A 288,358-nucleotide genomic window follows, 5' to 3' on the forward strand; every position below is an offset into this window, starting at 1 on the left:
CACGATCAGGAGACACTGAGGGTTTGAAGCTGTGAGTTTATGCAGCATCAAACCAGCAGCATGCAGATGTTACAGCATAGTGGATGGGATTCCTAGAAATCCCATGTCCACTATGCGTCTCTGTGCACCTGCGAATCACCCGCAGAAACTGGCATGCGACGCGACTTACAGACCCGCAGCATGTCAATTTCTCTTGCGGATCCACATGTGGACTTTCCCCAAAGACTAACATCAATGAGGAAAGTTCGCATTTGAAAAAAAAATTGCGGCCACTCATTTGCATAATGAGGGCAGAAGCCGCGTGGCTTTTCTGCAGCGTCAGGGCCACAGCGGCTCCAGATCGTGGGCACATACCCTAACTTGAATGAGCACAAGAGACAAGGAGACACATACACTTTAAACAAGCTCACTTTGCACCTCTCTGTACATCCCTACCTAACATTATTGGGGGGAGTGCCTAACCTCCCATCTCACTATTGACTTTCCTGACAAATTTTAGTAAATTCTCATAGTTCCTATAAAAGGAGCATCTTTCCAGAGAACTTTGCATTATGCTCTGTTACTGTTACTGTGAATATATTTCACAACTGGGTGTACCACTTTCCTTGTCAACAGGGTGTGCACCAACTGTGCAGTGTCAGAGTAAGTAGGGAGCAGGGCAATAGTCAGTTATGAATTTACATTTTCAATAGGAATTACAGAGGAAAAGATTCTCCAGTATTATAATTTTATGGGAAGCCCAAGTTTTACTAAAGCAAATATCAGGTCAGGAAAGTTGAATCTTTTGCAACCTATGTTTTGCACAGAGCATAGCAAGAAGCCAAACTAAGATGACACAATGCAAATACTTGAAATGGGGTAATAAAATAGGAACACTTTTGGTGCCACTGATTGAAAGAACCAGGCAGTCAATTCTCGTCCCGTCCTTCCCCCCTCCAAAAAAAAAAAATTACTTCAGGAAACAGATACTGCTTTGTGTCTAGCAAAGCATGTGCACATTTGAACAACATTTTGTCTGCTTTACCCATCGTGTACTCACCCTGTATTCCAATAAAGCTTGGACTGGACTGGCCCATTGGAAAACAGGTGAATTCCCCAGTGGGCCCCTGTGCACCCCCAGCTTCTACATGAGCAGTGTTTGGCACAGGACACTTAGTACAACATATACAGACATGGACGGCATCTCATCATTCATTTACCAAACTACTCAATTTATTATTTTATAGAATCATACACAAATTTGTGAATGAAGGTAATGTAATATTTGTATATAGCTGAAAAATTGGCTCCTAGAATCAATGACACTGGTGGGTCTTTGGCTGCTCAGTCCAACACTGATTATAATCCATTGTCACCCAGAGCTGAATGCATAATTCTTCAGGTTTACGGGCTCACCTTTTTTTGCTTATCCAGTTCTGCAGACAGCTACATGCTGAGAAGTGTACACTCTACTATGCAGTTAAATAAACAGCATTGTATATAGGATTTTCTAATACTTGTTACTGATGTGTCTGTCTGCAAACTGTCCACTGGTTCCAATAACAACCATTAGAATGGAATGCATGCAGCTCTTACAAAAATGGGGATGTCCCATAAACCACATTTATCATTAATTCACATGATAAATGACAAACCCCTAAAACCCCACTGATCCCGAGTAGAAATGGTCCCAAAGTAAGCTGCATGAATCAAGTGTTACTAAGCATGTACGACTGCCACGCTATTAACTGCCTACAACATTTATGGACAGTTAATGGAGCAGTGGTCCCACTTGCTCTGCAATGCTTCATGTACACAGCGGACTTTTGTACCCCTTCATGATTGGTGACTTCTACTTGGACAACCCCTTCACAATACCTAAGTTTCCCCGCAATAAAATAATAACACTTATACTCACCTCTGGTGCTGGCGCCATTCCAACAGTGTCAGCACTGGCTCTTTTGAAGCTCTCGTGACACTAGCTCTCCCAGCGGCCAATGGGCTCTGGCTTCTCTCTCCAGTCCTTCAGACGTACCTGACATCCGGAGGAAGTGAGAGCTGCGGCTGCTCTCTCAATTCCTCCTGATGTCTGATTTGTCTGTAGGAGAGGAGAGTAAAGCCACCACAGATTGGCCACAGGGATTGCGTCACATAAGAATGTCACACGAGTCCCAGGAGAGCCAGTGCTGATACTGCTGCTATGGCGCTTGCACCAGAGGTGAGTCTAGGGGTTATTATTTTACTGGGGGGAAACATAGGGATTAAGAAGGGGTTGGTCGAGGAGTGGACAACCCTTGTAATATGTGTTTTTATGTGACAACTTTTTAAATGGATTGTATCTAAATGAACAACAGTGTAAAATGGTGTTTCCAAGAGAACATATGATTGGAGCTATCAAGGACTGGATTTATTTTGTTCTCCTGAAACAGCGCCACTTTTGTCAATAGGATGTGTTTGGAATCACAGCTGAGCTGAGATACGAGACAGCCCACTGACAAAAGTAGCACTTTTACTGGAAAATGCGCAAATCCTTTACTCTAATACTGGGCAATCCCTTCAATAATATCATGAGCAAATATATGACAAGAACATATTGATCTGGTTTCTGACTACATGCTCAGGTGGATGGACATTTTTTGTATTAAAGGCAATGGTCATATCCCATGCATCAATTATAGCAACATGAAGATCACTGAAGACTTCCTTTATAATCAGGTACTGAATGTATCCATGAAAGTCACTGAATCTCTCTGCATTTAAGATTTCTCGGGTGTTCTCAGCTTTGATGATGACCTTGGTATCTGGACTGCGTAAGAAGAGCCTTTTCAAAGCATTTCTTATATTGATGGCTCTCCTGATGAAGAGCTGAAGTGGGAAAGGTCTAAAGTGTTGACCTATTGAGATGACGATCACATGGTGTGGACCTCCAGCTATGTGGTCAATCTCATCGCTCAGGTACGCATCGTCTTTAACAGTGTAGAAATGCATTGCAACAAAAGGATGACTGTGCTTTTTAAAGTACATGAGGATGTTCTTGCTATCATCTGCTGCAAAAAGTTTTGAAGAAAGACCGGGCCGGTGGAGGTTAAAATTTTTCAATCCTGTAGGAAAATAAGAAGTTATCATTATTAATGGGATCCTCTGAGTCAAAATGACAAGAGTCATGTTTTCATTTTCCAATGAACATGCCAGGCTAATAGTAGGCTGGCCCATCAATACCTGATCAGTGTGAGTCCAACTCCCGGCACCCATGCCAATTAATAGAGTGGGAGGTTGAATGGACCTGAGCTGTTGTTAGATGCAATAACGGACACAGCCACAATCAAATGTATACCGCTAGGTAAAACAAACGGAAGGCTGGAAAGTCGACCCCACAAATAAAATATTGATATCTTATTATAAGCTTAAACTAGAGGTGCACAACTTTTTTGATCTGAGTGTCAATTTTTGTGATTTTTCCACTCCTAAGAGCCACATAAAATTTGAAATGGTATTCAAATCTGAAGGAAATATCGACAGTACTATATATACCATAATCTTATAAGTGGGGGTCTAATATTTGGAACTATTATAGTAGACAAAAAGGGTCTTCTGCTCCTCTATTAACCACCCCTGAAAAATAAATGTAGCCATCCCCGTAGTTTATGAGAGTTATTCAATACAGAGGCGTCGGATGGCTAGGGGCTGAATGTGGACTCTGAACCTTAGGTTGTTTTCTCCTAGCTTAGACCATCAATATAATTACAAATTCAATCATGGTTAAAAACATGCATAGCCATGTGCTGCCGTCATAAGCAAAGCTTATGTGTTTCAGGTGTGTCCACCCTAAGTCTATATTGATATCATATAAGATTATAGACCATAAGTATACCAGTCTTGGACAATTCAGGTTCATGTATGTTGTGAGCATTCATATATGTATTTGGTGAGGGTGCATATCAGTTTAATTGTTTGGGGAGGGCACGCACGTGTCTGTTCATGTATGTGTGCAGCCGGGTATGGTGATTGTGTCTATATGTCCATCCATGTGTGTAATGATAGTGTGAATCTATGGATGTAGAGACTGGACTGAAACAGGACAGAATTCATGAAACATGACAGACCTCTGTACACATTATAGGAAAGTCAACTGAACCTGTCAATTTCAGAAGGGTTTGCAGGCTATCTGATGTATATGGGGGTGTCCTGGCTCTACTGAAAAGGATCGGGCCAGTGGTATTTCAATGTTCGGTCCTTTTTGTTTTCAGGTAAGCTAGGCCACTGCCAGGGGAGTCTTACAGTGACCTCCTCCTCTCTCATTATAGAATACACATGAATGCTCATGTGTAGTGAGTAGTGATGAGTAGTGTTGAGCCACCCCCGTAGTGTTCGAGTTCGGTTCGGTTCGTCGAACACCCGTGTGTTCGCCGAACTGTTCGTCGAACTGTTCGTCGAACACCTTCGAACACCGTTAAAACCAATGGCAGGCAAACAAAAACACATAGAAACACATAGAAAGCACCTTCAAAGGTGTCCAAAAGCTGACAAACTGCTCAGAAGACATAACTAACACATGGAAAAGTGACAAGTACATATAGTCATGCGAAAATAAAAGAGGTGGAGGAGTAAAAGGAGGGGGAGACACAGATATAGGCATGTCATGCCCTTCTAAAATCCAAAAAGTGAGAAGCCGACACGGCCAGTCCGCTCCTGCCCGTGCCACCTCCGTGTCGCCGGGTTTGTGCCAGAGCCGCGGTGAACCCTGACGGCCAGCCCCCCTCTCCCAATACTGGTGCCTGTCCGCTGGTGGGTCGAGCGAGCCCCCCTGTGGTGGACGCAGCTCTAAGCTTTTTAATTTAAATTGTCTCTCTAATTTGAATGAATACACTTTAAATCCATTTACAAGGATCTATTGGAGGGCAAGTCTCATGCCAGCAGCCGCGGTAATTCCAGCTCCAGTAGCGTCCACTAAAGCTGCTGCAGTTAAAAAGCTTTTATAAGGATCGAGCTCGGCTGTCCACCGCAAGGCATCCTACTGCCAGTCCCAGCCCCTATGCCTTGGGGTGCCTCCTGATGCTCTTCACTAAGTATCCCATGGTCCCGAAGCATTTCCTTTGAAAAAATTAAGTGTCTAAACTACAGGTGGTGCAGCTTGCTTAACAGCCGGGATAATCCGCTTACTAGCAGACACTGCTACTAGGCACAAAGTATTTCCTGGGCTAGATGCAGTTAAAAATTTGTAATTAGATACTCTCGTTGGATGCTGAGAAAGCATTCCATAGAGTCTCCTGGCACGCCATATATGATTCTCTTAAAAAGCTTGGGGTAGGGGTCTAGGGGACCCTTTTATAGCCAAAATCACGGCCCTGTATCGCAATACGTCACGTAGGCTGAAGATAAATGGAACTGTAGCACCCTGAGGGCTCGGTTGCTAAAGACGTATTGCACCTCACCCAGAGGTGTGATATCTCACTCTCAGGTAAGGATGGAGTGTGGATCAGGACCCGACACCTGCATGCATTACACCACATTGCCGTGGGGCAGGGCGACCAATATGCCCCTGAGATGGGCACGACAGTCCCTGTCCCTGGCTGGAGTGGGGGGAGGGAACACTGAGGAAGGGGAACCCTGTAGTGCAGGAGCAGGGAGGAAGCAGTTCCTGGGTGCATTGAGAAGGGAGTATAAAAGGTGGGCACCATCTTAGTTCAGTGCAGAGAAGTCTGAGCAGAAGTGGCAGGGAGCAGGGGCTCTGCATGAGCTCTGCATGAGCTCTGCTCCGGAGGCGGGCCTAGTAACAGAGGCCCAGGCCTGGAAGAGGGAGAAGGAAGGAAGAGGAGTGGAGAAGGCTCCAAGAACGAGGAATGAAGGGATCCCAGGGGTGCGAACGGGCGAGTCGCCACCGCACGCCCGAATCCACCTGCGTGGAGGGGTCAGGCCAAAGGGGGAGACCGGTCCCCGAACTAGTGGAGGCAGGAAACGACCCTCAGCTAGAAACCGGAGGCTCTGACATTTTATGTGGCGCAGCCCCTCGCTACACCCGCTAGGAAGGCACCACATAGGGTCAGGGAAACTGGCGCCAAGTTTACCAAGAGGAGGCCCGAGGCAGCCGGACAGAAGTGTTGGTAAGAAAGGCCAGACAAAGGACACACAAAGGGGGTCCTGTGAAGTGCTCCAAAGTTATCTGGGAGTTGTCTGAGCCCCTCACCTGGTGAGCACAGTACGACGTGGGCAGCCGTTACCTGCAGACGTGGTCTGGATAATAAGAACTGTGAGTAAAGGCCCTGAACTGCATCACTGACTCCGTGTCGTTACTGCTGCTGCCCTGCACCATCACCCCATCCTCCGCATACACTGCCCTGAGGCTATACTCCTCCCGTGGGGAGTTATGCTACGCTCTGCTGCACCCACAACACCAGCCTCAGTGGTCTGCCCTGTAGCGGCGGTTCACTCTGACCGCAATCCACGGGTGGCGTAGTCGGACATTTAAACATGAAAACCACATAAATAGTTCCGCCACTGGTTTGACCGCCCTGAGCCACGGAACTGGGTCGCCGCCACGAAGACTACAACCACCAGCATCCACCAAAAAGGGTCCGGCTCCGGGTGTCCCAAGGCCCAGGGGGTGCGTCAGAACATTTTCATCACCTTTCACAATCACCAATGGGACAAGGCAGTGATGTCCTCTGTCCCCTCTCTTATACATCCTAGTGACGGAGCACCTGCTCTCATCAATTCGCCATAACCCCAATATTAGGTGGATTGAGGTGGGAGGCACCGAGTACAAGTGCTCTCTATTTGCTGATGATGTCCTAGTATATATCACTCAATCACATATATCCATCCATGCTGTTATGGCTGAAATAGATCACTTTGTTACATGGTAAAATTTTAAAATCAATGCAGCGAAGTCTGAGGCCCTCGATGTCTCCCTCCCCAAATCCATATAGGATTCCATCCAGTCCAACTTTCCCTTTGCCTGGCCCTCACAGGGTATCAAATACTTAGGAATTCCTATTCATAGAGACCTCTCCCATCTATGTTATCTTAATTTTGGGCCCTTTATTGAACAACTCCATACAGACCACGGTTGGCAAGTTAGAACTGTAAGATTCACTACGTGAACCACTGGTGTTTTGTGGAAAAGCACATGTACACTGCGTTCCAAATTATTATACAAAAAGTGTTTAGGAGTGATAAGGGAAGAATTTGTTTGTTTGTCAGTTAAACTCATTGATGGTGATGTGTGTCAGGGCTCTTTATATCACTGTAAGCAATTGCAGACACCTGTGCTAATTAGTTTGGCAGGTGTGTCCAATGAAAGGCAAGACTACTTAAGAAGGCTCTCTCACATTATTAAGCAGCCTACATTTTCTGCCAAAATGGGAAAGAAAAAGGATGTGTCGGCTGCTGAGAAGCAACAAATTGTGGAGTGTTTAGGTCAAGGCATGACTACAATCAACATTGTGCGATGATCAGGATGAAGTGTCCTGGCAATCAAGAAGTATGTAGCTGATTCACAGTACACACGTGTGCGTGCTGATAAGGGCAAATTGAGGACTCTTTCCTACAGGCAATTACGTCAGGTTGAAAGAGCAGCGGCAAAAAAGCCTTGTCATAGCAGCAGACAAGTTTTTGAAGCTGCTTGTGCCTCCAACGTCCCCCGAACAACAAGATGCAGGGTCCTTCAGAGGTTTGCAGCTGTGCATGCGCCATCCTGTCGACCTCCTCTATCCACTTCACACAAGCAGAAACGGCTCCAGTGGGCCAAACATTACATGAAGACTGATTTCAAAACTGTTTTGTTCACGGATGAGTGCCGTGCAGCGCTCGATGGTCCAGATGGATGGAGTGGAGGATGGCTGGTTGATGGACACCCCACGCAAACACGGCTACAGCGCCAACAAGGAGGAGGTGGAGTAATGTTTTGGGCTGGAATCATGGGGAGAGAGATTGTCGGCCCCTTTAGGATCCCTGAAGGCGCTAAAGATGAACTCCATAATGTATGTGGATTTTCTCAAACAGCACTTCCTGCCATGGTTCAAGAAGAAGAACCGTGTATTTCACAGCAAGATCATTTTTCTGCATGATAATGCACCATCTCATGCTGCACATAAAACATCTGCATCTCTGGCTGATATGGGCATAAAAGGGGACAAACTTATGGTGTGACCCCCATGCTCCCCTGACCTCTACCCCATTCAGAACCTTTGGAGCATCATTAAAAGGAGTGTCTATGATGGCGGGAGGCAGTTCACATCTAAGCAACAGCTCTGGGAGGGTATTCTGTCCTCATGCAAAACAATTGAAGCAGAAACCATCCAAAACCTGACAAATTCAATGGACGAGAGAGTTCAGAAGCTCCTTTCGAACAAGGGGTCCTATGTGAAAATGTAACATCACCTAGAATAAAGTTTTGAGTTGAAAACTGTTTGATTTCAGTTTCTAACAACCTGCTAATGCTTATAATTTCAAAAATGACCATTTTTTTGGTCTTTATTAAAATGAAAAGGTTGATCGAAAAGTTTGGGGGATCTAAGAGTGTGGCAACCCAGTAGTCATGATTACTTCGAATTCTGACAATATGAGGGTCATGCTGCAGGTAGTGCAGCAAGAAGGCACTTATGTGTCTTGCGCATCTCGGAGCCCCAAAATTATTTTCCGGGCTAGATGCAGCTAAAAATTATTTTTAATTTTAAATCTGGTGAAGCTTATTATAGATGGCCTAATAGGATCAGTGCTGCACACTGCTACAAAGCCCAAATTATTTTCCAGTCAAGATACAGATAAACATGATTAGTAATTTGAAAGCTTAAAACGGTTGGTAGGGTGATTTTAACCAATCATCAAGCTTTTACTCTCCCCAGGATGACACAGGGGTAGAAAAGTCGTTTCGGATCCATGATTTGTTCATCTTTATGAACGTGAGTCTGTCTACATTATCAGTGGAGAGCCGCGTGCGCTTATCTGTCAGCACACCACCAGCAGCGCTGAACACACGTTCAGACAGAACGCTGGCTGCGGGGCATGACAAGATCTCCAAGGCGTAAGTGGCTAGCTCCGGCCATTTATCCAGATTGGAAGCCCAAAAAGAGCAAGGGTCCAGTGACACAGTCGTGGCTTCAATGTTTACTTGGAGATACTCCTGTACCATCGTCTCTAGGCGTTGACTATGTGTCAGACTTCTTGTCTCCTGTGGCCTTGCAAAGGATGGGCTAAAAAAGTGGTGAAATGATTCCGCAAAATTGATGTTACCAGCAGATACTGTGGTTCTGTTACGGTTTGAGTGCTGAACACTTGACGGTCCCACGGTTGGCAAGTTGGAACTGTGAGATTCACTACGTGCACCACTGGTATTTTGTGGAAAAGCACATGTAAGATTCTGCAACAGTCTCTGCTGATACTCCTGCATGCGTGCATCCCTTTCTATGGCAGGAATAATTTCTGCAAATTTACTTTTGTACCGGGGATCTAACAGTGTGGCAACCCAGTAGTCAGGATTATTTCTAATTCTCACAATTCGAGGGTCATGTTGCAGGTAGTGCAGCAAGAAGGCACTCATGTGTGTTGCGCATCCAGGAGCACCAAGTCCCTGTTGTGTTGGTGGCGAGGTAACAATCATGCTTCCTTCCTCTGTCCTCTCCCCCCAACCTCGCACAACAGAAATGTGATCAAGGTCTCCCTCATCTGATGAGTCTTCCATCAGTTCGTCCTCCACTTCTTCCTGGGCTCCTGCACCTTCCTCACTAGTTTGGCTGCTACCATGCGCCCTGGTAAAACCATCTCCCCCACCCTCACATGCCTGCCGCCTTGGTGCTGCCGACCGTCTGGACCTTGCAGATGTTAGCCCTTCCGCATACAACTCCTCCTCCTCTACTTCCTCCACCTCCTCTTGTGCCACCACCTGACTCCGAATTCTGTTTAACATGTGCTCCAGCATGTAAATCACCGGAATAGTCATGCTGATAATGGCATCGTCAGCACTAAACATCTTCGTCGCCATTTCAAAACTGTGCAGAAGGGTGCATAGGTCCCTGATCTGAGACCACTACTCCAGCGTGATTTGCCCCACCTCTGAATCTCGTTGGCCCAGGCTATACGTCAGAACGTATTGCACCAGGGCTTGTCGGTGCTGCCACAGTCGCTGCAACATGTGCAGAGTTGAATTCCACCGGGTAGGCACATCGCATTTTAGCCGGTGAAGTGGCAGGCCCAACGACTTCTGTAGAGATGTAAGTCGCTGAGCTGCGGGATGCGAACGGCGGAAGTGAGCACACAGCGACCGTGCCCTCTGCAGAAGGCCATCTAGTCTGGGATAGTGGGCTAAAAATTGCTGGACAACCAGGTTCAACACGTGAGCCATACAAGGCACGTGTGTGACATTGCCCCGGCGAAGGGCCGAACCCAGGTTTGCAGCATTGTCGCACACGGCCTTCCCTGGTTTCAGGTCCAGTGGAGACAACCATTCATGAAATTGGTTCTCCAGAGCTGACCACAACTCCTCAGCTGTGTGACTCACATTTCCCAGACATTTCAATGTAAAAACCGCCTGATGACGTTGAGCCCTACTGCCAGCATAGTAAGGAGGTGTGCAGGATCCCTTCTGCGCAGTTAGAAAGCTTGTGGCATGACCAGACAGGCTTTGGGTGCAGGTGGAAGACCGAGAGGAGGTTGAGGAGGCAGAAGCAGTGGAGGAACTTTGACATAAAGAGGATTGACGCACAACTCGTGGGGACGGCAAGACTTGGACAGCAGCCCCTTGTCCTGCTGTCACCATAGTTACCCAGTGCCCAGTCAGCGACATGTAACGCCCCTGTCCATGCCTACTCGTCCAAGTGTCTGTGGTGAAATGCACCCTGTCACACACAGAGTTTCTCAAAGAAGCGGTGATGTTGTGTGCGACATGCTGGTGGAGCGCAGGCACACCTTTCTTTGAGAAGTAGTGCCGACTGTGCATCTGGTACTGGGGCACTGCGACGGACATAAGGTCTCGAAAATCCTCTGTGTCCACCAGGCGGAAAGGCAGCATTTCTGTAGCCAAGAGCTTGCAGATGGTGAAATTCAACCTCTTAGCTTTCTCATGGCTAGGAGGAAATGGTCTTTTACTTGTCCACATCTGAGGGACCGAGGGCTGGCTATTGTGCTTAGACGGGGTTGATAAGGGTGTCCCCGGCAAACTGCCGGTCTGTGAGGAAGATGCAGGCGGACATGTTAGGTTGCCTTGATCCAAAGGTGGTGCTATCGATGTCGGACAGCGCTCAACACCAGCTGGTGTTACCACCTCCAAAGAAAATGATGACCTGCCAATCACGCTGGCTGTTGCGGGTAAAGAGGTGGCAGGTCTGCGCCCCAAAACAGGTGTGACTGCTGTCCCCCCAGTCACAGAGGATGAAGAGGCCGCGGATGCACAAGATATGGCAGACGGTGATTGGCCCGGCCGGCTAGGCCGCATTGTAGCACACTGAGCTTCCCACTGCAACTTATGCTTCATGTCCATGTGCCAGTTCATGCATGAAGTACTCAAACTATGTATTTTTTGGCCTCTACTTAGCTTTTGCTGACAAATGTTACAGATAACACGAGTTGGGTCATCTTTATCGATCTGAAAAAATGCCCAGGCTATGCAAGGCTTAGCACCCATGCGACCTGAAGAGCCACCACGACTTGTGGTGAGAGGCAGAGTTGTGTTTGAGGATGCAGTTGTTGACGTGCTTCCAGTACTACGTCTCTGTCCAGGAAGGCGCAACCTGACCTCGTTGTCACTAGCATCTTCCTCCACCTCCTCTGCTGACCTCATCTCTTGGCTGACTGTGGGTTGACAGTAAGTGGGATCTCCGACCTCATCATCATCACCCTGTGCGTTATCACACCCGTCGTCCTCAGAGCCAACCTGTTCCTGCCCTGACAAAAAACTAAAGTTGTCGCTCCAATCAGGTATTTGAGTCTTATCATCGTCTTCCTCATTGTCTCCACCAACAGGAGTTACAGTTTGGGAATGAGGGTCTACATTATGGTCAGAACCTTCTGCGTCTGGTCCTGGATCCGACTCATAAAGATTCTGGGCATCAGTGCAGATCATTTCCTCGTCTGGATTCACAGAAGCGCTGGAGTCGACCTCTGATTCCCAGGCTATAGTATGAGTAAACAGCTCTGCAGACTCAACCATCTGTTCTACCTCACACTCAGACGGGCAGCTGGAGATTTGGGAGCTGTGAGGAAGCAAGTGCGATTTGGGTGACACCTTTGAGGACTGGAGTATTTGTGATGTTGAAGTTGATGTGGAGGAGAGCCCACTTAAAGGAGCACTTGATATCCGTTGAAGCACCTGCTGTTTTTGTGCCTCATCTGGAATTTGTAGCGATTGGCGTGGCCGTAAGAAAGGGATCTTATCACATTGTCCGCTAAAAGAAGTAGACATTTTAGTTTGGCTGGAAGATGGTCTTTCTTCTGCACCTACCCCACGGACACAACCTTTTTTCCCCTTCCCAACACGCCTATTCCCCTTTCCACCAGCAGCAGGCCTTTTTCCACTCATTTTGGTGGTTAACTAATTCACAACTCTGGAGTTGTTTGCACAAAAAAACAATGGATGGTAACCGAGCAGAGCTGAGTGGCCAAACTGTGGTATTAGGCCAAAACTATTGGCTGGGTTAGATGCAGAAAAAAATTATTTTTAATTTGCAACCTGATGGAGGTCAGTATAGATGGACTAATAGACCAAGTCCCACACAACGCTAGAAGCCCAAATATTTTTTCAGAGCTAGATGCAGAAATTTTTTTTATTCAATTTGCAACCTGATGGAGGTCAGTATAGATGGACTAATAGACCAAGTCCCACACACTGCTAGAAGCCAAAATATTTTTTCAGAGCTAGATGCAGAAAAAAATTATTTTTAATTTGCAACCTGATGGAGGTCAGTATAGATGGACTAATAGACCAAGTCCCACACACTGCTAGAAGCCCAAATATTTTTTCAGAGCTAGATGCAGAAAAAAATTATTTTTAATTTGCAACCTGATGGAGGTCAGTATAGATGGACTAATAGAACAAGTCCCACACGCTGCTAGAAGCCCAAATATTTTTTCAGAGATAAATGAAGAAAAAAATTATTTTTAATTTGCAACCTGATGGAGGTCAGTATAGATGGACTAATAGACCAAGTCCCACACACTGCTAGAAGCCCAAATATTTTTTCAGAGCTAGATGCAGAAAAAAATTATTTTTAATTTGCAACCTGATGGAGGTCAGTATAGATGGACTAATAGACCAAGTCCCACACACTGCTAGAAGCCCAAATATTTTTTCAGAGCTAGATGCAGAAAAAAATTATTTTTAATTTGCAACCTGATGGAGGTCAGTATAGATGGACTAATAGACCAAGTCCCACACACCGCTAGAAGCCCAAATATTTTTTCAGAGCTAGATGCAGAAAATTTTTTTATTCAATTTGCAACCTGATGGAGGTCAGTATAGATGGACTAATAGACCAAGTCCCACACACTGCTAGAAGCCCAAATATTTTTTCAGAGCTAGATGCAGAAAAAAATTATTTTTAATTTGCAACCTGATGGAGGTCAGTATAGATGGACTAATAGACCAAGTCCCACACACTGCTAGAAGCCCAAATATTTTTTCAGAGCTAGATGCAGAAAAAAAATATTTTTAATTTGCAACCTGATGGAGGTCAGTATAGATGGACTAATAGAACAAGTCCCACACGCTGCTAGAAGCCCAAATATTTTTTCAGAGATAAATGAAGAAAAAAATTATTTTTAATTTGCAACCTGATGGAGGTCAGTATAGATGGACTAATAGACCAAGTCCCACACACTGCCAGAAGCCCAAATATTTTTTCAGAGCTAGATGCAGAAAAAAATTATTTTTAATTTGCAACCTGATGGAGGTCAGTATAGATGGACTAATAGACCAAGTCCCACACACTGCTAGAAGCCCAAATATTTTTTCAGAGCTAGATGCAGAAAAAAATTAGTTTTAATTTGCAACCTGATGGAGGTCAGTATAGATGGACTAATAGACCAAGTCCCACACACCGCTAGAAGCCCAAATATTTTTTCAGAGCTAGATGCAGAAAAAAAATATTTTTAATTTGCAACCTGATGGAGGTCGGTATAGATGGACTAATAGACCAAGTCCCACACACTGCTAGAAGCCCAAATATTTTTTCAGAGCTAGATGCAGAAAAAAATTATTTTTAATTTGCAACCTGATGGAGGTCAGTATAGATGGACTAATAGACCAAGTCCCACACACTGCTAGAAGCCCAAATATTTTTTCAGAGCTAGATGCAGAAAAAAATTATTTTTAATTTGCAACCTGATGGAGGTCAGTATAGATGGACTAATAGACCAAGACCCACACACCGCTAGAAGACCAAATATTTTTTCAGAGCTAGATGCAGAAAAAAATTATTTTTAATTTGCAACCTGATGTAGGTCAGTATAGATGGACTAATAGACCAAGTCCCACACACTGCTAGAAGCCCAAATATTTTTTCAGAGCTAGATGCAGAAAAAAATTATTTTTAATTTGCAACCTGATGGAGGTCAGTATAGATGGACTAATAGACCAAGTCCCACACACCGCTAGAAGCCCAAATATTTTTTCAGAGCTAGATGCAGAAAAAAATTATTTTTAATTTGCAACCTGATGTAGGTCAGTATAGATGGACTAATAGACCAAGTCCCACACACTGCTAGAAGCCCAAATATTTTTTCAGAGCTAGATGCAGAAAAAAATTATTTTTAATTTGCAACCTGATGGAGGTCAGTATAGATGGACTAATAGACCAAGTCCCACACACCGCTAGAAGCCCAAATATTTTTTCAGAGCTAGATGCAGAAAAAAATTATTTTTAATTTGCAACCTGATGGAGGTCAGTATAGATGGACTAATAGACCAAGTCCCACACACTGCTAGAAGCCCAAATATTTTTTCAGAGCTAGATGCAGAAAAAAATTATTTTTAATTTGCAACCTGATGGAGGTCAGTATAGATGGACTAATAGACCAAGTCCCACACACTGCTAGAAGCCCAAATATTTTTTCAGAGCTAGATGCAGAAAAAAATTATTTTTAATTTGCAACCTGATGGAGGTCAGTATAGATGGACTAATAGACCAAGTCCCACACACCGCTAGAAGCCCAAATATTTTTTCAGAGCTAGATGCAGAAAAAAATTATTTTTAATTTGCAACCTGATGGAGGTCAGTATAGATGGACTAATAGACCAAGTCCCACACACCGCTAGAAGCCCAAATATTTTTTCAGAGCTAGATGCAGAAAAAAATTATTTTTAATTTGCAACCTGATGTAGGTCAGTATAGATGGACTAATAGACCAAGTCCCACACACTGCTAGAAGCCCAAATATTTTTTCAGAGGTAGATGCAGAAAAAAATTATTTTTAATTTGCAACCTGATGGAGGTCAGTATAGATGGACTAATAGACCAAGTCCCACACACCGCTAGAAGCCCAAATATTTTTTCAGAGCTAGATGCAGAAAAAAATTATATTCAGTTTGCAACCTGATGGAGGTCAGTATAGATGGACTAATAGAATGATGCTATGCCCAAAAGATTTTACTTCACTAGGTGCAGTAAAAAAATTGGTATTCTATACACAGGTGTTCTATCTTGCAACACAGATAGGCTACTCCACTGACTAACACACTCTGCAATAGGCCAAAAAGGATTAGCTTTGCTAGATTCAGCCAAATGCTGTGAAAAAAACTTGCACAGCACTGGCACAGACCTGCCTGGCAAAAACTGATAGGAACTCATGTAACCTAGTCCTGAAAAGGACTCCAATTACAATTAGTCTTTACTCCCACAACCTATGTATTTAAGAGCACAGACCTCCCTGATAAAAGTCGTAGGAAATGCTGTAACCTAGTCCTTAAAAGGACTGCAATCACAACTATTCCCTACTCCCAAGCTATCTGTATATTTGTGCGAAAATTGGCTTGAAATTAACAAGGTATAGCACACACAGCAACAGCGGTGCCGTCTAACACGCAGCTGCAGCAGTGAGAAAATGGTGGCGACGGGGAAAATGGCTTGGTCTTATAGGGCAAGGACATGTGACATACACTGCCAATCACACATGCCCTTGCTTGTGTGAAAAAAAGCACTTCGCTCCATGTGTGCGCTGCTGATAGGCTGACAGATTGCACCTCCCCACTGCAAATGCGGGAAAGAGAAAAAAAAATGGAGATCTTCATTGTTCCTGCAGAGATCCATCCCCTGCCCCTCCCCCCGCCCCGCTGTACACTCAAACTGCGTATTAACATTAATTTTCATCATTACTGAGAAAAAATCCAGTTATGATTTTGGTGCACGAACAGTTATCGAACATAACCTCGAACAGCCGAATTTTTCTCAAATTGTTCGTGTTCGCCGACCGGCTCGAACACCGCCCAAAACAGCTCGAATTTGAGATTGGCGAACAGTTCGAGTAGAACAACGCTCATCTCTAGTGATGAGTAGAGATGAGCGTTGTTCTACTCGAACTGTTCGCCAATCTCAAATTCGAGCTGTTTTGGGCGGTGTTCGAGCCGGTCGGCGAACATGAACAATTTGAGAAAAATTCGGCTGTTCGAGGTTATGTTCGATAACTGTTCGTGCACCAAAATCATAACTGGATTTTTTCTCAGTAATGATGAAAATTAATGTTAATACGCAGTTTGAGTGTACAGCGGGGCGGGGGGAGGGGCAGGGGATGGATCTCCGCAGGAACAATGAAGATCTCCATTTTTTTTTCTCTTTCCCGCATTTGCAGTGGGGAGGTGCAATCTGTCAGCCTATCAGCAGCGCACACACGGAGCGAAGTGCTTTTTTTCACACAAGCAAGGGCATGTGTGATTGGCAGTGTATGTCACATGTCCTTGCCCTATAAGACCAAGCCATTTTCCCCGTCGCCACCATTTTCTCACTGCTGCAGCTGCGTGTTAGACGGCACCGCTGTTGCTGTGTGTGCTATACCTTGTTAATTTCAAGCCAATTTTCGCACAAATATACAGATAGCTTGGGAGTAGGGAATAGTTGTGATTGCAGTCCTTTTAAGGACTAGGTTACAGCATTTCCTACGACTTTTATCAGGGAGGTCTGTGCTCTTAAATACATAGGTTGTGGGAGTAAAGACTAATTGTAATTGGAGTCCTTTTCAGGACTAGGTTACATGAGTTCCTATCAGTTTTTGCCAGGCAGGTCTGTGCCAGTGCTGTGCAAGTTTTTTTCACAGCATTTGGCTGAATCTAGCAAAGCTAATCCTTTTTGGCCTATTGCAGAGTGTGTTAGTCAGTGGAGTAGCCTATCTGTGTTGCAAGATATAACACCTGTGTATAGAATACCAATTTTTTTACTGCACCTAGTGAAGTAAAATCTTTTGGGCATAGCATCATTCTATTAGTCCATCTATACTGACCTCCATCAGGTTGCAAACTGAATATAATTTTTTTCTGCATCTAGCTCTGAAAAAATATTTGGGCTTCTAGCGGTGTGTGGGACTTGGTCTATTAGTCCATCTATACTGACCTCCATCAGGTTGCAAATTAAAAATAATTTTTTTCTGCATCTACCTCTGAAAAAATATTTGGGCTTCTAGCAGTGTGTGGGACATGGTCTATTAGTCCATCTATACTGACCTACATCAGGTTGCAAATTAAAAATAATTTTTTTCTGCATCTAGCTCTGAAAAAATATTTGGGCTTCTAGCGGTGTATGGGACTTGGTCTATTAGTCCATCTATACTGACCTCCATCAGGTTGCAAATTAAAAATAATTTTTTTCTGCATCTAGCTCTGAAAAAATATTTGGGCTTCTAGCGGTGTGTGGGACTTGGTCTATTAGTCCATCTATACTGACCTCCATCAGGTTGCAAATTAAAAATAATTTTTTTCTGCATCTAGCTCTGAAAAAATATTTGGGCTTCTAGCAGTGTGTGGGACTTGGTCTATTAGTCCATCTATACTGACCTCCATCAGGTTGCAAATTAAAAATAATTTTTTTCTGCATCTAGCTCTGAAAAAATATTTGGGCTTCTAGCGGTGTGTGGGACTTGGTCTATTAGTCCATCTATACTGACCTCCATCAGGCTGCAAATTAAAAATAATTTTTTTCTGCATCTAGCTCTGAAAAAATATTTGGGCTTCTAGCAGTGTGTGGGACTTGGTCTATTAGTCCATCTATACTGACCTACATCAGGTTGCAAATTAAAAATAATTTTTTTCTGCATCTAGCTCTGAAAAAATATTTGGGCTTCTAGCGGTGTGTGGGACTTGGTCTATTAGTCCATCTATACTGACCTCCATCAGGTTGCAAATTAAAAATAATTTTTTTCTGCATCTAGCTCTGAAAAAATATTTGGGCTTCTAGCAGTGTGTGGGACTTGGTCTATTAGTCCATCTATACTGACCTACATCAGGTTGCAAATTAAAAATAATTTTTTTCTGCATCTAGCTCTGAAAAAATATTTGGGCTTCTAGCGGTGTGTGGGACTTGGTCTATTAGTCCATCTATACTGACCTCCATCAGGTTGCAAATTAAAAATAATTTTTTTCTGCATCTAGCTCTGAAAAAATATTTGGGCTTCTAGCAGTGTGTGGGACTTGGTCTATTAGTCCATCTATACTGACCTACATCAGGTTGCAAATTAAAAATAATTTTTTTCTGCATCTAGCTCTGAAAAAATATTTGGGCTTCTAGCGGTGTGTGGGACTTGGTCTATTAGTCCATCTATACTGACCTCCATCAGGTTGCAAATTAAAAATAATTTTTTTCTGCATCTAGCTCTGAAAAAATATTTGGGCTTCTAGCGGTGTGTGGGACTTGGTCTATTAGTCCATCTATACTGACCTCCATCAGGTTGCAAATTAAAAATAATTTTTTTCTGCATCTAGCTCTGAAAAAATATTTGGGCTACTAGCAGTGTGTGGGACTTGGTATATTAGTCCATCTATACTGACCTACATCAGGTTGCAAATTAAAAATAATTTTTTTCTGCATCTAGCTCTGAAAAAATATTTGGGCTTCTAGCGGTGTGTGGGACTTGGTCTATTAGTCCATCTATACTGACCTCCATCAGGTTGCAAATTAAAAATAATTTTTTTCTGCATCTAGCTCTGAAAAAATATTTGGGCTTCTAGCAGTGTGTGGGACTTGGTCTATTAGTCCATCTATACTGACCTACATCAGGTTGCAAATTAAAAATAATTTTTTTCTGCATCTAGCTCTGAAAAAATATTTGGGCTTCTAGCGGTGTGTGGGACTTGGTCTATTAGTCCATCTATACTGACCTCCATCAGGTTGCAAATTAAAAATAATTTTTTTCTGCATCTAGCTCTGAAAAAATATTTGGGCTTCTAGCAGTGTGTGGGACTTGGTCTATTAGTCCATCTATACTGACCTACATCAGGTTGCAAATTAAAAATAATTTTTTTCTGCATCTAGCTCTGAAAAAATATTTGGGCTTCTAGCGGTGTGTGGGACTTGGTCTATTAGTCCATCTATACTGACCTCCATCAGGTTGCAAATTAAAAATAATTTTTTTCTGCATCTAGCTCTGAAAAAATATTTGGGCTTCTAGCAGTGTGTGGGACTTGGTCTATTAGTCCATCTATACTGACCTCCATCAGGTTGCAAATTAAAAATAATTTTTTTCTGCATCTAGCTCTGAAAAAATATTTGGGCTTCTAGCGGTGTGTGGGACTTGGTCTATTAGTCCATCTATACTGACCTCCATCAGGCTGCAAATTAAAAATAATTTTTTTCTGCATCTAGCTCTGAAAAAATATTTGGGCTTCTAGCAGTGTGTGGGACTTGGTCTATTAGTCCATCTATACTGACCTACATCAGGTTGCAAATTAAAAATAATTTTTTTCTGCATCTAGCTCTGAAAAAATATTTGGGCTTCTAGCGGTGTGTGGGACTTGGTCTATTAGTCCATCTATACTGACCTCCATCAGGTTGCAAATTAAAAATAATTTTTTTCTGCATCTAGCTCTGAAAAAATATTTGGGCTTCTAGCAGTGTGTGGGACTTGGTCTATTAGTCCATCTATACTGACCTACATCAGGTTGCAAATTAAAAATAATTTTTTTCTGCATCTAGCTCTGAAAAAATATTTGGGCTTCTAGCGGTGTGTGGGACTTGGTCTATTAGTCCATCTATACTGACCTCCATCAGGTTGCAAATTAAAAATAATTTTTTTCTGCATCTAGCTCTGAAAAAATATTTGGGCTTCTAGCAGTGTGTGGGACTTGGTCTATTAGTCCATCTATACTGACCTACATCAGGTTGCAAATTAAAAATAATTTTTTTCTGCATCTAGCTCTGAAAAAATATTTGGGCTTCTAGCGGTGTGTGGGACTTGGTCTATTAGTCCATCTATACTGACCTCCATCAGGTTGCAAATTAAAAATAATTTTTTTCTGCATCTAGCTCTGAAAAAATATTTGGGCTTCTAGCGGTGTGTGGGACTTGGTCTATTAGTCCATCTATACTGACCTCCATCAGGTTGCAAATTAAAAATAATTTTTTTCTGCATCTAGCTCTGAAAAAATATTTGGGCTTCTAGCAGTGTGTGGGACTTGGTCTATTAGTCCATCTATACTGACCTACATCAGGTTGCAAATTAAAAATAATTTTTTTCTGCATCTAGCTCTGAAAAAATATTTGGGCTTCTAGCGGTGTGTGGGACTTGGTCTATTAGTCCATCTATACTGACCTCCATCAGGTTGCAAATTAAAAATAATTTTTTTCTGCATCTAGCTCTGAAAAAATATTTGGGCTTCTAGCAGTGTGTGGGACTTGGTCTATTAGTCCATCTATACTGACCTACATCAGGTTGCAAAGTAAAAATAGTTTTTTTCTGCATCTAGCTCTGAAAAAATATTTGGGCTTCTAGCGGTGTGTGGGACTTGGTCTATTAGTCCATCTATACTGACCTCCATCAGGTTGCAAATTAAAAATAATTTTTTTCTGCATCTAGCTCTGAAAAAATATTTGGGCTTCTAGCAGTGTGTGGGACTTGGTCTATTAGTCCATCTATACTGACCTACATCAGGTTGCAAATTAAAAATAATTTTTTTCTGCATCTAGCTCTGAAAAAATATTTGGGCTTCTAGCGGTGTGTGGGACTTGGTCTATTAGTCCATCTATACTGACCTCCATCAGGTTGCAAATTAAAAATAATTTTTTTCTGCATCTAGCTCTGAAAAAATATTTGGGCTTCTAGCAGTGTGTGGGACTTGGTCTATTAGTCCATCTATACTGACCTACATCAGGTTGCAAATTAAAAATAATTTTTTTCTGCATCTAGCTCTGAAAAAATATTTGGGCTTCTAGCGGTGTGTGGGACTTGGTCTATTAGTCCATCTATACTGACCTCCATCAGGTTGCAAATTAAAAATAATTTTTTTCTGCATCTAGCTCTGAAAAAATATTTGGGCTTCTAGCAGTGTGTGGGACTTGGTCTATTAGTCCATCTATACTGACCTCCATCAGGTTGCAAATTAAAAATAATTTTTTTCTGCATCTAGCTCTGAAAAAATATTTGGGCTTCTAGCAGTGTGTGGGACTTGGTCTATTAGTCCATCTATACTGACCTCCATCAGGTTGCAAATTAAAAATAATTTTTTTCTGCATCTAGCTCTGAAAAAATATTTGGGCTTCTAGCAGTGTGTGGGACTTGGTCTATTAGTCCATCTATACTGACCTCCATCAGGTTGCAAATTGAATAAAAAAAATTTCTGCATCTAGCTCTGAAAAAATATTTGGGCTTCTAGCGGTGTGTGGGACTTGGTCTATTAGTCCATCTATACTGACCTCCATCAGGTTGCAAATTAAAAATAATTTTTTTCTGCATCTAACCCAGCCAATAGTTTTGGCCTAATACCACAGTTTGGCCACTCAGCTCTGCTCGGTTACCATCCATTGTTTTTTGTGCAAACAACTCCAGAGTTGTGAATTAGTTAACCACCAAAATGAGTGGAAAAAGGCCTGCTGCTGGTGGAAAGGGGAATAGGCGTGTTGGGAAGGGGAAAAAAGGTTGTGTCCGTGGGGTAGGTGCAGAAGAAAGACCATCTTCCAGCCAAACTAAAATGTCTACTTCTTTTAGCGGACAATGTGATAAGATCCCTTTCTTACGGCCACGCCAATCGCTACAAATTCCAGATGAGGCACAAAAACAGCAGGTGCTTCAACGGATATCAAGTGCTCCTTTAAGTGGGCTCTCCTCCACATCAACTTCAACATCACAAATACTCCAGTCCTCAAAGGTGTCACCCAAATCGCACTTGCTTCCTCACAGCTCCCAAATCTCCAGCTGCCCGTCTGAGTGTGAGGTAGAACAGATGGTTGAGTCTGCAGAGCTGTTTACTCATACTATAGCCTGGGAATCAGAGGTCGACTCCAGCGCTTCTGTGAATCCAGACGAGGAAATGATCTGCACTGATGCCCAGAATCTTTATGAGTCGGATCCAGGACCAGACGCAGAAGGTTCTGACCATAATGTAGACCCTCATTCCCAAACTGTAACTCCTGTTGGTGGAGACAATGAGGAAGACGATGATAAGACTCAAATACCTGATTGGAGCGACAACTTTAGTTTTTTGTCAGGGCAGGAACAGGTTGGCTCTGAGGACGACGGGTGTGATAACGCACAGGGTGATGATGATGAGGTCGGAGATCCCACTTACTGTCAACCCACAGTCAGCCAAGAGATGAGGTCAGCAGAGGAGGTGGAGGAAGATGCTAGTGACGACGAGGTCAGGTTGCGCCTTCCTGGACAGAGACGTAGTACTGGAAGCACGTCAACAACTGCATCCTCAAACACAACTCTGCCTCTCACCACAAGTCGTGGTGGCTCTTCAGGTCGCATGGGTGCTAAGCCTTGCATAGCCTGGGCATTTTTTCAGATCGATAAAGATGACCCAACTCGTGTTATCTGTAACATTTGTCAGCAAAAGCTAAGTAGAGGCCAAAAAATACATAGTTTGAGTACTTCATGCATGAACCGGCACATGGACATGAAGCATAAGTTGCAGTGGGAAGCTCAGTGTGCTACAATGCGGCCTAGCCGGCCGGGCCAATCACCGTCTGCCATATCTTGTGCATCCGCGGCCTCTTCATCCTCTGTGACTGGGGGGACAGCAGTCACACCTGTTTTGGGGCGCAGACCTGCCACCTCTTTACCCGCAACAGCCAGCGTGATTGGCAGGTCATCATTTTCTTTGGAGGTGGTAACACCAGCTGGTGTTGAGCGCTGTCCGACATCGATAGCACCACCTTTGGATCAAGGCAACCTAACATGTCCGCCTGCATCTTCCTCACAGACCGGCAGTTTGCCGGGGACACCCTTATCAACCCCGTCTAAGCACAATAGCCAGCCCTCGGTCCCTCAGATGTGGACAAGTAAAAGACCATTTCCTCCTAGCCATGAGAAAGCTAAGAGGTTGAATTTCACCATCTGCAAGCTCTTGGCTACAGAAATGCTGCCTTTCCGCCTGGTGGACACAGAGGATTTTCGAGACCTTATGTCCGTCGCAGTGCCCCAGTACCAGATGCCCAGTCGGCACTACTTCTCAAAGAAAGGTGTGCCTGCGCTCCACCAGCATGTCGCACACAACATCACCGCTTCTTTGAGAAACTCTGTGTGTGACAGGGTGCATTTCACCACAGACACTTGGACGAGTAGGCATGGACAGGGGCGTTACATGTCGCTGACTGGGCACTGGGTAACTATGGTGACAGCAGGACAAGGGGCTGCTGTCCAAGTCTTGCCGTCCCCACGAGTTGTGTGTCAATCCTCTTTATGTCAAAGTTCCTCCACTGCTTCTGCCTCCTCAACCTCCTCTCGGTCTTCCACCTGCACCCAAAGCCTGTCTGGTCATGCCACAAGCTTTCTAACTGCGCAGAAGGGATCCTGCACACCTCCTTACTATGCTGGCAGTAGGGCTCAACGTCATCAGGCGGTTTTTACATTGAAATGTCTGGGAAATGTGAGTCACACAGCTGAGGAGTTGTGGTCAGCTCTGGAGAACCAATTTCATGAATGGTTGTCTCCACTGGACCTGAAACCAGGGAAGGCCGTGTGCGACAATGCTGCAAACCTGGGTGCGGCCCTTCGCCGGGGCAATGTCACACACGTGCCTTGTATGGCTCACGTGTTGAACCTGGTTGTCCAGCAATTTTTAGCCCACTATCCCAGACTAGATGGCCTTCTGCAGAGGGCACGGTCGCTGTGTGCTCACTTCCGCCGTTCGCATCCCGCAGCTCAGCGACTTACATCTCTACAGAAGTCGTTGGGCCTGCCACTTCACCGGCTAAAATGCGATGTGCCTACCCGGTGGAATTCAACTCTGCACATGTTGCAGCGACTGTGGCAGCACCGACAAGCCCTGGTGCAATACGTTCTGACGTATAGCCTGGGCCAACGAGATTCAGAGGTGGGGCAAATCACGCTGGAGGAGTGGTCTCAGATCAGGGACCTATGCACCCTTCTGCACAGTTTTGAAATGGCGACGAAGATGTTTAGTGCTGACGATGCCATTATCAGCATGACTATTCCGGTGATTTACATGCTGGAGCACATGTTAAACAGAATTCGGAGTCAGGTGGTGGCACAAGAGGAGGTGGAGGAAGTAGAGGAGGAGGAGTTGTATGCGGAAGGGCTAACATCTGCAAGGTCCAGACGGTCGGCAGCACCAAGGCGGCAGGCATGTGAGGGTGGGGGAGATGGTTTTACCAGGGCGCATGGTAGCAGCCAAACTAGTGAGGAAGGTGCAGGAGCCCAGGAAGAAGTGGAGGACGAACTGATGGAAGACTCATCAGATGAGGGAGACCTTGATCACATTTCTGTTGTGCGAGGTTGGGGGGAGAGGACAGAGGAAGGAAGCATGATTGTTACCTCGCCACCAACACAACAGGGACTTGGTGCTCCTGGATGCGCAACACACATGAGTGCCTTCTTGCTGCACTACCTGCAACATGACCCTCGAATTGTGAGAATTAGAAATAATCCTGACTACTGGGTTGCCACACTGTTAGATCCCCGGTACAAAAGTAAATTTGCAGAAATTATTCCTGCCATAGAAAGGGATGCACGCATGCAGGAGTATCAGCAGAGACTGTTGCAGAATCTTACATGTGCTTTTCCACAAAATACCAGTGGTGCACGTAGTGAATCTCACAGTTCCAACTTGCCAACCATGGGACCGTCAAGTGTTCAGCACTCAAACCGTAACAGAACCACAGTATCTGCTGGTAACATCAATTTTGCGGAATCATTTCACCACTTTTTTAGCCCATCCTTTGCAAGGCCACAGGAGACAAGAAGTCTGACACATAGTCAACGCCTAGAGACGATGGTACAGGAGTATCTCCAAGTAAACATTGAAGCCACGACTGTGTCACTGGACCCTTGCTCTTTTTGGGCTTCCAATCTGGATAAATGGCCGGAGCTAGCCACTTACGCCTTGGAGATCTTGTCATGCCCCGCAGCCAGCGTTCTGTCTGAACGTGTGTTCAGCGCTGCTGGTGGTGTGCTGACAGATAAGCGCACGCGGCTCTCCACTGATAATGTAGACAGACTCACGTTCATAAAGATGAACAAATCATGGATCCGAAACGACTTTTCTACCCCTGTGTCATCCTGGGGAGAGTAAAAGCTTGATGATTGGTTAAAATCACCCTACCAACCGTTTTAAGCTTTCAAATTACTAATCATGTTTATCTGTATCTTGACTGGAAAATAATTTGGGCTTTGTAGCAGTGTGCAGCACTGATCCTATTAGGCCATCTATACTAAAGCTTCACCAGATTTAAAATTAAAAATAATTTTTAGCTGCATCTAGCCCGGAAAATAATTTTGGGGCTCCGAGATGCGCAAGGCACATAAGTGCCTTCTTGCTGCACTACCTGCAGCATGACCCTCATATTGTCAGAATTCGAAGTAATCATGACTACTGGGTTGCCACACTCTTAGATCCCCCAAACTTTTCGATCAACCTTTTCATTTTAATAAAGACCAAAAAATGGTCATTTTTGAAATTATAAGCATTAGCAGGTTGTTAGAAACTGAAATCAAACAGTTTTCAACTCAAAACTTTATTCTAGGTGATGTTACATTTTCACATAGGACCCCTTGTTCGAAAGGAGCTTCTGAACTCTCTCGTCCATTGAATTTGTCAGGTTTTGGATGGTTTCTGCTTCAATTGTTTTGCATGAGGACAGAATACCCTCCCAGAGCTGTTGCTTAGATGTGAACTGCCTCCCGCCATCATAGACACTCCTTTTAATGATGCTCTAAAGGTTCTGAATGGGGTAGAGGTCAGGGGAGCATGGGGGTCACACCATAAGTTTGTCCCCTTTTATGCCCATATCAGCCAGAGATGCAGATGTTTTATGTGCAGCATGAGATGGGGCATTATCATGCAGAAAAATGATCTTGCTGTGAAATACACGGTTCTTCTTCTTGAACCATGGCAGGAAGTGCTGTTTGAGAAAATCCACATACATTATGGAGTTCATCTTTAGCGCCTTCAGGGATCCTAAAGGGGCCGACAATCTCTCTCCCCATGATTCCAGCCCAAAACATTACTCCACCTCCTCCTTGTTGGCGCTGTAGCCGTGTTTGCGTGGGGTGTCCATCAACCAGCCATCCTCCACTCCATCCATCTGGACCATCGAGCGCTGCACGGCACTCATCCGTGAACAAAACAGTTTTGAAATCAGTCTTCATGTAATGTTTGGCCCACTGGAGCCGTTTCTGCTTGTGTGAAGTGGATAGAGGAGGTCGACAGGATGGCGCATGCACAGCTGCAAACCTCTGAAGGACCCTGCATCTTGTTGTTCGGGGGACGTTGGAGGCACAAGCAGCTTCAAAAACTTGTCTGCTGCTATGACAAGGCTTTTTTGCCGCTGCTCTTTCAACCTGACGTAATTGCCTGTAGGAAAGAGTCCTCAATTTGCCCTTATCAGCACGCACACGTGTGTACTGTGAATCAGCTACATACTTCTTGATTGCCAGGACACTTCATCCTGATCATCGCACAATGTTGATTGTAGTCATGCCTTGACCTAAACACTCCACAATTTGTTGCTTCTCAGCAGCCGACACATCCTTTTTCTTTCCCATTTTGGCAGAAAATGTAGGCTGCTTAATAATGTGAGAGAGCCTTCTTAAGTAGTCTTGCCTTTCATTGGACACACCTGCCAAACTAATTAGCACAGGTGTCTGCAATTGCTTACAGTGATATAAAGAGCCCTGACACACATCACCATCAATGAGTTTAACTGACAAACAAACAAATTCTTCCCTTATCACTCCTAAACACTTTTTGTATAATAATTTGGAACGCAGTGTACATGTGCTTTTCCACAAAACACCAGTGGTTCACGTAGTGAATCTTACAGTTCTAACTTGCCAACCGTGGTCTGTATGGAGTTGTTCAATAAAGGGCCCAAAATTAAGATAACATAGATGGGAGAGGTCTCTATGAATAGGAATTCCTAAGTATTTGATACCCTGTGAGGGCCAGGCAAAGGGAAAGTTGGACTGGATGGGATCCTATATGGATTTGGGGAGGGAGACATCGAGGGCCTCAGATTTCACTGCATTGATTTTAAAATTTTACCATGTAACAAAGTGATCTATTTCAGCCATAACAGCATGGATGGATATATGTGATTGAGTGATATATACTAGGACATCATCAGCAAATAGAGAGCACTTGTACTCGGTGCCTCCCACCTCAATCCACCTAATATTGGGGTTATGGCGAATTGATGAGAGCAGGTGCTCCGTCACTAGGATGTATAAGAGAGGGGACAGAGGACATCACTGCCTTGTCCCATTGGTGATTGTGAAAGGTGATGAAAATGTTCTGACGCACCCCCTGGGCCTTGGGACACCCGGAGCCGGACCCTTTTTGGTGGATGCTGGTGGTTGTAGTCTTCGTGGCGGCGACCCAGTTCCGTGGCTCAGGGCGGTCAAACCAGTGGCGGAACTATTTATGTGGTTTTCATGTTTAAATGTCCGACTACGCCACCCGTGGATTGCGGTCAGAGTGAACCGCCGCTACAGGGCAGACCACTGAGGCTGGTGTTGTGGGTGCAGCAGAGCGTAGCATAACTCCCCACGGGAGGAGTATAGCCTCAGGGCAGTGTATGCGGAGGATGGGGGTGATGGTGCAGGGCAGCAGCAGTAACGACACGGAGTCAGTGATGCAGTTCAGGGCCTTTACTCACAGTTCTTATTATCCAGACCACGTCTGCAGGTAACGGCTGCCCACGTCGTACTGTGCTCACCAGGTGAGGGGCTCAGACAACTCCCAGATAACTTTGGAGCACTTCACAGGACCCCCTTTGTGTGTCCTTTGTCTGGCCTTTCTTACCAACACTTCTGTCCGGCTGCCTCGGGCTTCCTCTTGGTAAACTTGGCGCCAGTTTCCCTGACCCTATGTGGTGCCTTCCTAGCGGGTGTAGCGAGGGGCTTCGCCACATAAAATGTCAGAGCCTCCGGTTTCTAGCTGAGGGTCGTTTCCTGCCTCCACTAGTTCGGGGACCGGTCTCCCCCTTTGGCCTGACCCCTCCACGCAGGTGGATTCGGGCGTGCGGTGGCGACTCGCCCGTCCGCACCCCTGGGATCCCTTCATTCCTCGTTCCTGGAGCCTTCTCCGCTCCTCTTCCTTCCTTCTCCCTCTTCCAGGCCTGGGCCTCTGTTACTAGGCCCGCCTCCGGAGCAGAGCTCATGCAGAGCCCCTGCTCCCTGCCACTTCTGCTCAGACTTCTCTGCACTGAACTAAGATGGTGCCCACCTTTTATACTCCCTTCTCAATGCACCCAGGAACTGCTTCCTCCCTGCTCCTGCACTACAGGGTTCCCCTTCCTCAGTGTTCCCTCCCCCCACTCCAGCCAGGGACAGGGACTGTCGTGCCCATCTCAGGGGCATATTGGTCGCCCTGCCCCACGGCAATGTGGTGTAATGCATGCAGGTGTCGGGTCCTGATCCACACTCCATCCTTACCTGAGAGTGAGATATCACACCTCTGGGTGAGGTGCAATACGTCTTTAGCAACCGAGCCCTCAGGGTGCTACAGTTCCATTTATCTTCAGCCTAGGTGACGTATTGCGATACAGGGCCGTGATTTTGGCTATAAAAGGGTCCCCTAGACCCCTACCCCAAGCTTTTTAAGAGAATCATATATGGCGTGCCAGGAGACTCTATGGAATGCTTTCTCAGCATCCAACGAGAGTATCTAATTACAAATTTTTAACTGCATCTAGCCCAGGAAATACTTTGTGCCTAGTAGCAGTGTCTGCTAGTAAGCGGATTGTCCCGGCTGTTAAGCAAGCTGCACCACCTGTAGTTTAGACACTTAATTTTTTCAATGGAAATGCTTCGGGACCATGGGATACTTAGTGAAGAGCATCAGGAGGCACCCCAAGGCATAGGGGCTGGGACTGGCAGTAGGATGCCTTGCGGTGGACAGCCGAGCTCGATCCTTATAAAAGCTTTTTAACTGCAGCAGCTTTAGTGGACGCTACTGGAGCTGGAATTACCGCGGCTGCTGGCATGAGACTTGCCCTCCAATAGATCCTTGTAAATGGATTTAAAGTGTATTCATTCAAATTAGAGAGACAATTTAAATTAAAAAGCTTAGAGCTGCCTCCACCACAGGGGGGCTCGCTCGACCCACCAGCGGACAGGCACCAGTATTGGGACAGGGGGGCTGGCCGTCAGGGTTCACCGCGGCTCTGGCACAAACCCGGCGACACGGAGGTGGCACGGGCAGGAGCGGACTGGCCGTGTCGGCTTCTCACTTTTTGGATTTTAGAAGGGCATGACATGCCTATATCTGTGTCTCCCCCTCCTTTTACTCCTCCACCTCTTTTATTTTCGCATGACTATATGTACTTGTCACTTTTCCATGTGTTAGTTATGTCTTCTGAGCAGTTTGTCAGCTTTTGGACACCTTTGAAGGTGTTTTCTATGTGTTTCTATGTGTTTTTGTTTGCCTGCCATTGGTTTTAACGGTGTTCGAAGGTGTTCGACGAACAGTTCGACGAACAGTTCGGCGAACACACGGGTGTTCGACGAACCGAACCGAACTCGAACACTACGGGGGTGGCTCAACACTAGTGATGAGCGAACGTGCTTGTCACTGCTCGGTACTCGCTCAAGCATCACTGTGCTCGACGAGCTCGGCGAGTATTTTTGGGTTGCTCAGGCGGGAACTCGGGTCCCCTCCCTGCATGTTTGGAGCTCTTTAGAGAGCCAATGAACATGCAGGGATTGCCTTCCATGCACTGTAATGCCGTAGCCATGTTGGTTGTGATTACATAGTTACATAGTTAGTAAAGCCGAATAAAGACTTGCGTCCATCAAGTTCGACCTGTTAGTTCTGTAATTGCTAAAGTTGATCCAGAGGAGGGCAAAAACCCCAAATGATTTGGCCAATCTTCACCTGAGGAAAAATTCCCTCCCGACTCTGAAACCAGCAGTCAGAATAAATCCCTGTATCAACCTACTATTTTATTCTATTTTTAAGTATATGCAGAAATCTGCCTGGTATCTAGAAAAGCATCCAGTCCCCGCTTGAACTGGTTTAGTGAATCCGACATTACCGTCTCCTCACTTAGTGAATTCCATATTCTCACTGCTCTTACCGTAAAGAACCCCTTCCTATGCTGGTGCTGAAACCTTTTCTCTTCCAGTCTTAGTGAATGCCCTCTTGTTACCGTAATATCCCTCCTTTAGAACAAATCCCGGGCAAGGTCTCTATACTGTCCCCTAACATATTTGTACACATTTATTATGTCCCCCCTCAACCTTCTCTTTTCCAGGCTGAATAGTCCTAGTTTTGCCAACCTCTCTGGGTATTGCAGTCCCTCCATTCCCCTTATTAATTTTGTTGCCCTCCTTTGTACCTTTTCAAGCTCATTTATATCCTTTCTATATATTGGGGCCCATAACTGAGCACAGTATTCCAAGTGTGGTCTGACCAGTGCTTTGTACAGTGGAAGAACAATGTTCTCATCCTTTGCAGCTATACCTCTTCTGATACATCCCATTACCCTGTTTGCCCTTACAGCAGCCGCCTGACTTTGGGCACTCCAATTTAGTTTGCTATCAATCAAGATGCCCAAGTCCTTCTCCATCTCTGAATTCCCCAATGGTTTCCCATTCAGTGAGTACTGGTGACTTCCATTTTTCCTTCCCATATGTATGACCTTACATTTCTCCTCGTTAAACCTCATTTGCCATTTAATGCTCCACCTACCCAGCTTATCCAAATCCCTCTGTAGGTCTGCACTGTCCTCTTTTGTATTAATTGTTTTACATAACTTTGTGTCATCTGCAAATATTGATATTTTACTATTTATCCCGTTGACTATGTCGTTAATAAAGATATTAAATAACATTGGGCCTAGTACAGACCCCTGTGGTACCCCACTAGTGACGCTTACCCAATCTGAGTATATTCCATTTATAACCACCCTCTGCCTTCTATCCTTTAGCCAGTTAGCTACCCACTTGCAGACATTTTCCCCCAGCCCCATCATTCTCATTTTGTATACCAACCTATTATGTGGCACGCTATCGAACGCTTTTGAGAAGTCGAGATACACGACATCCACTGGTTCCCCCTGATCTACTCGAGAGCTAACCTCCTCGTAGAAGTCAATCAGGTTTGTTTGGCAGGAGCGATTCCTCATGAATCCATGTTGGTTCGGGGTTAATAGATTATTAGGATCAAGATGCTCCATGATTGCCTCATTAATAAAGCCTTCAAAAATTTTGCCCACAACGGACGTCACACTCACTGGCCGATAGTTTCCGGTGTTACTTTTTGCTCCCTTTTTGAATATTGGCACTACATTCGCCTGTCGCCAATCAAGTGGTACAGACCCAGTCTCAACAGAGTCCTTAAATATAAGATATAACGGTCTGTCTATGACATTACTTAGTTCCCTTAGTACCCGTGGGTGTATGCCATCAGGTCCTGGTGATTTGTTTATTTTAATGTTACTGAGGCGTTTCTGTACCCCAGCTTGAGTTAGATTAGTCATACTTAGTGGAGGATTAAGTTTGTCACTTCTCATTTCGCCTGTTAGTTCTTTTTTCTTTGTGAAAGTTGACGAAAAAAATTTATTTAATAGATTAGCTTTATCCTCATCTTTCTCTATGATTTTGCCTTCATCACTTTTTATCGGTCCAATATTATTTGATTTAATCCTTTTACTATTTATATACGTAAAGAACAGTTTGGGATTTGATCTACTTTCCCTAGCAATACGTCTCTCTGTTTCCTCCTTTGCTATTTTTATTTGTTTTTTGCAGGTTCTCGTTTTTTCCTTGTAACACATTAGTGCCTCCTTACTGTTTTCCTGTTTTAATCTCTTGAATGCCTCTTTTTTGCTATTTAACGCCCCTTTTACGTTCTTGTTCAACCATATTAGTTTCCTCTTATTTCTGGCCCTTTTATTCCCATACGGTATATACCTCTCGCACTGAGTATTCAGAATTCTTTTGAAGGTTTCCCATTTACTATTCGTATTTCCTTGATTAAGAACTTTGTCCCAGTCTATAAGTTGAAGGTTTTCTTTCAGCTGATCAAACTTCGCCCTCCTAAAGTTTAATGTTTTTGTTGTTCCCTTATTGATAACCCTACTGAAGGGCATTTTGAAATTGATAATATTATGATCGCTATTACCTAGGTACCCCCCTATCTGTACCTCAGTTATTCTATCAGGCCTATTAGTCAATATTAAGTCCAACACGGCCTTCCCTCTCGTTGGTTCCTGCACTAGTTGGGAGAGATAATTATCCTTGATATTTGTCAAGAACCTTTTTCCTTTCTGCGATCTACAGGTTTCTGTTTCCCAGTCAATATCCGGGTAGTTGAAGTCCCCCATTACAATCACCTCATTATGTTTTGCTACTTTGTCTATTTGTCCTAATAGCAGTTTCTCATTCTCCTCTGTTATATTAGGTGGCTTATAGCAGACCCCCAGTAATATTTTATTATTATTTTTTGCCCCCTCTATCTCTACCCACATGGACTCGACCCCCTCTTCTCCCTCTCCTATATCTTCCCTTAGTCTGGGCTTTAGACGTGACCTTACATATAAGCAGACTCCTCCGCCCTTCCCCTGTTTCCGGTCCCTTCTAAATAAACTATAATCTGTTAAATTTACCGCCCAGTCGTAGCTATCGTCTAGCCAAGTCTCTGTTATACCTACGATGTCATACCTCTCCTCCGATATAAGCGCCCGCAGCTCATCCGCCTTATTGGTCAGGCTTCTTGCGTTGGTCAGCATGCAAGATAAAACTTTGGGGTTATTTAGCATCCTATTCTTCTCTAACGATCTAACTGTACTATCCCCACCCCCCTCTCCACCCTCATTATATTCACTTCTCCCCTTCCCCCTTGCTTGCCTCACATCCCACCTATTTCCTTGGTTCCCCCCCCCGTCTCTAGTTTAAAAACTCCTCCAACCTATTAGCCATCTTCTTCCCCAGCACCGCTGCACCCTCCCCATTGAGGTGCAGCCCGTCCCTACGGTAGAGCCTGTAGCCGACAGCGAAGTCGGCCCAGTTCTCCATGAACCCAAACCCTTCTGCCTTGCACCAACTCTTTAGCCACTTATTCACCTCCCTAACCTCCCGTTGGCGCTCCTGTGTGGCTCGCGGGATTGGTAGTATTTCTGAGAAAACTACCTTGGAGGTCCTTGCCCTAAGCTTCCAACCTAGATCCCTGAAATCATTTTTAAGGACTCTCCATCTACCACTCACTTTGTCATTGGTGCCAATGTGGACCATGACCGCTGGGTCTTCGCCAGCCCCACCCAGTAACCTGTCAACCCGATCCGCGATGTGCCGGACTCGAGCGCCAGGGAGGCAGCACACCGTTCGGCGATCCCGGTCTTTGTGACAGATTGCCCTGTCTGTCCCCCTAATAATAGAGTCACCCACTACCAGGACCTGTCTAGCCTGCCCTACACTTCCCCCCTCCCCCTCATTACTGGAGCATACACTCCCCCGGCGGTCAGAGGATCTGTCGTGCTCCAATAATGCCGGTTCTGAACCAGCCTTCCTATACTTCTTCCCTCTATCCCTTCTAACTGTTACCCAGCTCCCTGCCTGTTCAGCCTGCGCTTCCCCACTAAGCTCCACCCCCAGTGTTGACCCATTGAGTGTCTGCTCAGTGAGCAGCAAACTCCGTTCCATGTTGTCGATGCTCCTCAGTACCGCTATCTGAGCACTTAGATCCAGGATTTGGGCTTCCAAGTGCACGATATGCTCACATCTCTCGCAGCAGTATGGATCCCTGAGCGGTAGCTCAGGGAATGCATACATTGCGCAAGATGTACACTGCACGGCTCCGGCCAACATGGACGTCATTCTAAATATGGGGATACAGTCAGTATATATGTACAAGTACAAAACACAATTATTTATATATAGGTGTATGGACGGGGATCAATTAGGGATGTGCAAGTGTATCGATTAGATATCGGCGCGGGATCAGTTAAGTATGGACGGGGGATCAATTAAGTATCAATTAAGTATGGATGGGGGATCAGCTGAGTGGGTCAGGTGGATTAATTAAGTATGGACGGTGTGTCAATTAACTAAGGACTGGGATCAATAAGTATGGACTGGGGAAATAATTAATTGTGGACTAGGGAATCAATCAATTAATTATGGACAGGGGGTTTAATTAAATAGGATGGGGGGTAAAGCAAATAAATAGGTATGGACGGTGGGTCAATTAACTAAGGACTGGGGATCAATAAGTATCAATAATATCAATAAATATGGACTGGGGAAATAATTAATTGTGGTCTGGGGAATCAATCAATTAATTATGGACAGGGGTTAATTAAATATGGTGGGGGATAAGGCAAATAGATAGGGACTGGGGATGAGTAAAAGTGGACAAGGGGAATCTATTAAATAGGACAAGGGGGATCAATCAATTATGGGCTGGGGGGGTCAATCATTTAAATGTGGTCAGGGGGATCACTTTAATATGGACGGGGGGTGGTCGGGGATCAATTAAATGAGGACGGGGGGGTCAATTTAATGTGGTCAGAGGGATCAGTTAAATATGGACGGGGGTGTTCAGGGGAATCAATTTAAATATGGACGGGGGTGATCAATTAAATATGGACGGGGGGGTAATCAATTAAATATGGACTAGGGAATACAATACAATTACAATACAGATACAAATGCAATACAGTACAGTACACACTTGGGTTCAGTAGGGCCGCTTATCGCGGCCTCCTGCCCCTCACTCACCTCCTCTAGGGACGCTGCACGCTATCACAGCGCGCTTGTCCCTCCGGTCGCCTCTTACCGGTCCTCCTGATCACCTCCTGGTCACCACCACCTGTCACCCTCCGCTGGCCGGCACTGCACGCTGCCACAGCGCTCTCTTGCGCTCGTCCCTCCGGTCGCCTCCTACTGGTCCTCCCGGTCCGCTCGGTCACCTCCGCCTGGCTCTCCTCCCTTCCCAGGAGCTCTCTCCACACACAGCACAACTCTTGCAGCACACGGCAGGCTCCGCCTCCACCACTCCACCACTGGCTGGCCGCACAGCATCATCAGGTGTATATAAGACCTGGCGCAGCCGTGCTCGTCAGAGTCTACTCCGGAACCAGGCAGAGTAGGGAGAGCTGCTGCTGCGTCAGCGAGAGATTTGCTTCTTCATAGTTAGTATAGGTATTCCATAACATATAAATATATCCAACTGAACTAACTGCCCTTCTGAGGACTAATTCAGCTGCATATATTCAGTGTTGATAGCAGGAGTTAGGCTGGCAGTGTAAGTGGCAGACTGCAGTGCATGATAGAGCACAAGAGGGTCCATTGAACGTCCTGTTAATATAGGTATTCCACAACATATATACAGTACACACCAAAAGTTTGGACACACATTCTCATTTAACGATTTTTCGGTATTTTCATGACTATGAATATTGTACATTCACACTGAAGGCATCAAAACTATGAATTAACACATGTGGAATTATATACTTAACAAAAAAGTGTGAAACAACTGAAAATATGTCTTATATTCTAGGTTCCTCAAAGTAGCCACCTTTTTCTTTGATGACTGCTTTGCACACTCTTGCCATTCTCTTGATGAGCTTCAAGAGGTAGTCACTGGAAATGGTCTTCCAACAATCTTCAAGGAGTTCCCAGAGATGCTTAGCACTTGTTGGCCCTTTTGCCTTCACTCTGCGGTCCAGCTCACCCCAAACCATCTCGATTGGGTTCAGGTCTGGTGACTGTGGAGGCCAGGTCATCTGGCGTAGCACCCCAACACTCTCCTTCTTGGTCAAATAGCCCTTACACAGCCTGGAGGTGTGTTTGGGGTCATTGTCCTGTTGAAAAATAAATGATGGTCCAACTAAACGCAAACCGGATGGAATTGCATGCCGCTGCAAGATGCTGTGGTAGCCATGCTGGTTCAGTATGCCTTGAATTTTGAATAAATCCCCAACAGTGTCACCAGCAAAGCACCCCCACACCATCACACCTCCTCCTCCATGCTTCACGGTGGGAACCAGCCATGTAGAGTCCATCCGTTCACCTTTTCAGCGTCGCACAAAGACACGGTGATTGGAACCAAAGATCTCAAATTTGGACTCATCAGACCAAAGCACAGATTTCCACTGGTCTAACGTGCATTCCTTGTGTTCTTTAGCCCAAACAAGTTTCTTCTGCTTGTTGCCTGTCCTTAGCAGTGGTTTCCTAGCAGCTATTTTACCATGAAGGCCTGCTGCACAAAGTCTCCTCTTAACAGTTGTTGTAGAGATGTGTCTGCTGCTAGAACTCTGTGTGGCATTGACCTGGTCTCTAATCTGAGCTGCTGTTAACCAGCGATTTCTGAGGCAGGTGACTAGGATAAACTTATCCTCAGAAGCAGAGGTGACTCTTGGTCTTCCTTTCCTGGGGCAGTCCTCATGTGAGCCAGTTTCTTTGTAGCACTTGATGGGTTTTGCAACTGCACTTGGGGACACACTCAAAGGTTGCCCAATTTTTGAGACTGACTGACCTTCATTTTTTAAAGTAATGATGGCCACTCGTTTTTCTTTACTTAGCTGCTTTTTTCTTGCCATAATACAAATTCTAACAGTCTATTCAGTAGGACTATCAGCTGTGTATCCACCTGACTTCTGCACAACACAACTGATGGTCCCAACCCCATTTATAAGGCAAGAAATCCCACTTATTAAACCTGACAGGGCACACCTGTGAAGAGAAAACCATTTCCGGTGACTACCTCTTGAAGCTCATCAAGAGAATGCCAAGAGTGTGCAAAGCAGTCATCAAAGCAAAAGGTGGCTACTTTGAAGAACCTAGAATATAAGACATATTTTCAGTTGTTTCACACTTTTTTGTTAAGTTTATAATTCCACATGTGTCAATTCATAGTTTTGATGCCTTCAGTGTGAATGTACAATTTTCAAAGTCATGAAAATACAGAAAAATCTTTAAATGAGAAGGTGTGTCCAAACTTTTGGTCTGTACTGTATATACTAGCTATTGAGTCTGTTCTACGCCCGGGTGGTGAGCATTTTTATTGGTATATGGTCTCCCATGCTGGTATGTGCTGCCCCCATTCTGGTATTTGTGCTGCCCCAATCCTGGTATTTGTGCTCCCCAATCCTGTTCCTCCATCCTGTTATGTGCTGCCCTCATCCTTATCCTGGTATGCATGGCACCCCTCACCACTAATCCTGATATGCATGGCACCCCTCACCACCAATCCTGGTATGCATGGCACCCCTCACCACCAATCCTGGTATGCATGGCACCCCTCACCACCAATCCTGGTATGCATGGCACCCCTCATCCCCAATCCTAGTATGCATGGCACCCCTCACCACCAATCCTGATATGCATGGCACCCCTCACCACCAATCCTGGTATGCATGGCACCCCTCATCCCCAATCCTAGTATGCATGGCACCCCTTCATCCCCAATCCTGGCATGCATGGCGCCCCTCATCATGGTATGCATGGCTCCCCTCATCCTGGTATGCATGGTACCCCTCATCCTTATCCTGATATGCATGGCATGCCATCCCTCATCCTGTTATACATGGTACCCCTCATCCCTATCCTGGTATACATGGCCCCTCATCCGAATCCTGGTATGCATGGCCCCCTCAGATCCCAAATCCTGGTATGCATGGCACCCCTCATCCCCAATCCTGGTATGCATGTCACCCCTCATCCCCAATCCTGGTATACATGGCACCCCTCATCCCCAATCTTGGTATGCATGGCACCCCTCATCCCCAATCCTGGTATGCATGGCACCCCTCATCCCCAATCCTGGTTTGCATGGCACCCCTCATCCCCAATCCTGGTATGCATGGCACCCCTCATCCCCAATCTTGGTATGCATGGCACCCCTCAATCCCAATCCTGGTATGCATGACACTCCTCATCCCCAATCCTGGTTTGCATGGCACCCCTCATCCCCAATCCTGGTATGCATGACACCCCATCTCTCATCCTGGTATGCATGGCCCCGTCATCCCAAATTTGATATACATGGCACCCCTCATCCCAATCCTGGTATGTATGGTACCCAATCCCTCATCCTGGTATGCATGGCTTCCTCATCCCCAATCCTGGTATGCATGGTACCCCTCATCCCCAATCCTGGTATGCATGACACCCCATCTCTCATCCTGGTATGCATGGCCCCGTCATCCCAAATTTGATATACATGGCACCCCTCATCCCAATCCTGATATGCATGGCATGCCATCCCTCATCCTGTTATACATGGTACCCCTCATCCCTATCCTGGTATACATGGCCCCTCATCCGAATCCTGGTATGCATGGCCCCCTCAGATCCCAAATCCTGGTATGCATGGCACCCCTCATCCCCAATCCTGGTATGCATGTCACCCCTCATCCCCAATCCTGGTATACATGGCACCCCTCATCCCCAATCTTGGTATGCATGGCACCCCTCATCCCCAATCCTGGTATGCATGGCACCCCTCATCCCCAATCCTGGTTTGCATGGCACCCCTCATCCCCAATCCTGGTATGCATGGCACCCCTCATCCCCAATCTTGGTATGCATGGCACCCCTCAATCCCAATCCTGGTTTGCATGACACACCTCACCCCTAATCCTGGTTTGCATGGCACCCCTCATCCCCAATCCTGGTATGCATGACACCCCATCTCTCATCCTGGTATGCATGGCCCCGTCATCCCAAATTTGATATACATGGCACCCCTCATCCCAATCCTGGTATGTATGGTACCCAATCCCTCATCCTGGTATGCATGGCTTCCTCATCCCCAATCCTGGTATGCATGGTACCCCTCATCCCCAATCCTGGTATGCATGACACCCCATCTCTTATCCTGGTATGCATGGCCCCGTCATCCCAAATTTGATATACATGGCACCCCTCATCCCAATCCTGATATGCATGGCATGCCATCCCTCATCCTGTTATACATGGTACCCCTCATCCCTATCCTGGTATACATGGCCCCTCATCCGAATCCTGGTATGCATGGTACCCCTCATCCCCAATCCTGGTATGCATGTCACCCCTCATCCCCAATCCTGGTATACATGGCACCCCTCATCCCCAATCTTGGTATGCATGGCACCCCTCATCCCCAATTCTGGTATGCATGGCACCCCTCATCCCCAATCCTGGTTTGCATGGCACCCCTCATCCCCAATCCTGGTATGCATGGCACCCCTCATCCCCAATCTTGGTATGCATGGCACCCCTCAATCCCAATCCTGGTATGCATGACACTCCTCACCCCTAATCCTGGTTTGCATGGCACCCCTCATCCCCAATCCTGGTATGCATGACACCCCATCTCTCATCCTGGTATGCATGGCCCCGTCATCCCAAATTTGATATACATGGCACCCCTCATCCCAATCCTGGTATGTATGGTACCCAATCCCTCATCCTGGTATGCATGGCTTCCTCATCCCCAATCTTGGTATGTATGGCCGCCTCATCCCTATCCTGGTATGCATGGCACTCCTCATCCTCCAATCCTGGTATGCATGGCACCACATATTCCTATTCTGGTATGCATGGTACCTTTCATCCCTATTCTGGTATGCATGGTACCACTCATCCTGGTATGCATGGCACCCAATCCATCATCCTGGTGTGCATGGTACCCCGCATTCCTATCCTGGTATGCATGGTACCCCTTATCCATATTCTGGTATGCATGGTACCCTTCATCCTGGTATGCATGGCACCCCATCCTTCATCCTGGTATGCATGGCACCCCATCCCTCATCCTGGTATGCATGGTACCCCACATCCCAATTTTGGTATGTATGGTACCCCTCATCCTGGTATACATGGCACCCCTCATCCCAATTCTGGTATGTATGGCACCCCTCATCCCCCAATCCTGGTATGTATGGCTTCCTTATCCCCCAATCCTGATATGCATGTCTCTACTCATCCTGATATGCATGGCACCCCACCCACCATCCTGGTATGCATGGTACCCGACATTCCTATCCTGGTATGCATGGTACTCCTCTTCCCCAATGCAGGTATGCATGGCACCCATCATCCCCAATGCTGGTATGCATGGCACCCCTCACCCCCCCAATCCTGGTATGCATGGCACCCCTCACCCCCAATCCTGGTATGTGTGGCCCCCCTCATCCCCAATCCTGGTATGCATGGCCCCCCTCACCTCCCAATCCTGGTATGCATGGTCCCCTCACCCCCCAATCCTGGTATGCATGGCGCCCCTCACCCCCCAATCCTGGTATGCATGGTACCCGCCATCCCCCAATCCTGGTATGCATGGTCCCCTCACCCCCAATCCTGGTATGTGTGGCCCCCTCATCCCCCCAATCCTGGTATGTGTGGGCCCCTCATCCCTTTCATGCTGCACACATACAAAAAAACCCCACTTATACTCACCTTTCTTCCCTGTGCTACAGCGCTGCGGTGTCCTGTTCTGCCAGAGGACTGGGGAGGAGTGCGGCACCGGAGTTGGCGCGTGCCCATACCGCGCTGTCCGGTGGCATTTTGCTGAAGACACACTGCAAATGTGTCTTCAGTAAAATGGTGACGGATAGCGCTATGCGCATGCGCCAATCCCGACGCCTTCACTCCTGCCCCGGTCTCCGGCGAGAAGAGAGGCGCCGCGGCAACGCTCCTCCCAGTCAGGTAAGTGTGTAAGTATGGCGCAGGAGATCGCGGTATGTGTTCAGTATCTACGCATACCGCAATCTCCGTCACCATACATTCCTCTTACCTGTAAAGGCTCCATGCGTTCTTCTGTCTGGAGCCAGACTGCACAGGCGTGTCGCGCTTGCGCAGTCTATAGAGGCTTCAGACAGAGCGTTATATTATAGATATATCCATCTGAACTAACAGTCCTTCTGAGGACTAATCCAGCTGCTTATATTCAGTGGTGATAGCAGGAATTAGGCAGGCAGGCAGTGTATGGGGCAGACTGCAGTGCATATAGTGCAAGAGGGTCCATTGAATGTTCCTGCTGCTCAAGTTCTTCCAGATATTTGTAGACATAGCCCCAAATATCAGGGGCCAGGGAAAATTTTTTTTTGATCTTAATCATGGTTATTTGCTTAAAAAGCAATCCAGAGTACACCATTTTTCTACTCTATTTGCTTGTTCTCACTGCAGAATAAAGCCAGATCTGTTCCATATTTCAGCAATAAAAATCCAGAAATTTAAACTGAACGTGGAAAATATTGGCCCCCTTTTCCATTCTGTTGCAGTGTGTCGGTCAAGCTATTCAAACTAGGTGTCTGTGAAGAATAGTATTAGTAAATTACGGAGCTGCTATTTAAAATCGTGGTTCTCTGTCAGACATAACACCTATAAGAGTGTTCCAAAATCAGACATTTCTTCCATTTTCATTCCGTTGCAGTGTGTCGGTCAAGCTATTCAAACTAGGTGTCTGTGAAGAATAGTATTAGCAAATTACTGGCCTGCTATTTAAAATTGTGGTTCTCTGTCAGACGTATCACATATAACTGCGTTCCAAAATCAGCCATTTCTCGTAAACGTAAAAAATATTGTCCCCTATTAAAAATGGGCAAGGTGTGTGGCAAGGGAGGGGGAAGTAGATGTGATGGTGCATGCAGAGGCCGAGGAAGTGGCCGTGGGCAAGCTGAAATTGTGCACAACAGACATCCACATCCAGGGGAGGAGTCCTGAGGAGAAAATTTGCATATTCCCACTGCATTTTGGGATAAATGAAGAGTCTCCGCGAGCTCAAAGAACACTGGATTTTGGCCGCTGGAGCTGAAAGGAGGACATCGGTAAACGATTTCTTCCATTTTCATTCCGTTGCAGTGTGTCGGTCAAGCTATTCACACTAGGTGTCTGTGAAGGATAGTATTAGCAAATTACAGGCCTGCTATTTAAAACCGTGGTTCTCTGTCAGACATAACACCTATAAGAGTGTTCCAAAATCAGACATTTCTTCCATTTTAATTCCATTGCAGTGTGTTGGTCAAGCTATTCAAATTAGGTGTCTGTGAAGAATAGTATTAGCAAATTACAGGCCTGCTATTTAAAATTGTGGTTCTCTGTCAGACGTATCACATATAACTGCATTCCAAAATCAGTCATTTCTCGTGAAAGTGGAAAATATTGTCCTCTATTAAAAATGGGCAAGGTGTGTGGCAAGGGAGTGGTAAGTAGATGCGATGGTGCATGCAGAGGCCGAGAAAATGGCCGTGGGCAAGCTGAAATTGTGCACAACAAACATCCACATCCAGGGGAGGAGTCCTGGGGAGAAAATTTGCATATTCCCACTGCATTTTGGGATAAATGAAGAGTCTCCGCGAGCTCAAAGAACACTGAATTTTGGCCGTTGGAGCTGAAAGGAGGACATCGGTAAACCGCGTGCCTGCCAGAGCGTGAATTTTGGAGCGTTTTTCACTGTTTTCATAACACATTAACAATAAGAACATAGAAGAGTCCAGGAGCCATTTGGTGAGCTGCATATCCTGCTACATGTTCACAGACTTGCCAGTGGAAAAGCCAAACTTCACATGCCAGAAATGCTAGCTTGTGTCCCTATTGGAGGAAAAGTTGCAAAATCTAGAAATGAGGTTAACTACCTTGAAAATCATTAAGGAAGGTGAAGAGTTCTTAGATAGAGCAGAATTATCTCTTCATGATACAGAAAGAGAAGAAATTCGAACTGCACCTGACGAAACAGAGGAATGGAAGCATGTGACCCAGAGACGCAGGAGGATCGAGAGGCAGTCAGCACCCATACTGCTCAGGAACCAGTACCATGCTCTCACCCGGAGAACCACGAAGAAATACAGCAAGATAAGACTTTGCCCACAATGAATAACCTTGTAAGCCCTCAGAATCCTCCTGGATGGAGAAAGAAAAATGTTGTGAAGAAAAAATGGAGAGTGGTGGTCATGGGGGATTCCCTGTTGAGAGGAACAGAGGCCGCTATCTGCAGACCAGACATAACCTCAAGAGAAATGTGCTGTCTTCCAGGTGCAAAAATTAAAGATGCGTCTGACAGGAAATCAAGACTCTTCAGACCTACTGATCACTACCCATTCCTGCTAATACATGTGGGGACAAATGACACCACAAGAAAGGACCTGGAAACCATCTGCAGTGACTTTGAAAACTTAGGCAAGAAAGTGAAAGAATTGGGAGTGCAGGTGGTCTTCTCATCCATCCTCCCAGTGGATGGCCATGGAACAATGAGGTGGAATAAGATTCTACAGGTGAACAACTGGCTACATCGATGGTGCCGTCAACAAGGAGTTGGATTTCTGGATCACGGAATGAATTACCTATATGATGTACTACTTGCTAGAGATGGGGTGCACCTTACGAAGACTGGAAAACGTGTATTTGGAAGTCGCCATGCTACACTCATCAGGAGAGCTTTAAACTAGAACAATGTGGGAAGGGAAGGAAAAGGCCAGAAAAAGCTATACAGCTGACAAATACTATTGAGAGCTCTCCTATTGGAAGTGGAAAGAAAGAACAAAGACAAAAAAATCTAAATAATAAAAATATGGGAGGAAGAGAAACCAATCACAAACTAAAATGTTTTTATACAAATGCACAAAGCATGGGCAACAAACAAGGAGAATTGGAACTACTAACGCAGGAAAAAAAATATGATGTCATTGGAATCACTGAAACTTGGTGGGACGATACACATGATTGGAATAAAAGACTTAAAGGATACAACTTATTTGCAAGAAACAGACTTGATAAATGAGGAGGAGGTGTCGCTTTGTATGTTAGAAAAGCGTACTGTATATCTGCACAGAGATTGAAGCTTCAGAGACTGGGAGTTCTGTGTAAACTGTTTGGGTAAGAATACAAGGAGAGAACAATGGAAAGGACACCATTGTACTACAGGCCACCTGGGCAAACTGAAGATATGGATGAACTCTTTATGTATCAAATGACCAAGTTCTCCAAAAAATATGACGTAGTGGTCATGGGAGATTTCAACTATCCAGACATTTGTTGGGAATCTCTCTCAAGTAAAACTAACAGGTCAAGCAAATTCTTATCCTCTCTTGCTGACAACTTTATCTTCCAAAAGGTAGGGGAGAAAACAAGGGGATCTGCTACTTTGGATCTAATCCTTATAAACAGGGAGGAAATGGTTGAGGAGGTAATAGTGGCTGGGACCCTAGGAGGCAGCGATCATGCTATTATAGAATTTTGGATAACTAGAGGAGAAAGACATGTGAAGACTCAAACTTCAAGGTTAGATTTCAGAAAGGCAGATTTTAAGCGACTCAGAAAGAGAATAGGAGGGATCCAATGGCTGGATGTCCTTAAGGACAAAAATGTCCAGGAAGGATGGGAAATTTTTAAAAATGAGATTCTCAAAGCACATTCATTAAAAATCCCGAAAAGTAGGAAGATTGGGAAGCATTTAAGGAAACCAGGATGGATGAACACAGAACTTAAACACATGCTAAAAAGAAAGAAAGAAATGTTTATCAAATGGAAAGAGGGAGGCATATCTAAAGAAGATTATAATGCAGTCTGCAGAACCTGTAGGGCACGTATCAGGTTAGCTAAAGCTGACAATGAATTAAGGCTTGCAAGAGATGTCAAAAGCAATAAAAAAGGATTTTGGGGGTATGTCAAAAGTAAAAGAAAAGTCAAAGATGCTATAGGATTTTTACAGGATGAAAATGGTGAAATGGTAAGAAAGGATGTTGAGAAGGCTGAACTTTTTAATTCTTATTTTGCATCAGTTTTCTCTCAGAAAGAAAATGTAACATCAACTGATCTTCACTGTCTTATTAAAGGAATAGAAGAATCCAGGTTATCTGTAAACAGAAAGGTTGTGAGGGAATATTTAGCTAACATAACTGAGTTCAAGTCTCCAGGTCCAGATGAATTACACCCCAGAGTACTCAAGGAGATCGTAGAAGAAATTTTAGAACCACTCTCCATAATCTTTGAAAATTCTTGGAGAACAGGAGAAGTCCCAGAAGACTGGAGAAGAGCAAATGTTGTTCCTATCTTCAAAAAGGGGAAGAAGGTGGACCCAGGGAACTATAGGCCGGTGAGTCTGACTTCTATACCAGGAAATATCTTTGAACAAACTATTAAACAACATGTATGTAAGTACCTGGATAAGAATGAAGTGATTAACCAGAGTCAGCATGGGTTTGTATCTAACAAGTAATGTCAGACTAACTTAATTTCCTTCTATGACAGAATCACTGACTGGGTGGATGAGGGAAATGCTGTAGATATAGTATATCTTGACTTCAAGCAAAGCATTTGACAAAGTATCTCACACCATCCTTATTGAAAAAATGACCAAGTATGGAATAGACAAGGCAACTGTTAGGTGAATTCATAACTGGCTTAGTGATCGAACTCAAAGAGTGGTCGTAAATGGCTTCACATCCAGTTGGATTAATGTCTCAAGTGGGGTACCACAGGGCTCTGTCCTGGGACCTGTATTGTTCAACATCTTTATCAATGATTTAGATGAAGGAATTGAGGGTAAACTGATTAAATTTGCTGATGACACAAAGCTAGGAGGGATAGCTAACACTAGAGAAGAGAGAGAGAAGCTTCAAAAAGACCTAAATAAACTGGAGCAGTGGGCAGCAACTAACAGAATGGTTTTTAACAGGGAAAAATGCAAAGTACTACATCTGGGCAATAAAAATGAAAAAAGCATATACAGAATGGGAGGAATAGAGCTAAGCAACAGTACATGTGAAAAAGACTTAGGTATACTAATAGATCATAGACTGAACATGAGTCAACAATGTGATGCAGCAGCAAAAAAGGCAAATACAATTCTGGGATGTATTAACAGAAGCATACAGTCTAGATCACGTGAAGTCATTATCGCACTTTACTCCTCTTTGGTCAGACCTAATCGGGAATACTGTGTCCAGTTTTGGGCACCGCATTTTAAAAAAGACATTGACAAACTGGAGCAAGTTCAGAGAAGAGCGACCAAAATGGTGACTGGTCTGCAAACCATGTCCTATGAGGAACGGTTACAGGATTTGGGAATGTTTATCTTGCAAAAAAGAAGACTGAGAGGAGACTTAATAGCTGCCTACAAATATCTCAAGGGCTGTCACTTTGTAGAAGGATCATCTTTATTCTCATTTGCACAAAGAAAGACTAGAAGCAATGGGCTGAAACTGAATGGGAGGAGACACAGATTAGATATTAGAAAAAACTTTTTGACAGTTACGGTGATCAATGAGTGGAACAGGCTGCCACGAGAGGTGGTGAGTTCTCCTTCAATGTACGTCTTCAATCAGAGACTGGATAGACATCTGTCTGAGATGATTTATTGAATCCTGCTTTGAGCAAGGGGTTGGACCAGATGACCCAGGAGGTCCCTTCCAACTCTACCATTCTATGATCTTGTCGCTCGACCTTCCTGTCCCAATTACAAGGGGACCGCATAAGACCACTATTGAACACAGAGCAGTGTCAAAAGGTAATTGGTTGGATAGCAGATAATGCTTCCAATCACTTAGCCACCACCATCACCCTGTCTTCCACACGGTCAAGTCTCAGTAACCGTGAGTCTGGACCACATATTCCTCACACTGATCCTCCTTCCTCTCACCATGCAGAGTGCCCGGAGACAACTGATCCCACACTTGGACACTCAGAAGAGCTGTTCACTTTTCCATTTGTAGATTCAGGCCTCTCACCTGGCCAGCTTCAAGCGAGTCAAGAGGAGAACGCGTGTAGCGATGCTCAAATATTGGAGCAGCCACGGTCACACGAAGGTGATGGTAGTAAAGTGCAATTACTGTAGCAAGAGGTGGATGATGATGATGATAAGACACAATTGCTAGAACGTCAGGAGGAAGACCAGGGTGCGGAAGTGGAAGACGAGGTGGTGGATGATATAGTAACTGACCCAACCTGGCAGGGGGACAAACAGAGTGAGAACAGCAGCACACAGGGGGAGGGAGTCATAGCACCACAACAGGCAGGAAGAAGCAGTGCGGTGGCCACAGACACAAGGTGGGAAAGTGTTCCTTGTAATGCCAACACGACAAAAGTTGCCAGTACAAGTGTGAGGTCTTCCCGAGTCTGGTTATTTTTTAGAGACTCTGCAGATAACCCCAAAAAAGTCATTTGCACCACCTGCCAGGCCAGCATCAGCAGGGGTAGCAAAACTAGCAGCCTGACCACCACCAGCATGATCAGGCACATGGCAGCAAAGCACCAGACACAGTGGGCCGAACCTCAGGGTCCAGCAAAAGTGTCTGCGGGTGACACCACTGCTTATTCCGCGATTATGCGTGCACGTCAATCCCCTGTCCATGGCGCATGCCAAGATGACTCCCACCCTGCACCTGTCGTTGCACACTCTCAACTAGTACCATCAGCAAGCACCTCCATGTCCTTGTCCCAGCGCAAAGTTCAGTTATCCCTACCCCAGTCCTTGGAATGCAAGCGCAAATACGCAGCCAATGCCCCACAGGCCACACTACTAAATTCACACATTTCGCGAATGTTTGCACTCGAAATGTTGCCTTTTAGGCTCATGGAGACGGAAGCTTTCAGCAACCTGACAGAGGCGGCCGTCCCTCGGTACTCGGTCCCCAGCCGCCACTATTTATCCCGCTGTGCCGTCCGTGCATTACACGAGCACGTGTCCCGCAACATTAGATGCGCCCTCAATAATGCAGTTACCAGGAAAGTCCACCTAAGTGCTTGTGAGCAGTGACGGTACATCTCGCTGACGGCACACTGGGGTAATATAGTGGAAGCCGGGACCCAGTCGGACCTTGGGACGGAACACGTCCTCCCGACGCCGAGGATTGCGTGCCCTGGGTCAAACAGAGTTGCCCCCACATTCTACAGCTCCTGCACCTCCTCCTTCTCTCCTATTCAGCATTAATCTCCGAAATGACCACATCAGTCGCAAGCTGGAAGCACTGCCTTGGCCAAGCGGCAACAGGCTGTGTTGAAGCTAATATGCTTAGATGACAAACCGCACAATGCTGAAGAGTTGTGGAAAGGTCTGAAAGAGCAGACAGATCTGCAGCTGACACCGCTAACCCTACAGCCAGGCATGGTCGTGTGTGACAATGGCCGGAACATGGTGACGACTCTGAGGCAAGGCGAGCTCACACACGTACCATGCCTGGCCCATGTGCTTAACCTCGTGATTCACAGGTTTGTCAAAACCTACCCGGATCTGTCGGATCTGCTTGTCAAAGTACGCTGCCTGTGTGCCCATTTTAGAAAATCAGTTAGAGCTTCCGCCGCCTTGCCGTGCTTCAGCAACGTTTGCAGCTTCCAGCTCACCGACTGATCTGCGATGTCCCCACGCGTTGGAACTCTACATTGCGATGACGCCACAATTATCGTCACCATCCCGCTTCTCTGTCTTCTGAAACACTCTTTGCTCACAATTAAAGAGGATGCATTGCAGGCGGAGCACGATGAGATGGAGCAAGGAACCATACAGGGTGATTCCACACAGCCCAGCCTCATTTCATCCAAACATGGATTGGGTGACAATGAGGAAGAGGAGGGGGAGGAAGAACAGGAGCTAGTTTCCTGCGCTATAGACGGTACTACCTGCACAACTGTTATACCGTCTGTTCAGCATGGATGGCCTGAGGACAGGGAGGAGGAGGAAGAGAAGGAGGATGAGGAGGAGAGCATGGTCAGTCATACTCTTGGTGAGGACATGGAAGTCTTGCCTCAGTTTTCTCAGACCCTCCCATCGCACAGGCCCTGAGGCGCAGGGTACTCTCACAAAGAGTGCAAAGTTTGGGAAGATGGTGAGGGAGTACTTTGCCGACCGTACCAGTGTCCTCCGTGATTCCTCTGTGCCTTATAATTATTTGGTATCCAAGCGGGACAAGTGGCATGAACTGGCTCTCTACGCCTTGGAGGTCCTGGCCTGCCCTGCCGCTAGCGTTTTGTCAGAGTGGGTTTTTAGTGCCGCTGGTGGAATTATAACCGATAGGCGCATCCGCCTGTCAACTGAAAATGCTGACAAGCTGACTCTTATAAAAATGAACATGGGCTGGATTGGGCCAGACTTCTCAACACCACCGAATGATAGCAGCATAACATAAGCTCAAATACAGTGTTTTTTTGGGAGGTCTAACTCTATTCCCATGCACCTCTGTCTTCACACCCAGACATGGGTATACGCTTCCTGATTTTATCAATTTGCTCTTGTCCTCTTCCTTCTCCACATCCTCATCGTCCACCACCATATCACCATCATATGTACCCTATCAACATATTTATGTCTCTTGCAAGGGGCACTGGAGTTCCTCCAACTTTTTGGCGGCCGTTGCTTCAGTGCATAGGCAAACAGGATGGGAGACCCACTTCCTAATAATGGGAACATTGTTTTCAGGAGGTCTTCTGACCTCTACATCTCTCGCAAGGGGCATTGGAGTTCGTCCAAATTTTTGGCAGCCGTTGCTTCACTGCATAGGCAAACAGTATGGGAGATACACTTCCTAATAATGGGAGCATTTTTTGCAGGAGGCCCTCCGACTTCTACGTCTCTTGCAAGGGGCATTGGAGTTCCTCCAAATTTTTGGCAGCCGTTGCTTCACTGCATAGGCAAACAGTATGTGAGACACACTTCCTAATAATGGGAGCATTTTTTGCAGGAGGCCCTCCGACCTCTGCGTCTTTTGCAAGGGGCATTGGAGTTCCTCCAAATTTTTGGCAGCCTTTGCTTCACTGCATACCCTATAACTGAACAGCAGACCCACTCCTTTCAAATGGGAACATGTCGTACTCGTTACTGTGGCCCAGCTGTATGTGTCTTTAAATTGTTAGTGGGGTTTTTCCTAAATTTTGGCAGCTATTGGACTCACTGCATACCCTATAACTGAACAGCAGACCCTCTCCTTTCTAATGCGAACATGTTGTTACTTTGGCTCAGCTGTATGTGTCTTTAAATTGTTAGTGGGTTTTTTCCCAAATTTTGGCAGCCCTTGCAGTCACAGCATGGGCATTACCACTGTAGGAGACCCGCTCCTTTATAATGGGAACATTTTTTTTACTGAGACCCCTCTCTATGTCTCTTCAAAGGGGTATTGGGTTGCGTCCAAATTTTTGGCAGCCCTTGCAGTCACTGCATACGCAATAACAGTGTAGGAGACCTACTCGTTAATAATGGGAACAACAAAGCAGAGCAGACTGCTGGGCCTTTAAGATTAGTAATGGCTGCCTGATCGCCCTATAAAAATAGTCTTTGTGACTTTCAGAGTCCTTCCATCATAAAATGAAACAGGATGTGTCTGATAATGTGTCACACACCACATGGCCAGATGAGGTTGTAAAATGTTAAAATAACATTTTCCGGTGAATGCATTTGTCTTGGTTGAAAGCAATGCAAAAGTGCAAAAACACATCAAAAACTCTACGTGTGAACATAACCCAAGATGTGGAGGAGTATTTTTGGTTTTGGTTATTTATTTTGCCTTATATACAAGTCATTACCCTGGAAAGGATGTTCCTTAACATACAGTACAGACCAAAAGTTTGGACACACATTCTCATTTAAAGATTTTTCTGTATTTTCATGACTTGACTATGAAAATTGTACATTCACATTGAAGCCATCAAAACTATGAATTAACACATGTGGAATTATATACTTAACAAAAAAGTGTGAAACAACTGAAAATGTCTTATATTCTAGGTTTTTCAAAGTAGCCACCTTTTGCTTTGATGACTGCTTTGCACACTCTTGGCATTCACTTGATAAGCTTCAAGAGGTAGTACTAGTCACCGGAAATGGTCTTCCAACAATCTTGAAGGAGTTCCCAGAGATGCTTAGCACTTGTTGGCCCTTTTGCTTTCACTCTGCGGTCCAGCTCACCCCAAACCATCTCGATTGGGTTCAGGTCTGGTGACTGTGGAGGCCAGGTCATCTGGCGTAGCACCCTATCACTCTCGTTCTGGGTCAAATAGCCCTTACACAGCCTGGAGGTGTGTTTGGGGTCATTGTCCTGTTGAAAAATAAATGATGGTCCAACTAAACGCAAACCGGATGGAATAGCATGCTGCTGCAAGATGCTGTGGTAGCCATGCTGGTTCAGTATGCCTTCAATTTTGAATAAATCCCCAACAGTGTCCCCAGCAAAGCACCCCCACACCATCACACCTCCTCCTCCATGCTTCACGGTTGGAACCAGGCATGTAGAGTCCATCCGTTCACCTTTTCTGCGTCACACAAAGACACGGTGGTTGGAACCAAAGATCTCAAATTTGGACTCATCAGACCAATGCACAGATTTCCACTGGTCTAATGTCCATTCCTTGTGTTCTTTAGCCCAAACAAGTCTCTTCTGCTTGTTGCCTGTCCTTAGCAGTGGTTTCCTAGCAGCTATTTTACCATGAAGGCCTGCTGCACAAAGTCTCCTCTTAACAGTTGTTGAAGAGATGTGTCTGCTGCTAGAACTCTGTGTGGCATTGACCTGGTCTCTAATCTGAGGCTGGTGACTCGGATAAACTTATCCTCAGAAGCAGAGGTGACTCTTGGTCTTCCTTTCCTGGGGCGGTCCTCATGTGAGCCAGTTTCTTTGTAGCGCTTGATGGTTTATGCAACTGCACTTGGGGACACTTTCAAAGTTTGCCCAATTTTTCGGACTGACTGACCTTCATTTCTTAAAGTAATGATGGCCACTCGTTTTTCTTTACTTAGCTGCTTTTTTCTTGCCATAATACAAATTCTAACAGTCTATTCAGTAGGACTATTAGCTGTGTATCCACCTGACTTCTGCACAACACAACTGATGGTCCCAACCCCATTTATAAGGCAAGAAATCACACTTATTAAACCTGACAGGGCACACCTGTGAAGTGAAGACTATTTCCGGTGACTACCTCTTGAAGCTCATCAAGAGAATGCCAAGAGTGTGCAAAGCAGTCATCAAAGCAAAAGGTGGTTACTTTGAAGAACCTAAAATATAAGACATATTTTCAGTTGTTTCACACTTTTTTGTTAAGTATATAATTCCACATGTGTTAATTCATAGTTTTGATGCCTTCAGTGTGAATGTACAATTTTCATAGTCATGAAAATACAGAAAAATCTTTAAATGAGAAGGTGTGTCCAAACTTTTGGTCTGTACTGTATTTCCCAGGAAAATCCATTTTGGTTTCTTTTTTGTATGTTTTATTGTGAGTCCGTAAAAGTGGCGTAATACGTTGTTGACAGCAGTGACCTGTAAGTCAGAAATGCTTCCAGGGGCCTTCCCCATGCTGTTCCCATGTCATTTGAGCACTGTTCCCATCGATTTGGTCAATTTTTAGGCCCTCTGCAGACCGTCGGGGGGAGCCGCCGCAAAGATGGTCGAGCTTCCCATAGACTTACATTGGGCTCGTTACTCGGTCCGAGCACCCGAGCATTCCAATTTGCTCGACTCGAACAACGAGTACCTGAGCATTTTAGTGTTTGCTCATCACTAATAGTGAGCGCTTATGTGCATGGAAGAATCGGGAGTGATAGCTGTCTGCTGAAAAAATGTTTTTCCAACATTTAAAGTTGCAATCAAAATTATTCCGCCCTCATTGCAAATTAAATTTATTAGGAACATTTACAACCATTTTGCTATTTCCAATAAATCAATTAAACAACAATGTGAAAAGCTTAAGACAGCTAATATATCAAGTGGTTTCTCCAAATTCAACACAAAATTCCACTTTTAATGACTATTGCATGCTAGTATTATTCCCCCCTTCATGACATGCATCTTTAGTACTTAGTAGTGTATTCTTTGGCTATTATGATCTGAAACAAACATGATCCATAGCTGGCCATCAGGTTCTGGCAGCGTTCCTGAGGAGTCTTAAGTAGTGTTGAGCCACCCCCGTAGTGTTCGAGTTCGGTTCGGTTCGTCGAACACCCGTGTGTTCGCCGAACTGTTCGTCGAACTGTTCGTCGAACACCTTCGAACACCGTTAAAACCAATGGCAGGCAAACAAAAACACATAGAAACACATAGAAAACACCTTCAAAGGTGTCCAAAAGCTGACAAACTGCTCAGAAGACATAACTAACACATGGAAAAGTGACAAGTACATATAGTCATGCGAAAATAAAAGAGGTGGAGGAGTAAAAGGAGGGGGAGACACAGATATAGGCATGTCATGCCCTTCTAAAATCCAAAAAGTGAGAAGCCGACACGGCCAGTCCGCTCCTGCCCGTGCCACCTCCGTGTCGCCGGGTTTGTGCCAGAGCCGCGGTGAACCCTGACGGCCAGCCCCCCTCTCCCAATACTGGTGCCTGTCCGCTGGTGGATCGAGCGAGCCCCCTTGTGGTGGAGGCAGCTCTAAGCTTTTTAATTTAAATTGTCTCTCTAATTTGAATGAATACACTTTAAATCCATTTACAAGGATCTATTGGAGGGCAAGTCTCATGCCAGCAGCCGCGGTAATTCCAGCTCCAGTAGCGTCCACTAAAGCTGCTGCAGTTAAAAAGCTTTTATAAGGATCGAGCTCGGCTGTCCACCGCAAGGCATCCTACTGTCAGTCCCAGCCCCTATGCCTTGGGGTGCCTCCTGATGCTCTTCACTAAGTATCCCATGGTCCCGAAGCATTTCCTTTGAAAAAATTAAGTGTCTAAACTACAGGTGGTGCAGCTTGCTTAACAGCCGGGATAATCCGCTTACTAGCAGACACTGCTACTAGGCACAAAGTATTTCCTGGGCTAGATGCAGTTAAAAATTTGTAATTAGATACTCTCGTTGGATGCTGAGAAAGCATTCCATAGAGTCTCCTGGCACGCCATATATGATTCTCTTAAAAAGCTTGGGGTAGGGGTCTAGGGGACCCTTTTATAGCCAAAATCACGGCCCTGTATCGCAATACGTCACCTAGGCTGAAGATAAATGGAACTGTAGCACCCTGAGGGCTCGGTTGCTAAAGACGTATTGCACCTCACCCAGAGGTGTGATATCTCACTCTCAGGTAAGGATGGAGTGTGGATCAGGACCCGACACCTGCATGCATTACACCACATTGCCGTGGGGCAGGGCGACCAATATGCCCCTGAGATGGGCACGACAGTCCCTGTCCCTGGCTGGAGTGGGGGGAGGGAACACTGAGGAAGGGGAACCCTGTAGTGCAGGAGCAGGGAGGAAGCAGTTCCTGGGTGCATTGAGAAGGGAGTATAAAAGGTGGGCACCATCTTAGTTCAGTGCAGAGAAGTCTGAGCAGAAGTGGCAGGGAGCAGGGGCTCTGCATGAGCTCTGCTCCGGAGGCGGGCCTAGTAACAGAGGCCCAGGCCTGGAAGAGGGAGAAGGAAGGAAGAGGAGCGGAGAAGGCTCCAGGAACGAGGAATGAAGGGATCCCAGGGGTGCGGACGGGCGAGTCGCCACCGCACGCCCGAATCCACCTGCGTGGAGGGGTCAGGCCAAAGGGGGAGACCGGTCCCCGAACTAGTGGAGGCAGGAAACGACCCTCAGCTAGAAACCGGAGGCTCTGACATTTTATGTGGCGCAGCCCCTCGCTACACCCGCTAGGAAGGCACCACATAGGGTCAGGGAAACTGGCGCCAAGTTTACCAAGAGGAAGCCCGAGGCAGCCGGACAGAAGTGTTGGTAAGAAAGGCCAGACAAAGGACACACAAAGGGGGTCCTGTGAAGTGCTCCAAAGTTATCTGGGAGTTGTCTGAGCCCCTCACCTGGTGAGCACAGTACGACGTGGGCAGCCGTTACCTGCAGACGTGGTCTGGATAATAAGAACTGTGAGTAAAGGCCCTGAACTGCATCACTGACTCCGTGTCGTTACTGCTGCTGCCCTGCACCATCACCCCCATCCTCCGCATACACTGCCCTGAGGCTATACTCCTCCCGTGGGGAGTTATGCTACGCTCTGCTGCACCCACAACACCAGCCTCAGTGGTCTGCCCTGTAGCGGCGGTTCACTCTGACTGCAATCCACGGGTGGCGTAGTCGGACATTTAAACATGAAAACCACATAAATAGTTCCGCCACTGGTTTGACCGCCCTGAGCCACGGAACTGGGTCGCCGCCACGAAGACTACAACCACCAGCATCCACCAAAAAGGGTCCGGCTCCGGGTGTCCCAAGGCCCAGGGGGTGCGTCAGAACATTTTCATCACCTTTCACAATCACCAATGGGACAAGGCAGTGATGTCCTCTGTCCCCTCTCTTATACATCCTAGTGACGGAGCACCTGCTCTCATCAATTCGCCATAACCCCAATATTAGGTGGATTGAGGTGGGAGGCACCGAGTACAAGTGCTCTCTATTTGCTGATGATGTCCTAGTATATATCACTCAATCACATATATCCATCCATGCTGTTATGGCTGAAATAGATCACTTTGTTACATGGTAAAATTTTAAAATCAATGCAGCGAAGTCTGAGGCCCTTGATGTCTCCCTCCCCAAATCCATATAGGATTCCATCCAGTCCAACTTTCCCTTTGCCTGGCCCTCACAGGGTATCAAATACTTAGGAATTCCTATTCATAGAGACCTCTCCCATCTATGTTATCTTAATTTTGGGCCCTTTATTGAACAACTCCATACAGACCACGGTTGGCAAGTTAGAACTGTAAGATTCACTACGTGAACCACTGGTGTTTTGTGGAAAAGCACATGTACACTGCGTTCCAAATTATTATACAAAAAGTGTTTAGGAGTGATAAGGGAAGAATTTGTTTGTTTGTCAGTTAAACTCATTGATGGTGATGTGTGTCGGGGCTCTTTATATCACTGTAAGCAATTGCAGACACCTGTGCTAATTAGTTTGGCAGGTGTGTCCAATGAAAGGCAAGACTACTTAAGAAGGCTCTCTCACATTATTAAGCAGCCTACATTTTCTGCCAAAATGGGAAAGAAAAAGGATGTGTCGGCTGCTGAGAAGCAACAAATTGTGGAGTGTTTAGGTCAAGGCATGACTACAATCAACATTGTGCGATGATCAGGATGAAGTGTCTTGGCAATCAAGAAGTATGTAGCTGATTCACAGTACACACGTGTGCGTGCTGATAAGGGCAAATTGAGGACTCTTTCCTACAGGCAATTACGTCAGGTTGAAAGAGCAGCGGCAAAAAAGCCTTGTCATAGCAGCAGACAAGTTTTTGAAGCTGCTTGTGCCTCCAACGTCCCCCGAACAACAAGATGCAGGGTCCTTCAGAGGTTTGCAGCTGTGCATGCGCCATCCTGTCGACCTCCTCTATCCACTTCACACAAGCAGAAACGGCTCCAGTGGGCCAAACATTACATGAAGACTGATTTCAAAACTGTTTTGTTCACGGATGAGTGCCGTGCAGCGCTCGATGGTCCAGATGGATGGAGTGGAGGATGACTGGTTGATGGACACCCCACGCAAACACGGCTACAGCGCCAACAAGGAGGAGGTGGAGTAATGTTTTGGGCTGGAATCATGGGGAGAGAGATTGTCGGCCCCTTTAGGATCCCTGAAGGCGCTAAAGATGAACTCCATAATGTATGTGGATTTTCTCAAACAGCACTTCCTGCCATGGTTCAAGAAGAAGAACCGTGTATTTCACAGCAAGATCATTTTTCTGCATGATAATGCACCATCTCATGCTGCACATAAAACATCTGCATCTCTGGCTGATATGGGCATAAAAGGGGACAAACTTATGGTGTGACCCCCATGCTCCCCTGACCTCTACCCCATTCAGAACCTTTGGAGCATCATTAAAAGGAGTGTCTATGATGGCGGGAGGCAGTTCACATCTAAGCAACAGCTCTGGGAGGGTATTCTGTCCTCATGCAAAACAATTGAAGCAGAAACCATCCAAAACCTGACAAATTCAATGGACGAGAGAGTTCAGAAGCTCCTTTCGAACAAGGGGTCCTATGTGAAAATGTAACATCACCTAGAATAAAGTTTTGAGTTGAAAACTGTTTGATTTCAGTTTCTAACAACCTGCTAATGCTTATAATTTCAAAAATGACCATTTTTTTGGTCTTTATTAAAATGAAAAGGTTGATCGAAAAGTTTGGGGGATCTAAGAGTGTGGCAACCCAGTAGTCATGATTACTTCGAATTCTGACAATATGAGGGTCATGCTGCAGGTAGTGCAGCAAGAAGGCACTTATGTGCCTTGCGCATCTCGGAGCCCCAAAATTATTTTCCGGGCTAGATGCAGCTAAAAATTATTTTTAATTTTAAATCTGGTGAAGCTTTAGTATAGATGGCCTAATAGGATCAGTGCTGCACACTGCTACAAAGCCCAAATTATTTTCCAGTCAAGATACAGATAAACATGATTAGTAATTTGAAAGCTTAAAACGGTTGGTAGGGTGATTTTAACCAATCATCAAGCTTTTACTCTCCCCAGGTTGACACAGGGGTAGAAAAGTCGTTTCGGATCCATGATTTGTTCATCTTTATGAACGTGAGTCTGTCTACATTATCAGTGGAGAGCCGCGTGCGCTTATCTGTCAGCACACCACCAGCAGCGCTGAACACACGTTCAGACAGAACGCTGGCTGCGGGGCATGACAAGATCTCCAAGGCGTAAGTGGCTAGCTCCGGCCATTTATCCAGATTGGAAGCCCAAAAAGAGCAAGGGTCCAGTGACACAGTCGTGGCTTCAATGTTTACTTGGAGATACTCCTGTACCATCGTCTCTAGGCGTTGACTATGTGTCAGACTTCTTGTCTCCTGTGGCCTTGCAAAGGATGGGCTAAAAAAGTGGTGAAATGATTCCGCAAAATTGATGTTACCAGCAGATACTGTGGTTCTGTCACGGTTTGAGTGCTGAACACTTGACGGTCCCACGGTTGGCAAGTTGGAACTGTGAGATTCACTACGTGCACCACTGGTATTTTGTGGAAAAGCACATGTAAGATTCTGCAACAGTCTCTGCTGATACTCCTGCATGCGTGCATCCCTTTCTATGGCAGGAATAATTTCTGCAAATTTACTTTTGTACCGGGGATCTAACAGTGTGGCAACCCAGTAGTCAGGATTATTTCTAATTCTCACAATTCGAGGGTCATGTTGCAGGTAGTGCAGCAAGAAGGCACTCATGTGTGTTGCGCATCCAGGAGCACCAAGTCCCTGTTGTGTTGGTGGCGAGGTAACAATCATGCTTCCTTCCTCTGTCCTCTCCCCCCAACCTCGCACAACAGAAATGTGATCAAGGTCTCCCTCATCTGATGAGTCTTCCATCAGTTCATCCTCCACTTCTTCCTGGGCTCCTGCACCTTCCTCACTAGTTTGGCTGCTACCATGCGCCCTGGTAAAACCATCTCCCCCACCCTCACATGCCTGCCGCCTTGGTGCTGCCGACCGTCTGGACCTTGCAGATGTTAGCCCTTCCGCATACAACTCCTCCTCCTCTACTTCCTCCACCTCCTCTTGTGCCACCACCTGACTCCGAATTCTGTTTAACATGTGCTCCAGCATGTAAATCACCGGAATAGTCATGCTGATAATGGCATCGTCAGCACTAAACATCTTCGTCGCCATTTCAAAACTGTGCAGAAGGGTGCATAGGTCCCTGATCTGAGACCACTCCTCCAGCGTGATTTGCCCCACCTCTGAATCTCGTTGGCCCAGGCTATACGTCAGAACGTATTGCACCAGGGCTTGTCAGTGCTGCCACAGTCGCTGCAACATGTGCAGAGTTGAATTCCACCGGGTAGGCCCATCGCATTTTAGCCGGTGAAGTGGCAGGCCCAACGACTTCTGTAGAGATGTAAGTCGCTGAGCTGCGGGATGCGAACGGCGGAAGTGAGCACACAGCGACCGTGCCCTCTGCAGAAGGCCATCTAGTCTGGGATAGTGGGCTAAAAATTGCTGGACAACCAGGTTCAACACGTGAGCCATACAAGGCACGTGTGTGACATTGCCCCGGCGAAGGGCCGCACCCAGGTTTGCAGCATTGTCGCACACGGCCTTCCCTGGTTTCAGGTCCAGTGGAGACAACCATTCATGAAATTGGTTCTCCAGAGCTGACCACAACTCCTCAGCTGTGTGACTCACATTTCCCAGACATTTCAATGTAAAAACCGCCTGATGACGTTGAGCCCTACTGCCAGCATAGTAAGGAGGTGTGCAGGATCCCTTCTGCGCAGTTAGAAAGCTTGTGGCATGACCAGACAGGCTTTGGGTGCAGGTGGAAGACCGAGAGGAGGTTGAGGAGGCAGAAGCAGTGGTGGAAAAATGACATAAAGAGGATTGACGCACAACTCGTGGGGACGGCAAGACTTGGACAGCAGCCCCTTGTCCTGCTGTCACCATAGTTACCCAGTGCCCAGTCAGCGACATGTAACGCCCCTGTCCATGCCTACTCGTCCAAGTGTCTGTGGTGAAATGCACCCTGTCACACACAGAGTTTCTCAAAGAAGCGGTGATGTTGTGTGCGACATGCTGGTGGAGCGCAGGCACACCTTTCTTTGAGAAGTAGTGCCGACTGGGGATCTGGTACTGGGGCACTGCGACGGACATAAGGTCTCGAAAATCCTCTGTGTCCACCAGGCGGAAAGGCAGCATTTCTGTAGCCAAGAGCTTGCAGATGGTGAAATTCAACCTCTTAGCTTTCTCATGGCTAGGAGGAAATGGTCTTTTACTTGTCCACATCTGAGGGACCGAGGGCTGCTATTGTGCTTAGACGGGGTTGATAAGGGTGTCCCCGGCAAACTGCCGGTCTGTGAGGAAGATGCAGGCGGACATGTTAGGTTGCCTTGATCCAAAGGTGGTGCTATCGATGTCGGACAGCGCTCAAGACCAGCTGGTGTTACCACCTCCAAAGAAAATGATGACCTGCCAATCACGCTGGCTGTTGCGGGTAAAGAGGTGGCAGGTCTGCGCCCCAAAACAGGTGTGACTGCTGTCCCCCCAGTCACAGAGGATGAAGAGGCCGCGGATGCACAAGATATGGCAGACGGTGGTTGGCCCGGCCGGCTAGACCGCATTGTAGCACACTGAGCTTCCCACTGCAACTTATGCTTCATGTCCATGTGCCGGTTCATGCATGAAGTACTCAAACTATGTATTTTTTGGCTTCTACTTAGCTTTTGCTGACAAATGTTACAGATAACACGAGTTGGGTCATCTTTATCGATCTGAAAAAATGCCCAGGCTATGCAAGGCTTAGCACCCATGCGACCTGAAGAGCCACCACGACTTGTGGTGAGAGGCAGAGTTGTGTTTGAGGATGCAGTTGTTGACGTGCTTCCAGTACTACGTCTCTGTCCAGGAAGGCGCAACCTGACCTCGTCGTCACTAGCATCTTCCTCCACCTCCTCTGCTGACCTCATCTCTTGGCTGACTGTGGGTTGACAGTAAGTGGGATCTCCGACCTCATCATCATCACCCTGTGCGTTATCACACCCGTCGTCCTCAGAGCCAACCTGTTCCTGCCCTGACAAAAAACTAAAGTTGTCGCTCCAATCAGGTATTTGAGTCTTATCATCGTCTTCCTCATTGTCTCCACCAACAGGAGTTACAGTTTGGGAATGAGGGTCTACATTATGGTCAGAACCTTCTGCGTCTGGTCCTGGATCCGACTCATAAAGATTCTGGGCATCAGTGCAGATCATTTCCTCGTCTGGATTCACAGAAGCGCTGGAGTCGACCTCTGATTCCCAGGCTATAGTATGAGTAAACAGCTCTGCAGACTCAACCATCTGTTCTACCTCATACTCAGACGGGCAGCTGGAGATTTGGGAGCTGTGAGGAAGCAAGTGCGATTTGGGTGACACCTTTGAGGACTGGAGTATTTGTGATGTTGAAGTTGATGTGGAGGAGAGCCCACTTAAAGGAGCACTTGATATCCGTTGAAGCACCTGCTGTTTTTGTGCCTCATCTGGAATTTGTAGCGATTGGCGTGGCCGTAAGAAAGGGATCTTATCACATTGTCCGCTAAAAGAAGTAGACATTTTAGTTTGGCTGGAAGATGGTCTTTCTTCTGCACCTACCCCACGGACACAACCTTTTTTCCCCTTCCCAACACGCCTATTCCCCTTTCCACCAGCAGCAGGCCTTTTTCCACTCATTTTGGTGGTTAACTAATTCACAACTCTGGAGTTGTTTGCACAAAAAAACAATGGATGGTAACCGAGCAGAGCTGAGTGGCCAAACTGTGGTATTAGGCCAAAACTATTGGCTGGGTTAGATGCAGAAAAAAATTATTTTTAATTTGCAACCTGATGGAGGTCAGTATAGATGGACTAATAGACCAAGTCCCACACACCGCTAGAAGCCCAAATATTTTTTCAGAGCTAGATGCAGAAAAAAATTATTTTTAATTTGCAACCTGATGGAGGTCAGTATAGATGGACTAATAGACCAAGTCCCACACACCGCTAGAAGCCCAAATATTTTTTCAGAGCTAGATGCAGAAAAAAATTATATTCAATTTGCAACCTGCTGGAGGTCAGTATAGAAGGACTAATAGAACAAGTCCCACACACTGCTAGAAGCCCAAATATTTTTTCAGAGCTAAATGAAGAAAAAAATTATTTTTAATTTGCAACCTGATGGAGGTCAGTATAGATGGATTAATAGACCAAGTCCCACACACCGCTAGAAGCCCAAATATTTTTTCAGAGCTAGATGCAGAAAATTTTTTTATTCAATTTGCAACCTGATGGAGGTCAGTATAGATGGACTAATAGACCAAGTCCCACACACTGCTAGAAGCCCAAATATTTTTTCAGAGCTAGATGCAGAGAAAAAATATTTTTAATTTGCAACCTGATGGAGGTCAGTATAGATGGACTAATAGACCAAGTCCCACACACTGCTAGAAGCCCAAATATTTTTTCAGAGCTAGATGCAGAAAAAAATTATTTTTAATTTGCAACCTGATGGAGGTCAGTATAGATGGACTAATAGAACAAGTCCCACACGCTGCTAGAAGCCCAAATATTTTTTCAGAGATAAATGAAGAAAAAAATTATTTTTAATTTGCAACCTGATGGAGGTCAGTATAGATGGACTAATAGACCAAGTCCCACACACCGCTAGAAGCCCAAATATTTTTTCAGAGCTAGATGCAGAAAAAAATTATTTTTAATTTGCAACCTGATGGAGGTCAGTATAGATGGACTAATAGACCAAGTCCCACACACTGCTAGAAGCCCAAATATTTTTTCAGAGCTAGATGCAGAAAAAAAATATTTTTAATTTGCAACCTGATGGAGGTCAGTATAGATGGACTAATAGACCAAGTCCCACACACCGCTAGAAGCCCAAATATTTTTTCAGAGCTAGATGCAGAAAAAAATTATTTTTAATTTGCAACCTGATGTAGGTCAGTATAGATGGACTAATAGACCAAGTCCCACACACTGCTAGAAGCCCAAATATTTTTTCAGAGCTAGATGCAGAAAAAAATTATTTTTAATTTGCAACCTGATGGAGGTCAGTATAGATGGACTAATAGACCAAGTCCCACACACCGCTAGAAGCCCAAATATTTTTTCAGAGCTAGATGCAGAAAAAAATTATTTTTAATTTGCAACCTGATGGAGGTCAGTATAGATGGACTAATAGACCAAGTCCCACACACCGCTAGAAGCCCAAATATTTTTTCAGAGCTAGATGCAGAAAAAAATTATATTCAGTTTGCAACCTGATGGAGGTCAGTATAGATGGACTAATAGAATGATGCTATGCCCAAAAGATTTTACTTCACTAGGTGCAGTAAAAAAATTGGTATTCTATACACAGGTGTTATATCTTGCAACACAGATAGGCTACTCCACTGACTAACACACTCTGCAATAGGCCAAAAAGGATTAGCTTTGCTAGATTCAGCCAAATGCTGTGAAAAAAACTTGCACAGCACTGGCACAGACCTGCCTGGCAAAAACTGATAGGAACTCATGTAACCTAGTCCTGAAAAGGACTCCAATTACAATTAGTCTTTACTCCCACAACCTATCTATTTAAGAGCACAGACCTCCCTGATAAAAGTCGTAGGAAATGCTGTAACCTAGTCCTTAAAAGGACTGCAATCACAATTATTCCCTACTCCCAAGCTATCTGTATATTTGTGCGAAAATTGGCTTGAAATTAACAAGGTATAGCACACACAGCAACAGCGGTGCCGTCTAACACGCAGCTGCAGCAGTGAGAAAATGGTGGCGACGGGGAAAATGGCTTGGTCTTATAGGGCAAGGACATGTGACATACACTGCCAATCACACATGCCCTTGCTTGTGTGAAAAAAAGCACTTCGCTCCGTGTGTGCGCTGCTGATAGGCTGACAGATTGCACCTCCCCACTGCAAATGCGGGAAAGAGAAAAAAAAATGGAGATCTTCATTGTTCCTGCACAGATCCATCCCCTGCCCCTCCCCCCGCCCCGCTGTACACTCAAACTGCGTATTAACATTAATTTTCATCATTACTGAGAAAAAATCCAGTTATGATTTTGGTGCACGAACAGTTATCGAACATAACCTCGAACAGCCGAATTTTTCTCAAATTGTTCGTGTTCGCCGACCGGCTCGAACACCGCCCAAAACAGCTCGAATTTGAGATTGGCGAACAGTTCGAGTAGAACAACGCTCATCTCTAGTCTTAAGCCATTAACCATAGGCAATGGCATACAGTTCACTATTATTTTCAGGTTGTCAAAAGAGTTGTTCAAAAAGATCATTGCCTCACACAAAAAAAGAGGAAAAGATGCATAAACATGTAAAGCGGCATTGACTGAATGGTGCTAGAATAATAAATAATAATAATAATAATAAAAATAAAGAAAGTAAAAGTAGCAAATTTTCCTGGAGATAGTTGGAATTATAGCTCGCAAATGAAAAGTTAATTGAAGACTGGATACTCTGGACAACCTGGACGTGGCTTGAAGTTGAAGTGGTCACAGGCTGCTACCAGATTGCTGAGAATGCAAGTGGTCAATTACTGGTGGCAGCAAGCACTGAGATTTCAGTTTGGCCAATAAATGGTGAAGGTCTCCATGCCAAGATTGCAAGACATACCCTTCTAGTGAATCAAAAGTTCAAGAAAAGTTTGCTTCAGTATGTTCAAAACCATACAAATAAACCACAGAAATTTGGGGATTCTATTTTGAGAAGCGAGTAAAGAAAACTGGTACTTTTCAGGCCTATAAATCAGGATTATCTCTGGAGAAGGAAGAATGAAGCATATGCTTACAGTAAAGTATGATGGTGACTCGGTGATACTATGGGGCTGCTGCTTTGCTTCCTCTGACACTGGAAACCTGCAGCATGTGGAGGAAAAGATGGATTCAATAAAGTATCAGGAGATCAAGAGAAAATGTCATGCTTTCTATGAGGAATATGAAGCTGGGGTTTAATTGGACCTTCCAACAGAACAATGATCCCAAGCATACCTCAAAGTCTGCAAAGGCTTGCGAAGAAGTCATGGAAGATGATGAAGTGGCCGTCACAGTAGATTGACTTGAACCCCATAGAAATTTTTTTGTGGGATTTGTAAAAGGCAGGTGCAGCACCAAACCCAAGAATACTAGTGAACTGCTAGCCATTGTCTATGAAAAATGGCTAAAATTCCTCAAAAATGCTAACAGAAGCTAATGTCTGGTTATGCATCACATTTACAGCAGGTTATAACAGCCAAAGATGATCTACTCAGGGCTAAAGACGCCTGTCATGAAGGAGTTGAAAACTTTGGAGGGTAGAGTAGTCAGTAAAAGCGGCATTTTGTGTTGAATTTGGAGAAACCTCTTGTCATATTAGTTGTGTTGAAATATTTGAATTTTTCTTGTTTGACTGGTTTATTGCAAACAGCAGAAAATTTGAAAAATGTATGTAATAAACTGAATTTGCAATGGGGGTGTTGAATCATTTTGAATGTAGCTGCATCTCATGGTTAGCTTTACATGGTCTTACAGTAGGGTGGAGTTACTGCACCTCTTTTTTACTTTCCTGCTTTCAAATGTTTTAGGAAGGCGGAGCCCAAAATCATTACACTGGGCCCACCAATGTGTTAAAGGGGTTATTTGGAACTAAGAGTTTTCTTTTTCCAATTGGGTTAAGAACTTACTGGCAGGTAGGTGCTAACTACCTGCCTGTTCTGCCCTGTGATGATCTGTCCAGGTTCAAAGCAGTAATGGACCACTCCTGCCGGCGATTCCCCTGATTATTTTGACTTCAAGTCAACAGATAAGCACTTTCTCTTCCGCTTTGTTTTGTTGATGGGCCGTCACTGCCAATGTCATGCTGTTTGACAGCCACTTTGCCACTGCACAACTGCAGGTGGCCTGCCATCAATAAGCATGATGTTGGCAGTGACGCCACATTGACAGAGCAAACCAAAAGAGAGTGCACTGCTCTGTTGACTTGAGGTCAAAAGAAGCAGGGGAATATCTGCCTGTGCTGGGAGAGATCTTCAAAGGGCAGAATAAGCAGGCAGTTAGCAAATACCTGCCTTTAAATTCTTAGGCCCCAAGGAGGATTATAATAAATAATAAAAATACCTTTTAGTTGTTTTGTCAAATATTCAAACCATTGTCGCACTGTTGAGTCTCCCAGAAAATAGACAATCTTATCCTTTAAACAGGTGGACATCTCTTCAGTGGTGAAGTCAGGGATCTTGCAGAAGACAGGTCTCCACTTATTTTGTAATACGAAACCGCTGGGAAATGGAGATTCCATTCCAAACTTACAACTGCTTAGGTTTAATGGAGCTGTGGAGATGAGGAAGACAGCAGATTACAAATACACTTCACATTCTCCTCTATGCACACACATATATGGTGCAATTTAATGTAAATAAACAAACATACATGGAGTTTATAGGGCTTTGTATGTCGTAATAAGATATAGTCGCCATGGTTAAAGGGATTCTCAACAATATAATCCCTACTTGTTGGAAAGGTCCCCTAACAATAAGCCAATAAGAATGTGTACCCTTGCTGGTACCCTCAATGATAGGGTGCAGACAGACGGCCGTATAACTCATGCGAAGATTGCATTGCAATCCCAGTACTGGCAGTTTGCTCTCCTGACCTGAGATTGACAGCTGCATAAAAATATATCACGCTGTCATGCTCAGGTCAGGAGAGGTGCCTGTGCAGTGTGATGTGATCATCACACGAGTTTTAAGGTCATCTGTCTGTGCCCATAGACTGTACTCAGGGAAACCATATTGAGGCCCCAATAGATCAAAGCAATTTCACCAGAATTCTGTGATAGTATTATACATCCATACAGTGGCATGTAAAAGTTTGGGCACCTCTGGTCAAAATTGCTGTTATTGTGAACATTTAATCAAGGCCTAAAGTTAAAGATGACTCATTTCCTTTGTATTTTAGGCAAAAAAATATATGATAATTTTTTACATTTTAAAAATTACAAAAAGGAAAATGGGCGAATGCAAAAGTTTGGCACCCTTGGAGATTTGTGTGCTCAGATAACTTTGAGCAAGGTTTCAGACCTTAATTAGCCTGTTAGGATTATGGTTTGTTCACTATCATTGTTAGGAAAGGCCAGGTGATGCAAATTTCCCAGCTTTATAAAAACCCAGCCTCCCCTAACCTTGTACCAAAAAACAGCAGCCATGGGTTCTTCTAAGCAGATGCCTAGCAGTCTGGAAAAGAAAATAGTGGAGTCCCACAAAGCAGGACAAGGCTATAAGAAGATAGAAAAGTGTTTTCAAGTTGCCCTTTCCTTGGTTCGAAATGTAATTAAGAAATGCAATTAACAAGAACAGTGGAGGTCAAGATAAAATCTGGAAGACCAAGCAACATTTTAGTGAGATCTGCTCATATGATTTTCTAGAGAGGCAAATCAGAACCCCCGCTTGACTGCAAAAGACCTCCAGAAAGATTTAGCAGACTCTGGAGTTGTGGTACATTGTCTTGTTGTTCAGAGACACCTGCATAAATATGGCGTTAATGGAAGAGTCATCAGAGGAAAGCCTCTCCTGCGTCCTCACCATAAAATTCAGCGTCAGAAGTATGCAAAAGAACATCTAAACAAGCCTGATACATTTTGGATACAAGTCCTGTGGACCGATGAGGTTAAAACAGAACTCTTTGGCCACAATAATCAAAGGTATGTGTGGAGAAAAAAAGGGCACAGAATTTCTGGAAAAGAATATCTCGCCAACCATTACATGGAGGTGAATCAATAATGCCTTAGGGTTATGCTGTAGCCAATGGCACGGGGAACATTTCACCGCTAGAGGGACGAATGGATTCAATTAAATTTCAACAAACTATTTATTCAAAACCTAACACCATCTGTAAAAAAGCTGAAGTTGAAAAGAGGATGGCTTCTATAAATGGATAATGATCCACAATAGACTACCTCAAAAAGCACAAGCTGAAGGTTTTACAATGGCCCTCACAGTCCCCTTATCTGAACATCATTAAAAATCTGTGGCTTGACCTCAAAATAGCAGTGCGTGCAAGAGGACCCAGAACTGAAATAATTTTCAAAGGAAGAATGGATGAAAATCCTTCAAACAAGAATTGAAAGACTCTTGCCTGGGTACAAAAAGCGTTTACAAGCTGTGATACTTTCAAAAAGGGGTGCTACTAGGTACTAACCATGCAGGGTGCCAGAACTTTTGCATCAGCCCATTTTCCTTTTTTAATTTTTAAAATGTAAGAAATTACAACACATAAATATATATATATCTATAATACAAAGGCAATGTGTCATCTTTAACTTTAGGCCTTTTAGAGATCATTTCATCTTCAACTTGCTTAACTGTTCACAATACCTTTTTGACCAGGGGTGCCCAAACTTTTACATGTCACTGTAGCTTTACAGCAAGCACACTGTGTATACTATCTGTATTGCACCCACTTCACTACATGCACAGTAAGCACTAGATACACAGTTTTGCTACATACACACACAGCTCTGCTGTAAGGAGGTGACATGCTGCCCATGTTCCCCTTGAAGACACATGGCTTGTTGTAATGTGTATTATGACATGCGTTATTAGTGACGGTGTTGTATAGAGAGTTAGGGTTAATGATTGGAACTAGCCTCCCATGATTGGGAGGGGCTCAAGTAAAGGGACAGAGACAGTTTCCTGTCAGGAAGTTCTGCCTGCAGCAGAAGCAGACCTATGGCCTGATAAGTAAGCAGATTTGCATGATGTGGGTGTCCCTGGAGTGAGTGGCACTGAGACAACAGATAGCGAGATCCAGGAAAGAGGCGACAGAAAGTGACAAAAGGTGTGAGTGGCTCTCCGGAGACCTGGGACCTGGGGCATGAAACCAAGCAATGCAATACCGAACTTGCAAGTCCAGGAGGTAACGGGACTGATCAGAGCAGGGAACATGAGATGAAGAGAGTGCCCTTGGCAGTAGTTCCAAGGAGAGAAGGAGAGTTCAGCAGAGAAGCTGAGTAATGGCCATAGTGGCCAAGTAGCTCCCTTAAGGGAAAAGGATGCGGAACCGTGGTTGAAGTTCATGTCTCTCACTGACTGTAGTACCATTGTTGGGGATGAGGCAAGTTCCTAAGGTGCCATACTGGGTGGTGGTGAAGACAGAGGACTAAATAAGGAAGGATAGAGAATATGTGTGTGAAGATGTTCCATGTATTAAGAAAAAAACGTTCATTAAGTTATGCCCCCGCTATCTGTTGTATATTATTCTCACCAAGTTATTGTTTAGTAAAAGAAAGTTCCTTGTTAAGTGGTGGTCTCCCTCCCTATGGTTCTATAGGAGAAGTCCAAGAAGACTGGAGTAGAGCAAATGTTGTCCCTGTCAAAAAGGGGAGGAAGGTGGGCCCAGGGAACTATAGGTCTGTGAGCCTTACTTCTATACCAGGAAAGATCTTTGAACAAATCATTAAACAACATGTATGCAAGTACCTTTATAAGAATGAAGTGCTTAACCAGAGCCAGCATGGGTTTGTAACTAGTAAGTCATGTCAGACTAACTCAATTTCCATCTATGACAGAATCACTGACTGGGTGGATCAGGGAAACACAGTAGATATAGTATTTCTTGACTTCAGCAAAGCACTTGACAAAGTATCTCATACCATTCTTATTAAAAAAATAATATACTAAATTATAATAATTTTTATTTATATAGTGCCAACATATTCCGCAGCACTTTACAATTAAGTAGGGACATATACAGATAATATAAACAATACAATGTATCACATTTCAACAGTTACAGGAGGAGTGAGGGCCCTGCTCGCAAGCTGACAATCTATATGGAAATTGGGGGACACAATAGGTAGAATATGGTCAACAGCCAGTATCTGTCTAAGAGCAGTTACCGTGTGCTATTTGGTGCATGAAGGATGTGGAGACAGATGAATAGGCAGGGCAGATTAAGATTAACATTTAGGGGGGGACAGGGGAGAGTTAGGTTAGTGAGTTAAGGTGATAGGCTTGTCTAAACAGATGTGTTTTTAAAGCGCGTTTGAAGACATGGGGGCTAGATATTAGTCGGATCGTTTGGGGCAATGCATTCCAGAAAACTTGCACGGCACGGGAGAAGTCTTGGAGACGGAGTTGTGAGGTTCGGATTAAGGAGGATGTTAATCTTAGATCAGTTGCAGAACGGAGGGCACGGGAGAGGTGATAGACAGAAATGAGTCATGAGATATAGGGGGTGCAGAACTGTGGAGAGATTTGTAGGTGAGAGAGATGAGTTTGTATAGTATTCTGTGGTGAATGGGGAACCAGTGCAATGACTGGCACTGCGTAGAGGCGTCGGTGAAGCGGTCTGATAGAAATACGAGCCTGGCTGCTGCATTCAGAATGGATTGGAGAGGAGAGTTTGTTTAGAGGGAGACCGATTAGTAGAGAGTTGCAGTAATCCAGACGAGAGTGAATAAGAGTGACAGTAAGAGTTTTTGCAGTATCAAAGGTGAGAAAAGGTCGGATTCTGGAGATGTTTTTAAGGCGCAGGTGACATGAGCGAGTGAGTGATTGTATATGGGGAATAAAGGAAAGTTGTGTGTCAAATATGACTCCAAGACAGCGAGATTGCTGTTTGGGGGTTATGGCGGCGCCACCCAAGGAAATTGAAAAGTTAGGTATAGGTAGGTTAGTAGAGGGAGGAAAAACAAGGAGTTCAGTTTTGGAGAGATTCAGTTTCAGATAGAGGGAGGACATGATGTTAGAGACAGCGGACAGACAATCCCTGATATTTTGTATTAGAGTGGGGGTGATGTCAGGTGAAGAGGTGTATAGTTGGGTGTCATTAGCATAGAGATGAAACTGGAAACCAAATCTGCTGATGATTTGTCCAATAGAGGCAGTATACAAGGAGAAGAGGAGGGGACCTAGGACTGATCCTTGTGGAACCCCGATAGTAAGGGGAAGATTAGAGGAAGAAGAGCAGGCAAAAGATACCATGAAGGAGGGTCAGAAAGATAGGAGGAGAACCAGTAGAGAGCGGTGTCCTTGAGGCCTATAGAGCGGAACATAGTGAGGAGGAGCTGGTGATCCACAGTGTGAAAAGTGACAGAGAGATCCAGGAGAAACAGCAGGGAGTAGTGACCATTAGATGTTAGTAGGTCATTAGAGACTTTAGTGAGGGCAGTTTCAGTAGAGTGTGAGGAGCGGAAACCAACAATTGAATGGACAAGACAACTGTTAGGTGGATTCATAACTGGCATAGTGATCGGACCCAAAGAGTGGTCATAAATGGTTGCTCATCCAGTTGGAAGAATGTCTCAAGTGGGGTACCACAATGCTCTGTCATGGGCCCTGTGTTGTTCAACATCTTTATCAATGATTTAGATGAAGGAATTGAGGATAAACTGATTAAATTTGCTGATGACACAAAGCTAGGAGGGATAGCTAATACTAGAGAAGAGAGAGAGAAGATTCAAAAAGATCTAAACAAACTGGAACTGTGGACAGCAACTACCAGAAAGGTTTTTAACAAGGAGAAATGCAAAGTCCTACATCTGGGCAAGAAAAAATGAAAAAAGCATATACAGAATGGGAGAAATATGGCTAAGCAACAGCACATGTGAAAAAGACTTGAGTATACTAATAGATCACAGACTGAACATGAGTCAACAGTTTCATGCAGCATCAAAAAAGGCAAACACAATTCTTTTAACAGAAGCATACAGGCTAGATCACGTGAAGCAATTATCCCCCTCTACTCCTCTTTGGTCAGACCTCATCTGGAATACTGTGTCCAATTCTGGGCTCCACATCTTAAAAAAGACATGAAGAAACTGAAGCAAGTTCAGAGAAGAGCGACCAAAATGGTGACCGGTCTCCAAACAATGTCCTATGAGGAATGGTTAGAGAGTATTTGGGAAAGTTTAGATTGGAAAAGAGAAGACTGAGAGGAGACTTAATAGCTGTCTACAAATATCTCAAGGGCTGTCACGCTGTAGAGCAGGGATGTCAAACTCAAATACACAGAGGGCCAAAATGAAAAACTTGGACAAAGTCGCAGGCCAACCAGTATACAAAATTATGGGCCCCACGTAGTCTTCCATAAATAATGGTGGGCCCCACATAGTCCTCCATACAGAATAATGGGCCCACATAGGGGTGGTGGTTTTGGTGTTGAGGGCCAAATAAAACCACCCTGTAATCCAGATTTGTCCCGCGGGCCAGTGTTTGACATGTATGCTGTGAAGGGATCAGCTTTATTCTCATTTGCACAAAGAAAGACTAGAAGCAATGGGATGAAACTGAATGGGAGAAGATACAGATTAGATATTAGAAAAAACATTTTGACAGTGAGGGTAATTAACAAGTGGAACATGCTGCCATAAGAGGTGGTGAGTTCTTCAATGGAAGTCTTCAAACAAAGGCTGGATAGACATCTGTCTGAGATGGTTTAGTGAATCTTGCATTTAGCAGGGAGTTGGACCAGATGACCCTGGAGATCCCCTCCAACTCTAACATTCTATGATTCCCTCATTGAACTTTTCAACATCTGATCCTGGGCAGCCGTAGTCACCGGCATCATGCGACCTGCAAGGGCGTAGCAAGTCCATACACCCAGCCAGGACCCCCCACAGCAACCGCCCTGCGCCACGTTACATTGATACACACACAAATCTGCTTCATGTGTGCACACATCATTGTGCTACATGTGCAAACACAACTCAGTTATATCAACACACATAGCATAGCTACATAAATTCACAGCACAGGTACATCAATAGACACACACACACACTCATGCAGCACAACTATAACACACACAGCACAGTAACAACAACACACACAGCACAGCTATATCAAAACACAAACAGCACAGCTACAGCAATACGCAGCACAGCTATAACAAATACACACGCAGCACATTACATCATAACACACACAGAACAGCTACATCAACACCCACCCAGTCCTTATACACTACCACATTCTAAAGTTCCTTCCAGGCATTTGACTGATCACATGACTTCAAAGGTAATTTGGATAGTCAGGACCTGCAGCTTCCATACAGGCTTAACGATGTACAGGTCCTGGTAGTTTTCTCTCCTGCCTTGCACTGATCTGATTTATCAGTGTTAGGCTAGAAGAGAGAGAACTCTGACACTTCATAGTTTTCTCAGTGTGATGGGAAGGACTATATCAGCATTCTTCCCAATCAAAGGAAGCTGCCTCCGGACTATGACTTTCTTTTTAAAAAATGTGTTTTAGTCCAAAAAATACAGTAAATACATTACATTGCTTGACTTGACCCTCTATTACCTACATAGACTGCCGCAGCAAACAGGAGCTAAGCATTTTGGAAGACTGAGCCCAATCATGCATTACATGATCACTAATTCATTTGAATGGGTTCCACGTAATCCATATACCGTGGAGGGGTCACCATAGAGCAAATTATGTTCAGTTGCTTCCCCTGGTAATATTAACCCATTAACCAAAGGTTTTTAATGCATTATATTACAAAAAAACAAGAGTAATTGAGACACTTCCAGTAGTTTTGATCACAGCTAGACAGAATATTAGAGAGATTGTACCTGCACATGTGGATACATTGATGTAATCAAAATTTCCTTGAACATTAATAGCGACATTTTCCCTAAGAAAAAAGTAAAAATCAAATTATTAAATTATTTATGTATCACACATACTGAGTATATATACAGTGGTGGCCAAAAGTATTGGCACCCATTCAATTCTGTCAGATAATACTCAGTTTCTTCCTGAAAATGATTGCAATCACAAATTCTTTGGTATTATTATCTTCATTTAATTTGTCTTCAATGAAAAAACACAAAAAGAATTGTTCTAAAGCCAAATTGGATATAATTCCACACCAAACCTAAAAAAGGGGGTGGACAAAAGTATTGGCACTGTTTGAAAAATCATGTGATGCTTCTCTAATTCGTGTAATTAACAGCACCTGTAACTTACCTGTGGCACCTAACAGGTGTTGGCAATAACTAAATCACACTTGCAGCCAGTTAACATGGATTAAAGTTGACTCAACCTCTGTCCTGTGTCCTTGTGTGTACCACATTGAGCATGGAGAAAACAAAGAAGACCAAAGAACTGTCTGAGGACTTGAGAAACCAAATTGTGAGGAAGCATGAGCAATCTCAAGGCTACAAGTCCATCTCCAAAGACCTGAATGTTCCTGTGTCTTCCGTGGGCAGTGTCATCAAGAAGTTTAAAGCCCATGGCACTGTGGCTAACCTCCCTAGATGTGGACGGAAAAGAAAAATTGCCGAGAGATTTCAATGCAAGATTGTGCGGATGGTGGATAAAGAACCTCGACTAACATCCAAACAAGTTCAAGCTGCCCTGCAGTCCGAGGGTACACAGTGTCAACCCGTACTATCCGTCGGTGTCTGAATGAAAAGGGACTGTATGGTAGGATACCCAGGAAGACCCCACTTCTTACCCCGAGACATAAAAAAGCCAGGCTGGAGTTTGCCAAAACTTACCTGAGAAAGCCTAAAACGTTTTGGAAGAATGTTCTCTGGTCAGATGAGACAAAAGTAGAGCTTTTTGGGAAAAAGCATCAACATAGAGTGTACAGGAAAAAAAAAGAGGCATTCAAAGAAAAGAACACGGTCCCTACAGTCAAACATGGCGGAGGTTTCCTGATGTTTTGGGGTTGTTTTGCTGCCTCTGGCACTGGACTGCTTGACCGTGTGCATGACATTATGAAGTCTGAAGACTACCAACAAATTTTGCAGCACAATGTGGGGCCCAGTGTGAGAAAGCTGGGTCTCCCTCAGAGGTCATGGGTCTTCCAGCAGGACAATGACCCAAAACACACTTCCAAAAGCACTATAAAATGGTTTGAGAGAAAGCACTGGAGACTTCTAAGGTGGCCAGCAATGAGTCGAGACCTGAATCCCATAGAACACCTGTGGAGAGATCTCAAAATGGCAATTTGGAGAAGGCACCCTTCAAATATCAGGGACCTGGAGCAGTTTGCCAAAGAAGAATGGTCTGCAATTCCAGCAGAGCATTGTAAGAACTCATTGATGGTTACCGGAAGCGGTTGTTCGCAGTTATTTTGGCTAAAGGTTGTGCAACCAAGTATTAGGCTGAGGGTGCCAATACTTTTGTCTGACCCATTTTTGGAGTTTTGTGTGAAATTATCAATTATTTGATTTTTGCTTCATTCTCTTTTGTGTTTTTTCCTTGCAAGCAAATTAAATGAAGATAATAAAAGAATTTGTGATTGCAATCATTTTCAGGAAGAAACTGAGTATTATCTGACAGAATTGCAGGGGTGCCAATACTTTTGGCCACCACTGTACATATATATATGTATATATATATATGTATATATATATATACAGTACAGACCAAAAGTTTGGACACACCTTCTCATTTAAAGATTTTTCTGTATTTTTCTGACTATGAAAATTGTACATTCACACTGAAGGCATCAAAACTATGAATTAACCCATGTGGAATTATATAGTTAACAAAAAAGTGTGAAACAACTGAAAATATGTCTTATATTCTAGGTTCTTCAAAGTAGCCACCTTTTGCTTTGATGACTGCTTTGCACACTCTTGGCATTCTCTTGATGAGCTTCAAGAGGTAGTCACCAGTAATGGTTTTCACTTCACAGGTGTGCCCTGTCAGGTTTAATAAGTGGGATTTCTTGCCTTATAAATGGGGTTGGGACCATCAGTTGTGTTGTGCAGAAGGTTGGTGGATACACAGCTGATAGTCCTACTGAATAGACTGTTCGAATTTGTATTATGGAAAGAAAAAAGCAGTTAAGTAAAGAAAAACGAGTGGCCATCATTACTTTAAGAAATGAAGGTCAGTCAGTCCGAAAAATTGGGCAAACTTTGAAAGTGTCCCCAAGTGCAGTTGCAAAAACCATCAAGCGCTAAAAAGAAACTGGCTCACATGAGGACCGCCCCAGGAAAGGAAGACCAAGAGTCACCTCTGCTTCTGAGGGTAAGTTTATCTGAGTCACCAGCCTCAGAAATCGCAGGTTAACAGCAGCTCAGATTAGAGACCAGGTCAATGCCACACAGAGTTCTAGCAGCAGACACATCTCTACAACAACTGTTAAGAGGAGACTTTGTGCAGCAGCCCTTCATGGTAAAATAGCTGCTAGGAAACCACTGCTAAGGACAGGCAACAAGCAGAAGAGACTTGTTTGGGCTAAAGAACACAAGGAATGGACATTAGACCAGTGGAAATCTGTGCTTTGGTCTGATGAGTCCAAATTTGAGATCTTTGGTTCCAACCACCATGTCTTTGTGCAACGCAGAAAAGGTGAACGGATGGGCTCTACATGACTGGTTCCCACTGTGAAGCATGGAGGAGGAGGTGTGATGGTGTGGGGGTGCTTTGCTGGGGATTTACTCAAAATTGAAGGCATATTGAACCAGCATGGCTACCACAGCATCTTGCATCGGCATGCTATTCCATCCAGTTTGCGTTTAGTTGGACTCTCATTGATTTTTCAAGAGGACAATGACCCCAAACACACCTCCAGGCTGTGTAAGGGCTATTTGACCAAGAAGGAGAGTGATGGGGTGCTACGCCAGATGACCTGGCCTCCACAGTCACCAGACCTGAACCCAATCGAGATGGTTTGGGGTGAGCTGGACTGCAGAGTGAAGGCAAAAGGGCCAACAAGTGCTAAGCATCTCTGGGAACTCCTTCAAGATTGTTGGAAGACCATTTCCAGTGACTACCTCTTGAAGCTCATCAAGAGAATGCCAAGAGTGTGCAAAGCAGTCATCAAAGCAAAAGGTGGCTACTTTGAACAACCTAGAATATAAAACATATTTTCAGTTGTTTCACACTTTTTTGTTAAGTATATAATTCCACATGTGTTAATTCATAGTTTTGATGCCTTCAGTGTAAATGTACAATTTTCATAGTCATGAAAATACAGAAAAATCTTTAAATGAGAAGGTGTGTCCAAACTTTTGGTCTGTACTGTACATACATGCATATTTACACTGCTCAAAAAAAATAAAGGGAACACTTAAACAGCAGAATATAACTCCAAGTAAATCAAACTTCTGTGAAATCAAACTGTCCACTTAGGGAAGCAACACTAATTGACTATCAATTTGACATGCTGTTGTGCCAATGGAATAGACAATAGATGTAAATTATTGGCAATTATCAAGACACACTCAATAAAGGAGTGGTTCTGCAGGTGCGGTCACAGACCACATCTCAGTACCAATGCTTTCTGGCTGATGTTTTGGTCACTTTTGAATGTTGGTTGTTCTTTCACACTCGTGGTAGCATGAGACGGACTCTACAACCCACAGAAGTTGATCAGGTACTGCAGCTCATCCAGGATGGCACATCAATGCGAGCTGTGGCAAGAAGGTTTGGTGTGTCTGTCAGCATCCAGAGGCTGGAGGCACTACTAGGAGACAGGCCAGTACACCAGGAGACATGGAGAGGGCCGTAGGAGGGCAACAACCCAAAAGCAGGACTGCTAACTCCGCCTTTGTGCAAGGAGGAACAGGAGGAGCACTGCCAGAGCCCTGCAAAATGACCTCCAGCAGGCCACAAATATGCATGTGTCTGCACAAACGGTTAGAAACCGACTCCATGAAGGTGGAATGAGGGCCCTACGTCCACAGATGGGGGTTGTGCTCACAGCCCAACACCGTGCAGGACACTTGGCATTTGCCACAGAACACCAGGATTGGCAAAGTCGCCACTGGCGCCCTGTGCTCTTCATAGATAAAAGCAGGTTTACACTGAGCACATGTGACAGACGTGACAGAGTCTGGAGACGCTGTGGAGAGCGATTTGCTGTCTGCAACATCCTTCAGCATGACCGGTTGGGCAGTGAGTGAGTAATGGTGTGGGGTGGCATTTCTTTGGAGGGCCGCACAGCCCTCCATGTGCTCGCCAGAGGTAGCCTGACTGCCATTAGGTACTGAGATGAGATCCTCAGACCCCTTGTGAGACCATATGCTGGTGCGGTTGGCCCTGGGTTCCTCCTAATGCAGGACAATGCCAGACCTCATGTGGCTGGAGTGTGTCAGCAGTTCCTGCAAGAAGAAGGCATTGAAGCTATGGACTGCCCTGTCCTTTCCCCAGACCTGAATCCGATTGAGCACATCTAGGACATCATGTCTCGCTCCATCCACCAACATTACGTTGCACCATAGACTGTCCAGGAGTTGGCGGATGCTGTAGTCCAGGTCTGGGAGGAGATCCCACAGGAGACCATCTGCAAACTCATCAGGAGCATGCCCAGGCGTTGTAGGCAGGTCATACTGGCACATGGAGGCCACACACAATACTGAGCTCATTTTGACCTGTTTTAAGGACATTACATCAAAGTTGGATCAGTCTGTAGTGTGTTTTTCCACTTTAATTTTGGGGGTGACTCCAAATCCAGGCCTCCATTGGTTTATAAATTTGATTTCCATTGACGATTTTTATGTGATTTTGTTGTCAGCACATTCAACTTTGTACAGAACAAAGTATTCAATGAGAATATTTCATTCATTCAGATCTAGGATGTGTTATTTGAGCGTTCCCTTTATTTTTTTGAGCAGTGTATATTTATATACATATATACAGTTGTGCTCACAAGTTTACATACCATGGTAAAAGTTGAAGGAAAGATGAACGCAGCATGTTATCAGCAAATACTGGAGGCAAATTTGCACTCATCAGCCTGAAAGCTGCGCATGGGACATACTTGGACGTTCCAACATGACAATGATCCAAAACACAAGGCCAAGCCGACCTATCATTGGCTACAGCAGAACAAAGTGAAGGTTCTAAAGTGGCCAGCTCAGTTTCCTGATCTCAATATCATTGAGCCACTCTGGGGAGATCTCAAGCACGCAGTTCATGCTAGACAGCCCAGGAATTTACAGGAACTGGAGGCTTTTTGCCAAAAAAGTATGGGCAGCTTTACCATCTGAGAAAAGAAAGAACCTCATCCACAACTACCACAAAAGACTTCAAGCGGTCATTGATGTTAGAGGGAGCAATACACGCTATTAAGAATTGGGGCATGTGAACTTTTGATCAGGGTCATTTGGATGTTTTTGGTTATCATTAAGATTTAAAAAGAGAAAACACAGTAGTTTGACAATAAATGGCTTCACCCAACCAATAACCATGAGTGGAGAAAAAGTTTTTTTGTTATCATTCATATTCTCTGAAACAAGCCGAAGAAAGGAAAAATTCTGCCGGGGTATGTAAACTTTTAAGCACAACGGTATATATATATATATATATATATATATATACATATATTCGGACATATCATAGGAGCTCAAGAGACCCCTCCACCTCCAAAGCAGCAAAGGGCCCTTTCTTGCTCAGGGGCACTTTTCTCTCTGTGTCCACAACTGTATATACTTGTGTATATAGAGTTTATATAAAAGAATATATATATATATCTATATGTGACATGCAGAAGTAGTGCTGTTGCTTCAAAAGCATCCAGCAACTACAAGAGTAAAAACACAGTCACCGGAGACAGGGAGTGTGTAGCAGAGCCCAAGGGAGATTGTGGGGAACTTGTTATTGTAGTCTGGCTGAAGCCGAAGAGAAAGGTGGTGTGTTATCTGGAACTGACAGAAGACAACTGAACAGGATTCTGATCAGGAGAGAAAGTAAACATAGGTCAGATAAACTCCGTGAACTAACAGTGCAGAGTATTATTGGGCAGGAAGATAAGGACTGGAAGGAATTATGTCACAGGGATCATCTCCCTCATCAAACCCTCCCTTCCTCCATCTCCATGCAGAATAAAGAATGCTGTGTACTATTGTGTCCTTGTGAAAGAAAAGCCTGTGGTTGTGTATGCATAGAAGTGTGCTGAAAAGAGATCTAATCTGTGCTGAATTATGCTACTAAAGAGACTGATGTTATTGTGCCTGCTTTAATAGACTGTACTGTGGTGAAGCCTGTTGCTTCAAAGAGTTAAATGGTACTGGCCGTACTTGATTAAACTCAACTGTTCAACTGTTTATGAAAACTCTTGTCAGATGTGTCTAGTCAGCAATTGAATCTATTGTGTGCCTGAGAGAAGCTGCAGCCTATGGTCACCCTGGGTAACTGTTCCCCCAGGATTCCAACGAATTCATGAAACCCGTCTCGCCCTATCTGAACCTAGCGGCGTGCGTGTAACATTGGTGGCCCGTACGGGGAGTCCTGAGCGGGAATTATTGTGTAGAGGTAGAAGAGGAAAAGTGTCTGGAAAAACACAGCAGCACAGCACCTCAACTCAACTCTGCTACAACAGTTAAATAAGACCAACCCTAAAGAAAAGTCACTAGCAGCAATGGATGTGGAAATACAAATAGACAGAATTAGTGAGCTGCTTCTTTAATTAACTTGTGAGGAATTGAGAACAGTAGCAAAACATATAAAGATGTCAGAAGAACAGATTTCTAAAGCACACAACCGTAGGCAACTGTTAGCTGCCATTAATGCAAAAATGGATGAGCTGGGGGAGAAAGAAGCTGAAGACGTCACGGGGATGTTCCTCCAGGAGCTAACACAGTTTCTAACCAGGTTGAAGTTGGAGAATGGAGGGGCAGCACCAATTGCCAAAAGCGGGAACCGTCCGCAGACAGAGCTACAGAAATTGAAAGAACAACTCAAAGCCCTAACAACAGCCCTGCTGGAATCCGCACCTCCCAACTTTTGAAGACTAGAAAGAGGGACAAAGTACAGTGGGTACGGAAAGTATTCAAACCCCATTTTTTCACTCTTTGTTTCATTGCAGCCATTTGGTAAATTCTAAAACGTTCATTTTTTTTCTCATTAAAGTACACTCTGCACCCCATCTTGACTGAAAAAAAACAGAAATGTAGAAATTTTTGCAAATTTATTAAAAAAGAAAAACTGAAATATCACACGGTCATAACTAAGTATTCAGACTCTTCGCTCAGACACTCATATTTAAGTCCTTTTGAGCTAGTACAGCCATGAGTCTTCTTGGGAATGATTCAACAAGTTTTTTCACACCTGGATTTGCGGATCCTCTGCCATTCTTCCTTTTCAGATCCTAGAATCATAGAATGGTAGAGTTGGAAGGGACCTCCTGGGTCATCTGGTCCAACCCCCTGCTCAAAGCAGGATTCACTAGATCATCTCAGACAGATGTCTGTCCAGCCTCTGTTTGAAGACGTCCATTGAAGGGGAACTCACCACCTCTCGTGGCAGCCTGTTCCACTCATTAATCACCCTAACTGTCAAAAAGTTTTTTCTAATATCTAATCTGTGTCTCCTCCCATTTAGTTTCATCCCATTGCTTCTAGTCTTTCCTTGTGCAAATGAGAATAAAGATGATCCTTCTACAATGTGACAGCCCTTGACATATTTGTAGACAGCTATTAAGTCTCCTCTCAGTCTTCTTTTTTGCAAGCTAAACATTCCCAAATCCTGCAACCATTCCTCATAGGACATGGTTTGCAGACCAGTCACCATTCTGGTCGCTCTTCTCTGAACTTGCTCCAGTTTTTCTATGTCTTTTTTAAAATGTGGTGCCCAAAACTGTACACAGTATTCCAGATGAGGTCTGACCAAAGAGGAGTAAAGACCGATAATGACTTCACGTGATCTAGACTGTATGCTCCTGTTAATACATCCCAGAATTGTATTTGCCTTTTTTGCTGCTGCATCACACTGTTGACTCATGTTCAGTCTATGATCTATTAGTATACCTAAGTCTTTTTCACATGTACTGTTGCTTAGCTCTATTCCTCCCATTCTGTATATGCTTTTTTCATTTTTATTGCCCAGATGTAGTACTTTGCATTTTTCCCTGTTAAAAACCATTCTGTTGGTTGCTGCCCATTGCTCCAGTTTATTTAGGTCTTTTTGAATCCTCTCTCTCTCTTCTCTAGTATTAGCTATCCCTCCTAGCTTTGTGTCATCAGCAAATTTAATCAGTTTACCTTCAATTCCTTCATCTAAATCATTGATAAAGATGTTGAACAATACAGGTCCCAGGACGGAGCCCTGTGGTACCCCACTTGAGACATTCATCCAGCTGGATGTGAAGCCATTTACAACCACCCTTTGAGTCCGATCACTAAGCCAGTTATGAATCCACCTAACAGTTGCCTGGTCCATTGCATACTTGGTCATTTTTTCAATAAGGATGGTGTGAGATACTTTGTCAAATGCTTTGCTGAAGTCAAGATATACTATATCTACAGCATTTCCCTGATCCACCCAGTCAGTGATTCTGTCATAGAAGGAAATTAAGTTAGTCTGACATGACTTGTTAGTTACAAACCCATACTGACTCTGGTTAATCACTTCATTCTTATCCATGTACTTACATACATGTTGTTTAATAATTTGTTCAAAGATCTTTCCTGGTATAGAAGTCAGACTCACCGGCCTATAGTTCCCTTGCTCTTCTCCAGTCTTCTGGGACTTCTCCTGTTCTCCAAGAATTTTCAAAGATTATGGAGAGTGGTTCTAAAATTTCTTCTACGATCTCCTTCAGTACTCTGGGGTGTAATTCATCTGGACCTGGAGACTTGAACTCATTTATGTTAGCTAAATATTCCCTCACAATCTTTCTGTTTACAGATAACTTGGATTCCTCTATTCCTTTAAAAGGACAGTGAAGATCAGTTGATGTTACATTTTCTTTCTGAGAGAAAACAGATGCAAAATAGGAATTAAAAAGTTCGGCCTTCTCAACATCCTCTCTTACCATTTCTCCATTTTCATCCTGTAAAAATCCTATAGCATCTTTGACTTTTCTTTTACTTTTGACATACCCCCAAAATCCTTTTTTATTGCTTTTGACATCTCTTGCAAGCCTTAATTCATTGTCAGCTTTAGCTAACCTGATACTTGCCCTGCAGGATCTGCATACTGCATTATAATCTTCTTTAGATATGCCTCCCTCTTTCCATTTAATAAACATTTCTTTCTTTCTTTTTAGCATGTGTTTAAGTTCTGTGTTCATCCATCCTGGTTTCCTTAAATGCTTCCCATTCTTCCTACTTTTCGGGATTATTAACGATTGTGCTTTGAGAATCTCATTTTTAAAAATTTCCCATCCTTCCTGGACATTTTTGTCCTTAAGGACATCCAGCCATTGGATCCCTCCTATTCTCTTTCTGAGTCTCTTAAAATCTGCCTTTCTAAAATCTAACCTTGAAGTTTGAGTCTTCGCATGTCTTCCTCCTCTAGTTATCCAAAATTCTATAATAGCATGATCGCTGCCTCCTAGGGTCCCAGCCACCTTTACCTCCTCAACCATTTCCTCCCTGTTTATAAGGATTAGATCCAAAGTAGCAGATCTCCTTGTTTTCTCCCCTACCTTTTGGAAGATAAAGTTGTCAGCAAGAGAGGATAAGAATTTGCTTGACCTGTTAGTTTTACTTGAGAGAGATTCCCAACAAATGTCTGGATAGTTGAAATCTCCCATGACCACTACGTCATATTTTTTGGAGAACTTGGTCATTTGATACATAAAGAGTTCATCCATATCTTCAGCTTGCCCAGGTGGCCTGTAGTAAATGCCTACAATGGTGTCCTTTCCGTTGTTCTCTCCTTGTATTCTTACCCAAACAGTTTCCACAGAACTCCCAGTCTCTGAAGCTTCAATCTCTGTGCAGATATACGCTTTTCTAACATACAATGCAACACCTCCTCCTCATTTATCAAGTCTGTTTCTTGCAAATAAGTTGTATCCTTTTACCCTTTTATTCCAATCATGTGTATCGTCCCACCAAGTTTCAGTGATTCCAATGACATCATATTTCTTTTCCTGCGTTAGTAGTTCCAATTCTCCTTGTTTGTTGCCCATGCTTTGTGCATTTGTATAAAAACATTTTAGTTTGTGATTGGTTTCTCTTCCTCCCATATTTTTATTATTTAAATTGTTTTGTCTTTGTTCTTCCTTTCCACTTCCAGTAGCAGAGATCTCAATAGTATTTGTCAGCTGTAAGGCTTTTTCTGGCCTTTTGCTTCCCTTCCCACATTGTTCTAGTTTAAAGCTCTTCTGATGAGTGTAGCAAGGCGACTTCCAAATACATGTTTTCCAGTCTTCGTAAGGTGCACCCCATCTCTAGCAAGTAGTCCATCGTATAGGTAATTCATTCCGTGATCCAGAAATCCAAATCCTTGTTGACGGCACCATCGACGTAGCCAGTTGTTCACCTGTAGAATCTTATTCCACCTCATTGTTCCATGTCCATCCACTGGGAGGATGGATGAGAAGACCACCTGCGCTCCCAATTCTTTCACTTTCTTGCCTAAGTCTTCAAAGTCACTGCAGATGGTTTCCAGGTCCTTTCTTGCGGTGTCATTTGTCCCCACATGTATTAGCAGGAATGGGTAGTGATCTGTAGGTCTGAAGAGTCTTGATATCCTGTCAGACACATCTTTAATTTTAATTTTTGCTCCTGGAAGACAGCACATTTCTCTTGAGGTTATGTCTGGTCTGCAGATAGCGGCCTCTGTTCCTCTTAACAGGGAATCCCCCATGACCACCACTCTCCAGTTCTGTCAGGTTGGATGTTGAACGTTGGTGGACAGACATTTTCAGGTCTCTCCAGAGATGCTCAATTGGGTTTAGGTCAGGGCTCTGGCTGGGCCAGTCAAGAATGATCACAGAGTTGTTCTGAAGCCACTCCTCCTTTGTTATTTTAGCTGTGTGCTTATCTTGTTGGAAGGTGAAACTTCGGCCAAGTCTGAGGTCCAGAGCACTCTGGAAGAGGTTTTCATCCAGGATATTTCTGTACTTGTCCGCATTTCTGTTTGCTTCAATTGCAACTAGTCGTCCTGTCCCTGCAGCTGGAAAACACCCCCATAGCATGATGCTGCCACCACCATCTTTCACTGTTGGGATTGTATTGGGCAGGTGATGAGCAGTGCCTGGTTTTCTCCACACATACCACTTAGAATTATCACCAAAAAGTTCTATCTTCATCTCATCAGCCCAGAGAATCTTATTTCTCATAGTCTGGGAGTCCTTCATGTATTTTTGAGCAAACTCTATGCAGCCTTTCATATGTCTTGCACTGAGGAGAGGCTTCCATCGGGCCACTCTGCCATAAAGGCCCAACTGGTGGAGGGCTGCAGTGATAGTTGACTTTGTTGAACTTTCTCCCATCTCCCTACTGCATCTCTGGAGCTCAGCCACAGTGATCTTGGGGTTCTTCTTTACCTCTCTCACCAAGGCTCTTCTCCCATGATTGCTCAGTTTGGCTGGACTACCAGGTTTAGGAAGACTTCTGGTGGTCCCAAACTTCTTCCATTTAAGGAATATGGAGGCCACTGTGCTCTTAGGAACCTTGAGTAATGCAGAAATTCTTTTGTAACCTTGGCCAGATCTGTGCCTTGCCACAATTCTGTCTCTGAGCTCTTTGGGCAGTTCCTTTGAGCTCATGATTCTCATTTGGTCTGACATGCACTGTACGCTGTGAGGTCTTATATAGACAGATGTATGGCTTTCCAAATCAAGTCCTATCAGATTAATTAAACACAGCTGGACTCCAATGAAGGAGTAGAACCATCTCAAGGAGGATCACAAGGAAATGGACAGCATGTGACTTTAATATGAGTGTCTGAGCAAAGGGTCTGAATACTTATGACCATGTGATATTTCAGTTTTTCTTTTTTAATAAATATTCAAAAATTTCTACATTTCTGTTTTTTTTCAGTCAAGATGGGGTGCAGTGTGTACATTAATGAGAAAAAATGAACTTTTTAGAATTTACCAAATGGCTGTAATGAGACAAAGAGTGAAAAATGTAAAGGGGTCTGAATACTTTCCGTACCCACTGTATACTGTGATTAATTTCTTAATTACATGGACTTTTTCTAGAGGGGATTGTTTATCTTTAGAGGACCAATGTAACGGGTCTGGGAGGCGGAACCTCTGAGCAACTATACAAGGGGGCGGCCCTTGTAAGGAAGCAGGTGGCACCCAGGGAAGACGGGCAGGTAGTCACAGCAAGTGACAGGGACAGTCTCTGGGAAAACGGGCAGGTGGTCACGGCAAGTGACCGGGACAGTCTCTGGGTAAACGGGCAGGTGGTCACGGCAAGTGACCGGGACAGTCTCTGGGTAAACGGGCAGGTGGTCACGGCAAGTGACCGGGACAGTCTCTGGGTAAACGGGCAGGTGGTCACGGCAAGTGACCGGGACAGTCTCTGGGTAAACGGGCAGGTGGACACGGCAAGTGACGGCAGAGCCTCCAGGTAGGCAAGCAGGCTGGTAGCAGGTGGACGCTCCCAGGTGAGCATGCAAGAGTCTCTGGACAGGCAGGTGGTCACAGCACGTGACGGCGGAGCCTCCAGGTAGGCTAGCAGACAGGTAGAAGGTGAGCGCTCCCAGGTGAGCGGGCAAGAGTCTCTGGACAGGCTGGTGGTCACAGCACGTGACGGCGGAGCCTCCAGGTAGGCTAGCAGACAGGTAGAAGGTGAGCGCTCCCAGGTGAGCGGGCAAGAGTCTCTGGACAGGCTGGTGGTCACAGCACGTGACGGCGGAGCCTCCAGGTAGGCTAGCAGGCAGGTAGCAGATGTGCGCTCCCAGGTGAGCGGGCAGACGGATCCATAGACAGACTGGCAGGGCTGGTAGGCAGACTGTTGGACCGCAGGAATAGTAGCAGGTTGACACGAGACAGGCTGGTATCAGACAGGAAACTGGCAGGAAACTGGCAGGTAACTGGCAGGTAACTGGAAATGGGACCTGAGGGCTGAAGCAGAGTGATGAACTGTGCTACAACATTGCTCGGGCACCTCCATTTTGGAGGAGGTGCCTTATATATGGTGAAGTCCTCCGGCCATTGGCCGGGGACTCCTTAGGACGGCGCGCGCGGCCCCTTTAAGAGAGGGGGAGCGTGCGCGCGCGCGCCCTAAGCACCGTGGTGAGGGGAACAGCGTCCCTGCCTAGCAGGAGGCAGGGACGCCGACGCTACAGTACCCCCCCCTTTAGGCCCCCCCTTTTTTAGGCCAGACAGAAATTTAGTAAGGATGAGAGGGGCATGGATGTTCTCCCGGGGCTCCCACGTTCTCTCCTCAGGACCAAACCCCTTCCAATCTACCAGAAAAAAGGTCTTTCCTCTTACCCTTTTGGTGCCCAGAATGTTCTCTACCTCAAACTCGTCTTCAGCAGAAACCGGAGCAGGAGGCGTACCTGTAGACTTGGAAAAAGAGTTAAGTACCACGGCTTTGAGGAGAGATACATGGAAGGTGTTAGGGATCCGCAAGTTGGCTGGGAGTTTCAATTTAAAGGCCACCGGGTTGATCTGTTTGATAACCTCCAGTGGGCCGATGAACCGAGGCCCTAACTTGTAGGAGGGAATCTTGAGCCGGACATACTTGGACGAGAGCCAGACTTTATCTCCAGGACGGAATTGTGGAGGATCCAGGCGTTTTTTGTCAGCGTGTTTTTTCATCCGCTCGGACGACTGAAGGAGTGCGGATCGGGTACTCTCCCAAATGGAGGAAAATTCGCTAACGAGAGATTCCACAGCCGGATTATCCACCGAGGTGGAGACGGGAAATGGGATCCGAGGATGCTGACCGAAGACTACAAAAAACGGGGATTTGGTGGAAGATTCGCTCTCGTGATTGTTGTAAGAGAATTCGGCCCATGGCAGGAGATCCACCCAGTCTGAATGGTGGGCATTAACGAAGTGCCGGAGGTAACTGGTCAGGATCTGATTGATCCGCTCCACTTGACCATTGGACTGTGGATGGTAAGCGGAGGAGAAGTCCAAGGTGACGTCTAGCAGTTTACATGTGGCTCTCCAGAAGCGTGAGGTGAACTGAACCCCACGATCCGACACGATGTGGAGAGGCAGGCCATGAAGACGGAAGATGTGGCGGATAAAGTCTTTAGCCAGCTCGGGTGCAGACGGGAGGCCTGGCAGGGGAATGAAATGGGCCATTTTGGAAAAACGGTCAGCGACCACCCAAATGACTGTACAACCGGCAGAGACAGGGAGATCTGTTATGAAGTCCATAGCTATATGCTGCCAGGGGGCAGCAGGTACAGGAAGCGGAAGGAGGCGACCGGCTGGCAGGTGTCTCGGAACCTTGTTGCGGGCACAGGACACACAGGCAGAAACAAAGTCTATTACGTCCTTGTGCAGGGTAGGCCACCAGTAGTGCCGGGTAATAAGCTGGAGGGTCTTTTTCTGACTGGCGTGGCCAGCAAGTTTAGACGAGTGACCCCAGTGTAGGATCTTCTCCCGATCAGGTACAGTGACGAACGTCTTACCGGGAGGGAGACGATTTAGACTCACGGGAGCCACCTGCATTACTCTGGCGGGATCGATGATATGTTTAGGTTCCTCCTCGAGATCAGACACCAGAAAGGATCGGGACAAGGCGTCCGCTTTGATGTTTTTGTCAGCCGGGCGAAAATGAAGAACAAAATCAAAGCGAGCAAAAAACAAGGACCACCGGGCTTGGCGCGGGTTAAGTCTCTGGGCACTCTGGAGGTAAGCCAAGTTCTTGTGGTCAGTGTAAATTATTACCGGGTGAAGAGCCCCCTCGAGCAGGTAACGCCACTCCTCCAAAGCCAGCTTAATGGCCAATAACTCTCGGTCTCCAATAGAATAGTTGCGCTCAGAAGAGAAGAGTTTGGAGAAGAAGCCGCAAGTTACCATTCTCCCGGAAGATGATTTTTGGGTAAGTACCGCTCCGGCTCCAGAGGAGGAGGCGTCAACTTCCAGGAAGAACTGCTTGTTGCCGTCCGGGCGATGCAGCACCGGGGCGGAAGAAAAAGCCTGTTTTAAGGAAAGAAAGGCTTCCTCTGCTGCGGGCGGCCATTCTCTGGGATTAGTGCCCTTACGGGTGAGCGCGGAAATTGGGGCAGTCCGGGAAGAGAAGTGCGGTATAAAGAGGCGGTAATAGTTGGCGAAGCCCAGGAACCGCTGAATAGCCTTCAACCCTTCTGGTCGAGGCCACTTCTCGATGGCAGACAGTTTCTCAGGATCCATTCGTAGGCCGGTCTGAGAAATTATGTAGCCCAAAAACGGAAGCGAGGTCTGCTCAAAGAGGCACTTCTCATATTTAGCGTAGAGGTGGTTCTGCCTGAGCAGGACCTGACGAACATCCCTCCGGTGAGTCTGGAGATCCGGAGAGAAGACCAAGATGTCGTCCAGGTACACCACTACGCAGGAGTAGAGAAGGTCCCGGAAGATGTCATTGACCAACTCTTGAAAGACGGCGGGAGCGTTACAGAGACCAAAGGGCACTACCAGATATTCATAGTGGCCGTCCCGGGTGTTGAATGCCGTCTTCCATTCATCCCCCTGACGGATACGGACCAGGTTATACGCCCCACGGAGGTCCAGTTTGGTGAAGATTCTAGCCCCCCTCAGGCGGTCAAATAATTCAGGAATGAGCGGGAGGGGGTATTTATTCTTCACTGTAATCTGGTTAAGGCCTCTATAATCTATACATGGACGGAGTGAGCCGTCCTTCTTTTTGACGAAGAAGAAGCCTGCTCCCGCCGGGGAGGTAGATTTCCGGATAAATCCCCGGGCCAGATTCTCCTCAATATATTCAGACATGGACCGGGTCTCTGCTGCGGACAAAGGGTAGATACGCCCACGGGGAGGAGTAGAGCCGGGTATCAGGTCGATTGGACAGTCATATGGTCTATGAGGGGGTAATGTCTCTGCTTCTTTTTTATTGAAGACATCTGCATAAGACCAATAGGGAGCCGGTAGACCGGGTAGATTGACTGGGGTAGGAGAAGGACGAGCAGGATGAACGGGAACTAGACAAGTCTTATGGCAGTCCTGTCCCCAGCGAAGGACCTCTCCGGTCTGCCAGTCAAGCACGGGTGCATGTTTCTGGAGCCAAGGTAGACCCAGCAAGAGTGCGTGAGAGAGTCCAGGTAGAACATGAAAGGAGATGCTCTCAGAATGCAGCATTCCCACCTGCAGAGTTATGGATTCTGTGATGAGTTGGATAGGATGTGGTAAGAGGCCCCCATCCACGGCGGCGACAGATAAAGGTACGGCCAGAGGTTTGGTAGGAATGCGGTACCTCTCTACCAGGGATTGAGAGATGAGATTACCAGCAGCTCCAGAGTCAAGTTGAGCCAGTTCGAAATAGCGGTTCTCTCCGCAGGTGATAGAGACTGACAGCATCAGGGATGGAGAGGGTTTACTTTTGTCTAGGGCGACCTCTCTGAGCGACCCTAGACACAGGCGTTTCCTGATCTCTCAGGGCAGGAACGGATCCGGTGCTCCTTACTGCCACAGTAGAAGCAGCTCCCCTCGGCACGGCGTGAGTCTTGACGGGTTTTGACCATCTTGGTCTGGTCGACCAGCATAGGCTCAGGTGAGTGTGCCTGGGGAGTAACGGAGGGAGTGACGGGTTTCTGGAAAGTAGGGGCTAGACGTGGAAACCTCCTCTCACGGGTGACCTCTTTGGCGCGCTCCTGGAACCGGATGTCAATCCGGGTGGCAAGTGTTATTAAGTCGTCGAGAGTGGTAGGAATGTCCCGACCGCCGAGTTCATCTTTAATACGGCTGGACAGACCCTCCCAGAAGACAGACACCAGAGCGTCGTTATCCCAGGCCAGCTCCGAAGCAAGGGTACGGAACCGTATGGCATATTGGCCCACGGTGAGATCTCCTTGACGGAGGCGTAGCAGAGACGATGCGGATGAGGTCTTCCGTCCGGGTTCGTCGAAGACTTTCCGGAAAGCCGTGAGAAAGGCTGGCAGGTCGGACACCAGGAGGTCTCCTCTCTCCCATAGAGGATTTAGCCAAGCCAGTGCCTCCCCCGTGAGATGAGACATGATGAAGGCAACTTTGGCCCGGTCGGAGATAAACTGGTGGGACAGGAGTTCAAAGTGCAGGGTGCACTGGTTTATGAAGCCCCAAGCTTGAGCGGGGTCGCCTCCGAAGCGAGGATGTGCAGAAAGCTGGGGTCCGGGGCAGGATACCAAGGTATTGGTGGGCAGCGGCGCTGCCGGGTTGCGGGTCATGACGCTAGCGGTGGTTGTTGGTGGAGCAGTCAGAGTGTCCAGGCGAGAGTTGACATTCCGCAGGTGACCCAGGATGGACTCCTGTTGGGACCTCTGACGGGACAGTTCATGACATAGGTCCGAGAGTGAGGGAGCTTGGGTGCCACCGGGTTCCATGGCCCGAGCAAACTGTAACGGGTCTGGGAGGCGGAACCTCTGAGCAACTATACAAGGGGTCGGCCCTTGTAAGGAAGCGGGTGGCGCCCAGGGAAGACGGGCAGGTAGTCACAGCAAGTGACAGGGACAGTCTCTGGGAAAACGGGCAGGTGGTCACGGCAAGTGACCGGGACAGTCTCTGCGTAAACGGGCAGGTGGTCACGGCAAGTGACCGGGACAGTCTCTGGGTAAACGGGCAGGTGGTCACGGCAAGTGACCGGGACAGTCTCTGGGTAAACGGGCAGGTGGTCACGGCAAGTGACCGGGACAGTCTCTGGGTAAACGGGCAGGTGGACACGGCAAGTGACGGCAGAGCCTCCAGGTAGGCAAGCAGGCTGGTAGCAGGTGGACGCTCCCAGGTGAGCGGGCAAGAGTCTCTGGACAGGCAGGTGGTCACAGCACGTGACGGCGGAGCCTCCAGGTAGGCTAGCAGACAGGTAGAAGGTGAGCGCTCCCAGTTGAGCGGGCAAGAGTCTCTGGACAGGCTGGTGGTCACAGCACGTGATGGCGGAGCCTCCAGGTAGGCTAGCAGACAGGTAGAAGGTGAGCGCTCCCAGGTGAGCGGGCAAGAGTCTCTGGACAGGCTGGTGGTCACAGCACGTGACGGCGGAGCCTCCAGGTAGGCTAGCAGGCAGGTAGCAGATGTGCGCTCCCAGGTGAGCGGGCAGACGGATCCATAGACAGACTGGCAGGGCTGGTAGGCAGACTGTCGGCCCGCAGGAATAGTAGCAGGTTGACACGAGACAGGCTGGTATCAGACAGGAAACTGGCAGGAAACTGGCAGGTAACTGGCAGGTAACTGGAAACGGGACCTGAGGGCTGAAGCAGAGTGATGAACTGTGCTACAACATTGCTCGGGCACCTCCATTTTGGAGGAGGTGCCTTATATATGGTGAAGTCCTCCGGCCATTGGCCGGGGACTCCTTAGGACGGCGCGCGCGGCCCCTTTAAGAGAGGGGGAGCGCGCGCGCGCCCTAAGCACCGTGGCCAGGAAGGAGCGCGCGCTGCTAGCAGAGCGGGAGGAAGACGCCGGGCACGGAGCGGAGAGGTGAGGGGAACAGCGTCCCTGCCTAGCAGGAGGCAGGGACGCCGACGCTACAACCAACATATGCTGTATCTTTCTGGACTTGACTGTACTATCCATGAGCTACATGGCAATCTGTTACAAAAACAACTTTGTACCTAGCTAATACCTAAAGCATTGTATCCCGAACAGAAGAATACCTGTATATTGAAGTAGACCTTTTACCTTTTAAACAGAGGCCTTTCTGTGCTCCTGAGGAAGGAGACATCTTGGTTGAAGGACTGGAGAAGACTTAAGGATTCACAATGGAAATTGTCCTGTTTGATGCAGTAAAATGGCTCTAGATCTTTCTCAGGTCTACTGTATTCACAAACTTCTTTTACTGAGTCCAGCTTGAATGCACATTTACTTTTAATGGATTGGCTAATATTTGTGAATGTCCCTACAAAGGTTATAAAATCATAGTTGTTGTCCCTGGCTCTCCATATAGCTGAAACAGCCTCGCTTGAATGGTAAAGCAATAACGAAATATAAACTTTACCCTCCCAAAATAAAGTAAAGTGGACATGATAGGTTCCATTGTTGAAGTCTTCCACCACTCCCGAGGCTCCAGCATTAAGAGCAGGGTTGTATATTCTAGGTTTTAGGAAGTCTCCTCCATATGTCTTTCTATTACAAAAATAATCAAACATATCAATTTGGATAATTAACTTGTCTCCAGTGCAGTACTTCATTCTTGGGTTAAAAATAATGGCCTTGCTCTTCTTAGCGCATGATGCAAATTTTGTGTCATTAAGGGACACAGTGTTAATCCTTTGAGCCATCTTTTTGAAGACAATCTCCTCTTCTAATGAGATAAGGCCACAGCTAGGCTTTACTTCAGAGTTCAGAGTCTTTTTAAGTAAATAAACCATTGCAGAGGAAAGCTAAAAAAAAATACACAATTTTGATATTTTAGAGCAGACATTTAGCGTTTTGTACTCATTTACAGCAGGGGGTAAGTTTCTCTACAATGTGACATATTTTACAGAACATTAGCAATATGCATAAAAATATATTATTGTTTTGTGTATACAGCTGGTATAGAGACCTATGTGTTTGGCCACGGCCCCACTATCAGTATAAAACATACAAAAACGAAACCAAAATGGATTTTCCTGGGAAATATGTTAAGGAACATGTTTTCCAGGGTAATGACTTGTATATAAGGCAAAATAAATATACAAAAACAAAAATGCTCCTCCACACCTTGGGCTATGTACACACGTAGCGTTTTTGATGCGTTTTTGCACTTTTGCATTGCTTTCAACCAAGACAAATGCATTCACTGGGAAATGTCATTTTAACATTTTACAACCTTATCTGGCCATGTGGTGTGTGAGACATGATCAGACACATCCTGTTTCATTTATGATGGAGGGACTCTGAAAGTCACAAAGACTATTTTTATAGGGCCATCAGGCGGCCCTTACTATTCTTAAAGGGCCAGCAGTCGGCCCTCGCTATTGTTAGAGAGCCATCAGCCAGCTATGCTTTGTTGTTCCCATTATTAACGAGTGGGTCTCCTATACTGTTATTACGTATGTGATGCGCCCCTGGGCTGTGGGGTACTCGGTAGCCGGGCCGGTCAATGCTGGGGGATGTCACAGTGGCAGTGACTTGGTCCGTGACCCAGGGCGTTCAATTAAAGGGGAATAAAGTAAAAGGGAATAAAGTTTTTAGAGATAAATAATGTTCGTGATGCCACCTGTGGTATGTGGCTATATGGGGCCACCGGTGAGGTGCAGATCCACTGGAGCTGATGGTGACGCAGCAGAGTTGGTTCAGCTCTCCACAGGCAGCGCTTAGCTCCAGCGTAGGAAATAGTGATGTTATGAGGTAGATCTTGCTGATGCTGTGTAGTGCAGGGCTGGTGATGGCGCAGCAATTATTCACGGACACAGTGGGGTGCAGTCTTCAGGTTTTACTCACAGTTGTTAAGTTGTTAAGTAACCTCAGGTTACACTTTCCGGATTATAACCGCCCACATCGTCCTGTGTTCACCAAGGAAGGGGTTCAGTAGCTCTCAAGTATTTCAGGAGTACTTAAATGGGACCCCGTTCTATGTTCCTTTCTCGGTCGTCTTCCCTGCGCTGGCTATCACCCTCCTGCCCTGCACCTCACAATCAGTGTCCCAAGCCAGTAGCCTTGGATCTTGGCAGGTGACGTGCAGTCCCCTGGACCCTATGCGACCACCTTTTCGGCGATGTAATTGTGGTAGTTGGCAGCTGCACCTTGAAAGTACAGTAGCCTCCAGTTATCTAACCGAGCCTGATTCTTCTCCACTAGTTTAGGGGCCGGTCCCCTCTGCGGCCTGATCCCTCCATGTCCGTGTAGATTCGGGAGCACGGGTGGCTTCCTGCACTTCCCGTGCCCCTGGGATCCCCTCTGTCTCTGAAGCCTTCCCTCTGCTCCCGTCGTCTTCTCTCAGTCTTTCCTTCTGGGCCTCTCAGACTAGGCCCTGCTCCTTTCTCCACTCCTCCTGAGCAGAGCTCCTCCAGAGCTCCTGCTCCCCAACTCGCTCTCCTCTTTTCTGTCTCCTCTGTCTGACTGATCTGCACTCCTGCTCCCAGCACTGGAGCAGGAGACTGGCTCCTTCTAGATGGTTCCCTTCCTTCTTATACTCTTCCTGATGGTGCTCCCCTGATCTACTTCCTCCACCCACAACCACTACATGGTTCCCCCTCTCTTGGTTCCCCCCTTCCAACCAGGGACAGTACTCAGCAGTGGATTCATGCATCTTGCCCCTCCTGCTGGTCTGGAGTGGTGTAGTGTTGGATGTAGGTGGGTGGTTCCCTCCTTACCTGAGAGTGGGGTACCACACCTATGAGTGAGATGTAGTACCTCTGTGGCGAATGAACCCGCAGGGGCGCCACATATGCAGTGACTGTAAGGGCTGCCAAAAATTTGGAGGCACTACAATGCCCCTTGGAGGAGATGTAGAGGTCGGAGAGCCTCCTAAAAACAATGTTCCCATTATTAAGAAGTGGGTCTCCCATATTGTTTGCCTATGCAGTGAATGCAAAAGCTGCCAAAAATTTGGAAGCACTCCAATGCCCTTTGGAAGAGACGTAGAGGTAGGAGAGCCTCCTAAAAACAATGCTTCCATTATTAAGAAGTGGGTCTCCCATATTGTTTGCCTATGCAGTGAATGCAAAAGCTGCCAAAAATTTGGAGGAACACCAATGTCCCTTGCAAGACACGTAGAGGAGGTGATATGGTAGATATGTTGGTGAGTGATATGGTGATGGAGGAGGACAAGAGCAAATAGACAAAATCAGGAAGCCATGTCTGGGTGTGAAGACAGAAGTGCTTTGGAATAGAATTAGACCTCCCTAAAAAGACACTGTTTTTGAGTTTAGGTTATGCTGCTATCATTAGGTGGTGTTGAGAAGTCTGGCCCAATCCATTCCTTGTTCATTTTTATAAAAGTAAGCCTGTCAGCATTTTCAGTTGACAGGTAGATGCCCCTATCGATTATAATTCCACCGACGGCACTAAAAACCCGCTCTGACAAAACTCTAGTGGCAGGACAGGTCAGAACCTCCAAGGTGTAGACAGCCAGTTCATTCCACGTGTCCAGCTTGGAGACCCAGTAATTATAAGGCATAGAGGAATCACAGAGGACGTTGGAACGGTCGGCAATGTACTCCTCCTCCTCTTCTTCCTCATTGTCACTCAATCCATGTTAAGATGAGATGAGGTTGTATGGTTCCTTGCTCCATCTCATCGTGCTCCGCCTGCAATGCATCCTCTTTGATTGTGAGCAGAGAGCGTTTCAGAAGACAGAGAAGTGGGATGTTGACGCTAATTATGGCGTCATCGCTGCTCACCATCTTGGTGGAGTCCTCAAAGTTTTGGAGGATGGTACATATGTCTGACATCCATGTCCACTCCTTAGGTCTTATGTGTGGAGTCTGAACTGAATACTGACTGCCTTGTTGATGCTGGTAGTCAACAACTGCCCTCTTCTGCTCACAAATCCTTCCCAACATCTGCAATGTAGAGTCCCAACACATGGGGACATCACGCACCAGTCGGTGAGCTGGAAGCTGCAAACGCTGCTGAAACACGGCAAGGGCGGTGGAAGCTGTAGGTGACTTTCTAAAATGGGCACACAGGCGGCGTACTTTGACAAACAGATCCGACAGCTCCGGGTACATTTTGAGAAACCGCTGAACCATGAGGTTAAGCACATGGGCCAGGCAGGATACGTGTGTGAACTCGCCTTGCCTCAGAGCTGCCACCAGGTTCTGGCCATTGTCACACATGACCATGCCTGGCTGTAGGTTCAGCGGTGTCAGCCACAGACAATTTTCGTGTGGTTTGTCATCTAAGCATATTAGCTTCAGCACAGCCTGTTGCCACTTGGCCGAGGCAGTGCTGCAGTGCTTCCAGCTTGCGACTGATGTGGTCATTTCGGAGATGGATGCTGAAGAGGAGGAGGAGGAGGTGCAGGAGCTGTAAAATGTGGGGGCAACCCTGATTGACCCAGAGCCCGCAATCTTCGGCGTTGGGAGGACGTGTTCCGTCCCAAGGTTCAACTGGGTCCCAGCTTACACTATGTTAACCTAGTGTGCCATCAGCGAGATGTACCATCCCTGCCCACAAGCACTTGTCCACGTGTCTGTGGTTAGGTGGACTTTCCCAGTAACTGCTCGTGTAATGCGGGGATGGCACATCAGGAGAAATATTGGCGGCTGAGGACCGAATACCGAAAGACAGCCACTGCGATGAGGTTGCGGAAAGCTTCCGTCTCCATGAGGCTAAGAGACAACATTTCGAGCGCAAGCAGTCACGAAATGTGTGAATTTAGTTATGTGGCCTGTGGGGCGTTGGCTACGTATTTGCGCTTGCATTCCAAGGACTGGGGTAGGGACAACTGAGCACTGCACTGGGACAAGGACGTGGACGTGCTTGCTGATGGTGCTAGTTGAGAGAGTGCAATGACAGGTGTAGGGCAGGAGGCATCTTCGCATGCACCATGGACAGAGGATTGGCGTGCACACACAACAGGGGAAGAAACAGTGGTGCCACCCGCAGACACTGTTCCTGGACCTTGGTGTTCGGCCCACTTAGTCTGGTGCTTTGCTGCCATGTGCCTGATCATGCTGGTGGTGGCCAGGCTGGTAGTTTTGCTACCACTGCTGATGCTGGCCTGGCAGATGGTGCAAATGGCTTTTTTGGGGTTATCGGCAGAGTCTTTAAAAAACAACCAGACTCGGAAAGATCTAACAGTTCTAGTGACAACTTTTGTCGTGTTGATGTTACGGGGAATGGTTGCCTGACCTCTATCTGTGGCCACCACACTGCTTCTTCCTGCCTGTTGTGGTGCTATGCCTCCCTCCCCCTGTGTGCTACTGTCCTCGCTCTGTAAGTCCCCCTGTCAGGTTGGGTTAGTTAGTATATCATCCACCACCTTGTCTTCCACTTCCGCACCCTGGTCCTCCTCCTGACTTTCTGGCAATTGTGTCTCATCATCGTCCACTTATTGTGACAGTCTCCCACCGTCAACTTCGTGTGACTATGACTGCTCAAATATTTGGGCATCGCTACATGCAATCTCCTCTTGCCCCGTTTCAAGTGGACAAACAAATGACTGGATTTGAACCGCAGTGATATGTGATACGTGTTATGGAAAGCCACAGTTTTAAATAGCTGGCCTGTAGGTAACTATTTTTAATAGTGAACTGGTGTCAATAACTTCGCTAACACACTGCAACAAAATTTCAATGGAGGCCAGAAGTGGCAGAATTTTCAGCGCACTTATATGTGATCTGTGTGACGGACAAACCACAGTTTTAAATAGATGGATTTTTAGTGCTGTAATATGGAAAGGATCTGGCTGTATTCTGCAGTGCCAACAAGCAAATGGAGCAGAAAAACTGTGTTCTCTGGATTGCTTTTTAAGCAGATAATTAGGATTAAGGTCCAAAAAAAATTATTCCTGATACCTGAGGCTATTTCTAGAAATATCTATAAAAGCATCAGTACTGGAATGGACCCTCTTGCTATATGCACTGCAGTCTGCCACATACACTGCCTGCCTAGTACTGATATCTATGCAGCTGGATTAGTCCTCAGGAGGACTGTTAGTTGAGATGGATATGTGAATAATATATGCTGGTATACCTACGCTAACTAAGAAACAAGCAAATCTCTCCCTAGCTCAGCAGCACCTCTCCCTACACTGCCTGTTACCGAGTAGACTGTGACGAGCATGGTGGTGCCAGGTCCGATATAGACTCGATGACGCTGCGGCATTACAGTGTGTGGCAGACAATACCTGCATGTTCATTGGTGCTCTAAAGAGCGCCAAACATGTAGGGAGGGGACCCGAGCTCCCGCTGAGCAACCCCGGAAATACTCAGCGAGCGCCGAGCATCTTGAGCAGTGAGATGCTCAGGCAAGCACCGAGCAGTAGCGAGCATGCTCGCTCATCACTAATGAGCAAATGTTTTGATGTTCGGGTTCGTTGACTAAACCCGAATATCAAAAAAGGTTCGTGTTTGAGCACCCGAGCCCGAACGTGAACCCAAATGAAGCTCCGAAAAGTAGTTTCCCATGCTGTCATCTGTGTGACAGAGCAGGAATCAGGAGCTTTGATCTACTGCAGGTCACAGCACTGCGGGATCATGATGTCAGATAATTATCCATTTGATGCCTCACGGTGCCGTCAATTACTTGAGTGGAGGTTCATAACCAATGAACTTCAGTCACCTCAATCACATCGCCGCGAGCAACCTGAGAACTTTCCCACAGCGCTCGCATAGAAGTGAACGAAGTTCCTTGATTTTGAACCCCACACACGTAATTGATGCCACCGCGAGGCACTGAGCTGTGCTAGCACGCACTGTTTAGTGTCTCTGCTGCCTGACAGGCTGAACGCTAGCATCATGCCAGCATTCAGCCTGTCAAGCGGATGTAGCAGAGCTGGACATGCCGCGGGACACAAATGGATTATTATCTGCACGTCGGAAAGGGAAAGAATATGGTTGTTTATTTTTTTTAACTCTTTTACAGGGGACATAGGCATCTGGAGGATTATCTTCACGTCTAGGACAGGTGAGTATTATGCTTCTTTATTGTTTTAATTTTGTTACAGGAGACATGGGCTTCAGTGTGTGACATGCAGAAGTAGAGCTTTTGCAGAGTGTGACATGCAGAAGTAGTGCTGGTGCTTTAAAAGCATCCAGCAACTAGAGGGGTTAACACTGTCACAGGAGAAGAGGAGTGTTTTAGCAGAGCCCCAGGGGGATTGTGGGGAAGTTGTTAATGTCTGGCTGGAGCCGAAGAGAAAGGAGGTGTATGTGTTCTGTATCTCACAGAAGCGCCCCTGCAAGTGAAAAGGTGTCAAGTCAGGAGTGAAGCTAAGCACAGGTCAGGTAGAGTTCCTCAACTAGCAGTGCAGAGTATTGTCAGGCAGAAAGATAAGGACTGGAAGAAAGGGAGTCACAGGGATCATCTCCCTCAGCAAACCCTCCCCTCCTCCATCTCACTGTGCTGTAAAGAATGCTGTGTTCATTAATGTGCCTTTGCATTAGAACTGTGCTGTCCTGTACTACTGGGAAGACTGTGAACTGCTGTGCTGCTAAGGAAACTGTATTGGTTGTCACTGGAGCCTGTTGCTCATAAGACTTAACTTGCACTGGCTGTGCGGCTTCTTATTAAATGCTACTGTTCTATCGTTTATGAGGATTATTTTCAAGTGCGTCTGGTCAACAAGTGAAACAACCTACAGGTCTGTGCCTGAGGATCAATACCCCTGTGTGCCTGAGAGAAGCTGCAGCACATGTTCTATGATCGCCCTGAGTAACGGTTCCCCCAGGATTCCAAAGAATTCATGTAACCGGTCTCGTCCCTATCTGAACCTAGCGGCGTGTGTGTAACAAGTGAAATGGGCGTACAGATGAGTATATGGTTTTTTTTATTATTAAATAGAGGAGTTTGTGTCATTATTTAAAAGAAAACACTTTATTCTGGGTGTTTTTTTTTTAACAATTTGACTATGGTTTTAGTAATGGGGGCATCTTATAGACGCCTTTCCATTACTAACCTGGGCTTCATGTCAGCTGCCAATACAAGGCTGACATGAACCCAAACTCTATTACCCCACCGCATCAGGGCAAGTGGGAAGAGTGGAGGCTAAGTGCCAAAATTGGAGCATCTTATGGGTCCGCCATTTCTGGGGCGGCTGAGAGCTGATGTTATTAGCCTAGGAGGAGGCCAATATCCATGGCTCCTTCCAAGGCTATTAATATAAGCCTGCAGCTGTCTGCCTAGCGTTTTCTGGTTATTAATCATAGGGGAAGCCCCACGTCATTTTTTTGGGGGGTCCCTCATTTTAATAACCAGTAAAGGCTAAGTATACGGCTGTGGGCTGATATTAATAGCCTGGGAAGCTCAATGGGTGTCACTCTCTTCCCAGGTTATAAACATCAGCCCCAGCTGTCCACTTTCCCTCTGCTGGTTAATAAAATTTAGGGGGATCCCACGCTATTTTTTTCTGAAATGTAACCATTTATTAATAAATTACATGTACAGTAAGCTACAAACACAAAGCACTGATTATATATTTCACTCACATATGTATATCCAGCTATCCATCCGTATATCATCCATCCATCTATCCATCCGTATATCCATCTGTACATCCATCTATCCATTGATATATCCATCTATCTATCCGTATATCCATCTATTCATCTATCCATCTGTATATCTATCCATCTGTATATCTACAGTATCTATCCATCCGTATATCCATCTATCATCCCTATATCCATCTATATATCCATCTGTATATCCATTCTGCCCCAATGTCTTATCCTGCCCCCATGTCTCCATTCTACCCTCAATATCTCCATCCAGCCACCATGTCTCTCCATTCTGCCCCCATGTCTCTTCATTCTGCCCCAATGTCTTAACCTGCCCCCATATGTCTCCATCCTGCCCCCAATGTCTCCATCCTGCCCCTAATGTCTTCATCCTGCCCCCCATGTCTCCCATCCTGCCCCCATGTCTCTCCATTTTGACTCCATAGTGCAGCTTTACAAAAAAAAGTAAAAAAAATAAAAATAAAGTTTCTCCTTACCTTGCTGCGGTCCAGCAGCGTTCGGCTCTCCCATCATCTAAGGCACATGACAGTGACATCATATGCCAGTGATATGCGTGCTGACGTCAGCTGCTGGCCTGTGATTGGCTGCTGCGTGTTAATAGATTCCAAATGAACGTGCGTCTGAGGATGCACATTCAGCAACTGAACCATCAGAATCTGGCCGCTTGGGCCCTGTGAGCAGGAGAGGGAGGAGGCCCCGTCTGGACCCCTCTGCTCACTGGGTCCCATAGCCAGTAATGGCAATAATGCCTTGATGGTGGCCCTGAACAGGAAACTGTTTAACAAACTCCTGATCCAGCAGCATCTCTAGTATCAGCAGTTAAAGCAGCTGCAGCAGTTTCAGCAACAGCAGCAGCATTAGCAGTAGATGGCTCTCTTGGCAGAAAGTGACTGGGCCAGGAAGATGGCACCTCCCCCCAGCCAAAGTGATGGTAAACGTGTGAGGTCTTGCAGAAAATGACTCTGGACAATGACATCAGGGCTTTTCTGAATGTCTTTGAAAGAGTGTCAGACAGAGAGAAACTGCCCCCAAAGCAATCATCAGAGGTCCTAGCTCCGTTCATTACTGGGGAACCACAGAAAGCGTACTATGACCTTACTCTGCAGGATGTCAAAGAGAACGGCAAGCTGAAGCCAGAGATTATGGCACATTTGGTCATAACTCTGGCTATCAGGGAGCAACAGGTGCACCTCTGGTGTTACCAAAGGACAATCCTCCCTTGTCCCAGATGTTCGACCTGTTACACCTGGTGTAAAACTGGCTGCAGTTTGAGACCTGTTGTCTGGCACACATGGTCGAAAACCGTGCAAAGCTGAGATGTACAAGGAGTTCCTCAGAAGGCAGATGACCTTGTGAGCCTCATGGAAAGATATTTGGCTGTGGACAACTCCCTGAGCAATCAAGGGAGCCTGAAGTCACCTTTCTGGGGTGTCCAAAAGAAGGGGTCCAATTCCATGTATGAATGAGCACATGAAGAACCAGGAGGGGTGAGAGCCTGGTTCAAGGGATTCATCTCGTATTATTGTCTGTTGGCTGTGTCATTCCCCGGGTCATATTTCAGCCCATTTTCCATTGGTCTCAGAACCAATGGACTGCAGCACAGGCTGGCACTACTCCTACTTTTCCTACCCTGCCTGCAGTGCAGTTCCTCTTCCTGGCAAGGGGCCTCAGGCATGCCAGGTGACTGTGAACGGTATCAAGTGACTGGACTTCTGGACTCACACTTCCGCATCTGCTAGTCCCTGGGAAAGGGGTGGGGATAAGGTGTATCCATGGAGATGCCAAGAAATATCCCATGGCCCAGGTCAACATATGCACTGACTGTGGGAGTTGTCAGGGACTTGCATGCTATTGTTATTGGTCAAGATTTTCCTCTGTTGTGGACCTTATGCGCTAAAGCTGTAGCAACCAGTAAGCCACCAGGAATTATCTATGAAAATTCACATAATGTCAACTGTGAATTTCCTTTCATTGTACTGGCTAGAAAGCAGGATGAGGAAGCAACCCCTGAAGCCAATATCCCCAACCTGGAGAAGTCCCAGGACTAGAGATAAGCAACCCTTTCAAGGTTCGGTTCGGCGAACATCCCGACGTTCGCCGAACATATCCAACCCAATTAAATTCAATGGGAGGCAAAACCAAAGTTGCCAAAACAGCTCAAATTAGGGGTAGACACCAAGAAAAGTGGAATCAATTGACCCAAAGTACAAATAGTATAATTGTGCAGCATGGATGCATGGGGCAGGGCCTGGAAAAGGGCTTGGACCAGCATTTCTAGCTTAAACATTGATCAGTAACAGGTGGATGAGTGACAGGTTTGGGCCTGGTGCTCTGAGAGTTCTGCCAAATTTGGGCAACACACATGAAGTGGACCCTACTTGGAGTCCAAACATTTCCAAAATTAGGGGCAGACACCAGAAAAAGTTGCATCAATTGACCCACAGTAGAAATTTTATAATGGCACAGCAGCAGTCAGGCATGGGTCATACATGAGGTATCAGGGTCTGGGCCAGCATTTACAGCTTTGATTTTAAGTTCAAATTAAGACTTATTTCATAGACTATTATTGTTCGAAAAATTTAAGGATAGTAAGACAGGTAGTTGACTGAAAGTAAGTGCAGGCCTGCTGGCCTGGGAGCCCTACTGCTACAGGCAACACACATGAAGGAGACCCAACTAGGAGTCCACACATTTCCAAAAATTAGGTGCAGACACCAGGAAAAGTTGCAACAATGGACCCACAGTAGAAATTTTATAATGACACAACAGCAGTCAGCTACGGGCCATCCATGAGACAGGGTCAGGTTCTATAAATATCAGATTCTCTTCTTGTTTTTGTTATGTAAGTTACGGTGAGGTAGATAGCAAAAGAGAGCGCACAATGTAATAAAGGGCGCTAATATACATAATAAGACATGAAACTATGTAATACATATAGGGCTGGCTCCAGGTTTTTGTGGGCCCTGAGCGAAAGAGTCCCAGTGGGTCCCTTTAACACATACCATGATTCATGATGCACAAGTACGGCAGAGAAATATAGGTATAGTACAATGCCAAAGATTTCACTTCTTATATTACATTAGTGATATCTATTGTAAATTCCACAATAGCTGAGAAACCGGTGAATCCTCGCAGCGCACAGTGCAGACCGGACAGTATAATACTCAAGACAGTATTATGGGAACTACATAGTCCTCCATACAGTATTATGGGCACTACATAGTCCTCCATACAGTATTATGGGCACTACATAGTCCTCCATATAGAATTATGGGCACCACATAGTCCTCCATACAGTATAATGAGTTTCATATATTGCTCCATACAGAATAATGACCCCCATATATTGCTCCATACAGTATAATGAGCCCCATTTATTGATCCATATAGTATAATGAGCTCCATATATTGCTCCATACAAAATAATGGACCCCATATAATGCTCAATACAGAATAATGGACCCCATATAATGCTCCATACAGAATAATGAACCCCATATATTGCTCCATACAGAATAATGGGCCCCATATAGCGCTCAATACGGAATAATGGACCCCATATAATGCTCCATACAAAATAATGGACCCCATATATTGCTTTATACAGAATAATGGGCCCCATGTAATGCTCCATACAGAATAATAGACCCCATATAATGCTCTATACAGAATCATAGATATGAGAATACATATAATGGTCCAAACAGTATGGACCCCATATAATGCTCCATACAGTATGTGACACGCCCAGGGGGATGGGGACGACTCGGTACCCGGGCCTTTGCCTGGCGTTTGGGGATGTCGCGGTGGTCGGCTCCCGGGCCCGTACCCTGGGGTCAGCTTTTAAAAGGGGATTGTTTGTTAATTTTATGAAAGTTCGTGACGCCACCTGTGGTTTCTGGTGAGAATCACCAGCGCTGCGGCAGTCCACTGAGGCCAGTAATAAGGCAGCTCGATGGTATAGCTCCCCACAGGTGGAGCTAGGCCTCAGGGCAGCGTACGGAGAGGGGGATGCAGGACAGGCGAGACCCAGCCGGGTCAGAACAAGAACGGGGACGGACACGGTAGTCACTTCAGTACCTATTACTGGTGGTAATTCAGGCACATCCCGGAGCACTGTAGGGTGAAGGGTGCATATCAGGATCCTCCCCAATGAGCGGTTGTAGGGCCTCTTGTTTCTTGCCTCTGCGTAGTAAGTTTCTGACCTGCCTGAAGCTAGGCCTAACTTTATCTCTGTCCTGCACCGGCTGACGTTGTGGTAGGGCCTTCTCTTGGAGTACACGCTCCCAGTTTACGGGGCCTATGTGTCTCCTGGCTCTGTTACGTATCAGCTCTCTGGTGAACCTGGGACCTGTAGTTCTCCAGGGATTCCGGTTATGCCTTACTGGGTCGTAGAGATCCCAGTAAGCTCGGACCCGGTGTCCAGTATATGTTTCAGGGTGAGCTGGGTAAGCTCCTCTTCCCCCACTGCTACTCACTTTCCACTCGCCTTTGGCCACGCTCGGGCCCTCACTAGGCTACTCACACTAACGGCAGCTTGCCGCTCTTCACCGATCTTATGGCGCTGACTCACCTTAAGCTCTAACTGAGCTACAACTGAGTTCTCTAAACTAGACTGAGCTCCACTGCAGACAGACCTCTTTCAGGCTTCTCTACTGCAGGAACTCTTCAGAGGAACTCCTAGACTAGAATGAACTGCCTAGCTCCACCTTCCCTATTTATATCCCTAATGGGCTCCCTCTGGTGGTCTGAGGTGGAAGGTGGAGGTGTGTGTATGCTGTGGGGGCCTCTTGTGGAGAAATCCAGTAATGCACCCCTCTAGGATCTGTGGTACCAAGCGCAGCTGGGCGCCACATATGGACCCCATATAATGCTCCATACAGTATGGGCCCCATATAATGCTCCATACAGTATGGGCTCCATATAATGCTCCATACAGAATGGGTCCCATATATTGCTCCATACAGAATAATGGACTCCATATAAAGCTCCATAAGGAATAATGGACCCCATATATTGCTCCATACAGAATAATGGATCCCATATATTGCTCCATACAGAATAATGGACTCCATATAATGCACCATACAGAATAATGGACCCCATATAAAGCTCTATACAGAATAATGGACCCTATATATTGCTCCATACAGAATAATGGGTCCCATATAGCGCTCCATACAGAATAATGGACCCCATATAATGTTCCATACAAAATAATGGATCCCATATATTGCTTTGTACAGAATAATCTTGTAGATTGTGAGCCCTCACGGGCAGGGTCCTCTCTTCTCCTGTACCAGTCGCTGTCACATTGTGTTCAATGTTGTAATTGTTCTTGTATTATACCCCTTTTTCACATGTAAAGCGCCATGGAATAAATGGCGCTATAATAATAAATAATAATAATAATAATAATGAGCCGAATGTAATACTCCATACCGAATAATAGACCCCATATAATGCTCCATACAGAATAATAGATATGAGAATACAGAATAATGCTCCATACAGAATGGGTCCCATATAATGCTCTATACAGAATGGACCCCACATAATGCTCCATACAGTATGGACCCCACATAATGCTCCATACAGTATGGACCCCATATAATGCTTCATACAGTAAGGGCCCCATATAATTCTCCATACAGTATGGGCCCCATATAATGTTCCATACAGAATGGACCCCATATATAGCTTAATACAGAATGGGCTTCATTCTGACACTGTGACTGCTCAGCACAGAGGGCGCGCTGTAGTGACGTTATTGCTCCCTCTGCCCTGAGACATCAGAGTCAAAAGACGCGGAAGACACCGGAGCTGCAGAAGAACAGGGAGAGGCAAGTATTGCAAATAGCTTAAAGCACGGGGGTGGTGGCGCAGGCGCTGGCACCCGCCCCCCCCCGACTCGTGGGACCCATAGCGTGCCGGTGTCCCCGACGGCGAGTGGGCTCCCCCGCTTGCTCAGGGCCCAAGCACTTGCCCTGGTGCGACGGATGGTGATGCCGGCCCTGAATGAATGAATATATATATATATATACAAACACACAGTATATATTGTCTGTATCTCTGTTACCATAAAAGGAGCGGGGCCCAAACACATTTCCCCAAGCTGACAGTGTGTGAGGGGTGTGGAGAGATTGTCTACTCCCCTCCCCTATAGAATGGTACTGTTGAGTAATAGTTTTTATTAGGAAAGGCAATTATAAAATACGGCCATTAGATGGCAGCAGAGTCATCAGAGTTTCACACTTGTACTACATTACCCTTATGGTAGTTGGGGGCACAAAGAGGGTTAACCTAGGATGGGCTGCCCTCGGTGACAAGGGGGAACTGAGGTATCTCTGGGAGTTTAGTTTCGGCCAGATTAGTTGAGTTAGTTGTTCAGGGACAGTGAAGAGTGGAGACGTGTCAGGAGGACACAGGAACAAGTACAACAGAAGGGTGTGTGTGGTTCAGTGAAAAAGGAAGCAAGTGTTCTCAGCAAAACTACAGTGCGACAGTGTTCTCCCTGACACTGGCAAGTTGGGGGACCTACAGTGAGGAAGAGACGTTTTGAGGAACCTTTCTAAGAGAGGTGGTGGGAACGGCCCTAGTGCTGGATAGGCCCGAGAGCTGCAGTCAGATGGACGGCGACAGCGAGGTCTAGGCACGTATTGGAAGAATATAGTGGGAGAAGCTCCCTTACTTCTGTTCCCTAGGAAAGATTGGTCTGAGTGCAGTTCCACGGCGAAACACATCGACCTGGGTGGCGCTGCATTAGTAATATGGAGGTCCTATGCCTAAACTGTGAATTGCCAGTAAAGTTTGCCGCAAGTATTGTACCGTCGCCAGTAACCGCCAAGAACGTGCCTCTGTTTGGTGCAGAAGTGAATAAGTGTAAGTCCTGCTATCCTTTGTATGCTGATTGTTTGACAAGTAAAATAGACTTGTTTTTTATCAAACTGTCCGGTCTCCTCCTTCTGAAGGCTAAAAGAGTCGACACCTGGGACGGCGGGTCAGAAGTGAGTATGGAGGCTCCCTCCACAGTGTCACAACACCGCACACACACAGGGATTCTCCCCATTGTCTGTAGCGGGCCAGGGTGAAGATCCAAACACTGAAACTGATATGCCACTTGCCACTGACTACCACCCTGCCCCCCCCCCCCCCCCCCCTGTTACAAGTGTCCGCCCCTGGGTAAATTTATTGTTGGCAAAACTCTAATTTTTACTTGAGGAAGAGGTAAAATGGGAGGCTAAGGCAGGATGCCTGAACTTGTTTCAGAGGGGTGAAACCTGGTGTAGGCTTGGGGTGATTAAATAATAACAATAATTTATTTTTAAAAATGTAACTAATTAAATATTCAAGTAACAAAATAATGAATGATCATAGTGTAAGCCCATTTTACAGTCAGTTTACATGCTTTCGTTGTTGGAAATTGTAGGGGCTGTGCCTTTAGCCTTATCTGCCTAGAGCACCAAAATACCTCATCTTGGACCTGGTTACACAGATTAGGATACTGAAAACTGTATTTTAAATGCGAGACAAAAAAGGCTGCAGTTTTCACATTCTCCACACAATGGCAGCAGAGTCCAATGCACAGATTCTTTTCCGAAATAATCAGTTATTAAGACCAAGCTGCTGCCTTTCCTTCAAATGATGAGCTTGTGAGTAGCAATTAGAGATACAGGAAATGATAAAGGTGTTCTCAGTTTGTGGATGTACTGTACCTGAGGTTGTCTGTGGGAGCACGTCTGTATCCCTCCCTACAGGCTCCTTCCCCGAGAGTCTGGTAGCAGGCGATGTAGTGAGTTGGAGCAAAGGCTGCTCGACGTACAGTATGTGATACCCAGCACCACAGCCATGTACATCTCAGCCATCCGATAAATGGCGCTATAATAATAAATAATAACAATCCAACAGCTAGGACTATATAGTGAGGAGAAGCAGATAGGAACCAAGGACACAGGACACTCCCCCAGTTGAAATCTATTGCAGAGCAGACAGTCGATGGCTCCCTGCACCACAATTACTCTACAGCCATAGGCTTTGACCAATCAGAAGCCTGCAGCTGTGGAGCACGCCTGCATCACGGTAACGTCATAGTTTGGGTTTAGGATGGGTTGCTGATGCTGACATGACATTATTATGCTACCTGAGATGTGACACCAGCTTACTCTGCAGTTGGGGGCCTCTGATAGGTCAAAGACCCATGGCTGTAGAGTAAGTGTGAGACAAAGAGCCAGCTGGGTGAGGGAAGAAGAAAAAAAAACACTCGGCATGGGAATGAGGGCAGGTGAGAGATTTGGTTTTTCATTTTTATAGTAATGGAGCACTGTGGGGGCATACCATGGAAGCACAATGGGGACCATATAGGGAGGTAGTTGTACTATATGTTGGCAACAAAGCAGTACATTTTAACTATATTGTGGTCAAATAGCTGGACATTATTACTATATGGAGACATGCATGTACTGTTACTGTAGAATTGAGGGATAATGTGGGGAGAGTGCTCTAGATGTGATGAGCCATAGATGTCTCTGTGTTTTACATTTCGTAAATATCAATCAAGGCTGGAAGAAGACATAATAAATAGTGATGAGCGAGCATTAAAATGCTCGGGAGCTCGTTGCTCGGGTTGAGCAAATTGGAATGCTCAAGTGCTCGTAATGAGTAACGAGCCCAATATAAGTCTGTGGGAAACTCAAGCATTTTTCTGGCGGCTTCCCCCCCCCATCACCCTGTGGTCTGCAAAGGGCCTAAAAATTGCCCAAATTGATGGGAACAGTGCTCAAATGACATGAGAACTGCATGGGGGAAGACCCCTGGAAGCATTTATGACTCCCCAGGTCACTGCTATCAACAATGTTGTCAGAGGTAGTACACCACTTTTACGGACTCACAATAAAACATACAAAAACTAAACCAAAATGGATTTTCCTGGGAAATATATTAATGGAACATCCTTTCCAGGGTAATGACTTGTATATAAAGCAAAATAAATATCCAAAAACAAAAATGCTCCTCCGCACCTTGGGCTATGTTCACACGTAGGTCTTTTGATGCATTTTTACACTTTTGCATTGCTTTCAAAGGTGAAAAATGCATTCACCGGGAAATGTCATTTTAACATTTTACTACCTTATCTAGCCATGTGGTGTGTGACATATCATCAGACACATCCGGTTTCATTTATGATGGAGCGACTCTGAGGGTATGTGCCCACGATGCAGAATTGAAGCAGAAAATTTCTGCATCGTTTCTGCATGTTCTTGGCAGTAAAAACGCTTGCGGATTTTACACGCGTTTTTGACTCGTTTTTACAGCGTTTTTACATGCGGATTTGACTTGCGTTTTTCAAATGCATTGGGACCTCAAATCCGCATCCGGAAACGCACAAATAATGGACATGCTGCTGATTTTTCCGCAAGGAAAATCCGCTGCGGAAAATTCAGCAGCATGGGCATAGAACATGCAGATTTTCATTGGGGTTCATGGGGCACGGATTACCAAGCATTTTGCAAGCGTTTACGCTGCGGAATTTCCGCATCAAAAACGCTTGAAAAACGCATAGTGGGCACACAGCCGGAAAGTCACAAACACTATTTTTATAGGGCTATTAGGCCCTTACCATTCTTAAAGGGACAGCAGTCGGCTATGCTTTGTTGTTCCCATTATTAATATAGGGTCTCCTATACTGTTACTGTGTATGCAGTGACTGCAAGGGCTGCCAAAAATTTGGACGTACCCCAATACACCTTTGAAGAGAGAGAGGAGGGTCTCAATAAAAAAAATGTTCTCATTATAAAGGAGTGGGTCTCCTCCAGTGGTAATGCCCATGCAGTGACTGCAAGGGCTGCCAAAATTTGGGAAAAACCCCAATAACAATTTGAAGACACATAGAACTGGGCCTCAATAATGACATGTTCCCATTAGAAAGGAGTGGGTCTGCTATACAGTTATAGGTTATGCAGTGAGTCCAACGTCCCTGGCCGCATTCACCTGTCCACGTGTTTGTGGTTAGGCGGTCCTTCCCAGTAAGTGCACTGGGGAGGGCACGGGTAATGTTGTGGGACCCGTGCTTGTGTAAGGCAGAGACGATACCGGGAGAAACAGTGGCCGCTGGGGACAGAGTATGGACACCCGGCCGCCGGCAGCATGAGGTTATGAAAATCTTCCGACTTCACGAGCCTAAAAGGCCACATTTCAAGTGAAAGCAGCTTTAGAGGACTTCCTAGGAGAAATGACAGCTGGGTAGATATGGTTTCCAAAGTCCTTTCACCAAGCTAAAGAATATGGCTGTGGTGAAATACAACTCAGCAAAAAAAGCTGTGGACTGGCTCCGTACCGTCCCTGGCCACATTCACCTGTCCACGTGTTTCTGGTTAGGCGGTCCTTCCCAATAAGTGCACTGGGGAGGGCACGGGTAATGTTGTGGGACCCGTGCTTGTGGAAGGCGGAGACGACACCCGGAAGAAACAGTGGCGGCTGGTGACCAAGTATGGACACTCGGCTGCCGCCGGCATGAGGTTATGAAAAGCTTTCGCCTCCACGAGCCTAAAAGGCCACATTTCAAGTGCAAGCAGCTGTCAAAAATTTGGCAGCATAGTATTGCAGCCTGTGGGTTGGTGGGTGGCTGCATACTTGCACTTGCATTCCAAGGAATGGGGTAGGGACAACTGAACGCTGCACTGGGACAAAGATGTGGACGGTGATTATTGCAAGTCTGCAACGACAGGTGCATGGCAGGAGGCATCTTCGCATGCGTCAAGGATCACTTATGATGGGCACACTTTTAGGCAGTGACCTGGGAGTCAGAGATGCTTCCAGAGGTCTTCCCCATGCTGTTCCCATGTCTTTTCAGCACTGTATGCATGTGTCTGATGATGTGTCACACACCACATGGCCAGATAAGGTTGTAAAATGTTAAAATGATATTTCTTGGTGAATGCATTTGTCTTGGTTGAAAGCAATGCAAAAGTGCAAAAGCGCATCAAAAACGCTATGTGTGAACATAGCCCAAGGTGTGGAGGAGTATTTTTGTTTTTGGTTATTTATTTTGCCTTATATACAAGTCATTACCCTGGAAAGGATGTTCCTTAACATATTTCCCAGGAAAATCCATTTTGGTTTCGTTTTTGTATGTTTTATTGTGAGTCCGTAAAAGTGGCGTAATACTCTTACAACGTTGTTGAAAGCAGTGATCTGGGAGTCAGAGATGATTCCAGGGGTCTTTCCCATGCTGTTCCCATGTCATTTGAGCACTGTTCCCATCGATTTGGGCAATTTTTAGGCCCTCTGCAGACCGCTGGGGGGAGCCGCCTGAATAATGCTCGACTTTCCCATAGACTTACATTGGACTCGTTGCTCGGGTCGAGCACACGAGTATTCCAATGTGCTCGACCCGAGCAATGAGTACCCGAGCATTTTAGTGCTCCCTTATCACTACCTATATTATATAAACACTCGCTCAGTCCTGTGTATAAGGCAATCATTAAGGCAAAGATGTTAATATGTTAATTAAACCTTCTCTGCCATCTCTATTGGGAGACCGGTGGTGACTGACAGCTAGCATCCTTTTCCCACAGCTGCACAATCATGTGCAGATGCTATACTGTGCAGTGACGCAGTCCGGCGTCAGCACCCGGCGCACCCGGGCAAGTGCCGGGGCCCTGAAAGGTGGGGGGGCCCACTCGCCGTCGGGCCCCCCGCCGCGCTATGGGACCCGTGAGCGGTGGAGAGCGGTGCCAGCGCCTGCTCCCTCCCGCTTGCTCAGGGCCCCGGCACCAGGCGCAATACTTACCTCTCCCCGTGCCTCCGCAGAAGCTCCCGTCTCTTCCCCGTCCTCTGACTGTGACGTCTCAGGTCAGAGGGCGCGGTGACGTCTTTCCACCGTGCTTTCTCCTGAGCCGTCATAGTGCAGAGCGGGAATAAGCCGGCGACACTAGAACCCAGAGCAGCGGCAGCAGGTAGAAAGTGAGGTGAGTATTTGATTTTTTTTTTTTATTGTATGGAGGCATGGGGCATTATATGGTGGGGTGTGACATCCTGCATGGGACATTATAAGCGAGGGGGGTGTGTGACATTCTGCATGGGGCATTATAAGGGAGGGGGGTGACATCCTGCATGGGGCTATATAAGTGAGGGGGGTGACATCCTGCATGGGGCATTATAAGTGAGGGGGGGTGACATCCTGCATGGGGCATTATAAGGGGGGTATGTGACATCCTGCATGGGGCATTATAAGGGAGGGTGTGTGTGACATCCTGCATGGGGCATTATAAGGGGGGTGACATCCTGCATGGGGCATTATAAGGGAGGGGGGGTGTGACATCCTGCATGGGGCATTATAAGGGGGTGTGTGACATCCTGCATGGGGCATTAGGTGCATTATAAGGGAGGGGGGGCGTGACATCCTGCATGGGGCATTATAATGGAGGGTGTGTGTGTGACATCCTGCATGGGGCATTATAAGAGAGGGGGGGTGTGACATCCTGCATGGGGAATTATAAGGGAGGGGGGGTGTGACATCCTGCATGGGGCATTATAAGGGGGGACATCCTACATGAGGCATTATATGGGAGAACAGCCTGCATGGGGCATTATGTGGGGGGAACAGCCTGCATGAGGTTTTATGTGGGGGGAACAACCTGCATGGAGCATTATGTGGGGGCACAGCCTGCATGGAGCATTATATGGGGGCCAGTATCCTGTATGGAGTGTTATATTGGGGCCAGTATTCTGTATGGGGCATTTTATGGGGGGCAGTATTCTGTATGGAGCAATTCGCCGGTTTCTGAGCTATTGTAGAATTTACAATAGATATTGCTCATGTAATGTAAGAAGTGAATTCGTCGGCCTTGTACTATATATATATTTCTCTGTGGTATCTGTGCATCATGAATCGCGTGTTAAAGGAGCCCACTGAGACTCTTTGGCCCGGGGCCCACAAAAACCTGGAGCCGGCCCTGCAGTGACATTTTAAAACGTCACTGCTAAGTATAATGTGGATTGTCCAGACATTTAAAGTCTATGGGAGATCGAGATGTAATTTCTTACATACATAGTAAGGTTCACATCTCCTCTGTAGAAGTATTAGTCTGTTCACCTAGCTGTTATTGGGCCTGTTTGAAGCCATTGGTACAAGAGGCAACCTCGTATAGAGTTGGCACAATCCACTCTATCTAGAATCTATCTAGAATGTCCCACCAAAACTCTGGCCTTCATTTTTTAATTCCTATACAGGAATCTGGACTTACAATGAGGCCCCTTGGATTACCTTCAGGAAGTAGATGTTGGCCAAATGAGCAAGCTTGAGGTTGGAGTGGTCATACTACAGTTGCTAGATCAATAGCTGATGACAAGGCAGGGACAAATACAGGAGGCATTTAGCAAAGTCAGAAGATTAGCCGGGGTAAGGTACTTTATTAGTCAAAGTGAAGCCTATCAAGCTGAGGTCAAAGTTGTAGCATCGGCGTCTCTGCCTTCTTCCAGGCAGAGACGCCGTCCCTCTCACCTCCTCGCTCCCCGCTCTCCTTCCCAGCCTGCTGTCGGAGCGCACAGCCCTGTAGCTTCGGCGTCTCTGCTTCCTGCCGGGCTGAGACGCCGTCCCTCTCACCACGCTCCCCGCTCTCCTTCTCAGCCTGCTGTCTGCACGTGCAGTCCCCGGGGCACTGTGCTTAGGGCGCACGCTCCCCCCCTCTTAAAGGGGCCGCTCGCGCAGTCCTAAGGAGTCCCCGGGCAATAGCCGAGGGTCCTCCCATATATAAGGCACCTCCTCCAAAATGGAGGTGCCCGAGCAAAGTTGTTGCACAGTTTCTGATCTCTGCTTCAGCCCTCAGGTCCCGCTGCTAGCCTGACTCCTCATCCTGCCTGCCAGCCTGTTATCTGCCCGTTACCTGCCGAGCCTGCTCACCTGGAGCGCTCACCTGTTACCTGCCCTGTCTGCCAGTCCGCTCACCTGGGAGCATCTGCCTGTTACCTGCCCTGTCTGCCAGTCCGCTCACCTGGGAGCATCCGCCTGTTACCTGCCCTGTCTGTCTGTCCGCTCACCGGGGAGCATCCGTCTGTTACCTGCAGAGTCCGTCAGCCCGCTCACCTGGGAGCGCCCACCTGTTACCTGCCTGTTACCTGCCTTGTCGGTCTGCCCGCTCACCTGGGAGCGCCCGCCTGTTTCCTGCCAGCCTGCCTGGAGGCTCTGCCGTCACTTGCTGTGACCACCTGCCTGGTAAACCTAGAGACTACTCCCTGCTCTGCTGTCACGTACCGTGACCACCTGTCAGCTACCAGAGACTTCTGCCTGCTTGCCGTGTCCATCTGTCATACCGGTCAGTCCCAGCCATCTGACCCGTGGGAGCCACCTGCTCTCTTACAAGGTCGTCCCCAGAGTAGCACCTGGTCCCTCAGCCCGGATCCTCCCTGGTCACGGTGTCGTTTGCTGTCGTCCAACCAGGGTCGGTTCGGGTTGATACTTAGTCACGCCCCTCTGGGTCACTCCTTGCACCTCGGCAAAGAGGTTCCACCACCCGGACCCATAACAGTTTGCTCGGGCCATGAAACCCGGTGGCACCCAAGCTCCCTCGCTCTCTGACCTATACCACGAAGTCTCCCATCAGAGATCCCAACAGGAATCCATCCTGAACCACCTGCGGAGTGTCAACTCCTGCCTGGACACACTGACTGCTACACCAGTAACCACCGCTAGTCGCACGACTCGCACTCCGGCAGCGCCGCTGCCCACCAATACCATGGCATCCTGCCCCGGACCCCGGCTTTCTGCACCTCCTCGTTTCGGAGGTGACCCCGCTCTAGCTCGGGGCTTCATAAACCAGTGCACCCTGCACTTTGAACTCTTGCCTCATCAGTTTATCTCCGACCGGGCCAAAGTGGCATTCATCATGTCCCATCTCACTGGAGAGGCACTGTCATGGCTTAACCCCCTGTGGGAGAAAGAGGACCCTCTGGTGTCCGACCTGTCATCTTTCCTCACTGCTTTTCGGAGAGTCTTCGATGAACCGGGACGTAAGACCTCATCAGCCACCTCTCTGCTACGTCTCCGCCAAGGGAGTCTCACCGTAGGCCAATATGCCATACGGTTCCGCACCCTCGCTTCTGAGCTTGCCTGGGATAACGAGGCCTGGTGTCCGTCTTCTGGGAGGGCCTTTCCGGTCGGATTAAAGACGAGCTCGCCGGTCGGGACATTCCTACCACCCTGGATGACCTGGTGTCGCTGGCAACCCGGATTGACATCCGGTTTCAAGAGCGCACCAAATAGACCACCCGTGAGAGAAGGTTTCCCCACCTTGCTCCTACTTTCCAGAGACCTGTCTCCTCTTCTGTCACTCCCCGGGCGCACTCACCCGAGCCCATGCAGATCGACCAGACAAAGGTGGTCAAATCTCGCCAAGAGTCACGCCGAGCCGAGGGGAGCTGCTTCTATTGTGGCAGTAAGGAGCACCTGATCCGTTCCTGCCCGGAGAGGCCGGGAAACTCCAGTGTCTAGGACCGCTCGGAGAGGTCGCCCTAGACAAAAGTAAGCCCTCTCCATCCCTGACTTTGTCTGTCTCTATCTCCTGGGGAGAGAACCGTCACTTTGAACTCGCCCACCTGGATTCTGGAGCCGCTGGAAACCTCATTTCCCAGTCCCTGGTTGAGAAATACCAGATTCCCACCAAGTCTCTGTCTGAACCAATGTCAGTCGCCTCCGTGGATGGAAGACTCCTTCCGGTGACCATCCTGCTCGTCACGGAACCCATAACCCTGCAGGTGGGAATGCTGCCCTCTGAGGTAATCTCCTTCCATGTGCTACCCGGACTCTCCCACTCCCTATTGCTAGGCCTACCTTGGCTCCAGACACATGAACCCGTGTTGAACTGGCAATCCGGCGAAGTACTCCGGTGGGGGGCCGGCCTGCCATAAGACCTGCCTGGTTCCGGTTCGTCCGGTTCGTCCACCACCTACCCCAGCTAATTTACCTTGTCTTCCGGCTCCTTAATGGCCCTATGCTGACGTCTTCGGTAAGAAGGAAGCAGAGACATTGCCACCTCATAGGCCATAGGATTGCCCGATCGACCTGGTACCTGGCGCCACTCCACCCCGTGGGCGTATTTATCCGTTGTCTGCAGCTGAAACCCGGGCCATGTCTGAGTACATAGAGGAGAATCTGGCTAGGAGATTCATCCGGAAGTCTACTTCCCCGGCTGGAGCCGGATTCTTCTTTGTCAAAAAAAAGGATGGCTCGCTACGCCCCTGTATGGACTATAGAGGACTCAATCAGATCACGGTTAAAAATAAATACCCCCTGCCGCTCATCTCCGAGTTATTTGATCGCCTTAAAGGCGCCAGGATCTTTTCCAAGCTGGATCTACGTGGAGCGTATAGCCTGGTCCGTATCCGTCAAGGAGACGAGTGGAAAACGACATTTAATACCCGGGACGGACACTATGAGTACCGTGTGATGCCCCTCGGCCTCTGCAATGCTCCCGCTGTCTTCCAAGAACTGGTCAACAACATCTTCCGTGACCTTCTTTACTCCTGCGTGGTGGTATACCTGGACGACATCTTGGTCTTCTTTCCGGATCTTCCCACACACCGGAGGGATGTTCGTCAGGTCCTGCTTAGGCTCAGGCAGAACCACCTCTATGCTAAATACGAGAAGTGCCGTTTTGAGCAGACCTCTCTTCCATTCCTGGGCTATGTTATCTCCCAGACAGGCTTGCGTATGGATCCCGAGAAGCTCTCTGCTGTCCTAAAGTGGCCCCATCCGGAGGGGTTGAAGGCGATACAGCGATTCCTGGGCTTCGCTAATTACTATCGTCTCTTCATTCCACACTTCTCGTCTCGGACTGTTCCCATATCTGCGCTCACCCGTAAGGGAGCAAATCCCAAGGTATAGCCACCCGAAGCTGAGGAGGCCTTCCTTTCCCTGAAGCAAGCCTTCTCCTCTGCCCCTGTGCTGCACCATCCGGACTGCAACAAACAGTTCTACCTGGAGGTTGATGCTTCCTCCTCTGGAGCCGGAGCGGTGCTCACCCAAAAGTCTTCATCCGGGAGAATGGTAACGTGCGGCTTTTTCTCCAAAATCTTCTCCTCCTCTGAGCGCAATTACTCCATAGGAGACCGAGAATTGCTAGCCGTCAAATTGGCGCTGGAGGAGTGGCGCTATCTGCTTGAAGGGGCTCTATACCCGGTGATCATCAACACAGATCACAAAAATCTGGCATATCTCCAAAATGCCCAGAGACTTAATCCACGTCAGGCCCGGTGGTCTTTGTTTTTTGCCCGCTTCGATTTCATGCTTCATTTCCACCCGGCGGACAAGAATGTCAAAGCTGATGCCTTGTCCCGATCCTTCCTGTCCTCCGATCAAGAGGAGGAGCCTATGCACATTATCGACCCCTCAAAGGAGATGAATGTGGCCCCCCTTGGATTTGACTCGTCTTCCACCCGGCAAGACGTTCGTAGCGGTTCCTGACCGTGAGAAGGTTCTTCGCTGGGGTCATTCTTCTAAACTAGCTGGCCATGCCGGCCAAAAGAAGACTTTCCTGCTCATTTCCTGGCATTACTGGTGGTCTACCCTGCGTAAGGATGTGGTAGACTTCGTCTCAGCCTGTTCATCTTGTGGCCGCAACAAAGTTACCAAACACTTACCAGCCGGTCATCTCCTGTTGCTTCCCATACCTGTTGCCCCGTGGCAACACATCGCGATGGACTTCATTACCGATCTCCCTGTTTCTGCCGGGTGTACTGTAGTGTTCGAGTTCGGTTCGGTTCATCGAACAACCGTATGTTCGCCGAACTGTTCGTCGAACACCTTCGAACACCGTTAAAACCATAGGCAGGCAAACAAAAACACATTGAAATACATAGAAAACACCTTCAAAGGTGTCCAAAAGCTGACAAACTGCTCAGAAGACACAACTAACACATGGAAAAGTGACAAGTACATATAGTCATGCGAAAAGAAAAGAGGTGGAGGAGTAAAAGGAGGGGGAGACACAGATATAGGCATGTCATGCCCTTATAAAACCAAAAAAGTGCGAAACCGACACGTCCAGTCCGTTCCTGCCCGTGCGACCTCCGTGTCGCCGGGTTTCTGCCAGAGCTGCGGTGGACCCTGATGGCCAGCCCCCCTCTCCCAATACTGGTGCCTGTCCGCTGGTGGGTCGAGCGAGCCCCCCTGTGGTGGAGGCAGGTCTAAGCTTTTTAATTTAAATTGTCTCTCTAATTTGAATGCGTACACTTTAAATCCTTTTACAAGGATCTATTGGAGGGCAAGCCTCATGCCAGCAGCCACGTAATTCCAGCTCCAGTAGCATCCACTAAAGCTGCTGCAGTTAAAAAGCTTTTATAAGGATCGAGCTTGGCGGTCCACCGCAAGGCGTCCTACCGCCAGTCCCAGCCCCTATGCCTTGGGGTGTCTCCCCGATGCTCTTCACTGAGTGTCCCGGGGGCCCGAACCATTTCCTTTGAAAAAATTAAGTGTCCAAACTACAGGTGGTGTAGCTTGCTTAACAGCTGGGATAATCCACTGACTAGCAGACACTGCTACTAGGCACAAAGTATTTCCTGGGATAGATGCAGTTAAAAATTTGTAATTAGATAGTCTCGTTGGATGCTGAGAAAGCACTCCATGGAGTCTCCTGGCACGCCATATATTATTCCCTTAAAAAGCTCGGGGTAGGGGTCTAAGGGACCCTTTTATAGGCAAAATCACGGCCCTGTATCGCAATACGTCACCTAGGCTGAAGATAAATGGGACATTTTCAGCACCTTTCATAATCATCAATGGGACAAGGCAGGGATGTCCTCTGTCCCCTCTCTTATACATCCTAGTGACGGAGCACCTGCTCTCATCAATTCGCCATAACCCCAATATTAGGTGGATTGAGGTGGGAGGCACCGAGTACAAGTGCTCTGCATTTGCTGATGATGTCCTAGTATATATCACTCAATCACATATATCCATCCCTGCTGTTATGGCTGGAATAGATCACTTTGTTACATGGTCAAATTTTAAAATTAATGCAGCGAAGTCTGAGGCCCTCGATGTCTCCCTCCCCAAATCCATACAGGATTCCATCCAGTCCAACTTTCCCTTTGCCTGGCTTTCACAGGGTATCAAATACTTAGGAATTCGTATTCATAGAGACCTCTCCCGTCTATGTTATCTTAATTTTGGGCCCTTTATTGAACAACTCCATACTGACCACGGTTGGCAAGTTAGAACTGTAAGATTCACTACGTGAACCACTGGTGTTTTGTGGAAAAGCACATGTACACTGTGTTCCAAATTATTATGCAAAAAGTGTTTAGGAGTGATAAGGGAAGGATTTGTTTGTTTGTCAGTTAAACTCATTGATAGTGATGTGTCTCAGGGCTCTTTATATCACTGTAAACAATTGCAGACACCTGTGCTAATTAGTTTGGCAGCTGTGTCCAATGAAAGGCAAGACTACTTAAGAAGGCTGTCCCACATTATTAAGCAGCCTACATTTTCTGCCAAATTGGGAAAGAAAAAGGATGTGTCGGCTGCTGAGAAGCAACAAATTGTGGAGTGTTTAGGTCAAGGCATGACTACAATCAACATTGCCAAGACACTTCATCCTGATCATCGCACAATAAAGAAGTATTTAGCTGATTCACAGTACACACGTGTGCGTGCTGATAAGGGAAAATTGAGGACTCTTTCCTCCAGGCAATTACGTCAGGTTAAAAGAGCAGCGGCAAAAAAGCCTTGTCATAGCAGCAGACAAGTTTTTGAAGCTGCTGGTGCCTCCAACGTCCCCCGAACAACAAGATGCAGAGTCCTTCAGAGGTTTGCAGCTGTGCGTAAGCCATCCTGTCGACCTCCTCTATCCACTGCACACAAGCAGAAACGGCTCCAGTGGGCCAAACAATACATGAAGACTGACTTTAAAACTGTTTTGTTCACCGATGAGTGCTGTGCAACGCTCGATGGTCCCGATGGATGGAGTGGAGGATGGCTGGTTGATGGACACCCCACGCAAACACGGCTACAGCGCCAACAAGGAGGAGGTAGAGTAATGTTTTGGGCTGGAATCATGGGGAGAGAGATTGTCGGCCCCTTTAGGATCCCTGAAGGGGTAAAGATGAACTCCATAATGTATGTGGAGTTTCTCAAACAGCACTTCCTGCCATGGTTCAAATAGAAGAACCGTGTATTCCGCAGCAAGATCATTTTCATGCATGATAATGCACCGTCTCATGCGGCACATAACACAGCTGCATCTCTGGCTGATATGGGCATAAAAGGGGACAAACTTATGGTGTGACCCCCATGCTCCCCTGACCTCAACCCCATTCAGAACCTCTGGAACATCATCAAAAGGAGTGTCTATGATGGCGGGAGGCAGTTCACATCTAAGCAACAGCTCTGGGAGGGTATTCTGTCCTCATGCAAAACAATTGAAGCAGAAACCATCCAAAACCTGACAAATTCAATGAACGAGAGAGTTCAGAAGCTCCTTTTGAACAAGGGGTCCTATGTGCAAATGTAACATCACCTAGAATAAAGTTTTGAGTTGAAAACTGTTTGATTTCAGTGTCTAATAACCTGCTAATGCTTATAATTTCAAAAATTACCATTTTTTTGTTCTTTATTAAAATGAAAAGGTTGATCGAAGAGTGTGGGGGATCTAAGAGTGTGGCAACCCAGTAGTCAGGATTACTTCGAATTCTGACAATCTGAGGGTGATGTTGCAGGTAGTGCAGCAAGAAGGCACTCATGTGTCTTGCGCATCTAGGAGACCCAAAATTATTTTCCGGGCTAGAAGCAGCTAAAAATTATTATTAATTTGAAAGCTGGTGGAGCTTAGTATAGATGGCCTAATAGAATCAGTACTGCAAACTGCTACAAAGCCCAAATTATTTTCCAGCCAAGATACAGATAAGCATGATAAGTAATTTTAAATCTGGTGGAGCTTAATATAGATGGCCTAATAGAATCAGTACTGCAAACTGCTACAAAGCCCAAATTATTTTCCAGCCAAGATACAGATAAACATGATTAGTAATTTTAAATCTGGTGGAGCTTAGTATAGATGGCCTAATAGAATCAGTACTGCAAACTGCTACAAAGCCCAAATTATTTTCCAGCCAAGATACAGATAAACATGGTTAGTAATTTTAAATCTGGTGGAGCTTAGTATAGATGGCCTAATAGAATCAGTACTGCAAACTGCTACAAAGCCCAAATTATTTTCCAGCCAAGATACAGATAAACATGATTAGTAATTTTAAATCTGGTGGAGTTTAGTATAGATGGCCTAATAGAATCAGTACTGCACACTGCTACAAGGCCCAAATTATTTTCCAGCCAAGATACAGATAAACATAATTAGTAATTTTAAAGCTTAAAACAGTTGGTGAGGTGATTTTAACAAATCATCAAGCTTTTACTCTCCCCAGGATGACACAGGGGTAGAAAAGTCGTTTCGGATCCATGATTTGTTCATCTTTATGAACGTGAGTCTGTCTGCATTATCAGTGGAGAGCCGCGTGCGCTTATCTGTCAGCACACCACCAGCAGCGCTGAACACACGTTCAGACAGATGCTGGCTGCAGGGCATGACAAGATCTCCAAGGCGTAAGTGGCGAGCTCCGGCCATTTATCCCGATTGGAAGCCCAAAAAGAGCAAGGGTCCAGTGACACAGTCATGGCTTCAATGTTTACTTGGAGATACTCCTGTACCATCGTCTCTAGGCGTTGACTATGTGTCAGACTTCTTATCTCCTGTGGCCTTGCAAAGGATGGGCTAAAAAAGTGGTGAAATGATTCCGCAAAATTGATGTTACCAGCAGATACTGTGTTTCTGTTACAGTTTGAGTGCTGAACACTCGACGGTCCCACGGTTGGCAAGTTGGAACTGTGAGATTCACTACATGCACCACTGGTGTTTTGTGGAAAAGCACATGTAAGATTCTGCAACAGTCTCTGCTGATACTCCTGCATGCGTGCATCCCTTTCTATGACAGGAATAATTTCTGCAAATTTACTTTTGTACCGGGGATCTAACAGTGTGGCAACCCAGTAGTCAGGATTATTTCTAATTCTCACAATTCGAGGGTCATGTTGCAGGTAGTGCAGCAAGAAGGCACTCATGTGTCTTGCGCATCCAGGAGCACCAAGTCCCTGTTGTGTTGGTGGCGAAGTAACAATCATGCTTTCTTCCTCTGTCCTCTCCCCCCAACCTCGCACAACAGAAATGTGATCAAGGTCTCCCTCATCTGATGAGTCTTCCATCAGTTCGTCCTCCACTTCTTCCTCGGCTCCTGCACCATCCTCACTAGTTTGGCTGCTACCATGCACCCTGGTAAAACCATCTCCCCCACCCTCACATGCCTGCCGCCTTGGTGCTGCCGACCGTCTGGACCTTGCAGATGTTAGCCCTTCCGCATACAACTCCTCCTCCTCTACTTCCTCCACCTCCTCTTGTGTCACCACCTGACTCCAAATTCTGTTTAACATGTGCTCCAGCATGTAAATCACCGGAATAGTCATGCTGATAATGGCATCGTCAGCACTAAACATCTTCGTCGCCATTTCAAAACTGTAAAGAAAGGTGCATAGGTCCCTGATCTGAGACCACTCCTCAAGCATGGTTTGCCCCACCTCTGGATCTCGTTGGCCCAGGCTATACGTCAGAACGTATTGCACCAGGGTTGTCGGTGCTGACACAGTCGCTGCAACATGTGCAGAGTTGAATTCCACCGGGTAGGCACATCGCATTTTAGCAGGTGAAGTGGCAGGCCCAACGACTTCTGTAGAGATGTAAGTCGCTGAGCTGCGGGATGCAAACGGCGGAAGTGAGCACACAGCGACCGTGCCCTCTGCAGAAGGCCATCTCGTCCGGGATAGTGGGCTAAAAATTGCTGAACAACCAGGTTCAACACGTGAGCCATACAAGGCACGTGTGTGACATTGCCCCGGCGAAGGGCCGCACCCAGGTTTGCAGCATTATCGCACACGGCCTTCCCTGGTTTCAGGTCCAGTGGAGACAACCATTCATGAAACTGGTTCTCTAGAGCTGACCACAACTCCTCAGCTGTGTGACTCACATTTCCCAGACATTTCAAAGTAAAAACCGCCTGATGACGTTGAGCCCTGCTGCCAGCATAGTAAGGAGGTGTGCAGGATCCCTTCTGCACAGTTAGAAAGCTTGTGGCATGACCAGACAGGCTTTGGGTGCAGGTGGAGGACCGAGAGGAGGTTGAGGAGGCAGAAGCAGTGGAGGAACTTTGAGATAAAGAGGATTGACGCACAACTCGTGGGGACGGCAAGACTTGGACAGCAGCCCCTTGACCTGCTGTCACCATAGTTACCCTGTGCCCAGTCAGCGACATGTAACGCCCCTGTCCATGCCTACTCGTCCAAGTGTCTGTGGTGAAAAGCACCCTGTCACACACAGAGTTTCTCAAAGAAGCGGTGATGTTGTGTGTGACATGCTGGTGGAGCGCAGGCACACCTTTCTTTGAGAAGTAGTGCCGACTGGGCATCTGGTACTGGGGCACTGCGACGGACATAAGGTCTCGAAATCCTCTGTGTCCACCAGGTGGAAAGGAAGCATTTCTGTAGCCAAGAGCTTGCAGATGGTGAAATTTAACCTCTTAGCTTTCTCATGGCTAGGAGGAAATGGTCTTTTACTTGTCCACATCTGAGGGACCGAGGGCTGGCTGTTGTGCTTAGACGGGGTTGAAAAAGGTGTCCCCGGCAAACTGCCGATCTGTGAGGAAGATACAGGCGGACATGTTAGGTTGCCTTGATCCAAAGGTGGTGCTATCGATGTCGGACAGCGCTGAACACCAGCTGGTGTTTCCACCTCCAAACAAAATGATGACCTGCCAATCACGCTGGCTGTTGCGGCTAAAGAGGTGGCAGGTCTGCGTCCCAAAACAGGTGTGACTGCTGTCCCCAGTCACAGAGGATGAAGAGGCCGCGGATGCACAAGATGTGGCAGACGGTGGTTGGCCCGGCCGGCTAGGCCGCATTGTAGCACAGTGAGCTTCCCACTGCAGCTTATGCTTCATGTCCATGTGCCGGTTCATGCATGAAGTACTCAAACTATGTATTTTTTGGCCTCTACTTAGCTTTTGCTGACAAATGTTACAGATAACACGAGTTGGGTCATCTTTATCGATCTGAAAAAATGCCCAGGCTAAGCAAGGCTTAGCACCCATGCGACCTGAAGAGCCACCACGACTTGTGGTGAGAGGCAGAGTTGTGTTTGAGGATGCAGTTGTTGACGTGCTTCCAGTACTACATCTCTGTCCAGGAAGGCGCAACCTGACCTCGTCATCACTAGCATCCTCCTCCACCTCCTCTGCTGACCTCATCGACTGGCTGACTGTGGGTTGACAGTAAGTGGGATCTTCAACCTCATCATCATCACCCTGTGTGTTATCACACCCGTCGTCCTCAGAGCCAACCTGTTCCAGCCCTGACAAAAAACTAAAGTTGTCGCTCCAATCAGGTATTTGAGTCTCATCATCGTCTTCCTCATTGTCTCCACCAACAGGAGTTACAGTTTGGGAACGAGGGTCTACATTATGGTCAGAACCTTCTGCGTCTGGTCCTGGATCCGACTCAAAGATTCTGGGCATCAGTGCAGATCATTTCCTCGTCTGGATTCACAGAAGCTCTGGAGCCGACCTCTGATTCCCAGGCTATAGTATGAGTAAACAACTCTGCAGACGCAACCATCTGTTCTACCCCATACTCAGACGGGCAGCTGGAGACTTGGGAGCTGTGAGGAAGCAAGTGCGATTGGGGTGACACCTCTGAGGACTGGAGTATTTGTGATGTTGAAGTTGAGGTGGAGGAGAGCCCACTTAAAGGAGCACTTGATAGCCGTTAAAGCACCTGCTGTTTTTGTGCCTCATCTGGAATTTGTAGCGATTGGCGTGGCCGTAAGAAAGGGATCTTATCACATTGTCCGCTAAAAGAAGTAGACATCTTAGTTTGGCTGGAAGATGGTCTTTCTTCTGCAGATGTTACTGTTGCTTTAACACCTACCCCACGGACACAACCTTTTTTTCCCTTCCCAACACGCCTATTCCCCTTTCCACCAGCAGCAGGCCTTTTTCCACTCATTTTGGTGGTTAACTAATTCACAACTCTGGAGTTGTTTGCACAAAAAACAATGGATGGGAACCGAGCAGAGCTGAGTGGCCAAATTGTGGTTTTAGCCCAAAAGTATTGGCTGGGTTAGATGCAGAAAAAAATTATATTGAATTTGCAACCTGATGGAGGTCAGTATAGATGGACTAATAGAACAAGTCCCACACACTGCTACAAGCTGATATATTTTTTCAGAGCTAGATGCAGAAAAAAGTTATATTGAATTTGCAACCTGATGGAGGTCAGTATAGATGGACTAATAGAACAAGTCCCACACACTGCTACAAGCTGAAATATTTTTTCAGAGCTAGATGCAGAAAAAAATTATATTGAATTTGCAACCTGATGGAGGTCAGTATAGATGGACTAATAGAACAAGTCCCACACACTGCTAGAAGCCAAAATATTTTTTCAGAGATAGATGCAGAAAAAAATTATATTGAATTTACAACCTGATGGAGGTCAGTATAGATGGACTAATAGAACAAGTCCCACACACTGCTAGAAGCCTAAATATTTTTTCAGAGGTCGATGCAGAAAAAAATTATATTGAATTTGCAACCTGGTGGAGGTTAGTATAGATGGACTAATAGAACAAGTCCCACACACTGCTACAAGCCGAAATATTTTTTCAGAGCTAGATGCAGAAAAAAATTATATTGAATTTGCAACCTAATGGAAGTCATTATAGATGGACTAATAGAACAAGTCCCACACACTGCTAGAAGCCTAAATATTTTTTCAGAGCTCGATGCAGAAAAAAATTATATTGAATTTGCAACCTGGTGGAGGTTAGTATAGATGGACTAATAGAACAAGTCCCACACACTGCTACAAGCTGAAATATTTTTTCAGAGCTAGATGCAGAAAAAAATTATATTGAATTTGCAACCTGATGGAGGTCAGTATAAATGGACAAATAGAACAAGTCCCACACACTGCTAGAAGCCGAAATACTTTTTCAGAGCTAGATGCAGAAAAAAATTATATTGAATTTGCAACCTGATGGAGGACAGTATAGATGGACTAATAGAACAAGTCCCACACACTGCTAGAAGCCTAAATATTTTTTCAGAGCTAGATGCAGAAAAAAATTATATTGAATTTGCAACCTGATGGAGGTCAGTATAGATGGACTAATAGAACAAGTCCCACACACTGCTAGAAGCCTAAATATTTTTTCAGAGCTAGATGCAGAAAAAAATTATATTGAATTTGCAACCTGATGGAGGTCAGTATAGATGGACTAATAGAACAAGTCCCACACACTGCTAGAAGCCTAAATATTTTTTCAGAGCTAGATGCAGAAAAAAATTATATTGAATTTGCAACCTGATGGAGGTCAGTATAGATGGACTAATAGAACAAGTCCCACACACTGCTACAAGCTGAAATATTTTTTCAGAGCTAGATGCAGAAAAAAATTATATTGAATTTGCAACCTGATGGAGGTCAGTATAGATGGACTAATAGAACAAGTCCCACACACTGCTAGAAGCCAAAATATTTTTTCAGAGCTAGATGCAGAAAAAAATTATATTGAATTTGCAAACTGATGGAGGTCAGTATAGATGGACTAATAGAACAAGTCCCACACACTGCTACAAGCTGAAATATTTTTTCAGAGCTAGATGCAGAAAAAAATTATATTGAATTTGCAACCTGATGGAGGTCAGTATAGATGGACTAATAGAACAAGTCCCACACACTGCTAGAAGCCTAAATATTTTTTCAGAGCTAGATGCAGAAAAAAATTATATTGAATTTGCAACCTGATGGAGGTCAGTATAGATGGACTAATAGAACAAGTCGCACACACTGCTAGAAGCCTAAATATTTTTTCAGAGCTAGATGCAGAAAAAAATTATATTGAATTTGCAACCTGATGGAGGTCAGTATAGATGGACTAATAGAACAAGTCCCACACACTGCTAGAAGCCTAAATATTTTTTCAGAGCTAGATGCAGAAAAAAATTATATTGAATTTGCAACCTGATGGAGGTCAGTATAGATGGACTAATAGAACAAGTCCCACACACTGCTACAAGCTGAAATATTTTTCAGAGCTAGATGCAGAAAAAAATGATATTGAATTTGCAACCTGATGGAGGTCAGTATAGATGGACTAATAGAACAAGTCCCACACACTGCTAGAAGCCAAAATATTTTTTCAGAGCTAGATGCAGAAAAATATTATATTGAATTTGCAACCTGATGGAGGTCAGTATAGATGGACTAATAGAACAAGTCCCACACACTGCTACAAGCTGAAATATTTTTTCAGAGCTAGATGCAGAAAAAAATTATATTGAATTTGCAACCTGATGGAGGTCAGTATAGATGGACTAATAGAACAAGTCCCACACACTGCTAGAAGCCAAAATATTTTTTCAGAGCTAGATGCAGAAAAAAATTATATTGAATTTGCAAACTGATGGAGGTCAGTATAGATGGACTAATAGAACAAGTCCCACACACTGCTACAAGCTGAAATATTTTTTCAGAGCTAGATGCAGAAAAAAATTATATTGAATTTGCAACCTGATGGAGGTCAGTATAGATGGACTAATAGAACAAGTCCCACACACTGCTAGAAGCCAAAATATTTTTTCAGAGCTAGATGCAGAAAAATATTATATTGAATTTGCAACCTGATGGAGGTCAGTATAGATGGACTAATAGAACAAGTCCCACACACTGCTAGAAGCCAAAATATTTTTTCAGAGCTAGATGCAGAAAAAAATTATATTGAATTTGCAAACTGATGGAGGTCAGTATAGATGGACTAATAGAACAAGTCCCACACACTGCTACAAGCTGAAATATTTTTTCAGAGCTAGATGCAGAAAAAAATTATATTGAATTTGCAACCTGATGGAGGTCAGTATAGATGGACTAATAGAACAAGTCCCACACACTGCTAGAAGCCAAAATATTTTTTCAGAGCTAGATGCAGAAAAATATTATATTGAATTTGCAACCTGATGGAGGTCAGTATAGATGGACTAATAGAACAAGTCCCACACACTGCTAGAAGCCTAAATATTTTTTCAGAGCTCGATGCAGAAAAAAATTATATTGAATTTGCAACCTGGTGGAGGTTAGTATAGATGGACTAATAGAACAAGTCCCACACACTGCTACAAGCTGAAATATTTTTTCAGAGCTAGATGCAGATAAAAATTATATTGAATTTGCAACCTGATGGAGGTCAGTATAGATGGACTAATAGAACAAGTCCCACAAACTGCTAGAAGCCTAAATACTTTTTCAGAGCTCGATGCAGAAAAAAATTATATTGAATTTGCAACCTGGTGGAGGTTAGTATAGATGGACTAATAGAACAAGTCCCACACACTGCTACAAGCTGAAATATTTTTTCAGAGCCAGATGCAGAAATTTTTTTTATTGAATTTGCAACCTGATGGAGGTCAGTATAGATAGACTAATAGAACAAGTCCCACACACTGCTAGAAGCCTAAATATTTTTTCAGAGCTAGATGCAGAAAAAAATTATATTGAATTTGCAACCTGATGGAGGTCAGTATAGATGGACTAATAGAACAAGTCCCACACACTGCTAGAAGCCAAAATATTTTTTCAGAGCTAGATGCAGAAAAAAATTATATTGAATTTGCAACCTGATGGAGGTCAGTATAGATGGACTAATAGAACAAGTCCCACACACTGCTACAAGCTGAAATATTTTTTCAGAGCTAGATGCAGAAAAAAATTATATTGAATTTGCAACCTGCTGGAGGTCAGTATAGATGGACTAATAGAACAAGTCCCACACACTGCTAGAAGCCAAAATATTTTTTCAGAGCTAGATGCAGAAAAAAATTATATTGAATTTGCAACCTGATGGAGGTCAGTATAGATGGACTAATAGAACAAGTCCCACACACTGCTAGAAGCCTAAATATTTTTTCAGAGCTCGATGCAGAAAAAAATTATATTGAATTTGCAACCTGGTGGAGGTTAGTATAGATGGACTAATAGAATGATGCTATGCCCAAATGGTTTTACTTCACTAGGTGCAGTAAAAAAATTTGTATTCTATACACAGGTGGTGTAGCTTGCAACACAGATAGGCTACTCCACTGACTAACACACTCTGCAATAGGCCAAAAAGGATTTGCTTTGCTAGATTTAGCCAAATGCTGTGAAAAAACTTGCACAGCACTGGCACAGACCTGCCTGGCAAAAAGTGATAGGAACTGATGTAACCTAGCCCTGAAAAGGACTGCAATTACAATTAGTCTTTACTCCCAACCTATCTATTTAAGAGCACAGACCTGCCTGATAAAAGTTGTAGGAAATTATGTAACCTAGTCCTTAAAAGGACTGCAATCACAACTCTTCCCTACTCCCAAGTTATCTGTAGATTTGTGCGAAAATTGGCTTGAAATTAACAAAGTATAGCGCACACAGCAACAGCGGTGCCGTCTAACACACAGCTGCAGCAGTGAGAAAATGGTGGTGACGTGGAAAATGGCTGGGTCTTATAGGGCAAGGACATGTGACATACACTGCCAATGACACATGCCCTTGCTTGTGTGAAAAAAAGCAGTTTGCTCCGTGTGTGCGCTGCTGATAGGCTGACAGACTGCACCGCCCCACTGCAAATGCGGGGAAGAGAAAACAAAGTGGAAATCTTCATTATTTCTGCAGAGATCCATCCCCTGCCTGTCCCCCCGCCCCGCTGTACACTCAAACTGTGTATTAACATTAATTTTCAGCATTACTGAGAAAAAATCCAGTTATGATTTTGGTGCACGAACAGTTATCGAACATAACCTCGAACAGCCAAATTTTTTTCAAATCGTTCGTGTTTGCCGAACGGCTCGAACACCGCCCAAAACAGCTCGAATTTGAGATTGGCGAACAGTTTGAGTCGAACACCGCTCATCTCTAGTGTACTGTCATTTGGGTGGTCGCGGACCGCTTTTCTAAAATGGCCCACTTCATTCCCCTGCCTGGTCTCCCATCTGCACCTGAGCTGGCTAAGGACTTTATCCGCCATATCTTCCGTCTCCATGGCCTACCCCTCCACATCGTGTCGGATAGAGGGGTTCAGTTCACCTCACGCTTCTGGAGAGCCACATGTAAACTGCTGGATGTCACCCTGGATTTCTCCTCCGCTTACCACCCTCAGTCCAATGGTCAAGTGGAGCAGATCAATCAGATCCTTACCAGCTACCTCCAGCACTTTGTTAATGCCCACCATTCTGATTGGGTGGACCTCCTTCCTTAGGCCGAATTCTCTTATAATAACCATGAGAGCGAATCCTCTTCCAAGTCCCCGTTCTTTATTGTCTATAGCCAACACCCCCGGATTCAGTTTCCCGTCTCTGCTTCTGTGGACAACCCTTCCGTGGAGTCTCTTGTCAGCGAGTTTTCTACCATTTGGGAGAGTACTAGGTCCGCACTTCTTCAGTCTTCCGAGCGGATGAAGAGATATGCTGATAAGAGACGTCTGGATCCGCCTCAATTCCGTCGGGGAGACAAGGTTTGGCTCTCCTTCAAACATTTGCGGCTCAAGATACCCTCCTACAAGTTAGGTCCTCGCTTCATCGGCCCTTTCGAAATCCTCAAGCAAATTAATCCATTGGCCTACAAGTTAAAACTCCCGGCCACCTTACGCATTCCCAACTCCTTCCACGTATCTCTCCTCAAACCCGTTGTCTTTAACTCTTTTTCCAACAATCCAGGTACTTCCCCTGCTCCGGTTTCCGCTGAGGACGTCTTTGAGGTAGAGAGTATTCTGGCCACTAAGAGGGTAAGAGGGAGAACTTTTTTTCTGGTGGATTGGAAGGGGTTTGGCCCTGAGGAGAGAACTTGGGTACCCAGAGAGAACATCCACACCCCGCTTCTCCTTGAAAAATTCCTTTCTGGCCTAAAAAAGGGGGGGGCATAAAGCGGGGGGTACTGTAGCATCGGCGTCTCTGCCTTCTTCCAGGCAGAGATGCCGTCCCTCTCACCTCTTCGCTCCCCGCTCTCCTTCCCAGCCTGCTGTCGGCGCGCACAGCCCTGTAGCTTCAGCGTCTCTGCCTCCTGCCGGGCGGAGACGCCATCCCTCTCACCACGCTCCCCGCTCTCCTTCTCAGCCTGCTGTCTGCGCGCGCAGTCCCCCGGGCACTGTGCTTAGGGCGCGCGCGTGCTCACCCCCTCTTAAAGGGGCCGCGCGCGCCGTCCTAAGGAGTCCCCGGCAATAGCCAAGGGTCCTCTCATATATAAGGCACCTCCTCCAAAATGGAGGTGCCCGAGCAAAGTTGTTGCACAGTTTCTGATCTCTGCTTCAGCCCTCAGGTCCCGCTGCTAGCCTGACTCCTCGTCCTGCCTGCCAGCCTGTTATCTGCCGGTTACCTGCCAGCCTGCTCACCTGGAGCGCTCACCTGTTACCTGCCTGTTACCTGCCCTGTCTGCCAGTCCGCTCACCTGGGAGCATCCGCCTGTTACCTGCCCTGTCTGCCAGTCCGCTCACCTGGGAGCATCCGCCTGTTACCTGCCCTGTCTGTCTGTCCGCTCACCTGGGAGCATCCGTCTGTTACCTGCAGAGTCTGTCAGCCCGCTCACCTGGGAGCGCCCACCTGTTACCTGCCTGTTACCTGCCTTGTCGGTCTGCCCGCTCACCTGGGAGCGCCCGCCTGTTTCCTGCCAGACTGCCTGGAGGCTCTGCCGTCACTTGCTGTGACCACCTGCCTGGTAAACCTAGAGACTACTACCTGCTCTGCTGTCACGTACCGTGACCACCTGTCAGCTACCAGAGACTTCTGCCTGCTTGCCGTGTCCATCCGTCATACCGGTCAGTCCCAGCCATCTGACCCGTGGGAGCCACCTGCTCTCTTACAAGGTCGTCCGCAGAGTAGCATCTGGTCCCTCAGCCCGGATCCTCCCTGGTCACGGTGTCGTTTGCTGTCGTCCGACCAGGGTCGGTTCGGGTTGATACTTAGTCACGCCCCTCTGGGTCACTCCTTGCACCTCGGCACAGAGGTTCCACCACCCGGACCCGTAACAAAAGTCAGGAGTAATCACAGAGCAAAACAGAATTAAGGCCACAAGCCGGGTCTGGATCAGGATTAGGATTAAAGAGCAAGGATTGTGTGTGGCACTCTGTGTTCACAGGTACCACAGGACCCAAAAGGGTGCATGGATGGACTTCTCCACAAGAGGCTCTCGTTAAAAACAAACACCTCCACCCTTCCACCTCATACCACCAGAGGGAGCCAGTTAAGGATATATATATATGGAGGGTGGAGCCAGGCAGTTCAGTCAGAATTTAGTTGTTCAGAGAGTGTGCTGCCACTGAGAGCAGTGAAGACGCAGCACGTCTGCTGCTGTATTGAGGGCCCCGAGTGTGGCCGGAGGCAAAGAGGAGAGGAGAAAGGAGTTGAGGGGGCAGAGGAGCATCATAGGCTAACCCCAAGACACGAACGGGACACCGGGTCCGCGCCTACAGGGTTCTTTATACCCAGTAGGGATCACCGGCATACCAGGAGGACTACAAGTCCCTGGTTGACCTGAAGCTAAACCCTTGACAGGACTAGGAACCACGAAGGCCCCGGCATCCAGGGATAGTGGTTTCCAGAAAAAGGTCCTACTACCAAGCGACAGGTGAAGGAACAGCACGACGCAGAAGCTAGGCCCAGTTGCAGACTGGCCAGGAGCATAGAGGGAGGTTGACACGGACCAGGAAGCCTTATACCCGCTCACTGGGGAGAAGTCCTGAAGTGCACCCTTCCTACCGAGTACCTTGGACCGTACCTGACATCCGCACCAGTAAAGGTACTGAAGTGAATCCCCTGTCTCTGTCAGTTACTCCTGCTGCACCATCTCTCCTGCACCACAAGCCCCAGCATCACCACCATCTGCACCTACACTGCCCCGGGGGCCCGCTCCGCCTGTGGGGAGCAAGAACATCCCAGCTGCCATCTCATCACCCCCGGAGGTCTGCAGCAGCGCCGGTAACCATTACCGGAAACCACAGGTGGCGTCACGAGACAAACTGTATACTAAAACCCTTTTTTAAAGAGAGACCCAGAGTACGGGCCCGGGAGCCGACTGCCGTGACCTCCTAAACAAGGTAAAAGGCCCGGGTACCGAGTCCCCTATATTCCCCCTGGGTGACACAGTTCCACCAGAGAAATGTAGATAAATCATATCTGAGAGCTTCCAGCAGACTGCTGAGAGTTAATATGGGGTGTGATATGGCATCAATTAAGATGATATCAAGACAACCAAATATTGACCACTTATTGTATATCTTCCAACATATACCACCTGCTCAAGACGTGGTGGGTCAATATCACAAATATTAATGCACTATGGTAGAATAGAGAGGTAATAAATCTATTGTTAGTATTTCTCTGCAGGATGTGTAGTATACACATATAGCTTTATTGCACTCACATTATGTACATTCTCAACAGCCCACACATATACACAACACTGATGCATGCACTGTACATACATACTCAGCTCTGCTGAATATACACACAGCTATGCTACACACACATACACACATCTCTGATACACATGCACGCACACACATAGTTCTGCTACATATACACACAACCGTTCTACACACAGTCAGCAGACAAAACCGTACTCAGGAAACAGTCCAAGAGCAATATTCCAAGAAGGAATTGGATCACGACAAAAAGGGCAAAGCAAATGAATGGTCAAAACAAATGATAGGTTGAGTAGCAAAGATCAGAATTCCAGACAAAGAGCACAGAGCAAGCACACACCTCATGAGCAAGGCTACAATTGGCAGCAATCAGAGGCAGAGAACTTGGTTAAATAGCCAGGTAATTGTTCTGGAGAAGAGACACATGGATGAAGCTCTGGTACACCCTGGTCCTGATTGAACAGCTAGACTGTCAATCCAGACACTGACAGCTCAGCACATCCCAGCATTCATTTGACAGCCAAGCTGTCGAACACAACATTGTCAGCTTAGCATGTCGCATTCCTAGATTGAACAGTAGAACTGTCATTCACTGCATCCAGACACTCAAATAGGAGGAATCATGGCACTCTATGAAAAGAAGGCAAGGGTCCTGCCACCCCACAGACTTTATAACTGTCCCATTGATCTCCTACCTGGTAATTCACCATCCTGGGGTAAGGTGTATCCACTATCTCTGCCTGAGACTCGGCCATGTCTTAATACATTCAGGAAAATTTGGCCAAGGGATTCATCCATAAATCCTGTTCTCCGGCTGGTGCCAGTTTCTTCCTCGTAACCAAGAAGGACAGTTCCCTACATCCTGGTATTGACTATCGAGAAGATAACAAGATCACCTTTAAGAACAATTGATTTCTGAACTATTTAATAGAATCTGTAAGGCAAGGGTGATCACCAAATTGTATCTACGGAGGGCTTATAACTTGATTTGGAACCGTAAGGGCGATGAGTTGAAGATGGCCTTGAATACCTGTGATGCCCTCTACGAGTATGTTGTCATGCTGTTTGGTCTGTGCAATGCACCCTCCGTATTTCAGGAATTCATTAATGACATCTTCCGGGACCTCCTCTCTGTCTCCGTGGTCGCATATTTGGATGACATCCTGATTTTTTCTCCCGATCTTAGAGCCCATGGAATACACGTTTGTCAGATTCTGAAGCGCCTACAGGATAACAATCTGTTTGCCAAATTATCCAAATGTGTCTTCGAAAGAGCCTCCTTGCCTTTCCTCCACTACACTGTTTCCAGCCAGGGCCATGAGATGGATACGGAGAAGGTTTCTGCTGTTCTCTCCTGGACTCGTCCCCAAGGCTTGCGTGCCATCCAGCAGTTTATAGGTTTCTCCAACTTTTCTAGAGAATTTATCCCTCTCTTTTTGTCCCCCATGACACCTATCTCCACCCTAACCAAGAACAGGGCTAATGCCAGAGTTGTTAGAATCTATGTTGTTTTACTATCGGCCATCTTGTTGTGGTTTGCTGGCTTCTAGTCTTTTCCTCTGGTGCTGGGTTTCTTGGTCACGTGATCTCTGCACCCTTTATTACTCAGCACCTGGCTCTCATTCCCCGCTGGACATCAGTGTTGTAACGCTCGTGCTCTGGCTAAGTAGCCTTGTTTAGTTCTTCTTGCTTTGGACTATTGTTATCCTGGGACTTCTTGTTCCACCTGTTTTGTTTCCTTTAATTTTCGTTTCTACAACTATCTTTTCTGTTAGGAGGTCTCCTGCTTTTGCTGACAGTCCTTAGATCTTTTAGGCACCCCTTTCCCTATCCTCCAGGTCTTCCTTTGATTTCAGTGCAGGAGATTCGGTGGGGCTATTCATAAGGAATAGGGCACCCACTCCAGCGTAGGGTTAAGCTAAGTCTCAGTGCAGGGACAGCTTTTCCCTCCTATTCCTTAGTTCTAAGTTCCAGAATATAACAAGAGTCAGCTATGTCGACCTTTCAGCAGTTGAAAGAGGCCTTTGCGAGAGCTCCGGTTCTGCACCACCCCAATCCCAATAAGCAGTTTCTCTTGGAGGTAGATGCCTCTTCTATTGATTCTGGGGCAGTGCTCTTGCAAACAACTTCTTCAAGGAAGTTGGTCTCTTGCCATTTTTTTTCCAAAATGTTTTCTCTGGCTGAGCCAAACTATAACATTGGGGATCATGAGTAGTGTTGAGCCACCCCCGTAGTGTTCGGGTTCGGTTCGGTTCGTCGAACACCGGGATGTTCGAGGAACTGTTCATCGAACTGTTCGTCGAACACCTTAGAACACCGTCGAACACCGTTAAAACCAATGGCAGGCAAACAAAAACACATAGAAAGACATAGAAAACACCTGCAAAGGTGTCCAAAAGCTGACAAACTGCTCAGAAGACACTCTCTTTAAAAAAGCCGGCCGGCAAATTCAGCAGCGGCATACACCGGTACCCGACAATTTAGACAAGAAGGAATAGAGCATCACACATAGATTAGATAGATAGAAACATGTCAGTCACACATATAAGAAGCACAGTGACAGTGATGGTTACTGCACTTGTCATTTAGTGTAAAGGATTTATTAAAAAAAATAATAGTGTTTTCATGCACTGTCTCTTTAAAAAAGCCGGCCGGCAATTCAGCATCTGTACCCGACAATTTAGAACAGAAAGAATAGAGCTTCACACATAGATTAGATAGATAGAAACATGTCAGTCACATATATAATAAGTACAGTGATAGTGTTGCTTACTGTACTTGTCATTTAGTGTAAAGGATTTATTTAAAAAAATAATAGTGTTTTCATGCACTGTCTCTTTAAAAAAGCCGGCCGGCAATTCAGCAGCGGTACCCGACAATTTAGAACAGAAAGATAGAGCATCACACATAGATTAGATAGATAGAAACATGTCAGTCACATATATATGAAGTACAGTGATAGTGTTGGTTACTGTACTTGTCATTTAGTATTAAAATAAAGGATTTATTATTAAAAAAATTGCCGTGGGGTTCCCCTTAATTTTAGGCTCTAGCGGAGGTTAAGCAGACGGCTGGGGCAGATGTTTGAAGCCTGGGAAGGGGGTAATACCCACGGAGCTTCCCAGGCTACTAATATCAGCCCCCAGCTGAATACATAGCCTTTACTAGCTATTAAAATGGGGGACCCCCCCAAAAAAATGACGTGGGGTCCCCCCTAATTTAATAGCTAGCAAAGGCTAGGCAGACAGCTGGGGGCTGATATTAATAGCCCAGGAAGGGAGCCATGAATATTGGCCCCCTCCCAGGCTAGAAACACCAGCCGTCAGCCGCCCCAGAAATGGCGCATTCATAGGATGCGCCAATTCTGGCACTTAGCCTCGCTCTTCCACGCTGCCCTGGTGCGGTGGCAGGGGGTAATAGGGTTGGGGTTGATGTCAGCTTATAATGCCAGCTGACATCAAGCCCAGGTTAGTAATGGAGAGGCGTCTATAAGACACCCCCATTACTAACCCCATAGTCAAAGTTAAAAAAAACACAAACACCCAGAATAAAGTCCTTTAATTGAAATAAAGACACAATCCTTTATTGTTCTAAATTAAACCATACTTACCATCACGCCCATTCCAGCTGAAGCCAACGATCTCCTGCAATAAAAGAAAAATAATAAAGCAACCTCATCCTTACCTTTCCATGGTTCCCACGACAGCTTCAGCTCTGCTACATCGAGATGACAGGCTGGACCGCAGCAGAACGCTGCCATCCAGCCTGTCATCCCGCAGACACTGAGAAGCGCAGGCTTGCTTGCGCTGCTCAGCGTCTCTCTGTGACGACATCCAGATGAGCCGAGTTCATGTCCAATGAACTCGGCTCACCTCATGCACGTCACTGACAGCGTGGGAAAATTCTCACGCTGAAGCGCTGATTGCAGGAGAATTTTCCCACGCTGTCAGTGACGTGCAGGAGGTGAGCTGAGTTCATTGGACATGAGCTCACCTCATGCACATCACTGACAGCGTGGGAGAATTCTCCTGCACTCAGCACTTCAGCGTGAGAATTTTCCCACGCTGTCAGTGACGTGCATGAGGTGAGCCGAGTTCATTGGACATGACCTCGGCTCATCTGGATGCCGTCACAGCGAGACAGTGAGGAGCGCAAGCATGCCTGCGCTTCTCAGTGTCTGCGGGATGACAGACTGGATGGCAGCGTTCTGCTGCGGTCCAGCCAGTCATCTCGATGTAGCAGAGCTGAAGCTGTCGTGGGAACCATGGAAAGGTAAGGATGAGGTTGGTTTATTATTTTTCTTTTATTGCAGGAGATCGTTGGCTTCAGCTGGAATGGGTGTGATGGTAAGTATGGTTTAATTTAGAACAATAAAGAATTGTGTCTTTATTTCAATTAAAGGACTTTATTCTGGGTGTTGTGTTTTTTTTAAATACTTTACTAGAAATTCATGGCGGTCATGTCTAATACTGGCGTGACCCCATGAATTTTGGGCTTGGGGCCAGCTGATAATACCAAGCTGGCTCTAACCCCTTTATTACCCAGTGAGCCACCGCACCAGGGCCCTGGATGAGTTGGGTACAGCGCCAGAAGATGGCGCTTCTATGAACGCGCCATTTTCCGGGGTGGCTGCGGACTGCAATTTGTAGCGGGGGGGGGGCCCAGAAAGCTTGGGCCTCCCTGCGCTGCAGATTCCAGCCCCCAGCTGCCTAGTTGTACCTGGCTGGACACAAAAATAGGGCGAAGCCCCACGTACTTTTTTTTTAATTATTTCATGAAATTCATGAAATAATTAAGAAAAAAAGGCCTTCCCTATATTGTTGTGTCCGGCCAGGTACAAATAGGCAGCTGGTGGTTGGGGGCAGCCCGTTCCTGCCTGCTGTACCTGGCTGGACACAAATATAGTGCGAAGCCCCACTTCAATTTTTTTAAATTATTTCAGGAAATTCATGAAATAATTTAAAAAAAATTGACGTGGGGCTTCGCACTATATTTGTGTCCAGCCAGGTACAGCAGGCAGGAACGGGCTGCCCCCAACCACCAGCTGCCTATTTGTACCTGGCCGGACACAACAATATAGGGAAGCCCTTTTTTTCTTAATTATTTCATGAAATAATTTAAAGAAAATTGACGTGGGGCTTCGCCCTGTTTTTGTGTCCAGCCAGGTACAACTAGGCAGCTGGGGGCTGGAATCCGCAGCGCAGGGAGGCCCAAGCTTTCTGGGCGACCCCCGCTGCAAATTGCAGTCCGCAGCCACCCCGGAAAATGGCGCGTTCATAGAAGCGCCATCTTCTGGCGCTGTACCCAACTCATCCAGGGCCCTGATGCGGTGGCTCACTGGGTAATAAAGGGGTTAGGGCCAGCTTGGCATTATCAGCTGGCCCTAAGCCCGAAATTCATGGGGTCACGCCAATATTAGACATGACCACCATGAATTTCTAGTAAAGTATTTAAAAAAAACACAACACCCAGAAAAAAGTCCTTTAATTGAAATAAACACACAATTCTTTATTGTTCTAAATTAAACCATACTTACCATCACGCCCATTCCAGCTGAAGCCAACGATCTCCTGAAATAAAAGAAAAATAATAAAGCAACATCATCCTTACCTTTCCATGGTTCCCATGACAGCTTCATCTCTGCTACATCGAGATGACAGGCTGGACCGCAGCAGAACGCTGCCATCCAGCCTCTCATCCCGCAGACACTGAGAAGCGCAGGCTTGCTTGCGCTCCACAGTGTCTCTCTGTGAGGGCATCCAGATGAGCCGAGTTAATGTCCAATGAACTCGGCTCACCTCATGCACGTCACTGACAGCGTGGGAAAATTCTCCTGCACTCAGCGCTTCAGCGTGGGAGAATTCTCACACTGAAGCGCTGAGTGCAGGAGAATTCTCCCACGCTGTCAGTGACGTGCAGGAGGTGAGCTGAGTTCATTGGACATGAGCTCACCTTATGCACGTCACTGACAGCGTGGGAAAATTCTCCTGCACTCAGCGCTTCAGCGTGGGAGAATTCTCACGCTGAAGCGCTGAGTGCAGGAGAATTCTCCCACGCTGTCAGTGACGTGCAGGAGGTGAGCTGAGTTCATTGGACATGAGCTCACCTTATGCACGTCACTGACAGCGTGGGAGAATTCTCCTGCACTCACCGCTTCAGCGTGAGAATTTTCCCACGCTGTCAGTGACGTGCATGAGGTGAGCCGAGTTCATTGGACATGAACTCGGCTCATCTGGATGTCGTCACAGAGAGACGCTGAGCAGCGCAAGCAAGCCTGCGCTTCTCAGTGTCTGCGGGATGAGAGGCTGGATGGCAGCGTTCTGCTGCGGTCCAGCCTGTCATCTCGATGTAGCAGAGCTGAAGCTGTCGTGGGAACCATGGAAAGGTAAGGATGAGGTTGCTTTATTATTTTTCTTTTATTGCAGGAGATCGTTGGCTTCAGCTGGAATGGGCGTGACGGTAAGTATGGTTTAATTTAGAACAATAAAGGATTGTGTCTTTATTTCAATTAAAGGACTTTATTCTGGGTGTTTGTGTTTTTTTTAACTTTGACTATGGGGTTAGTAATGGGGGTGTCTTATAGACGCCTCTCCATTACTAACCTGGGCTTGATGTCAGCTGGCATTATAAGCTGACATCAACCCCAACCCTATTACCCCCTGCCACCGCACCAGGGCAGCGTGGAAGAGCGAGGCTAAGTGCCAGAATTGGCGCATCCTATGAATGCGCCATTTCTGGGGCGGCTGACGGCTGGTGTTTCTAGCCTGGGAGGGGGCCAATATTCATGGCTCCCTTCCTGGGCTATTAATATCAGCCCCCAGCTGTCTGCCTAGCCTTTGCTAGCTATTAAATTAGGGGGGACCCCACGTCATTTTTTTTGGGGTGTCCCCCATTTTAATAGCTAGTAAAGGCTATGTATTCAGCTGGGGGCTGATATTAGTAGCCTGGGAAGCTCCGTGGGTATTACCCCCTTCCCAGGCTTCAAACATCTGCCCCAGCCGTCTGCTTAACCTCCGCTAGAGCCTAAAATTAAGGGGAACCCCACGCCAATTTTTTTAATAATAAATCCTTTATTTTAATACTAAATGACAAGTACAGTAACCAACACTATCACTGTACTTCATATATATGTGACTGACATGTTTCTATCTATCTAATCTATGTGTGAAGCTCTATTCTGTCTGTTATAAATTGTCGGGTACCGCTGCTGAATTGCCGGCCGGCTTTTTTAAAGAGACGGTGCATGAAAACACTATTATTTTTTTTGATAAATCCTTTACACTAAATGACAAGTACAGTAAGCAACACTGTCACTGTACTTCGTATATATGTGGCTGACATGTTTCTATCTATCTAATCTATGTGTGAAGCTCTATTCTGTCTGTTATAAATTGTCGGGTACCGCTGCTGAATTGCCGGCCGGCTTTTTTAAAGAGACGGTGCATGAAAACACTATTATTTTTTTTGATAAATCCTTTACGCTAAATGACAAGTACAGTAAGCAGCACTTTCACTGTACTTCGTATATATGTGGCTGACATGTTTATATCTATCTAATCTATGTGTGAAGCTCTATTCTTTCGGTTCTAAATTGTCGGGTACCGGTGTATGCCGCTGCTGAATTGCCGGCTTTTCATGTTTCACTGTTGGCACTGTTCCCATCGATTTGGGCAATCACTGTAATGCCACAACCACCATGGCTGTGGCATTACAGTGAGTGGCAGACAATCCCTGCATGATTGGTGCTCTAAATAGCGCCAGACATGCAGGACACGCTTTTGGTGCACGAACAGTTATCGAACATAACCTCGAACAGCCGAATTTTTTGCAAATCGTTCGGGTTCGTCGAACAACTCGAACACCGCCCAAAACAGCTCGAATTTGAGATTGGTGAACAGTTCTAGTCGAACACCGCTCATCTCTAATCATGAGCTTCTGGCCATTAAGATGGTGCTCGAGCAATAGCGACATCTACTGGAAGGTGCCAGCTCTCTGGTATTAATATACACAGACCATAAAAATCTGACTTTCCTGCAGTCCACACAGCAGTTGAATCCTTGTCAAGCCAGGTGGGCACTCTTTTTTGCTTGTTTTAACTTCAAATTACAAGTCTGTCCTGCAGGGAGGAATGTCAAAGCAGATGCTCTGTCTCGATCCTTTGATGTGACCGATTCCTTGGTAGAGCCTCAGTACATCATTGATTGGGCCAGTGTTATTGAAGGAGCTCCTGTCCTTTCAAAAGACATTCCTTCTTGTAAAATATTTGTCCCTAATGCTAAGAGGAGGAGAATCCTGTCCTGGGAACTATAGATGAACGTACCTCTTGATGTTCGAGTTCAGCGAGTTTTACCGAACATCTATGAAAGGTTCGTGTATCCTGAACCCAAATGGGGCGTTGAACATCTGTGGTTTCCCACGCTGTCATCTGCATGACAGCGCGGGAAACAGGGGCTCTAATTGATGGTAACATTGTTACCGCCAGTCAGGGCACTGCAGGATCACGCTATCAGATGTCAGCATGATCCCACTGCTGTGACTGTGACCAGCGGTAAAAAGCTTATCGCAGGTCACAGGCATTGGCTGATGAGACTACTCCTCCTCCCATCAGCCAGTGCCTGTTGTCACTTTAAACAGAAGAGCGCAGGTGCCGCTGATGCGAGGCATAATCTCTCATCATCCAGCATCTGTACTCCAAGTAAAAAAAAGTTAAAATTAGTAAATAAATATTCAAATAAAAAACAAATTATACTAAACTAAACCTAATCTCTGATGTCCTTGTTCCCTGTAAAAAATAAAAAACACCATAATGCTAACCTTCCCGCCTAATCTCCAATGTCCATGTTACCTGTAAAAAAGGAAAAATAATAAACCACCATAATACTCACCTATCCGCCATAATCTAGGTAAATCCAGAGTATCTAACGCCAAACTCACTTATAGAACAGTCACATGTGACTAGTGATGTGACTGCTTTACCCGGCCACCGGCTACACACTGACAGGAGCATGATCGCTCCGACAGTGTATAGCGCTGAGCTGCCGTGAGAGAAGTCATATGAGTTCATCAGCTGATGAGCCCCAGTGACTTCACTTACGGCACCACTGCTGGGTGATCCAGCAGCGCTCTCACCAGTGGTAATGAGGTTACCGCCGATCAGAGCCCCGGTAACTCCCATTGGTGATGAGGAGTCGGACAACTCTGATGTCAACCGACAATGATGTGAGCTGCTTTCAGCACCCGGCACAGGGGAACAGCGCAAATTGTACCACTAATACTCCGGCGCCGGTACTGTGATAAAAAACGCCCCCCACTCATCATACAGCACCCCTATCCTAGCCAAAGTCCTTGCCGAATTTTGTCGATTTTGAGGAAAATGCTAGGGAATCCGAACATGAATCTGAATGTGCAATGTTTGGGCCAACTTTTGAGTTTGGCGAACATTTTCTGAACATGTTTGCTCATCTCTACTGGGGATACAAATTCAAATTGGTTGGTCATATGAGCATACACATGTCCACTGAGCAGATTGCTCACCATTTCTGGTGGCCCTCGCTGGTAAAGGATGTCCAGTATTTCATAACTGCCTTTCCACAGTGCACCAGAAAGAAATCCTCCAGGGACAAACTTGCTGGTCTCCTTCAGCATCTACCAGTTTCTTCCGCTCCTTGGCAACACATAGCCATGGGCTTCATTACGGACCTACCTCTCTCTGAGGGTTGCAACACCATCTGGGCTGTGGTGGATTGGTTTTTCAAAATGGCACACTTCATTCCTCTATTCAGCCTTATATCTGTTCCCAAACTCGCTAGACAGTTTTCTCAACACGTGTTTTGTCTCCATCGTCTTTCTTTCCACATTGTCTCAGATTGTGGGGTCCAGGTCACTTCTAAATTCTGGACAGCTTGTTGCAAATTGCTGAATGTCGAGTTGGATTTCTCCTGAGCATATCACTCTCAGACCAATGGGCAAGTGGAAAGAGTCAACCAGGTTCTCGAAAATTACCTGCGTAGCTTTGTGTCTGCCTGACAGGATCATCTGGTGGAATTGCTTTCCGGGGCAGAATTTTCCTACCACAATCATGTATACACTGCAACATTCAATATTCTACAATTGTATATGTTTATGGGGGAATTCAGGAATACTTTTATTGCTTATCAACTTGAGCTAGTAAAAATAGGAAACTTAGCTGTTACTTGCCCACCCCTGCTTCAAGATGCTGCTACAGTTTCATTACCAGACTACAGTGGAAACGAGGTGTTGTTGTCAGAGAGGTGTTGCTGGTGCAACGGAAAGTAGCACCTGAGTTTATTGAAATAATCATACAAAGCTAATCCCATAAAACCTCTTTAAAATATATGCACAATTGTACATTTTTGAATCATGGTATGCACGAGTACACAACACATACACACTTGCACATCCTGTACATGACAAGAGTAATTGCAACTCATTCGGCTGCCCCTAGATAAATCACAAGCCCACGTTTAACCATCTCCTCCCCCTTAACATATACCTATTACAAAAACAACACAAAACACAATTTTTGGATTTAATTGGCCACAGCAGCCGTTTATTAACACTTAATAAAACAATAAACAAATAAAATCAAAGAGGGGGTGGTCCTCGAAGCCCCAAAAAACTTGATGAGCAACACCATACCACTTTTTCTTATTTAGTGTCCCAACTCATGTCATAATTTACCTCTAGCCGTAAAGAACCAGCTCAGAGGCACATAAAATAACATAAAATAACCTGACAATTGTCCCGAACCATAATCCGCAGGCCCATGCAATCCCTCCCTCGGGATATTAAGGCCCCTTTTCAGTCAACTCCATTAGGGGGGAGTCCAGAACCACGCGAGAATACCCCCCCCCCTCATGATAACGTCATTTTCCAGGACCACCAACTTCGAGGACCCCTCCCATGCCACGAACAAATATTCTGTCCCCCCAAATATTTTTGTCCCTCTACACCTTAATGGCTATCTCTATTCCTTCTTGAATAGCCAGCACCACATGTCCGTTCCCACAGCGTTAAAATGGATGCCATCACTTCTCCAAAATTCTCCCTCCCCAGATTCTAATTCTATGTGCCTGACCACCACCACACTGTTCCGCACCATGAAATGAGACACTGCCCTGTTTAACTTGATCCTAGCCCTGCTGATACCATCCATGGATCGTGCCCCCCTCCAAACCTTCCTCGGAATAATATCCGACCAAACTGCCACTATTCCTGGGAACATTGACTACAGCCTAAGAAAATCGAACTTGATATCCTTAATTAGCTCCCTGCAAGGTCGTTTGCCAAGGTCATTGCCCCCAAGATGGACCACTACAACATCCGGAGCCCGATCCAGCCGCACAAAACGGTGAAACTCAGGAAGAAACTGCATCCAAACCATTCCACGTTTTCCGATCCATCGTAACACGGCCTCCTCTCTTCCGATTCCCAATTGTCGCCCGTCCGGCCGCAACGCAGCACGCAAAACCGCCAAGAAAATAAACGAATGTCCCATAATTCAAACCTCGAAGGACTAACCAACTCCCCCAAATGTAATGCCCGAAAAAATGCCAATGAAAATCCTAATTTAAATAAATCAACCTCCCAACCAGAAGTGCAGATGGTTTCCAGCTGTGCCCCCACTAAAAGGAGCAACTCATACGAAACTGGCCATCTCTTATCCAAGACCTTCCAACCCTTCCTCCAACCTTTTAATGCTTGCTTAACTAAAAATTCAAATGCTAAACCAGCCAAGAATCCATTTATTTTTGCCACAGACCAACCCGCTTCCCAACCATGACCACAAAGCAATAATAATAGACTCTCTTCTTCCACCCTGTCGCCTATAATTGTTTTCCACCCCTCCCAAATTTTCAAAGCCTGCTCATACTTAGCCCAGGTCCTGTCGGCTAACGACCAAGAAATTAAATCCTTCACTGCCCTGAAGGGATTCTCCATAGATCTACCGGGCACTCCTGCCACGTGGTATTGTTCTGCAATTTTGAATTCCACTCCTGTTCCCGCTGCAAAGGAAAAACATCATGACCAATTGGATCGTTAACCCCTTTTTCAACCTCAGCTACAATTCACATGTTCAATGATAACCCTTAAAGAACCAAGCGTTGCAAGACTCGGACCACTGGGGGAGAAGCTGACGTCAACAAATTAACCGCCTTCACTGCACCCTCATGTTTCACAGCAAAGCGTATTTTCCTGTTTCTGAAATTGTCACCCCAAACTGAAAGGGCTACTAAAAAAGGAAAAATGTGTAACAGAACGTTATTCAACCTGTAGCCTAGCTTGAGCCATGTTTGGGGCCACACCTCTTCCATCTCTGAGCCCTGGTAGCATATCCTAAAACCCACACCTGCGTCTATTGGATACACAAACCCAGGTCTAACACGCTAGCCACCGACTGAATAAACATCGACTTGCCATTGTATGATTCAAGAAATTCTGCCCAAATCCTGAGATCATCTTTCAGTTCCTTGCCAAGCCTGATAAAGTGATGGGGCAACTTTACCCCCACCATAGCCAAAGACAAACGACGGTAGAAGGCTCTGCCCATGGGCATAATCCTGCATGTAAAATTCAATTTTCCCAATAGTGATTGAAGTTCTCTCAATGTCACCTTTTTTTATTTCTTAGCACTAACTACCTCAGCTAGCAGATCTGAAACCTTCTCCACTGGCAGCCTACACTCCATTTCTAACGTGTCAATCTCAATACCTAAGAAATTCAAAACTGTAACTGGCCCAACCGTTTTCTCCGCCGCCAAAGGAATACCAAACTTTTTTGCCACACTCTCCATTGTACGTAATAGAATAGAACACTCAGAACTGTTTCCTGCGCCAATAAACAAGAAATCATCCAAGTAGTGGATGCAAGCCTTTAAACCAGAAACATCTTTTACTACCCATTCTAGAAAAGTGCTGAAGGTATCAAAATATGCACAGGAAAGAGAGCAACCCATAGGAAGGCAACGATCCACAAAAAACTCCCCACCCCAGAAACAACCCAATAAATGCAAACTATCTGGGTGTACCGGAAGAAGCCGAAAATCCGCTTCAATGTCTGTCTTTGTCAAAAGTACACCCTTTCCATAATGACGCACCTACTCTACCGCCATGTCAAAGGAAGTATAAATGACCGAACACAAATAAGGATCTATTCCGTCATTCACTGATGCACCTTTTGGAAATGACAAATGATGAATAAGCCTGAACTTGTTTGGCTCCTTTTTCAGGACTACCCCAAGAGGCGAAACCCTCAAATTACTCATGGGCATCTCTACAAAAGGCCCTGCCATCCTACCCAGACACACTTCTTTTTTAAGTTTCTCATCCACTACCACTGGAAATTGGTTTGGAAACTTCAAATTTTTTCTACATGGTCCCAAAACACTATTGGACGCCGGGATTTTAAAACTGTCCCTAAAGCCATCCCTTAACAATGTGGCAGCTGCCCTATCCTGATACCTACTTAGAAATTGCTCCATCTCTGTTAGTTGAACCGGGGTCTCCCTTTTTTTCAACACTGTCCCCACTTCTTGGTCGACTACTCCTAAAAAAACTTTGATGCCCCATTTGCCCCTCCACAGCTTGAGCATTCATGTTTAAATTTGCTCCCAAATTTGCACGACCCGTCATTGAAACTGAAACATAATCCCTGCTGTAGTGCCACTGAGTGGCCAGACTGCCCGACCCCCCGGTGCCCCCAGGAAACGACTGACTCCCTTGACCAGACCTTGATGGGGCCGTCAAGGTCAAGCGTTAAGCAATGTCTTTGTGATCCCAGCGGATGCTGGGCCTTACTGCTTTCCGTTGACGGAATTGCTCATTATATCTGAGCCAACCCTGCCCCCCGTAGACCCTATATGTGTGTCACCCAGGGGGAATATAGGGGATTCGGTACCCGGGCCTTTTACCTTGTTTAGGAGGTCACGGCAGTCGGCTCCCGGGCCCATACTTTGGATCTCTCTTTAAAAAGGGGTTTTAGTATACAGTTTGTCTCGTGACGCCACCTGTGGTTTACGGTAATGGTTACCGGCGCTGCTGCAGACCTCCGGGGGTGATGGGATGGAGGTGGGATGTTCTTGCTCCCCACAGGCGGAGCGGGCCCCCGGGGCAGTGTAGGTGCAGATGGTGGTGATGCTGGGGCTTGTGGTGCAGGAGAGATGGCACAGCAGGAGTAACTGACAGAGACAGGGGATTCACTTCAGTACCTTTACTGGTGCGGATGTCAGGTACGGTCCAGGGTACTCGGTAGGAAGGGTGCACTTTAGGACTTCTCCCCAGTGAGCGGGTATAAGGCCTACTGGTCCGTGTCTCCCTCTCTCTAAGGTCCTGGCCAGCCTGCAACTGGGCCTAGCTTCTGTGTCGTGCTGTTCCTTCACCTGTCGCTAGGTAGTAGGACCTTTTTCTGGCAACCACTATCCATGGACGCCGGAGCCTTCGTGGTTCCTAGTCCTGTCAAGGGTTTAGAGTCAGGTCAACCAGGGACTTGTAGTCCTCCTGGTATGCCGGTGATCCCTACTGGGTATAAAGTACCCTGTAGGCGCGGACCCGGTGTCCGGTTCGTGTCTTGGGGTGAGCCTATGATGCTCCTCAGCCCCCTCAACTCCTTTCTCCTCTCCTCTTTGCCTCCGGCCACACTCGGGGCCCTCAATACAGCAGCAGACGTGCTGCATCTTCACTGCTCTCAGTGGCAGCACACTCTCTGACTGACTGAGACTCTCTGTCTGAACTGAACTGCCTGGCTCCACCCTCCATATATATATATCCCTAACGGGCTCCCTCTGGTGGTATGAGGTGGAAGGGTGGAGGTGTTTGTTTGTAATGAGGGCCTCTTGTGGAGAAGTCCATCCATGCACCCTTTTGGGTCCTGTGGTACCTGTGAACAGCAGGGTGCAACATATGCTTCCCCTATGGCATCCATATAACAGAAAAGGGGTGAACAATTCTCCGGTGCTCTTTCCCCTATTATGCTGGCTAAAATTGCAAAAGCCTGAAGCCAGTTAGTGAAGGTCCTAGGAATGAAGCGGTACCTCCTTTTATCCTCCTCATCTTTTTTGGAATCATCTCTTTTCACTCTATCCAAATTAAAATGCTCTAATGGCAGTAAGGAAAATATGTCAACATATTCCCCTTTCAAAATCCTTTCCCTCACCTCCTGTTTCAAATGTGCACCCAAAGGCCCTTCAAAACATACATAAACTTCCCCGCATCATCCAATCTTGGTGCCTCATCCTTTTCGTTATCCTTTTTTTTTTCCTAGTCTGCACCCAGAACCTGCATGGAAGCCCCCTCCCCTGATCCCACAGCTGCAGCAGGACTGACTACCTGTAATTGAAACTGACTCTGGTTCCCCATTCCCACATTAGTCCCCGTCAATGCACTACCACTCACCTCCTGAATTCCCACACCCGCAGATGCTGCTGTATTAAAATTCCCAAGCCAAGCTGCTATCGGCGACGGTCCCCCCTGAATTCGCCCTGACCCCAATAGCACCGTCATATCCCTTAAACCCTTTAATAAAATTCCTAACCCCTCTCCCATCCCCCTAGTGATACCTCCCTGATCCAATAATCCTGTAGTGGATAGCGAAGGAATAGCATTATAAAATTGAGATGCCTCACCTGGCTGCCTGGGTGCGGTGATCCCAGCAGCCATCTGCCTGCATCCTGGAGTCCGTCCGTCGGCCCAGCCGTTCCGGTTGATGAATTTTCTGTCCTGGCGACCGGTGCACCCCAGACCTCCCCGGGGCCATCTGCCTAATGCCCCTGTTGTCCCTGGCTGGTATACTGATAAAATTGTGGGCTTATAGGCTGCCCTAGGCAACCACCCTGTGTCCCTGCCATAATCTGTAGTCCTGCCCCAAAAGAAGATTGGATGTGTGAGGGGTTCTGCACTAGAGCTGTGTGCTCTGCCATTATTGCAGTTGCTGCTTCTTGAACCTGGCCACCACTAGATGGCGCCAGAATCATAGAATCACTGTGCCCAGCAGGAAGCTGGCCGTGCTGCAGGGGCTGTGTATCTCTTTTGGTTGTTGGCGCCGCGTGGTGTGCAGGGCCAGCCGACCGCTGCCCGCTGTTCCTGCCACACTGAGGAGCCCGCCGGGCGGACCCCCGTCTCCTTGTCTGTCTCCTTATTTCTCTGATAATGAGCCTCTCCTTGTCTGGTAAAGATGGCCGCATGCGCTGCTCCGGTCTCCCGACATCGGGGTGAAGAAGTGGGCGGGGAGGCTGCGCCATGCTGTAGGCCCCGCCGGGAAGGAGGATTCCTCCCAGATCTTGAGCGACGGGCCTCTGTGGAATGGGCCGCCGGAGGGACTCCTGATACGCCGCCGGGCCCTGGGAGTATGCTCAGGGCTTAAGCTCACAGGGCTTATGCCTGGAATTTATTTCCTCCTGGTGTGTGTATTTTAACTGGCATAATATATATTTACGCTAGAGAATGACAATTTAAGATTTTTGGCTGTGCGCTCATGATGAATTTTTGGTGAGTTTTTAACACTACGTATTTTTGCAGCGTCTTACAGTTCCAGCAAAGTGGATGGGATTTATAGAAATCTCATTCTAACTGTTCTTTTTTTTTACTTAGCGGCGGAAATTGACCCGCAGTGCGTGTTTCAAATCCACAACATGTCAGTTTCTTCTGTAGGTACGCTGAATTTTATGTGTAGATTTTTCCCATAGACTTGCATTAGATGCGGAAAATCTGCCAGTGAAAAATGGACATACGTTTTTAGTGCATTTGGGCTGTATTCCCATAATGAGATTTCTGAGAGTTTTTGATATTGCAGATTTTCTGCACCATTTCTGCACTTTATAAGTAAATTGAGGTTACTTGTATTTTTTTCAGGCTGGGTGCCCACGTAGCCTTTTTCAAGCGTTTATGCTGCGGAATTTCCGCAGCATAAACGCTTGTGAAACGGTAGGTAATCCGCACCCCATGGTCCCCAAGGGGATTCCGCATGTTCTATGCACATGCTGCGGATTTTTCCGCAGCGTTTATGCTGCGTACAAAAATCCGCAGCATGTCATTTAATTTTGCAGAAGCGCAGCGGAACTCCCGCCATTGACTTGCATTGAGACGCATAGAAACCGCGACTGTACATTTGTACAAGCGGCTTCTATGCGTCTCTATGTGCGGATGGTACCCAGTTCTGGAGGAGAGAAGACTCTCATCCAGACCTGGGTACCATTGTACCTGTAAAAAAAGAATAAAATAAATAAAGTTTATACTCACCTTTCCGAAGGCTTCTCTCTGAATGCCGGCATCGCTTGAGGACCTGCGGTGACGTCACAGTCTTGTGACCGCAGGCCCTTCACCGCTCTGTCTCGCGATATGCCGGCATCCAGGAACCAGACAGGAACGAGCGCTGCAGCCACGCCGGGGCCTCGGGGGGTGAGTATAGCTTTATTTGTTTTAATTTTTACGGTTCACACTGTATAAATCCATGCTGTTTGCATGGATTTATACAGTGTGACCTAGTTGTCAAGCACTTTCCAAGTGATGCTATCGCCTGGAAAGCGCTTGTCAATCTGCATGCGGAAACGCATGTGAATCCGCATGTGGATCCGCATGTATTCTGCAGGTAAAACGCATGCACAATCTGCATGTGTTTTTTCTGCTAGGGAGATGCAGAAATGCTACAGAAATTTTCTGCTTCATTTCTGAATCGTGGGGACATAGCCTCATTGTGTTTTTTAGTGCGTTGTCTTACATGCATTTTTATCGGGTTTTTGATGTTGCAGTTTGTCTCTTGTTGTTATGTCATGTTTTAAATAAAGGTACTTTTTTTTTATAATTCCTGTTATTTGGCTTTGACAAAACGTCATTCATGCAATCATGTGCAGATCACATGTGTTTTTGATGTGTTTCTGCTGAAGAAATGCACTAATGCATGTGCGTTTTTTACTTGCGGATTTTCTGCATCTAATGCAAGTTTATGGGTAAATCTGCACAGAAACCTCAACGTACCCGCAAGAGAAATTGACATGTTGCAGCTTTGAAAGGAGATGTGACTGCTCTACCCAGCCACCGGCTACACACTAACAGGAGCATGATCGCTCCCACAGTGTATAGCGCTGAGCTGCCATGAGAGAGGTCACACGAGTTCATTAGCTGATGAGCCACGGTGACCTCACTTACAGCACCACCACTACATCCAAAGTGCTGCTGGTTCCTGATTGTGGGGACATACCCAAAGGCTAACAAAACAGCAGTGAGCTGTTATTAATAGCCAGGGAACATGTTGACCTAATAGCCCCTTCCTAGGCTAAAAATGGCAGCCCTCAGCGGCCCCAGAAATGGCACTTCATATTTGAATGGGATTAGGTGTAAGGGATTAGGAGTAATGGGATAAAGTAATGGGATTAGGTATCGCTTGCACCAATCCCTAGGTTTAGTAATGAAGAGGTATCAGCTAGACACCCTCATTGCTAAACCTGGAAGTAAAGAGTTAAATAAACACACACACCAAGAATAAAACACTTTATTTGAAATAAAACATGTACATTCTTTTATCATTTAAATTAACCCAATATACTCACCCCAGGTCCAACAGTAATCCAAAGGTTAAAGCGATGTCCCACGTTTCTTTTTTCAAATATCTTTTATTTAGCTCCAAAAAGCATTCAGTGCTGTTCAAAACGCTTAAAAAACGCATGCAAAAATGTGGCAAAAACGTGTTTTTTTTCCGCAGAGTTTTTGCTGCCAAGAGATGCAGAAACCGTGCAGAAATTTCTGCAATCAAATACTCAACGTGCACACATACCCTAAGACTCTGCGGTTTTGGTGAAGTGAAAATACAAAACCTTGAAAGCGCACCGAAAACTCATTGTGGACACATAGCCTTACGCAGCAGAAATGCTTAAAAAATGCATATAATCCACACATCTACGACCTTTTCATTACTAACAAATAGTGATGAGCGAGCACTAAAATGCTCGGGTACTTGTTGCTCGGGTCAAGCAAATTGGAATACTCTGGTGCTCGACCCGAGCAACAAGCCCAATGTAAGTCTATGGGAAACTCGAGCATTTTTTAGGTGGCTCCCCCCGGCGGTCTGCAGATGGCCTAAAAATTGCCCAAATAGATGGGAACAGTGCTCAAATGACATAAGAATAGCATGGGGAAGACCCCTGGAAGCATCTCTGACTCCCAGGTCACTGCCTAAAAGTGTGCCCATGATAAGTGATCCTTGGCGCATGCGAAGATGCCTCCCGCAATGCACCTGTCATTGCAGACTTTCAACAATCACCATCCACATCCTTGTTCCACTGAAGTGTTCAGTTGTCATTACCCCATTCCTTGGAATGCAAGCGCAAGTATGCAGACAGCCACCCACCCACCCACAGGCTGCAATACTATACTGCCAAATTTTTGACAGCTGCTTGCACTTGAAATGTGGCCTTTTAGGCTCGTGGACGCGGAAGCTTTTCACAACCTCATGCTGGCGGCGGCCGAGTGTCCATACTCGGTCCCCAGCCACCATTATATTTCCTGGTATCGTCAAGCACGGGTCCCACAACATTACCCGTGCCCTCCCCAGTGCACTTACTGGGAAGGACCGCCTAACCACAAACACGTGGACAGGTGAATGTGGCCAGGGAGGGTACAGACCCAGTCCACAACTTTTTTTTCTAAGAGTTGTATTTAGCTCGGTGAAAGGACTGGCATAGAGGGAAACCGTATGTACCCTGTGTGTCATTTCTCCCACGAAGTTCTGTAATTGAGCTTGTTGCAGAAGCAATGGCAGCCCGTCCAATATCAACTCGCACTTGTCGGTGGTGCTTTGACACACACACATCTTTCTTTGCGCATTTAATTTCTTGAATACAGAGTTAGACAATGGCCTGATCTGTAATGTGTTTTGAGAAATAACATGCATAAGCATGGCCGATCCACATTAAAAAAGCAGCCATAGAGTGTCCGGGAACCTTCCCCCACACTTTTCTTAGCCAGGGCTGCTTTTCGGCAGGGTTGGACGGGCTCACCAGAGAACCGGAGACTCCTCTGGCGAATCCTGGCTTCTCCTTCAGCAGAGTTCATAGTGCCGAGGTGAGGCCTTGATGATGATAGAGGCCACCATGTGCTTAGTTTTCTGTTACTTGGAATGCAATTGCAAGTATGCAGCCAGCCACCCACCCACCCACAGGCCGCAACACTAAACTGCCAGATTTCTGGGCAGCTCTTTGCACTTGAAATATGGCCTTTTAAGCTCGTGGAGGCGGAAGCGTTTCACAACCTCATGCCGGCGGTGGCAGGGTGTCCATACTCGGTCCCCAGCCACCACTATATTTCCCAGTATCGCCTCCGCCTTCCACAAGCACGGGTCCTACAACATTACCCGTGCCCTCCCCAGTGCACTTACTGGGAAGGACCGCCTAACCACAAACACGTGGACAGGTGAATGTGGCCAGGGACGGTACGGAGCCAGTCCACAACTTTTTTGGCTGAGAGTTGTATTTAGCTTGGTGAAAGGACTGGCATAGAGGGAAACCGTATCTACCCTGTGTGTCATTTCTCCCAGGAAGTCCTCTAAAGCTGCTTGTACTTGAAATGTGGCCTGAACATTACTGCTGGTACTTTTCTGTGGGAATTTGCTTGCCTCCTACCAGCCTGGAATATTTCCAGCAAACTATGGTACGACGCCATGGTATTAGCACTGCCCCCAATACCAGTAGCGAAGCCATCCCCAATTTCCTTCTCAGGAATTTTATTTGGTAGACTGAGTGGCTGCCCAAATACATTTTCTCACAAAGGAGCTGAAGATAGAGTGGCAGTAAGTGCAAGTTTCTCCAGCCTGTTAGATATTAGAGATATTAGAGGGTGAACGGCAGCACATTGGATCAGTGGTTAGCACTGAAGCCTTGCAGCGCTGGGATCCTGGGTTCAAATCCCAGCAAGGACAACATCTGCAAGGATTTTGTATGTTCTCCCCGTGTTTGCGTGTGTTTCCTCCTCAGTAAAAAAGCAGCCATAGAGTGTCCGGGAACCTTCCCACACACTTTTCTTAGTCAGGACTGCTTCTCAGCAGGGTTGGACGGTTCCACCAGAGAATCCTCTGGTGTGCCTTGGCTTCTACCTCAGGAGAGTTCATGATAGCGCTAACTTTGCAGCTGCTATGGGGCTCTTGAGTGGGTGAGAAAGGTTAGCCCTCAGAATCAAATCCTCTGGTGGGCACAATGTTTTTCAATCTGAAACAGTTTCTCAGTGGGAGTTGTATTTCACCACAGCCATATTCTTTAGCTCGGTGAAAGGACGGGAATAGGGGGAATCCGTATCTACCCCGGCTGTCATTTCTCCGTCACCAGGTTCCGCCCATTGTCACACACGACCATGCCTGACTGTATGTTCAACAGTGAGAGCCACAGATCGGGCTGCTGTGTTACAGCTTTCAACAACTATGCAGCTCTGGGCGGTTTGTCAATTAAGCATGTTATCTTCAGCACAGCCTGTGGCCGCTTGGCCAAGTCAGTGCTGTAGTGCTGTCAGCTTGTGACTGATGTGATCATTTCGGAGATGGAGGAGGAGGGGCATGAGCTGAACAATGTGATTACATTGAGGTTAAATTGACGACGCTGTTATTTATACTAAAGAAAGATCGTATTGTTTTGTTTTTTTTATGTTATTTTTTAAGACAAATGCATTCACAGGGAAATGTCATTTTAACATTTTACAACCTTATCTGGCAATGTGGGGTGTGACACATCATCAGACACATCCTTTTTTATTTATGATGGAGGGACTCTGAAAGTCATGAAGCCTATTTTTACAGGGACATCAGACGGCCCTTACTATTCTTAAAAGGCCAGCAGTCGGCCGTAGCTGTTGTTAGAGAGTAGTGTTGAGCGAGCACTAAAATGCTCGGGTGCTCGAAGCTCGGGCCGAGCTCGCCGTGATACTCGGGTGCTCTACCCGAGCAACGAGCCCAATGTTAGTCTATGGGAGACCCGAGAATTTTTGCGGCGGCACCCCCGGCAGTCTGTAGAAAGCCTAAAAGTGCTCAAAACGATAGTGACAGTGCTCAAAAGACATGGAGGCAGCATGGGGATCGCCCCAGGAAGCATTTATGACCCCCAGGTCACTGCTGTCAACAACGTGGTCAGAGGTATTAAGCCACTTTTACGGGCTCACAATAAAACGTTCAAAAACGAAACTGAAATGGTTTTCCTGTGAAATATGTTAAGGAATTTCCTTTCCAGGATAAAGACTTGTGTATAAGGTAAAATAAATAACAGAAAACAAAAATACTCCTCCACACCTTCGGCTATGTTCACAAGTAGCATTTTTCATGCGTTTTTGCACTTTGGTATTGCTTTCAACCGTGACAAATGCATTCACCTGGAAATGTCATTTTACCATTTTACAACCTTATCTGGCCACGTGCTGTGTGACACATGCATACAGTGCTGAAAAGACATGGGAACAGCATGGGGAAGACCCCTGGAAGCATCTCTGACTCCCAGGTCACTGCCTAAAAGTGTGCCCATCAGAAGTGATCCTTGCCGCATCAGAAGATGCAGACTTGCAACTATCCCCATGCAAGTTCTAGTCCCAGGGCAGTGTTCAATTGTACCTCCCCCATTCCTTGCAATGCAAGTGCAAATATGCAGCCAACCACCCACCCACCCGCAGGCTGCAATACCATACTGCTAGCTTTCACTTGAAATGGGGCCTTTTAGTTTGGAGGAGGCCGAAGCTGGCCACAACCTCATGGCTGCTTCGGCAGCGAGGTATCCATACTCAGTTCCCAGCCGCCCGGCGGCTGGGTGTCCACGCTTGGTCCCCAGCGACCCCGCGGCCGGGTGTCCACACACAGTTCCCAGCCACATGGGGACGGCCGGGTGTCCATAAACGGTCCCCAGCCGCCCCTATTTCTTCTGTCACCTTCCCACACACTTTTCTTAGCCTGGCCTGCTTTAGGACAGCATTGGACAAGCCCACCAGAGAACCAGACTCCTCCGGTGGGCCCTGGCTTCTCCATCAGGGGAGTTGAGAGTGCCAAGGTGAGGAGCATGATGATGATAGAAGTTAGCATCTGCTTTGTTTTCTTGGAATGCAAGCGCATGTATGTAGTAGCGGCTAGGCCTGAGGTGGTCAGCGCTTTGGCGCATATCCTACCTCCTCCGAGGATTGCTGGATGTTTCCTGCTACTATCCCAGTTCTATGACTCCCGTTAAAACAAAGCTTCTGGTGATAAATGATGGATGAGGTGGTGGCAAAGGAGAAAGAGCAGGAGGAACAGGGACCATTCACATCAATATCAGGCCAGTCTTGTAGGATATGTTTCTGTAACAAAAGGAGTGGTTCAGCTACACAGTTATAGGGCATACAGTGAGTGCAATGCCTACCAAAAATTTCGAGGCACTCCAATGCCCCTTGGAAGTGACATGGAGGTCAGAGGGCAGTACAGCATATTACAAAAATTATTCCCATTATTGGGGAGTGAGTCTCCCATAGTCTTTGCTTATGCCTTCCAAGCAAAAGCTGCCAAAAATTAGGAGGAAATGCAATGCCCGTTCAAAGAGTCGTGGAGGTTAGAGTTAATTAAAAACAACATTTCAATGCCCCTTGGAAGAGCTGTGGAGTTCAGAGTGGTTTAACAAGAAGCTTTTAATGCCCCTCGGAAGAGACGTGGAGGTCGCAGTAGCTTAACAAGATGGTTTTAATGCCCCTTGAAAAAAGTGGTGGAGGTCGCAGTAGCTTAACAAGACAGTTTTAATGTCCCTTGGAAGAGACGTTGAGGTCGCAGTAGCTTAACAAGACAGTTTTAATGCCCCTTGGAAAAGTGGTGAAGGTCACAGTAGCTTAACAAGACGGTTTTAATGCCCCTTACAAGAACCGTACAGTACAGCATCTTAAAAATATTATTCCCATTATTGGGGAGCGGGACTCCAAAAGTCTTTGCTTATGCCTTCCAAGCACAAGCTGCAAAAAATAAGGACGGAGGAACTTTCAATAATGGCAACACGGACCACAGTCACCCTGGTGGTATAGTGGTGGTGGAGGCTGAGGATAAGGAGAAGAACATAAAACAGCAAATGAGGAAGGGTATACCCATATGTGGGTGTGAAGTGGTGCATGTGAATACACCACCCAAAATAACACAGTGGATTTAACTTTATGTTACTCTGCTGTCATTTGGTGGTGATGAAAAGTCTGGCCCAATCCAGCCCTTGTTCATTTTGATAAGGGTCAGCTTGTCAGCATTGTCAGTTGACAGGCGAGTGCGCTTATCAGTTATAATTCCCCCAGCGGCACTAAAAACACGCTCCCATAACACGCTAGTGGCAGGGCAGGCCAGGACCTCCAAGGCATACAGAGTGAGTTCATTCCAAGTGTCCAGCTTGGATACCCAATAATTAAAAGGCACAGAGGAATCACGGAGGACGCTGGTACGGTCGGCAAGGTACTCCCTCACCATCTTTTGAAACTTTCCACTCCTTCATAGAATCATAGAGTGGTAGAGTTGGAAGGGACCTCCTGGGTCATCTGGTCCAACCCCCTGCTCAAAGCAGGATTCACTAGATCATCTCAGACAGATGTCTGTCCAGCCTCTGTTTGAAGACGTCCATTGAAGGGGAACTCACCACCTCTCGTGGCAGCCTGTTCCACTCATTAATCACCCTAACTGTCAAAAAGTTTTTTCTAATATCTAATCTGTGTCTCCTCCCATTTAGTTTCATCCCATTGCTTCTAGTCTTTCCTTGTGCAAATGAGAATAAAGATGATCCTTCTACAATGTGACAGCCCTTGACATATTTGTAGACAGCTATTAAGTCTCCTCTCAGTCTTCTTTTTTGCAAGCTAAACATTCCCAAATCCTGCAACCGTTCCTCATAGGACATGGTTTGCAGACCAGTCACCATTCTGGTCGCTCTTCTCTGAACTTGCTCCAGTTTGTCTATGTCTTTTTTAAAATGTGGTGCCCAAAACTGTACACAGTATTCCAGATGAGGTCTGACCAAAGAGGAGTAAAGACCGATAATGACTTCACGTGATCTAGACTGTATGCTTCTGTTAATACATCCCAGAATTGTATTTGCCTTTTTTGCTGCTGAATCACACTGTTGACTCATGTTCAGTCTATGATCTATTAGTATACCTAAGTCTTTTTCACATGTACTGTTGCTTAGCTCTATTCCTCCCATTCTGTATATGCTTTTTTCATTTTTATTGCCCAGATGTAGTACTTTGCATTTTTCCCTGTTAAAAACCATTCTGTTGGTTGCTGCCCACTGCTCCAGTTTATTTAGGTCTTTTTGAATCCTCTCTCTCTCTTCTCTAGTATTAGCTATCCCTCCTAGCTTTGTGTCATCAGCAAATTTAATCAGTTTACCCTCAATTCCTTCATCTAAATCATTGATAAAGATGTTGAACAATACAGGTCCCAGGACGGAGCCCTGTGGTACCCCACTTGAGACATTCATCCAGCTGGATGTGAAGCCATTTACAACCACCCTTTGAGTCCGATCACTAAGCCAGTTATGAATCCACCTAACAGTTGCCTGGTCCATTGCATACTTGGTCATTTTTTCAATAAGGATGATGTGAGATACTTTGTCAAATGCTTTGCTGAAGTCAAGATATACTATATCTACAGCATTTCCCTGATCCACCCAGTCAGTGATTCTGTCATAGAAGGAAATTAAGTTAGTCTGACATGACTTGTTAGTTACAAACCCATGCTGACTCTGGTTAATCACTTCATTCTTATCCATGTACTTACATACATGTTGTTTAATAATTTGTTCAAAGATCTTTCCTGGTATAGAAGTCAGACTCACCGGCCTATAGTTCCCTGGGTCCACCTTCTTCCCCTTTTTGAAGATAGGAACAACATTTGCTCTTCTCCAGTCTTCTGGGACTTCTCCTGTTCTCCAAGAATTTTCAAAGATTATGGAGAGTGGTTCTAAAATTTCTTCTACAATCTCCTTCAGTACTCTGGGGTGTAATTCATCTGGACCTGGAGACTTGAACTCATTTATGTTAGCTAAATATTCCCTCACAATCTTTCTGTTTACTGATAACTTGGATTCCTCTATTCCTTTAAAAGGACAGTGAAGATCAGCTGATGTTACATTTTCTTTCTGAGAGAAAACAGATGCAAAATAGGAATTAAAAAGTTCGGCCTTCTCAACATCCTCTCTTACCATTTCTCCATTTTCATCCTGTAAAAATCCTATAGCATCTTTGACTTTTCTTTTACTTTTGACATACCCCCAAAATCCTTTTTTATTGCTTTTGACATCTCTTGCAAGCCTTAATTCATTGTCAGCTTTAGCTAACCTGATACGTGCCCTACAGGATCTGCAGACTGCATTATAATCTTCTTTAGATATGCCTCCCTCTTTCCATTTAATAAACATTTCTTTCTTTCTTTTTAGCATGTGTTTAAGTTCTGTGTTCATCCATCCTGGTTTCCTTAAATGCTTCCCATTCTTCCTACTTTTCGGGATTGTTAACGATTGTGCTTTGAGAATCTCATTTTTAAAAATTTCCCATCCCTCCTGGACATTTTTGTCCTTAAGGACATCCAGCCATTGGATCCCTCCTATTCTCTTTCTGAGTCTCTTAAAATCTGCCTTTCTAAAATCTAACCTTGAAGTTTGAGTCTTCACATGTCTTCCTCCTCTAGTTATCCAAAATTCTATAATAGCATGATCGCTGCCTCCTAGGGTCCCAGCCACCTTTACCTCCTCAACCATTTCCTCCCTGTTTATAAGGATTAGATCCAAAGTAGCAGATCCCCTTGTTTTCTCCCCTACCTTTTGGAAGATAAAGTTGTCAGCAAGAGAGGATAAGAATTTGCTTGACCTGTTAGTTTTACTTGAGAGAGATTCCCAACAAATGTCTGGATAGTTGAAATCTCCCATGACCACTACGTCATATTTTTTGGAGAACTTGGTCATTTGATACATAAAGAGTTCATCCATATCTTCAGCTTGCCCAGGTGGCCTGTAGTAAATGCCTACAATGGTGTCCTTTCTGTTGTTCTCTCCTTGTATTCTTACCCAAGCAGTTTCCACAGAACTCCCAGTCTCTGAAGCTTCAATCTCTGTGCAGATATACGCTTTTCTAACATACAATGCAACACCTCCTCCTCGTTTATCAAGTCTGTTTCTTGCAAATAAGTTGTATCCTTTTAGCCTTTTATTCCAATCATGTGTATCGTCCCACCAAGTTTCAGTGATTCCAATGACATCATATTCCTTTTCCTGCATTAGTAGTTCCAATTCTCCTTGTTTGTTGCCCATGCTTTGTGCATTTGTATAAAAACATTTTAGTTTGTGATTGGTTTCTCTTCCTCCCATATTTTTATTATTTAGATTTTTTTGTCTTTGTTCTTCTTTTCCACTTCCAGTAGCAGAGATCTCAATAGTATTTGTCAGCTGTATGGCTTTTTCTGGCCTTTTGCTTCCCTTCCCACATTGTTCTAGTTTAAAGCTCTTCTGATGAGTGTAGCAAGGCGACTTCCAAATACATGTTTTCCAGTCTTCGTAAGGTGCACCCCATCTCTAGCAAGTAGTCCATCGTATAGGTAATTCATTCCGTGATCCAGAAATCCAAATCCTTGTTGACGGCACCATCGACGTAGCCAGTTGTTCACCTGTAGAATCTTATTCCACCTCATTGTTCCATGGCATTCCACTGGGAGGATGGATGAGAAGACCACCTGCGCTCCCAATTCTTTCACTTTCTTGCCTAAGTCTTCAAAGTCACTGCAGATGGTTTCCAGGTCCTTTCTTGCGGTGTCATTTGTCCCCACATGTATTAGCAGGAATGGGTAGTGATCTGTAGGTCCTTGTGAGAGTACCCCGTGCCTCAGGGTCTGTCCGAAGGGAGAGTCTGAGAAAACTGTCCCAGAACATTGACAGTGTTCCCCTGCCTCTGCTGGATTGGAGTTGCGGCTCTCTCGCATGTACACCTTGGTTGGGCAACAAACTGTGACCTCTGCCGAAAGCGTGTTCAGATGGGAATTTTTTTAACAGTTCTGCAGCAAGGGCCTTCTGGTACTGCCCCATTTTTGTAGACCTCTCCACCTCAGGAATAAGAGAGTGAAAGTTCTCCTTGTAGCGGGGGTCTAAAAGTGTCACCAACCAGTAATGACTATCACCCAACATTTTGACAACGCGTGGGTCACGGTTAAGTCAGAGTAACATAAAGTCAGCCATGCGTGCCAGACTGGTAATGGGCAAGACTTCCGTGTCCTCACCAAGATGACGACTGATCATGCTCTCCTCCTCCTCCTCCCCCCTGTCCTCAGGCCACCCACGCTGAACCGACGGTATGACAGTTGTACAGGTACTACCGTCTACAGCGCATGATATCAGCTCCTGTTCTTCCTCCTCCTCCTCTCCCTCATTGTCCCCCAATGCACATTGGGATGAGATGAGGCTGGGCTGTGTGTAATTGACTGCTACAGTTTCTTGATCCATCTCATCATACTCTGGCTGCAATGCCTCCTCTTTAATTCTCTGCAGAGAGCGTTGCAAAAGACAGACAAAGTGGAATGCTGACGCTAATGATGGCGTCATCGCCACTCACCCTCTTGGTGGACTCCTCAAAGTTTGTCAAGATGGTACATATGTCAGACATCCAGGTCCACTCCTGAGGTCTTATGTGTGGAGTATCACCTGAATATCGACAGCCTTGTTGCAGCTGGTACTCCACAACTGCTCTCTTCTGCTCACAAATCCTTTGCAACATGTGGAGGGTAGAGTTCCAACGTGTGGGGACATAACACACCAGTCGGTGTGACGGAAGCTGCAAACGCTGCTGCAACACAGCAAAGGCGGCGGAAGCTGTAGCCAACTTGCGAAAATAAGCTAACAGGCGGCGTACTTTGACGAGCAGATCTGGCAACTTGAGGTACGATTTAAGAAACCGCTGAATCATGAGGTTAAGCACATGAGCCAGGCATGGTACGTGTGTGATCTCGCCTCGCTTCAGAGCCGCCACCAGGTTACGGCCATTGTCACACACAACCATGCCTGGATGTAGGTTCAGTGGTCTCAGCCACAGATCTGCCTCCTCTTTCACAGCTGTCCACAACTCACAAGCAGTGTGAGGTTTCTCACCTAAGCTTATGAGTTTCAGCACAGCCTGTTGCCGCTTGGCGGAGGAGTACTGCAGTGCTTCCAGCTTGTAAGTGATGTGGTGATATCTGAGATGGAGGCTGAACATGAGGAGGAGGAGGAGGATGATGCGCAGGAGCTGTACACTGTGGGGGCAACTCTGACTGACATAGGGCCCGCAATCCTCGGTGTGGGGAGAATGTGTTCCGTCCCAAGGTCCGAATGGGTCCCGGCTTCCACTATGTTTACCCAGTGTACCATCAGGGAGATGTACCGTCCCTGGCCTCAAGCACTTGTCCACTTGTCCGTTGTTAGATGGACTCTCCCAGTAACTGCGTTGTTGAGGGCACGGCAGATGTTTTGGGACATGTGCTTGTGTACTGCGGGGATAGCACACAGGGCAAAATAGTGTCGACTGGGGACCGAGTACTGAGGGACGGCCACCGCCATAAGGTTGCGGAAGGATTCTGTCTCCACCAGCCTAAAAGGCAGCATTTCCAACGAAAGCAGTCGTGAAATTTGCGAATTTAGGACTGTGGCCTGTGGGGCATGGCTGCGAATTTGCGCTTTCATTCAGAGTTCTGGGATATGGACAATTGAACGCTGCGGTGGGACGTGGACGTGGACGTTGATGCTGTTTCTTGAGAAACTGCCATAGCAAGTGAAGACTGAGAGGAAGGGGCGTCTTTGCATGCAGTATGGACAGGGGATTGCCTTGCACACACAACAGGGGGTTCTATTGCGCGCACAACAGCAGAAGAAGCAGTGGTGACACCCGCTGACACTGGTCGTGGACCCTGGGGTTCACCCCACAAAGTTGGGTGCTTTGCTGCCATGTGCCTGATCATGCTGGTGGTGGTCAGGCTGGTAGTTTTTTCACCCCTGCTGATGCTGGCATGGCAGGTGGTACAAATGGCCTTTTTGGGGTTATCAGCAGAGTCTTTAAAAAACAACCAGACTCGGGAAGACCTAACAGTTGTACTGGCAACTTCCTTCATGTTGGTGTTACAGGGAAAGGTTGCCTGCCTTCTGTCTGCGGCCACCACACTGCTTCTTCCTGTCTGTTGGGGTGCTCTGCCTCCCTCCCCCTGTGTGCTACTGTCCTCGCTCTGCATGTCCTCCTGCCAGATTGGGTCAGTTACTATATCATCCTCCACCTCGTCTTCCACTTCCGCACCCTGGTCCTCCTCCTGACTTTCTGGCAATTGTGTCTCATCATCGTCCACCTCTTGTGACACTTTCCCACCATCGCCATTCGTGTGACTGTGGCTGCTCAAATATTTGGGCATCGCTACACGCGATTTCCTCTTGCCCCACTTCAAGTGGACCGAGCGAGAGGCCCAAATCTATAAATGGAAAAGTGAACAGCTCTTCAGAGTGTCCAAGTTTGGGATCAGTTGTCTCTGGGTATTCGGCATGGTGAGGAATATGCGGTCCAGACTCACGGCTACTGAGAACTTGACCATGTGGAAGACAGGGTTGTGGTTGTGGTGGCTAAGTGACTGGAAGCATTATCCGCTATGCAGCCAACAACCTTTTGACACTGCTCTGGGTTCAATAGTGGTGTGCTGCGGTCCCCTAGAAATTGGGACAGGAAGGCCAGGCGAGAAGATGTGCGTGTTTGTTGTGGCACAATTTCGGCTTGCCCACAGCCTTGTCCTCGGCCTCTGCATGCACCATTACCATCACGTCCAGTTCCCCGTCGCTTGCCACGTGCCTTTCCCTTTTTAAATTGAAGACAGTATCTTCTACGCTCACTATAAATGACTCAGTTTGGAGAGAACTTATATGTGATCCGTTTGACGGAGAAAATAGAGTTTGAAATACCTGGTCTGTAGGTAAGTAGTTTGAACAGCAAGCTGCGGTGAATTGCTTCAATGACACACTAAAGGAAATTTTTAATGGAGGCCAGAAATTGCAGTGTTTTCTGGCAACGTGTATGTAATCCGTTTGACGGAGAAAACACAGTTTTAAATGGCTGGATTTCTAGCGCTCTAATATGGAAAGGACCTGGCTGTATTCTGCATTGCCAACAAGCAGAAAAAATTGTGTTCTCTGGATTGCTTTTTAAGCAAATAATGAGGATTAAGATCCAAAGAAAAGTATTCCTGGCACCTGAGACCTGGGCCTTTGTCTAGAAATATCTAACAGCAGCAGAAGGCAGATTTGGAATGGAGCCTCTTGTGCTATATGCACTGCAGTCTGCTATATACACTGCCTGCCTATACACCCTGCCTGCCTGATATCTCTGCAGATAGATTAGTCCTCAGAAGGACTGTTTATTAAGATGGATACGTGTAATGTTCGGTTTTTCTCCCTACACTACCTAATACACAAGCAAATCTGTCCCTGACACAGCAGCACCTCTCCCAAAACAAGCAAATGGCGCAGAAAAACAGTGTTCTCTGGATTGCTTTTTAAGCAAATAATGAGGATTAAGATCCAAAAAAAGTACTCCTGACCCCTGAGACCCGGGCCTTTGTCTAGAAATATCTAACAGCAGCAGAAGGCAGAATAGGAATGCTATATGCACTGCAGTCTGTATGGTTTTTCTCCCTACACTACCTAATACACGATCAAATCTCTCCCTGACACAGCAGCAGCTCTCCCTACACTGTCTGATCCGGAGTGACTGTGACGAGTATGGCGGCGCCAGGTCTGATATAGACCTGATGACGATGTGCGGCCAGCCAATCACTGTAATGCCTACAACCAACATGGCTATGGCATTACAGTGCATGGCAGGCAATCCCTGCATGTTCATTGGCTCTGTAAAGAGCGCCAAACATGCAGGGAGGGGACCCGAGTTCCCGCCTGAGCAACCCGGAAATACTCGGCGAGCGCCAAGCATCTCGAGCAGTGATATGCTCGGGCGAGCACCGAGCAGTAGCAAGCATGCTCGCTCATCACTACTAACAAATTATCCTTCCTCGCCATCACCGAAACCTGGCTCACCCCCTCTGACACAGCCTCCCCAGCTACACTTTCGTATGGCGGATTCCACCTTTCCCACACCCCCCGCCCCAATGGCAAACATGGTGGAGGCGTAGGTTTTCTCCTGTCAGATACCTGCGCTTTCACCCAAATCCCACTGCCACCCTCCGTTACACTCCCTTCTTTTGAGGTGCACTGTCCGCGCATCTATTCCCCCTCTGACCTCCAACTGGCCATCATTTACCGACCGCCAGGGCTAGCCACCACTTTCTAAGACCACTTCACCACCTGGCTGCTTCGCTTCCTTTCCGCTGACATCCCCACTATCATAATGGGTGACTTCAACATCCCCATTGACACTTCCCACTCGTCTGTCTCTAAGTTCCTATCCCTCACTTCCTCCTTCGACCTTGCTCAATGGTCTACTGCAGGTACCCATAAAGATGGCCACACACTGGACCTCATCTTCACCCGCCTATGTTACCTATCTAACTCACCTCTCCCTCTCTCTGACCATAACCTCCTCACATTCTCTACCCTCTCCTCTCCAGGTCCACAATCCCCATTCCACAAACTTACACACGCTCGTAGAAACCTCAAACACCTTGACCTACACTCACTCTCTCCCTCTTAGAAACATAAATTACTTACACAATGCAGATGTTGCTGCCGCTTTATATAACACCACAATAGCTGCAGCTCTCGACTCGATCGCCCCTCTCACACATACCAAAGCTCGCACAATCAACAGGCAACCCTGGCACACTAACCTTACTAAAGAACTGCTACGGGCCTCCAGGGTTGCGGAGCGGAGATGGAAAAGGTCTCACTCCATCGAACTCAAACAATCCCTCACTATTTTCAAGTCCACACTCACTGCAGCAAAACAAACATACTTCTCATCTCTCATATCTTCCCTGTCCCACAACCCTAAACAGCTATTTAACACTTTCAATTCTCTCCTTTGTCCCCCAGCGCCTCCTCCCTCTTCTCTCATCTCAGCCGAAGACTTTGCCTCATTCTTCAAGCAGAAGATTGACACCATCAGACAAAGCTTTTGCCTAAAGTCCGCACAACCCCTCCTCTTAGCTACTTAACCTTCCTCCTCCAAACCCCACTTCTCCACCATTACAGAAGGTCAAGTCTCCTCTTTACTCTCCAAATCACACCTCACCACCTGCGAACTTGACCCAATCCCATCCCACCTCATCCATAACCTTACCACAGTCTTCATCCCAACCCTAACCCACCTCTTCAACCTGTGACTAACAACCGGTGTCTTCCCCTCATGTTTCAAACATGCCTCAATCACACCCTTTCCCAAAAAGCCCTCCCTTGACCCATCCACTCTGACTAGCTACCGCCCCATATCACTTCTCCCCTATGCCTCAAAACTACTAGAACAACTTGTCCACCTTGAACTGTTCTCCCACCTCTCCTCCTGCTCCCTCTTCGACCGCCTACAATCTGGCTTCCGACCACATCACTCGACTGAAACTGCCCTGACCAAAGTCACAAATGACCTACTAACCGCCAAATCCAAGCGACACTACTCCATCCTCCTCCTTCTGGACCTGTCATCTGCCTTCGACACAGTCGACCATTCCCTCTTACTACAGATTCTCTCATCTCTTGGCATCACGGACTTGGCCCTATCTTGGATCTCCTTATACCTAACAGACAGAACATTCAGCATCTCCCACTCATGCACCACCTCCTCATCTCGCCCCCTACCTGTCGGTGTCCCCCAAGGTTCAGTTCTAGGACCTCTGCTCTTCTCCATCTACACCTTTGGCCTGGGACAGCTCATAGAGTCTCACAGCTTTCAGTATCACCTCTATGCTGATGACACACAGATCTACCTCTCTGGACCCGATATCTCCTCCCTACTAACCAAAATTCCACAATGTCTCTCCGCCATCACATCCTTCTTCTCTGTCAGATTTCTAAAACTCAACATGGATAAAACAGTGTTCATCATCTTTCCACCCTCTCATTCATATCCCCCATCTGACCTATCCATCAACGTCAATGGCTGTTCACTCTACCCAGTCCCACAAGCTTGCTGCCTTGGGGTAACCCTGGACTCTGATCTCTCCTTTAAACCACATATCCAAGTCCTTTTGCTTCCTGCCGACTCCAACTCAAAAATATCTCCCGCATCCCTGCATTTCTCAGCAAAGACTCTGCAAAAACACTAGTGCATGCCCTCATCATCTCTCGCCTTGACTACTGCAACCCCCTGCTCTGTGGCCTCCCTTCCAACACTCTCGCGCCCCTCCAATCTATCCTAAACTCTGCTGCTCGACTAATCCACCTGTCCCCCTGCTATTCCCTGGCCTCCCCCCTCTGTCAATCCCTTCACTGGCTCCCCATTGCACAGAGACTCAAGTTCAAAACCTTAACCATGGCATACAAAGCCATCCACAACCTGTCTCCTCCATACATCTGTGATCTAGTCTCCCGGTACTTACCTGCACGCAACCTCCAATCCTCACAAGATCTCCTTGTCTACTCCCCTCTTATCTCCTCTTCCCACAATCGCATACAAGATTTCTCCTGCGCATCCCCCCTACTCTGGAACTCTCTACCCCAACACATCAGACTCTCGCCTACTGTGGAAGCCTTTTAAAGAAATCTGAAGACCTATCTCTTCCGACAAGCCTACAACCTGCAGTAACCACCTCCCCACCACATTACTGCATGACCTCCTCTAACCCCACCTACTGTATCCTCACCCATCCCTTGTAGACTGTGAGCCCTCGCGGGCAGGGTCCTCTCTCCTCCTGTACCAGTCGCTGACTCGTTTTGTTAAGATTATGTAAATGTTTTTGCTATGTACAGTATATCCCTATCACATGTAAAGCGCCCTGGAATAAATGGTGCTATAATAATAAATAATAATAATGATATCAATAAAGTTTTGTCAAATCCAAATACCAGGAATTAGGAAAAACAAAGCAGCTTTGTTTAAAACATGACATATCAAGAAGAGGGAAAAATGCAGTGTCAAAAATGCAATAAAAATGCACTGAAAAATGCAATGAAAAAACACAATTTACTTAAGTGCAAAAATGGTGCAGAAAATCTGGAACATCAAAAAACTCACCAAAAGCTCATTATGGGAAGGTAGCCTTATATTTGTGTGATCAATCAGAGTGAGCAGGCAATTAGTGATGATTGACTATAAATAGATGATTGGCGCAGTGCTGAGTTGAGAGCCAGACATCGATCCATATTAATGGGCCATTGGGACTCGTGCAGACAACCATACTTTCGGTCCGAGTGCGATGCGTCAAAACATCGGATCACACTTGGACTCGCATTATTCAATGAGGCTGTGCATATGTCCAATTTTTTTTTGGACCGAATGGTCAAGGGAAAAAAAATCTCGCATATATAATATGCCTCTGATAATCAGATTGCACTCCGACAGTCAAATCTATGGTTCTGTGGAAAACATCGGAACACACTTGAATGACATCTGGTTTTCATAGACAGACTGAATAAAAAGATGGAGAAATTATTATTTTTTTAATTCTCCACATATGAGAAAATCGGATCACACTATGATCATACTCTCTATGATCATACAGTGTGATCAGAGTATGATTATCATAAATCGGACCAATTTTCTTGGATGAGAGAAAACTGGTCGTTGTAGCCTTAGGGTGATAAGCTGGCCTCTGCAATGTACATGGCCTGCAGACAATTAATAAAGATTGTTGACATGAATGAAATACTGTACCTGTGGGAATTGGCGATGGAACTGGAAACTTATGAACATGATGGCTATGAATGTAGTAGCCAGAAAGAACTTTTGGTTCCAAAAACGAGACATCACTTTGACACTAGCTCTGTAAGACACATGTATTCTGCTGTTAATAAAACTTTAATAATACATTTTATAAACTAATGTTACTTTCTTATATACATTTTTTATATCAATCTTATGCTGATTCATAATCTCTGCTAGATGTTTGTGAGTGTTGAATCCCAACATGAACAATATCTATAGTACGTGTAATATGAATGACTGAACTCACAATTTGATCCACAAACTCTGTATAGCACTAAAGTTCATTAACCCCTTTACAGCCCATAACATATTAATACGCGTCAGTGCCCTGGGCTTTAAGAGCCTGACCCGTATTAGTACGTCATCACGATCGCGCGCGCACACAGGCTGTGCGGGCGCGATCGCCGCCGGGTGTCAGCTGATTGTCACAGCTGACACCCGGAACTATGTGCAGGGAGCGGTCCCGCACTGCTCCCAGCACATTAACCCCCACAGTCAGGGCCGGCGTCAACACCCGGCGCACCCGGGCAAGTGCCGGGGCCCTGAGCAGGCGGGGGGGCCCACTCGCCATCAGGCACCCCGCCGCGCTATAGGACCCGTGAGCGGAGGAGAGCGTTGCCAGCGCCCGCTCCCCCCCACTTGCTCAGGGCCCCGGCACCCGGTGCAATACTTACCTCTCCCCGTGCCTCCGCAGTAGCTCCGGTCTCTTCCGCGGCTGCTGTACAGTGACGACTCAGGTCAGAGGATGCGGTGACGTCTTTACAAGGTGCTCTCTCCTGAGCCGTCACAGCGCAGAGCGGAAAGACGCCGGCGCGCGTGAGGAGTCCGGAGCAGCGGCAGCAGGTGAGTGAGGTGAGTATTTGATTTTTTTTTATTGTATGGGGGTGTGGGGCATTATATGGAGGGGGGGGTGACATCCTGCATGAGGCATTATGTGGGAGGGGGGGGACAGCCTGCATGGAGCGTTTTATGGGGGCCAGTATTCTGTATGGTGCGATTCGTCGGTTTCTGAGCTATAATAGAATTTACAACAGATATCACTCATGTAATGTAAGAGGTGAAATCTTTGCATTGTACTATATATATATATTTCTCTGCAGTATCTGTGCATCATGAATGGTGGCATGTGTTAAAGGGGCCCATTGAGACTCTTTCGCCCAGGGCCCACAAAAACCTGTAGCCGGCCCTGCCCACAGTGCTGTGATCGAAGTCGATCGCAGCATTGCAGTGGCAAGGGGAGGTGATCGGTATACTCACCTCCTCTTCCGGCCTCCAGCGCTGTCTGCCGCGGCTTCCCGGGTGTTGCTGACGCGCCCCTGGGCCTGTGTCGCGCTGCGTTGCGCACGCGGGAGCCTACCCGGAGCCGGATCAGTGGAGGGTTGTAGTCTCGTGGCGGTGACCCGGTCCGTGCCCAGGGAGTCCAACTAGACGGCAGTCTATTAGTAGTAAATAGTTGATGACTACGCCACCCGTTGAGTGCAGCCAGGAAGCTGCTGCTGCAGGGCAGACCGCTGAGGCCGGTGGTAGGATTGTGCAGCGTGATAGTATAACCCCCAACGGGAGGGGTATGGCCTCAGGGCAGCCGACGTGGATGATGGGGGCAGCAGGAACCACTCAGAGACGGTACGGTGTAGTTCAGGGTCTTTACTGGTAACAACGACAGACCCTCCCGGAGTACTTGCTAGCAAACGGGGCCTGGTCAGTCTTTGAGCAGATGGGATCTCCCCTGGCCAGGCGTAGTTGTAGGCCTCCCAAACTGACTGTACTCTTCTGGCTACCTTGCTAGAAGCTGATGTAAGTAGCCCACGTCCCTGAGTGTACCGTGTGGTGCTCACCCGTATGGCCGGTGACTCGGGGCCTTCTAATGGCTTCCGCTCCACGATGGTGGTGCTGGTCCCACGCGTGTGACCGTGCCTTCGGGCTTCTGGGCCAGAGGACCTGAAATCCCCTGCCCGACGGATTCTGCTGCTGGGTAGGAGTTAGTCCCCACAGCCTCGGACTCCGGGTCCGGTAAAGAATCTTCTTAGTCAGGGCGAGCTCTGTAGCTGCCAGCCCCTGACTCCTTGTAACTCTGCTGTTTCCTATGCTGCTTCTCTTCTCCACTCTCCTTGTCTGACTCACCCTGCCTCAGCCCCGGGTTTATACAGGGGAAGTTCTTCCCCTCCCAAGACTGGGCAGGAGGTGTGGCATGCACAGGATCCCTGACCAAAGGACCTCCCACCTGCTCTCAGACATAATATCTCTATCACTGTGGCAACCAGACCCCTGGGGTGTCACATTCCCCCCTAGTGAAATTTAGTACTCCGGGACTAAACACATTTAGAAAAACATAACAAAGTATAACAATAACAATACTATAAGAAAAACACATAAGATGGTTACGGCGTGTCCGCAACCGGATGCAGTCTTTGAAGAAAAGCAAAGGTGTCCATTTCACCAACACAGGGAGACGTAACCAGGTAGGGGTCTGTCCTACCCCGAGTCCTTAACAGTCTCTAGTCCATCCTGGGTTACGCTCCAACTATATACAAGGATTCCCGGTAAATCCACCAAGGTTTCCTAAAAACAACTGGAAACACAAAATTATTCACAAGCAACAATACACAGAAAAACATAAATAAAACAATTTATACACTTTAAATTCTCCAGCGTGCGGGTAACTGGCCTCTAGTGGCCCGAGTGGACCTACGGAGCTGACTGTCTGGCCCTGAACTACAGGGTGTAGGAGCTGTCAAGGGTAAACTGGGCAGCTGTCTACCGGCTCTTTGTCTCACTAGGGGTACGGCAGGCTCACTATAAGCAGAGGGTTGATTCTCCTGTTCTGCTTGTGTGGAGTCTTCTGCCTCCTGGACCGGCTGTTCTTCCAGCTCTACCCGTTGCTCCGTAGGTTCTTGGGATGATGGTTGGAGGAAGGTGAGTACGGGTACCACAACTGCACCATTGACTTGAGTCCAAGACTGAGGGAAGTCCCCGAGCACGGTACTAACCATATCTTCCCTTTCTTCCACGGGTCGATGGTCTTCTTGTTCCTCTTCAGGGTTCCTCAGTTGTTCGGGACACTTCTTCAGGTGGTCCCGGGATACAATGGCTGTGGTTTCCCCTCCGTCTTTACTGATGGTACAGACCTTCGGGTTCTCGTGGCTTGAGGGCAGTACGGTGTACGGGTCCTCCTCCCACTGGTCATCCAACTTGTGGAGCCGTCTTTTCCTCTTCAAGACCTGCTCTCCGGGTACCAGGGGAACAGCGGGAGCATACTGGTTGTAAGTCTTCTCTTGTCTTTCCCTAGCCTGACAGAGACTTCGCTCCACGCTCTCTTGTACTCTCCGGTACTGCTGCTGCCTCTCTGTGTCCCAGTCTGTTTCTGGTGAAGTGTCCTCAGGTGTCAGGACTCCCATTTCCAGGTCAACAGGTAACTTACCAGGTCTCGCCCTCATTAGGTAAGCCGGGGTACAGTTGGTAGAACCTACCGGGATGTGGTTGTATAGGTCCACCAGATCGGGCAACTTCTCAGGCCACAGACTGCGTTCTTCCAGGGGCAATGTTTTTAGCAGATCCATTACCACCTGGTTCATTTTTTCACAAAGTCCATTAGTTTGCGGATGGTAGGGTGTCGTCCTTATCTTCCGGCAGCCATACAGATTGCAGAATTCCTGGAAGACCTCCGCTTCAAAGGCAGGTCCCTGGTCCGTCAGCACTTGGTCCGGGTACCCGTGTGGACGGCAGAAGTGCTGCTGGAAGGCTCTAGCTGCTGTTTGAGCCGTTAAGTCCTTGACGGGGACGACAACCAAGAACCGGGAGTAATGATCCACGATGGTTAACGCGTAGACGTAGCCACTTCTGCTTGGGGTCAGTTTTACATGATCCAAGGCTACCAGTTCCAACGGTTGCCGGGTGACGATGGACTGCAGGGGAGTCTTCTGGCTGGCCCGGTCCTTCCTTCTCAGATTGCACGGGCCACAGTCTCTGCACCACTTCTCGATGGTTCCCCTCATGCCTACCCAGTGGAACCGCTCGCGCAGCAGGAACTCCAGCTTTTTCCACCCGAAGTGTCCAGCTCCGTCGTGGTATGCCTCCATCACCATGGCTGCATCTCTTCGTGGCACCACTACTTGCCAGAGTAGTTCATGCGTCCGGGAGTTGACCATTCTGCGGCACAACTTCCCCTTGTAAAGGAATAGTCGACTCTTCTCCGCCCATAGTTGTTTGGCTTCCTCCGGAGCGTCTGGTTCAAGTCGAGCCTCCGGCCGAGTCAGCATCTCCTTCACCAGTCGGACGGCAGGGTCGCTGTCTTGCGTTTCCGCCCAGTTGTAGTGGGGTAAGGGGTTCAACGTAGCAGCCTGTTTACCCCTTACCCGGTGGGAATACTGGATAGTCCCATGACAGTGGAACGCAGGGAGTTCAACTTCTTCCAGTCCCTCCGGATCTTCTCCTTCGTCCGGCAGGTTGGGCATCCTGGACAGGGCATCCGCGTTAGTATTGGAGCGTCCTGCCCGGTATTTGATTGTGAACTCGTAGTTGGACAGACGGGCCATCCACCTCTGCTCCAGGGCACCGAGTCTTGCCGTGTCCAGGTGTATCAACGGGTTGTTATCCGTGTATACGGTGAACCGGGAAGAAGCGAGGTAATGCCTAAAGCGCTCGGTGACTGCCCATACCACGGCCAGGAACTCTAGCTTAAATGAGCTGTAATTCTCGGGGTTCCTTTCGGTGGGTCGCAGTTTTCGGCTGGCATAGGAGATCACTCGTTCTCTCCCCTGCTGAATCTGGGATAGTACGGCTCCTAGCCCGATGTTACTGGCGTCGGTGTAGAGGATGAAGGGCTGGCTATAGTCTGGGTACGCCAAGATTTCATCCCCCGTGAGGGCCATCTTCAGCTGGCGGAAGGACTCTTCTTCTAGCTCTTCCCATTTGAAGGGCGGCTTCTGGTTCTTGGCCTTCCGGGACTGGCCTATCAGGAGGTCCTGCATAGGCGCTGCCTTTTTGGTGAAACCGGGAATAAACCTTCGGTAGTAGCCTACCAACCCTAGGAACTGCCGCACTTCTTTTACGCTGGAGGGGCTTGGCCATCCCTTAATTGCGGTGATCTTATCGGGGTCTGGAGCCACTCCGTCAGCGCTCACCACGTGTCCCAGGTATTGCACCTTTGGTTTCAGGAGGTGACACTTGGAGGGTTTCACCTTTAGGCCGTAACTCGCCAGAGCTTCGAACACCTCCGCCAGGTGTTTCAGGTGGTCCTCATAAGTTTTGGAGTATACGATGACATCGTCCAGGTACAACAGGACCGTCTCGAAGTTTCTGTGGCCCAGACAGCACTCCATTAATCGTTGGAAGGTTCCTGGGGCGTTGCAGAGTCCGAACGGCATGCAGGTGAACTCACTAAGTCCCATCGGGGTGGTGAATGCGGTCTTCTCCCGGTCCGCCTCTGCTACAGGAACCTGCCAGTACCCGCTAGTGAGATCCAAGGTAGAGAAGAAGTTAGCAGATCTTAAAGCAGCCAATGACTCCTCTATCCTTGGTAAGGGGTACGCATCCTTGTGTGTGATACGGTTGATTTTTCGGTAATCTACACACATCCTCATGGTGTTGTCTTTCTTTTTGACTAAAACTAGTGGGGCTGCCCAGGGGCTACAGCTATCCCGGATTACCCCAGCCTCCTTCATGTCTCTAAGCATCCCCTTGGCGTGTTGGTAATGTGCAGGGGGTACGGGTCGATACCTCTCTTTTATGGGAGGATGATCTCCCGTGGGGATGCGGTGTTCTACCCCCTTGACTCGCCCGAAGTCTAACGGGTGTTTACTAAACACTCTCTCATACTCTTGAACCACCCGATAGACTCCTTGTTTCTGATGTGAGGGAGTGGAATCAGTACCCAAATGTAGTTGCTGACACCAGTCCTCCATGTCTTTCTTAGAGCCGTTACCTTCCTCCGGGTGAGATGGAGGCAAGGGTTCCACAGATTGTATAGAATTTTGATTAGTGGTATATAATTTGGCTAGCGTGGCATACCGGGGCAGGTACACTTCCCTCTCCCCGATATTTATTATGCGAATGGGCACCCTCCCATGGCGTACATTGACCACCCCCCGTGCTGTCAAAATGGTGGGCCTACTGTCTGAGTAAACTGGTTCTACCATTGCCTGGTAATCTCTACCTCTCAGACCAATAGCTGCCCGGCACCAAATCATCATTTCACTTTTTGGGGGCATGGCAATAGGAAAAGGGTCACACATTCTTACGCTACCAATCTCACCGCCGGAGAGTTCCACTTGTTGCCGTTGCATCAGTGCCCGGATCTCTTTCTGGAGCACCCGCTGCTCGCCGGAGCTGGCGTTCTTGGCAACCTGCTGTAAAAGGAAAATCACCTCTGCAAGACAATTTTCAATTACGTTAGTTCCTAGAGTTATTTTTGGGTGACTCTCATGTTTATCAATATCTACAATGATCAGTCCCTGTGCGGCCAGTTCGACTCTACCGATTTTGAGGGTCACCTCTTTAAATCCGATCTGTGGCACGGGCTGGCCATTGCTGGCGATGATACTCAAGTCGTCGTCAGGGTAGTGGGTAATATCCGAGTCATTCCAGTACTGCTTGAAGAGCACGTACGGGATGGTGGTGACCTGTGACCCGGTATCCAGTAGGGCACTCATGGGAATGCCATCCAGTACCACAGGCAAGACTGGACGTCCTCCCACATATCTGTCGCGCCAGTTCGATGGGCCTGGTGATCTTTTTCCTGGGGGTTGGCCCTCTACCCCAGGTTGTGCCCGTTTAAAGAACAGTACCTTTCCATATGTCCGGGTTGATTGCAGCGGCGGCAGATGGGTCGTCCGTCCTCGCTGTATCGGTCACTGGGTCTTCCTCTGGCCGGTGGGGTCCTCCTTGGTCGACGCCACGGGATGTCCTCCGGTCCGGATGCCAGCTGGATCTTCCCTGGGGTGGAAACCTGTAAAGACTGCACAGTTCGGGTTAGCGCAGCAACGCTCTTAGCTAGCTCTTGGACCTGATGGTGTAGGTCTGGAGCCGGGTCATTGTCCAAAGCCTGCGCATCAGCTCCCACAGGCCCTGCTGACAAGGGCGCCGCCTCCTGGTAGTAAGTGGTAGTGGGGCGTCTGTGGGTCATAACGCCACCTGGTGCCGGTTCTCGGAGCACCCGGATGGCTCTGTCCTTGAACTGTGCAAAGTCCAGATGGGGATCCTGTAAGGCCATTGCCCGCAACTGGGTTCGGTGGGCATTGCAATATAAACCCTCTATAAATTGTTCAGTCAACAGCCTGTCCTCGTTTCCCACCCCATCAGGGTCGGTCTGCTTTATGGCCCTCAGGGCCTCTTGTAGGTTTAGTGCATAGTCCCTTATACTCTCATGCGCTCGCTGCTTGCACCCGTAGAATCTAAGCTTAATCTCGGCTGAGGTGCGGGTATCAAAGGTGTCCTTCAGCCGGGTTAGTATCCCTGCGACAGTCTTCCTCCCAGGTGGCCAGGATTTTACTTCCCTTTTGGCTGCCCCGGTTAGTTGGGCCACCAGGATGCTCACTTTTTGCTCTTCTGTGAGGGGGTACACCTGGAAGAGGCTATCCAGCTTTTCTCTAAAGTCATGCAGGGTATGTGACTCCCCTGAGTACTGGGGTAGCCAAGCTGCTCCCGGGATATAGGGCATGGTGAAGGGCATAACTGCAGCAGCGGTAGCGCTGGCGGGGGTTGAGGCAGTGAAGCTCTCCTCCGTATCCGACATCTTCCTCCCCCCTAGTGGACCGTGGCCTACCTTGCGATGATCCTCTTCCGTAGGCCGCGGCTCCGCAGTGGATCGTCAGGGTTGAGGACCTTCCGTCGCGCTCCTGTGACGTCGGCGTCTGCTGGGCTCCTTCCAGGACCTTACGCAACGTCCGGACGTGAGGCGGGGCTTCAGTTCTCGCGCGCTTTCGGAGTCCACACCCCTCTTCTTCCCGCGCGGCGTCCTCAAGATGGCGTCCAATGGCGGGAAAACTCCACGGATGGCGGGAAGAAGGTAGAAGATGGCGCCGGATGGCGGGAAACCTTCACCACTGGTAAGTTTGAACAGTCTTTGCTTTTCAGGCACGCAGTACCCGGTGGTTGCGGGCACGGGATCCTGCCGACTACGCCAAAGTTGACGCGCCCCTGGGCCTGTGTCGCGCTGCGTTGCGCACGCGGGAGCCTACCCGGAGCCGGATCAGTGGAGGGTTGTAGTCTCGTGGCGGTGACCCGGTCCGTGCCCAGGGAGTCCAACTAGACGGCAGTCTATTAGTAGTAAATAGTTGATGACTACGCCACCCGTTGAGTGCAGCCAGGAAGCTGCTGCTGCAGGGCAGACCGCTGAGGCCGGTGGTAGGATTGTGCAGCGTGATAGTATAACCCCCAACGGGAGGGGTATGGCCTCAGGGCAGCCGACGTGGATGATGGGGGCAGCAGGAACCACTCAGAGACGGTACGGTGTAGTTCAGGGTCTTTACTGGTAACAACGACAGACCCTCCCGGAGTACTTGCTAGCAAACGGGGCCTGGTCAGTCTTTGAGCAGATGGGATCTCCCCTGGCCAGGCGTAGTTGTAGGCCTCCCAAACTGACTGTACTCTTCTGGCTACCTTGCTAGAAGCTGATGTAAGTAGCCCACGTCCCTGAGTGTACCGTGTGGTGCTCACCCGTATGGCCGGTGACTCGGGGCCTTCTAATGGCTTCCGCTCCACGATGGTGGTGCTGGTCCCACGCGTGTGACCGTGCCTTCGGGCTTCTGGGCCAGAGGACCTGAAATCCCCTGCCCGACGGATTCTGCTGCTGGGTAGGAGTTAGTCCCCACAGCCTCGGACTCCGGGTCCGGTAAAGAATCTTCTTAGTCAGGGCGAGCTCTGTAGCTGCCAGCCCCTGACTCCTTGTAACTCTGCTGTTTCCTATGCTGCTTCTCTTCTCCACTCTCCTTGTCTGACTCACCCTGCCTCAGCCCCGGGTTTATACAGGGGAAGTTCTTCCCCTCCCAAGACTGGGCAGGAGGTGTGGCATGCACAGGATCCCTGACCAAAGGACCTCCCACCTGCTCTCAGACATAATATCTCTATCACTGTGGCAACCAGACCCCTGGGGTGTCACATTGCCATGACAACCCGATGTCGTCATGACAACATCCAGGTCACCAGACAGCAGTAAGATTGTTTGGACATGCACAGTGCATCTCCAAACTATCTTCTCCCTGCCCAGCGCTGACTGCCTGCATGGCACAGGGATGGTGCTGCATTCCTGTGCCATGCAGGCGATCAGAATAAAAAAAGTGAAAGTCCCATAGTGGGACAAAGTAAAAAAGTAAAAAAACTCCCAGAAAGTGAAAAAAAAAAATAAAACATTTTTTGTAAAAATATAAAAAAAATAAATAAAAAAAATAATCCACTAAAAATAAAAATATAATGTACCCATAATAAATACTATTAAGAAAAAAAAACAAACAAACAATAAAAGTACACATATTTGGTATTGCCGCGTCCGTAACGACCTGGCCTATAAAACTGTTCCACTAGTTAACCCCTTCAGTGAACACGGTAAAAAAAAACAAAGCAAAAAACAATGCTTTATCTTCATACCGCCAAACAAAAAATGGAATAACACACGATCAAAAAAACGAATATAAATAAAAATGGTATAGCTGAAAACGTCATCTCGTCCCGCAAAAAACAAGCCACCATACAGCTCCATCATCCAAAAAATCAAAAAGTTACAGCTCTCAGAATAAAGCGATGCAAAAAAATATTTTTTTCTATAAAATAGCTTTTATTGTGTAAAAGCGCCAAAACATAAAAAACGATATAAATGTGGTACCGCTGTAAATGTACTGATCCGAAGAATAAAGCTACCTTATCAATTTTACCACACCCGGAGCAGAATAAAAAAATGTAAAAAAGCACAATTCCTGAATTGTTGTTTTTTGTTTATTCTGCCTCCCAAAAGCTGGAATAGAAAGCGATCAAAAAATGTCACGTGCCTGAAAATGGCACCAATGAAAACGTCAACTCATCCCGCAAAAAACAAGCCGTCACATGACTCTGTCGGCCAAAATATGGTGTTCCATAAACTAGATTTTACAAAATATGTGTCTTTTAGTGTGTGACAGCTGTCAATCATAAAAACCCGATATGATTCTGGTATCGCTGTAATCGCACCGACCCGAAGAAAAAAGTAATCTCATCACTTATACCGCACGAGGAACGGCGTAAAAAATAAACTCTAGGGCTGGGGTTGGGGTTGTGCTAATGTTAGGGTTGGGGTTGTTTTTTTTTCAAAAGTAAAAAAAAAAAAAAAAAAGATGACGATATGGCAACTAGTGTTGAACGCAAGTGCTCGCTACTTGAGTTTGCATGGGGTGCTCGGGTATGCACTAAGTATCGCGGGTGCTCGAGTCTCCACCCCATATGCTTCGCGGCCAAAAAAATCTCGCGGGGATTGTCTACTATGCACGAGCGATCCCCGCATGTTTTTTTTTGGGGTGTCTAATAACCGTGAAACATGCGGGCGGGGACTCGAGCATTTCACTTGAGCACCCGTGATACATGGTGCATACCTGAGTACCCGATGCAAACTCAAGTAGCGAGCACTTGCGCTCAAGAGTAATGACAACTTATTCAATATGATGACCTAATGTTATCAAATTCTGTGTCGTACCTCTGGGTTCAAAATGTAAACATTGGAGCTCCCCCACAAGTGACCCAATTTTGGAAACTAGACCCCCCAAGGCACCTATCTAAATGCATAGTGAGCACTTGGAACCCCCAGGTGCCTCACAAATTGATTCGTAAAAATGAAAAAGTGGAAAAAAAAATACTTTTTCATTTTTACAAATCAATTTGTGAAGCACCTAGGGGTTCCAAGTTCTCACTATGCATCTAGATAGGTGCCTTGGGGGGTCTAGTTTCCAAAATGTGGTCACTTGTGGGTGGTTTCCACTGTTTACAATCAAAAAGTCAAATGGCGCTCCTTCCTTTCCGAGCCCTGCCGTGTGCCCAAACAGTGGTTTTCCCCACATATGGGGTATCTGCGTGCCCAGGGGAAATTGCACAACAAATTTTTGGGTCCATTTTTTCTTGTTACCCCTGTGAAAATAAAAAAAATTGGGTCTAAAGTAACATTTTTGTGAAAAAAGTTAAATGTTCATTTTTTTCTTCCACATTCCAAAAATTCCTGTGAAGCACCTGAAGGGTTAACAAACTTCTTGAATGTGGTTTTGAGCACCTTGAGGGGTGCAGTTTTTAGAATGGTGTCACTTTTGGGTATTTTCTGTCATAAAGACCTCTCAAAGTGACTTCAAATGTGATGTGGTCCCTAAAAAAATGGTTTTGTTGGAAAAATGAGAAATCGCTGGTCAACTTTTAACCCTTATAGCTCCTTAACAAAAAAAAACTTTGGTTCCAAAATTGTGCTGATGTAAAGTAGACATGTGGGAAATGTTATTTATTAACTCTTTTGTGTGACATATCTCTCTGATTTAAGGGCATAAAAATTCAAATTTTGAAAATTGCAAAATTTTCAAAATTTTTGCCAAATTTCCATTTTTTTCACAAATAAACGCAAGTGATATCGAAGAAATTTTACCACAATCATGAAGTACAATATGTCACGAAAAAACAATCTCAGAATCAGGGGGATCCGTTGAAGCGTTCCAGAGTAATTACCTCATAAAGTGACAGTGGTCTGAATTGTAAAAATTGGCTTGGTCATTAACGTGCAAACCACCTTGGGGGTAAAGGGGTTAAGGGACTACATCAAAGATTGACCATGTGCTGTGGAGTCATAAAACCTGTGAGGCGGGAAAGCAATTGTGTGTCCTGTGGTGTGGTGCCTTTTGTTCTGTTGATTGAGTAAAGAGAGCACCTACATGGGAGATGGACATCTTGTCTGGCCTCTTGAAAGGTTCATAACCCCTGTGGTGTTTGGATTACAAACCATTATTCTTCAAGTTGACCTCTTATTTCCAACCAAAATGCAGTTGAACCTGTCCTCAGGCCACTTGATACAAAGACATTTTGGCTATATAGCAGATGCCATCAGCTGGAAGATGAAGACCACTGCAATCACGTATGACATCTGACCCTTTTATCCATTCTGGACCTAAAAGCGCCACCTTCAGGAGAGTATGAAGAGAAATGAGGTTCCGGCACTCAAAAATAATGCAGATAGTCAGATAGTTGCAGTTTCAAACATAATTTCCTTTAATGGTTCTTCAGTGAATAGTGGCCCAACGTTTCAACCCCTCCGGGGTTTTCATCAGGGGCTTCAAATAAAATAGTGTATACATGTGAACAAAAACGACAAAAAATGCAGGTATTAGTGCTAATTACATACACATTAATGTGACTAGAAAAACATCAATATATATGCAATATGGTCCTGAAGGGTACATCCTAGTAAATATAATATTGAGGAGACTGCAAAAAGAAAATGCAAGCGTCCAAGAAAATAATAAACATATTGGAAAAAGTTCTGTAGTCTTCATTAAGGACCAGTAACAATGGCTTATAGAATATATGTAACAGAGACTAGTTATAGTGTCTCAAATGGTAGCAAATAATGAAAACACTAAGGACAAACAAGAAAGCAAGGACAAAAGGAAAAGAGAGAGAAGAGAAGAGAGGAGAGGGGGGACATTTATATTAAAAAGATGATAGGTACCCTGGGTTTATGTAATTTAAACCATGAAGGATGAATAATCCTCAGGATCAGTATACGGCAGCTAGAAAAGTAAATTAGAAATAAAGAGCAATAAAAATTATTGCAGGTTCAGGAGTAGATGTGAAGTAGGAGAGGAAAATATAATTTTAAATATCCAAATTCCGTGTTATGTGAATTCCCAAGGAGTGGGGAGATTGTTCCTGGTGTTGTTCCGAGGGATTGTGGAGGAGAAATGTCCTGCCAATCTGTCAATACACAGTATATTTTATTATAAGACATGTGCTAGTGCAAATGACCAAAAACCCCCCAAGGATGAAACCCTCTAGATGTAAGAGTCCTACCTGTGTCCTGTACGAGGTGACCGTAGTGTGTCTGTTGCTTGTCTGGCTATAAATAGCCAGCGCGCGCTTATACTTCCTGTTTCCTGTCAATTGGAACGCAAGTTCCTGTTGCGTGGAACTCACCATCGCGCATGCGCGAGATGTGTACTTTCAGACTAAATGTGATTGTGGAACGCAAGCTATGCTTTCCACTGCGTGGTTGATGCAGAGGATCAAACCATGGTGTAGATAGTGGTGTCTAAGGACCAAGGAAGGTATAGATTAACTATCCTATGTTCAGAACAGATCACAATGGGATCAATATTAAGAAATAATAGAAAATAAAAAAATAATAATAATAAAGAGGAGGGGAGGATAACGGAAGAGATCAAGAGGAGTAATATATCAGCAGTGCGATCTTAATTCTATACATAGACGGACCAAGAGACACCTGAAATGACAGTAAAGGGTACTTCAGACGGTGCATATGACTCGCCCCCTGGGCCGTGGGGTACCCGGAACCGGGCTTCTGTACGATGCTGGGGGTAGTAGTGGCAACCCGATCCCTTGGCTCAGGGTGGTCAAACCAAATTGTGGCAGTCTATTTATAGATTTGTGAATATCCGACTACGCCACCCGTGGATTGCGGTCAGGGATAACCGCCTCTGCAAGGCAGACTGCTGAGGCTGGTGTTGGTGTGCAGCACAGGGGTAGGATAACTCCCCACGGGAAGAGTGTAGCCTCAGGGCAGTGTAGGTGGATGCTGGGGGTGATAGTGCAGGCCGCAATAGTAAGAGTTCAGAGTCCGCTTCAAACAGTCCAGGGTCTTTATTGTAGGAATTATTAATGACCCAACAGTAGTACCGGTTAGGAATGGGCCTGGGTGTCTGAGAGCATTTGGGCGAGCCCCACTGGTCAGGGTGAGTGTGTAGGCCTACCGTTCTCTCTATGCTCTTTCTGACTATCCCCCTCTTCGTGGTGTAATAGCCCACGTCCCTGAGCTGGCTGTGTACTTCTCGCCTGTATGGCTTGCGACTCGGGTCTTGGGTACCTTTTGCTTTCTCCTCGCTGTACTGGTCCCTCTGTGTGGCGGAGCCTCCAGGCTTCTTAGGTCAAGGGACCTGAAATCCCTCGTGGGTTGGTTCTCTGCTGCTGGGCTTATAACCCTGGGCAGCCTCGGACCCCAATGTCCGGTTAGAATGGTTCTCTGCCAGGACCGGCTCTCGTCGCCTCTGTCCCTGGCTTGCAGTTTCTCCTCTGCCTCATGGACTCCTCAGCTGCTGCTGACCTGTCCCTATTCTCTGAGAACCCTTCTGGTCACTTCAGAAGTGGGTTCTGGTCTCTCTAACCCTGCCCCAGTTCCAGCTTTTATAGGGCAGCCAGCTCCCCCTACTGGCCTGGGACAGGAGGTGCTGCATGCTAATGGTCCCTAACCAGGGGACCTCCCTCCTGCTCTCAGACACAGATTATTGTTTGTGGCATCCAGGCCTGGGGTGACACACATATATATAAGAAATATACGGCTATGGATGTGAAAAGGATATAGGATGATGGAACTATTTCTCTGGGGGTGACAGAGTATATTTTATACATGAAGGGTCTGGAAAGGAAAGAAAATATCATTAGTGATAGAGCATATAAACCTTGAAACATTAAATAGAGCAACTGATGCATTAATGTATGGACACCATGATATAACGCGACAACCCAGGACCCTAATAAATGAAGTATATAAGTATAGAGTAAAAATGTGGCATGGGTAGTAGGGTAAAAGGGAGACTAATTAAACATGAATCTCATATTCCCTGTTGAGACCATGAGGTTCGAGTGTTTTGAGGGTGAAAATCCAATAGCTTTCTCTCTCTTTGAGTCTCTCTATTCTATTGCCACCTCTCCTATTAATCGGAACATGATCAATGATTTGAAACCGGAGTTGTGAGACAGAATGATTGTGTGTGGAGAAATGGTTGGGAATGGGCAGCAGATTGTATTTACATCGAATTGTGGATTTGTGTTTGCTGATTCGGTCTCGGATATGCTGGGTGGTTTCTCCAACATATCCCAGACCGCACAGACATTTGATAAGGTAAATAACAAAAGAGGACTCACAGGTAAAATAACCTCTAATAGGGAAACTCTTGCCTGTTGTTGGGTGGGTAAAGAACCTGCCCTTGGTCATGTTGGAACATTGGCGGCACTCCAAGCACGGGAAATTGCCCAAGCGAGGCGTTGTCAAGGTAGTCTGACGTATGTTTGTCTGCAAACACACACAATCATTCTGCTTCACAGCTCCGGTTTCAAATCATTGATCATGTTCCGATTAATAGGAGAGGGGGCAATAGAATAGAGAGACTCAAAGAGAGAGAAACCTATTGGATTTTCACCCTCAAAACACTCGAACCTCATGGTCTCAACAGGGAATATGAGATTCATGTTTAATTAGTCTCCCTTTTACCGTACTACCCATGCCACATTTTTACTCTATACTTATATACCTCATTTATTAGGTTCTTGGGTTGTCGCGTTATAACATGGTGTCCATACATTAATGCATCAGTTGCTCTATTTAATGTTTCATGGTTTATATGCTCTATCACTAATGATATTTTCTTTCCTTTCCAGACCCTTCATGTATAAAATATACTCTATCACCCCCAGAGAAATAGTTCCATCATCCTATATCCTTTTCACATCCATAGCCGTATATTTCTTACATATATGCACCGTCTGAAGTACCCTTTACTGTCATTTCAGGTGTCTCTTGGTCCGTCTATGTATAGAATTAAGATCACACTGCTGATATATTACTCCTCTTGATCTCTTCCGTTATCCTCCCCTCCCCCTTTATTATTATTATTATTTTTTATTTTCTATTATTTCTTAATATTGATCCCATTGTGATCCGTTCTGAACATAGGATAGTTCATCTATACTTTCCTTGGTCCTTAGACACCACTATCTACACCATGGTTTGATCCTCTGTATCAACCACGCAGTGGAACGCATAGCTTGCGTTCCACAATCACATTTGGTCTGAAAGTACACATCTCGCGCATGCGCGATGGTGAGTTCCACGCAACAGGAACTTGCGTTCCATTTGACAGGAAACAGGAAGTATAAGCGCGCGCTGGCTATTTATAGCCAGACAAGCAACAAACACACTGCGGTCACCTCGTACCGGACACAAGTAGGACTCTTACATCTAGAGGGTTTCATCCTTGGGGGGTTTTTGGTCATTTGGACTAGCACATGTCTTATAATAAAATATACTGTGTATTGACAGATTGGCAGGACATTTCTCCTCCACAATCCCTGGGAACAACACCAGGAACAATCTCCCCACTCCTTGGGAATTCACATAATACGGAATTTTGGTATTTAAAATTATATTTTCCTCTCCTACTTCACATCTACTCCTGAACCTGCAATAATTTTTATTGCTCTTTATTTCTAATTTACTTTTCTAGCTGACGTATACTGATCCTGAGGATTATTCATCCTTCATGGTTTAAATTACATAAACCCAGGGTACCTATCATCTTTTTAATATAAATGTCCCCCCTCTCCTCTCTTCTCTTCTCTCTCTTTTCCTTTTGTCTTTGCTTTCTTGTTTGTCCTTAGTGTTTTCATTATTTGCTACCATTTGAGACACTATTACTAGTCTCTGTTACATATAGTCTATGAGCCATTGTTACTGGTCCTTAATGAAGACTACAGAACTTTTTCCAATATGTTTATTATTTTCTTGGACGCTTGCATTTTCTTTTTGCAGTCTCCTCAATATTATATTTACTAGGATATACCCTTCAGGACCATATTGCATATATATTGATGTTTTTCTTGTCACATTAATGTGTATGTAATTAGCACTAATACCTGCATTTTTTGTCCTTTTTGTTCACATGTATACACTATTTTATTTGAAGCCCCTGATGAAAACCCCGGAGGGGTTGAAACGTTGGGCCACTATTCACTGAAGAACCATTAAAGGAAATTATGTTTGAAATTGCAACTATCTGACTATCTACATTATTTTTGAGTGCCGGAACCTCATTTCTCTTCATATTTGGATTACGTTGTGTTCCTGGCACCTATCTTGTATAGTCGAGCCTGGTCTTTAGACTGTTAATTATTTATTGGGTTTATACCGGAGCTCCTATTTTCATCTTCATGTCGTTTAACACATTTGCATATAACGACGAGGAAACTGCAGCCATCCTATCAAGGATTGACAGGAATTCCTTTTTACACTCCTCAATAGAAGACAACAAAACTAGGGACTATGAGAAAGAAAGAAAGAAATTAGTGGCATTGGATCTTCACCTTTCAACTTTAGCGGAGTATCACCGTGTGAAACGGATTCCAAGAGGACTTCGAGTCAATCTTCATCCTACCCTTTTTTCAGAGGATTCTGAATATTGTAACAAGTTTGAGAGCATTTTAAATAAATGCTCCATGGACCTTATTCTGTTAACTATAGAATTTATACAAAAGGAAATGACTGATCTTGAGGGTAAAATTATTTCTCTGGAGGATCAATTATCCAACAAGAGTGTAACCTTACCGCCTCTTCTTCCCTCACAGATGCAGACAGACAGAATGACACTTCGGTCACAGGTAGGCCTGACACCCTTGTCTACAACATTTCTTCACAGGTCCTTACCCCAACGAAGACAAGAATATTACAGAAGGGATTGTCCTTTTGTCCCACCCCATCCTTTGACCCTTTCACCTTAGATTTAGAACTAAGACGTTTCTTTCGGAATCTTAGACTTAAGGTTCATTTTTCCACAAGGGATGATTCTCCTAGTCATTCTTCCTCTGAACAACAGACAGAATTACTGTCACTAAATGAATTAGGCCTTAAGATTCCATCAAAATTCAATCCTCCAAAAATTTACCATCAGGTGGAAACATACATCTCACTGGTGAAAAGGGACATTGAGCAATTGAAGACTAAAGTCTCTAGTGGTATGTTTCCCCTCCGCATGAATCTCAGAGGAGAGGAGAAACAGGCCCTACATGCACTTACTTCTAACAACCAAATCATCATAAAGCCAGCGGACAAAGGGGGCACGATAGTGGTCATGGACCGCTCTTACTATATTGGAGAAATCGAAGGACAACTTAGTAACCCTGATGTATACACTAGGGTTCCTAACAATCCTACATCCCAGATCAGCCATCTCATTCAAACTAAGATTGAATCATTACTCAACACACAAGTCATAGACCAAAAACTGTCAGATTATCTGATGAACAAACACCCCATAACCCCTGTCTTTTACATGCTCCCTAAGATCCACAAATATCTACAATATCCGCCCGGACGTCCAATTGTTGCATCCACGGATTCCTTACTCTCCCCGTTGGCTAAAACAGTTGAAAAAATCCTAACACCACTCTTACCGGCCATTCCATCTTATATTAAGGACTCATCTGATTTTCTGTCGCATCTACATCAACTTGACACAATACCTCCTGGATCCATTTTGGTAACACTTGATGTTAACAGCCTATATATATCGATTAACCATGATTTAGGCCTCGAGGCACTCACATGGTTCTTAGAGAAATACAGTAGTTGTTCCCAATCCCGCAAAGATCTCTGTAGAGACTTGACAGATATTATTCTGCACAATAATGTCTTTCTTTTTGGAGACCGTTTTTACATACAGAAACGTGGGACAGCGATGGGGTCCAATATGGCACCCCCTTATGCCAATATCTTTATGGTGTACTTTGAAGAAAAATTTGTAACACCAGACAGTGGCATATATCCGGGGATCAGATTTTGGAAACGCTACATAGACGACGTATTCGTCATTTGGGACCAGGATGAAATACACCTGATTCAATTTTTTAAGTATCTCAATGGCTGTACACCAGGCATCTCCTTCTCCCTAACACATGATAGGTGCCAGATTAGTTTCCTTGACATTATGGTCATCAAGGATGACCAGGGGCACTTATCCACTGATCTGTTTGTCAAATCCACGGATCGGAATGCCCTCCTTCACTACACCAGCTGTCACCCTAAACATGTCAAAAAATCACTCCCTATCTCGCAACACACTAGGATCCAGAGAATAGTATCTGACCCATCCCTCAGAAGTAAAATCCATGGAGAAATGGGACAAAAATTCATGAACAGGGGTTACCCTAAGCCCATTTCATTTCCTTCTCTTGAACAGAGAAGACAAAAACCTACAACACAGAGAATGATCTTTGTTAAAACTTATCATCCATACCAAACACTGATTCAAGATATCCTGAAAGACCATTGGGCACTATTAGGCCGATCCTACCCGGACATATCTCATTTTCAACAACCTATATTGGTTTGTAACAAGAGACCACACAACCTGAGAGACAAACTAGTGAAGGCTGACATTGGCAGTTTGCAGACAAACATACGTCAGACTACCTTGACAACGCCTCGCTTGGGCAATTTCCTGTGCTTGGGGTGCCGCCAATGTTCCAACATGACCAAGGGCAGGTTCTTTACCCACCCAACAACAGGCAAGAGTTTCCCTATCAGAGGTTATTTTACCTGTGAGTCTTCTTTTGTTATTTACCTTATCAAATGTCCGTGCGGTCTGGGATTTGTTGGAGAAACCACCCAGCATATCTGAGACCGAATCAGCAAACACAAATCCACAATTATATGTAAATACAATCTGCTGCCCACTCCCAACCATTTCTCCACACACAATCATTCTGTTTCACAACTCTGGTTTCAAATCATTGATCATGTTCCGATTAATAGGAGAGGGGGCAATAGAATAGAGAGACTCAAAGAGAGAGAAACCTATTGGATTTTCACCCTCAAAACACTCGAACCTCATGGTCTCAACAGGGAATATGATATTCATGTTTAATTAGTCTCCCTTTTACCGTACTACCCATGCCACATTTTTACTCTATACTTATATACTTCATTTATTAGGGTCTTGGGTTGTCGCGTTATAACATGGTGTCCATACATTAATGCATCAGTTGCTCTATTTAATGTTTCATGGTTTATATGCTCTATCACTAATGATATTTTCTTTCCTTTCCAGACCCTTCATGTATAAAATATACTCTGTCACCCCCAGAGAAATAGTTCCATCATCCTATATCCTTTTCACAGCCATAGCCGTATATTTCTTATATATATGTGTGGCACCCCAGGGGTCTGGTTTCCCACAGTAATGTAATGTTATGTCTGAGAGCAGGTGGGAGGTCCTTTGGTCAGGGATCCTGTGCATGCCACACCTCCTGCCCAGTCTTGGGAGGGGAAGACCTTCCCCTATATAAACCCGGGGCTGAAGCAGGGTTAGTCAGTCAAGGAGAGTAGAGACAAGAAACAGCAGAAGCAATACTACTACGAGTCAGGGGCTGGCAGCTGCAGAGCTCGCCCTGACTGAGAAGCTTTCTTACCGGACCCGGCGTCCGAGGCTGTGGGGACTAACTCTTACCCAGCAGCAGAAGCCGACCGGCAGGGGATTTCAGGTCCTCAGGCCCAGAAACCTGAAGGCACGGTCACACGCGTGGGACCAGCACCGCCATCGTGGAGCGGAAGCCATTAGAAGGCCCCGAGTCACCGGCCATACGGGTGAGCACCACACGGTACACTCAGGGACGTGGGCTACTTATATCCGCTTCTAGCAAGGTAGCCAGAAGAGTACAGTCAGTTTGGGAGGCCTACAACTCCGCCTGGCCAGGGGAGATCCCATCTGCTCAAGGACTGACCAGGCCCCGTTCACTAGCAAGTACTCCGGGAGGGTCTATCGTTGTTACCAGTAAAGACCCTGAATTACACCGCACCGTCTCTGAGTGGTTCCTGCTACCCCCATCATCCACATCTGCTGCCCTGAGGCCATACCCCTCCCGTTGGGGGTTATACCATCTACGCTGCACCATCCATCCACCGGCCTCAGCGGACTGTCCTGCAGCGGCAGCTCCATAGCTGCATTCAACGGGTGGCGTAGTCGTCCTACATCTACCGCTGTTACATCGCCGCTCAGTTTGACTCCCTGGGCACGGACCGGGTCACCGCCACGAGACTACAACCCTCAAGAGATCCGGCTCCGGGTAAGCTCCCGCGTCCGCAACGCCGCGCGACACAGGCCCAGGGGCGCGTCAACTTTGGCGTAGTCGGCAGGATTTCGTGCCCGCAACCACCGGGTACTGCGTGCCTGAAAAAGAGACTTTTCAAACTTACCTGTGGTGAAGATTCCCGCCATCCGGCGCCATCTTCAGCCTTCTTCCCGCCATCGGTGAAGTTTCCCGCCATCCGGCGCCATCTTCTGCCTTCTTCCCGCCATCCGTGGAGTTTTCCCGCCATTGGACGCCATCTTGAGGACGCCGCGCGGGAAGAAGAGGGGCGTGGACTCCGAAAGCGCGCGAGAACTGAAGCCCCGCCTCACGTCCGGACGTTGCGTAAGGTCCTGGAAGGAGCCCAGCAGACGCCGACGTCACAGGAGCGCGACGGAAGGTCCTCAACCCTGACGATCCACTGCGGAGCCGCGGCCTACGGAACAGGATCATCGCAAGGTAGGCCACGGTCCACTAGGGGGGAGGAAGATGTCGGATACGGAGGAGAGCTTCACTGCCTCAACCCCCGCCAGCGCTACCGCTGCTGCAGTTATGCCCTTCACCATGCCCTATATCCCGGGAGCAGCTTGGCTACCCCAGTACTCAGGGGAGTCACATACCCTGCATGACTTTAGAGAAAAGCTGGATAGCCTCTTCCAGGTGTACCCCCTCACAGAAGAGCAAAAAGTGAGCATCCTGGTGGCCCAACTAACCGGGGCAGCCAAAAGGGAAGTAAAATCCTGGCCACCTGGGAGGAAGACTGTCGCAGGGATACTAACCCGGCTGAAGGACACCTTTGATACCCGCACCTCAGCCGAGATTAAGCTTAGATTCTACGGGTGCAAGCAGCGAGCGCATGAGAGTATAAGGGACTATGCACTAAACCTACAAGAGGCCCTGAGGGCCATTAAGCAGACCGACCCTGATGGAGTGGGAAACGAGGACAGGCTGTTGACCGAACAGTTTATAGAGGGACTGTATTGTAATACCCACCGAACCCAGTTGCGGGCAATGGCCTTACAGGATCCCCATCTGGGCTTTGCACAGTTCAAGGACAGAGCCATCCGGGTGCTCCGAGAACCGGCACCGGGTGGCGTTGTGACCCACAAGCGCCCTGCTATCACTTACCACCAGGAGGCGGCGCCCTTGTCGGCAGGGCCTGTGGGAGCTGATGCGCAGGCTTTGGACAATGACCCGGCTCCAGACCTACACCATCAGGTCCAAGAGCTAGCTAAGAGCGTTGCTGCGCTAACCCGAACTGTGCAGTCTTTACAGGCTTCCACCCCAGGGAAGATCCAGCTGGCATCCGGACCGGAGGACATCCCGTGGCGTCGACCAAGGAGGACCCCACCGGCCAGAGGAAGACCCAGTGACCGATACAGCGAAGACGGACGACCCATCTGCCGCCGCTGCAATCAACCCGGACATATGGCAAGGTACTGTTCTTTAAACGGGCACAACCTGGGGTAGAGGGCCAACCCCCAGGAAAAAGATCACCAGGCCCATCGAACTGGCGCGACAGATATGTGGGAGGACGTCCAGTCTTGCCTGTGGTACTGGATGGCATTCCCATGAGTGCCCTACTGGACACCGGGTCACAGGTCACCACCATCCCGTACGTGCTCTTTCAGCAGTACTGGAATGACTCGGATATTACCCGCTACCCTGATGACGACTTGAGTATCATCGCCAGCAATGGCCAGCCCGTGCCACAGATCGGATTTAAAGAGGTGACCATCAAAATCGGTAGAGTCGAACTGGCAGCACAGGGACTGATCATTGTAGATATTGACAAACATGAGAGTCACCCAAAAATAACTCTAGGAACTAATGTAATTGAAAATTGTCTTGCAGAGGTGATTTTCCTTTTACAGCAGGTTGCCAAGAACGCCAGCTCCGGCGAGCAGCGGGTGCTCCAGAAAGAGATCCGGGCACTGATGCGACGGCAACAGGTGGAACTCTCCGGCGGTGAGATTGGTAGCGTAAGAATGTGTGACCCTTTTCCTATTGCCATGCCCCCAAAAAGTGAAATGATGATTTGGTGCCGGGCAGCTATTGGTCTGAGAGGTAGAGATTACCAGGCAATGGTAGAACCAGTTTACTCAGACAGTAGGACCACCATCTTGACAGCACGGGGGGTGGTTAATGTACGCCATGGGAGGGTGCCCGTTCGCATAATCAATATCGGGAAGAGGGAAGTGTACCTGCCCCAGTATGCCACGCTAGCCAAATTATATACCATTAACCAAAATGCTATACAATCTGTGGAACCCTTGCCTCCATCTCACCCAGAGGAAGGTAACGGCTCTAAGAAAACAATGGAGGACTGGTGTCAGCAACTACATTTGGGTACTGACTCCACTCCCTCACATCAGAAACAGGGAGTCTATCGGGTGGTTCAAGAGTACGAGAGAGTGTTTAGTAAACACCCGTTAGACTTCGGGCGAGTCAAGGGGGTAGAACACCACATCCCCACGGGAGACCATCCTCCCATAAAAGAGAGGTATCGACCCGTACCCCCTGCACACTACCAACACGCCAAGGGGATGCTTAGAGACATGAAGGAGGCTGGGGTGATCAGGGATAGCTGTAGCCCCTGGGCAGCTCCACTAGTCTTAGTCAGAAAAAAAGACAACACCATGAGGATGTGTGTAGATTACCGGAAAATCAACCGTATCACACACAAGGATGCGTACCCCTTACCAAGTATAGAGGAGTCATTGGCTGCTTTAAGATCTGCTAACTTCTTCTCTACCTTGGATCTCACTAGCGGGTACTGGCAGGTTCCTGTAGCAGAGGCGGACCGGGAGAAGACCGCATTCACCACCCCGATGGGACTTAGCGAGTTCACCTGCATGCCGTTTGGACTCTGCAACGCACCAGGAACCTTCCAACGACTAATGGAGTGTTGTCTGGGCCACAGAAACTTCGAGACGGTCCTGTTGTACCTGGACGATGTCATCGTATATTCCAAGACGTATGAGGACCACCTGAAACACCTGGCGGAAGTGTTCGAAGCTCTGGCGAGTTACGGCCTAAAGGTGAAACCCTCCAAGTGTCACCTCCTGAAACCAAAGGTGCAGTACCTGGGACACGTGGTGAGCGCTGACGGAGTGGCTCCCGACCCTGATAAGATCACCGCAATTAAGGAATGGCCAAGCCCCTCCAGCGTAAAAGAAGTGCGGCAGTTCCTCGGGTTGGTAGGCTACTACCGAAGGTTTATTCCCGGTTTCACCAAAAAGGCAGCACCTATGCAGGACCTCCTGATAGGCCAGTCCCGGAAGGCCAAGAACCAGAAGCCGCCCTTCAAATGGGAGGAGCTGGAAGAAGAGTCCTTCCGCCAGCTGAAGATGGCCCTCACGGGGGACGAAATCCTGGCGTACCCGGATTATAGCCAGCCCTTTATCCTCTACACCGACGCCAGTAACATCGGGCTAGGAGCCGTACTGTCCCAGATCCAGCAGGGGAAGGAACGAGTAATTGCCTACGCCAGCCGAAAACTGCGACCCACCGAAAGGAACCCCGAGAATTACAGCTCATTTAAGCTGGAGTTCCTGGCCGTAGTATGGGCAGTCACCGAGCGCTTTAAGCATTACCTCGCTTCTTCCCGGTTCACCGTGTACACGGATAACAACCCGTTGACACACCTGGACACGGCAAGACTCGGTGCCCTGGAGCAGAGGTGGATGGCCCGTCTGTCCAACTACGAGTTCACAATCAAATACCGGGCAGGACGCTCCAATACCAACGCGGACGCCCTGTCCAGGATGCCCAACCTGCCGGACGGAGGAGAAGATCCGGAGGGACTGGAAGAAGTTGAACTCCCTGCGTTCCACCGTCATGGGACTATCCAGTATTCCCACCGGGTAAGGAGTAAGCAGGCTGCTACGTTGAACCCCTTACCCCACTACAACTGGGCGGAAACGCAAGACAGCGACCCTGCCGTCCGACTGGTGAAGGAGATGCTGACTCGGCCGGAGGCTCGCCTTGAACCAGACGCTCCGGAGGAAGCCAAACAACTATGGGCAGAGAAGAGTCGACTGTTCCTTTACAAAGGGAAGTTGTGCCGCCGAATGGTTAACTCCCGGACGCATGAATTACTCTGGCAAGTAGTGGTGCCACGAAGAGACGCAGCCATGGTGATGGAGGCATACCACGATGGAGCTGGACACTTTGGGTGGAAGAAGCTGGAGTTCCTGCTGCGCGAGCGGTTCCACTGGGTAGGCATGAGGGGAACCATCGAGAAGTGGTGCAGAGACTGTGGCCCGTGCAACCTGAGAAGGAAGGACCGTGCCAGCCAGAAGGCTCCCCTGCAGTCCATCGTCACCCGGCAACCGTTGGAACTGGTAGCCTTGGATTATGTAAAACTGACCCCAAGCAGAAGTGGCTACGTCTACGCGTTAACCATCGTGGATCATTACTCCCGGTTCTTGGTTGTCGTCCCCGTAAAGGACTTAACGGCTCAAACAGCAGCTAGAGCCTTCCAGCAGCACTTTTGCCGTCCACACGGGTTCCCGGACCAAGTGCTGACGGACCAGGGACCTGCCTTTGAAGCGGAGGTCTTCCAGGAATTCTGCAATCTGTATGGCTGCCGGAAGATAAGGACGACACCCTACCATCCGCAAACTAATGGACTTTGTGAGAAAATGAACCAGGTGGTAATGGATCTTCTAAAAACGTTGCCCCTGGAAGAACGCAGTCTGTGGCCTGAGAAGTTGCCCGATCTGGTGGACCTATACAACCACATCCCGGTAGGTTCCACCAACTGTACCCCGGCTTACCTAATGAGGGCAAGACCTGGTAAATTACCTGTTGACCTGGAAATGGGAGTCCTGACACCCGAGGACACTTCACCAGAAACAGACTGGGACACAGAGAGGCAGCAGCAGTACCGGAGAGTACAGGAGAGCGTGGAGCGAAGTCTCTGTCAGGCTAGGGAAAGACAAGAGAAAACTTACAACCAGTATGCTCCCGCTGTTCCCCTGGTACCCGGAGAGCAGGTCTTGAAGAGGAAGAGACGGCTCCACAAGTTGGACGACCAGTGGGAGAAGGACCCGTACACCGTACTGCCCTCAAGCCACGAAAACCCGAAGGTTTGTACCATCAGTAAAGATGGAGGGGAAACCACAGCCATTGTATCCCGGGACCACCTGAAGAAGTGTCCCGAACAACTGAGGAACCCTGAGGAGGAACAAGAAGTCCATCGACCCGTAGAGGAAAGGGAAGATATGGTTAGTACTGTGCTCGGGGACTTCCCTCGGTCTTGGACTCAAGTCAATGGTGCAGTTGTGGTACCCGTACTCACCTTCCTCCAACCAGCATCCCAAGCACCTACGGAGCAACAGGTAGAGCTGGAAGAACAGCCGGTCCAGGAGTCAGAAGACCCCACACCCGCAACCCAGGAGGATCAACCCTCTGCTTGCAGTGAGCCTGCCATATCCCTAGTGAGCCAAAGAGCCGGTAGACAGCTGCCCAGTTTGCCCTTGACAGCTCCTACACCCTGTAGTTCAGGGCTAGGCAGTCAGCTCCGTAGGTCCACTAGGGCCACTAGAGGCCAGTTACCCGCACGCTGGAGGATTTAAAGTGTATAAATTGTTTTATTTATGTTTACCTGTGTATTGTTGCTTGTGTATAATTTTGTGTTTCTAGTTATTTTTAGGAGTCCTTGGTGGATTTACCGGGAATCCTTTGTACATAGTTGGAGCGTAACCCAGGACGGACTAAAGACTGTTAAGGACTCGGGCAGGACAAACCCCTACCTGGTTACGTCTCCCTGTTTTGGTGAAATGGACACCTTGCTTTTCTTCAAAGACTACACCCGGTTACGGACATGCCGTGACCACCTTTATGTGTTTCTTCTTATTATACTATTATTGTTGTTATATCTTGTTATGTTTTTCTAAAATATGTTTAGTCCCGGAGTACTAAATTTCACTAGGGGGGAATGTGGCACCCCAGGGGTCTGGTTTCCCACAGTAATGTAATGTTATGTCTGAGAGCAGGTGGGAGGTCCTTTGGTCAGGGATCCTGTGCATGCCACACCTCCTGCCCAGTCTTGGGAGGGGAAGACCTTCCCCTATATAAACCCGGGGCTGAAGCAGGGTTAGTCAGTCAAGGAGAGTAGAGACAAGAAACAGCAGAAGCAATACTACTACGAGTCAGGGGCTGGCAGCTGCAGAGCTCGCCCTGACTGAGAAGCTTTCTTACCGGACCCGGCGTCCGAGGCTGTGGGGACTAACTTTTACCCCGCAGCAGAAGCCGACCAGCAGGGGATTTCAGGTCCTCAGGCCCAGAAACCCGAAGGCACGGTCACACGCGTGGGACCAGCACCGCCATCGTGGAGCGGAAGCCATTAGAAGGCCCCGAGTCACCGGCCATACGGGTGAGCACCACACGGTACACTCAGGGACGTGGGCTACTTATATCCGCTTCTAGCAAGGTAGCCAGAAGAGTACAGTCAGTTTGGGAGGCCTACAACTCCGCCTGGCCAGGGCAGATCCCATCTGCTCAAGGACTGACCAGGCCCCGTTCACTAGCAAGTACTCCGGGAGGGTCTATCGTTGTTACCAGTAAAGACCCTGAATTACACCGCACCGTCTCTGAGTGGTTCCTGCTACCCCCATCATCCACATCTGCTGCCCTGAGGCCATACCCCTCCCGTTGGGGGTTATACCATCTACGCTGCACCATCCATCCACCGGCCTCAGCGGACTGTCCTGCAGCGGCAGCTCCATAGCTGCATTCAACGGGTGGCGTAGTCGTCCTACATCTACCGCTGTTACATCGCCGCTCAGTTTGACTCCCTGGGCACGGACCGGGTCACCGCCACGAGACTACAACCCTCAAGAGATCCGGCTCCGGGTAAGCTCCCGAGTGCGCAACGCCGCGCGACACAGGCCCAGGGGCGCGTCATATGCACTGTCTGAAATACGCTTTACTGTCATTTCAGGTGTCTCTTAGTCCGTCTATGTATAGAATTAAGATCACACTGCTGATATATTACTCCTCTTGATCTCTTCCGTTATTCTCCCCTCCCCCTTTATTATTATTACTTTTTTATTTTTTTATTTTCTATTATTTCTTAATATTGATCCCATTGTGATCCGTTCTGAACATAGGATAGTTCATCTATACCTTCCTTGGTCCTTAGACACCACTATCTACACCATGGTTTGATCCTCTGTATCAACCACGCAGTGGAACGCATAGCTTGCGTTCCACAATCACATTTGGTCTGAAAGTACACATCTCGCGCATGCGCGATGGTGCGTTCCACGCAACAGGAACTTGCGTTCCAATTGACAGGAAACAGGAAGTATAAGCGCGCGCTGGCTATTTATAGCCAGACAAGCAACAGACACACTACGGTCACCTCGTACAGGACATAGGTAGGACTCTTACATCTAGAGGGTTTCTTCCTTGGGGGGTTTTTGGTCATTTGGACTAGCACATGTCTTATAATAAAATATACTGTGTATTGACAGATTGGCAGGACATTTCTCCTCCACAATCCCTGGGAACATCACCAGGAACAATCTCCCCACTCCTTGGGAATTCACATAACACGGAATTTTGGTATTTAAAATTATATTTTCCTCTCCTACTTCACATCTACTCCTGAACCTGCAATAATTTTTATTGCTCTTTATTTCTAATTTACTTTTCTAGCTGCCGTATACTGATCCTGAGGATTATTCATCCTTCATGGTTTAAATTACATAAACCCAGGGTACCTATCATCTTTTTAATATAAATGTCCCCCCTCTCCTCTCTTCTCTTCTCTCTGTTTTCCTTTTGTCCTTGCTTTCTTGTTTGTCCTTAGTGTTTTCATTATTTGCTACCATTTGAGACACTATTACTAGTCTCTGTTACATATATTCTATGAGCCATTGTTACTGGTCCTTAATGAAGACTACAGAACTTTTTCCAATATGTTTATTATTTTCTTGGACGCTTGCATTTTCTTTTTGCAGTCTCCTCAATATTATATTTACTAGGATATACCCTTCAGGACCATATTGCATATATATTGATGTTTTTCTAGTCACATTAATGTGTATGTAATTAGCACTAATACCTGCATTTTTTGTCCTTTTTGTTCACATGTATACACTATTTTATTTGAAGCCCCTGATGAAAACCCCGGAGGGGTTGAAACGTTGGGCCACCATTCACTGAAGAACCATTAAAGGAAATTATGTTTGAAATTTCAACTATCTGACTACATTATTTTTGAGTGCCGGAACCTCATTTCTCTTCATATTTGGATTACGTTGTGTTTCTGGCACCTATCTTGTATAGTCGAGCCTGGTCTTTAGACTGTTAACCTTCAGGAGAGTGTCTGCATCAGCAGCCTTGTGCATGTTTCTGGAGAACTCCAAAGACTGTGACCTGATTGGATTGTACCATTATTTGGAGGTGTTACAGGGATGGGCAATGTATGAGCCATGTCTGACTGTGTAACTGATATAAAGGTAGCACATCAAACTAGTTAGGCATTCTTCTTCTTCTTCTTCTTCTTCCCACTTCCCATCTTCCCATCTTCTTTCCATCTTCTTCCCATCTTCCCATCTTCTTCTTTCAGCCATGACAAATGCATTCACTGGGAAATGTAATTATAACATTTTACAACCTTATCTGGCCATGTGCTGTGTGACACATGCATACAGTGCTGAAAGGACATAGAAACAGCATGGGGAAGACCCCTGGAAGCATCTCTGACTCCCAGGTCACTGCCTAAAAGTATGCCCATCAGAAGTGATCCTTGCCGCATCAGAAGATGCAGACTTGCAACTATCCCCGTGCAAGTCCTTGTTCCAGGGCAGTGTTCAATTGTACCTCCCCCATTCCTTGCAATGCAAGCGCAAGTATGCAGCCTGCCACCCACCCAACCCCAGGCTGCAATACCATACTGCTTGCTTGCACTTGAAATTGGGCCTGTAAGGCATGTGGAGGCGGAATCTGGCCACCACGTCATAGCTGCGTCGGCGGCCTGGTATCCATACTCAGTCCCCAGCCGCCCGGCGGCCGGGTGTCCATGCTTGGTCCCCAGCCGCCAGGGGGCGGCCGGGTGTCCATACTCGGTCCCCAGCCGCCCCACGGGCGGGTGTCCACACACGGTCCCCAGCCGCCTGGGGGCGGCCGCGTGTCCATAAACGGTCCCCAGCCACCCCTATTTGAAGGAGAGCCTAACCACAAACACGTGGACAAGTGAATGTGGCCAGGGATGGTCCATCTCACTGACGCCTTCACACTGGGTTAATATTGTGGAAGCCGGGACACAGTTGGACACTGGGATGCAACTCATCCTCCAGACATAGAGGATTGCGGGTCCTGGGTCAATCAGGCTTCAACACAAAGTTCAGAAGGTAGACAGCAGCAGTGGTCAGCCTCCTAAACAACGAGCAAATTATTCATGATCATGAGGCCATCCATCTCCTTAGCTTTCTGTTCCTTGAAATGCAAGCGCATGTATGTAGTAGCGGCTAGGCCTGAGGTGGTCAGCGTTTTGGTGCATATCCTACCTCCTCCAAGGATTGCTGGATGTTTTCCTGCTACTATCCCAGTTCTATGACTCCCGTTAAAACAAAGCTTCAGGTGATGAATGATGGATGGGGTGGTGGCAAAGGATAAAGAGCAGGAAGAACAGGGACCATTCACATCAATATCAGGCCAGTCAGCCACACATGTCTTGTAGGATATGTTTCTGTACCAAAAGGAGCGGTTCGGCTACACAGTTATAGGGCATACAGTGAGTGCAATGCCTACCAAAAATTGCCAGGCACTCCAATGCCCCTTGGAAGTTACATGGAGGTCAGAGGGCCTTAACTAAACCATTTTTTCCATTTATAGCAACTGGGTCTCCTGTACATTGTTGGCCTAAGCAGTGAATGGAAGGCTTTCCAAAAATTATGAGGAACTGCAATGCCCCTTGAAACAGACGTGGATTACTAAAAAACCTTCTACCCATTATTGGGGAGTGGGTCTCCCTTAGTGTTCGCCTAAGCATTGAAAAGCAAAAGCTGACTAAAATTAGGAGGAAAAGCAATGCCCATTGGAAGAGTCGTGGAGGTTAGAGTTAATCAAAAACAACATTTCAATGCCCCTTGGAAGAGCTGTGGAGTTCAGAATGGTTTAACAAGACAGTTTTAATGCCCCTTGGAAGAGAAGTGGAGGTCAGAGTGGTATAACAAGACAATATTAATGCCGCGTGGAAGAGACATGGAGGTTACAGTAGCTTAACAAGACGGTTTTAATGCCTCTTGGAAGAGTGGTGGAGGTCGCAGTGGAATAAAAAGACAATATCAATGCCCCTTGGAAGAGTGGTGGAGGTCGCAGTAGCTTAACAAGACGGTTTTACTGCCCCTTGGAAGAGTGGTGGAGGTCGCAGTAGCTTAACAAGACGGTTTTAATGCCCTTGGAAGAGACGTGGAGGTCATAGTATCTTAACAAGACGGTTTTAATGCCCCTTGATAGAGACGTGGAGGTCACAGTAGCTTAACAAGACGGTTTTAATGCCCCTTGGAAGAGACGTGGAGGTCACAGTAGCTTAACAAGACGGTTTTAATACCCCTTGGAAGAGACGTGGAGGTCACAGTAGCTTAACAAGACGGTTTTAATGCCCCTTGGAAGAGTGGTGGAGGTCGCAGTGGAATAAAAAGAAAATATCAATGCCCCTTGGAAAAGTGGTGGAGGTTGCAGTAGCTTAACAAATTGGTTTTAATGCCCCTTGGAGGAGTGGTGGGGGTCGCAGTAGCTTAACAAGAAGGTTTTAAATGCCCCTGGGAAGAGTGATGGAGGTCGCAGTAGCTTAACAAGACGGTTTTAATGCCCCTTGGAAGAGACGTGGAGGTCACAGTAGCTTAACAAGACAGTTTTAATGCCCCTTGGAAGAGACATGGAGGTCACAGTGGAATAAAAAGACAATATCAATACCCCTTGGAAGAGTGGTGGAGGTCGCAGTAGCTTAACAAGACGGTTTTAATGCCCCTTGGAAGAGTGGTGGAGGTCACAGTAGCTTAACAAGACGATTTTAATGCCCCTTGGAAGAGACATGCAGGTCACAGTAGCTTAACTAGATGGTTTTAATGCCCCTTGGAAGAGTAGTGGAGGTCGCAGTGGAATAAAAAGACAATATCATTGCCCCTTGGAAGAGTGGTGAAGGTCGCAGTAACTTAACAAGACGGTTTTAATGCCCCTTGGAAGAGTGGTGGAGGTTAAAGTAGCTTAACAAGATGGTTTTAATGCCCCTTGGAGGAGTGGTGGAGGCCGCAGTGGTATAAAAAGACAATATCAATGCCCCTTGGAAGAGTGCTGGAGGTCGCAGTAGCTTAACAAGATGGTTTTAATGCCCCGAGGAAGATTGGTGGAGGTCGCAGTAGCTTAACAAGACGGTTTTAATGCCCCTTGGAAGAGGGGTGAAGGTCGCAGTAGCTTAACAAGACGGTTTTAATGCACCTTAGAAGAGACATGCAGGTCACAGTAGCTTTATAAGACGGTTTTAATGCCCCTTGGAAGAGACATGGAGGTCGCAGTGGAATAAAAAGACAATATGAATGCCCCTTGGAAGAGAGGTGGAGGTCGCAGTTGCTTAACAAGACGGTTTTACTGCCCCTTGGAAGAGTGGTGGAGGTCGCAGTAGCTTAACAAGATGGTTTTAATGCCCTTGGAAGAGACGTGGAGGTCACAGTATCTTAACAAGACGGTTTTAATGTCCCTTGGAAGAGACGTGGTGGTCACAGTAGCTTAACAAGACGATTTTAATGCCCCTTGGAAGAGATGTGGAGGTCACAGCAGCTTAATAAGACGGTTTTAATACACCTTGGAAGAGGCTTGGAAGTCACAGTGGAATAAAAAGACAATATCAATGCCCCTTGGAAGAGAGGTGGAGGTCGCAGTAGCTTAAAAAGACGATTTTAAAGACTCGTGGAAGAGTGGTGGAGGTCGCAGTGGAATAAAAAGACAATATCAATGCCCCGTGGAAGATATGTGGAGGTCACAGTAGCTTAACAAGACGGTTTTAATGCCACTCGGAAGAGTGGTGGAGGTCGCAGTGGAATAAAAAGAAAATATCAATGCCCCTTGGAAGAGTGGTGGAGGTCGCAGTAGCTTAACAAGATGGTTTTAATGCCCCTTGGAAGAGTGGTGGAGGTCGCAGTAGCTTAACAAGACGGTTTTAAATGCCCCTTGGAAGAGTGATGGAGGTCGCAGTAGCTTAACAAGATGATTTTAATGCCCCTTGGAAGAGACATGGAGGTCACAGTAGCTTAACAAGACAGTTTTAATGCCCCTTGGAAGAGACATGGAGGTCACAGTGGAATAAAAAGACAATATCAATACCCCTTGGAAGAGTGGTGGAGGTAGCAGTAGCTTAACAAGACAGTTTTAATGCCCCTTGGAAGAGTGGTGGAGGTCACGGTAGCTTAATGAGACAATTTTAATGCCCCTTGGAAGAGACATGGAGGTCACAGTAGCTTAACTAGACGGTTTTAATGCTCCTTGGAAGAGTGGTGGAGGTCGTAGTGGAATAAAAGGACAATATCAATGCGCCTTGGAAGAGTGGTGAAGGTCGCAGTAACTTAACAATACGGTTTTAATGCACCTTGGAAGAAAGGTGGAGGTCGCAGTAGCTTAATAAGACGATTTTAATGCCCCTTGGACGAGACATGGAGGTCACAGTAGCTTAACTAGACGGTTTTAATGCCCCTTGGAAGAGTGGTGGAGGTCGCAGTGGTTTAAAAAGACAATATCAATGCCCCTTGGAAGAGTGGTGGAGGTCGCAGTAGCTTAACAAGACGGTTTTAATGCTCCGTGGAGGAGTGGTGGAGGTCGAAGTAGCTTAACAAGACGGTTTTAATGCCCCTTGGAAGAGGGGTGGAGGTCGCAGTACCTTAACAAGACGGTTTTAATGCACCTTAGAAGAGACATGCAGGTCACAGTAGCTTAACAAGACGGTTTTAAAGCCCCTTGGAAGAGACATGGAGGTCGCAGTGGAATAAAAAGACAATATGAATGCCCCTTGGAAGAGTGGTGGAGGTCGCAGTAGCTTAACAAGATGGTTTTAATGCTTCTTGAAAGAGTAGTGGAGGTCGCAGTACCTTAACAAGATGGTTTTAATGCCCCCTGGAGGAGTGGTGGAGGTCGCAGTGGAATAAAAAGACAATATCAATGCCCCTTGGAAGAGACGTGGTGGTCACAGTGGAATAAAAAGACAATATCAATGCCCTTGGAAGAGTGGTGGAGGTCGAAGTAGCTTAACAAGACAGTTTTATTGCCCCTTGGAAGAGACGTGGAGGTCAGAGTAGCTTAACAAGACGGTTTTAATGCCCCTTGGAAGAGTGGTGGAGGTCGCAGTAGCTTAACAAGGCAGTTTTAATGCCCCTTGGAAGAGACGTGGAGGTCACAGTAGCTTAACAAAACGGTTTTAATGCCCATTGGAAGAGTGGTGGAGGTCGCAATAGCTTAACAAGACGGTTCCAATGCCCCTTGGAAGAGACGTGGAAGTCACAGTAGCTTAACAAGAAGGTTTTAATGCCCCTTGGAAGAGACGTGGAGGTCACAGTGGAATAAAAAGACAATATCAATGCCCCTTGGAAGAGAAGTGGAGGTCACAGTAGCTTAACAAGACAGTTTTAATGCCCATTGGAAGAGTGGTGGAGGTCGCAGTGGAATAAAAAGACAATATCAATGCCCCTTGGAAGAGTGGTGGAGGTCGCAGTAGCTTAACAAGACGGTTTTAATGCCCCTTGGAAGAGTGGTGGAGGCCGCAGTGGCTTAAGAAGACCGTTTTACTGCACCTTGGAAGAGTGGTGGAGGTCACAGTGGAATAAAAAGACAATATCAATACCACTTGGAAGAGTAGTGGAAGTTGCAGTAGCTTAAGAAGACGGTTTTAATGCCCCTTGGAAGAGTGGTAGAGGTCGCAGTAGCTTAACAAGACGGTTTTAATGCCCCGTGGAAGAGACGTGGAGGTCACAGTAGCTTAACAAGACGGTTTTAATGCCCCTTGGAAGAGACGTGGAGGTCACAGTAGCTTAACAAGACGGTTTTAATGCCCCTTGGAAGAGACATGGAGGTCACAGTAGCTTAACAAGATGACGTTAACGCCACTTGGAAGAGTGGTGGAGGTCGCAGTAGCTAAACAAGATGGTTTTAATGCCCCTTGGAAGAGATGTGGAGGTTACAGTAGCTTAGCAAGACAGTATTAATGCCCCTTGGAATAGACGTGGAGGTCACAGTAGCTTAACAAGATGGTTTTAATGCCCCTTGGAAGAGTGGTGGAGATCGCAGTAGCTTAACAAGACGGTCTCAATGCCCCTTGGAAGAGACGAGGAAGTCACAGTAGCTTAACAAGAAGGTTTTAATGCACCTTGGAAGAGACGTGGAGGTCACAGTGGAATAAAAAGACAATATCAATGCCCCTTGGAAGAGAAGTGGAGGTCACAGTAGCTTAACAAGACGGTTTTAATGAACCTTGGAAGAGTGGTGGAGGTCGCAGTAGCTTAACTAGACGGTTTTAATGTCCCTTGGAAGAGTGGTGGAGGTCGCAGTAGCTTAACAAGACGGTTTTACTGCCCCTTGGAAGAGTGGTGGAGGTCACAGTGGAATAAAAAGACAATATCAATACCCCTTGGAAGAGTAGTGGAAGTCGCAGTAGCTTAACAAGACGGTTTTAATGCCCCGTGGAAGAGACGTGGAGGTCACAGTAGCTTAACAAGACGGTTTTAATGCCCCTTGGAAGAGTGGTGGAGGTCGCAGTAGCTTAACAAGACGGTTTTACTGCCCCTTGGAAGAGTGGTGGAGGTCGTAGTGGAATAAAAAGACAATATCAATACCCCTTGGAAGAGTGGTGGAAGTCGCAGTAGTTTAACAAGACGGATTTAAATGCCCCTTGGAAGAGTGATGGAGGTCGCAGTAGCTTAACAAGATGATTTTAATGCCCCTTGGAAGAGACATGGAGTTCACAGTAGCTTAACAAGACAGTTTTAATGCCCCTTGGAAGAGACATGGAGGTCACAGTGGAATAAAAAGACAATATCAATACCCCTTGGAAGAGTGGTGGAGGAAGCAGTAGCTTAACAAGACAGTTTTAATGCCCCTTGGAAGAATGGTGGAGGTCACAGTAGCTTAATAAAACGATTTTAATGCCCCTTGGAAGAGACATGGAGGTCACAGTAGCTTAACTAGACGGTTTTAATGCCCCTTGGAAGAGTGGTGGAGGTCATAGTGGAATAAAAGGACAATATCAATGCCCCTTGGAAGAGTGATGAAGGTCGCAGTAACTTAACAAGACGGTTTTAATGCACCTTGGAAGAATGGTGGAGGTCGCAGTAGCTTAATAAGACGATTTTAATGCCCCTTGGAAGAGACATGGAGGTCACAGTAGCTTAACTAGACGGTTTTAATGCCCCTTGGAAGAGTGGTGGAGGTCGCAGTGGTTTAAAAAGACAATATCAATGCCCCTTGGAAGAGTGGTGGAGGTCGCAGTAGCTTAACAAGACGGTTTTAATGCCCCGTGGAGGAGTGGTGGAGGTCGCAATAGCTTAACAAGACGGTTTTAATGCCCCTTGGAAGAGGGGTGGAGGTCGCAGTAGCTTAACAAGACGGTTTTAATGCACCTTAGAAGAGACATACAGGTCACAGTAGCTTAACAAGACGGTTTTAAAGCCCCTTGGAAGAGACAAGGAGGTCGCAGTGGAATAAAAAGACAATATGAATGCCCCTTGAAAGAGTGGTGGAGGTCGCAGTAGCTTAACAAGACGGTTTTAATGCTTCTTGAAAGAGTAGTGGAGGTCGCAGTACCTTAACAAGATGGTTTTAATGCCCCCTGGAGGAGTGGTGGAGGTCGCAGTGGAATAAACAGACAATATCAATGCCCCTTGGAAGAGACGTGGCGGTCACAGTAGCTTAAAAAGAAGGTTTTAATGCCCCGTGGAAGAGTGGTGGAGGTTGCAGCAGCTTAACAAGACGGTTTTAATGCCCCTTGGAAGAGACGTGGAGGTCACAGTGGAATAAAAAGACAATATCAATGCCCTTGGAAGAGTGGTGGAGGTCGAAGTAGCTTAACAAGACAGTTTTATTGCCCCGTGGAAGAGACGTGGAGGTCAGAGTAGCTTAGCAAGATGGTTTTAATGCCCCTTGGAAGAGTGGTGGAGGTCGCAGTAGCTTAACAAGGTGGTTTTAATGCCCCTTGGAAGAGACGTGGAGGTCACAGTAGCTTAACAAAATGGTTTTAATGCCCATTGGAAGAGTGGTGGAGGTCGCAGTAGCTTAACAAGACGGTTCCAATGCCCCTTGGAAGAGACGTGGAAGTCACAGTAGCTTAACAAGAAGGTTTTAATGCCCCTTGGAAGAGACGTGGAGGTCACAGTGGAATAAAAAGACAATATCAATGTCCCTTGAAAGAGAAGTGGAGGTCACAGTAGCTTAACAATACAGTTTTAATGCCCCTTGGAAGTGTGGTGGAGGTCGCAGTGGAATAAAAAGACAATATCAATGCCCCTTGGAAGAGTGGTGGAGGTCGCAGTAGCTTAACAAGGCGGTTTTAATGCCCCTTGGAAGAGTGGTGGAGGCCGCAGTAGCTTAAGAAGACCGTTTTACTGCCCCTTGGAAGAGTGGTGGAGGTCACAGTGGAATAAAAAGACAATATCAATACCACTTGGAAGAGTAGTGGAAGTTGCAGTAGCTTAACAAGACGGTTTTAATGCCCCTTGGAAGAGTGGTAGAGGTCGCAGTAGCTTAAAAAGACGGTTTTAATGCCCCGTGGAAGAGACGTGGAGGTCACAGTAGCTTAACAAGACGGTTTTAATGCCCCTTGGAAGAGACGTGGAGGTCACAGTAGCTTAACAAGACGGTTTTAATGCCCCTTGGAAGAGACATGGAGGTCACAGTAGCTTAACAAGATGACTTTAACGCCACTTGGAAGAGTGGTGGAGGTCGCAGTAGCTAAACAAGACGGTTTTAATGCCCCTTGGAAGAGATGTGGAGGTTACAGTAGCTTAGCAAGACAGTATTAATGCCCCTTGGAATAGACGTGGAGGTCACAGTAGCTTAACAAGATGTTTTTAATGCCCCTTGGAAGAGTGGTGGAGATCGCAGTAGCTTAACAAGACGGTTTCAATGCCCCTTGGAAGAGACGTGGTAGTCACAGTAGCTTAACAAGAAGGTTTTAATGCACCTTGGAAGAGACGTGGAGGTCACAGTGGAATAAAAAGACAATTTCAATGCCCCTTGGAAGAGAAGTGGAGGTCACAGTAGCTTAACAAGACGGTTTTAATGAACCTTGGAAGAGTGGTGGAGGTCGCAGTAGCTTAACAAGACGGTTTTGATGTCCCTTGGAAGAGTGGTGGAGGTCGCAGTAGCTTAACAAGACGGTTTTACTGCCCCTTGGAAGAGCGGTGGAGGTCGCAGTGGAATAAAAAGACAATATCAATGCCCCTTGGAAGAGAAGTGGAGGTCACAGTAGCTTAACAAGACAGTTTTAATGCCCCTTGGAAGAGTGGTGGAGGTCGCAGTGGAATAAAAAGACAATATCAATGCCCCTTGGAAGAGTGGTGGAGGTCGCAGTAGCTTAACAAGGCGGTTTTAATGCCCCTTGGAAGAGTGGTGGAGGCCGCAGTAGCTTAAGAAGACCGTTTTCATGCCCCTTGGAAGAGTGGTGGAGGTCACAGTGGAATAAAAAGACAATATCAATACCACTCGGAAGAGTAGTGGAAGTTGCAGTAGCTTAACAAGACGGTTTTAATGCCCCTTGGAAGAGTGGTGGAGGTCGCAGTAGCTTAACAAGACGGTTTTGATGTCCCTTGGAAGAGTGGTGGAGGTCGCAGTAGCTTAACAAGACGGTTTTACTGCCCCTTGGAAGAGCGGTGGAGGTCGCAGTGGAATAAAAAGACAATATCAATACCCCTTGGAAGGGTAGTGGAAGTCGCAGTAGCTTAACAAGACGGTTTTAATGCCCCGTGGAAGAGACGTGGAGGTCACAGTAGCTTAAGAAGACGGTTTTAATGCCCCTTGGAAGAGTGGTGGAGGTCGCAGTAGCTTAACAAGACGGTTTTAATGCCCCTTGGAAGAGACGTGGAGGACACAATAGCTTAACAAGACGGTTTTAATGCCCCTTGGAAGAGACGTGGAGGTCACAGTAGCTTAACAAGACAGTTTTAATGCCCCTTGGAAGAGTGGTGGAGGTCGCATTGGCTTAACAAGACGGTTTTAATGCCCCTTGGAAGAGACCTGGAGGTCACAGCAGGAAAACAAGACAGTATTAAGGCCCCTTGGAATAGACTTGGAGGTCACAGTAGCTTAACAAGATGGTTTTAATGCCCCTTGGAAGAGTGGTGGAGGTCGCAGTAGAATAAAAAGACAATATCAATACCTCTTGGAAGAGTGGTGAAGGTCGCAGTAGCTTAACAAGACAGTTTTAATGCCCCTTGAAAGAGACATAGAGATCACATGGGAATAAAAAGACAATATCAATGCTCCTTGGAAAAGTGGTGGAGGTCGCAGTAGCTTAACAAGATTGTTTTAATGCTCCTTGGAATAGTGGTGGAGGTCGCAGTAGCTTAACAAGACGGTTTTAATGCCCTTTGGAAGAGACGTGGAGGTCACAGTGGAATAAAAAGACTTTATCAATACCCTTTGGAAGAGTGATGGAGGTCGCAGTAGCTTAACAAGACGGTTTTAATGCCCCTTGGAAGAGACGTAGAAGTCACAGTAGCTTAACAAGAAGGTTTTAATGCCCCTTGGAAGAGACGTGGAGGTCACAGTAGCTTAACAACACAGTATTAATGCCCCTTGGAATAGACTTGGAGTTCGCAGTAGCTTAACAAGACGGTTTTAATGCCCCTTGGAAGAGACGTGGAGGTCACAGTGGAATAAAAAGACAACATCAATACCCCTTGGAAGAGGGGTGGAGGTCGCAGTAGCTTAACAAGACGGTTTTAATGCCCCTTGGAAGAGTGGTGGAGGTCGCAATGGAATAAAAAGACAATATCAATGCCCCTTGGAAGAGTGGTGGAGGTCGCAGTAGCTTAACAAGACGGTTTTAATGCCCCTTGGAAGAGTGGTGGAGGCCGCAGTAGCTTAAGAAGACCGTTTTACTGCCCCTTGGAAGAGTGGTGGAGGTCACATTGGAATAAAAAGACAATATCAATACCCCTTGGAAGAGTAGTGGAAGTTGCAGTAGCTTAACAAGACGGTTTTAATGCCCCTTGGAAGAGTGGTAGAGGTCGCAACTCGCAGTAGCTTAACAAGATGGTTTCAATGCCCCGTGGAAAAGTGGTGGAGGTCGCAGTGGAATAAAAAGACAATATCAATGTCCCTTGGAAGAGTGGAGGAGGTCGCAGTAGCTTAACAAGATGGTTTTAATGCCCCTTGGACGTGGAGGTCACAGTAGCTTAACAAGACGGTTTTAATGCCCCTGGAAAGAGTGGTGGAGGTCGCAGTGGCTTAACAAGACGGTTTTAATGCCCCTTGGAAGAGACGTGGAGGTCACAGTGGAATATAAAGACAATATCAATGCCCCTTGGAAAAGTGGTGGAGGTCGCAGTAGCTTAACAAAACGGTTTTAATGCCCCTTGAAAGAGACGTGGAGGTCAGAGTAGCTTAACAAGATGGTTTTAATGCCCCTTGGAAGAGTGGTGGAGGTCGCAGTAGCTTAACAAGATGGTTTTAATGCCCCTTGGAAGAGACGTGGAGATCACAGTAGCTTAACAAGATGGTTTTAATGCCCATGGGAAGAGTGGTGGAGGTCGCAGTAGCTTAACAAGACGGTTTCCATGCCCCTTGGAAGAGATGTGGAAGTCACAGTACCTTAACAAGAAGGTTTTATTGCCCCTTTGAATAGACGTGGAGGTCACAGTTGAATAAAAAGACAATATCAAGGCCCCTTGGAAGAGAAGTGGAGGTCACAGTAGCTTCAAAAGACGTTTTTAATGCCCCTTGGAACAGTGGTGGAGGTCGCAGTGGAATAAAAAGACAATATCAATACCCCTTGGAAGAGTGGTGGAAGTCGCAGTAGCTTAACAAGACAGTTTTATTGCCCCTTGGAAGAGTGGTAGAGGTCGCAATAGCTTAACAAGACAGTTTTAATGCCCCGTGGAAGAGACGTGGAGGTCACAGTAGCTTAACAAGACTGTTTTAATGCCCCTTGGAAGAGACATGGAGGTCACAGTAGCTTAGCAAGACGGTTTTCATGCCCCGTGGAAGAGAAGTGGAGGTCACAGTAGCTTAAGAAGACTGTTTTAATGCCCCTTGGAAGAGTGGTGGAGGTCGCAGTAGCTTAACAAGACGGTTTTAATGCCCCTTGGAAGAGTGGTGGAGGTCGCAGTAGCTTAACAAGACGGTTTTACTGCCCCTTGGAAGAGTGGTGGAGGTCGCAGTGGAATAAAAAGACAATATCAATACCCCTTGGAAGAGTGGTGGAAGTCGCAGTAGCTTAACAAGACAGTTTTATTAACCCTTGGAAGAGTGGTAGAGGTCGCAATAGCTTAACAAGTCAGTTTTAATGCCCCGTGGAAGAGACGTGGAGGTCACAGTAGCTTAACAAGACTGTTTTTCTGCCCCTTGGAAGAGACGTGGAGGTCAGAGTAGCTTAAGACGGTTTTAATGCCCCTTGGAAGAGACGTGGAGGTCACAGTGGAATATAAAGACAATATCAATGCCCCTTGGAAAAGTGGTGGAGGTCGCAGTAGCTTAACAAGACGGTTTTATTGCCCCTTGAAAGAGACGTGGAGGTCAGAGTAGCTTAACAAGACGGTTTTAATGCCCCTTGGAAGAGTGGTGGAGGTCGCAGTAGCTTAACAAGATGGTTTTAATGCCCCTTGGAAGAAACGTGGAGGTCACAGTAGCTTAACAAGATGGTTTTAATGCCCATGGGAAGAGTGGTGGAGGTCGCAGTAGCTTAACAAGACGGTTTCCATGCCCCTTGGAAGAGATGTGGAAGTCACAGTACCTTAACAAGAAGGTTTTATTGCCCCTTGGAATAGACGTGGAGGTCACAGTTTAATAAAAAGACAATATCAAGGCCCCTTGGAAGAGAAGTGGAGGTCACAGTAGCTTCAAAAGACGTTTTTAATGCCCCTTGGAACAGTGGTGGAGGTCGCAGTGGAATAAAAAGACAATATCAATACCCCTTGGAAGAGTGGTGGAAGTCGCAGTAGCTTAACAAGACAGTTTTATTGCCCCTTGGAAGAGTGGTAGAGGTCGCAATAGCTTAACAAGACAGTTTTAATGCCCCGTGGAAGAGACGTGGAGGTCACAGTAGCTTAACAAGACTGTTTCAATGCCCCTTGGAAGAGACATGGAGGTCACAGTAGCTTAGCAAGACGGTTTTCATGCCCCGTGGAAGAGAAGTGGAGGTCACAGTAGCTTAAGAAGACTGTTTTAATGCCCCTTGGAAGAGTGGTGGAGGTCGCAGTAGCTTAACAAGACGGTTTTAATGCCCCTTGGAAGAGTGGTGGAGGTCGCAGTAGCTTAACAAGACGGTTTTACTGCCCCTTGGAAGAGTGGTGGAGGTCGCAGTGGAATAAAAAGACAATATCAATACCCCTTGGAAGAGTGGTGGAAGTCGCAGTAGCTTAACAAGACAGTTTTATTAACCCTTGGAAGAGTGGTAGAGGTCGCAATAGCTTAACAAGTCAGTTTTAATGCCCCGTGGAAGAGACGTGGAGGTCACAGTAGCTTAACAAGACTGTTTTTCTGCCCCTTGGAAGAGACGTGGAGGTCAGAGTAGCTTAAGACGGTTTTAATGCCCATTGGAAGAGTGTTGGAGGTCGCAGTAGCTTAACAAGACGGTTTTAATGCCCCTTGGAAGAGACGTGGAAGTCACAGTAGCTTAACAAGAAGGTTTTAATGCCCCTTGGAAGAGACGTGGAGGTCACAGTGGAATAAAAAGACAATATCAATGCCCCTTAGAAGAGAAGTGGAGGTAACAGTAGCTTAACAAGACAGTTTTAATGCCCCGTGGAATAGTGGTGGAGGTCGCAGTGGAATAAAAAGACAATATCAATGCCCCTTGGAAGAGTGGTGGAGGTCGCAGTAGTTTAAAAAGACAGTCTTAATGCCCCTTGGAAGAGTGGTGGAGGTCGCAATAGCTTAACAAGACGGTTTTAATGCCCCTTGGAAGAGTGGTGGAGGTCGCAGTGGAATAAAAAGACAATATCAATACCCCTTGGGAGAGTGGTGGAGGTCGCAGTAGCTTAACAAGACGGTTTTAATGCCCCTTGGAAGAGTGGTAGAGGTCGCAGTAGCTTATCAAGATGATTTTAATGCCCCGTGGAAGAGACGTGGAGGTCACAGTAGCTTAACAAGACGGTTTTAATGCCCCTGGGAAGAGACGTGGAGGTCACAGTAGCTTAACAAGACGGTTTTAATGACCCTTGGACGTGGAGGTCACAGTAGCTTAACAAGATGGTTTTAATGCCCCTTGGAACAGTGGTGGATTTCGCAGTGGAATAAAAAGACATTATCAATGCCCCTTGGAAGAGACGTGGAAGTCACAGTAGCTTAAAAAGAAGGTTTTAATGCCCCTTGGAAGAGTGCTGGAGGTCGCAGTGGAATAAAAAGACAATATCAGTGCCCCTTGGAAGAGTGATGGAGGTCGCAGTAGCTTAACAAGATGGTTTTAATGCCCTTGGAAGAGTGGTGGAGGTCGCAGTAGCTTAACAAGATGGTTTTAATGCCCTCGGAAGAGTGGTGGAGGTCGCCGTAGCTTAACAAGACGGTTTTAATGCCCCTTGGAAGAGTGGTGGAGGTCGCAGTAGCTTAACAAGACGGTTTTACTGCCCCTTGGAAGAGTGGTGGAGGTCGCAGTGGAATAAAAAGACAATATCAATACCCCTTGGAAGAGTGGTGGAAGTCGCAGTAGCTTAACAAGATGGTTTTAATGCCACTTGGAAGAGTGGTAGAGGTCGCAGTAGCTTAACAAGACAGTTTTAATGCCCCTTAGAAGAGACATGGAGGTCACAGTAGCTTTACAAGACTGTTTTAATGCCCCTTGGAAGAGACATGGAGGTCGCAGTGGAATAAAAAGACAATATTCATGCCCAGTGGAAGAGACGTGGAGGTCACAGTAGCTTAAGAAGACGGTTTTAAAGCCCCTTGTAAGAGTGGTGGAGGTCGCAGTGGAATAAAAATACAATATCAATACCCCTTGGAAGAGTGGTGGAGGTCGCAGTAACTTTACAAGATTGTTTTAATGCCCCGTGGAAGAGTGGTGGAGGTCGCAGTAGCTTAACAAGACAGTTTTAATGCCCCTTTTAAGAGACGTGGAGGTTACAGTGGAATAAAAGGACAATGTCAATGCCCCTTGGAAGAGTGGTGGAGGTCGCAGTAGCTTAACAAGACTCTTTTATTGCCCCTTGGAAGAGACGTGGAGGTCACAGTAGCTTAACAAGACGGTTTCAATGCCCCTTGGAAGAGACGTGGAAGTCACAGTAGCTTAACATGAAGGTTTTAATGCACCTTGGAAGAGACGTGGAGGTCACGGTGGAATAAAAATACAATATCAATGCCCCTTGGAAGAGAAGTGGAGGTCACAATAGCTTAACAAAACGGTTTTAATGCCCCTCGGAAGAGTGGTGGAGGTCACAATAGCTTAACAAGATGGTTTTACTGCCCCTTGGAAGAGTGGTGGAGGTCGCAGTGGAATAAAAAGACACTATCAATACCCCTTGGAAAAGTGGTGGAAGTCGCAGTAGCTTAACAAGATGGTTTTAATGCCCCTTGGAAGAGTGGTAGAGGTCGCAGTAGCTTAACAAGACGGTTTTAATGCCCCGTGGATGAGACGTGGAGGTCACAGTAGCTTAACAAGACGGTTTTAATGCCCCTTGGAAAAGACATGGAGGTCACAGTAGCTTAACATGACGGTTTTAATGCCCCTTGGAAGAGTGGTGGAGGTCGCAGTAGCTAAACAAGACGGTTTTAATGCCCCTTGGAAGAGACGTGGAGGTCACAGTAGCTTAACAACACAGTATTAATGCCCCTTGGAATAGACTTGGAGTTCGCAGTAGCTTAACAAGACGGTTTTAATGCCCCTTGGAAGAGACGTGGAGGTCACAGTGGAATAAAAAGACAATATCAATGCCCCTTGGAAGAGGGGTGGAGGTCGCAGTAGCTTAACAAGACTCTTTTATTGCCCCTTCGAAGAGACTTGTAGGTCAGAGTAGCTTAAGACGGTTTTAATGCCCATTGGAAGAGTGATGGAGGTCGCAGTAGCTTAACAAGACGTTTTCATGCCCCTTGGAAGAGACGTGGAAGTCACACTAGCTTAACAATACGGTTTTAATGCCCCTTGAACGTGGAGGTCACAGTAGCTTAACAAGACGGTTTTAATGCCCGTGGGAAGAGTGGTGGAGGTCGCAATGGCTTAACAAGACGGTTTTTATGCCCCTTGGAAGAGACGTGGAGGTCACAGTGGAATATAAAGACAATATCAATGCCCCTTGGAAGAGTGGTGGAGGTCGCAGTAGCTTAACAAGACGGTTTTATTGCCCCTTGAAAGAGACGTGGAGGTCAGAGTAGCTTAACAAGACGTTTTTAATGCCCCTTGGAAGAGTGGTGGAGGTCGCAGTAGCTTAACAAGATGGTTTTAATGCCCCTTGGAAGAGACGTGGAGGTCACATTAGCTTAACAAGATGGTTTTAATGCCCATTGGAAGAGTGGTGGAGGTCGCAGTAGCTTAACAAGACGGTTTCAATGCCCCTTGAAAGAGATGTGGAAGTCACAGTACCTTAACAAGAAGGTTTTATTGCCCCTTGGAAGAGACGTGGAGGTCACAGTTGAATAAAAAGACAATATCAAGGCCCCTTGGAAGAGAAGTGGAGGTCACAGTAGCTTAACAAGACGGTTTTAATGCCCCTTGGAACAGTGGTTGAGGTCGCAGTGGAATAAAAAGACAATATCAATACCCCTTGGGAGAGTGGTGGAAGTCGTAGTAGCTTAACAAGACAGTTTTATTGCCCCTTGGAAGAGTGGTAGAGGTCGCAATAGCTTAACAAGACGGTTTCAATGCCCCGTGGAAGAGACGTGGAGGTCACAGTAGCTTAACAAGACTGTTTTAATGCCCCTTGGAAGAGACATGGAGGTCACAGTAGCTTAGCAAGACGGTTTTAATGCCCCGTGGAAGAGACGTGGAAGTCACAGTAGCTTAAAAAGACTGTTTTAATGCCCCTTGGAAGAGTGGTGGAGGTCGCAGTAGCTTAACAAGACGGTATTAATGCCCCTTGGAAGAGTGATGGAGGTCGCAGTAGCTTAACAAGACGGTTTTACTGCCCCTTGGAATAGTGGTGGAGTTCGCAGTGGAATAAAAAGACAATATCAATACCCCTTGGAAGAGTGGTGGAAGTCGCAGTAGCTTAACAAGACAGTTTTATTGCCCTTTGGAAGAGTGGTAGAGGTCGCAATAGCTTAACAAGACAGTTTTAATGCCCCGTGGAAGAGACGTGGAGGTCACAGTAGCTTAACAAGACTGTTTTAATGCCCCTTGGAAGAGACATGGAGGTCACAGTAGCTTAGCAAGACGGTTTTCATGCCTTGTGGAAGAGACGTGGAGGTCACAGTAGCTTAAAAAGACTGTTTTAATGCCCATTGGAAGAGTGGTGGAGGTCGCAGTAGCTTAACAAGACGGTATTAATGCCCCTTGGAAGAGTGGTGGAGGTCGCAGTAGCTTAACAAGACGGTTTTACTGCCCCTTGGAATAGTGGTGGAGTTCGCAGTGGAATAAAAAGACATTATCAATACCCCTTGGGAGAGTGGTGGAAGTCGCAGTAGCTTAACAAGACAGTTTTATTGCCTCTTGGAAGAGTGGTAGAGGTCGCAATAGCTTAACAAGCCAGTTTTAATGCCCCGTGGAAGAGACGTGGAGGTCACAGTAGCTTAACAAGACTGTTTTAATGCCCCTTGGAAGAGACATGAAGGTCACAGTAGCTTAGCAAGATGGTTTTAATGTGCCGTGGAAGAGACGTGGAGGTCACGGTAGCTTAAGAAGACAGTTTAAATGCCCCTTGGAAGAGTGGTGGAGGTCGCAGTGGAATAAAAAGACAATATCCATGCCCCGTGGAAGAGACGTGGAGGTCACAGTAGCTTAACAAGACTGTTTTAAAGCCCCTTGTAAGAGTGGTGGAGGTCGCAGTGGAATAAAAAGACAATATCAATACCCCTTGGAAGAGTGGTGGAGGTCGCAGTAGCTTAACAAGACGGTTTTAATGCCCCTTGAAAGAGACATAGAGGACACAGTGGAATAAAAAGACAATATCAATGCCCCTTGAAAAAGTGTTGGAGGTCGCAGTAACTTAACAAGATTGTTTTAATGCCCCTTGTAAGAGTGGTGGAGGTCGCAGTAGCTTAACAAGACGGTTTTAATGCCCCTTGGAAGAGACGTGGAGGTTACAGTGGAATAAAAAGACAATATCAATGCCCCTTGGAAGAGTGGTGGAGGTCGCAGTAGCTTAACAAGACTCTTTTATTGCCCCTTGGAAGAGACATGGAGGTCAGAGTTACTTAACAGGACGGTTTTAATGCCTATTGGAAGAGTTGTGGAGGTCGCAGTAGCTTAACAAGACGGTTTTAATGCCCCTTGGAAGAGACGTGGAAGTCACAGTAGCTTAATAAGAAGGTTTTAATACCCCTTGGAAGAGATGTGGAGGTCACAGTGGAATAAAATGACAATATCAATGCCCCTTAGAAGAGAAGTGGAGGTCACAGTAGCTTAACAAGACGGTTTTAATGCCCCGTGGAAGAGTCTTGGAGGTCGCAGTGGAATAAAAAGACAATATCAATGCCCCTTGGGAGAGTGGTGAAGGTCGCAGTAGCTAACAAAGATGGTTTTAATGCCCCTGGGAAGAGACGTGGAGGTCACAGTGGAATATAAAGACAATATCAATGCCCCTTGGAAAAGTGGTGGAGGTCGCAGTAGCTTAACAAGACGGTTTTATTGCCCTTTGAAAGAGACGTGGAGGTCAGAGTAGCTTAACAAGACGGTATTAATGCCCCTTGGAAGAGTGGTGGAGGTCGCAGTAGCTTAACAAGATGGTTTTAATGCCCCTTGGAAGAGACGTGGAGGTCACAGTAGCTTAACAAGATGGTTTTAATGCCCATTGGAAGAATGGTGGAGGTCGCAGTAGCTTAACAAGACGGTTTCCATGCCCCTTGGAAGAGATGTGGAAGTCACAGTACCTTAACAAGAAGGTTTTATTGCCCCTTGGAATAGACGTGGAGGTCACAGTTGAATAAAAAGACAATATCAAGGCCCCTTGGAAGAGAAGTGGAGGTCACAGTAGCTTCAAAAGACGTTTTTAATGCCCCTTGGAACAGTGGTGGAGGTCGCAGTGGAATAAAAAGACAATATCAATACCCCTTGGAAGAGTGGTGGAAGTCGCAGTAGCTTAACAAGACAGTTTTATTGCCCCTTGGAAGAGTGGTAGAGGTCGCAATAGCTTAACAAGACAGTTTTAATGCCCCGTGGAAGAGACGTGGAGGTCACAGTAGCTTAACAAGACTGTTTTAATGCCCCTTGGAAGAGACATGGAGGTCACAGTAGCTTAGCAAGACGGTTTTCATGCCCCGTGGAAGAGAAGTGGAAGTCACAGTAGCTTAAGAAGACTGTTTTAATGCCCCTTGGAAGAGTGGTGGAGGTCGCAGTAGCTTAACAAGACGGTTTTAATGCCCCTTGGAAGAGTGGTGGAGGTCGCAGTAGCTTAACAAGACGGTTTTACTGCCCCTTGGAAGAGTGGTGGAGGTCGCAGTGGAATAAAAAGACAATATCAATACCCCTTGGAAGAGTGGTGGAAGTCGCAGTAGCTTAACAAGACAGTTTTATTAATCCTTGGAAGAGTGGTAGAGGTCGCAATAGCTTAACAAGTCAGTTTTAATGCCCCTTGGAAGAGACGTGGAGGTCAGAGGAGCTTAAGACGGTTTTAATGCCCATTGGAAGAGTGGTGGAGGTCGCAGTAGCTTAACAAGACGGTTTTAATGCCCCTTGGAAGAGTGGTGGAGGTCGCAGTGGAATAAAAAGACAATATCAATACCCCTTGGGAGAGTGGTGGAGGTCGCAGTAGCTTAACAAGACGGTTTTAATGCCCCTTGGAAGAGACTTGGAGGTCAGAGGAGCTTAAGACGGTTTTAATGCCCATTGGAAGAGTGTTGGAGGTCGCAGTAGCTTAACAAGACGGTTTTAATGCCCCTTGGAAGAGACGTGGAAGTCACAGTAGCTTAACAAGAAGGTTTTAATGCCCCTTGGAAGAGACGTGGAGGTCACAGTGGAATAAAAAGACAATATCAATGCCCCTTAGAAGAGAAGTGGAGGTAACAGTAGCTTAACAAGACGGTTTTAATACCCCGTGGAATAGTGGTGGAGGTCGCAGTGGAATAAAAAGACAATATCAATGCCCCTTGGAAGAGTGGTGGAGGTCGCAGTAGTTTAAAAAGACAGTCTTAATGCCCCTTGGAAGAGTGGTGGAGGTCGCAGTAGCTTAACAAGACGGTTTTAATGCCCCTTGGAAGAGTGGTGGAGGTTGCAGTGGAATAAAAAGACAATATCAATACCCCTTTGGAGAGTGGTGGAGGTCGCAGTAGCTTAACAAGACGGTTTTAATGCCCCTTGGAAGAGTGGTAGAGGTCGCAGTAGCTTATCAAGACGATTTTAATGCCCCGTGGAAGAGACGTGGAGGTCACAGTAGCTTAACAAGACGGTTTTAATGACCCTTGGACGTGGAGGTCACAGTAGCTTAACAAGATGGTTTTAATGCCCCTTGGAACAGTGGTGGATTTCGAAGTGGAATAAAAAGACAATATCAATGCCCATTGGAAGAGACGTGGAAGTCACAGTAGCTTAAAAAGAAGGTTTTAATGCCCCTTGGAAGAGTGCTGGTGGTCGCAGTGGAATAAAAAGACAATATCAATGCCCCTTGGAAGAGTGGTGGAGGTCGCAGTAGCTTAACAAGACGGTTTTAATGCCCTTGGAAGAGTGGTGGAGGTCGCAGTAGCTTAACAAGATGGTTTTAATGCCCTCGGAAGAGTGGTGGAGGTCGCCGTAGCTTAACAAGACGGTTTTAATGCCCCTTGGAAGAGTGGTGGAGGTCGCAGTAGCTTAACAAGACGGTTTTACTGCCCCTTGGAAGAGTGGTGGAGGTCGCAGTGGAATAAAAAGACAATATCAATACCCCTTGGAAGAGTGGTGGAAGTCGCAGTAGCTTAACAAGACGGTTTTAATGCCACTTGGAAGAGTGGTAGAGGTCGCAGTAGCTTAACAAGACGGTTTTAATGCCCCTTAGAAGAGACATGGAGGTCACAATAGCTTTACAACACTGTTTTAATGCCCCTTGGAAGAGACATGGAGGTCGCAGTGGAATAAAAAGACAATATCCATGCCCAGTGGAAGAGACGTGGAGGTCACAGTAGCTTAAGAAGACGGTTTTAAAGCCCCTTGTAAGAGTGGTGGAGGTCGCAGTGGAATAAAAAGACAATATCAATATCCCTTGGAAGAGTGGTGGAGGTCGCAGTAACTTTACAAGATTGTTTTAATGCCCCTTGGAAGAGTGGTGGAGGTCGCAGTATCTTAACAAGACGGTTTTAATGCCCCTTGTAAGAGACGTGGAGGTTACAGTGGAATAAAAAGACAATGTCAATGCCCCTTGGAAGAGTGGTGGAGGTCGCAGTAGCTTAACAAGACTTTTTTATTGCCCCTTGGAAGAGACGTGGAGGTCACAGTAGCATAACAAGACGGTTTCAATGCCCCTTGGAAGAGAAGTGGAGGTCACAGTAGCTTAACAAGACGGTTTTAATGCCCCTCGGAAGAGTGGTGGAGGTCACAATAGCTTAACAAGATGGTTTTACTGCCCCTTGGAAGAGTGGTGGAGGTCGCAGTGGAATAAAAAGACACTATCAATACCCCTTGGAAAAGTGGTGGAAGTCGCAGTAGCTTAACAAGATGGTTTTAATGCCCCTTGGAAGAGTGGTAGAGGTCGCAGTAGCTTAACAAGACGGTTTTAATGCCCCGTGGAAGAGACGTGGAGGTCACAGTAGCTTAACAAGATGGTTTTAATGCCCCTTGGAAAAGACGTGGAGGTCACAGTATCTTAACATGACGGTTTTAATGCCCCTTGTAAGAGTGGTGGAGGTCGCAGTAGCTAAACAAGACGGTTTTAATGCCCCTTGGAAGAGACGTGGAGGTCACAGTAGCTTAACAACACAGTATTAATGCCCCTTGGAATAGACTTGGAGTTCGCAGTAGCTTAACAAGACGGTTTTAATGCCCCTTGGAAGAGACGTGGAGGTCACAGTGGAATAAAAAGATAATATCAATGCCCCTTGGAAGAGGGGTGGAGGTCGCAGTAGCTTAACAAGACTCTTTTATTGCCCCTTCGAAGAGACTTGTAGGTCAGAGTAGCTTAAGACGGTTTTAATGCCCATTAGAAGAGTGGTGGAGGTCGCAATAGCTTAACAAGACGTTTTCATGCCCCTTGGAAGAGACGTGGAAGTCACACTAGCTTAACAAGATGGTTTTAATGCCCCTTGAACGTGGTGGTCACAGTAGCTTAACAAGACGGTTTTAATGCCCGTGGGAAGAGTGGTGGAGGTCGCAATGGCTTAACAAGACGGTTTTTATGCCCCTTGGAAGAGACGTGGAAGTCACAGTGGAATATAAAGACAATATCAATGCCCCTTGGAAGAGTGGTGGAGGTCGCAGTAGCTTAACAAGACGGTTTTATTGCCCCTTGAAAGAGACGTGGAGGTCAGAGTAGCTTAACAAGACGTTTTTAATGCCCCTTGGAAGAGTGGTGGAGGTCGCAGTAGCTTAACAAGATGGTTTTAATGCCCCTTGGAAGAGACGTGGAGGTCACATTAGCTTAACAAGATGGTTTTAATGCCCATTGGAAGAGTGGTGGAGGTCGCAGTAGCTTTACAAGACGGTTTCAATGCCCCTTGAAAGAGATGTGGAAGTCACAGTACCTTAACAAGAAGGTTTTATTGCCCCTTGGAAGAGACGTGGAGGTCACAGTTGAATAAAAAGACAATATCAAGGCCCCTTGGAAGAGAAGTGGAGGTCACAGTAGCTTAACAAGACGGTTTTAATGCCCCTTGGAACAGTGGTTGAGGTCGCAGTGGAATAAAAAGACAATATCAATACCCCTTGGGAGAGTGGTGGAAGTCGCAGTAGCTTAACAAGACAGTTTTATTGCCCCTTGGAAGAGTGGTAGAGGTCGCAATAGCTTAACTTGACGGTTTTAATGCCCCGTGGAAGAGACGTGGAGGTCACAGTAGCTTAACAAGACTGTTTTAATGCCCCTTGGAAGAGACATGGAGGTCAGAGTAGCTTAGCAAGACGGTTTTAATGCCCCGTGGAAGAGACGTGGAGGTCACAGTAGCTTAAAAAGACTGTTTTAATGCCCCTTGGAAGAGTGGTGGAGGTCGCAGTAGCTTAACAAGACGGTATTAATGCCTCTTGGAAGAGTGGTGGAGGTCGCAGTAGCTTAAGAAGACGGTTTTACTGCCCCTTGGAATAGTGGTGGAGTTCGCAGTGGAATAAAAAGACAATATCAATACCCCTTGGAAGAGTGGTGGAAGTCGCAGTAGCTTAACAAGACAGTTTTATCGCCCCTTGGAAGAGTGGTAGACGTCGCAATAGCTTAACAAGACAGTTTTAATGCCCCGTGGAAGAGACGTGGAGGTCACAGTAGCTTAACAAGACTGTTTTAATGCCCCTCTGAAGAGACATGGAGGTCACAGTAGCTTAGCAAGACGGTTTTAATGCCCCGTGGAAGAGACGTGGAGGTCACAGTAGCTTAAAAAGAATGTTTTAATGCCCCTTGGAAGAGTGGTGGAGGTCGCAGTAGCTTAACAAGACGGTATTAATGCCCCTTGGAAGAGTGGTGGAGGTCGCAGTAGCTTAACAAGACGGTTTTACTGCCCCTTGGAATAGTGGTGGAGTTCGCAGTGGAATAAAAAGACAATATCAATACCCCTTGGAAGAGTGGTGGAAGTCGCAGTAGCTTAACAAGACAGTTTTATTGCCTCTTGGAAGAGTGGTAGAGGTCGCAATAGCTTAACAAGCCAGTTTTAATGCCCCGTGGAAGAGACGTGGAGGTCACAGTAGCTTAACAAGACTGTTTTAATGCCCCTTGGAAGAGACATGAAGGTCACAGTAGCTTAGCAAGATGGTTTTAATGTGCCGTGGAAGAGACGTGGAGGTCACGGTAGCTTAAGAAGACAGTTTAAATGCCCCTTGGAAGAGTGGTGGAGGTCGCAGTGGAAAAAAAAGACAATATCCATGCCCCGTGGAAGAGACGTGGAGGTCACAGTAGCTTAACAAGACTGTTTTAAAGCCCCTTGTAAGAGTGGTGGAGGTCGCAGTGGAATAAAAAGACAATATCAATACCCCTTGGAAGAGTGGTGGAGGTCGCAGTAGCTTAACAAGATGGTTTTAATGCCCCTTGGAAGAGACGTGGAGGTCACATTAGCTTAACAAGATGGTTTTAGTGCCCATTGGAAGAGTGGTGGAGGTCGCAGTAGCTTTACAAGACGGTTTCAATGCCCCTTGAAAGAGATGTGGAAGTCACAGTACCTTAACAAGAAGGTTTTATTGCCCCTTGGAAGAGACGTGGAGGTCACAGTTGAATAAAAAGACAATATCAAGGCCCCTTGGAAGAGAAGTGGAGGTCACAGTAGCTTAACAAGACGGTTTTAATGCCCCTTGGAACAGTGGTTGAGGTCGCAGTGGAATAAAAAGACAATATCAATACCCCTTGGGAGAGTGGTGGAAGTCGCAGTAGCTTAACAAGACAGTTTTATTGCCCCTTGGAAGAGTGGTAGAGGTCGCAATAGCTTAACAAGACGGTTTTAATGCCCCGTGGAAGAGACGTGGAGGTCACAGTAGCTTAACAAGACTGTTTTAATGCCCCTTGGAAGAGACATGGAGGTCAGAGTAGCTTAGCAAGACGGTTTTAATGCCCCGTGGAAGAGACGTGGAGGTCACAGTAGCTTAAAAAGACTGTTTTAATGCCCCTTGGAAGAGTGGTGGAGGTCGCAGTAGCTTAACAAGACGGTATTAATGCCCCTTGGAAGAGTGGTGGAGGTCGCAGTAGCTTAAGAAGACGGTTTTACTGCCCCTTGGAATAGTGGTGGAGTTCGCAGTGGAATAAAAAGACAATATCAATACCCCTTGGAAGAGTGGTGGAAGTCGCAGTAGCTTAACAAGACAGTTTTATCGCCCCTTGGAAGAGTGGTAGACGTCGCAATAGCTTAACAAGACAGTTTTAATGCCCCGTGGAAGAGACGTGGAGGTCACAGTAGCTTAACAAGACTGTTTTAATGCCCCTCTGAAGAGACATGGAGGTCACAGTAGCTTAGCAAGACGGTTTTAATGCCCCTTGGAAGAGACGTGGAGGTCACAGTAGCTTAAAAAGAATGTTTTAATGCCCCTTGGAAGAGTGGTGGAGGTCGCAGTAGCTTAACAAGATGGTATTAATGCCCCTTGGAAGAGTGGTGGAGGTCGCAGTAGCTTAACAAGACGGTTTTACTGCCCCTTGGAATAGTGGTGGAGTTCGCAGTGGAATAAAAAGACAATATCAATACCCCTTGGAAGAGTGGTGGAAGTCGCAGTAGCTTAACAAGACAGTTTTATTGCCTCTTGGAAGAGAGGTAGAGGTCGCAATAGCTTAACAAGCCAGTTTTAATGCCCCGTGGAAGAGACGTGGAGGTCACAGTAGCTTAACAAGACTGTTTTAATGCCCCTTGGAAGAGACATGAAGGTCACAGTAGCTTAGCAAGATGGTTTTAATGTGCCGTGGAAGAGACGTGGAGGTCACGGTAGCTTAAGAAGACAGTTTAAATGCCCCTTGGAAGAGTGGTGGAGGTCGCAGTGGAATAAAAAGACAACATCCATGCCCCGTGGAAGAGACGTGGAGGTCACAGTAGCTTAACAAGACTGTTTTAAAGCCCCTTGTAAGAGTGGTGGAGGTCGCAGTGGAATAAAAAGACAATATCAATACCCCTTGGAAGAGTGGTGGAGGTCGCAGTAGCTTAACAAGACAGTTTTAATGCCCCTTGAAAGAGACATAGAGGACACAGTGGAATAAAAAGACAATATCAATGCCCCTTGAAAAAGTGTTGGAGGTCGCAGTAACTTAACAAGATTGTTTTAGTGCCCCTTGTAAGAGTGGTGGAGGTCGCAGTAGCTTAACAAGACGGTTTTAATGCCCCTTGGAAGAGACGTGGAGGTTACAGTGGAATAAAAAGACAATATCAATGCCCCTTGGAAGAGTGGTGGTGGTCGCAGTAGCTTAACAAGACTCTTTTATTGCCCCTTGGAAGAGACGTGGAGGTCAGAGTTGCTTAACAGGATGTTTTTAATGCCCATTGGAAGAGTTGTGGAGGTCGCAGTAGCTTAACAAGTCGGTTTTAATGCATCTTGGAAGAGACGTGGAAGTCACAGTAGCTTAATAAGAAGGTTTTAACACCCCTTGGAAGAGATGTGGAGGTCACAGTGGAATAAAATGACAATATCAATGCCCCTTAGAAGAGAAGTGGAGGTCACAGTAGCTTAAGAAGACGGTTTTAATGCCCCGTGGAAGAGTGTTGGAGGTCGCAGTGGAATAAAAAGACAATATCAATGCCCCTTGGGAGAGTGGTGAAGGTCGCAGTAGCTAACAAAGACGGTTTTAATGCCCCTTGGAAGAGACGTGGAGGTCACAGTAGCTTAACAAGACAGTATTAATGCCCCTTGGAATAGACTTGGAGGTCACAGTAGCTTAACAAGATGGTTTTAATGCCCCTTGGAAGAGTGGTGGAGGTCGCAATGGAATAAAAAGACAATATCAATACCCCTTGGAAGAGTGGTGGAGGTCGCAGTAGCTTACAAGACGGTTTTAATGCCCCTTGAAAGAGACGTAGAGGTCACAGTGGAATAAAAAGACAATATCAATGCCACTTGGAAAAGTGGTGGAGGTCGCAGTAGCTTAACAAGACTCTTTTATTGCCCTATGGAAGAGAGTTGGAGGTCAGAGGAGCTTAAGACGGTTTAAATGCCCATTGGAAGAGTGTTGGAGGTCGCAGTAGCTTAACAAGACGGTTTTAATGCCCCTTGGAAGAGACGTGGAAGTCACAGTAGCTTAACAAGAAGGTTTTAATTCCCCTTTGAAGAGACGTGGAGGTCACAGTGGAATAAAAAGACAATATCAATGCCCCTTAGAAGAGAAGTGGAGGTCACAGTAGCTTAACAAGACGGTTTTAATGCCCCGTGGAATAGTGGTGGAGGTCGCAGTGGAATAAAAAGACAATATCAATGCCCCTTGGAAGAGTGGTGGAGGTCGCAGTAGTTTAAAAAGACAGTCTTAATGCCCCTTGGAAGAGTGGTGGAGGTCGCTGTAGCTTAACAAGACGGTTTTAATGCCCCTTGGAAGAGTGGTGGAGGTCGCAGTGGAAAAAAAAGACAATATCAATACCCCTTGGGAGAGTGGTGGAGGTCGCAGTAGCTTAACAAGACAGTTTTAATGCCCCTTGGAAGAGTGGTAGAGGTCGCAGTAGCTTATCAAGACGATTTTAATGCCCCTTGGAAGAGACGTGGAGGTCACAGTAGCTTAACAAGACGGTTTTAATGCCCCTGGGAAGAGACGTGGAGGTCACAGTAGCTTAACAAGACGGTTTTAATGACCCTTGGACGTGGAGGTCACAGTAGCTTAACAAGATGGTTTTAATGCCCCTTGGAACAGTGGTGGATTTCGCAGTGGAATAAAAAGACAATATCAATGCCCCTTGGAAGAGACGTGGAAGTCACAGTAGCTTAAAAAGAAGGTTTTAATGCCCCTTGGTAGAGTGCTGGAGGTCGCAGTGGAATAAAAAGACAATATCAATGCCCCTTGGAAGAGTGGTGGAGGAGGTCGCAGTAGCTTAACAAGACGGTTTTAATGCCCCGTGGAAGAGTGGTGGAGGTCGCAGTAGCTTAACAAGATGGTTTTAATGCCCCTCAGAAGAGTGGTGGAGGTCGCAGCAGCTTAACAAGACGGTTTTAATGCCCCTTGGAAGAGTGGTGGAGGTCGCAGTAGCTTAACAAGACGGTTTTACTGCCCCTTGGAAGAGTGGTGGAGGTCGCAGTGGAATAAAAAGACAATATCAATACCCCTTGGAAGAGTGGTGGAAGTCGCAGTAGCTTAACAAGACGGTTTTAAAGCCACTTGGAAGGGTGGTAGAGGTCGCAGTAGCTTAACAAGACGGTTTTAATGCCCCTTAGAAGAGACATGGAGGTCACAGTAGCTTTACATGACTGTTTTAATGCCCCTTGGAAGAGACATGGAGGTCGCAGTGGAATAAACAGACAATATGAATGCCCCTTGGAAGAGTGGTGGAGGTCGCAGTAGCTTAACAAGTCGGTTTTAACCCCTTTGCAACCTTGGGTTTTGTCGTTTTTGCTTTTTCGTTTTTTGCTCCCCTTGTTTCCAGAGGCATAGCGTTTTTATTTTTTGGTCAATATGGCTGTGTGAGGGCTTATTTTTTGCGGGACGAGTTGTGCTTTTCAACGCCTTTACTAGTTTTACCATATCGTGTACGGTAAAACGGGGAAAAAATTCCAAGTGCGGTAAAATTGCAAAAAAAGTGCAATACAACAGTTGTTTTTTATTTTTATTTTTTTAGCACGTTCACTGAATGCTAAAACTGACCTGCCATTCTTATTCTCCAGGTCATTACGAGTTCGTAGACACCAAACATGTATAGGTTATTTTATACTTAAGTGGTGAAAAAAAATTCCAAAATTTGGTAAAAAAAAAATAAAAAAAAATAGCACTATTTTCCAAGACCTGTAGCGTCTCCATTTATCGTGATCATGGGCTGTCTGAGGGCTAACTTTTTGCGTGCCAGGCTGTCGTTTTTACTCATAACATTTTGGTGTAGATCTGATGTTTTGATCGCCCGTTATTGCATTTTATTGCAATTTTGTGGCGACCAAAAAACGTAATTCTGGCGTTTAGAATTTTTTTTCTCATTACACCGTTTACCGATCGGATTAATTCTTTTTTTATATTGATAGATTGGGCGATTCTGAATGCGGCGATACCAAATATGTCTATGTAGGTTTTTTTTATATATTTTATTTTGAATGGGGTGAAAGGGGGGTGATTTAAACTTTTATATTTTTTTAATTTTTTAAATATTTTTAAAAACTTTTTAATTGCACTTACTGCATGCTTCAATACTCTCCATAGGAGACTAGAAGCAGCAGTTGTCTGATCGTCTCTGCTACATACAGGGGACGAGCAGATCCCCTGCATGCAGCAGAAATGGTCCTGTGCTATGAGCACCGACCACTAGGTGGCGCTCATAGCGACCAGATCATGACAACCACAGGCGTCTGCTGCAGAACCTGGGTTGTCATGCCCACCCATCAGTGACCCGAGATCACGTGACGGGGTCGCCGATGGGCGGGGCTTATGACGCGCAACCCAGAAGCGCGCGTTAAATGCCGCTGTCAGAGATTGACAGCGGCATTTAACATGTTAACAGCCGCGGGTGGATCGCTATTCCACCCGCGGCAGTTGCAGGCATATGTCAGCTGTAAGAATCAGCTGACATGTGCTCGGTTCAGTGAGGGCTCAGCGCAGCAGCCCTCACTGAACGGGGGGTACGCAAATGTGCGTACTAAGACATCATGGTTTGGAAAGGGGTTAATGCTCCTTGGAAGAGTGGTGGAGGTCGCAGTACCTTAACAAGACGGTTTTTATACCCCCTGAAGGAGTGGTGGAGGTTGCAGTGGAATAAAAAGACAATATCAATGCCCCTTGGAAGAGACGTGGAGGTCACAGTAGCTTAAAAAGAAGGCTTTAATGTCCCTTGGAAGAGACATGGAGGTCACAGTAGCTTAACAAGACAGTTCTAATGCCCCTTGGAATAGACTTGGAGGTCACAGTAGCTTAACAAGATGGTTTTAATGCCCCTTGGAAGAGTGGTGTAGGTCGCAGTGGAATAAAAAGACAATATCAATACCCCTTTGAAGAGAGGTGGAGGTCACAGTAGCTTAACAAGACGGTTTCAATGCCCCTTGAAAGAGACGTAGAGGTCACAGTGGAATAAAAAGACAATATCAATGCCACTTGGAAAAGTGCTGGAGGTCGCAGTAGCTTAACAAGATTGTTTTAATGATCCTTGGAAGAGTGGTGAAGGTCGCAGTAACTTAACAAGACGGTTTTAATGCCCCTTGGAAGAGACGTGGAGGTCACAGTGGCATAAAAAGAAAATATCAATGCCCCTTGGAAGAGTGGTGGAGGTCACAGTAGCTTAACAAGACTCTTTTATTGTCCCTTGGAAGAGACGAGGAGGTCACGGTGGAATAAAAATACAATATCAATGCCCCTTGGAAGAGAAGTGGAGGTCACAGTAGCTTAACAAGACGGTTTTAATGCCCCTCGGAAGAGTGGTGGAGGTCACAATAGCTTAACAAGATGGTTTTACTGCCCCTTGAAAGAGTGGTGGAGGTCGCAGTGGAATAAAAAGACAATATCAATACCCCTTGGAAGAGTGGTGGAAGTCGCAGTAGCTTAAAAAGACGGTTTTAATGCCCCTTGGAAGAGAGGTAGAGGTCGCAGTAGCTTAACAAGATGGTTTTAATGCCCCGTGGAAGAGACGTGGAGGTCACAGTAGCTTAACAAGACGGTTTTAATGCCCCTTGGAAAAGACGTGGAGGTCACAGTAGCTTAACATGACGGTTTTAATGCCCCTTGGAAGAGTGGTGGAGGTCGCAGTAGCTAAACAAAACGGTTTTAATGCCCCTTCGAAGAGACGTGGAGGTCACAGTAGCTTAACAACACAGTATTAATGCCCCTTGGAATAGACTTTGAGTTCGCAGTAGCTTAACAAGACGGTTTTAATGCCCCTTGGAAGAGACGTGGAGGTCACAGTGGAATAAAAAGACAATATCAATGCCCCTTGGAAGAGGGGTGGAGGTCGCAGTAGCTTAACAAGACTCTTTTATTGCCCCTTCGAAGAGACTTGTAGGTCAGAGTAGCTTAAGACGGTTTTAATGCCCATTGGAAGAGTGGTGGAGGTCGCAGTAGCTTAACAAGACGGTTTTCATGCCCCTTGGTAGAGACGTGGAAGTCACACTAGCTTAACAAGACGGTTTTAATGCCCCTTGAACGTGGAGGTCACAGTAGCTTAACAAGACGGTTTTAATGCCCCTGGGAAGAGTGGTGGAGGTCGCAGTGGCTTAACAAGACGGTTTTTATGCCCCTTGGAAGAGACGTGGAGGTCACAGTGGAATATAAAGACAATATTAATGCCCCTTGGAAGAGTGGTGGAGGTCGCAGTAGCTTAACAAGACGGTTTTATTGCCCCTTGAAAGAGACGTGGAGGTCAGAGTAGCTTAACAAGACGGTTTTAATGCCCCTTGGAAGAGTGGTGGAGGTCGCAGTAGCTTAACAAGATGGTTTTAATGCCCCTCGGAAGAGACGTGGAGGTCACATTAGCTTAACAAGATGGTTTTAATGCCCATTGGAAGAGTGGTGGAGGTCGCAGTAGCTTAACAAGACGGTTTCAATGCCCCTTGAAAGAGATGTGGAAGTCACAGTACCTTAACAAGAAGGTTTTATTGCCCCTTGGAAGAGACGTGGAGGTCACAGTTGAATAAAAAGACAATATCAAGGCCCCTTGGAAGAGAAGTGGAGGTCACAGTAGCTTAACAAGACGGTTTTAATGCCCCTTGGAACAGTGGTTGAGGTCGCAGTGGAATAAAAAGAGAATATCAATACCCTTTGGGAGAGTGGTGGAAGTCGCAGTAGCTTAACAAGACAGTTTTATTGCCCCTTGGAAGAGTGGTAGAGGTCGCAATAGCTTAACAATACAGTTTTAATGCCCCGTGGAAGAGACGTGGAGGTCACAGTAGCTTAACAAGACTGTTTTAATGCCCCTTGGAAGAGACATGGAGGTCACAGTAGCTTAGCAAGACGGTTTTAATGCCCCATGGAAGAGACGTGGAGGTCACAGTAGTTTAAAAAGACTGTTTTAATGCCCCTTGGAAGAGTGGTGGAGGTCGCAGTAGCTTAACAAGACAGTATTAATGCCCCTTGGAAGAGTGGTGGAGGTCGCAGTAGCTTAACAAGACGGTTTTACTGCCCCTTGGAATAGTGGTGGAGATCGCAGTGGAATAAAAAGACAATATCAATACCCCTTGGAAGAGTGGTGGAAGTCGCAGTAGCTTAACAAGACAGTTTTATTGCCTCTTGGAAGAGTGGTAGAGGTCGCAATAGCTTAACAAGCCAGTTTTAATGCCCCGAGGAAGAGACGTGGAGGTCACAGTAGCTTAACAAGACTGTTTTAATGCCCCTTGGAAGAGACATGAAGGTCACAGTAGCTTAGCAAGATGGTTTTAATGTGCCGTGGAAGAGACGTGGAGGTCACAGTAGTTTAAGAAGACAGTTTAAATGCCCCTTGGAAGAGTGGTGGAGGTCGCAGTGGAATAAAAAGACAATGTCCATGCCCAGTGGAAGAGCCGTGGAGGTCACAGTAGCTTAACAAGACTGTTTTAAAGCCCCTTGTAAGAGTGGTGGAGGTCGCAGTAGCTTAACAAGACGGTTTTAATGCCCCTTGGAAGAGACGTGGAGGTTACAGTGGAATAAAAAGACAATATCAATGCCCCTTGGAAGAGTGGTGGAGGTCGCAGTAGCTTAACAAGACTCTTTTATTGCCCATTGGAAGAGACGTGGAGGTCAGAGTAGCTTAACAGGACGGTTTTAATGCCCATTGGAAGAGTTGTGGAGGTCGCAGTAGCTTAACAAGTCGGTTTTAATGCCCCTTGGAAGAGACGTGGAAGTCACAGTAGCTTAACAAGAAGGTTTTAATACCCCTTGGAAGAGATGTGGAGGTCACAGTGGAATAAAACGACAATATCAATGCCCCTTAGAAGAGAAGTGGAGGTCACAGTAGCTTAACAAGACGGTTTTTATGCCCCGTGGAAGAGTGTTGGAGGTCGCAGTGGAATAAAAAGACAATATCAATGCCCCTTGGGAGAGTGGTGAAGGTCGCAGTAGCTAACAAAGACAGTTTTAATGCCCCTTGGAAGAGACGTGGAGGTCACAGTAGCTTAACAAGACAGTATTAATGCCCCTTGGAATAGAACTGGAGGTCACAGTAGCTTAACAAGATGGTTTTAATGCCCCTTGGAAGAGTGGTGGAGGTCGCAGTGGAATAAAAAGACAATATCAATACCCCTTGGAAGAGTGGTGGAGGTCGCAGTAGCTTACAAGACGGTTTTAATGCCCCTTGAAAGAGACGTAGAGGTCACAGTGGAATAAAAAGACAATATCAATGCCACTTGGAAAAGTGGTGGAGGTCGCAGTAGCTTAACAAGATTGTTTTAATGCTCCTTGGAAGAGTGGTGGAGGTCGCAGTAGCTTAACAAGACGGTTTTAATGCCCCTTGGAAGAGACGTGGAGGTCACAGTGGAATAAAAAGAAAATATCAATGTCCCTTGGAAGAGTGGAGGAGGTCACAGTAGCTTAACAAGACTCTTTTATTGCCCCATGGAAGAGACTTGGAGGTCAGAGGAGCTTAAGACGGTTTTAATGCTCCTTGGAAGAATGGTGGAGGTCGCAGTAGCTTAACAAGACGGTTTTAATGCCCCTTGGAAGAGACGTGGAGGTCACAGTGGAATAAAAAGACAATATCAATGCCCCTTAGAAGAGAAGTGGAGGTCACAGTAGCTTAACAAGACGGTTTTAATGCCGCGTGGAATAGTGGTGGAGGTCGCAATGGAATAAAAAGACAATATCAATGCCCCTTGGAAGAGTGATGGAGGTCGCAGTAGTTTAAAAAGACAGTCTTAATGCACCTTGGAAGAGTGGTGAAGGTCGCAGTAGCTTAACAAGACGGTTTTAATGCCCCTTGGAAGAGTGGTGGAGGTCGCGGTGGAATAAAAAGACAATATCAATACCCCTTGGGAGAGTGGTGGAGGTCGCAGTAGCTTAACAAGACGGTTTTAATGCCCCTTGGAAGAGTGGTAGAGGTCGCAGTAGCTTATCAAGACGATTTTAATGCCCCTTGGAAGAGACGTGGAGGTCACAGTAGCTTAACAAGACGGTTTTAATGCCCCTGGGAAGAGACGTGGAGGTCACAGTAGCTTAACAAGACGGTTTTAATGACCCTTGGATGTGGAGATCACAGTAGCTTAACAAGATGGTTTTAATGCCCCGTGGAACAGTGGTGGATTTCGCAGTGGAATAAAAAGACAATATCAATGCCCCTTGGAAGAGACGTGGAAGTCACAGTAGCTTAAAAAGAAGGTTTTAATGCCACTTGGAAGAGTGCTGGAGGTCGCAGTGGAATAAAAAGACAATATCAATGCCCCTTGGAAGAGTGGTGGAGGAGGTCGCAGTAGCTTAACAAGACGGTTTTAATGCCTCGTGGAAGAGTGGTGGAGGTCGCAGTAGCTTAACAAGATGGTTTTAATGCCCCTCGGAAGAGTGGTGGAGGTCGCAGTAGCTTAACAAGACGGTTTTGATGCCCCTTGGAAGAGTGGTGGAGGTCGCAGTAGCTTAACAAGACGGTTTTACTGCCCATTGGAAGAGTGGTGGAGGTGGTGGAGCAGTGGAATAAAAAGACAATATCAATACCCCTTGGAAGAGTGGTGGAAGTCGCAGTAGCTTAACAAGACGGTTTTAATGCCTCTTGGAAGAGTGGTAGAGGTCGCAGTAGCTTAACAAGACGGTTTTAATGCCCCTTAGAAGAGACATGGAGGTCACAGTAGTTTTACAAGACTGTTTTAATGCCCCTTGGAAGAGACATGGAGGTCGCAGTGGAATAAACAGACAATATGAATGCCCCTTGGAAGAGTGGTGGAGGTTGCAGTAGCTTAACAAGTCGGTTTTAACCCCTTTGCAACCTTGGGTTTTGTCGTTTTTGCTTTTTCGTTTTTTGCTCCGCTTGTTCCCAGAGGCATAGCGTTTTTATTTTTGGTCAATATGGCTGTGTGAGGGCTTATTTTTTGCGGGACGAGTTGTGCTTTTCAACGCCATTACTAGTTTTACCATATCGTGTACGGAAAAAACGGGGAAAAAATTCCAAGTGCGGTAAAATTGCAAAAAAAGTGAAATACAACAGTTGTTTTTTATTTTTATTTTTTTACCACGTTCACTGAATGCTAAAACTGACCTGCCATTCTTATTCTCCAGGTCATTACGAGTTCGTAGACACCAAACATGTATAGGTTATTTTATACTTAAGTGGTGAAAAAAAATTCCAAAATTTGGTAAAAAAAAAAAAAAAAAAAATAGCACTATTTTCCAAGACCTGTAGCGTCTCCATTTATCGTGATCTGGGGCTGGCTGAGGGCTTACTTTTTGCGCGCCGGGCTGTCGTTTTTACTCATAACATTTTGGCGTAGATCTGATGTTTTGATCGCCCGTTATTGCATTTTATTGCAATTTTGTAGCGACCAAAAAACGTAATTCTGGCGTTTAGAATTTTTTTTCTCATTACACCGTTTACCGATCGGATTAATTCTTTTTTTATGTTGATAGATTGGGCGATTCTCAATGCGGCGATACCAAATATGTCTATGTAGGGTTTTTTTTTATATATTTTATTTTGAATGGGGTGAAAGGGGGTTGATTTAAACTTTTATATTTTTTTAATTTTTTAAATATTTTTAAAAACTTTTTAATTGCACTTACTGCATGCTTCAATAGTCTCCATGGGAGACTAGAAGCAGCAGTTGTCTGATCGTCTCTGCTACATACAGGGGAAGAGCAGATCCCCTGCATGCAGCAGAAATGGTCCTGTGCTATGAGCACCGACCACTAGGTGGCGCTCATAGCGACCAGATCATGACAACCACAGGCGTCTGCTGCAGACCCTGGGTTGTCATGCCCACCCATCAGTGACCCGAGATCACGTGACGGGGTCGCCGATGGGCGGGGCTTATGACGCACAACCCGGAAGCGCGCGTTAAATGCCGCTGTCGGAGATTGACAGCGGCATTTAACATGTTAACAGCCGCGGGTGGATCGCGATTCCACCCGCGGCAGTTGCAGGCACATGTCAGCTGTAAGAATCAGCTGACATGTGCTCGGTTCAGTGAGGGCTCAGCGCAGCAGCCCTCACTGAACGGGGGGTACGCAAATGTGCGTGCTAAGACATCATGGGTTGGAAAGGGGTTAATGCTCCTTGGAAGAGTGGTGGAGGTCGCAGTACCTTAACAAGACGGTTTTTATGCCCCCTGAAGGAGTGGTGGAGGTTGCAGTGGAATAAAAAGACAATATCAATGCCCCTTGGAAGAGACGTGGAGGTCACAGTAGCTTAAAAAGAAGGCTTTAATGTCCCTTGGAAGAGACATGGAGGTCACAGTAGCTTAACAAGACAGTTCTAATGCCCCTTGGAATAGACTTGGAGGTCATAGTAGCTTAACAAGATGGTTTTAATGCCCCTTGGAAGAGTGGTGTAGGTCGCAGTGGAATAAAAAGACAATATCAATACCCCTTTGAAGAGAGGTGGAGGTCACAGTAGCTTAACAAGACGGTTTTAATGCCCCTTGAAAGAGATGTAGAGGTCACAGTGGAAGAAAAAGACAATATCAATGCCACTTGGAAAAGTGCTGGAGGTCGCAGTAGCTTAACAAGATTGTTTTAATGATCCTTGGAAGAGTGGTGGAGGTCGCAGTAACTTAACAAGACGGTTTTAATGCCCCTTGGAAGAGACGTGGAGGTCACAGTGGCATAAAAAGAGAATATCAATGCCCCTTGGAAGAGTGGTGGAGGTCACAGTAGCTTGACAAGACTCTTTTATTGTCCCTTGTAAGAGACTTGGAGGTCAGAGTAGCTTAAGACTGATTTAATGCCCATTGGTAGAGTGGAAGAGGTCGCGGTAGCTTAACAAGACGGTTTTAATGCCCCTTGGAAGAGACGTGGAAGTCAAAGTTGCTTAACAAGAAGGTTTTAATGCCCATTGGAAGAGACGTGGAGGTCACATTGGAATAAAAAGACAATATCAATGCCCCTTAGAAGAGAAGTGGAGGTCACAGTAACTTAACAAGACAGTTTTAATGCCCCGTGGAATAGTGGTGGAGGTCGCAGTGGAATAAAAAGACAATATCAATGCCCCTTGGAAGAGTGGTGGAGGTCGCAGTAGCTTAACAAGACAGTCTTAATGCCCCTTGGAAGAGTGGTGGAGGTCGCAGTAGCTTAACAAGACGGTTTTAATGCCCCTGGGAAGAGTGGTAGAGGTTGCAGTAGCTTATCAAGACGGTTTGAATGCCCCTGGGAAGAGACTTGGAGGTCACAGTAGCTTAACAAGACGGTTTTAATGCCTCTTGGACGTGGAGGTCACAGTAGCTTAACAAGATGGTTTTAATGCCCCTTGGAAAAGTGGTGGAGGTCGCAGTGGAATAAAAAGAAAATATCAATGCCCCTTGGAAGAGACGTGGAAGTCACAGTAGCTTAAAAAGAAGGTTTTAATGCCCCTTGGAAGAGTGGAGGAGGTCGCAGTGGAATAAAAAGACAATATCAATGCCCCTTGGAAGAGTGGTGGAGGTCGCAGTAGCTTAATAAGACGATTTTAATGCCCCGTGGAAGAGTGGTGGAGGTCGCAGTAGCTTAACAAGATGGTTTTAATACCCCTTGGAAGAGTGGTGGAGGTCGCAGTAGCTTAACAAGACGGTTTTAATGCCCCTTGGAAGAGTGGTGGAGGTCGCAGTAGCTTAACAAGATGGTTTTAATGCCCATTGGAAGACAAATGGAAGTCGCAGTGGAATAAAAAGACAATATGAATGCCCCTTGGAAGAGTGGTGGAGGTCGCAGTAGATAAACAAGATGGTTTTAATGCTCCTTGGAAGAGTGGTGGAGGTCGCAGTACCTTAACAAGACGGGTTTTATGCCCCCTGAAGGAGTGGTGGAGGTTGCAGTGGAATAAAAAGACAATATCAATGCCCCTTGGAAGAGACATGGAGGTCACAGTAGCTTAAAAAGAAGGTTTTAATGTTCCTTGGAAGAGTGGTGGAGGTCGCAGTAGCTTAACAAGACAGTATTAATGCCCCTTGAAAGAGACGTAGAGGTCACAGTGGAATAAAAAGACAATATCAATGCCCCTTGGAAGAGTGGTGGAGGTCGCAGTAGCTTAACAAGACGGTTTTAATGCCCCTTGGAAGAGATGTGGAGGTCACAGTGGAATAAAAAGACAATATCAATGCCCCTTGGAAGCGTGGTGGAGGTCACAGATGCTTAACAAGACACTTTTATTGCCCCTTGGAAGAGACGTGGAGGTCAGAGTAGCTTAACAAGATGGTTTTATTGCCCCTTGGAAGAGTGGTGGAGGCCGCAGTAGCTTAACAAGACGTTTTTAATGCCCCTTGGAAGAGACGTGGAGGTTACAGTAGCTTAACAAGACTGTTTTAATGCCCATTGGAAGAGTGGTGGAGGTCGCAGTAGCTTAACAAGACAGTTTCAATGCCCCTTGGTAGAGATGTGGAAGTCACAGTACCTTACCAAGAAGGTTTTAATGCCCCTTGGAATAGACATGGAGGTCACAGTTGAATAAAAAGACACTATCAATGCCCCTTGGAAGAGGAGTGGAGGACACAGTAGCTTAACAAGACGATTTTAATGCCCCTTGGAAGAGTGGTGGAGGTCGCAGTGGAATAACAAGACAATATCAATGCCCCTTGGAAGAGTTGTGGAGGTCGCAGTAGCTTAACAAGACGGTTTTAATGCCCCTTGGAAGAGTGGTGGAGGTCGCAGTAACTTAACAAGACGGTTTTACTGCCCCTTGGAAGAGTGTTGGAGGTCGCAGTGGAATAAAAAGACAACATCAATACCCCTTGGAAGAGTGGTGGAAGTCGCAGTAGCTTAACAAGATGGTTTTAATGCCCCTTGGAAGAGTGGTAGAGGTCGCAGTAGCTTAACAAGACGGTTTTAATGCCCCATGGAAAAGACGTGGAGGTCACAGTAGCTTAACAAGACGGTTTTAATGCCCTGAGGAAGAGACGTGGAGGTCACAGTAGCTTAACAAGACGGTTTTAATGCCCCTTGGAAGAGACGTGGAGGTCACAGTAGCTTAGCAAGACAGTTTTAATGCCCCTTGGAAGAGTGGTGGAGATCGCAGTGGAATAAAAAGACAATATCAATGCCCCGTGGAAGAGACGTGGAGTTCACAGTCGCTTAACAAGACGGTTTTAAAGCCCCTTGTAAGAGTGGTGGAGGTCGCAGTGCAATAAAAAGACAATATCAATACCACTTGGAAAAGTGGTGGAGGTCGCAGTAGCTTAACAAGACTGTTTTAATGCCCCTTGAAAAAGACGTAGAGGTCACAGTGGAATAAAATGACAATATCAATGCCCCTTGGAAGAGTGGTGGAGGTCGCAGTAGCTTAACAAGACTCTTTTATTGCCCCTTGGAAGAGACGTGGAGGTCAGAATAGCTTAACAAGATTGTTTTAATGCCCAATGGAAGAGTTGTGGAGGTCGTAGTAGCTTAACAAGCTGGTTTTAATGCCCCTTGGAAGAAACGTGGAAGTCACAGTAGCTTAAAAAGAAGGTTTTAATGCCCCTTGGAAGAGACGTGGAGGTCACCGTGGAATAAAATGACAATATCAATGCCCCTAAAAAGAGAAGTGGAGGTCACAGTAGCTTAACAAGACGGTTTTAATACCCCGAGGAAGAGTGGTGGAGGTCACAGTAGCTTAACAAGACGGTTTTAATGCCTCGTGGAAGAGACATAGAGGTCACAGTAGCTTAACAAGATGATTTTAATGCCCCTTGGAAGAGACGTGGAGGTCACAGTATCTTAACAAGACGGTTTTAATGCCCCTTGGAAGAGACGTATAGGTCACAGTAGCTTAACAAGATGGTTTTAATGCCCCTTGGAAGAGTGGTGGAGGTCGCAGTGGAATAAAAAGACAATATCAATGCCCCTTGGAAGAGACGTGGAAGTCACAGTAGCTTAAAAGGAAAGTTTTACTGTCCCTTGGAAGAGTGGTGGAGGTCGCAGTGAAATAAAAAGACATTATCAATGGCCATTGGAAGAGTGGTGGAGGTCGCAGTAGCTTAACAAGACGGTTTTAATGCCCCGTGGAAGAGAGGTGGAGGTCGCAGTAGCTTAACAAGATGGTTTTAATGCCCCTTAGAAGAGTGGTGGAGGTAGCAGTAGCTTAACAAGACGGTTTTACTGTCCCTTAGAAGAGACTTGGAGGTCACAGTAGCCTAACAAGACGGTTTTAATGCCCCTTGGAAGAGACATGGAGGTCGCAGTGGAATAAAAAGACAATATGAATGCCCCTTGGAAGAGAGGTGGAGGTCGCAGTAGCTTAAAAAGAAGGTTTTAATGCCCCTTGGAAGAGTGGTGGAGGTCGCAGTAGCTTAACAAGACGGTTTTAATGCCCCTTGAAAGAGACGTAGAGGTCACAGTGGAATAAAAATACAATATCAATGCCCCTTGGAAAAGTGGTGGAGGTCGCAGTAGCTTAACAAGATGGTTTTAATGCCCCTTGGAAGAGACGTGGATGTCAGAGTAGCTTAACAAGACGGTTTTAATGCCCCTTGGAATCGACGTGGAGGTCACAGTAGCTTAACAAGATGGTTTTAATGCCCCTTGGAAAAATGGTGGAGGTCACAGTAGCTAAACAAGACGGTTTTAATGCCCCTTGGAAGAGACGTGGAGGTCACAGTAGCTTAACAAGACAGTATTAATGCCCGTTGGAATAGAATTTGAGGTCACAGTAGCTTAACAAGATGGTTTTAATGCCCCTTGGAAGAGTGGTGGAGGTAGCAGTGGAATAAAAAGACAATATCAATACCCCTAGGAAGAGTGGTGGAGGTCGCAGTAGCTTAACAAGACGGTTTTAATGCCCCTTGAAAGAGACGTAGAGGTCACAGTGGAAAAAAAAGACAATATCAATGCCCCTTGGAAAAGTGGTGGAGGTCTCAGTAGCTTAACAAGATTGTTTTAATGCTCCTTGGAAGAGTGGTGGAGGTCGCAGTAGCTTAACAAGACTGTTTTAATGCCCCTTGGAAGAGACCTGGAGGTCACTGTGGAATGAAATGACAATATCAATGCCCCTGTGAAGAGTGGTGGAAGTCGCAGTAGCTTAACAATACTCTTTAATTGCCCCTTGGAAGAGAAGTGGAGGTCAGAGTAGCTTAAGAGTAGTGTTGAGCCACCCCCGTAGTGTTCGAGTTCGGTTCGGTTCGTCGAACACCCGTGTGTTCGCCGAACTGTTCGTCGAACTGTTCGTCGAACACCTTCGAACACCGTTAAAACCAATGGCAGGCAAAGAAAAACACATAGAAACACATAGAAAACACCTTCAAAGGTGTCCAAAAGCTGACAAACTGCTCAGAAGACACAACTAACACATGGAAAAGTGACAAGTACATATAGTCATGCGAAAAGAAAAGAGGTGGAGGAGTAAAAGGAGGGGGAGACACAGATATAGGCATGTCATGCCCTTCTAAAATCCAAAAAGTGAGAAGCCGACACGGCCAGTCCGTTCCTGCCTGTGCCACCTCTGTGTCGCCGGGTTTGTGCCAGAGCCGCGGTGGACCCTGACGGCCAGCCCCCCTATCCCAATACTGGTGCCTGTCCGCCGGTGGGTCGAGGCCCCCCACGGTGTGGGGGGGGGGGTAACATCTGCAGAAGAAAGACCATCTTCCAGCCAAACTAAGATGTCGACTTCTTTTCGTGGACAATGTGATACGATCCCATTCTTACGGACACGCCCATCGCTACAAATTCTAGATGAGGCACAAAAACAGCAGGTGCTTCAACGGATATCAAGTGCTCCTTCAAGTGGGCTCTCCATCACCTCAATTTCAACATCACAAATACTCCAGTCCTCAGAGGTGTCACCCCAATCGCACTTGCTTCCTCACAGCTCCCAAGTCTCCAGCTGCCCGTCTGAGTATGGGGTAACACAGATGGCTGAGTCTGCCCAGCTGTTTACTCATACTATAGCCTGGGAAACGGAGGTCTGCTCCAGAGCTTCTGTTAATCCAGATGAGGAAATGATCTGATCCGATGCCCAGAATCTTTATAAGTTGGATCCAGGACCAGATGAAGAAGGTTCTGAGCATAATGTAGACCCTTGTTCCCAAACTGTAACTCCTGTTGGTGGAGACAATGATGAAGACTCAAATACCTGATTGGAGCGACAACTTGACTTTTCGGTCAGGGCAGGAAGAGGTTGGCTCTGAGGGCGACGGGTGTGATAACACACAGGGTGATGATGACGAGGTTGGAGATCCCACTTACTGTCAACCCACAGTCAGACAGTCGATGAGGTCAGCAGAGGAGGTGGAGGAGGATGTGACTAGCCCTGGGGATGGGGATGACTCGGTACCCGGGCATTTGATTGGCCTTGGGGATGTCGCGGTGGTCGGCTCACTGGCCCGTACCCTGGGGTCTCTCTTTAAAAGGGTGGATAATTGTTAATTTTATAAGAGTTCATGACGCCACCTGTGGTATCTGGTGACAAGCACCAGTGCTGCAGCAGTCCACTGAGGCCGGTGATAAGGCAGCTCGATGGTATAGCTCCCCACAGGTGGAGCTAGGTCTCAGGGCAGCGTATGCAGGGGGAATGCAGGACAGGCGAGACCCAGCTGGGTCAGAGCAAGAACGGGAACGGACACGGTAGTCACTTCAGTACCTTTTACTGGTGGAAATTCAGGCACATCCCGGAGCACTGTAGGGTGAAGGGTGCATATCAGGATCCTCCCCAATGAGCGGGTGTAGGGCCTCCTGTTTCTTGCCTCTGCGTAGTAAGTTTCTGACCTGCCTGGAGCTAGGCCTAACTTTGTCTCCTGGCTCTGTTACATATCAGCACCTTAGCGATCCTGGGACTTGTAGTTCTCCAGGGATTCCGGTTATGCCTTATTGGGTCATAGAGATACCGGTAAGCTCGGATCCTGTGTCCGGTAAATGCTTCGGGTTGAGCTGGTTAAGCTCCTCTGCCCCTTATGTACTAACTCGCCACTCGCCTTCGGCCTACTCGGGCCCTCACTAGGCTATACACACTAACGGCAGCTTGCCGCGCTTCACTGATCTTACGGCACCGGCACACCTTAAGCTCTATCTGGGCTCCCTGAATCTAGCAAGCAGGAGCCTCGTGATCCACTGCTGAACTATTAACTGCGTTCTCTAGACTAGACTGAGCTCCACTGCAGACTGACCTCTCTTAGGCTTCTCTACTGCAGGAACTCTTCAGAGGAACTGAACTGCCTAGCTCCACCTTCCCTATTTATATCCCTAACGGGCTCCATCTGCTGGTCTGAGGTGGAAGGTGGAGATGTGTGAATGTTTATGGGGGCCTCTTGTGGAGGATTCCATCAATGCACTCTTGTAGGATCTGTGATACCAAGCGCAGCGGGGCATCACAGATGCTATTGACGATGAGGTTAGGTTGCGCCTTCTTGAACAGAGACGGAGTACTGGAAGCACGTCAACAACTGCATCCTCAAACACAACTCTGCCTCTGACCACAAGTCGTAGTGGCTCTTCAGGTCACATGGGCTCTAAGCCTTGCATAGCCTGGGCATTTATTCAGATCGATAAGGATGACCCAACTCGTGTTATCTGTAATATTTGTCAGCAAAAGCTAAGTGGAGGCCAAAAAATACATAGTTTGAGTACTTCATGCATGTACCGTCACATGGATATGAAGCATAAGTTGCAGTGGGAAGCTCACTGTGCTACAATGCGGCCTAGCCGGCTGGGCCAACCACCGTCTGCCCCATCTTGTGCATCCGCAGCCTCTTCATCCTCTGTGACTGGGGGGACAGCAGTGACACATGTTTTTGGACGCAGACCTGCCACCTCTTTACCCAGTGTGATTGGCAGGTCGTCAGTTCATTGGGAAGTGGAAACACCTGCTAGTGTTGAGCGCTCTCCGACATCGAGAGCACCACCTTTGGATCAAGGCAACCTAACATGTCCGCCTGCATCTTCCTCACAGACCGGCAGTTGCCGGGGACACCTTACTCAACATCGTCTAAGCACAACAGCCAACCCTCGGTCCCTCAGATGTGGAAAAGTAAAAGACCATTTCCTCCTAGCCATGAGAAAGCTAAGAGGTTGAATTTCACCATCTGCACGCTGTTGGCTACAGAAATGCTGCCTTTCCACCTGGAGGACACAGAGGATTTTCAAGACCTTATGTCCGTCACAGTGCCCCAGTACCAGATGCCCAGTCGGCACTACTTCTCAAAGAAAGGTGTGCCTGCGCTCCACTAGCATGTCGCACACAACATCACCGCTTCTTTGAGAAACTCTGTGTGTGACAGGGTGCACTTCACCACAGACACTTGGACGAGAAGGCATGGACAGGGGCGTTACATGTCGCTGACTGGGCACTGGGTAACTATGGTGACAGCAGGACAAGGGGCTGCTGTCCAAGTCTTACCGTCCCCACGAGTTGTGTGTTAATCCTCTTTATCTCGAACTTCCTCCACTGCTTCTGCCTCCTCAACCTCCTCTCGGTCCTCCACCTGCACCCAAAGCCTGTCTGGTAATGCCACCTGCTTTCTAACTGCGCAGAAGGAATCCTGCACACCTCCTTACTATGCTGGCAGCAGGGCTCAACGCATCAGTGTTTACTTTGAAATGTCTGGGAAATGTGAGTCACACAGCTGAGTAGTTTTGGTCAGCTCTGGAGACCCAGTTTCATGAAAGGTTGTCTCCACTGGACCTGCAACCAGGGAAGGCCATGTGCGACAATGCTGCAAACCTGGGTGCGGCACTTCGCCGGGGCAATGTCACACACGTGCCTTGTATGGCTCACGTGTTGAACCTGGTTGTCCAGCAATTTTTAGCCCACTATCCCGGACTAGATGACCTTCTGCAGAGTGCACGGTCGCTGTGTGCTCACTTCCGCCGTTCGCATCCCGCAGTTCAACGACTTACATCTCTACAGAAGTCGTTGGGCCTGCCAGTTCACCGGCTGAAATGCGATGTGCCGACACAGTGGAATTCAACTCTGCACATGTTGCAGCGACTGTGGCAGCACCGACAAGCCCTGGTGCAATACGTTCTGACGTATAGCCTGGGCCAACGAGATCCAGAGGTGGGGCAAATCACGCTGGAGGAGTGGTCTCAGATCAGGGACCTATGCACCCTTCTGCACAGTGTTGAAATGGCGACGAAGATGTTTAGTGCTGACGATGCCATTATCAGCATGACTATTACGGTGATTTACATGCTGGAGCACATGTTAAACAGAATTCGGAGTCAGGTGGTGGGACAAGAGGAGGTGGAGGAAGTAGAGGAGTCGTATGCGGAAGGGATAACATCTCCAAGGTCCAGACGGTTGGCAGCACCAAGGCGGCAGGCATGGGAGGGTGGGGGAGAGGGATTAACCAGGGCGCATGGTAGCAGCCAAACTGTTGAGGAAGGTGCAGGAGCCGAGGAAGAAGTGGAGGACGAACTGGCAATGGGCATGGAAGACTCATCAGATGAGGGAGACCTTGATCACATTTCTGTTGTGCGAGGTTGGAGGGAGAGGGCAGAGGAAGGAAGCATGATTCTTACCTCGCTACCAACACAACAAGGACTTGGTCCTTCTGGATGCGCAAGACACATGAGTGCCTTCTTGCTGCACTACCTGCAACATGACCCCCGGATTGTCAGAATTCGAAGTAATCCCGACTACTGGGTTGCCACACTCTTAGATCCCCGGTACAAAAATATATTTGCCGAAATAATTCCTGCCATAAAAAGGTATTGACGAATGCAGGAGTATCTGTTGCAGAATCTTACATGTGCTTTTCCACAAAACACCAGTGGTGCACGTAGTGAATCTCACAGTTCTAACTTGCCAACGGTGGGACTGTCGAGTCTTCATCACTCAAACAGTAACAGTAACACAGTATCTGCTGGTAACAGCAATTTTGTGGAATCGTTTCACCACTTTTTTAGACCATCCTTTGCAAGGCCACAGGAGACAAGAAGTCTGACACATAGTCAATACCTAGAGAGGATGGTACAGGAGAATCTCCAAGTGAACATCGAAGCCATGACTGTGTCACTGGACCCTTGCTCATTTTGGTATTCCAATCTTGAAAAATCGCCGGAGCTCACCACTCACGCCTTGGAGATCTTGTCATGCCATGCAGCCAGCGTTCTCTCTGAACGTGTGTTCAGCGCTGCTGGTGGTGTGCTGACAGATAAGCGCACGCAGCTGTCAACTGAGAATGTAGACAGACTCACGTTCATAAAGATGATCAAATCATGGATTCGCAAGGACATTTCTACCCCTGTGTCATCCTTGGGAGACTAAAAGCTTGGGGATTTGGTAAAATCACCTCACCAACCGTTTTAAGCAACAGTGGGGCAATTGATGCCACTTAACCCTAGAACGCATGACCATAAAAATCTACACTTTCCCATACCTGGGGCCCTTTAGGCCCGTGTGCAAATAACATGGAATAACTCAAACTCAAATGACAAACAACTATATACATGAAGAATACCTAGAGTTTCAAAATTCTAACTAAAGCAATCTTGCAGAAAATAGAAAACAATTAACTGGGCGGGCCTGCAAGGCCACAGGTATGCGTTCTAGGGTTAAGTGGTGTCTGTGCCACAATTTTGGGAGTCCCCTTGCTGTGTCTTACGTGACGTTGGCATCGTCAATTCCAGGTGGGTTGGGTCGCACCCCCCCCTTTTAACTGTAAGAAACTACATACACTATGGCTTGGGGTAACACAGATGGTTGAGTCTGATGGTTGAGCTGTTTACTCAGAGGTTTGCTCCAAATCTTCAGTGTCTGCTAGTCAGCGTAGAATTTTTAACTGCATCTAGCCTAGGCAATACTTTGGGCGTAGGAGCCCAGCTGCGAAGCAAGCTGCACCGCCTGTGTATCTAATAAGAATTTTTAAATTAATCTAGCCTAGGCAGACTGTGGGGACCCCCAACCAAACCCAGATGCTCAGCCCCCCTACCGCCCCCCTTTCATGGACAACCCAATAATGTAACTCTTACAACTGGATGGGTGAGGATCGGTCACAGCTTTATTAACTCTTTATACTCATTCCATTAGAAAGGCATTTTATTTCTAAAATAATTCAGCTTGTTGCAGCATGCCCTGGGTCCCCACTCCGGCAAGTTGGCCAACAAGTGTAACTCTCCAACATGTCCTTTCTATTTCCAGGCCACGGAGGATCCAGCGTACTCGTATGCAGGACCCTGACCCCCACCCATCACTCTTAACGCTTGTTCCACTCCGTCCTGGAGTCCTGACAGGAATATGTCCAGTCCAATATCTACTAAGTGAACACCGTCGGGCCGTATGAGGCCTGCTTTATCTCCTTCCAGTTGTCGGTGTCGTATCACTACACCGCCTCTGTCTCTTCTAAATTTTGCCATCCGAATATTTATTACCCGCCTTGTCCATTCGATGGCCGTGATGTCTCGCGCACCTTGCCATACCGCTATCGGCACAATCTCTGACCATACTATAGCTAATTTTGTGAAAAATTCTCTGAAGCTCTCAGTGTCTAGTTTCATTATTGCCATTAGTTATGCGCTCTTGTGATGACCTAGGTTGTTTCCCCCGGCCTGTATAACTAAGATGACCGGACCTCTTGCCTCTCTCCCTACCTTGATTACCTCCATTAGTACCTGTGGCCATAGCAGGCCTCTAATACCTCTCCAGTTGAAATATGTGTTATGAAACTCTAATTTCCTCCCGCCTGGGCGGACTTTCGCCCTTTTTTGTGCCCAATATATATACGAGTGGCCTATCACTCACACTGTTGGCTTAGCGTCACCTGTAAAAGAAACAAACCATGTTAGGATAACAAGTCCGGTCTTATGTATCTCGCCAAACACGTGGATCGCCATCTCCCTATCCTCTGAACTTCCGTTTCTGACAATCCTGCTCTTGCTGCTTCCGTGGCCGCACCTATGCGGAATGAGTGTGTCCCGTAATCTTTGGGGTGGTTCCCTGCCGATGTTATGCATTTATTAAATATAGCTTGGAACAGGTATCTTGATAATGGCGTTCCATCAATGTGTGATACGAAGAAATTAGTTTGTGATCTGATGGTTAGATATGTTTTTACTATTGTTACCCGACTCAGTGTACCGTTTGTGGGTTGTAGAAGTACCCAAGTACCCCTGCCCGCTGGAACCGTTTTCGATTGGTGTATGCGTACACGTATTGCATTATTGGCTATGACTACTTCCTGGTGTAATAAGCGTCCACTGGTGGTAATTTTGGATTGAGGGACTAATTCGCTTATACATAGCGCCCCGAAGAAGGCGATCACAAATGCAGTAGACATTAGTGTTGCTTCAAATTGTGAGTGTCATGTTAATGGTGTTAGGGATAAGATGTGAGAAATCAGTTTTAGTGACACGGGACGGGATGTCTACATTCCTGACTTGGCTGACCCCTTTTCCACCCTTTTATGGATTGTCTGATGATGAATCTTTGTCACATCTCCCCAATTCAGTAGTTGGAAGTGAAATGCTACTCCGGTCAGACACCGCTGCGCTGACGCCCCTGATATGCCCCTCATCATTAGCTGGTGGAGAAATTCTATGGTGACTTGTGATCTGGCTTGTTCACATTGGTCAACCCGTCTGCCTGCTACTAGTCGTGTCCACTCTTCCCATGCCTTACCGTATGCTTGCCACGTTGACGGGGCAACTGACGCTCTGATTAATGGCATCAACTATTCGCCACTAGATCCCATAGGGAGGGTGGGCAACTGTTGCCCGATGGGTGGGCGTTGTGGAAGAGCTCTGTGAAAATCTGCCAATTGAATTGTTATAAAGCGTTAGCAGCAGCTTTATACCCCTCAGCATAGTGGCTAGCGCGGACCCATACATTGTGTTTTAGGCACAGGAATACTAGCCTGCGTAGTAGGCCTAGCACTGGGAGAGACGATGATGCCATCTTATTAATGCAGTGCCCTAGGCTGGTGTTTTGTGTTATGAAGCGTATATTTCTGTTAGCCAGGCGCGCGCCCCATATTTCTATTGCTACCACTATTGGGAAAAATTATTTTCAGGGCTAGATGCAGCTAAAAATTATTATTAATATCAAAGCTGGTGGAGCTTGGTATAGATGGCCTAATACAATGAGTCCCACACACTGCTAGAAGCCCAAATATTTTTTCAGAGGTAGATGCAGATAAAAATTATTTTTAATTTGCAACCTGATGGAGGTCAGTATAGATGGACTAATAGAGAAAGTCCCACACACTGCTAGAAGGCCAAATATTTTTTCAGAGCTAGATGCAGATAAAAATTATATTCAATTTGCAACCTGATGGAGGTCAGTATAGATGGACTAATAGAGAAAGTCCCACACACTGCTAGAAGGCCAAATATTTTTTCAGAGCTAGATGCAGATAAAAATTATATTCAATTTGCAACCTGATGGAGGTCAGTATAGATGGACTAATAGAACAAGTCCCACACACAGCTAGAAGCCCAAATATTTTTTCAGAGGTAGATGCAGATAAAAATTATATTCAATTTGCAACCTGATGGAGGTCAGTATAGATGGACTAATAGAACAAGTCCCACACACAGCTAGAAGTCCAAATATTTTTTCAGAGGTAGATGCAGATAAAAATTATTTTTAATTTGCAACCTGATGGAGGTCAGTATAGATGGACTAATAGAGAAAGTCCCACACACTGCTAGAAGGCCAAATATTTTTTCAGAGCTAGATGCAGATAAAAATTATATTCAATTTGCAACCTGATGGAGGTCAGTATAGATGGACTAATAGAACAAGTCCCACACACAGCTTGAAGCCCAAATATTTTTTCAGAGGTAGATGCAGATAAAAATTATTTTTAATTTGCAACCTGATGGAGGTCAGTATAGATGGACTAATAGAGAAAGTCCCACACACTGCTAGAAGGCCAAATATTTTTTCAGAGCTAGATGCAGATAAAAATTATATTCAATTTGCAACCTGATGGAGGTCAGCATAGATGGACTAATAGAACAAGTCCCACACACAGCTAGAAGCCCAAATATTTTTTCAGAGGTACTGTAGATGCAGAAAAAAATTATGTTCAGTTTGCAACCTGATGGAGGTCAGTATAGATGGATTAATAGAACAAGACCCACACACAGCTAGAAGCCCAATATTTTTTCAGAGGTAGATGCAGAAAAAAATATATTCAGTTTGCAACCTGATGGAGGTCAGTATAGATGGACTAATAGAACAAGTCCCACACACTGCTAGAAGCCCAAATATTTTTTCAGAGGTACTGTAGATGCAGATAAAAATTAGTTTTAATTTGCAACCTGATGGAGGTCAGTATAGATGGACTAATAGAGAAAGTCCGACACACTACTAGAAGGCCAAATATTTTTTCAGAGCTAGATGCAGAAAAAAATTATATTCAGTTTGCAACCTGATGGAGGTCAGTATAGATGGACTAATAGAGAAAGTCCGACACACTACTAGAAGGCCAAATATTTTTTCAGAGGTAGATGCAGAAAAAAATATATTCAGTTTGCAACCTGATGGAGGTCAGTATAGATGGATTAATAGAACAAGACCCACACACAGCTAGAAGCCCAATATTTTTTCAGAGGTAGATGCAGAAAAAACTATATTCAGTTTGCAACCTGATGGAGGTCAGTATAGATGGATTAATAGAACAAGTCCCACACACTGCTAGAAGCCCAAATATTTTTTCAGAGGTACTGTAGATGCAGATAAAAATTAGTTTTAATTTGCAACCTGATGGAGGTCAGTATAGATGGACTAATAGAGAAAGTCCGACACACTACTAGAAGGCCAAATATTTTTTCAGAGGTAGATGCAGAAAAAAATATATTCAGTTTGCAACCTGATGGAGGTCAGTATAGATGGATTAATAGAACAAGACCCACACACAGCTAGAAGCCCAATATTTTTTCAGAGGTAGATGCAGAAAAAACTATATTCAGTTTGCAACCTGATGGAGGTCAGTATAGATGGACTAATAGAACAAGTCCCACACACTGCTAGAAGCCCAAATATTTTTTCAGAGGTACTGTAGATGCAGATAAAAATTAGTTTTAATTTGCAACCTGATGGAGGTCAGTATAGATGGACTAATAGAGAAAGTCCGACACACTACTAGAAGGCCAAATATTTTTTCAGAGGTAGATGCAGAAAAAAATATATTCAGTTTGCAACCTGATGGAGGTCAGTATAGATGGATTAATAGAACAAGACCCACACACAGCTAGAAGCCCAATATTTTTTCAGAGGTAGATGCAGAAAAAAATATATTCAGTTTGCAACCTGATGGAGGTCAGTATAGATGTACTAATAGAACAAGTCCCACACACTGCTAGAAGCCCAAATATTTTTTCAGAGGTACTGTAGATGCAGATAAAAATTAGTTTTAATTTGCAACCTGATGGAGGTCAGTATAGATGGACTAATAGAGAAAGTCCGACACACTACTAGAAGGCCAAATATTTTTTCAGAGGTAGATGCAGAAAAAAATATATTCAGTTTGCAACCTGATGGAGGTCAGTATAGATGGATTAATAGAACAAGACCCACACACAGCTAGAAGCCCAATATTTTTTCAGAGGTAGATGCAGAAAAAAATATATTCAGTTTGCAACCTGATGGAGGTCAGTATAGATGGACTAATAGAACAAGTCCCACACACTGCTAGAAGCCCAAATATTTTTTCAGAGGTACTGTAGATGCAGATAAAAATTAGTTTTAATTTGCAACCTGATGGAGGTCAGTATAGATGGACTAATAGAGAAAGTCCGACACACTACTAGAAGGCCAAATATTTTTTCAGAGGTAGATGCAGAAAAAAATATATTCAGTTTGCAACCTGATGGAGGTCAGTATAGATGGATTAATAGAACAAGACCCACACACAGCTAGAAGCCCAATATTTTTTCAGAGGTAGATGCAGAAAAAAATATATTCAGTTTGCAACCTGATGGAGGTCAGTATAGATGTAAATGGACTAATAGAACAAGTCCCACACACTGCTAGAAGCCCAAATATTTTTTCAGAGGTACTGTAGATGCAGATAAAAATTAGCTTTAATTTGCAACCTGATGGAGGTCAGTATAGATGGACTAATAGAGAAAGTCCGACACACTACTAGAAGGCCAAATATTTTTTCAGAGGTAGATGCAGAAAAAAATATATTCAGTTTGCAACCTGATGGAGGTCAGTATAGATGGATTAATAGAACAAGACCCACACACAGCTAGAAGCCCAATATTTTTTCAGAGGTAGATGCAGAAAAAAATATATTCAGTTTGCAACCTGATGGAGGTCAGTATAGATGGACTAATAGAACAAGTCCCACACACTGCTAGAAGCCCAAATATTTTTTCAGAGGTACTGTAGATGCAGATAAAAATTAGTTTTAATTTGCAACCTGATGGAGGTCAGTATAGATGGACTAATAGAATGATGCTATGCCCAAAAGATTTTACTTCACTAGGTGCAGTAAAAAAATTGGTATTCTATACACAGGTGGTATATCTTGCAACACAGATAGGCTACTCCACTGACTAACACACTCTGCAATAGGCCAAAAAGGATTAGCTTTGCTAGATTCAGCCAAATGCTGTGAAAAAAACTTGCACAGCACTGGCACAGACCTGCCTGGCAAAAACTGATAGGAACTCATGTAACCTAGTCCTGAAAAGGACTGCAATTACAATTAGTCTTTACTCCCACAACCTATCTATTTAAGAGCACAGACCTCCCTGATAAAAGTCGTAGGAAATGCTGTAACCTAGTCCTTAAAAGGACTGCAATCACAACTATTCCCTACTCCCAAGCTATCTGTAGATTTGTGCGAAAATTGGCTTGAAATTAACAAGGTATAGCGCACACAGCAACAGCGGTGCCGTCTAACACGCAGCTGCAGCAGTGAGAAAATGGTGGCGACGGGGAAAATGGCTTGGTCTTATAGGGCAAGGACATGTGACATACACTGCCAATGACACATGCCCTTGCTTGTGTGAAAAAAAGCACTTCGCTCCGTGTGTGCGCTGCTGATAGGCTGACAGATTGCACCTCCCCACTGTAAATGCAGGAAAGAGAAAAAAAAATGGAGATCTTCATTGTTTCTGCAGAGATCCATCCCCTGCCCCTCCCCCCACCCCGCTGTACACTCAAACTGCGTATTAACATTAATTTTCATCATTACTGAGAAAAAATCCAGTTATGATTTTGGTGCACGAACAGTTATCGAACATAACCTCGAACAGCCGAATTTTTCTCAAATTGTTCGTGTTCGCCGAACGGCTCGAACACCGCCCAAAACAGCTCGAATTTGAGATTGGCGAACAGTTCGAGTAGAACAACGCTCATCTCTACTTAAGACGGTTTTAATGCCCTTTGGAAGAGTGATGGAGGTCGCAGTAGCTTAACAAGACTGTTTTAATGCCCCTTGGAATAGACGTGGAAGTCACAGTATCTTATCAAGAAGGATTTAATGCACCTTGGAAGAGACGTGGAAGTCACAGTGGAATAAAAAGACAACATCAATGCCTCTTAGAAGAGAAGTGGAGGTCACAGTAGCTTAACAAGACGGTTTTAGTGCCCCGTTGAAGAGTGGTGGAGGTCGCAGTGGAATAAAAAGACAATATCAATGCCCCTTGGAAGAGTGGTGGAGGTCGCAGTAGCTTAACAAGACAGTCTTAATGCCCCTTGGAAGAGTGGTGGAGGTCGCAGTAGCTTAACAAGACGGTTTTAATGCACCTTGGAAGAGTGGTGGAGGTCGAAGTGGAAAAAAAAGACAATATCAATACCCCTTGGAATAGTGGTGGAGGTCGCAGTAGCTTAACAAGATGGTTTTAATGCCCCTTGGAAGAGTGGTAGAGGTCGCAGCAGCTTATCAAGACTATTTTAATGCCCCATGGAAGAGATGTGGAGGTCACAGAAGCTTAACAAGACGGTTTTAATGCCCCTTCAAAGAGACGTGGAGGTCACAGTAGCTTAACAAGACGTTTTTAATGCCCCTTGGACGTGGAGGTCACAGTAGCTTAACAAGATGGTTTTAATGCCCCTTGGAAGAGTGGAGGAGGTCGCAGTGGAATAAAAATACAATATCAATGGCCCTTGGAAGAGACGTGGAAGTCACAGTAGCTTAAAAAGAAGGTTTTAATGCCCCTTGGAAGAGTGGTGGAGGTCGCAGAGGAATAAAAAGACGCTTTTAATGCCCCTTGGAAGAGTGGTGGAGGTCGCAGTAGCTTAACAAGACGGTTTTACTGCCCTTTGGAAGAGTGGTGGAGGTCGCAGTGGAATAAAAAGACAATATCAATGCCCCTTGGAAGACACGTGGAAGTCACAGTAGCTTAAAGAGAAGGTTTTAATGCCCCTTGGAAGAGTGGTGGAGGTCGCAGTGGAATAAAAAGACAATATCAATGCCCCTTGGAAGAGTGGTGGAGGTCTCAGTAGCTTAACAAGACCGTTTTAATGCCCCGTGGAAGAGTGGTGGAGGTCGCAGTAGCTTAACAAGACGGTTTTAATGCCCCTTGGAAGAGTGGTGGAGGTCGCAGTAGCTTAACAAGACGGTTTTACTGCCCCTTGGAAGAGTGGTGGAGGTCGCAGTGGAATAAAAAGACAATATCAATACCCCTTGGAAGAGTGGTGGAAGTCGCAGTAGCTTAACAAGACGGTTTTAATGCCCCTTGGAAGAGTGGTAGAGGTCGCAGTAGCTTAACAAGATGGTTTTAATGCCCCTTAGAAGAGACATGGAGGTCACAGTAGCTTTACAAGACGGTTTTAATGCCCCTTAGAAGAGACATGGATGTCGCAGTGGAATAAAAAAACAATATGAATGCCCCTTGGAAGAGTGGTTGAGGTCGCAGTAGCTTAACAAGATGGTTTTAATGCCCCTGCGAAGAGACGTGGATGTCACAGTAGCTTAAAAAGAAGGTTTTAATGCCCCTTGGAAGAGTGGTGGAGGTCGCAGTGGAATAAAAAGACAATATTAATACCCCTTGGAAGAGTGGTGGAAGTCGCAGTAGCTTAACAAGACAGTTTTAATGCCCCTTGGAAGAGTGGTAGAGGTCGCAGCAGCTTTACAAGATGGTTTTAATGCCCCTTAGAAGAGACATGGAGGTCACAGTAGCTTTACAAGACGGTTTTAATGCCTCTTGGGAGAGATGTCGCAGTGGAATAAAAATACAATATGAATGCCCCTTGGAAAAGTGTTTGATGTCGCAGTAGCTTAACAAGACGGTTTTTATGCCCCCTGGAGGAGTGGTGGAGGTCGCCATGGAATAAAAAGACAATATCAATGCCCCTTGGAAGAGACGTGGAGGTCGCAGTAGCTTAACAAGATGGTTTTAATGTCCCTTGAAAGAGACTTAGAGGTCACAGTGGAATAAAAAGATGATATCAATGCCCCTTGGAAAAGAGGTGGAGGTCGCAGTAGCTTAACAAGATGGTTTTAATGCCCGTTGGAAGAGTGTTGGACGTCGCAGTAGCTTAACAAGATGGTTTTAATGCCCCTTGGAAGAGACGTGGAGGTCACAGTAGCTTAACAAGACGGTTTTAATGCCCATTGGAAGAGTGGTGGAGGTCGCAGTAGCTTAACAAGACAGTTTCAATGCCCCTTTGAAGAGACGTGGAAGTCGCAGTAGCTTAACAAGAAGGTTTTAACACCCCTTGGAAGAGACGTGAAGGTCACAGTTGAATAAAAAGACAATATCAATGCCCCTTGGAAGAGAAGTCAAGGTCACAGTAGGTTAACAAGACAGTTTTAATGCCCCTTGAAAGAGTGGTGGTGGTCGCAGTGGAATAAAAAGATAATATCAATGCCCCTTGGAAGAGTGGTGGAGGTCGCAGTAGCTTAACAAGACGTTTTTAATGCCCCTTGGAAGGGTGGTGGAGGTCGCAGTATCTTAACAAGACAGTTTTACTGCCCCTTGGAAGAGTGGTGGAGGTCACAGTGGAATAAAAAGACAATATCAATACCCCTTGGAAGAGTGGTGGAAGTCGCAGTAGCTTAACAAGACGGTTTTAATGCCCTTGGAAGAGTGGTAGAGGTTGCAGTAGCTTAACAAGACAGTTTTAATGCCCCGTGTAAGAGACGTGGAGGTCACAGTAGTTTAGCAAGACGGTTTTAATGCCCCTTGGAAGAGGTGTGGAGGTCAGAGTAGCTTAACAAGACGGTTTTAATGCCCCTTGGAAGAGTGGTGGAGGTCGCAGTAGCTTAACAAGACGGTTTTAATGCCCCTTGGAAGAGACGTGGAGGTCACAGTAGCTTAACAAGACGGTTTTAATGCCCATTCGAAGAGTGGTGGAGGTCGCAGTAGCTCAACAAGACGGTTTCAATGCCCCTTGTAAGAGACGTGGAAGTCACAGTAGCTTAACAAGAAGGTTTTAATGCCCCTTGGAAGAGACGTGGAGGTCACAGTGGAATAAAATGACAATATCAATGCCCCTTGGAAGAGAAGTGGAGGTCACAGTAGCTTAACAAGACGGTTTTAATGCCCCTTGGAAGAGACATGGTGTTCACAGTAGCTTAACAAGACGGTTTTAATTTCCCTTACAAGAGCCCTGCAGTACAGCTTATTAAAAACATTATTTCCATTATTGGGGAGTGGGTCTCCCATAGTCTTTGCCTATGCCTTCCAAGCAAAAGATGTCAAAAATTAGAACGGAGGAACTTGCAATGCTGGCAACACGGACCATGGTCACCCTGGTGGTATAGTGGTGGTGGAGGCTGAGGAGAAGGAGAAGAGCAAAAAACAGCCGAAATGAGGAAGCGTATACCCATGTGTGGGTGTGAAGCGGTGCATGGGAATACACCTCCCGAAACAACACAGTGGATTTGACTTTATGTTACTCTGCTGTCATTTGGTGGTGATGAGAAATCTGGCCCAATCCAACCCTATTGGATTGGGCCTTTATTTTGATAAAGGTCAGCTCGTCAGCATTGTCAGTTGACAGGCGAGTGCACTTATCAGTTATAATTCCCCCAGCAGCACTAAAAACGTGCTCCGATAACACGCTAGTGGCAGGGCAGGCAAGGACCTCCAAGGCATACAGAGCGAGTTCATTCCAAGTGTCCAGCTTGGATGCCCAATAATTAAAAGGCACAGAGGAATCATGGAGGACGCTGGTATTGTCAGCAAGGTACTCCCTCACCATCTTTTGAAACTTTCCACTCCTTGTGAGTTTACCCCGCGCCTCAGGGCCTGTAAGCTGGGTAGGTCTCAGAAAACCGTCCCAGAATGTTGACAGTGTTCCCCTGCCTCTGCTGGATTGGAGTTGCGTCTCTCTCGCCTGTACCCCTTGGTTGGTCAACGAACTGTGTCCTATGCCACTAGCACTTTCAGATGGAAATTTTTTTAACAGTTCTACAGTAAGAGTTTTCTGGTACTGCCCCATTTTTGTAGACCTCTACACCTCAGGAATAAGAGAGTGAAAGTTCTCCTTGTAGCGGGGGTCTAAAAGTGTCACCAACCAGTAAAGATTGTCACCCAACATTTTGATAACGCGAGGGTCACGGTTAAGGCAGTGTAACATAAAGTCAGACATGCATGCCAGACTGGTAATGGGCAAGACTCAAGTGTCCTCACCAAGATGACGACTGACAATGCTCTCCTCCTCCTCCTCCTCCCCCCTGTCCTCAGGCCACCCACGCTGAACCGACTATATGACAGTTATACAGGTACTACCGTCTACAGCGCATGATACCAGCTCCTGTTCTTCCTCCTCCTCCTCCTCTCCCTCATTGTCCACCAATGCACGTTGGGATGAGATGAGGCTGGGCTGTGTGTAATCGCCCGCTACGGCTTCTTGATCCATCTCATCATACTCTGGCTGCATTGCCTCCTCTTTAATTCTCTGAGGAGCTTTGCAAAAGACAGACAAGTGGGATGCTGACGCTAATGATGGCATCATCGCCACTCACCATTTTAGTGGACTCCTCAAAGTTTGTCAGGATGGTACATATGTCAGACATCCAGGTCCACTCCTGAGGTCTTATGTGTGGAGTCTGACCTGAATATCGACGGCCTTGTTGCAGCTGGTACTCCACAACTGCTCTCTTCTGCTCACAAATCCTTTGCAACATGTGGAGTGTTGAGTTACAACGTGTGGGGACTTCACACACCAGTCGGTGTGCCGGAAGCTGCAAACGCTGCTGCAACACAGCAAGGGCGGCGGAATCTGTAGCCGACTTGCGAAAATGAGCTGACAGGCAGTGTACTTTAACGAGCAGATCTGGAAACTCGGGGTATGATTTAAGAAACCGCTGAACCACGAGGTTAAGCACATGAGCAAGGCATGGTATGTGTGTGATCCCGCCTCGCCTCAGAGCCGCCACCAGGTTACGGCCATTGTCACACACGACCATGCCTGGATGTAGGTTCAGCGGTCTCAGCCACAGATCTGCCTGCTCTTTCACAGCTGTCCACAACTCACAAGCAGTGTGAGGTTTATCACCTAAGCTTATGAGTTTCAGCAGAGCCTGTTGCCGCTTGGCTGAGGAGTACTGCAGTGCTTCCAGCTTGTAACTGATGTGGTGACATCTGAGATGGAGGCTGAACATGAGGAGGAGGAGGAGGATGATGCGCAGGAGCTGTACACTGTGGGGGCAACTCTGACTGACATAGGGCCCGCAATCCTCGGTGTGGGGAGGATGTGTTCCGTCCCAAGGTCCGACTGGGTCCCGGCTTCCACTATGTTTACCCAGTGTGCCGTCAAGGAGATGTACCATCCCTGGCCACAAGCACTTGTCCACGTGTCCGTTGTCAGGTGGAATCTCCCAGTAACTGCGTTGTTGAGGGCACGTCAGATGTTTTGTCACATGTGCTTGTGTAGTGCTGGTATGGTACACCGGGCAAAATAGTGTTGGCTGGGGACCGAGTACCGAGGGACGGCCACCGCCATAAGTTTGCGGAAGGATTCCGTCTCCACCAGCCTAAAAGGCAGCATTTTCAACGCAAGCAGTTGTGAAATGTGTGAATTTAGGACTGTGGCCTGTGGGGCGTTGGCTGCGAATTTGCGCTTTCGTTCAAAGGTCTGGGATATGGACAATTGAACGCTGCGGTGGGACGTGGACGTGGATGTTGATGCTGTTTCTTGAGAAACTGCCATAACAAGTGAAGACTGAGAGGAGGTGGCATCTTTGCATGCAGTATGGACAGGGGATTGCCTTGCATGCACAACAGGGGGTTCTCTTACACGCACAGCAGCGGAAGAAGCAGTGGTGTCACCCGCTGACACTGGTCATGGACCCTGGGGTTCGCCCCACAAAGTCAGGTGCTTTGCTGACATGTGCCTGATTATGCTGGTGGTGGTCAGGCTGGTAGTTTTGTCACCCCTGCTGATGTTGGCCTGGCAGATGGCACAAATGGCCTTTTTGGGGTTATCAGCAGAGTCTTTAAAAAAATTCCATACTCTGGAAGACCTACCGGTTGTACAGGCAACGTCCCTCGTGTTGGTGTTACGGGGAATGGTTGCCCGCCTTCTGTCTACGGCCACCACACTGCTTCTTCCTGCCTGTTGGGGTACTCTGCCTCCCTCCCCCTGTGTGCTGCTTGCCTCGCTCTGCGTGTCCTCCTGCCACGTTCGGTCAGTTACTAGATCATCCACCACCTCCTCCTCTTCCACGTCCGCACCACGGTCCTCCTCATCACTTCGTGGCAATTGTGTCTTGTCATCATCCACCTCTTTTGACAAATTTTCAGCGTCGCCTTCCTGTGGCCGTGGCTGTTCAAATATTTGGCCATCGCTACATGGTATCTCCTCTCCACCACTTCAAGCGGAGCAGACGAGGGGCACAAATATGGAAATGGACCAGTGAACAGCTCTTCAGAGTGTCCAACTGTGGGATCAGTTGCTGTCTGACGACACTCAGCATGGTGGGAGGAAGGAGCATCAGGGTGAGGAGGAGTATGCAGTCGAGACTCACGGCTACTAACACTTGACCGTGGTGTCCAGGTGACTGGAAGTATTATCTGCTATCCAATTAATAACCGGTTCACACTGATCAGTTCGCAATAGTGGTGCAGTTGTGTGCTTTCCTAGTAATTCGGTCAAGAACTGGGAGCGAGAAGATGTGGCTGTTGGTTGTGGCACATTTTCACCTTGGCCACGGCTCCATCCTCTGCACGCACCATCACCAGAACGTCCAGTTCCACGTCCCTTGCCACGCTCCTTGCCCATTGTAAATGAAGTAAAATAGCTTACACTCGCACTATTAATGGCAAAAGGGTAATAAAAAGGAGATTTGAACCGTGGAACTGCAAAATCACAGTTATAATTTCCTGGAGTATACCAGACTTGTTAAAATAGATATATTGATGTCTGAACACTCAGCGACACACTCAAGCAGTTTTTTTTTATGGAAAAAAGGCAAGCAGGTTGATAACCCCCAGATTTGAACCGTGGAAGGGGAAAAACACAGTTCTAGTTCTCTGGCCTACACCAGACTCTTTTAAACAGATATATTGGTGTCTGAACAGTCAGCGAGACACTGAAAATGTATTTTTTTATGCAAAAAAGACAAAAAAAGTGGATAATACTAGAGATGAGCGTTGTTCGACTTAAACTGTTCGCCAATCTCAAATTCGAGCTGTTTTGGGCGGTGTTCGAGCCGTTCGGCGAACACGAACGATTTGAGAAAAATTCGGCTGTTCGAGGTTATGTTCGATAACTGTTCGTGCACCAAAATCATAACTGGATTTTTTCTCAGTAATGATGAAAATTAATGTTAATACTCAGTTTGAGTGTACAGCGGGGCGGGGGGAGGGGCAGGGGATGGATCTCTGCAGGAATAATGAAGATCTCCATTTTTTTTCTCTTTCCCGCATTTACAGTGCGGAGGTACAATCTGTCAGCCTATCAGCAGCGCACACACGGAGCGAAGTGCTTTTTTTCACACAAGCAAGGGCATGTGTCATTGGCAGTGTATGTCACATGTCCTTGCCCTATAAGACCCAGCCATTTTCCCCATCGCCACCATTTTCTCACTGCTGCAGCTGCCTGTTAGACGGCACCGCTGTTGCTGTGTGCGCTATACCTTGTTAATTTCAAGCCAATTTTCGCACAAATCTACAGATAGCTTGGGAGTAGGGAATAGTTGTGATTGCAGTCCTTTTAAGGACTAGGTTACAGCATTTCCTACAACTTTTATCAGGCTGGTCTGTGCTCTTAAATAGATAGGTTGTGGGAGTAAAGACTAATTGTAATTGCAGTCCTTTTCAGGACTAAGTTACATCAGTTCCTATCAGTTTTTGCCAGGCCGGTCTGTGCCAGTGCTGTGCAAGTTTTTTTCACAGCATTTGGCTAAATCTAGCAAAGCTAATCCTTTTTGGCCTATTGCAGAGTGTGTTAGTCAGTGGAGTAGCCTATCTGTGTTGCAAGCTACACCACCTGTGTATAGAATACCAATTTTTTTACTGCACCTAGTGAAGTAAAACCTTTTGGGCATAGCATCATTCTATTAGTCAATCTATACTGACCTCCATGTGTAAACTCCTGCTTCCTGCCCCGACGCGCACGTTTCGCAATAGCTTCTTCGGGAGGCGAAACGTGCGCGTCGGGGCAGGAAGCAGGAGCGTACACATCGGTATGGGATACTTTTGATGATCTTACTGTCAATGATTTATCATGTGTTGACATCAATGTTTGATACTCCACTTTTTATCGGGGGATTCACTTTGGTAATTGGCATGTCGGTTAGAGGGGAACCATGTATATTTATTGGCTGTGTTAGCTCATGTGCATAAGGCACGGGAACACCGCAGTTTCCCTCACCTGACATGTCGTTGCCTGCGATTTACCCCGTTATGTGGAATATATAGGTCCACTTTGGTGTTCCTTTGTTTTTCATTGATTTATCAAATTCTGTTGGAATGCTCTGGATTGTATTTACAAATAGTACTGTTTTGGAGATATTCGACACCATGAAATTTTGATGAAGTACAATTTAGCCTAATTTGTATTATTTTTCATCTGATATCCCTTCCCATAAGCTCCTATTGTGTCTTCCCTTGATTGGTACCTTTCCCTTTTATCCTTTTTAGTGATTTTTAAACATGTTTCAAATAAAATATTCATTTTAATACTTCTTTTGTTACTCCTTTTTTACCTGGGTGATTAGCATACACCTTTGTAAAAATTTGTATTCATAATTGATATTGGGAGTACTACTATTTCATTATATATTTGGACTACTTTTGTGAAATTTCTTTAATGGAGTGTAGTGTTCCTCCTCTGAGGTAAGAACAGTGTGATAGTCGTGACCCAACCTTTGCATCCAACACCACACTTCTCCACCAGAGGGGGCTAGTATGCACTAGGTGCTGCTCCCCTGGTTACAGGGAGACTGGGGAACCCAGAGTTAGGAGAACCAGTTAGTGGGTGAGGGTGGAGGACCTACAAGTTAGTTACACTTTAAATTCCATATTTAATAAAAAGCCATCTTGGGTCTTGGTTCTTCTTTTGATCGTCTTTGACTGTTCTTAAGTCGTGATCTCCCACCCTGATAGTGGACCCTGTGTGGGCCTGCAGAGGTCGGAGACACGGCCCTCGTACCCCGGCCTTGGGACGAGGGGCAGGTTGTAGACTAGGCATGTCTCAACCCAGTCGAGGACCAGGACCAAGAAAGCCCGGAGCTTAAGAGTGTGGCTCCACAGCAAATGGATCCCGGGGAGGATGCAGACGGAGCGGCGTACGCCACCTGTCCTCACCAGCTGATATATTCAGAGGGAGTCCGGCTGCAAGAGGGGTACTGGCCCCCAATACCCGACCTTGCTACTCCAAGTCCTGGTCGGAAAAGTCCGGTAGGCCCTGAGGATCCCACCGGGTATCGGACGGAGCGGAGCTGCCACCCGTGCCCTTGTTCTGAGAGGAGCTCAGAGGGAGACCCAGCCTATTCACACACACGGACAGGAAAGGATTCGGTCTGTATTTCAGGAACACTCTGGTGTAGGGTCCCGACTGAATGCTGGACTTACTCGGAGGTTGTCGGACCCCCGTCCCTGGTGACCGCAGGACTCCGCGGGGAGCAGGGAGTCGCCTTCCTTCTGCCATCTAAGTGAGTAAAGCCTTGGAAGTTCACCCCTATGGCCTACGGACTGTTTATTCTGCGCCACGCGGAGCCCGTACTCCTCTACTACTACCCCCTCCATCCTGTACCTCTGCCCTGAGGCCTTGTTCCGCCTGTGGGGAGTAGTAATAACTTTGGCCGCCATAACACCATGCCTCAGCGGACTGCAGCGGCGCTGGTGGCCTTCACCAGGTGCCACAGGTGGCGTAGTCGTAAACCAGCCACTCAACCCGGATAAGCCCACACCATCCTTTTAATGTGACGGCCCTGAGCACAGGTCGGGTCCGGGCCACGGCTGCACCCCATATCTCCATCACAGGACCCGACTCCGAGTCCCCCATCTCCCAGGGTAAAGAAAAGGGCTTTTCGAGTAAGAGGCATCACATCTGCATCTGAGCAAATTAAACATTGACAATTGTCCCGGCCCAGATGGTATTCATCCATGGATACTGAGGGAATTGAGCTCAGTAATTGACAGACCGCTGTATCTCATATTCTTAGACTCCCTTGTAACAGGGGCCGTGCCACAGGATTGGAGGATAGCTGATGTGGTACCAATATTTAAGAAAGAGAAGAAGGTGGATCCAGGTAACTATCGTCCAGTAAGTCTGACATCGGTAGTTTTCAGGGCATCATAAGAGATGACCTGCAGAGTTATATCGCAGAGAATAATATAATAATAAATGATAATCAGCACGGATTCATGAAAAATAGGCCGTGTCTAACCAACATGTTGGGATTCTATGATGAGGTAAGTGCAAATCTGGATGTTGGTAGTGCGGCTTATGTGGTTTATCTGGACTTCACAAAGGCATTTGATACTGTACCACATAACAGCCTTATACTAAAGCTACAGAAGCAAAGACTTGGGGGAACTATATGTAGATGGGTAAGGAATTGACTAAATGACAGAAAACAGAGTCGTCATAAATGGTACGTTCTCTAAATCGGATATAGTCAGCAGTGGAGACCGCAGAGATCTGTGCTAGGACCAATTCTTTTTAATCTCTTTATTAGTGAACTTGTGGATGTGTGGCACCCCAGGGGTCCGGTTGCCACAGTCGCATTGCCTCCCTCAAAAGAGGTAATGCCATGCCTGGAAACAAGCAGGGATCCCCTAGTCAGGGATACTAAACATGCAACACTTTCCTGGCTCCAGACCAGCAAGGGGAGACCCTCCCCTTGGCAACTGGGATCTGGGGGCGGGGTTAGTTAGTCTTAGTGTGAGAAGTTGAAGAGAGGACGTCGAAGAGAGAGGAGCTGGGGACTGGAGCTGCGCGGCAGCTCACCCCAGAAGTAACGCACAGAAGAACCGGACACCGGAGTCCGAGGCTGTTGGGCACTGAAGGCCCAGCCGCAGAAACCGAAGGGCAGGAGACTGCAAGTCTCCTGGCCCATCAGACGCCAGGAGGCTCAGCAGCACCGCAGGGTCCAGCACCGCCACAAGGGAGTGACGCATCAGCAAGGCCCGAGCTGCATGCCATACGGGTGAGCACAGAAACACCGCACTCAGGGATGAGGGCCACCGCACCGCTACAAGTAGCAGGGCCAAAGAGTTTAGTGAAAAGGGAAGGCCTCCAACTTCACCTGGCAAGAAGGATTCTTTACTTGCTTCCAGGCTGCCCGGACTTCCACTTCTAGCCAGTACCCTAGTCCCGGCTTGTTTAATCAGCACCAGTAAAGACCCTGGGACTGCACTTCCTTGTCTCTGTGTTTCTTGCTGCACCATCAACCCCTGCACTACAACGCCCAGCACAACCTGCAATATCCACACTGCCCTGGAGCTAGCTCTTCCTGTGGAGAGCCACACCATCCCTGCTGCAGTAACATGAGCTTCAGAGGACTGCTCCGCAGCGGCGGCTCCCTTTAGCCGCAATCCACAGGTGGCGTCACAAACTCTATAAATCCCCTATACATAACCCCTTTTATTGACCGCCCTGGTTCACGGACCAGGTCACCGCCACTGTGACATTCCCCCAGCATCTACCGGCCCGGCACCGGGTACCCCACAGCCCAGGGGGCGCGTCAACTTGGCGTCACGAACAGGATTCACGAAACCCGGTATAACTGGGTCCTGTGTGCCATAGACTTTATTGAACGGTGTGATCACGTGGTTTGCCGCCCGCCGAGCGGAAGAAAGAAGCCCCGATCCGGAACCGCCGGGTAAGAGATCCTTCCGCAGAGCAGCATACTGGTACGTCAGCAAACGTCCAGGTCCTGGCTGAGGTTCACTAGGGGGAGGAAGATGCCCGACATGGAGGAGGGTTCAGCCGCAGGCGTGCCCGCTGCCACTGTAATGCCATTATCAATGCCATATATACCGGGGGCGGCGTGGTTGACCCAGTACTCAGGGGAGTCGCACACCCTGAATGACTTTGAGGAAAGACTGCGCAGTTTATTTAAAGTGTACCCCCTGTCTGAAGAGCAGAAAGTCAGCATCCTCATAGGCCAGCTAATCGGTGCAGCCCAGAGAGAGGTGAAGTCCTGGCCGGGCATAGTCAAAGGCACTGTAAAAGAAATACTGGCCCGATTGAAGGATATCTTTGACACCCGCACCGCAGCAGAAATTAAAATGAAGTTTTACGGGTGCAAACAAAGAGTACAGGACAGTGTACGGGACTATGCTCTTAACCTGCAGGAGGCGCTGCGGGCCATCAAACAGGTAGACACTGATAGTGTGCATGATGAAAACAGATTGCTGACTGAGCAGTTTATTGAGGGGCTCCTGTCCAGCGCTCAAAGGACACAGCTGCGCATTATGGCTCTGCAAAACCCTGATCTGGACTTTGCACAATTTAAAGACAGAGCCATCCGGGTGCTGCGGGAATCAACACCAGGAGGTGCTGCATCCCACCGGCGCCCAGCTATCACCTACCACCAGGAGGTGGCATCCTTTTCCCCAGAACCTGTGGGGGCTGACACGCAGACTCTGGACAATGACCCGTCTGCCGACCTGCGCCTTCAGGTCCAGGAGCTTACCAAAAGTATGGCCGCGTTAACCAAAACCGTGCAGGCCATGCAAGTGTCTCCAAAGGAAAAGATCGAGCTGGCCTCCAGTCCAGATGACGTCCCGTGGTGACGACAGAGAAGAATTCCACCGATCAGAGCGAGGAACAGCGATCGCTATGACCAGGACGGACAACCCATCTGCTTCCGCTGTAAAAAGGCAGGACACTACGCAAGGTTCTGTAATTTAAACGAGCAACACCTGGGGCAGAGGGCCAACACCCAGGAGTAAGACGACCAGGCCCACAAAGCTGGCGAGACAAGTACGTGGGAGGATGGCCGGTCCTACCTGTCATGCTTGATGGCATCCCAATGAATGCGTTGCTGGACACTGAGTCCCAGGTGACCACAATGCCATATGTCCTTTATAAGTAATACTGCACTGATTCAGACATTACCCACAGTCCAGATGCACATCTTAACATCTATGCCAGCAATGGTCAGCCCTTGCCTCAGGTGGGGTATAAAGAGGTGACCATAAAAGTTGGCAAAGTAGAATTGTTATCACAAGGAATGATTATTGTTGATATTGATCGCCGAGAAAGTCATCCCATGATAACCTTAGGCACTAATGTAATAGAAAATTGTCTTGCAGAAAATATTGTTTTGTTACAACAGGTCGTGGAGACTGCCAGTTTCAGTCAGCAGCGAGTTCTGCAGAAAGAAATCAAAGCCCTGATAAAAAGACAACAGGTAGAACTGTCTGGTGGAGAAGTCGGCAGTGTCAGAATGAGTGATCCATTCCCCATTGCAATGCCCCCTAGGAGTGAAATGTTGATATGGTGTCGAGCAGCAATTGGTCTCAGGGGTCAAGATTATCAGGCCCTGGTAGAACCCGTATACTCTGACAGTAGGCCCACCATCTTGACAGCCAGGGGGGTAGTCGATGTCCGCAAGGGGAGAGTGCCGATCCGCATCCTGAATTGTGGGGAGAAAGAGGTCCATTTACCCCGGTATGCTACCCTTGCTAAGTTATTTACTGTCAGTAACAACTGAATAAAGACAGTGGAACCCTTGCCTCCATCCAAACCGGCGGAGGATAATGGCTCTAAGGGGCAGATGGAGGATTGGTATCAGAAGGTACAAGTGGGCACTGACTCCACCCCCTTGCACCAAAAGCATGGAGTATACCGGGAGGTCCAAGAGTATGAGCGGGTCTTCAGTAAACACCCATTAGACTTTGGGCAGGTAAAAGGGGTCCAACATCATATCCCCACGGGAGATCATCCACCCATTAAAGAGAGGTACCGGCCTGTACCTCCAGCTCACTATCAATGTGCCAAAGGAATGTTACGGGAGATGAAGGAGGCTGGGGTGATCAGAGATAGTTGTAGCCCCTGGGCAGCTCCATTAGTTCTCGTGAGAAAGAAGGATGGTACAATGAGAATGTGTGTTGACTACAGGCAGATTAACCGCATTACACATAAGGATGCCTATCCATTACCCAGGATCGAGGAGTCACTAGCTGCATTAAGATCTGCTAATTATTTCTCCACTTTGGATCTCACCAGTGGGTATTGGCAGGTTCCTGTGGCAGAGGCGGACAAAGAAAAGACCGCGTTTACAACACCAATGGGCCTCAGCGAGTTCAACTGCATGCTATTCGAGCTCTGCAACGCCCCAGGAACCTTCCAGCGGTTAATGGAGTGCTGCCTAGGACACAAGAACTTCGAAACTGTCCTGCTGTACCTGGACGACGTAATTGTCTACTCAAAGACATATGAAGACCACCTGGAGCACCTGGCCGAGGTGTTCGAAGCCCTATTTGGTTTTGGCATGAAGGTAAAACCATCCAAATGCCACCTGTTGAAGCTCAAGGTGCAGTACCTAGGTCATGTGGTAAGCGCCGAAGGTGTAGCGCCAGACCCTGAAAAAGTCACCGTAATCAAGGACTGGCCAAGATCCTCCACTATCAAGGAAGTGCGGCAGTTCCTCAGGCTGGTAGGCTACTACAGAAGATTTATCAAGGGCTTCACCAAGATAGCAGCACCCATGCAGGATCTCCTGGTAGGCCAGTCCAAGAAGGCCAAGAACCCGAAACCTTCGTTCAAATGGGGTAAACCAGAAGACGAATCCTTCACCCAAGTGAAAATGGCTCTGACCGGAGACGAAGTCCTGGCCTACCCTGACTATGGCCAACCCTTTACACTCCATACAGATGCCAGCAACGTGGGATTAGGAGCGGTGCTGTCCCAGGTACAGCAAGGCAGAGAGAGAGTGATTGCCTACGCCAGCAGGAAGCTCCGGCCTATGGAAAGGAACCCCGACAACTACTGTTCCTTCAAGTTGGAGTTTCTCGCCATAGTCTAGGCTGTAACGGAGCGCTTTAAGCACTATCTTGCCTCTTCCAAATTTACAGTCTTCACAGATAATAACCCTCTGACGCACCTGGAGACTGCGAAGCTTGGTGCCCTAGAGCAACGATGGATGGCCCGACTGTCTAACTACGAGTTAACCATCAAGTATCGGGCGGGGCATAAAAATGCAAATGCTGATGTGCTGTCCAGGATGCCCAACTTGCCAGATGGGGGAGAAGACCCGGAAGAGCTGGAAGAGAGAGAGATACCCGCTTTCCATGGTCATGGGGTGACCCAGTGCTCCCACTGTGTAAAGGACAAGCGCTCCGCCAACAGAGAGGCCACGTTCAACCCATTGCCCCACCATGGATGGGCAGAAACTCAGGATAGCGACCCGGCTGTCCACCTAGTCAAGGAGTTGCTGTTGCAAGCTGACTCGTACCCTGATCCAGATGCTCCACAGGAGACCCAACAGTTGTGGAAGGAAAAGGGCAAATTGTTCAACTACGAAGGAAAGCTGTGTCGAAGAAGCATCAACGTCCGGACACATGAACTGGTCTGGCAGGTGGTAGTCCCGAGGCGGGATGCGTCAATGGTCTTAGAAGCGTACCACGATGGAGCAGGACACTTCGGGTAGGAGAAGTTGGAAGTCCTGCTACGTGAGCGATTCTACTGGGCTGGCATGAGGAAAGCAATCGAGAGATGGTGTCGAGAATGTGGTCCATGCAACCTGAGACGAAAAGACCGTGACAACCAGAGGGCTCCCCTGCAGCCCATCATCACCAAACAGCCACAAGAACTGGTAGCATTGGACCACGTGAAGCTAGCCCCAAGCAGGTCAGGCTATGTCTACGCTCTAACCATAATAGACCACTACTCCCGGTTCCTGGTAATAGTGCTAGTAAAAGACCAGACACCTCAGACGGCAGCCAAAGCATTCCAACAGCGCTTTTGTCGCCCGCACGGTTACCCTGAACGAGTGCTTACCGACCAAGGTCCAGCCTTTGAAGCAGAGGTGTTCCAGGAATTCTGTAACTTTTACGGCTGCAAGAAAATAAGGACAACGCCGTATCATCCCCAGACAAACGGGTTGTGTGAGAAGATGAACCAGGTGGTAATAGACCTGTTGAAGACATTGCTCCTTGAAGAACGAAGCCTGTGGCCAGAGAAGTTACCAGATTTGGTGGACCTCTATAATCACATCCCGGTGAACTCCACCAACTGTACACCCGCTTACCTGATGAGAGCAAGACCTGGTAAGCTACCCATTGACTTGGACATGGGAGTCTTAACACCAGAGATGACTTCCCCAGATGCAGATTGGGATACCGAGCGGCAGCAACAATACCGCGAAGTGCAAGAGTGTGTTGAAAGAAGTTTGTCCCAGGCAAGACAGAAGCAAGAGAAGACTTACAATCAGCACACACCTGCCGTTCCCTTGTCACCTGGAGAACAGGTACTTAAAAGAAAAAGACGACTCCACAAATTAGATGACCAGTGGGAGGTAGAGCCATACACCGTCCTACCCTCGAACTACGATAACACCAAAGTGTGCTTCATCAGCAAAGATAGAGGGGAAACTTCAGCGGCAGTCTCCAGAGATCACTTGAAGATATGTCCTGAACAATTGAAACACACGGAAGAAGATCAAGACAACTCTCAGCTTACTGAAAAGGAGGAAGTGGTCCAAACAGTACGAGGAGAATTTCCCCGGTCTTTGACGCAGGTGAACAATGCAATTGTAGTACCGGTCCTAACCTTTCTCCAAGCAGCCTCACTGGAAGCTGCAGAAGTCCCAGAACAGCTGGAAGACCAGTTGGCCTCAGAGACAGAAGTTCCATCATCAGTAGGCCAGGATAATCTACCCTCTGCTAGCAGTGAACCTGTCGTACCCATGGTGAGCCAAAGAATTCGTAGGAAATTACCCAGCCTACCAGTGTTACCTCAGAATACCTGTAGTGTAGTTCACACTGAACCCACCACACCAGGGGTAGACACAAGGGACCAGGGTTGAGCAGTGACTACCAATGTACTATGTAGATCGACCAGGAGTACAAAAGGTCAGCTCCCTGCCCATTGGAGAAACTAAAATGTAAAGAATTAAAGTATAAGAGAACTAAAATGTATGCTGTACAGTATATAGTTACCCATAAGGGTAAAGCGGAAAAGTTGTGTTTTCAAAGTGAATTGCAAAAGTTGGTCATGTGTGCATTTAGTTACCCGATGTAGCGTCGGCGTCCCTGCCCTCTGCTAGGCAGGGACGCTGTTCCCCTCACCTCTCTGCTCCGAGCCCGGCGTCCTCCTCCCGCTCTGCTGGCAGCGCGCGCTCCTTCCCGGCCACTGTACTTAGGGCGCGCGCGCGCTCCCTCCCTCTTAAAGGGGCCGCATGCGCCGTCCTAAGGAGTCCCCGGCCAATGGCCGGAGGACTTCACCATATATAAGGCACCTCCTCCAAAATGGAGGTGCCCGAGCAATGTTGTTGCACTGTTCACTACTCTGCTTCAGCCCTCAGGTCCCGTTGCCAGTTACCTGCCTGATTCCTGCCAGAGTCCTGCCAGTTTGCTGTCTGTTTCCTGCCTGATATTCCTGCTACCTGCTTGCTAGCCTGAGGTCCGACGGTCTGCCTTCCTACTCCTGTCAGTCTGTCTATGGACCAGCTTGGCCGCTCACCTGGGAGCGCACATCTGCTACCTGCCTGCTAGCTTTCCTGGAGGCTCCGCCGTCACGTGCTGTGACCACCTGCTATTCCAGAGACTCCTGCCCGCTCACCTGGGAGCGCTCCTCCGCTACCTGCCTGCTTGCCTACCTGGAGGCTTCGCCGTCACGTGCTGTGACCACCTGCTATTCCAGAGACTCCTGCCCGCTCACCTGGGAGCGCTCCTCCGCTACCTGCCTGCTTGCCTACCTGGAGGCTCCGCCGTCACGTGCTGTGACCACCTGCTATTCCAGAGACTCCTGCCCGCTCACCTGGGAGCGCTCCTCCGCTACCTGCCTGCTTGCCTACCTGGAGGCTCCGACGTCACGTGCTGTGACCACCTGCTATTCCAGAGACTCTTGCCCGCTCACCTGGGAGCGCTCATCTGCTACCTGTCTGTTGATCTTCCTGGAGGCTCCGCCGTCACATGCTGTGACCACCCGATTATCCAGAGACTCTCGCCTGCTCACCTGGGAGCTCACGTCTATCATCTGCCACCACAGGTCGTACCAATCCTTTACCCAGAGACTGCCCCGGTCACTTGCTGTGACCTCCTGCCCGTTCATCCAGAGACTGCCCTGGTCACTTGCCGTGACCTCCGGCCCGTTCATCCAGAGACTGCCCCGGTCACTTGCCGTGACCTCCTGCCCGTTCATCCAGAGACTGCCCCGGTCACTTGCCGTGACCTCCTGCCCGTTCATCCAGAGACTGCCCCGGTCACTTGCCGTGACCTCCTGCCCGTTCATTCAGAGACTGTCACAGTCACCTGTTGTGACTACCTGCCCGTCTACCCTGGTCGCCACCCGCTCCCTTACAAGGACCGCCCCCTTGTATAGTAGCTCAGAGGTTCCACCTCCCAGACCTGTTACACCCGATAAGGGTATAAAGACTTGTAGGTTATGGACGGTGAATAACCAAAGAACTTTCCATTGTAAATAGTTGCACTTATTAGAGTGCCCCCTTATTGGTTTTATGATTATAACAAATGACCTCAGAACAAAAACCCGTTTGGCATGGCCGAAGACGTGGTCCAACACCTGGATCATCTATGCCCTGCAGCCATGCCCAGGGCCTACGTTGAGGGTTTTCGGGCGGGTCCCTTATGTTCACTGTATTGCACCTGACTAAAGAAGAATGTTATTAACAGTGTTTTATAATGTTTTGATAACCAGTCATAATCTTCTAATGTGAACTGTAATTGTTATTTGTTAATTTTGAAAAGTATCCTCAGTCCGGGAGTACTGAAATTAATTAGGGGGGAATGTGGCACCCCAGGGGTCCGTTTGCCACAGTGGCATTGCCTCCCTCAAAAGAGGTAATGCCATGTCTGGAAGCAAGCAGGGATCTGTAACATACCTGGTGGCGTCCTTGCATAGTGGTCCATCTCCCACTGTGCAAGAGCGCGCACTTGATCTCCAATCCAGAATGTCTCTCTGGCTTCCCTCCATGCTGTCTGTTTGCTTCTGTGTGCTGCTGCTTAAGGGCGGCGCCCGATCACTTCCTGCTTTTTGTACCTGCTGCAGGCACACCCCTTGTGCGTCCTCAGCCTATTGCTGTCTGTCACCTGGTATTTAAACCAGCTGCTCCAATTAACCCTTGCCTGAGCATTGTGTTTCATTTAGTGTGCCCTTGCACTCTGAATGTGCCAGGTCCCTTCTGTGTTCTCTTGTCTGCCTATCCTGGAGGCTGTATTTCCAGGCCTGTCTGAACACGCTCCTAGCCTGTTCCTCCTGCCCTCTAGTGGCTGCATTCCTAGACCCGCTCCTGTATCTAGTCTGTCCTGTCTGAACACGCTCCTAGCCTGTTCCTCCCGCCTTCTAGGGGCTGCTACCTAGACCCGCTCCTGTATCTTGCTACTGTGTCTGTTCTTGTCTGTATACTCTTCTAGCCTGTTTTCTGTGTTTCTCTATGTCCGTACCTTTCCTTTTTCTGCAGAGCCTGAACTCGTACCTAACTCCTGCTCATTGTCACTGTACTCCCGTTTGTGAGTTTGTGGTCCACTCGCTACTTCACTGCAAGTACCCTGTGGGTATCTGGTTCTGCCTTTCCCTTCCTGTCTGTTCCGTGTGAACAGAGCCCTGTCCCCCCTGCTCTGCCTTTGCTCACCGCTCCGGCGGTACTAGCCTGCTCTGCCTTTGCTCACCGCTCTGGCGGTTCTAGCCTGCTCTGCCTTTGCTCACTGCTCCGGCGGTTCTAGCCTGCTCTGCCTTTGCTCACTGCTCCGGCGGTTCTAGCCTGCTCTGCCTTTGCTCACCGCTCCGGCGGTTCTAGCCTGCTCTGCCTTTGCTCACCGCTCCGGCGGTTCTAGCCTGCTCTGCCTTTGCTCACCGCTCCGGCGGTTCTAGCCTGCTCTGCCTTTGCTCACCGCTCCGGCGGTTCTAGCCTGCTCTGCCTTTGCTCACCGCTCCGGCGGTTCTAGCCTGCTCTGCCTTTGCTCACCGCTCCGGCGGTTCTAGCCTGCTCTGACTCCTTTGCTCACTGCTCCGGCAGTCTCGCTCTGCTCTGACTCCTTTGCTCACTGCTCCGGCAGTCTCGCTCTGCTCTGACTCCTTTGCTCACTGCTCCGGCAGTCTCGCTCTGCTCTGACTCCTTTGCTGACTGCTCCGGCAGTCTCGCTCTGCTCTGACTCCTTGCTCACTGCTCCAGCAGTCTCGCTCAGCTCTGACTCCTTGCTCACTGCTCCGGCAGTCTCGCTCAGCTCTGACTCCTTGCTCACTGATCCGGCAGTCTCGCTCAGCTCTGACCCTTTGCTCACCGCTCCAGGCGGCCTTGTCCTGCTCTACTCTTGCTCACCGCTCCAGGCGGCCTTGTCCTGCTCTACTCTTTCTCACCACTCCAGGCGGCCTCGTCCTGCTCTACTCTTGCTCACCGCTCCAGGCGGTCTCGTCCTGCCCTGCTCTCGCTCACCTCTCTGGGCGGCCTCACTCTGCTGTGTTTGTCCGCCACATCTGTGGTTCTGTTCCTGAGTCCCAGTGTGTACTGGGTCCTATCCCGCCTGTGTTCCTACCTGCTAGTGCCTCCCTGTCTGCACTCTAGCCGTGCTTGCCTGTACCCCCCTGCCTGCATACCCGCCTGCCTGCATACCAGTCGTGCCTGCCTATTCCCACCAGTCTGTGTGCCAGCCTAACCAGTCTGTTCCTGTATTCCCCTGTGTGGGTCAACAGCCGTGTCCGGGGTCTGTCCTGGAGTAGCACCTGGTCCCTCTTCTCGGTTCCTCCTTGGTGCACTGGCGTCGTATGCCGTCATGCGACCCTGGTCGGATCGGGTGAATACCTAGTTACGCCCCTCCAGGCATTCACTCTCCGGCACGGTCCAGTGGAATCACACGCACACGCCGCTCAGCCCGGGCATGTGCATTACAGGATCCCCTAGTCAGGGATACTAAATATGCAACACTTTCCTGGCTCCAGACCAGCAAGTGGAGTCCCCTCCCCTTGGCAACTGGGATATGGGGGCAGGGTTAGTTAGTCTTAGTGTGAGGAGTTGAAGAGAGGACATCGAAGAGAGAGGAGCTGGGGACTGGAGCTGCGCGGCAGCTCACCCCAGAAGTAACGCACAGAAGAACTGGACACCGGAGTCCGAAGCTGTAGGGCACTGAAGGCCCAGCCGCAGAAACCGGAGGGCAGGAGACTGCAGGTCTCCTCGTCCATCAGACGCCCGGAGGCTCAGCAACACCGCAGGGTCCAGCACCGCCATGAGGGAGTGACGCATTAGCAAGGCCTGAGCTGCATGCCTTACGGGTGAGCACAGAAACACCGCACTCAGGGACGAGGGCCACCGCACCGCTACAAGTAGCAGGGCCAAAGAGTTTAGCGAAAAGGGAAGGCCGCCATCTTCACCTGGCAAGGAGGATTCTTTACTTGCTTCCAGGCTTCCCGGGCTTCCACTTCTAGCCAGTACCCTAGTCCCGGCTTGTTTAATCAGCACCAGTAAAGACCCTGGGACTGCACTTCCTTGTCTCTGTGTTTCTTGCTGCGCCATCAACCCCTGCACTACAACGCCCAGCACAACCTGCAATATCCACACTGCCCTGGAGCTAGCTCTTCCTGTGGAGAGCCACACCATCCCTGCTGCAGTAACATCAGCTTCAGAGGACTACTCCGCAGCGGCGGCTCCCTTTAGCCGCATTCCACAGGTGGCGTCACGAACTCTATAAAAACTCTACAAATCCCCTATACATAACCCCTTTTATTGACGGCCCTGGGTCACGGACCGGGTCACCGCCACTGTGACATTCCACCAGCATCTACCGGCCCAGCACCGGGTACCCCACAGCCCAGGGGGTGCGTCAGATGAGATTGAGAGTAAAGTGTCAGTTTTTGCTGACGACACGAAACTATGTAGGATATTAAGATCTGATCTTGATATTACGATATTGCAGAACGATCTGGATAAGATGACTGAATGGGCAAACACTTGGAAGATGAGGTTTAATGTAGATAAATGTAGAGTAATGCACCTAGGACGAAGTAATCCTATTGCTACATACACATTAAATGGGACTGTACTCGGGACTACAGAACAGGAGAAGGACTTGGGTATTCTGGTTACAAGTATGCTGAGCAGCAGTACTCAATGTCAAGCAGCAGCTGCAAAAGCAAACAAGATTTTAGGATGTATAAAAAGAGAAATAAAATCCTGCGATCCCAATGTACTGTTGCAGACGCGCCCCCTGGGCCATGGGTTACTCGGTGCCGGGCCGGTCGTTGCTAGGGGAGATGTCACAGTGGCGGTGACCCGGTCTGTGACCCAGGGCGATCAATCAAAAGGGGAATATTTATAGGGGAATTAAAGTTTTTATATACAGTTCGTGACGCCACCTGTGGTATGTGGCTAAAGGGAGCCGCGGCTGCGGGGCAGGTCCTCTGGAGCTGGTGTGAATGCAGCAGAGTTGGTTTAGCTCTCCACAGGTAGAGCTTAGCTCCAGGGCTGTGCTGAGTTGTTATGGATGTTGCAGTGTAGTGCAGGGGGTGATGGTGCAGCAGTAATAATTGACAGAGACAGTGGGGTGCAGTCTTCAGAGTTTACTCACAGTTGTTAAGTTCCTCAGTTTGCACTGTTGGGATTACAGCCTCCCACGTCGCGCTGCGTTCACCAGGCAGGGGTTCAGCAAACTCCCAGGTGTTTCAAGAGTGCCTGACAGGATCCCGTTCTATATGACCTTCTCAGCCGTCTTTCTGCGCTGGCCCTCACCCTTCTTTCCCTGCGCCTCGCCAAACAATGCCCAAGCCGGTATCCTCGGATCTTTCTGGGCAACCTGGAGTTCCCTGGATCCTATGTGGTTACCTTTTTGGCGACTTGAGTGTGGATGTGGCAACTGCACCCTGATAGTACAGAAGCCTCCAGTTTCTAGCTGAGCCTTGTAGGTCTCCACTAGTTAGGGGTCGGTCCCCTCTGCGGCTTGATCCCTCCACCGCCTGGCAGATTCGGGGGTACGGGTGGCCTCCAGCACTGCCCGTACCCCTGGGATCCCTTCCACTTTCCTGGAGCCTTTCTCCTGCTCCTCTCTCCTTCCTCCTCTCCTTCTCAGTCTTGGGCCTCTCTGCTAGGCCCTCCTCCCGAGCAGAGCTCCTGCTCCCACTACTTCTCCTCTCAGACTGTCTTGTCATTCTAAGATGGTTCCCTCTTTTATATCACTTCTAACAAGTGCTCCCCTGATCTACGTCCTCCACCCACACCCACTACATGGTTCCCCCTACTTTTGTTCCCCTCCACTCCAACCAGGGTCAGTGTTATGTTCTGCTACCAGAGCTAAGGAAAGAGAGGAGATCTGTCCCTACGATAGAACTCAGCTGAATCCCTACGATGTAACAGGGAACCTGATCCTGCGATCAGACCTGCTAAAGTCCTAAGCTAGTCTGTACGGAGACCTATAGATGTGGGGAAGGAATCCCTACAAGTACTAAGGACTGGGAGGAAAATGGGACACCTCCTAACAGAAATAGTAGCAGACAGACGAACAAACAAAATATATAGAACATAGAGGTCCGTAGACCAAGCAAACTAACAGAGTTAGATACAGAGCACAGGCTAGCTAGAAAGTAGTTATACAATGAAGTCCAGCAAAGCCAGAAGGGCGGAGCAGGATTAAATAGGCCAACAAGGTCATGTGACCAGCAAAGGAAAAAACCTAAGAGCAAGGTTCTAACAGTACCCCCCCTTCTAAGAGGATCCTCCGGATCCCCTAGGACCAGGCTTATCAGGAAATCTCCTGTGAAACGCTCTGATAAGTCTGGACGCGGAAACATCATCTGACCTCACCCAAGAGTTATCCTCGGGTCCGAAACCTTTCCAGGCCACAAGATACTGCAAACTACCTCTATACCGTCTAGAGTTAAGGATGCGAGAAATTTCATATTCCCCGTCCTCCACCACCGGAGAAACAGAGGCAGAGGCGTCACCATCCGACACAACAGCTTTTTTTAACAGAGAGACATGAAATACCGGATTAATTCTCCAGGAGGTAGGAACCTCCAACCTAACAGCAGATTGGTTGACAACCTGAAGCACCTTAAAGGGCCCTACAAACTTGGGACCCAATTTCTTAGAAGGAATCCACAACCGCAGATTCCTAGAGGACAACCAAACCATGTCACCAACAGCGAACAAAACCTCCTGTCGTTTCCTATCAAAGTAGTCTTTAGATTTTCTGTTGGCCTCCTGAAGATTACCACGCACATCCGTCCAAACTCTCTCCAAATCACCGGAAAAATTCTCCTCCTCAGGCACGGCAGATCCCAACTTGGAGAACGACCCAAACGACGGATGTCTCCCAGAACAACAAAAAAAAGGCGAACAACCAGCAGAAGAAGATGTATGATTGTTCAGAGCAAATTCAGCAAGTGGCAGAAACTCAGACCACCCCTCTTGATTGTCTGCCACAAAACAACGCAAGAACTGCTCAACATCCTGGTTTTTCCTTTCTGTCTGGCCATTAGATTCAGGATGATATCCGGACGAGAACGACAAATGAACTCCCAACCTGTCACAAAAGGCACGCCAAAAACGAGCCACGAACTGAGGACCCCTATCAGAAACAATGTCAGTAGGAACGCCATGAAGTCTGACAATTTCCTTGACAAAGGCCTTAGCGAGAGTTTTAGCGCAGGGCAGTTTGACGAAGGGAACCAAGTGACACATCTTGCTAAAACGGTCCACGACCACCCAGATGACAGTAAAACCCTCAGAGGGGGGAAGGTCAGTTATAAAGTCCATAGCCAAATGTGTCCAAGGAGCACTGGGAACCTCCAAAGGACAAAGCAACCCCACAGCAGGAGTATGTGAGGACTTAGATCTAGCACATATAGTACATTGACGCACCCACTTAATGACTTCCTTCTGCCATCCAGGCCACCAAAAACTGCGACCCACCAGTCTCTTGGTCTCAGAGATTCCGGGATGACCTGCCAACCGAGATTCGTGACACTCAACAAACAAATCTCTCCTAAAGGTCCCAGGCACAAACAACCTCCCATGAGGAGTGTTAGATGGGGCATTCTCCTGTGCTTTAAGAATCTCATCTTCCAAAACGGAGTCCAAAGCAGCTATCACAACACCTTCTTGTAAAATGTTCTCCTCTTTCTCAGCACCGACTATGGGAGAAAAACTGCGAGACAAGGCATCCGCCTTAATATTCTTAGTACCAGGGATGTAAGTAATGGAGAAATTAAACCGCGAGAAAAACAGTGCCCACCTAGCCTGACGGGCATTCAGGCGCTTGGCAGCATCAAGATAAATCAGATTTTTATGATCCGTAAGAACCTGAACGGGAAATTCCGCACCTTCCAAGAAGTGGCGCCAGTGTTCAAATGCGAGTTTAATAGCCAATAATTCCCGATTACCAATATCGTAATTCAGTTCAGTCTCCGAAAATTTTTTGAAAAAAAGGCACAGGGATGTAATCCATCCCCGTTATCCTGAGACAATACTGCGCCAACCCCCACAGAGGAAGCATCAACCTCAACCAAAAACGGCTTAGTCACATCAGGCTGCATAAGGATGGGAGCAGAGGTGAACCTCTCCTTGAGATACACAAAAGCTTCAATGGCCTCAGAAGACCACTGAACCGCATCAGCACCTTTCCTGGTGAGATCGGTCAGAGGTTTGACAATACTAGAAAATTTTTTTATGAATTTTCTGTAATAATTGGCGAAACCTAAAAACCTCTGTATCGATTTCAAACCAATAGGCCTAGGCCATTCCTGTACAGCTTGAACTTTAACCGGGTCCATCTCAAAACCTTCACTGGAGATAATGTAACCCAAAAAACTAATTCTCTGTACAGCGAACTCACATTTCTCCATCTTAGCAAAAAGCGAATTGTCCATTAACAACTGTAATACCTCACGTACGCTCCGCCAATGAGACTCCAGATCCGGCGAATAAATCAAAATGTCATCCAAATACACAACCACATTTTTGCCGATCAAAGGTCTAAGGATGTCATTAATAAAATTCTGGAAAAATGCAGGAGCATTAGTAAGACCAAAAGGCATAACCAGATTCTCAAAATGACCCACAGGAGTGTTAAAAGCAGTCTTCCATTCGTCACCCTCCTTCATGCGCAACAGATTGTATGCCCCCTTAAGGTCAATTTTAGAGAACCACTTGGCCCCCATTAACTGGTTAAACAGATCAGGAATCAATGGCAGTGGGTAAGGATTGCGTACAGTAATTTTGTTAATCTCACGAAAATCCAGACAAGGACGTAAACCGCCGTCCTTTTTTTTTACAAAAAAAAATCCAACCGCCACAGGAGACTTAGAGGGCCTAATGTGACCGGCGGCCAAACTTGTCTGTATGTATTCCTCCAAAGCTTTCCTCTCAGGAATAGTAAGGTTAAATAAACGACTTTTAGGAAGAGTCGCTCCAGGGACAAATTCAATAGAACAATCATAGTCTCTATGGGGAGGCAAAACCTGCGATTCCTTCTCAGAAAAAACTCTCCAAAAATCCTGAATAGGAACAGGCAATTCTCCCCTATCCAAAGCTGCAATACGCCCGTTACAACACTTGTCATAACATTTATGGCTCCAGGATTTAATTTCACTGGTAGACCAATCCAGTACAGGATTGTGAAATTTTAACCAGGGCAATCCCAATATTACTGAAGAAGGCAAGTTATTCAAAACTACCAAATCCAATTTCTCATGGTGAACACCATTAATAGTGAGAGGAAATTCACAGACCTTGAGAGTAATATTCTTCAAAGGGGAACCATCCACAGAAACCACAGCAATGGGGGATGATAAAGGTTCGGGTTTTAAATTGAGTCTTTCCAAGAATCCCCCATCAATTACATTCAGAGTAGACCCACAATCAACAAACACCCGAAATTCCATTAATTTTTCCTGAGCAATCGTGGAAGCAGCTAAAAATACACCCTTGGAATTTAAACAGGCAATACGGGCATGACTGACCATTTTTTTTTCTTTCTTCATACGAAGCTCACAGCCTTTAATCAAATGACCAGATTTTCCGCAATAGAAACACAAGCCTTCAGAAAATCGACGGTCTTTTTCTTGAGAGCGAGGTGCCACCGATCCAATCTCCATCGGTTCACCACTGTTAGTACACACATTCTCATAACCAGAAACTGACATAGCAGAGGATTTGCTCTCATTAACCCTTGCACGCAGTCTCCTATCCACCCGTATAGCTAATTGCATAGCCTGTTGCAAATCTTCAGGTGTAGGATAAGCAATTAGCAGGTCTTTAACCCTTTCATTGAGCCCAGCAAGAAATAGACTTTTCAGAGCAGAATCGTTCCACCCTGTTTGAGTAGACCAACGACGGAAATGAGTACAATATTTTTCCACATTACCTGATCCCTGTTTCAAACGTCTCAACTCAGTCTCAGCTGATGCGACACGGTCAGGATCATCATATAATAGTCCCAAAGCAGAAAAAAAACTATCCACTGATCTGAAGCATGTATCACTAGGTTGCAAAGAAAAGGCCCACTCCTGAGGCTCTTTGCGCAAAAGTGACATAATGAACCCTATGCGCTGGGATTCATCCCCAGAGGACTTGGGTCTCAAACGAAAATACAATAAGCAAGCATTTTTAAATGAAAAAAATTCTCGGTGTTCACCAAAAATAAATCCGGCAAACATACCTTAGGCTCCAAGAAATGTGCTCCAGGACAGTTACTCACGTGCTGACGGAGCTCGGCCACCTCCAGAGAGAGTCCCTGCAGGCGATGAGCCAAATCCTGAACTGACACCATGGTGGAACAGAAAAATCTTTCCTTAGAGAATTTGCAGGCTGGACTTACTGTTATGTTCTGCTACCAGAGCTAAGGAAAGAGAGGAGATCTGTCCCTACGATAGAACTCAGCTGAATCCCTACGATGTAACAGGGAACCTGATCCTGCGATCAGACCTGCTAAAGTCCTAAGCTAGTCTGTACGGAGACCTATAGATGTGGGGAAGGAATCCCTACAAGTACTAAGGACTGGGAGGAAAATGGGACACCTCCTAACAGAAATAGTAGCAGACAGACGAACAAACAAAATATATAGAACATAGAGGTCCGTAGACCAAGCAAACTAACAGAGTTAGATACAGAGCACAGGCTAGCTAGAAAGTAGTTATACAATGAAGTCCAGCAAAGCCAGAAGGGCGGAGCAGGATTAAATAGGCCAACAAGGTCATGTGACCAGCAAAGGAAAAAACCTAAGAGCAAGGTTCTAACAGTCAGGGCTCAGCAGGAAGCGCGACTCATCTTGCCCCTCCAGCTGGTCTGGAGTAGTGTAGTGTTGGTTGCAGGTGTTAGGGTCCCGGGCAGCACTCTATCCTTACCTGAGAGTGAGATACCACACCTCTGGGTGAGATGCAGTACCTCTGTGATGAATGAACCCGCAGGGGCGCCACATTGCCCCTTTATAAATCACTGGTAAGGCCACATCTTAAATATGGGATCCAGTTTGGGGCTCCACATTTTAAAAAGGATATTCGAGTCCGTTCATAGATGGGCAACTAGATTATTACAAGGGATGGAAGGCCTCTCATATGATGAGAGGTTGAAAAAGTTGGGCTTGTTTAGCTTAGAAAAACGACGCCTCCGAGAGGATCTCATTTACATGTATAAATATATATGTGTGGTCAGTAAAAAGGACTAGCACCTGACTTATTCCTTCCAAAGACCATACTAAGGACCAGGGGGCGTCATCAGGTCTATATCAGACTTGGCGCCGCCATGCTTGTCACAGTCACTCTGGAATCAGACAGTATAGGGAGAGCTGCTGCTGAGCTAGGGAGAGATTGGCTTGTTTATAGTTGGTGTATGTATACCAGACTATATTAGAGACATATCTATCTCAACTAACAGTCCTTCTGAGGACTAATCTAGCTGCAGAGATATCAGTGCTAGGCAGGTAGGCAGGGTATATAGCAGACTGCAGTGCACATAGCAAGAGGGTCCATTCCAGTTCTGTCTGCTGGTGCTTTTACAGATATTTGTAGAAATAGCCCCAGGTATCAGGGGCCAGGAATAATTTTTTTTTATCTTAATCCTGATTATTTGCTTAAAAAGCAATCCAGAGCACACCATTTTTCTGCGCCATTTGCTTGTTGGCACTGCAGAATACAGTCAGGTCCTTTCCATATTACAGCGCTAAAAATCCAGCTGTTTAAAACTGTGGTTTGTCCGCCACACAAATCACATATAATTGCGCTGAAAATATTGCCATTTCTGGCCCCCATTGAAATTTTGTTGCAGTGTGTCAGTGAACTGATTGGCACAAGGTCGGCGCTGTTGAAAATAGTTACTTACAGGCCATCTATTTAAAACTGTGGTTTGCCCGTCACACGGATCACATATCATTGCATTGAAAATATTGCCATTTCTGGCGTCCATTGAAATTTTGTTGCAGTGTGTCAGCGAACTTATTGACATGAGGTCGGCGCTGTTAAAAATAATTACTTACAGGCCAGCTATTTAAAACTGTGGTTTGTCCATCCCATGGATCACATATAAGTTGACTCCAAATTTAGCTATTTGTAGTGAGCGTGGAAGATATTGTCCTCCATTTAAAATGGGCAAGGAACGTGGCAAGGGACGGGAAACTGGACGTGATGGTGATGGTGCATGCAGAGGCCGAGGCCGTGGTCAAGCTGAAATTGTGCCACAACAAACACCCACATCTTCTCGCTTGACCTTCCTGTCCCAATTAATAGGGGACCGCAGAACACCACTACTGAACACAGAGCAGTGTGAAAAGGTTATTGGTTGGATAGCAGATAATGCTTCCAGTCACTTAGCCACCACCACCACCACGGTCAAGTCTCAGTAGCTGTGAGTCTGTACCGCATATTCCTCACCCTGAACCTCCTTCCTCCCATCATGCCGCGAGACAACTGATCCCACACTTGGACACTCCGAAGAGCTGTTCACTTTTCCATTTATAGATTCGGGCCTCTAGCCTGGTCCACTTGAAGCGGGGCAAGAGGAGATCGCATGTAGCGATGCCCAAATATTTGAGCAGCCACGGTCACAAGAAGGCGACGGTGGGAAAGCGTCACAAGAGGCGGACGATGATGAGACACAATTGCCAGAAAGCCAGGAGGAGGACCAGAGTGCGGAAGTGGAAGACGAGATGGTGGATGATATAGTAACTGACCCAACCTGGCAGGAGGACATGCAGAGCGAGGACAGCAGCACACAGGGGGAGGGAGGCAGAGCACCCCAACAGACAGGAAGAAGCAGTGTGGTGTCTGCAGACACAAGGCAGGAAAGCATCTTCTTTAACGCCAACATGACGGAAGTTGGCAGTACAACTGTTAGGGCTTCCGGAGTCTGGTTGCTTTTTAAGGACTCTGCCAATAACCCTCAAAAAGCCATTTGCACCACCTGCCAGGCCAGTATCAGCAGGGGTGGCAAAACAACCAGCCTGACCACCACCAGCATGATCAGGCATATGGCAGCAAAGCACCCGACTTTGTGGGCCGAACCCCAGGGTCCAGGAACAGAGTCTGCGGGAGGCACCACTGCTTCTTCCACTGTTGTGCATGCAAACCAATCCCCTGTCCATGGTGCATGCGAAGATGCCTCCTGCCTTGCACCTGTCATTGCACATTCTCAAGTAGCAGCATCAGGAAGCACGTCCTTGTCCCAGCGCAGCGTTCAGTTGTCAATACCCCAGTCCTAAGAACGCAAGCGCAAATACGCAGTCAACGCCCCACAGGCCACGCTACTAAATTCCCACATTTCGTGACTGCTTGCGCTAGAAATGTTGCCTTTTATGCTCGTGGAGATGGAAGCATTCCGCAGCCTGATGGCGGCGGCCATTCCTTGGTACTCGGTCCCCAGCCACCACTATTTCTCCCGGTGTGCCGTCCTCGCATTTCACAAGCAAGTGTCCCAAAACATTAGCCATGCCCTCAACAATGCAGTTACCGGGAAAGGCCACCTAACCACGGACATGTGGACAAGTGCTTGTGGACAGGGACGGTACATCTCGCTGATGGCACACTGGGTTAACATAGTGGAAGCCGGGACCCAGTCAGACCTTGGGACGGAATACGTCCCTCCGACACCAAGGTGGCTCTGAGGCGAGGCGAGCTCACACATGCACCATGCCTGGCCCATGTGCTTAACCTCATGGTTCAGCGGTTTCTCAAAACCTACCCGGATCACCTTGTCAAAGTACGCCGCCTGTGTGCCCATTTTAGAAATTCAGCTACAGCTTCCGCCACCCCTGCCGTGCTTCAGCTTTTGCAGCTTCCTGCTCACTGACTGATCTGTGATGTCCCCATGCATTGGAACTCCACATTGCAGAAGTTGGAAAGGATTTGTGAGCAGAAGAGGGTAGTTGTTGACTACCAGCTTCAACAAGGCCATTGGTATTCAGTTCAGACTCTACACATAAGACCTCAGGAGTGGACATGGATGTCAGACATCTGTACCATCCTCAAAAACTTTGAGGACTCCACCAAGATGGTGAGCGGCGATGATGCCATAATTAGCGTCACCATCCCGCTTCTCTGTCTTCTGAAATGCTCTTTGCTCACAATTAAAGAGGATGCATTGCAGGCGGAGCACGATGAGATGAAGCAAGGAACCACACAGCTCACCCTCAATGTGGATTGGATGACAATGAGGAGGAGGAGGAAGAACAGGAGCTAGTTTCCTGCACTATAGATGGTACTACCTGCACAACTGTCATACTGTCTGTTCAGCGCTAATGGCCTGAGAACAGTGAGGAGGAGGAAGAGGAGGAGGATGAGGAGGAGAGCATGGTCAGTCGTCCTCTTGGTGAGGACACAGAAGTCTTGTCTCTTGGCAGTCTGGCACACATGGCTGAGTTTATGTTACGCTGCCTTTCCCGTGACCCTCGCATTGTCCAAGTTTTGGGTGACAGTCATTACTCGTTGGTGACACTTCTAGACCCACGCTACAAGGAGAACTTTCTGTCTCTTATTCCCATGCAGGACAGGCCTAATAAAATGGGCAGTACGAGAAAAAATTCCCATCTGAAAACGCTGGCCGCAGAGGTCACAGTTCGTTGGAGAACCAAGGAGTACAGGTGAGAGAGACACAAATGCAATCCAGCAGAGGCAGGGGAACACTGTCAAAGTTCTGGGACAGTTATCTCAGACCCTTCCATCGCACAGGCCCTGAGACGTGGGGTACTCTCGCAAAGAGGGAAAAGTTTCGGAAGATGGTGAGGGAGTACCTTGCTGACTGTACCAACGTCCTTCTTGATTCCTCTGTGCCTTATAATTATTGGGTATCCAAGCTGGACACGTGGCATTAACTGGCTTTCTATGCCTTGGAGGTCCTGGCCTGCCCTGCCACTAGCATTTTGTCAGAGCGGGTTTTTAGTGCCACCGGTGGAATTATAACCGATAGGCGCATCTGACTGTCAACTGAAAATGCTGACAGGCTGACTCTTATAAAAATAAATGAGGGCTGGATTGGGCCAGACTTCTCAGCACCACTGAATGATAGCAGCGTAACAAACTCAAATACAGTGTTTTTTTTGGGAGGTCTAACTCTATTCCCATGCACCTCTGTCTTCACACCCAGACATGGGTATACGTTTCCTGATTTTGTCTATTTGCTCTTGTCCTCCTCCCTCTCCTCATCCTCCTCTATATCACCACCATATCACCATATCTACGTCTCTTGCAAGGGACATTGGAGTTCCTCCAAATTTTTGGCATCCGTTGCATTCACTGCTTAGGCAAACAGTATAGGAGACCCACTTCCTAATAATGGGAAAATTGTTTTCAGGAGACCCTCCGACCTCTACGTCTCTTGCAAGGGGCATTAGAGTTCCTCCAAATTTTTGGTATCCGTTGCATTCACTGCATAGGCAAACAGTATGGGAGACCCACTCCTTTTTAATAGGAACATGTCGTACTTGTTACTGTAGCCCAGCTACCACTTTACAGCCTGTGGCGTATTAGTAAGCACCAGGCTGTCACCCCCTGTTCAGCGCAGGCTCCGGCGTTGAGCCCTCACTGAACCGGGCACATGTCAGCTGATTATTACAGCTGACATGTGCCCGCAACAGCTGCAGGTGGAATCGCAATCCACCCGCGGCTGTTAACATGTTAAATGTTGCTGTCAAGCTCTGACAGCGGCATTTAACATCACCGCGCCGGAAGAGCGTCACTTACCCCGCCCATCGGTGACCCCGTCACGTGATCGCGGGTCACCGATGCGTGGGCATGACAACCCTGGGTCTGCAGCAGACCCCAGTGTTTGTCATGTGCTGATCGCTATGAGCGCCACTTAATGGTCAGCGCTCATAGCATAGGAGCATTTCAGCTTCATAGAGGTGATCTGCTCATCACCTCTATGTAGCAGAGGCGATCGGACAGTTGCTGCTTCTAGTCTCCTATGGAGACTATAGAAGCATGCAAAAAGTGAAAAAAAAATGTTTTTAAAAATATTAAAAAAAATAAAAAAATCTAAAAGTTTAAAATCACCCCCCTTTCGCCCCATTCAAAATAAAATAATAAAAAAAAGACCACATACACATATTTGGTATCGCCATGTTCAGAATCGCCCGATCTATGAATATAAAAAAAGAATTAATCCGATCGTTAAATGGCGTAACGAGAAAAAAATTACATTTTTTAGTCGCCGCGACATTGCAATAAAATGCAATAACGGGCGATCAAAACATCAGATCTACCCCAAAATGGTATCAATAAAAACGTCAGCTCGGCTTGCAAAAAATAAGCTCTCACCCGTCCCCAGATCACGAAAAATGGAGACGCTACAGGTTTTTTTTTTTTTAAGCAAACTTTGGAATTTTTTTTCACCACTTAAATAAAAAAGAACCTATACATGTTTGGTGTCTACGAACTCGTAATGACCTGGAGAATAATAATGGCAGGTCAGTTTTAGCATTCAGTGAGTGTGGTAAAAAAAACAAAAAAAAACATCCTTGGTATTGCACTTTTTTTGCAATTTCACCGCACTTGGAATTTTTTTCCCCTTTTCCCGTACACGATATGGTAAAACCAGTAATGTCACGCAAAAAATAAGCCCTCACACGGCCATATTGACCAAAAAGTAAAAACGTTATGGCTCTGGGAACGAGGGGAGCAAAAAACGAAAATACAAAAACGGAAAATCCCAGGGTTGCGAAGGGGTTAAATTGTTAGTAGGGTTTTTCCTAAATTTTGGCAGCCATTAGATTCACTGCATACCCTATAACTGGATAGCAGACCCTCTCCTTTCTAATGGGAACATGTCATTACTGTGGCCCAGCTCTATGTGTCTTTAAATTGTTAGTGGGATTTTTCCTAAATTTTGGCAGCCGTTGGACTCACTGCATACCCTACAACTGTATAGCAGACCGTTTCCTTTCTGATGGGAACATTTCGTTACTGTGGCCCAGATCTATGTATGTTTAAATTGTTAGTGGGGTTTTTCCTAAATGTTGGCAGCTGTTGGACTCACTGCATACCCTATAACTGGATAGAAGACCCGCTCCTTTCTAATGGTAACATGTAGTTTCTGAGGCCCACCTCTATGTGTCTTTAAATTGTTATTGGGGTTTTTCCCAAATTTTGGCAGCCCTTGCAGTCTCTACATGGGCATTACCACTATAGGAGACCCACTCCTTTATAATGGGAACATTTTTTTACTGAGACTATCCTGTATGTCTCTTCAAAGGGGTATTGGGGTTCGTCCAAATTTTTGGCAGCCTTTGCAGTCATTGCATACACAATAACAGTATAGGAGACCCACTCTTTAATAATGGGAAACAACAAAGCATAGCTGACTGCTGGCCCTTTAAAAATAGTAAGGCTGTAAAAATTGTGTTTGTGACTTTCACAATCCCTCCATCATAAATGAAACAGGATGTGTCTGATGATGTTTCACACACCACATGGCCAGATAAGGTTGTAAAATGTTAAAATTACATTTCCTGGTGAATGCATTTGTCTCGGTTGAAAGCAATGCAAAAGTGCAAAAACACATCAAAAACACTACATGTGAACATAGCCCAAGGTGTGAAGGAGCAGTTTTGTTTTTGGTTATTTATTTTGCCTTATATACAAGTCATTACCCTGGAAAGGATGTTCCTGAACATATTTCCCAGGAAAATCCATTTCGGTTTAGTTTTTGTAAGTCCGGAAAAGTGGCGTAATACCTCTGACAACATTGTTGACAGCAGTGACCTACGAGTCAGAAATGCTTCCAGAGGTCTTCCCCATGCTGTTCCCATGTCATTTGAGCAGTGTTCCCATTGATTTGGGCAATTTTTAGGCCCTCTGCAGACCGCCGGGGGGAGCCATAGGAAAAATGCTCGAGTTTCCCATAGACTTACATTGGGCACGTTACGCGGACTGAGCACTCGATCTTTCCAATTCGCTCGAAATGAGTATCATCAGGTTATATAAGACCTGGTGGCGCTATGCTCGTCACAGTCTACCCCGGAAACAGGCAAAGTATGGAGAGATGCTGCTGAGTCAGGGAGAGATTTTCTTGTTTATAGTTTGCATAGGTATTCCACAACATTTATATATATATATCCTTCTGAACTAACAGTCCTTCTGAGGACTAATACAGCTGCATATATTCAGTAGTGATAGCAGGAGTTAAGCAGGCAGGCAATGTATGTGGCAGACTGCAGGGCATATAGTGCAAGAGGGTTCATAACATGTTCTGACTGATCTTGCTATTACAGATATTTGTAGACATAGCCCCAGGTATCAGGGGCCAGGGATAATTTTTTTTTATCTTAATCCTGATTATTTGCCCATAAAGCAATCCAAAGTACACAATTTTTCTGCTCCATTTGCTTGTTAGCACTGCAGA

General features: G+C 46.8%; 1 protein-coding gene across 1 annotated transcript; it reads right to left on the bottom strand.

Annotated features, from left to right (window-relative positions):
- Positions 1-2,182: 2,182 nt before the first annotated feature.
- LOC141271497 (NXPE family member 1-like) lies at positions 2,183-134,970 on the bottom strand. The gene is made up of 6 exons (XM_073681561.1): positions 134,911-134,970; positions 92,248-92,948; positions 73,400-73,461; positions 71,508-71,513; positions 65,944-66,153; positions 2,183-3,080 (listed from the first exon to the last, which is right to left on the bottom strand). The coding sequence occupies exons 1-6, from the start codon at positions 134,968-134,970 to the stop codon at positions 2,545-2,547; spliced, it is 1,575 nt and encodes a 524-aa protein (XP_073537662.1). The 3' UTR covers positions 2,183-2,544.
- Positions 134,971-288,358: the final 153,388 nt, after the last annotated feature.

Source organism: Phyllobates terribilis, unplaced genomic scaffold (assembly GCF_046119375.1).
Source record: "Phyllobates terribilis strain yellow unplaced genomic scaffold, ASM4611937v1 Scaffold_5__5_contigs__length_657084704, whole genome shotgun sequence".
NCBI classification, from domain to species: Eukaryota; Metazoa; Chordata; class Amphibia; order Anura; family Dendrobatidae; genus Phyllobates; species Phyllobates terribilis.

Bases quoted from the DNA above. Each gene is read 5' to 3' on its own strand.
- LOC141271497 (XM_073681561.1), bottom strand. From the start codon at position 134,970: ATGGCCGAGTCTCAGGCAGAGATAGTGGATACACCTTACCCCAGGATG. The intron at 92,949-134,910 runs GTAGGAGATCAA...ATTTTTTTTTAG, and splicing joins CCAGGATGGTGAATTACCAG to CTTTCCTCTGCAATGGTTTA. The intron at 73,462-92,247 runs GTAAAAGGTCTA...CTTTTTTCTTAG, and splicing joins GAAAGGCCTCTGTTTAAAAG to GGAAAATGTCGCTATTAATG.